Source organism: Leucopleurus acutus, assembly GCF_964270905.1.
Source record: "Leucopleurus acutus genome assembly, chromosome: 3".
Classification (NCBI taxonomy): domain Eukaryota; kingdom Metazoa; phylum Chordata; class Mammalia; order Artiodactyla; family Delphinidae; genus Leucopleurus; species Leucopleurus acutus.
In genome coordinates, this window is record NC_139145.1 from 162,103,874 (window position 1) to 162,391,494 (window position 287,621).

The 287,621-nt window shown below is 43.0% G+C and overlaps 2 protein-coding genes across 4 annotated transcripts; both read left to right on the forward strand.

Annotated features, from left to right (window-relative positions):
• Positions 1-6,431: 6,431 nt before the first annotated feature.
• RETREG1 (reticulophagy regulator 1) lies at positions 6,432-129,339 on the forward strand (the record flags this gene model as incomplete). 3 transcript variants are annotated; one of them, XM_082836919.1, is made up of 10 exons in its annotated part: positions 6,432-6,775; positions 39,024-39,130; positions 44,851-44,881; positions 45,435-45,560; positions 118,988-119,114; positions 121,212-121,296; positions 123,227-123,364; positions 124,143-124,207; positions 124,404-124,530; positions 126,685-129,339. In XM_082836919.1, 10 exons carry the CDS (start codon positions 6,432-6,434, stop codon positions 127,170-127,172), a joined length of 1,638 nt encoding a protein of 545 aa, XP_082693045.1. In that variant the 3' UTR covers positions 127,173-129,339. The 3 variants fall into 3 exon arrangements, with proteins under 3 accessions (XP_082693045.1, XP_082693046.1, XP_082693047.1); XM_082836920.1 differs by lacking the exon at positions 45,435-45,560 and having other exon boundaries at positions 126,685-129,338; XM_082836921.1 differs by lacking the exons at positions 6,432-6,775; positions 39,024-39,130; positions 44,851-44,881; positions 45,435-45,560 and adding an exon at positions 91,641-92,049 and having other exon boundaries at positions 126,685-129,335.
• An 8,133-nt stretch (positions 129,340-137,472) lies between these two features.
• On the forward strand, positions 137,473-151,219 carry ZNF622 (zinc finger protein 622). The gene is made up of 6 exons (XM_082836182.1): positions 137,473-138,189; positions 138,865-139,113; positions 139,331-139,493; positions 142,293-142,405; positions 149,155-149,298; positions 150,979-151,219. The coding sequence occupies exons 1-6, from the start codon at positions 137,589-137,591 to the stop codon at positions 151,104-151,106; spliced, it is 1,398 nt and encodes a 465-aa protein (XP_082692308.1). The 5' UTR covers positions 137,473-137,588; the 3' UTR covers positions 151,107-151,219.
• The last annotated feature ends 136,402 nt before the right edge of the window (positions 151,220-287,621 follow it).

Below are 287,621 nucleotides of genomic sequence, written 5' to 3' on the forward strand. Positions count from 1 at the left end.
GCTTGGAGTGTGGACTCAGTGAAGAGTTCATCTGACTGGTGAAGAGTTCATCTGACGATAGTCAAGTGTCCAGATTCGCGAACAGCTAATCTGCCTAAAAAGAAATACGACTGTTAGAGATGACCCAGGACTTTAGAAGGTGGCTTGTGATGTTGATTTAGCGGTTCTAGGTGACTGGACATCGTTGGAAGCATTTGGGTGGGTGTCCCGTGTTGAGAGCTGTGTTTTAGAGGAGGCGTGTATGGTGTGGATCGGAAGAGACGGAAGCACGGGGCTACTGCAATTTAGACAGGCAGCAAGTGACGAAGCTTGGACAGGGAAGGTGGCTCTATTTTGAGAAGAAGCGTTCTCAGCGGCTAGTGACAGATGAGAGACGGATGGGGAACCTGTATAATTTATCATCCAAACCCGACACCTTTGAGAAAGAAAACGAAGTGCTATTAATAACCACGCCGGGGCCTTCCCTGGTGGCGCAGCGGTTAAGAATCCGCCTGCCAGTGCAGGGGACACGGGTTCGAGCCCTGGTCCGGGAAGATCCCACATGCCGCGGAGCACGGCGAGCCACAACTACTGAAGCCCACGTGCCTAGAGCCCGTGCTCCGCAACAAGAGAAGCCGCCGCAACGAGAAGCCCGCGCACTGCAATGAAGAGTAGCCCCCGCTCATCGCAACTAGAGAAAGCCCGCGCGCAGCAACGAAGACCCAACGCAGCCCAAAATAAATAAATACATTTATTTTTAAAAAATAACCATGCCAGACAATAGGCATAAGCCAGGACTGTCGTGGGCGACCCTGACATATGGTCGCTCCACACAGAGAAAGGAGTGACCAGAGTCAAAACTCACTCCGGTTATTTCTTGCCCTGGGGACTGTGGGTGACTGTGGTTTCCCGGGCAGTTGTTAAAGCTCCTTCTTGTGCCAGGGTGGTGGCTGTCTTTGTGATCCCCCCCGTGTCTTCCCCAACAGGGCTTGTGAGGAATCAGACAGCCCCACACGGGATGGGTTAAGAAACAAGCTTAACTCATAAGGAACAGGGACCCACTGGGGTAGACATTCCTGAAGGAGTCTCTTCCCTCCAACTCTGTCACCTCCCTTCCTGATAGGGCAAGAGCAAGAACTACCTCATCAGTGGGAGAAAAAACGGTCTATAGGTTCACTGGATGCCAGCGGTTGGCAGAGTTTGGGAAATCCAGCGGCCCAGCACCTGGGGAGCTTGAGGCCACTGAGCCTGTGGGACCCTGAGTTCATACGCATCTTCTTCCTGGAGAAAGGAGAAAGGCCTTCGGTCCCAGCAACCCAGAGGAAGCTCCCAAGGCTGTTTTGGGGGGCCTGGTTTAGGGCAGAGGTGGGATAGGAGAGTGCAGTGAGGTAGACAGAAACCGTCAATTTACAATAAATCGGCCTCCAAGCAAATGTATCATACTGTGAACTGTATCAAATATAATCTCCAAACTCCTCTGATGGCTCAGGAGTCCTGTAGAGCTTAAGTGTGCCCGTGAACAGCCCTGGCTGTGCCCGTTTATGCACGGGTCTAAGAGGATGCAGGTGACACAGCCTGACTGCATGATCTCAACAGGGCCCGGGCCGCTATCCCAGCCTAAAAAGTCACCAGGTTTTGTGCCTGATTTCTAATGAACTAAAATTAGTCACAGGTGACAAGCCAAATACAGACTCTGAAGGGATGTCTGTGGGATGTAACGCAGCGATTCCAGGACATTCCACGAGTCTAATTTTAGCTTAGAGAATACCCCTGAGACTGAAGGCCTGATTTGGAGACCTGCATTTAGAGACGAGCACATCGCGGTTTTGCTTTGATGATGGACATCAAGCTGGGGTCTCAGGAGACTGGAATTTTGAGTCTATCCCTTCTCTCGGTAAAAACAAAGAAACGACGATAAAAAAGAAAATCCAGCAATTTCAGGAATCCTCCGCCGCTCACAGAATTGTGTCTGAACTGACACTCAAAACTCCGTCTGTTTGTCCGGAAGTCTCATCACATCCTCTGAGCCCCACAGTCCATCTGATCTGGCGTCTGAACTCACCACGGCCGGCCTGCCCTCTGGCAAGTGTTTGTACAGGGCACTCCCTCCACCTGGATCCTGTCCAGGACCCGTGCTGTGCCCTGAGCTGCAGACCCCTGTGCCCACCTGCCTAACCGGCCTTTCCGAAGATGTCCCAAACTTGTTCCTCATCTTCCCCCCTCTCCTAGCGAGGGACAAGGAAAGAGTCTCTTCCAGTGTCTCTGCCGGGCTCTGTGGAATCCATTGCCCCAGATACTTTCCTGAAACACAGACCAAGCCACTTTACTCTCCTGCTGAAGGCCCACCTAAGGCCCCAAAGCCCACACTCCTTAGCAGCCCATCGGGGGAGACAGCTGACTTCTGCACCAGCCCGCCAGAATCCTAAGAGTTTATACAGAGGCCTTAACGGGGTTCAGTTACATTGACCGTCCAAACGGTCTCAACACCACACTGCTCTCTCATGGCTGCATCCTTGGAACAGCTCCGGCTGTGGGAACGGTGGGCAGAACATATCTTCCGAGGACAGGGGAGGGAGTGAGGCGCCTCCAATTGCCTGGTCCAGCTTGAGGCTCAGTTGGCGGTCACGTCCTCTCGGTGACCTCCTCCAACAGGACCGGAATGGTGGACCCGTCTGCTGAGTTGAGTGTAACCGCTAGGCAGGTGGGAAGGGCTTGGAAGTCAATGTTCTGAAATCATCCTTGCTGATCACGTGTGTGTGTGTTGACGTGTGTGCCTGTGGGCAGATAAATGGTACCTTTTCGGGACATACTCTTGTAGCGTGACCTCAGGTTCCTTAAATTAACCTTCCTGAAGACTTGACAAAGCTCTTTTGTATATTATTAGGGAATAATACGTAAAACTGAGCACCCCAACTGGGTGTGGTTGGCCACCATCTTGCGGTTCATTTCTGGTTAGCACCTCCCTTACAGAATGCTTATCGAACACAGATTATTCTGGGTTGGATATTCCAAATCTAATAAGCGCAACAGTCAACCCAAAACAGAAATAGCTAATTCCTTTTGTGAGCTGGGCCTTGGAAACCAGGCACACTCTTCCTTTCCAGCCCCTCTGTTGTTGCGTGATGTTCCTATTTCTCTCTGCTTAGACAATTAGGTTCTCCTGACTCAGTGGCAAAAAAAAATTAGGGAGAGTTAGGAATACAGACTAGAGGATATGGTAAGAATAGGAGGGTAGAATTGCTTTAACAAAATTATCAATACAGACTGGAGGATATGGTAAGAATAGGAGGGTAGAATTGCTTTAACAAAATTATCAGCACACAAAAATCTATCTGCAGGACTAATATAATACAACATCGATGCACGGCTCCTTCATTTAAGGACCTCCTGTAGGAGTCTAATATGAACCATTTTAGGGAAAAAAAGAAACCAATATTGGGGCATTTCCCTCTCATTCAAGGCTTAGCTTGGTGTTGCCAATGTGACCTCCTAGAGTGGGAATTAATTATTCATTGTTTTTCTCTCCTATTACAAGCTTTCTAGCTACTTTTGGAAGAGAAAAGCGAGTGGCCTCTTTTAAGAGTTCCTGTGTGTATTTTGGTTTTCTTTGCCTGAGCTGTTATTTTCTGAACTGTCGCATAGATTCAATGGCTACAACTATTTTTCTCTCTCTCTCTCTCCTTTTTTTTTCCCCTCTGACACATACCCATTTTCCTTGTTTCCCTCGGATCTATATTTTCAAGTCGTCTATCTCATTAGTGTTAATCACTCTGTCCCCAGGACACAGAGATGCAAAATTCAGAAGAGAATCTTAAACGGTAAGGTTACCCACAGGGGTTTTAAACGTGACATGTTGTTGAAACGAGGGGACAAGGTTTATTTTAAGCATCATTAGCATTATTTTTATGTAGTCTTAGCACTGAATACATTAGTCACACATCACAAAGATAAGTAGACAAAGAAAAAACACACAGTAGCACCCATTTATATGTCTAGGCCAGTGTCTACTCCTGTGACATTATCTGCTGGTAGATTAGAGGTCAGAGGTGAAAAAGACAGATTAGAGCAATCAGTCCAGTTTTTTTGTGCAAAACAGTGTTGGGGAACATTTTACTTTAAGAGAGAAGGAAAAGGTTTCACAGAGCGGTGAGTAGGGAACTTTATCATTAAATGGAGAGAAGTGCTGCAAATCACATGTAGCAACTGAAGTTGAGCTTTTATGTGCCTTGGTTGTCGACAGCTTTCACTATCTCAACCTATCCTGACAACAATAATTAGAATTCCGGGGAGAAGGAGGAATGTGTCGGATATGGCAGACATGTTTCTGAAGTCATATCATGCTGTTTTGGACAATGGGGATATCGGGTTCCTCACCTCCTCTGCCCTGCAATTCTTCCCTCCAGCTGTGGAGTCTAGGGAGGAATCTCCGAATATTCGCAACCCCTGGGCTGTATCCAGTGCTAAGCAAAGGCCAGGTGACACAATAAAGCATCCTTTATCTTTCAAAAGGTCCTGCACTAGGACCAAGAGAGAGGGCAATACCCGGGGAAAGATGGTCTTTCTTTTGTGGAAAAAAAATACCGGGATTGTTTCCACATTGCTGTTTCATGCCTCCCTGGCCACTCTCTACCGGGTTGTCGCGATTCTTTTCAAAGACAAGTCAGAAACGTGAGACTCTGCGTTGCCGTCAGGTCAAAAACCAAACTTCCTTCCACTAGTGGATCAGTCGAGGCCTTGGTGACCTCCTGCAAATATACATAAGGAACCGTACGTCCACCTGCAAGTCCATAACTTCACTCGTGTTGATTTCCCGAAAGAAACGACTGCCTCCCCTTCCCAACCTCCACTTTACTTCCTTACCATTCAGGGCAGATGCCGTCTATTCCAAAAAGCCCCTTGAAACCTGACTCCTCCACCCTGTCCCTAATTTTGGATGCACGACTTAAGTAAGGACTCTTAGCCCTGAGTGATTATTTCTGTCACAGCAGTTATCACGATTGTCACCGGCCTGTCCTAGGACTGTGAACTTCCTATGCGTGGAAGCCATATCCACAGAGCTGAGCAATATGTTGGGCACATAGTAGGTGCTCAGTAAACCTCTGAGTGAACTAGGAATACACCCTCTTGAGGTATATCCTACATACAGGAAAGTGCACACATCTGCAATGTACTGAATTGCTACATATGTGTACACAGAGGTATAAACATATATAATGACCCCAGAGGAACACTATAGAACATTCTCCAGAGGCTCCCTGGAAACCACAGGCTTTAATTGCTCTGGGAATGAGCCCCATCCATCCTGTGAAAGAAGGCTGGTTGCCAGTAGTCAACTCCAAGAGGATGTAAGATGCTCTGATTCATCACAGGTAGAATGCTCTGGATGGGGAAGGGACATTTTATTCCAGAGAAAAGTGACAGCGGGGATTAAAGAACAGAACCTTTAAAAAATGCAAATAGTGAAAAGGGAGCATAAACATTCACCTTTCTTCCCTTCCCCCCCGCACCCCGACACTCACCCGGAAGCACAAGAACCAGTGAGGCCCCGGAAGGAAGGTCTCAGGACTCTGTCACGCCCTCACAGCGCCTTACCCGTCCTGATACCTGTGGTGACCAGAGTGACTCTGAACGACCGAAATCAAGGCTGCCCAAACCTGTGTGACACACGCAAGGGGTCCTGCTTCTAAGCTCCCCTCTCACCTGTGCCTCCCACGGACCAGCGTGCGTTCTTGAGCCAGATGACGCTGCCCGCAAAGTCGGAGAGGAAGCCCCCAGACCCCTTCCCCATCACTGCGGCCGCTCGTGAACTGACCCAAAACGTTTTTGTTTTTTTTTTCCTTCCTTTCTCAATCCAACCTTTATATCATCACGTTATTCGCAGAGTACTGAAGACCTATGCTATGGGTGTGCAATCTGTCCCTGCAAGGGCACTGGGCCTGCGGCGGGGGCGGGGGGCGTCGGGTCGCTGGCGGCGGAAATGCGCTGCCAGGGGGAGGGGTGCCCGTCACGCCCGGTAAGGCTGCGGGCTGGGCGATCGGTGGCTTGAGAAAGTGAGGATTCCAGTTGATTCCGCCCGTGGCCCTGACTCCCTTTTAGATAAATGGCCGGGCGGCGGTGCTCTACTGCGCCGTCCCCCGCAGCTGGAAGGGAAAAGGCGGTCACGCTCCCTCGGTCCCGGGCGGGGTCCCCGCTACCCCCGGGACGCCACCCCGCTCACACGCCGGGGCGGCTGGGGGAGGCCGCCCGGCCCCGCCCAGCCCCGCGCGAACTGGGCCGCACCCACTTCCCCCGGGAGGCGGCCCGCCGCGGCAGGGGCTGACGTCACAAGGCACCCAGCCGCCGGCGCCCCGCGGTGCGCGCCCAGCGCCGGGACCCGCCGCCCTCTCGGCGCGACACCTAGGCGCGCCCGCGCGCGTGCCCGTGCCAGTCCCCGCCCGCCAGCGCCGCCGAAGATGGCGAGCCCGGCGCCCCCGGAGCCCGCCGAGCAGGGATGCCCGGCTCCCGCAGTCGCCGAGCAGGCGTCGCCGCCGCCGCCGCCGCCCCCGCCCCCGCCCCCCCGGGCTCCCCGCGAGGAGCAGGAGGGGGAAGAGCAGGAGGAAGGGGAAGCGCAGGAGGAAGGGGCGGCGGCGGGCGCGGGGCGGCAGGTGGAGGAGGCCGCCGGCGGGGTGGCCGCCGCGGTGACCTGGCTGCTGGGGGAGCCCGTGCTGTGGCTGGGCTGCCGCGCCGACGAGCTCCTGAGCTGGAAGAGGCCGCTGCGCAGCCTGCTCGCCTTCGTCGGGGCCAACCTGCTGTTCTGGTGAGAGCTCGGGGTGGGTGGGGACGCCGGGGAGGGCAGGTGACCTTGGGGCGCTCGGGGGCGGGCGGAGGGCGCGCCCAGGGCCGGGGTTGGGGGGAGGTGCACGTCGGACCCCGCGGAGGAAGGTGTCAGCCCTGGCCCACTTTCTCGGCCACCTTTCTCAAACAGGTAGACACACTTCAACTTTCCTCCAGACCCACCTCCCTGTAAACAGTTGTCATTCTCCGTGTGTGTATGCAGCCTCGTGGGAGAGGTGGTGGGCTGACCCCACGCACCTGGACCGACAGGTGTGCCCAGAGTGCACTTGGTCTTCGCTTTCTGAAACTCTCAGGTCTTGACCTGCTCGCCCAAAGCCTGCCAGAGCACAGACACTTGAACTTGCATTCGTTCTTGCACCCAGAGCGGGCCTATCTGGACCAGCTTAGGTACACGCTGAAGACTGAGCCTGTGTCCATCAGCCACCTGAGATGGGCACTGAATGATTTGTTTTTCCGTTCCCTGGAGGGTTGGGTTTACTGTCTTTACTCCCTGATGAGAAAACAGGCGGCAAACGGGTGGATTAGGTACATCACCGTGCCCCGCAGGTGTGCAGTGTGGAAAACAGTCGTGTTTTTAGCTGAAGAACAGAGAGAATACACAGGAATGTTCTGTGAAAAGCCCCTGATCAACAGGTTTGTCTCTTCAAAAAGCACCCTTCACCTCTAAAGACGGGGGAAGTGTGTGGCTCCTTCACTGAAGGTCGTGCCCTGTTATCTGTTACCGGTCTGATGGAGGGTGGAGAAAAACCTTCTTTGTCTGCAACTGTGTCCTCATGACAAGCATGACCCACACACTGCAGAATAAGCAGAGCTTCAGCAGTGGATACTTGTTACAGGACATAGATTTCTTAAGCTTAAAGTGAGCAAATAAATGACCGAAACATACACAGCCTGCTACTTTCTAGGTTAGCTCCTTTAACCTGAAGGTTTTTCTGCAGATCTGTGCTAGTCCTGGTTTTTCTCCTGAAATGAGCTGTTTCTTTCTTTCTTTTTTTTTTAAAATTATTTATTATTTTGGCTGTGTTGGCTCTTTGTTGCTGCACGCGGGCTTTCTCCAGCTGCAGTGATCAGGGGCTACTCTTCGATGTGGTGCACGGGCTTCTCATTGTGGTGGCTTCTCTTGTTGTGGAGCACGGGCTTTAGGCGCGTGGGCTTCAGTAGTTGTGGTGCGTGGGCTCAGTAGTTGTGGCTCATGGGCCCTAGAGTGCAGGCTCAGTAGTTGTGGCTCACGGGCTTAGTTGCTCCGTGGCATGTGGGATCTTCCTGGACCAGGGCTCGAGCCCGTGTCCCCTGCATTGGCAGGTGGATTCTTAACCACTGTGCCACCAGGGAAGCCCGAGCTGTTTCTTATTAGACCCCCGAACGTGAATTAACTGCACTTTGGGTCTCTTAGCTATCAGTGTTTCTAGAGTTTATTCCATAGTTCTGCAACCTGTTATGAAGTTACAGTGGGCACTCAGAAGAAGGACGATATAGTGTCTGATGCTATATTGGGCAACAGTCCCATAGTCTTAGGGCTGGGTCTCCCTCATTTTACCAATGAGGTAAAATTCTCTTTCATAATTTAAAATTTTATTTATTAAAAAAAATAGCCAATAGCCTCCGAGTTCAAAAGTTTAAAGGTACAAAAGGTTAAACACTCTGTAAAGCTTTTTCCCATGCCTGTCTCTGGCTATCCACTTCCCTACCAGAAGCAACCAATGTTACAAGTTTCCTGTGTATCTTTCCAGATAGTGCATATTTCAGCAAATGCAAAATATTCTATGCAATTTGTGGAATACTATCTGGACTATTTTTCTTCTTAGTGTACTTTGGCGATCACTTCCTTGTTCTTTTCCAGCTGCACAGAATTCCACTGTATGGATGTCACGGATTAACCTGTCTCCTACTGATGGACTAAGATTGTTTCCAACTTTTGCTATGACACCATTATAGCTAATGGCCTAAACATGCATTATTTTGCATATAAGCAAGTATTGCTTTAGGATGAATTGCCAGAAGTGGAATTGTTGCGTCAGAGGGGGATGTGCACTTGTAGTTGTTTTTTTTTTTCTTGCGGTACACGGGCCTCTCACTGTTGTGGCCTCTCCCGCTGCGGAGCACAGGCTCCGGACGCGCAGGCTCAGCGGCCATGGCTCACGGGCCCAGCCGCTCCGCGGCATGTGGGATCTTCCCGGACCGGGGCACGAACCTGTGTCCCCTGCATCGGCAGGCGGACTCTCAACCACTGCGCCACCAGGGAAGCCCTTGGCACTTTTCTTGATGTCATTTTTGGGGAAATGAACTTTTTAAATGCATATTTTTGATTGTTTAGTACCTGGTACCAGCATTAGCGTTTAGGATTTTGAGCCTGGGTTCAAAAGCTCTAACATTTATTACCTGCCCATTATCTGCAAGATTTTAGTGCTGTGCACTGAGAGCACAAAAGCTGAGACTTGGCCATAACAAATGGGTATAACTCAAGGCTGAATGGAGCGAGTGGTAAAGAGTCAGAGAAGGGATCGTTCATTTTGATGCAGTTTTTTTGGGGGAGGTGGCATCCTGGCTAGAAGGGACTGTGGAGTCTTCATAAGGAGATCATGCTCGAGTCAGATTTGGATGGACAGGAATGATTTGGGTAGATCTAGTATATGGTTGATAGCATTCCAGTCCTCAGGAATTGTACTTAATGTTTCAACCAATATATTTGACTGATGCAATGCCACATGAGTTGGTGGGGAAAAGTAGGGGAGATGAGAGTGGCTGGGTGTTTTGGAGACGCATCCGGGGGCAGTGGTTGCCTCGAGTGTCATACTTTGTTTTTGGACCTGTATTTTCTGTAGGCAATGGGGACCCAAAAATGCCTTGTAAAAGTGCCCATGAATATTTTAATGGGCAAGTAAGTTGTGGTACATTTATTCCTACCATAAAATAACATATAGAACAATGAAAATAACCTACAGCTATAGGCAACAACACAGATGAATTTTACATACGTAATTTTGGGCAAAAAAAAAAAAAAGCACACAGTATGTACAGAATGATTCGGTTTTTTGAAAACTATGCAAAACTAAACAGTACTGATCAGAGATATGTTGATAGAAGACATTCTTATCTGCAAAATCAAGAGAGTGGTTGTCCCTGGGAGGAGGGAGAAGGTTTGATGACAGAGGGCACGTGGAAGGTTTTGGAGTACAGGCAGTGTTCTGTTTTTTGACTTCAGTGGTGGAAGTTACCTGGTGTTCAAGTTATAATTATTTTAAAACTATGAGTGTGTGTGTGCATTCTTATCTTTGATATATTTTTTGAAAAATACTAAATAACGCTTAAAAAAATTGGTATTCACTCAGAGCTCAGAGGAGTTTGATAAAATACAGACCATTGTAGCACCTGTCTCAAGAAGCAGGGTTTCCGCAACCTGAAATAGATCGCCCAACAGTCTAATAGTCCTAGGGTTGGGTCTCTCATTTTACCAATGAGGGACATGTTTGTGAATTCTTTTTCTTAATTTAAAATTTTATTTATTAAAGAATGGTCAATACAGCCTCACAGTTCAAAAGTTTAAAAGTATAAAATGGTAAACAGTTGGAAAGGCTCTTTCCGACACCTGTCACTGGCTACCTGTCTCCTTCCAGGGGCAACCAGTGACACCAGTTTTAAGCACACCATCAAACAGAATGAACCCAGTGAAACAGAAAATACCCATCTGCTTTTGTTTTTAAAGAATTAGCTGCTTGCGGTATACTGTCAATAAAACGCACACACTCTAAGTGAACAGTCAAATGTAAACGCCCATGGAACCACAATGACAGTCAAGATCTAGAACATTCCGTCACTCCTAAAGATTACTTTGGCTTCCTTTCCCACCTGTAGGCACCCCGGGGATTGATCTGTTTTCTGTTCCTATAGGTTAGATTTGTCTTTGCTGAAGTTTCATGTAAATGATACCTTACAATACGGTGTGTCTGTGCCTGGCTTTGCTTACCCAGCATAAGGCTTTGAGATTCATCCCTGTTGTGTACGTCAGTAGTTTGTTGCTCGTCGCGGTTGGCTAGGCTGCCACTTCGGGGATATACCTCAATTTGTCCATCCATTTGCTAGTCGAAGTTCTTTGGGGTCGTTTTCACGGTTGGCTATTACGAGTAAAGCTGTTGAAAAAATTCAGGCACAAATATTTGTGTGAAATGTCTGGTTTTGGTGAGAGGAGTGTGGCAAGCTCTGGCCATGCTTTCTATGGCCACGTGGCAGCTACCTGGGGTAGCAGGGGCTGGAGGATTATGTCTCTCTTCTTGCTCTCATTGCTGGTCACGATACTGAAACCGAATGCCACACAATGCAGCCTGGAAAGCTGCTCGGATGTGATTTAGTCTTGAACCTGCCGTTGGAGACCATGCGTGCAGAGAAATCTATGCTGGGCCCCTTTCCTCAGAGCATCTGGCACTACCTGATGACATTACCCTCCACTTGTATAAATGGTTCAACTGCAAGAAACTGATTAGCCTGAGGTGATGACACAAGGGCATGCCCTGCAGGAGACCTTGGGTCCTCTGACTTTTGCCGTATTTCAGGCTGGGCACCTGTGCAGTCTGGAATGCCCAGGACCCACTTAGAGTCCTTGGAGGCCTGTCCTTCAGAGTTGGTTTGGAAGGTTGCAGGGTCCAGCTCCCACTTGATGTCAAGAGCCCCTCTGTGCCATCGCTAATGGGTTGGGCCAGCTTGCATTAGAGCAGTGCCCCTCAAAGAGCGATCTCTTACTGGCATCATCGTGGCCGTCACCTGAGTGCTTTTAGAGATGCAAATCGTGGACTCCACCCCACACATATGAGCCAGAATCCCTGCGGTGGGGCCAGAGCATCTGAATTTTCTCCAGCTCACCAGGTGACTCGAGTGTGAGAATCACTGCATTTGAGCACTTTCTGGGATCCTGAACTCTCTTCTCCATAAGGCAACATTTCCACTGCTGGACAACTCTGACTAGCAAATATTTTTCCTATACTGAGTTAAGCTCACCTCTTTGTTATCTCTACAGCTGCCCAAGGTCCGGGCTCCCTCCCCAGGACAGTCCTCTGTCTGTTTCAAGATTTGTTCTGTTCTCCATTTCTGCTGAGTCTTCTTTCCCCCAGAAGAGAAATCCTGGGCTCCTTCCACTGACCAGGCTCTTCTAAACATGCTTCAGTTTGTACGTATTCCTCCTCAGATGCAGCATTCTGAGATGATACAACCAGTGTGTGCTTTTCCCCATCTTCCTGGACAGCATCCTTCTCTTCACATGGCCTGAGACAGAATTTCTTTATTCTACTTGATAGTAACTCCTTTGACAGCTACTACTATTAATGATTGCTGCTGCCATCAAACTATACCTGCGTATATAACTATATACGCAGGTGTAGTTCGTCAGGCTACAACTAGTAAAATTATTAAGGATGCTCACGTTTAGCACCTCATTTAAGTCTTACAGCAGCCAGTGAGGCAGGTATTATTCCCCTTTTACACAAGAGGAAACAGGCCCAAAGAAGTTAACTGAGTTGTTAACGATGACTTTAACCTGTACTATTCAATAGAATATTTGCAGTGATGGAAATAGTTGACGTTTGTACTGTCTGGTATGGTAGCAAGTAGCCTATTGTGGTTATTGAACTTATGACATGTGGCTAGTGTGACTCAGGAACTGTATTTTTAATTTTCTTGAACTTAAACTTCAGTTCAGATAGCTACATGTGGTTACTGGCTACCCATATTCAGTAGCACAGTCCTAACCTGGGTCACGGGCCTGGGTGATGAAGCCGTGTCCTTTTCTGCAAATTCAGTGTTTCTTTCTTTTTAAAAAAAACAACTCTGTCACTCTAAGGAATAATGGAAGACAGATATGGGAATCAACAGGGCTTACATTTTTCAGTACTACAGAATTTCACTTAATAGTTTCAGCATGGGGTGAAAATAGTTATGTTGGGAGAGGGTGGGTTCTGCATTGAGAGGGATCATTTTTAGCCTGTTAGCGAGTCTAGTTCACGTCCCTCGCCTTATCTCAGCTCCCTCTGGGCATCAGGAGCCGTGGAAGAGTGTCTGCTCCAGGCCCACGTGGTGTTGGGTCCATGGGGTATACCAGAAGTCCCAGGTCTGCACTTGGCTCTGAGAGCTTACTCTCTGCTTTAGGAGACATGGCTGGTTCAGTGAATTGATTGAAACAATGCACCACACTTCTACATCGTATGCCACAGTTTCTAGGGCTTTACAGTTTAGGAATAGTGGATATCAGAGGGGTTTGGAATAGTTGATGAAAGCTCTGTGCGATTTATTGTATGTATAGGCCTAGCAGAGAAGGTGTAACTATAAAAGTAAGGTTAACGGTGAGGGCTTTCCACATGGGACAAACCCAGGTATAAATGGGGGACGCGCACTGAATGTTGTCACTCTGGGGAGACTCACCTGCCTCAGGCTGAGGGTACATTGGGGAGCGGGAAAGAGAAATTATTATTCTTGTATGCATGGAACCAGCATGGGATCTGAAACACTGTAGATGCTCAAGAAGGTTTAGTGAACTGGACTGGACTAGAGGGTATTCCCCTAGCCTGGACAGGGCAGGGCTGGGTTAAGGAAGGTCTTGCAAAATAGAAAGGCTTCAGGTCACTGAAAATAGTTGTGGACGTTTTTCATATTCAGTAAATGTTTCTTGAGTAGTGGCCTCATGTGCTTGTTCTTAGACCCAGGAAATCTTTCACGAGTTCCCATGTAAGGCTGTTCTCTAGGCCTTGGTCCTTTAGCACCAGGAACTGCTGGTTGAGGACCTAAGAAATGGGGCTGTTTCTACCAGATTAAGGCTCCTTCTAGAAACCCAGCAGGTTTTCTTCTCTAGTGTGATAACCGCAAAGCTCATCGTTAGTGATTTTGCACAGTTTTATGGTTGTGCCTATTTGTGTAATAACTTTCCCTCAGCTTCTTTTTGCTGCTGTTTTTCCTTCTTATCCTGTTGTGCGTGAATGTTTTTAAGCTGCCTGATTGATCGAAATGGGTACAAATCAATGAGGTGTATCATTGTCACTAGCTGCTGGGAATACAGTGATGACTAAGACACATTCTGATCCCTGGTGAGAAGCACAGATTAGTAAGCAAGTAATTCTCAGGTTATGCTGCGAGCACTAAATTATCATACATGGGCCAAGATGAACCAATAGGATTTCCTTAGGCAGTAAGTGGGGGTATGGAGATTGGGGAAAAGACGGGATAATCAGTATGTAAAAAGTGGAAGAGAACTAATACATACTGAGTAGCTGTTATGTGCTAGGTACTCAGTTAACTGATGGAAGCTTGAACAGGGTACACAGTAGCACTCATCACTATTCATTTATGTAGAGAGAGAGGGGAAGGGAAGGGGAGAGGATGGGAGGGGAGGGGAGGGGTGGGACAGGTATTTTATTTTCTAGAGGGAATATCCACAGGTGAGTTTGGAAAGAGAAACATTGGGGTCACTTTCTGAGGAGTTTACTATTGGATTGTGCTAAGGAATTTGGACTATATCAAATAAGCAGTCTTTGTCTATTACTTTTATGTAAGTACCATCATGTATATACTGTCATATAGCCATAGTCCCTTTATCTTAAGACCTCCATTCAAAAATTCAACAAATATTTATTGTCTACTGCATGCTGACACTGTTCTTGGTGCTAGAGATGTAACAGTGGACAAGAAAGCATGAGATCCCTTTTCTCATGGAGCTTATATTTTCGTGGTGGAAATGGTGGAAGAAAGACAATAAACAAATGCACAAAATGCTAGGAGAAGCTAGTTGTTGTGGAGAAAACTAAAGCAGGGACAAGGGACAGGGAGGGACAAGGAGGTGCTACTTTTCTGGGGTAGTCAGTGCAGGCTTCTCAGAGGAGTGACTGTGAGCTATCGCCCGAAGAGCACATTAGCGAAGGATCCAAGCAGCTACTTCTGCAGCAGAATGCTCCAGGCAGAGGGAACAGGGTGTGCAAAGGCCCTGGGGTGAGTGGGCTGGGGGTGTTTGCAGAACAGCACGGAGTCCAGTGTGGCTGGCGCTGGTTGAGCAAGCAGGAGACACCATTAGTTTTAGCTCAGAACTTCATGCAGCGAGTGTGCCAGACTATGCTTACCGGCTTCCATCACCCGCCCCCCACCCCCGCCCCCCGCCGGTGAATGAGAGGAGCGAGAACCTGGGGCCAGAGGTGGGGCAGGGCACCTCTGCAGGAGCACGTGGTGGTGAAGAGAGGCAGCGGGGTGGGGAGACTGGCCATAAAATCAGGACGACTGAGTGATTGCTTGGATGGGAGAAGAGAGGGGGTGGGGGAGTGACTCAGCCTCCGAGGGTAAATGAGGAGTGGCTGGTGTTAACCATTCTGAGGGTCCCTCAGGGGTTGCAGCAGGGGACGGGTTGGGTTGAAGTACAGATGTGTGTGTGTTGGGGGTGGTGAAGTTTCCTAGGGACCACCTGCTGGGCTGTATGAGAAGAGAGCCTGGGGAGAGTGTGAGGAAACTGACCTCAGCAAGGTGGTGATGAAGGAGCATCTTCGGCAGGAGGGTCAGAGCGCGGCGAGTCCCAGAGAGCGGGGTTCCCTGGGAGCCAGGTGAGGTCGCAGCCGGGTCTGCTGGGGTTCCATCGGCAAGTGCTCCTTCCTGGGCGGCATGAGGGCCTGGCCTTCCCAGTCACACCAGAAGGGGGACCCTCCCTTCCTCCCAGCCCCTCACCACCGCCCCCTGCTGCAGCATCGTGGCTCAGTCTCTGTGGAGGACAGAACTCCCTACCCTGCCCTCCAGGGCCCCTCTGGGATTTGGTCCTCAGGCCAGATCCTGACTTGGCCAACGGGAGTTCAGACAGTTTAGGAAATCCGTTCTCTCCCCGGTGCCTGGCTTTCGTGCCTACCAAAATAGCCGATTTTGAATGTCAGAAGCATTCTGTTGTTAGCTGTTTCTGTTGATTCCAGCTGTGGAAGAAGGACCTTGGTCCTTGTCTTTGAGGAAGGAATTCAGCAAAGGGACCAAGACTGTGAAATAGAGACAGCATTTATTAGAAGCACAGTACATGTGGAAGAACACACAGGCGAACTTGGAGTGAGTTGCGTGCAGTCGGGGTGGCTTAGGTTGCTTACCTGGGGGCAGTTTTCCGGGTTGTCTCCGGCCAGTCATCTCACTTGTGCTTTCACCTGATCCGGGCCCAGTGATCCTGCTGGTATCTTATCTCGAAGTATCAGCGGGAGACCAGTTGCAGCCCCTCAGCGTGGAGCCAGTCTCCTGCCTCCCTGTGTTCACTCCTTCTGCAGAGTCCTGAGCCCGCCCCCATGCCATTCTCCACCTGCTCTGCTGATGCCCGATGGGTCCTCTGACAGGTGCTGGCATTTGTGAGGATGGGGGAATGGAGAGGGAAGGGTGGAGACAGGGGAAGGGAAGAGGGACAGCAGGGGGCTCTGGGGAAGCCTGTGGCGGCTGGGCTTAGAAGGACACCTGCTCCTCTGACACCTGAGGACCAGGGGGAAAGGTGGGCACACCTGGAGGGCAGGTGGCTAAGGGTCACCTGCCAGTGGCAGCTGATTTCTCTTTGAAGGAGGAGGGTGAGTTCCTGAGATTGAGCGGGTTGAGGGTGGATGAGCCTGGCTGTCGCTTTCGTGGGGAAGGAGATCCACGTTTACAGGCCCTTTCTTGTACAACTCTATTTTGCTGTTGCTCTTAGCATTTTTTTCTGTTCGATCTTTCTAACTCTCCAGCATTTCTGGAGAACTCCTTTTGATAAAGGTCAACTCTATCAGACCCCCACTTCAGTTTCTCTTCTCTTTCTTTCCCTGGGAGCCACCCTTCTTGGAGTCTTCCTCCCCCGGTTCTGATCTAGTCTGATTGTCCCCTGGGTCTTCTGTCCCTGCAGGCCATCTGCGTCGTCACCCCGTTCCCCCTCTCCTGTGTGAGAGCCTCTGTTACTGCACCCCTGCTGAGAACAGGGTCAGGAGAGTCAGCAGCACCCGTTTCTTCTCCTTGAGATTATTCATGATGGTTTAAGGTCGAAGGTTTTCTTGTGTTTGCTCTGAGTTCTTGGCGTCTGTCTGCTTTCTGTTACGGGACTCTTTCTTGGTGGGCTCTTCGGTATGGAGAGAGGACAGCCTCTAGCACGTTTTGGAGAACTCGTGTGCAGAAAATATGTTTATCCCACCCTTCCAGCTGATTGCCGGTTTGGCTCGGTTTAGAACTCTGGGTGGGGAATAATCTTCCCTTAGAATTGTGGAGCACTGCCCTCCTTTCGCGCTTGCTTCCAGTGTTGCTTTTTGCAGATGGATACCTTTCCAACGCCTGATCTCTTATAGATGGTCTGCAATTGGTCCAGCTATTGGTTTCTGGTTTCTGGTATTTGGGTAAGGAGTCAGTCTGACTGCTGTGTTATTATAGCTTGTGCATTAGATCTTCGGGCAAGCTTAAAGCATTTCTTTTTGCCTTTCTTACTTCCGGGACTCAGTGTTTGCTTGCCATGTAAAGGCTGCATCTGACTTCGGTGGTCCATTCTCGAGATGGACGGAACTGAACGCAGGGCTTCTCTGTGCCTCCAAAGGTGACTCACGCAGAAAAGAGCCTGAGTGGCACCTCCCCGCCCTCCCCCCCCCCCCCGAATCGTGCAGGGCTGCTACCCTGGCTGGCTGCCACGGGCTTGGCGGAGTCGTGCCCCGGGGGGTGGGCGTCAAGCCTGGCACCTGGCCCGGCTTTGCAGGAACTTGCGATCCTAGGATAGGCTGGGCCTAATTGAACTAAAAGGCAGAGAGAATTCATACCTTGACCTCATCAGCACAACACTCAAAACAAGTAGTGTCCTAACTTGTCATAGACCAGGGCACCTTGGGTCCCGAGTGTCACTGTTTACATTCGAGGTCTGGTTTGGAGCCAAATGCTACGGTGCTGCCCCTTCCTGCTCGTGTGCTTCCAGAAAGCCACACTGGCGCTCCTGGGTGTGTGTTTTGCTGATCTGTGTAGCACTGAACGAAATGGACATCCAGAGTCGCAGATTTCAGCCCAGGAGTCATAGCATGAATCTATTAGAATCACCTAGGACCCCGAGCTCCCCAGCTCTTTGGAGGTACTGACCTGCTTTCGGTATTTCAGACAGCTGGGGAAGAGGCTTATTTCCGTGACAAGGTTGCACTCACTCTGACCTAGTAGACTGTGCTATGTATTTTGTTAGCAGCTAAAACCTTTCAAAAGAAGGCACCCGTATGATGAAATAAAAGGTAGGGAATCCTTGCTTCAGTTTTACCCCCTCATTTTATAGATGAAGAAACTGAGTCCCAAGGCCCCACGATGAGCTGGTGACCACGCGACCCTTTTTGAAAACTGCACGCCAGCAAGTGTGGAAGCCGTGAGCACGGGGAAGCTTAGGAAGGTGGAATCACAGTGTTCCCAAGGGCAGAACTGCCCACCACATGATCTTATAGGCCCGTGTGGAGACTCTGCTGAGCGGACCCAACCGCACCTCTGGGGTTTTGAGCGTCTGGAGTTGGTGTATTGATAGACCTCCCCAAGGTTCAGCAGGCCCCTCCAAAGGTCCTAGCCGTGAGCTTCAGGCCTTCCCCCGGGACGTCCCCCTCCCTTCTTCCCTGCTGTCACATAAGCCAGAGTTTGTAAAAGTCACTTTTGACAAAAGGAGACTTTCTACCGTCCTCAGTAGTCATGGCTTGCATTTGACTTGCACGTCTACTCAAAGCAAGATGTTTACCATCCAGCTGATGGAGTACCACCTTCTTTCAAATGATGAGGGTACCTCGATCCTGGGAGACCTTTCCTAGGGAGAATTCTTGTCACTAGAAAATGTCTTTATTATTCAAAGGAAATATTTTTATATGTTCCTGAACTACAAATGGACAGTTACGTTTGCTCAAACGCCACCAAGACCTGTTGAAATGAACATCGACCCGGTCCGTTTAATAGCTATATTTGTTGTCAAACCCAGCTTAAGGGCTTTTTTGTTGTTAATAAAATCTCTTGAGAAGAGCTGTTGATCTCTTCTCTTCCAGCTCTCCTGTAGCTGGTGCACATAATACGGGGTGATCACAGACGAAAAGCATGCATGCCCTCAGTGCTTAAAAAAATTCAAGGCTTTCCTGAGAAATAACAACAAAATATAAAAGCAAGGACTAAAGCTACCCTTTCAGACAGCAGGGTTCCGGGACGGTGGTGTGCAAGACTGCAGCCGCTGCTGACTTGCCCATCCCAGGTCCCCCGAGGAGAATTGCACCAGGAGTCAGGAGGCAACCTTGTGGTCTCTAGCCCTGGGGCTCGGTTGCTCATGAATTTCATAAAATCCAAATCCATCTTTGTATGTGGAGGAAATGGCTCATAAGCTGGGGGAAGGGACATTATATAAAATTCCTCTTGTCAGCTGAGTTCCTGTTCCATGAATGGATATATCTTGCAGGTATTGACTGTAGTTTGGAAACCGCACTTCATCTATTAAATCATCTTTTTAGGAATGAATATATATTTTCTTGCATACCTTATGAATTTAACTTCCAATTACCTTTGGGATAAATTCAAAACAACAGCTTGCATTGTCGCGTCGTGTAGAGTATCAGAAAGCTTTAGTGAGGGCCTTAAACCAGTTTATTTTCACAGTTTATGGAAAAAAATGGTACATATGTTAAATTTAACCTTTATCTTATAAGTGAATCTAAATATTTAAAGATATTTGACAATAAAGTTTCACTTTTGCCTCAAGTTCTAAGTTCATTAGAATAGCTTTTAAAATATAATCTAGTGGAAATGGAAAATATGATCCTAAAGTTGCTTTCTCTGTTTTTTAATTAACTAGCATGAACGACTACTAGCTTTCATTTATCAGCGTGGAAATTGATAGTTTCCATTAAAATGTTTCACTTTTTTTTTTTTTTTTTTTTGTGGTATGTGGGCTTCTCAGTGTTGTGGCCTCTCCCTTTGTGGAGCACAGGCTCCAGACGCGCAGGCTCAGCGGCCATGGCTCACGGGTCCAGCCGCTCCGCGGCATGTGGGATCTTCCCGGACCGGGGCATGAATCCGCGTCCCCTGCATCGGCAGGCGGACTCTCAACCACTGCGCCACCAGGGAAGCCCAAAATGTTTCACTTTTAATAATATCACTGAGTATTGTAGCTCTGATGTTGCCCGTGGAATCTCTGCTGTGTATGGGTTTGCCTGGCGCAGAAGGTGGATGTCTTAAGGCTCATGAGCCCAAGATTCATGACATGCTTGCCGTGTGCCTGTGGCATTCAAAAGCATGGCTGTTGACAGAAGAACCACGGTTGGGTATTGTCTTTAGAATGTCAGTGATGATCTTTGGCTTCTAGTTAGAAGAACTCCCAGATGTGTAGAAAGAAGCCCAGACATGTATTGTGTATGGGTGTGGCTTTCACATAAGCATGGCTGCTCCAGTGATGAGGATGCCATCCGCTGCCCAGGGCACCATCCTCCTTGACCTGACCAATCACGTCGATACCACAGTAAAGCTCGCAACAGGGCTTTATTCAGCACGGTGGCAAGTTAGGAGAGCCAGACTGACTTCCCTTTAAAGAGATACAAATTAACCTAAGCCAGGGTCCCAGGGCCATCGTGTTATCCGTTGCTTCTCAAAAGGTCTTCAAAAACTGTGCAAACATTTTCACGCTCCTTATGCAATTCCCCCCCCACCATTTTGGCAAGCTGTTACTGTTATGATAGTGTGCTTCAGGAAGTTCATGATTAATGATGACGTTAATTACATGCATGATTATTTAATTACGTTAATTGACTCATCCATTCAACAAACATGGGATGAGCCACAATGCAGAAACGCATTACTGAGCACCTGCTTCTGGCCAGGTGGTGACCTCATCTGGGGTGACGCTGGTGATCTGGACAGAGTGGGTCCTCCCCTCATGGAGCTTACAGTTTGGTGTCAGCAAATGGTAAACAAGTGAACAAGCAAATGATACACAGGTGGGAATCAAGATCGAGTGCGTGAAAGGAAAAAACGTTTTTCTGGGGAAGCAATGGGATGACAAATACGATCACAGTCGGCCAAGGAGACAGGTTTTCAGGGCTGTGTTGCTACTGAGTGTGACCCCGGGGCAGCGTCTTGACCTTGTGTCTTTACCAAGCTTTTGAAACGCCTTTTGCCAAAGAACTCCTGTCCTCCTCGTTCAGAATAGCCAATCCCTTTTGGGGAAAGCAGGTCTGAAGTTCTGATGTTGCTGACTGCATGGTTGGGGTCATTCTAAAAAGACATGTGAAGAACTGACCAAAGGCATCTCTCTGTCATTTGTAAGCAGAGTTTTACCTCGCATTCACTTCTCGTCCGATTGAAATGCCAGCTTGTGATTGTAATGTGGATCCTGTTCAGTGCCAGGCTCCTGGTGTTTGCTCTTCGTGGCTGCGTCGAGGCGTTTTCTTCTATTGTTGGTGTTTAACGCCACATGTTATAAACACAGAAGCTGAGTCGCTCTTTTGGAGAGCTTAATGAGAAACTGTCGCCTTTGCTCATCACGTGTGCTCTTACTCTGCTTCCTGGCATTGTTTTTCGCGGGCGTTGTCTGTATGTTTGGAGAGTTGATTTGGCCCTGGGAATCTCAGGTGGAATTCTCAGGAGGACGTTGGTTTTCTGCTAGAAGTTGGTTCGGACTGTGCTAAAGGACGGCTTTGTTTCCCTTGTTTAATTAGAGAGAGCTGTAGGGCTGTTCCGGCCGCCCACGGGTGTGCACGGGAGGGCAGGCCTGCTGGTGATGCTCCCACCTTCTAGCACAGCCTCGGGAGTTTGGAATCTGCGGGTGTTGGAGCGGGTGGCATTACTCCCTCCTATAACACGTCCAGTCACTATCTTGTCTTCCTCTTTTATTGCTCCTTTTTGGCAAACGGTGAAAAGCATTAAAAACAAACAAACATCCCAAGAGGTTCACTTTTTTTAACCATTTTTTAAAAATTGAAGTGTAGGGCTTCCCTGGTGGCGCAGTGGTTGGGAGTCCGCCTGCCGATGCAGGGGACGCGGGTTCGTGCCCCGGTCCGGGGGGATCCCACATGCCGCGGAGGGGCTGGGCCCGTGAGCCGTGGCCGCTGAGCCTGCGTGTCCAGAGCCTGTGTTCCACGGCGGGAGAGGCCATAGCAGTGAGGGGCCCGCGTACCGCAAAAAAAAAAATTGAAGTGTAGTTAATTTACAATGTTGTGTTAGTTTCTAGTGTACAGCAAAATGATTCAGTTTTTTATATATATATATATATACACACACACACATACACATATGCATACATACATATATATGTATGTGTATCTGTTCTTTTTCAGATTCTTTTCCATTGTAGGTTATTATAAGATATTGAATATAGTTCCCCGTGCTATACAGTAGGTCCTTGTTGTTTCTCTGTTTTATATATAGTATTGTGTATATGTTATCCCAAACTCCTAATTTATCTCTCCCCCATCCCCTTTGGTAACCATAAGTTTGTTTTCTTTGTCTGTGATTCTATTTCTGTTTTGTAAATAAGTCCACTTGTATCATTTTTTTTAGATTCCACATATAAGTGATATCATATGATGTTTGTCTTTCTCTGTCTGACTGACCTCACTTTTAACAAGTCAGGGTTGCATTGTTGTTCAGATCATTATTGCGGCTCCCAGGCTCTCAAAGTGAGCGTGGGGTGGTGGTCTGTGACCTTCACTGCTTCACCTACACACTCGTTGTGTTTTATTGATTGATCCTTTTCATATTAAGCAGATAAGGAAATGTTCACTGTGTTAGTTTGCCTTCTTCTATTGGGGTGAAAAAGGGTTTTCCTAATGATGAAATATCAAGTTCTTACCGCAAAGAGGTCTTCTCAGGACCAAATTTGTGGCTGTCATTTTGCATCTCAGCTCATGGTTTGAATTCCTGTGGGCTAAGCTTAAACCTGAGTAATTGTCTTTTATTTTCTCTTTGCCAGTTTCCTTATCTTTTTGTATTTATTCCGTGTTATAGTGGACATTTAAGCTCTCTCAATTGCTTTTTGGACTGAGATGTAGTAGAAATAAGCGCTCTCAAAGGCAGGCTAGTGTGTGTGTGTGGGGGGGCGGGGGGGGTTAAGGAGGAGGGGTGAACTAGAGGTGAACTAGCTTCTAGCAAGATGAGCCCAGTTAAAGGACTTAATCTTCTGAGCTTCAGTTTCCTCATTTGTCAGAAACAGTAAGAATTGTGGAGCGAGCTGCCTCACGTCTGTGGCACCCCGGCTGTGAACTCATTCGGGCCAGAGCCCTTGCCCCATGGTTCTTTTTCCGAATCACAGTTTCCCACTTAAAAATGTTCCATTAAATTTTATATTACTGCTTGTGTGTGCTATATACTGAAAGTTAGTTTTAAAATCACAAATTGTAAAAGAAGACATTAAAATATTACTTTAAATAAAAATCACTTCTTAGGTGCTGGAAGCCTGATTTGCGAATTGCCTTGCACTTCCAGGGCCAGGTTCCACTAATCCACCGGACAGGGCGGTTTCGTTACAGGGGGAGCTCGCTCCTGCCCGTGTGTTCACACGCACCCTCCATCTGAGTGGGTGGGAGAGGCTCTGCTCGGTTTGCTCCTCAAACCCTGCCCAGGGGTACTGGAGGTCCTGGGCTTGGAGTCGGGGGACCCTGAAGAATTGACAGCCATCAAAGGAGATTCATTCTCATCTCAAGTTTACTCTTGGTTTGGAATGTTCCAGAAACAGTCTGGGGAATTTCAAGTACCGGGGTCCACGAGGCAGCTACCGGTTCTCTCTCATGCCTTGTGCACGGATGCACAGGCATCTCTGTCTCTCTCTCTGTATTTCTGTCTCCACTTCTGTTTTCTCTTTTGATTGGACCCATAGGAAAGAACCAGAAAGGGTTTTCCGACCCGGATGACACAACAAGCCTTGGGCCTTGCCAGTCACGATCCAGCTGGACAGTGGCCATTGGCATGTGGGCCCGGAGTGGGCCTTCCTGAGTCAGGATACTGGTGCCCAGATATTTGCTGTGCTTTCTCCTGCGCCTCCGGTTTGGAGGTGGAGTTTCCAGGGGTCGTGGCTCCCCGTGCCCTGGGAGTGATGGCCTACATCCCCCGTCCTATGCCAGCGACTAGAAGGACATCCAGTGGACCTGCACACACCCTTTTTATTTTTACTCAAGTTTTGAAAACATTTCCCACCCTGTGTTGGTCAGGCAGCCACACCAAGTAGGATTGTAATCTCCAGCTTTGACTGACCCGTTCCTGCTGTTGCCTTTTGTAGGGACAGACGCCCACGTGTGTCATCACTGTTCTGCCCCCTGAATATATCTGTGGAAACTGTGATGACAAGAGTCCACATCCCGTTCTGGGTGTTATGTGGGTTTTGGGGAACATTTTGGCATCCAATAAGAAACGTAGGTGATGTTCTTCCTGGGACGGCTACTGGATATGGTTTTCCTGATAGTAAGGGAATGTTTGTGTGGGGAGGCTGCTTGCCCGTGTCTTAGGGAGGCTGTGTTCATAAACGGGGTGACCCTGGGTCAGCCCTGCTGACCCGCCCGGCTTTGGTACACTCATAAAGGACACTTGATCTTGGCCTTCCGATAAGTGGCCCTCCCAGGATGGCAGAATTACTAACTCAGTGCTCAGTCTTGATGTTTTGGACATTTGAAACAAATTAGATAGCTGCTTCTCTGCGTTGTGTGTTTGTTTGGATTTAGTGGTGAGTGTATAACTTTCTGTCCAATCCTAAGTATGCCGGACAAGGTGTCAAGCAGGATACTGTGGTCTCTCGGATCTGAAGTCACCTGTTTGTTCTAATCCACAGTTTCTTACCGTTTGTGCAACTATTTCAGCCTTGGTCTCTTTGGCAGCCTGAGAGAATGTCTCATTTTCTAGCAGGGAGTTTAGGAGAGACAGGATGGTCCTCAGCTCTGCGGGCCTGACCGGGCCAGCTGCAGGCTCGTTCACCTTGACGTAGAAGTGGACCTTGTGGTGGTCAGTTCAGTCCAGACACTTGGCTCAAGGGGTGTAGAAGCCTCAGTCCTAGTTCTGGAACATCGTGGCCTCAGGCTGGGAGGGAGAGGGTCTGGGCTGTGTGAATCTTGTGGCCGAGCCTAGCATCTTGACAGGGAACGGTCATTCCAGGAGGCCCATATCTATGTGCCCGTGATCTTGGACAATGTGTATTAGAGTGTGATCGGGGTTCTTTCACCTGGAAAGGGATTGGCTGGAACTGGGGAGGTAGAGCCCTGGCCAGGCTTCCCATGAAGAGGGGGAGGAGGGTAGGGATGGGCTGGACCAGGCCAACCAGCAGGGCAGAGCCGAGGTGGGGTGGGGGCCATGTGGAAGCAGCGGGGCTGAAGTCCAGTTGCTTGCATCCTTGGGTTTTCACAGTGAAGGAGCTGGAGGCACAAGAAGATCATCGACAGCTGTGGCAACGCTGCCAGTCTTGGAACTGCACAGTGGCTGAATTCCTTTTGGGGGACCCTGGACAGGGTCAGGTTCATTGGAATGGGGTCTTGAACGGAATGTGGATGTGAGCTGATGAGTGGGTGACCACAGCTGAATGGGCGTTTAAAAGGCAGGAGCCCATATGACAATTGCTCTTCCAACCCTGCTATCTAGAACATTCTGGTGCTTTAGATTGGTTGGTTAAAGTGAGATGCCAAGGGACTCCATACATGGTGTGTAAATAGGGAAGTGGACTTGGAGTCAAGAAGACCCAACTCTTTCAATTAGAGGCTGGACGGTTTTAGACAAATTGCTCTAACCTAGTCTATTTATGAGTGTATAATTTCCACATATTAACTTCATCGGTGGTGCAGGAGCATTAAATGAGATGAAGATGTAGAAAACAAACTTATGGTTATCAAAGAGGAAAGGAAGTGGGAGGGAGGGATAAATTAAGAGTATGGGGTTAGGGGCTTCCCTGGTGGTGCAGTGGTTGAGAGTCCGCCTGCCGATGCAGGGGACGTGGGTTCGTGCCCCGGTCCGGGAAGATCCCACATGCAGCGGAGTGGCTGGGCCCGTGAGCCATGGCCGCTGAGCCTGCGCCTCCAGAGCCTGTACTCCACAATGGGAGAGGCCACAACAGGGAGAGGCCACAACAGTGAGAGGCCTGCGTACCGCAAAAAAAAAAAAAAAAAAAGAGAGAGTATGGGATTAACAGGTACAAACTACTATACACAAGACAGATAAGCAACAAGGATTTACCGTATAACACAGGGAACTATGTTCAGTATCTTTTAATAACCTATAGTGGAAAATAATCTGAAAAAAAATATGTAACTGAATCATTTTGCTGTACACCTGAAATTAACACCTGAAACTGACAATGTTGTAAATCAATTATACTTCCCAACAAAAATTGCAAGGTCGATGTGAAAATATCTAGCAAATGGTAAATCCTCATTACGCCTCAGCTTCTTTCTTTCTCAGGCATGCCCATAATGGTTCATTGAATTCATTACTGTATGTCTGGCCCCCGTACCCCCTACCCAAGAGCTAGTCTTCTTAGAAGCCTCTTTAACCCCTGCCACTGTGTCTTGTACCCAGTGTATGCATTTATTTATTTATGAAGGAAGAGGCCCCAAGTTCAGCTTGGATTTGGATCAGTTGTGAGGTATTGCTTCTAGGTTTACGGTTCATGGACTCAGAGAATGTTTGGATGGGAAAAGCCTGGGGAGATCATTGTAGCTCAGTGTTTGCAAACCTAGCTATTAACACGTAGATTTCTGTGCCTCACCCCAAGGATTCGTCTCTCCCAGGTCCAGAATGGAGCCCAGGAATCTGTATTTTGAAAAAGTGTCCTGAGTAATGTGATGGTCAGTCAGTTTGGGGAAGGACTTATCTAGCCACTCTCCACTTTACAGATGAAAATACTGAGGCGTAGAGAGGAGGATGGAGGTGTTTCTTAACAGCTGTGTGTTTGGGGCCAAAACTCAAACTCTGCAGGTGCCACTGGGCAGACACACAGTATATATCTCATTGCCATTTGCATACAAACCCATGTAAACCAACCGGGCTGCCATGACAACAGCTGCTTGACCTCGTATTTATTTCTTTTTCCCCCTCTGTGCGTCTGGGTTTCACTGTCCGGTTTCTGTACACTGCCACCCCGCCATCATCCCTCTTATCCTCCTGTGCTCCACTGCAATGCGTGACTTTGATCAGATCTCTTCTTTCTTCTTCTAGCTCCTTTCTGTGACGGAATCTTGGAGTTAGTATTTAACTTACTGGTAACTCAGCCGGAAGGGGCAGCAGAGGTTGACTCACCCAACCCTGCTTGGAGGTCAGCTTCTACTGAGCTGCAGTGACCACCTGGGACAGGTGTGAGGCAAGGTGGATGGGCAGACATTACACACTAGGTGGCGCTAAAGAGCCCACCGCATGGCCCGGTGCTCCTGACTTGATTTGCCTGTGGCGTTTCTCTTAATTCCATTGCAGAGCTGGGGTAAAGCAAGCCTGATTTCGCCTTGCCTTGACCTCAGATGGACTTGGTTCCACTCCAGCTGCGCCCTCGCCCCTCCCACTCTCCGGGCTCAAGAACGCAAACTCCCCGCTGCTCCTCCCCACTGTCTTGTGGCTTGTCCAGCGTGCCTTGCTGAGCTGGGCACGTTCCCTGAATTCACTGGATTATCGCCACCGGTTTCTACTGGAGCCAGCCCGACTCGGACCCTTTCTGGTTGCTGCAGTGTGACGCCTCCCTGCCTATGGGTGGCTTCCAGAATTTCTCACCTCCCTCTGTAAAGAAGCTCGCCTGTTTATTTTTCTTCATGCTTCTCACCTCTCTTGCTTCTAATTCACTTTTCTGGTCATCACAACTAAAGAAGTACTTCTCTGGTGAAAAAAAAAGAAACGCCTTCGAGTTTGACTTAGTCTCTGATTTGCAATGAATCGAGTCATTATTTTGCTCCATTGCATGATTACCCTCTTTTTTCTCAGTTATTTAAAATCGTATATTTTGTTGATTCCTAAGAAGTATATCCCCCTTCTCCTTGACATACCTTCACGTTTACACAGGTTTGAAATTGGGATGCATTTTACAATTCAGAGGGTCATAGCTTATTTGCCAGCTTCTTTTCCCCCTTAGTGGTGTATAGTTTAGTTTCACATCGCGTCTTCAGACAGTATTTTTGCAGGATCTGGATAAAAGACCAGGAAAAATTGAAGCCAACTTCAGAGAAGATTCAGAATTTTGCGATATTAAGGAAGATGGCTGCCAGTATGCCTAACACTTGAGAAGAGCACGGAATTATTTTCCAGAAAGATGTGATCTGGACTTTGAACAGTGTTGGATAAATCATATGAGGTCCTTCTTTTATGATTAGAGCCACCATAACATTAAATAAAGCCAATGTACACGAAGGACTCTATCTAGGCAGAGTCATTGGTTCTATATATTTCAGTAAAGGAGAACTAAACCTCCCTTTTAGATCTCTCTTTTGAAAGAGCTACAAAGGAAACACTACAGATTAATTCCTGCATGAGAACTATGGAGGGTTCTAGTGCTTTTGTCCGTAGACTTCCTTTCTCTGAAGACAAAAATGTGTATTTTAGCTTCTGACAGCCTTCATTTCATAGTACAAAGTGGGTTATGCGTTACCCAGAAATGAGGGTTAGCTTTTTACACATGGGATTAGCTAAACATCCCATGGGATGTCCTTTTCATCCCTTACCAGAGAAGTTGCTCTGTTTGTTTTTGTGAACTATCCCTTTCTTTGCTTTTACAAGAAGTTTATCCTGTCGAGCCATTTAATTTGGCCTTGCAAAACTTATCATGAAGTAGTGGAAGATTTAGTTGGGCTTTCCTCGTGTATCAAATAGATACACAACTAGTCGAAAAAAAGTTTTTTAGAGATTTATAGTTCGCCGTGGAGCGGAGGTCCACAGAAGATCACTCTAGTGCTTTCGTCTCCTTCTCCATCGTGTAAATTGTCCACATAGCCCATCCCGGGGCTTCCTTCCTTCAACCCCAAGCCCCACGCACACCTGGCATCCTGAAACCAGTAAGGGACCAGGAAAATCCGTGGCCTTGAATGATTCGTGCACAGAAAGCTGAGACGATGGGTGACCTGAGTGTAATTTAGTTTCCTTGTGAAGCATCTTCGTGGGGTGGGTGTCTAGCTCTCCTGTCCGTGGCTTATGGGTGGCGAATGCAGACTGGTTTGATGTTAGTCAAAGCCCATAATTGTTTTTAAATTTATTTATTTTATTTTATTTATTTATTGTTTTTGGCTGCATTGGGTCTTTGTTGCTGCGCACGGGCTTTTCTCTAGTTGCGGTGAGCGGGGGCTGTTCTTCATTGAGGTGCACGGGCTTATTGCAGTGGCTTCTCTTGTTGCGGAGCACGGGCTCTAGGCGCATGTGGCACGCGGACTCTAGAGCACAGGCTCAGCAGTTGTGGCGCACGGACCTAGGTGCTCCGCGGCATGTGGGATCCTCCCGGACCGGGGCACGAACCCGTGTCCCCTGCATTGGCAGGCAGACTCCCAACCACTGCGCCACCAGGGAAGCCCCCAAAGCCCATAATTTGTTGGGAAAATTTTCTGCTTAAAATCACAGCCCATTCCAAAATGGGCATCATCTGGGGGCTCCTCTATTCTGTTTTTCTTTTACAATTAGTCGAGGGTCTACCCTTACAGTTGTTTAGATTTTCTCTGGATCCCTACCTGTTTTCCTTATACCCTGCCTTGGCTCTGAGCATACAGTTGGGTCTTATTTCTTAGCTGGCCCAGGTAGCAGAGTAGAGACTAGTGGCATAAACCATCCCAACAATACCAAGTGGGCTCTGGCTGTTGGTGACTTGAAAACGAGATTAAAATTCAAAATGATGTAACCGAACCAGAGAACGAGAGAAGAAAGCATAGAAGAAAGAAAAAACAGGAAGAAAAAAGCAAATAGACAAATGTATCCAATATAAAAATGAATCAGAAATGATGCTATACAAGCATGGCTAGAAATCATCCGTGGACTGTAATTATCACAAGCTAAACATGAGTCAGCTGCTGGGTAACGTGGTTTTTTTTTTTTTTTTTTGGCCGTGCTTGGTCTTTGTTGCTGCGCGGGCTTTCTCTAGTTGTGGCGCGCAGGGGCTACTCTTCGTTGCCGTGTGCGGGCTTCTCACTGCGATGGCTTCTCTTGTTGTGGATCACGGGCTCTAGGCGAGCAAGCTTCAGTAGTTGCAGTACGCGGGCTCAGTAGTTGTGGCGCATGGGCTTAGTTCCTCCACGGCATGTGGGATCTTCCCGGACCAGGGATCGAACCCACGTCCCCTGCATTGGCAGATGGATTCTTAACCACTGTGCCACCGGTGAAGTCCCAATGTGATATTTTTTAAAGCAGTCATCCCACTGGGATATAGAATTGGACACAACTTGCTAAAAGAAAGTGTGCACATAGTGAGTTGCAGAACTTTACCTTCCCAATAGCAGCTAGACCATACCGTATGTATTTATAGGACAAATGGGTATTCTTACATACATATGGTTTTATATGTGTATGAAACTTGTATATAATTTTATATATTTATAAATAGCATATAATTGTCATACGTAATGTTTACCTACCATGATATGTATGTGTATATTATAGTTGTCCTACATAATGTTTACCTGTCTTGGTTTCCAAAGTCTTGATTACCCCTTGTCAGATAAACGTTATCTTAACACCAGCTAAAAGAAGTACATGTAACTGTCTTAGTAAACAGAAATGATATTTTAATTTAAAATGGTATTTTAATTTAATTGGTTATAAAAAGCCCATCTAGCTGCAGCAAGATATTTACAAAAGCTGGAAGCTTAGGAGTTCGTAGTGCTCCTGAATGTGCTCACTTCCAGGATCTGCTGATGCGGGTGCAGGTCCCTAGTCTAACTGGGAGAAAAGCAAGTGTCCATGGCCTTTTTATTGAACTAAAAGTGATTTTAAGGAGAAAAAAGGCCTTTATAGGCTGGCTAAATGGACATGTGAGCTATGCAGTCGCACAGAGCCTGGTGCTCAGAAGGCCCTGCGCTTGGGGATTCATGCTCTGAGGCCGCTGTCCTGTAATTCTTAGTACTTCCATTGTTGAATGTGTGTCTTGTCAGTGAAGCTCAACAGGATGCTGACGCACACGCTGGGAGCGTGGGGCCTCAGCTCACGTGTGAGGCCTCCTCCCGGGATGGGCTTCTGGGCGCCAGCCCTGCCCACCATCCCCCTCTCCACCCCGCCCTACATGACTGCCCTGGGTCCTCCGCCCAGGGCAGTGGCCAGGTTGCATCGGTAGGGGGAGGCTTGTGTTCCACTGTGACCGCCCGCCCCTCGCTGGGGCCTGAGCGCAGGTATGAGAAGGGTCCTCCTCAGGCACAGATCACCATCTCCCCCCGGCCAGCAGCGCCTCGATGAGCAGAGTGGCGAGCAGGCAGGGGCCTCACCCCCCGCCCCGCCCCGGATCCAGGTCCCAAACACGCCCTAGAGTCGAGGCTGCAATACTGTGGGGAACTCCTGTTTGTTGTGGGTTGGGCCTGCAGTCTGGTGGGGAGGGGAGGTTGACTTCTGCATCCCCAGCGAGGTCTCTGCATTTTCACCTTGCACCGGACCTGGAAAATTACGTAGCCCCCCTGAGTGAGAAAGATGCCTGTCCACAGCCGCCCCTCTTCAAAGTCTGTACTTCATCATTCTGCTTCCCATGACCTCATGGGCATCGTGCAGTGTGACCACAACCCGTCTCTGAATAATGGTTCTGCAGCACTCAGGAATCCTCTGGCCACCTGTGTGTAGCCATTTTTGCTTCAAAATCCCCCCCGTGGGTGAGGGGGTCACCACGTGTTTCTGTGAATTCTGTGAATGGCAGATCGGCAAGGTCACCCTGGGGCTTGGGTCAGGCTGTGCCGTGGGATGTGATGGGTAGGTCCTAATGGTGTTTGGTTCTTCTCCTGAGAGCTGTTCTATACCTCAGAGTAATGCTCAGCTTCCGCCAAGCAGGTCAGCACTTACAGGCACTCAGAGATTAGGAATGCGGCAGGTTTCAACAAGGCGTTTAAGAAAATCTCTTATTATGTCTTTGTGGGCAGGATGGAGTAACGTGGATGGAATGTAGCGGCAAACTGGATGGCCTGTCATATTCATAAAGTGCTGATTAATAAATTATAGATTAAATAAATAGATCATTTAATACATTAAATAATAGATTAATCTAAATTAAATAATAGATTAAATAAATAGATTATTTAATAAATTAAATAATAGATTAAATAATAATATAAAATTATATAAAAATGATATAAAATTAATAATAGATCACTGTGGGAGTCACAGGGCTCCAGTACCGATCGATCTCCATCCACCTCCAGCAGTGGAGACGAGGACAGATGACACGCAGATCTCAAATGTGTGGATGTCATGATGCCGGACAGGAGAACAAATGTGATTGATGACACCATTAAGGGCTGTGGGTTTGAATGACGGACCATGTCAAACAAGAACCAGTGTAGTAGGACATACTGAGATTCAAAAGTTGCATCAGGAAAATAGAATCCTTGAGGGTTTTAGCTGCCTGTAAATTCAAAATAAGCCAGTATGCTGATAGAGCTGTTAAAAAAAAAAAAAAAAAAAAGGCTGCACCCAAATGAGTTAATCAGTTGAAAACCTAATGACCGCACAAAATCCTGCACACACATTTTTAGAGCAGTTTTATTTATAATTGCCCAAAATTGGAAGCAGCCAAGATGTCCTTCACGAGGTGAATGGATAAATGGTGGTACATCATATGGCGGGATATTATTTGATAATAAAAAGAAATGAGCTATCAAACCGTGAAAAGACAGAGGAACTTAAGTAAGTACTTAGTGAAAGGAGCCAGTCTGAAAAGGCGACATACTGTATGATTCCAACTACATGACATTCTGGAAAAGACAAACTAGTAGATACAGTAAAATGATCAGTGGTCAGCAGAGTTTATGGGGAGAGAGGGAGGCATGAATATGTGGAACACAGGGACTTTTAGGGCAGTGAAAATACTCTGTATGATACTATAATGATGGATGCGTGACATTATGCATTTGTCAAAACCCGTAGAATGTATGACACAAAGAGTGAGCCCTTCTGTGATCTGTGGACTTGGTTAATAACATATCAACATTGGTTCATCAGTTATAACAAATGCAAGATGTTATAACACTGAAGCAAGATGTTCGTACTAGGAGACACTGTAGGTGGGATGGGAGGATGGGGGAGGAGATATATGGGAAGTCTCTGCACAATCTACTCAATTTTTCTGTAAACCTAAAACTGCTCTAAAAAATACAGCCTATTAATTAAAAAAACAAAACAAAACAAGACTGTATAGGTAGAGCTATGGAATCCAGAACAAATGGATTCAAGGCCCCTCCTGGTTCCCCCCATCTGTAGGGACCAGATGCCCGGTGGGCGCATTTGGTCTGAAAAGAGTCACACCTGGAGCCTGGCCAGAGGAGGGATGGGACGCCTGGGGAAGAGGTGAAGGGACCAGGGATGTGTGTCCTAAAGAGGTGTGAACATAATCCTCGCTTTCTGCAGTCTTGGTGCTGGTGGCTGGTGTCTTTGAGGAGCGCTCCTGGCATCTCTTCAGTCAGTTCATCACACCCTGAGCAGACATACTCTTGAAAATTGGTGACAGCCCTTCCAGCTATTTTCATGTGATAACGGGAGGTGGAAGGGGCAGGAGCTTGTGTCTGGGAGGTATTTAGCAGAGTGGTGAGAGAGCTGGCTTAGAGCCAAGCTGTCTGGATTCCTGGATCCTGTCTGGATCCTGGCCCTGCCTCCCCTGATCTTGGGGCCTTGGGCAAGTTTCTTAACCCCTCCCTGCTCATCTGCAAAATGGAGTACCTTCCTCATGGGATTGTTATAAGGATGAAATGAGGGAATACATTAAATGATGTCTAGAACCGTGCTTGCACTCACTAGACATCAGCGGTTTTATTCACTGCAATGTGGTCTGGAGGGCAGAACTAGTGCCTCTGGGTCAAGGGAAGCCAGCCTTAAGGGCACTTTCTCACTCTTCTGTTTTAGCCTCTGCACTCTTGCTGTTCTCTGTGCTTACCGTGTTCCCGACCTGGAATGCCTTTGGCGCTTTCCGCCTGGCAAAGTCTGACTGCTCTAGGGAGGCAAAGCTTAAACACCCACCTTCTTTCGAGAGCTCACTCTGCCTTCCTTATGCAGTTATCGGCCCTCTTTCCTGCTCCCACACCCTTTGGAAAGTATTGATACTTGGGTTAAAACATAGTTGTTCACTTGTCTGCTTCCCGGCTTCGCAGGGATTTAGTCATCAGTGTGTCCCTGCCGCTAGCCCGGTGTCTGATAATCACTGGTTATGGAATGAAAAGGGAATTTCCCCTTCCCCCAGTAATAAAAGGATACAGTAGGAAACTGGATGCCGAAGACATGCTCAGCTCCCCGATATGAGATGTACTTCAGTAGAGGTGGGTGATTCTCACTGAGGGAATCATGGGTTGCATGAAAGTGTAGTCTTTCTCTGAGTGGTACCACAGAGCGCCGGCATCAGAATTGCTTACGGCCCGCAGACAGGGATTTTTTTTTTGTGATGTCCTATGAGATAGTTTTCATCTAAAAGAAAGATTGGTTTGAAACAATTCCGTTCAACTACCTTTTAAAAAATAAATTTTGATTAAGTAAGGTTGAAACCCTTGTTTTTCTTTGAGCTTTCAATTTTAGCTAACATAACTTACTATTTTGTTTATAAATCGATCAAACTTTAACAAGCATGTTCAAGAGAGTCTTTGGTGAATGATTGGTTTTATTAAAAAGTTTCACTATACTCCCTTCAACATTTTAAACTGCATTTGTAAATTTTATATTTTCCCTGTCCCTTTAAAGTACTTTATTATCAGAGGTTACTAAGGTTATACTAAGAGACTCAGGAACCAACCTGATTAAGCTTCCACCAGCCAAGATGGGCCACTTGATGGTCAGTGGGATGAGACTGCAGGGGGCTGGAGCACATCATTCACAATGACACTAAAAAAAAAAAAAAGTAATGACCCAAACCAACTTTGTTGCCTTTAGGGGATACTAAGGAACTGTCTCATTATCTTGAAGGCTGGTAAATAAAGAGAAAGAATCAAGCATTGATCCTGCCTTTCCCATGAGATCCGTCTCTTCCGGTCATCAAACATTGGTGCAGGGGAGTTTCTCTTTATAGATGTGACCCAGCTAATACCCGTAGCAAGAATGAAGGGCTCCTACCCCTGGGTAGTCCCTGAGGAATCAATGCCAGGCAGTCATCATGAATGGCTGCTAATGTCACAAAAATAGAGACACCAGACAGTATGCGCCTCCTGATGGGAACACACACCTCCACCTGTCATGTAGCTCTATAGGAAAAAAAATTGAACCTAAATCTGGTCAAGACTCTAGATGCAACTGCCAACTTTTCCAGTCTGCAGAAGGGGTAAAGGAAAATGTTAAACTAAACCACAAGGATACAAGGAGTGATTCTCAGACTCTGGAAAACTTTACTGGACAAAACGAGTCTGTTTCTTCCACAGAAATTTTCAGCAAAAATAAATAAATAAATAAAGGAGAAAGAGAGATAGAGAGATGGGGGGCGGGCAGGAGACCTATAAATTACAGGAAACTTAAAACTCACCTCTATCCATTTCAATGTATGACTTTTTCAGATTCTGTTTCAGTCTTTTACTCTGTGTGTGTGTGTGTGTCACGTGTGTACATGTGTGTAAAAGATGACTGGGCAAATGTGAATGCTGACAGGTATCTGATGACATTAAGAAAGTAAAGCAATTTTATTAGGTGTGATAGTGGTATTGTTGTTAGGTTAAAAAGTGCTTTTTTGTTTTTGAAGATAAATGACAACATTTACAAGTTAAATTATATGATGCTTGCTATTTGCTTCAAATAATTGGGGTGTGTATGTGGTGAGGGGAGCTTGGTGGGTGGGAATATAGAAGAAACAAGATTGACCATGAACGGAGAACTGTTGAGGCTGGATTTATTATACTTAGGTCTCTCTTTTTGTATATACTCGAAAGTTACCAAAATAGAAGTTTTTAAAAAAATGACTTTGTCTAACAACCAAGATCTCCCAATATTAGGCAGTTCCTGTAAAATAAATAAACTCATAGATGTTCCTAAGATTTTAATTTCAAATCACAACTCTAAATTATACTACATATTTTAAATTGGAACCATGAGATGAATTATTGTAGGCAGTAAAAAATAATTAAAACACCAAATACGTGCAGGTTTTTCTAAGTACAGATTATTACTACTAGGACTTGGTTTCTCAAACATGTCTGTGCTTAATTCTTGGGCTGCAAAGATGCTCATGTACTAAGGAGACATGCAGTCCCATACAGGTGTGGCATTACCATCCCAAGTAGTTGTTGGGTTTGCTTTCTCCTCTGGTTGAGGATTCTTAATGACCAATGAGACCCTTGGGCAAGATGCCAACTATACTCTGGCCCAGGGAACATGGGGGTGGGGTGGGGTGGTGGGGTGCGCATCCCCAGTGCTCTTGGGAGTTGCTATGGCAACGTCCTCTAAAGGAGGGCTTCTGGCAGCCAGGCGGTGGGTCAAAGTCCTGTCATTCTGTAATTTTTCTATTCCTGGAAGATTGTAATTTCCACTAAAAGAATAACTAATGACCTTCATTGCTTCAGTTGGTTTTGCATTTCTTTGGTTTTAAAAGATACTTAAATGGCTTCCTGGCTAGCTCAGAAGACCTTTAGACTTGAGGGAACTTTCTCTCCTAGGGTTTTGCCTGACTCTGCCAAGAAGGCTATGCTAATGAAACATACGAATCTAACAGTTGCAGATTCCCTCCAATGCAATGGGAGTCACACTGTGAGTTACAACTCACTTGTGGAGTCACTTTAGTGAGCCAGAGTCAGCATTTAAAAATATACTGGAATTGGAGGAAAGTATCAGAAGGCATCACACATTTGTAAGATAAATATCATTTTTGAAACTTCGGTTTCATCTGTTTGTATTTAGAGGTAAATGGGTTTCTTATGGTGGATCACTATCAAAAATTTTGAGAACTGCCACTTCAGTGTGAGGTGGGGAAAACAGAGAGGCTGGCACACAGACAAGTGCAATCATTAATCATAAACTGACGGCGAGCAGGTAAGCCAAAAAGAAAATAAATACCAAGAAACAACTCGGGTTAAAACAAACATAAGAGCTCAAAAATAGAGCAAGTGTTAGACCCATAGTGGAAGAACCAGTTATCGTTACTGAAGATGTGGATGTTGGCATCGTGGGTTGTCTTTTAGGTCTGCTCCTTCCTCTGCATATATTGTGCACCATTTATTCCTTTTTGATAGCACAGTGCCTGGTGCAGTGTAGGCCCCCATAAATAAATGTTTATTGAATGTAAACACTAGTAATTAGACCGCCTGTTTCGGAGGATCCGGCGGGGGAGGACCCTGGGGTCTGGGAATCTGTATTTTAACAAGCTTTCCAGGCAGCCAAGCTGCTGGCAGTTGCAGACCAATATTAAAGAAGCACTGACTTATTCTGCCCACTCTGGCCCAGGTCACACGCACAGGTAACATTACAACCAGATGTGGAAATTGGGTTGTCCACATTTTGGGAGAGGTTTTTTTTTTTTTTGGCGATACGCGGGCCTCTCACTGTTGTGGCCTCTCCCGTTGCAGAACACAGGCTCCGGACGCGCAGGCTCAGCGGCCACGGCTCACGGGCCCAGCCGCTCCGCGGCATGTGAGATCTTCCCGGACCGGGGCACGAACCCGTGTCCCCTGCATCGGCAGGCGGACTCTCAACCACTGCGCCACCAGGGAAGCCCCTGGGAAAGGTTTTACCCACAACTTCACCAGCATCTCACGTTGACCATTTCTCATCAAGCACATTGCATAACCTTCTAGCAGACGTCCTGGCCTCTGTGCTTCCTCCCTACTCCACCTCATCCTCTCTGCTGCCCCCAGGCCTTTTCCTAAACCACTCATCATTTCATTTACCTACTCTATACCTTTGGCTTTCTCTCTGTTGTCAGTAGTGACGACTGAACTCCCTACATATCCTTCAGGGCTTGCCATAGTCTGCCCCCAGCCTGGGACCTCAATTTCTTCTCTCTGCCAGTCTCCCAACTCTCTTGTTGTTTATCCCTCTGCTTCCGCAGGGGCCACCCCAGACCACTTGCACGCCCCAGGCACACCTCACCCTTACCTGACTCTTATCTTCTGCTCATGTTGTGTCCTCCAATTGGAACAGCTTCTGTTTTCCTCTGAATTGCATCCATCCTCCCAGACCAAGTTCAATGCCACTTTTTATAAATCTTCCCTGATTTGGAGCTAATCATTTCTCCTCCTTTGTTTCTCTTTGCTCTTTGCTCGTGTCTTGCTATAGCACCAAGACTCATTGCCTTGGACTTTTGTTAGTGCAGCCTGTGTTTATCTCTCTGATGAGGAAGTAAGTTCCTAGAAGGCAGTATTCATGTGTTCTTTGCTTCTTTATACATCCCACACTGTCTTACAACTAGTATTAAATGACATTTCTGTTAAATTGATTTTTCTGAGTTATGATTACACCAAAGTCAATATTAATTGGTAGCTTAGCCAACTAACTTACGTAGCTTAGCCAACTAACTAACTTCAGCCTCTATATGAAGGCTCAGAGCTCCTTGTGACTTCCTTGCCATTGCATTCCTTTATAAACCCAATCAAAAACAAAACAAGACAAAAAGTACTGTAGGGTCTGTGTGCTGTTCGTGATAAAGAATTCTTTGTTTCCCTCTGGAGACGAGGTGGGCAGATAGACAAAAGGGCAGTGATCTTAGAAAGGGCTAGCAAATTGGATCCCTAATAACTGCTGTTTTTCAGAGATTGGTGGGGTGGGGGGTAGGATTTAAAGAAGTGGATGTGGCATAAGAGAAAACTGTAAGATAGAGGACAGCAAGTAAAGGGCATCTACTCCAGCTTCTCTTGTGCGTGAAAAAACCCTGCTGCTCTGCCTTTTTAATTTTAGCCCATCATGATTCTGCTCCAGGTCAGTTCTGTTCCATCTGTTAGCAGAGTGATATTTGGGCCATACCCAAAATAGCAAATCTTCTGCCCAGATGGGAGGTTAGAGCAGAAAGCCTGGCACAAAAGTCCACATGGCTCCAGTGCTCTTACTTCCCTAACTTTGATGCTATTAAGTAGCTTTCATGTGGTCACGTTGAGGGTGCTTTTGACAAGTGAAATCATTATTGAATGTATTTTTTGTTTCTGTGGCAGAAAGTAAACCTAGTTTTTAAAAAAAGGTACAGTCCTCAAGTTGAAATAATGATTTGTCTGTTTTTGCTGTGATAGGTTCCTTGCACTGACTCCATGGAGAGTGTATCACCTGATTTCTGTCATGATCCTTGGACGTGTTATTATGCAAATAATAAAGGATATGGTTTTGTCTAGAACAAGAGGTAAGAAAACTCAACATTCATTTTTATGGTATTTAATTTTCTAGACCCTGGATGTTTGACCTTTGTATAGGCAGATTAACTGAGCAGTCTTTGAAATGGAGCAAAATAACAGATTATATAGGGAACGGGTACGGTTTAGGGTACAGGTTAGGGTACGACAACGGTTGAGGGTTAGCGTAAGTGTTAGGGTACAGGTTAGTGTTAGTGTACGGGTTAGGATTAGGGTACGGGTTAGGGTAAGGCTTTGGGTAAGGGTTAGGGTTAGGCTTAGAGTTAGGGTTAGGGAACGGGTACGGTTTAGGGTACAGGTTAGGGTATGACAACGGTTGAGGGTTAGCGTACGTGTTAGGGTACAGGTTAGTGTTAGTGTATGGGTTAGGATTAGGGTACGGGTTAGGGTAAAGCTTCGGGTAAGGGTTAGGGTTAGGCTTAGGGAACGGGTACAGTTTAGGGTACGGCACTGACTTTTCTATTTTGAATGTTTGTTAAATATTATTTTTAAATTTATTAAATTTATTTACTATTTATTATTTATTTAACTGACGTTGTCCATAGTCATAGCTACTGCTGCTGGGCAAAAGGTTTGTGTGTGTTGGTTTCTCTTTTGGCTCTAAGTGCCGTTACTTTAAATACCATTTTGGTATTCAAGTAGGCTGCAGTGAGGATAACAGTTAAATATTTATTACATCCCACGTGATGAAACTGGGCCATCGGAAAATGGACTAGTTGATATAAATTTTTTCTCTGCCTCTGTGGAGAAAAACAATAAGTTCAGGGCTTAGAAACAAGTAACGGTTAAATTCATTTTTAAAAATGAATTGAAAAATAAATTCGTTTTCAACACCAAATTTTTCGAAAAATTCAAGTGAGAACTTGAATTATTTAAAAAAATGTACTTCAGGTTTTCTGAGTAAGTTAACTGTATCATAAATCTGAGTCAGGCTTTTCCATACTTGGAGAAGCTTCCTTCTACCAGGGTTTGAGCTAGTTTTTGTAGATGGACAAAAATCCCTGCTTGGAATAATTGAGCCCCATGAAATTAAGTGAAATAAGATTGATTTGATCAAAAACAGCTAAGAGGGGGTTACAGTGAAGCGGTTGATTCCACTAAAAGTAACCCCAGATGGAGGGGTGATTTCGGTAGGGCTCCGTATAGGTGGACGCACGTAAGAACTGTCCAGGGCCCGAGCCTTGGCGGGGATACTGAGGCTGCTTGTGGGAGGCACCCTTTCCTCCCTAACACTGACCCTGGGACCAGGGCTATAGGCTGTTACGGATGTACCATCGTCTGTTACGGATGTACCATCATAGTGTTCTGTGGTGCGCTTTAAATCTGGTTTATATTTTAAGTCTTTATGGTTCTTAAACTAACTCATGTGTAAGACATTTAGAAAGATTGTTCTCCATGGGTGTGTTTCAAGGTTTGAAGGTGATCCCTCCATTCACTGTTCTGGGAAGTGAACAGGTGGGTTTTGTCCGGATATTGCTTTTCTTGAATCTGTGGATTTAGTTTATATTCCTGTACACATTCTTCCTTCTCTCCCTCCCCTTCTCCTCCCACCCACCTCTTTTCTGTTTCAGAGAACAGACACCTAATTCTGCCTTCTAACCCTAACAGGCACCTGGCCTGCTACTTTCTGTTTACGCCAGATGTATTAATTCTGCCTAGAGGTGGGACATCTCCGAGCAGTAGGGCTTTGTGCTGGGGTTGGTGAGATCAACGCATGGCGATACCTGTGTTTCTGCCTTGATTCATAACTGATAAGAGGAGAACCTGTTTCTCTCAAATAGACTTGGTAACATTTTCACCCTCTAGGAGCTCCCTCAGAGGAATCTTAGAAGAAATAGCCACTTAACCTATTTTACCTGCAGTCATTCTAGCTCAGTAGGGCAAGGGACCTCACAAAGCAAGCTGAGCATCTCGATGTTTTCAGTGGTGTACAAATTTGGTCCCAGTCTGGGCACAAGTTTTAAGGAACGGAAAAATGGGGGGGGCAAGGATGAAGTGGAAAGACGTCGTGACTGTCCTTCTCTCACTCTCATGAGGACCATTCCCTACATTGCCTCACCAGCTTGATGTTCTTGCAAACGTGCAACTTTCATATTAAGTTGCAGGAAAGCTCTCCACTGCAAAGATTCAGTCCTTTAAAAAATTCGGGTGGTAGGGTGGGAAGAATACCAGTCTTCTAGAGCTAGTTGGCTCCACTTCTCAGCTGTGGAGAGGCCCCGTCAAAGACCGCATTGGTTTCCTGTGGCTGCAGTGACAAATTACCACAAGCCTGGTGCCTCAATACAACAGAAGCGTCTTCTCTTACAGTCCATAATCAGTATCATGGGGCCAAAATGAAGGTGTGGGCAGGGCCGCGCTCCCGGATTCCTCGAGCATCCCAGCTTCTGCCGGTTGCTGGTATCCTTGGCTTCTAGGGCATCTCTCCAGTCTGTACCTCCTTCTCTGCCTGTGTCAAGTCTCCCTCTGCCTTCCTCTTGCAAGGACACTTGTGATTCCATTTGGGCCTCACCTGGATAATCCAGGACAGTGTCCCCATTTCATAGCCCATAACTTCGTCACGTTTGGTAAATCCCATTTTCCATATAAAGTAACATGTTGCAGGTTTCGGGGATTAAGACCCGATACCTTTGGGGGCCGTTATTCAGCCTCCTACGTAATCCGAACCTCTTTATCCTGTGAAATGGCAAATCCTCCTTATACCACAGGGTTGTCTAAGGGTCAGACAAGAGCGTGAAACAAAAGCACCTCAGTCAGTAACGGGCCCCTCTCTCCAGCTCCGACCCGCGACTGGAACAGCATGGGTCTGTTCACCCATCAGTCGGCCCATGTTGAGCGCCTTCCTCTCACCGGGGCCTCTCTGCCCGAGTCCACCTCTCACGCTCCAGCCTGTAGGGCGGGCGTTTGTCACAGGCCAATCTTTCTGTCCAGGTTTTCACCGGGCGACATTGCTCTGAATGCAGTGTTTCTACTGCATGAGGAAACAAGGAGAAGCAGGACCCCTGGCCGCGCTCTCCCAGCGCTCCCAGTCTGTGGCCGAGGCCGCGCTGGAGCCTGCGTCGTCCTCTGCAGTCGAGTCTTTTAGGACAAAGGCCCGTTGAGCCCCATGCGTGGTCGGCAGAGCCTGGCTTTGCAGGCCCTTCAGCCCAGGGCCCTGCAGTGATGACCTGGTCTCTGGGAGGCGCAGAATCGGCTTCAAGTTGGATCCAGATGCGGGGATGGTAGCTCCATGGCTTCATCCAGAACCGCCGGGCTCTCATGAGCTACCCTGGCCCGACGGCAGGAGCAGTGAGGAAAGGACCCCCAGGTCATCTGGCCCCTCACCTCTCCGCCAGCTTCCCCGCTTCCCACAGCATTTTTGGCTGAAGGGATTAAGACGCTCTTGTTAAGATTTAATTGTACCTCTCCTCTCCCTCCATCATATCTTTAATACTGTCTTAGGTACTTAATACGAAATAGGTGAGCAGAAGTGTGGCGACACCTTCTTGGGACTTAATCGTTGCGAAACCCAGGGACCCTGTGTCTCTGGTTTCTGAGTCACCAGTGTGGACGCCCTCGGCCGTGATGGATTTCTCTCTCACGGCCTCGCTGTTGTGCGCTTGACTGTGTGCTCCCCAGAATTAACCCCTTCCTCTGGGCTCTGGGGATGCTTCTGCGGTGTGGGAAACTCCTCCCGCGGCCTTCAGTTTTTCTCGACCCCCTTCTCCTTCTGTCTCTTTGCCAAAGAACCAGTAATTTCCGCACCCCGCTGTCTTTGAGATGCTCTTCAACGACTGCGCTGGGCAGTGGAGGAGGGCTCAGCAGGTTCCTGCACGCCACCTGTGGAGGCATCGCCAACTGCTATCCCTTTATGCCTCTCCTCCTGCCAAATCTACACTATCCATTTGATGCCGCCTTCCGGTCGCGGTTGAACGTGGACCTACCTGCATTCGTGGCCTGTGAACTGTAGGCCTTTGTGCCCACGCCATGCTCTGTCATTCCCGCTTGTGCCCTGATGGCTCGTGTGAAACCCGGCTTCAGTCCCCGAGACCATCCCTGCGCCTTTGACCTTAGCCTTCACAAGTTCTGTCTCCAGCCCCTGCAAGGCTGGCAGTCAGTCCTCGGTGCTTCCTCCTGTCCGGCCCCACCCCGGCCCCTCACTCCCATTGCACCGGCTCTGTGGCCCCAGTTCAAGCGCGCCCCTGCTCAGCCTCTTACACTGCACCGTCCTCAGCCCTGTGCTGCCCCGCCCTGGTCTACGTTCAGCTATTGAGGCGCTGCTGCCCTCACCATTCTAACGTCCTCGCTCCCTTAGCCAGCAACTGTACTCATTTTTCCAATGCTTTTGTTATAATTAACACAATATTATTCAGATTTCAGGTGTACTACATAGTGACTCAGTATTTTATACATTGTGAAATGATCACTGCAGAAAGACCAGTTACCATCTGTCACCATATAAAGTTGTTACAGTATTATTAATTAGATTCTGTATGTGTGCATTACATCCTCATGACGTATTTATTTTATAGCTGGGAGTTCGTACCTCTTAATCCCCTTCACCTGTTTTTGTCTATCTCCCCACCCCCTCCCCTCTGGCAACTATCAGTTTGTTCTCTGTATCTAGGAGTCTGTTTCTGTTTTGTTTCTTCACTTGCTTTTTTAGATTCCACATATAAGTGAAATCATACAGTATTTGTTTCTCTCTGTCTGACTTATTTCACTTAGCCTAATACCCTCAGGTCCACCCATGTTGCCACAGATGACGAGATTTCATTCTTTTTTTATGGCCGAATAGTATTTCATTGTAATATATGTATACACTGCATCTTCTCTGTCTGTTCATCTAGGCAGAAAGCAAAAGCAGATCACTTGCACAGTTCTAATAATCTGAGAAAAGGATGCAAGCAGTTTGGAGAAACTTTTTCCTGTGGCTGAATTTTAAGAAGAATTTATCACACGCATCTTTACTAGGGGACGCTGAAGAACAAAAGGGACAACATCTTTGGCATTTGTTCGATGGAAAAAGCAGAAACCACCTCTTGGCCATTTCTTTTCTTGAACTTCATTAAAGCTGGTAGCGGGGAGTATAGTGTCAAGGCAGAGTCCAGGGAAGAAAGTCATTGGAGAATTAAGAAAGCAGATGAGATCTAGGTGTATGTGTGTGTGTATATATAAATGTTGATTTCCTTTGAGCATAGATATAAGCTCAAAACACCTAAAGAATGAATAGATAAAAATCTCCTTTCTCAAGTAGCAGTTGTTTCAGTTCTCCTTTGTCAGTACCATTTCAGAGTTCCCCTCAAATACCACCTCTGTCATTGCTGCTTTCTTGACCAGCCACATTTTCTCTCCTCCCTGAACTCCCACGGCTTATGTTTCTTGTAGAGTTCCTACACCACCTACCTCGGTTCATATTTGCTTGAGTGCGGGTTCGGTCTGCCCCATTGGACGGTACAGTCCCTGAGGCAGGACCATGTGTTATATGGTGCTCCGTCTTCCATGCTACCTATCCAAGTGTTTTGCATATAGTAGAATCTCAATGGATATTTGTGGACAACTTGCCTGAATGAGTTATGGTAGCAGAAGTATACGCTGTATGAACTGATCGTTTCTAGAGTTTTTTAAGATCCAAGCGGTCCATTTTAAACAGCTCAGAATATTTCTAAGTTGAGAAATGCCTCAAGAGGAAAATACCTCCATTAACATTTCACATTTACTTCTCCTATTGCAGGTGCACAGTTGTGGAGAAGCTTCAGTGAAAGGTAGGGAACATCCTTTTCATGTTATGGCTAACGGAGGGCAGGTGGGAGAGGTGACCAGGCCACCAAGATGCATCTCTGAAACCATAGTTTAGTGACAGGATTGATCATAGTAATCTGCAAGAGTGGGAACATAAAGAAAAATACAGTCGAAGTGAGGGCGAGGATAAAATCAGGACTCGTTCTAGGAAATGGTTCATGTCTCGCTGTAATGTTGGGCCATGTGCACGCGTAAGAGTCGTCATGTGTGAGGATGGGGGCGGGGGAAGATGGGGGTGTTTTCCTTGGGGATTTCCTCTCAGACCTCACTTTGGAGCCTGAGTGGCGTGCTGTAGTGGGGCAAGAAAAGGGCAGCCCCAAGTCCCGGAACTCTGCAGGAGCATTCCCGAAGGCCGACTAGGCTGTCGGCTCCGAGGACCCTGGGGTGAGGAGACGAAGAGTAGGGGTGAGAGGCTTGTAGGTGGGAGGGGGCAGCAAACGTCCGCAGGGCTCTGGGCTCCTTGTGCGGCCACAGGCAAATGAGTCCCCTTTTCATTTGCCATCCCCCATCCTGAAGTAAAGGCTCTCTTCTCACCTGGAAGAGAAAAGAGGTGGGGCAGATGACGAGAGGATCAGAATTCACATCACCAGCTGTGCATATGAGAAGTGGAAAGGTGAAGAAAATGGAAGGGGCAGTATTCCAGTAAAGTGAAATTTTGTAGTTATTTATTTGTTTAAATTCTGCCTTAAGAATACCCTTGTATGACTGAAAGAGGGATGGTTCGGCGCTCGACTAACATCAAAGTGGGCAACATGCGGTGAAGGCTCACAAAGGAAACAAAGTAATGCCTTTAAAAATCCATGAAAAAAACCGTAACCTGGTATATAATGTACTCTTTTTTTTTAATAAATTTATTTATTTTGTTTATTTATTTTTGGCTGCGTTGGGTCTTCGCTGCCATGCGTGGTCTTTCTCTAGTTGCGGCGAGCGGGGGCTACTCTTCGTTCCGGTGCACAGGCTTCTCACTGTGGTGGCTTCTCGTTGCAGAGCACGGGCTCTAGGCACGTGGGCTTCAGCAGTTGTGGCACGTGGGCTCAGTAGTTGTGGCGCACGGGCTTAGTTGCTCCACGGCATGTGGGATCTTCCCGGACCAGGGCTCGAACCCGTGTCCCCTGCATTGGTAGGCGGATTCTTTACTACTGTGCCACCAGGAAAGCCCTTATAATGTGCTCTTAGAGGCTGTGCTCATGAAAATAATGCTTACTTCAGGTGTAAAGGCTAATTTTATGAGCGGTCTACTTCTGCGTGCTTGTTCCTTCATTTTGGAGCCCAGATTTTCATGGGCAGAATGTAAACTTGCCAAAGACTCAGCAGAGGGAGATATTGGCTATAAGAAGGGAAACCTGATCCTCTAGGCACAGACCCACCCCTGGCCTGGCAGGCCAGCTCCTGGCTTCCGTCCTGCCCCTGCAGACACACTGGGCCTCCTTGGATAAGTGACTTAAGCTTTCTCTGCAGGTGTTTCCCCATTTGTCAGGTGAAGAAATTGAGCATGCTCCCTAATTCTGGTTGGAGGAAGAAGATCTGACCAAGTGAGTTAGTGTAATTTCAAAGAAATTTCAAAAGCTCTTCGAAGCAATACTCTTTCAGATTTACTGATACTCAGTTTGACCTGCCAAGAGCTTTGCTGAAGCCTTCGCTGTCCACAGCCCTTCTGAAGTAGTTACAAGTTGCCTGGGAGAATTCCCACTGTGCACTTCCTCTTAACATAGAAATTATTGGGATGTTTGATAAGGATCTGGAAAAGATATTAGCTATTAGTGAGCACAGCAGGACCAAGGCTCTCACTTTGCCAGTGTTGGGTTTGGTCAGGGAGTGAGTAGCTCCTTATAATGCGGCTTTTTTAAGATTTATAATATTCCACTCGTTTGGGGAGCTGCCTATGTGCCCCCAGAGAAGCCATGATCATGGAAATAGCCTTTTCTTAGGGAGGGTCTCATTTACTTCAGGATCACCCAGATGGATATTCAGATGCAGCTAATTTTCCATCCTGGTCCCAACCCTGCAGCTAGTGATCTTGCCAAGTTCACTTATCTCTTGGCCTCAGTTTTCTTATCTGCTGAATGAAGAGGTGAGAGAGAATCATCTTGAATATCTCTTCCAGCCCTAAAAAGTCTATGATGTGATTTGAAGGGGATTGGTGTTCCTTTCATACTGTTATCCATTTACCTTTTTGTTTGGCCATTGTCTCTTTCAAAGTGATTGAATTCACACTAGAAAGGTTACTTCCTCAATTTTTTTCACTGCACTTTCCATTGTGTAATTTCATTCTGATTTCTGTTGTTCACGCTGGAGATGTGAAATTAAAATATGTTTTCCTCTGATTTCTTTGATGATGATTTGGTTTGTTATTTACAGTGACTCTTGGCATCTGGTACTTGCTAGTGCCGTGTTTTTAACATTGAAAAATTCAAAACCGCCTTATTTGAAGAATAAAATACAGTGCTGGATAGGAGGGTCTTTGCAGGCAGAAGGAGGTGCTGTTTTGCTCATGTGAGGCAGGTGGGATTAGGATCTTTCCACTTACAAGGTCTCAGGCGCTGAGCTCAGAAATCTCGCCCTCATTTGGCGGTAGTTAGAAATCAACATTTCTAAATCCTAAAAATGATAAAATGTGAACTCAACTACAGTACCTTGCCAAGTGGGTAAACCCTAGGCATACAGCAAAAGAATTAACATCAGCGCAAACACTTTCCACCTTAGGAAACTAGATGTTTCTTCTTTTCTAATATACGGAAATTCTCCTTAATTACTGGTGGGAATGCAAAATGGTACAGCCACTTTAGAAGACAGTTTGGTGGTTTCTTACAAAACCAAATATATTCTTATCATACAGTCTGGCGGTCATACTCTTTGGTATTGACTCAAAGGAATGAAAACTTGGGTCTACACAAAAAACAACACCCAGATGTTTATGGCAGCTGTATTCCTAATGCCGAAACTTGGAAGCCACGAAGATGTCCTTCAGTAAGTGAATGGATAAATAAACTGTGGTCCATCCAGACAATAGGATATTAATCAGCACGAAAAAGAAATGAGCTATCAAGCCATGAAAAGACACGGAGAAACCTTAATCATATCACTAAGCAAAAGAAGCCAGTCTGAAAAGGCTGCATACAATATGATTCTAACTATAAGACATTCTGGAAAAGGCAAAATTATGGAAACTGTAACAAGATCAGTGGTTGCCAGGGGCTCTCGAGGATGGGAGGCACGAATAGGCAGAGAACAGAGGATTTTTAGAGCAGTGAAAATAGTCTGTATGTTATTACTATAATGGTAGACACAGGTCATTACATTTTTGTCCAGACGCATAGAATGTACAATGCCAAGTGTGACCCCCAATGTAAACTCTGGATTTGGGGTGATTATGACGTGTCAGTGTAGGTTCATCAGTTGTAACAAATGCAGCAGTCTGGTGGGGAACACTGATTAGGGAGGAGGCTGTGTGTGTATGGGGGCAGAGGGTATATGAGAAATCTCTGTGCCCTCTGTTTGATTTTGCTGGGAACCTAAAACTGCTTTAAAATAATAAAATCTATTTTTAAAAATTTTAAAAAGGAAAAAAAGTGATGAGCGTTTCTCCCCCTCTTCCTCCTCCCCACCCCCCATCACAGCCTGCACAGCTGGGATTCCCAGGTCTGTCAGCCAGGCTTAATTGTTCCTCTTCCCAGCATTGCGCTAGTGGTTTGCGCTCAGGCTCAGAATGAACCAGGTCTTTTCTCTGTAGGGCTTGTTTAAGGGCCATGACATTCACTGTTCAAAAGGTGGATGAAATCATGGACCACTCTGCCTTCATTATGCCATTGTAGAGCTTTTCCGTGAAAGAGGAGCTCCTTGAAAAGGGAACTCTGTGCACTGTTGGCAGGAATGTAAATTGGTGCAGCCACTATGGAAAACACTATAGAGGTTGCTCAAAAAACTAAAAATAAAACATTCAGATGGTCCAGGAATTCCACTCCTGGGTCTAGATCCAAAGGGAATGAAATCACTGTCCTGAAGAGATGTCTGCACACACCTCCCCCATATTCACTGCAGCACTGTTCACAATAGCCAAGACACGGAAACAACTCAGCGTCCACCAGTGGATGAATTGGTAAAGAAAACTGGTATATATACACAATGGAATGTTACTCAGCCATTCAAAAAAGAAGGAAATTCTACAACATGGAGGAACCTTGAAGGCGTATGTTAAGTGAAATAAGTCAGACAGAGAAAGACAAATGCTGTGTGATCTCCCTTTTATGTGGAATCTAAAAAAGTTGCTCATAAAGAAACAGCAGATTGGTAGTTGCCAGGGCTGGGGGTGCAAGTGAGGAGGTGTTGGTCAGAGGGCACCAACCTCCAGTTATAAGATGGATGGGTTCTGGGAAACTAATGTGCAGCATAGTGACTCTGGCTAACAATACCATATTGTGTACTTTAAAGTTGCTAAGACAGTAGATCTGAAATGTTCTCACCACCACAATGACAAAATGGTAGTGATGTGAGGCGAGGGATGTGTAAACTATCCAGTGTGGTAATCATTTCGCAATATGTACGTCTATCAGATCATCGTACTGCACACCTTAAACTTACACAAGGTTATGTGTCAATTATATCTCAGTAAACACTGGAAAGGAAAGTAATTTTTTCCTTCCTATAATCCTAATGGCTTATTTCACAGACTCTGGGAAAAGTTGCTTTTGTCAGCTAAGCTTAAAGCATTTCCTCCAAAATTTAGCAGGAAGATGGTGATGTCTATGTACAAGAAGGGTATTCACAAGTATAACGTGTTACACCTAACTAGTAAATAACAGTAAAGCCAGCATCAAATTTCTGATGTCTTCAACAATAAAAATTGGATCATTTTTAATCAGATGCCGTTCACATATCAGTTTTTGTACGTGGAAAGTTCATTTTGTGCAAATGTGATTCTCAGTGTGTGAGTCCTAAGAAGGGCCGGTGCTTGACCTTTTTCTTTACTAAACGGTAAGCCCCGACTCTGCAATATGAACAGGATTTATACGGAGCAGTCTGTCAACTGAACCAAATTAACATCTTCTATGGCTCGTTCCTAGTCTTGGGATGAAACCTGACCCGGGGTATCATGGCTCTTAATTCTCGTGTGACTGTGGCCGCTGACTGAATAATAGCCTCTGTTAACAAAGGAGAAATTGTGCCCATTACATTTAAAAACAAAAAATTGATTTCAGTTTGGCCTGGTTTTTCTAAGGAAGTATAAATTAGAAGAAAGTACTTTTACTTAACGTATATATCGATCATTCAAAATTTCTTTCCCTAATTCTTTAATAGTTTTGTACATTATAATCCAGATGAAGGAGCTCTTCTCATCGTAAATTCTGTTTTACTGTTCAGTGTCAATTTACAGAAAATACACTTCTTTCATCAACACTACAGGTTTTGGAAATTATGGCTGAGAACTCTGGGATTTAATAACAGACATCGCCAGAATCCTGATGCCTCAGCCGGTGTCTTTCACAGGAAGTGGGGAGTGGCTTTCCGAGAATGTAACAAGGGCATCAGATCTACTTTGCCTTACCTTGAGCTGACTCTTGGGGTGGGCACAGCAGAGAATTAACAGACGCAGTCTTCCTAGAGCCAGCAGGAGTCAGCAGGAGTTGTGGGCTTTTTGCCTGCAGCTTGGTCAAATCCTGGGACGACTCCTCTGAGGTCTCTCGCTCTCTCTCTCACCTGCTCTTAAGAGAAGCAGTTCTGTGGCCCTACTTGGTGAGATGAAATGCCCTTTTGTCTTGTCAGCTTCCAGATAATTGCCAAAGTGTTCTAACCATTTCTAATTTTTTCTGGAGAAAAGGAGCCAGGAATTGTTGGTTGTAAAGCCCAGCCCCCAGCTTGCCCCAGCTACTAGGCCCAGAACCAATCGGAGCATGTGGGTAAGAGCCGTCTAATTGATTAAATCCCTGAGCGCAGCCCCATGCTTCCGGAAAAAGTGAGAAGTCATCTAGCATTTGCTAACTTGTCTCCTCTGAGGAATAGGATTTAGTATGAACACCGCGTATTCTGTATTTATGAATCGTCATCACTCATCAGAATTCCACAGACAGGATGAATCACCAAGTCAAAAGCATTAAGTAGTCACAGGGCAGCTTAAAAAGTTCTCTTTCTTTGCTATTAGGCACAGCAGTAAATCTGACTCACGCATCGAAACTACTAGATTCTACAGTTTTAGTCTTTTCAAAAGTGTCTAAAGTCACCTTGTAACTTGTATTTTGGAACCTTTCTGAGAAGGCATACCATTTGGAAGCTTTATTTTTTAACTTCAGCCAGAACTGCGGTTAGGGAGCCACATCTCCGTGACTTTTAAAAGAAAGTCTTGCTATGAAGGATACATTTGATTGGATTAAATGAAAAATTCTTTTCCTCGGAAAAAAAAATTCCCTTAAATTCAGAAGATGCTGGATTTTAACACAAGCATATCTGGGCTTGGGGAGTCTTTGGCTGGAGATGCCTGGGCCAGCCTGGGGGCAAAGCACCACTTTGAAAGTCTCTACCCTGCCAACATAAAAATCCGAATAGGCCTTTTATTCCTTTTTTCAAAAATAATAATTGAGCACAATTCTGTAGTCATATATCGCACAATGGAGAGTTGAAGCCCTTTTATTCCTCTCTCTCCGGAAAGAACGGACCCATTCAGCAACTGAGAGATGGTGAGCTCTTAGGCAGCACGGCTGCGATGTGGCTTAGAATTCTCCACCCAGATTCCAATCTGTTGTGTTCATTTTTAAAAGTTGTACTTTGACAATCAGACCAGTTGAAGACAAGTGCGGAACAAAGGACTACAAGCCGTTTTGAAAGCTGTTTGAGGCCGAAGGGGACAATTCTGCTTCTTATCTCTTCACCATCAGTGGGGTCTCTACATGAAAAGTGTTGACTTCCTAAAAATGCCTCATGCTAGAACTTTAAGGGCTGTTTTTTCCTCCCAGGAGCCCCTCAAGCTAAAAGCCCTCCCTGAAACCGACGGGCATCTTCACAACAGCAACTGATCTACTTCTTAGGCATTAAAAATAAAATGAAACAGGAAGTACAAATTATTGTGTATACAATAAATAAGCTACAAGGATATATTGTACAACGCAGGGAATATAGCCAATATTTTCTAATAACTATAAGTGGAGTATAACTTTAAAACACTGTGAATCACTATGTTGTACCCCCGTAACTTATATAATATTGTACATCGACTGTACCTCAAGAAAATAAAGAAAGAAGATGAAACAGGAAGTATATTTCATAGCCCACTGGCTTCATTGACAAGGGAGACAAATTGTTAGACCTGTTCCTGGCTGTACATTCATTTCATGAGTAACGTGTTCTCCTTATATTCAGGCAGATTTATCAAGTCAAAACGTGGGCAGGAAACCAGAGTCAGGCTCTCAGTGAGTCTGGGAGCAGCAGCCCCTGACTTAACACTCAGGGCTCCTAAGTAAAATGCACTCAATATTATATTTTATTATAGTTTATAATTTTCGGTTTTGATAATTTGGGACATTTCTTAAAGTTAGTGTAATTCCATAATCTGATTCAATAAAGAGTCCAGTCAGCTTTTCTCCCCCATTATTTTAGCTCTATTTCATCTTTGCTTAATTAAAGATGTGTGTACATCACTGTTTTCTATGGCTTCACCATGGCTGTCTACAGCCACTTCATAAGTAACAAAAATTCCAGCTTTGATCATTTAATCTGTGTTTTCAGATTCTCTTAGGCTCCTTGCTTATTAGGTTTGATTAGGTACTGGATCCTGCATTATTAAGGATTTGAGAATGTAGTTCACTTATAAATATATCAAGTAATTAAGCTAGACTAATTGTTACCTAGTAGCATTCTTGCTTCAATAAACTTAAGTTACCAAGAAGGAAGAATGGTTAGTAGTTAATATTTCTCTTAACTTTCCCTGGCCTATGCTGTGATTATTTGAACATAAATTAAGACTTCACAGGTATTTGAAACTTTTTGTCCTCTGTCCGTCTGTCTTTCTGTCTCTTTCTCTTTCTCTTTGTCTCTCTCTCTCTCTATTGTTCCTAAACAATATTTATAGTCATATTTGCCTAATAGCATTTAAAACATAACTTTTTTCTTGATTTTAAAAGTAATACATGCTAATTTAGAAAACTGAAAATATAGGGAACTTATTATAAAAAAGAACACTCAAACCTTATAAACCCATCACCCAGAAATTAAACTCACTTTCGATTTTATTTTTTCCAGTCTTTTTGTAAAATTATATCTGATTTTGTTCATTCATCGTTTCAAGAAATATTTATTGCGTGCCTTTGTGGCCAGTACTTCTAGGCATTAGTAGAATTAAACAAAAAGCAACAGCTCTGTCCTCCTGGAGGTCACATTGTAGTGAGTGAGCCAGAAAATAAGTTACTACAATATATAATGTTAGATGGTGAACGACGTTTAAGGGAAACTGAAGCAGGAGAGGGGATCAGGGAGTGTGAGGGTGGGAGGTGAGGGTCAAGTTGTATTAAAGTGCTCAGGAAAGCCCTCACTGAAGAAGAGTTTTGAGCTAAGACTTGAAGGAGGTGAAGTTGTGAATCATGTCTGGTTGAAGAGTTTCTAGTCAGAGGGAACAGCAAGTGCAAAGGCCCTGGGGCACAGTGATTTTTGTTTTATACTAGTAAGTTTTTTTTTAATGCAACTGTAATAACTAGAATAAATGAAATATTATGTAGCTAATTAAGATCGTATTGTGGAAGTATGAAAATGGGATATGATATATGAAAATGTATCATTTGTAAAAAAATTGTAGATTTAAAGCATTGCAGGGAGGTATAATGCACAGTACCTTACAGTTATGTGTTGAACATGTCTGGTAGCTCTTGCGAAGGGAAGACAGGTGGTTTTTGTTTTCTTGATTTTGTTTATCTTTATTAATACATTTTACTTCTATAATGGACATGCATAGCCTTTAACATGAAGAGAGACGAAAGATACTCAGTGAAAGGAGAGAGCATCCCACCAGTCAGGGTGAGGCCTGGGACTCTGGACATGGGAGATGACACACCGCTTCAGGTATTCAGTTCACGTAAGGGCTCCGGCTCCTGAGCTGCTGACCGGAAATGGGGCTCTGGTTACGCAGATGGCACGGCCCAGGCCTTGGAAACAGGTCAGGGTCGAAGTGCAGAGAAGCAGCAGGGCTCAGAGGAGGGGCGGGAGCCTCAGGAATGCGTCAGAGGCATTACAAGGGGGCCCTGACCAGCCCAAGTGTCACTTGATACTGAGCTTCATAGGATTGGGGCAAAGAAAAAGGACTAATGTATTATTGAGTAATACATTAAAATGATGAATTTCCAAGGTTAGGTGGTGTTCGAGGGGTGGGATAAAAGTTCCTAAACCCTTCCTTTCTGAGGCTCAGTGACAGGTACAGGTGAAGGGCCTGCGTGCATATCCTCATGATTTAGACGCCCCCAGAAAGCTTATCTAAGTAAAATTTGGAAACTCTTTGTATCCTCCAGAGTGAGATTTATGTCTCTATCCTTATACTCCAAACTATAGTCTTTGGGCAATTCAAACAAGAATGAACCTGGGACGACAGTGTGTTCTCTTCTGAACACCCCATCCCTGGGTTCTGTAGGTCAGCCAGCCAGTCTTGTCTATCGGTTGTCAGTTGTCCATCGGTCAGCTGTCAGTCTAGCCAACCTGCCTACCTACACGTGTTCCTCAATTATCTTCTAATGATCGTATTTTATATATTGAAGAATATATGTAAGATACACAGAAGTTGTAGTCATTATAATAAAACAGATAATCATGAACCTTCTCCCAAACAGGATTGATGGTCCTGCATCTCCCTTACCTCCTCCTGCTGCCTTCCCAGGCTAAAAGCAAGCACGGTCCTGATATTTGTGTTCTTTGTTCCTTTGCTTTAAAAAAAATATGTGTGTGTGTTTGTATACACACATAAATATATGTATTTATATGTATATATGTATATATATAAATATATAAATATATGTGTATGTATATAAATATGTGTATATATGTATATAAATATGTGTATGTATACATATATATTTAAATTACATATACATGTATTCCTAAATAAAAATTTCACTTTTGAGGTCTATTAAAAATGGTTCCATATTTATGTAGTCTTCTGGAACTAATATCTTACCATTAAACTTTTACAAAAAGATAAATCCACGTTGCTGTGTATAGCTGCAGTTCCTTCTTTTTTGTTGCTGTATAGTATTCCATCCTGTGACTATACCACAATTGACTTATATGCTGTCTTTGCCTTGGACTTAGGGACATTTTTTACCAGACTGTCCACTGCTTCTGTGAGTTTCTGAGTTGACAACAATCACAAAAAGGGAAAAGGCAAATGCCTAACCCATAAAGTGAATGGTTTTCTAAGCCAGAATACTGTATATTTGAAAGCCTGTGTAAAGACTGCATCGACACTTGGGCTCTGACAGCGGGAACGATTTCCTTGTTCTAGGGCTGGCCGCCACTAGAGGGTGTGGGAGAGCTGGCCATCCGCCTGTTGGAGAGGCTGAGGATAACACGCCTGCTGTTGAAGCCTAGCTGCGTGGCACCAGTGAGTTTAGTACTTGCACATTTCAGCAGGACAAAAACATCAGTGTCGCTTCAGTTACAATAAGAAGATCCAATTACAGGTTACATCTCTGTCTGTACAGGTCTGTGCCAGGTTACACACACGTTTTAACGTAGGCGGGGTGAAAAAATGAACAAGGATGAAGAGTAGTGATAGGCTGCATCAAAGGAGCATAAGACAGACTGGGTGGGGAGGAAATTCACATACAAATGGCCCAAAACGATGACAGATGACTCTGCTTCTCAGTTTAGAAACAGGCTGATGTCCGAGGCCTCCAAGAACTCAGTAGTATTTTGAGCGTATCACCCTGTTTACTGCGTATTTCTATCCAGTGTCTCAAGAAATCTTCTGAATGTTCTTTGCTCTCCAAAGTCTCCTTCCCTTGCTGGCCCCTGACTTAGTACTTTTCCCTCTCTTGGAAATGAATGGAAACCCGTGGATTTTTCCCTCCCACAGAGCTCTAAATAACCTTGAATCAGGAATCCCAGAAAATGGCTTAATTTGCGGTTTCATGGAGAGAGAACTTCTTGTGAGTTGTTCACCCCAGGCCAGCAACTGACCTGTGAAATATTGAGGGCAAAGGTCCCTGCTTGTTAGAAACGTGTAGGAAAGAAAGGGCTACCAGAGTATGTCCTAGACCAAATAATCCCCCTACCACCCACCTAAAGATGTCTGCCTCCTGACGCCCAGCACCTGTGATTATATTCCTAACATGGCAAAAGGAACTTTGCAGATGTGACTAAGCTGAGGATCTTTATGGTGGGAGTTGATCCTGGATTATCCAGATGGGCCAGTGTAATTATAAGGGTCTTTGTGGGAGGGAGGCAGGCAGGCAGGCAGGCAGAGAGGAGAGAGGATGCTGATAGCTTTGAAGATGGCGTGTGGCCCCATGAGCCAGGGACAGGCAGCCTCTAGAAGGTGGAAAAGCCAAGGAAACAGATCTTCCCCCAGAGCCTCTAGAAAGCATGCAGCCCGGCGGACCCATCTTAGATTCTCATCACCAGAACCGTAAAGTGATAAATCTGTGCGGTTTTAAGCCACTAATTTGATAATTCGTGTAGCAGCAATAGGAAACTCCCATGGTGTTCCTTATGATATGAAAGAACTGGCTTGGTTTGAAAATGTCGAGTGTGGGTTTACCAACTCACATCTCCACCCACTGAGGAAAGGCAGTTGGACCCCAGTATGTGGGAGAACTGCGTCCTGAAACGAGGGTTAGAGTGATGCCAGGCGAGGTGACGAAGCACCGGGAAAGGACAGGGAGCCCAGGGTGGCCTGGGGGAATGTTCCCACTGGCACATTAGACAGCTTGAAAAGGAAGCACGAGGTCAAGATGGTCCAAAAGAGTCCTGAAGACGCCGTACGTGGAAGCCAGGGACAAATATTATTTCAAGGAGGAGGCTATTAACAGTTTCCAAGAGCAAATTGTATTAAAACATTTGCAGAGACCGTTATAAGTAGTTGTCCATGCTTTTGTTTATGTGCAAAGGAAGAGGAGGTCTTTGGGGGTAAAAATACGAATTCAGGGGCTTGAGGATGAGATGAGAGCTGAGAAAATGGAGGTAGGTCGTGTGAACCATGTATTAGAAAATATTAGTGGTGAATGAACGCAGAGAGATTAAACAGTGGCCAGGAAAAGCAGCAGCATGTCTTTTGTTGTCGTTGTTTACATTTTTTTATTGTGGTAAAATATACATCATGTAAAGTGACATTTAGTGACATGTAAAGTGACATTTAGTACATTCCCAATGTCATGCAGCCATCACCACTGTCTAGTTCTAGAACAGTTTCGTCACCCTCAAAAGGAAACCCCATAATTACAATCTCCATAATCACTTCCCATGCTCCCCTCCCCCTAGCTCCTGGCAGCCACTAATCTGCTGCCTGTCTCTGTGGGCTTTCCCTATTCTGAACATTTCTTATAAATGGAATCATACAATATGCAGCCTTATTGTTCCTGGCTTCTTTCACTTAGCACGATGTCTTCAAGGTTCATCCATGTTGTAGCAAGTATCAGTTCCTCACTCCTTTTCGTGGCTGAATAATATTCCGTTATTTGGACGTACAGCATTTTACTTGACGGACATTTAGATTGTTTCCACTTTTTTGGCTGTTGTGAACAGTGAACAGCTTGGTTTTCTCTTGTGTGGTTTTGTTTTCGGGATAGAAGGGTGTGACTGTGTGGGAGAATATGGGGACACGGCAGGGCGGGACTGCTCTGGTCCATGCTGCCCGGTCGCTGGGTAGAACTTGCAGGGAGAGTCACTAGGGGGCAGGGTGATGTCCAGGGGAGAGGTCGACCTGGGCAGGTGATTCGCTTTGCTTTTCATCCATAAATTTCCTCTGGAGAATTGAAGATGGTGTAATATAACTCAGCAAATGCTGGAATGCCTGCTGGGGAAGCTGGATTCTAGGCAGCCTCCCTGCCTCCGGCAGCGAGAGCACTGCTTCTGAAGGAGGAATCCAAGAATGTGCCCTTCACTTGTCATTTTAGCCATGTGTCCTTTAAAATTTTTTTTTGAAAGAGAAGGGACCATACAGGAAGGAGGGGAATGGGAGGGTACCTTATGATTTAGAGGTACATCGTAAAAGGAGGAAAAAGGCCATTGTGTCGTATCCTTACTGGGGTAGATTGCATTACTCATGTGCCGTTTCAGTTTTTTTGAAGGCTATTCTTGCTTGTGCCTGTTTTTAATACCTGAACAACTGGGAGAGAGAATTTATAATCCTGCAGTCATTTGGCTTGTATTCTTAGAAAGTATTTTTAAACTCAACTTTCAGAGCCCTCCAACGTCATTTAAAGCACAGGAAGTGCTTTCAGTATTCGTTTCTCCTAAAGTGTAAGTTTTAGATTTTGAATAGGGTTTTTACTTCCACTGAAAACACATTTTAACATATCTTTTCCTTGGTGTTTGGGGTTTTTTTCGGGGGGAGGGGTCAGTTGTTAATCTTTATTAAAATGAGTGATATTTTCAATCATGACTCAGGAGTCATCTGCTCTGGAAAGAAAACTAACTGAGCTCCAAAGCTCATCAAGATAAACATCCCCAAGTCAGAAATGGACGTCTATTTTGAATAAATCACACTTCTAAATACTTTTTCTTTCCCCTGCGGCTAAGTTGGAATGAAATCATCTTCCTTTAAAGGGCTTTTCGTGGCTGCACCATGCTTGGAATATGTAGTGAAACCTCCGTAATTGAGAGGATTTTTAAATGAAAAAGAAATTTGTATTTTTAAATTGAGAAATGGATCTGAAATTGACTTGGGGTCACAACAGGACGGTCCCAATCGAAATCCTCAGTAAACTGGCCTAGGAAAGACTGCCCCTTCTCCACACTCTTGCCCAAATGGAGGTGTTCCGTGAATACATAGGCGATTGAGTTGGACCACTTCTGCTTCCCTAATAGAAGGGGAGACGTGACCCTGGTTGGAGGAGTTTGTTTATGCTCTTTGTGTAGGGCACATAGAAAGTTAGAGATCGACTTATAAGTTTGTCTCTGTTCCTTGTTCTGTTGGAAAGTCCTGTTGGAAAGTCCTCCAACAGTGAAAGAAGAATACAAGGCTTACCATAAATGAATTTTCTCCTGCTGGTTAGAATATGAGATTGATAATTTAATCAATCAATTTTAGCTAGCTAAAATCCTAGAGAAAGCTTTTCAGCATTTACTTACTACCTTCTTATTCTTCTGTCTTTGAAAACCAAAACAGTTTTAACCAGTAATAATCTCAGGATATGAAATTGTTGGAAAACTTGACATGATGATGCCGTATTTGTATGTATTCATAAAGTCAGAGCTCAAGGGCGTTGGAAAACCTGCTGTTAACAGACGGGAATGTATTATATACCTTTATTTTTTAAGGAAGGGTTTCATTGTACACATTGAAAGGGGAACTTGGAAGAACCAGAGATATCCTTAGGCAAAATCATCCATCTATGTCTGTAGCCAAAATTAACGCTGCTGAAGCAAGAGTTATTGTTTGGGGATCAAAAATTAAGTTCCCATTGTTGGTAACACAATCATGGTTATTATTCAAAGAAAGTTAATAGAGAGCCAGGCTCTGCGAGGGGATGGTGGAAAGTGAGTGTGGAATGTATTGAAAATGGTTCTTTTATTCTGAGGAAACCCAGTTTTCCTGTTATTTGTTGAGGAGGTCATTAACCCTCTATGCTTTCCCTCCATACAATCTCTTTCATCTCGGGCCTGACTCTGAAATTCTTCACTTGAACTCCTTGTGGTATTTGTAACAGGATGAAACACTTTACAAATGTCAATCTTCTGGGTTGTGAATGGAGAAGGGGAGGTGACAATGTCCATGGTCACCCTCTAGGTCTCCATAGGGCTGCTATTCTGGGTTCCTGCTGAAACCCTGGGGCCACTTGCCCTGTCGGTGTCTTGAGCTTGAATCCAAGGCTCCATTCTCCCAACGTTTAGTAGATGCCTGCTGTGTATAAGGCATTCTGCCGGATGTGCGGCATAGAAGCTCCTATTCTGTCAAGATTTTATTGTATTTTCCTTGATGCTGGAACAAGGGGGAAAGTTCTCAGACATCAGAGAGGCGGTACAGACAATGAGAGAGTTGTGCCTTGTCAGGCACGGTTGAAGCTGTGTCAGTTCACTTTTTAAATAATTCTAAAAAGAGTCTATTGCCATTTGCTCTACGTAAAGGGAGAAAGCCAGTGGCACCAGAATGAAAAAATGGCTGTATTACATCATCAGGAAAAGTTTTCATTGGCACGTTGTGCCTGGAGGGGAGGAAGTCTGTGGTTATATTTAGATTGATTCTGTTTTGCTCACTGAAACAGTAATTTTAAGACAAAGTAAGAAAAAGGAAAGGGAGGGATACTTAAAGAAGGCCACCAAATTTATTTCGTACACATTGATTAATATGGTATTAATTTTTATGTATACTGAATCAGCACCCTATTTTATTCCTGTTTTCCAATCACCTGTTATAATTATATATCATTTAAACTATAAAAGCACCTTTGAAGTAACATGTTGCTTCTACCAATGCATCTTTCCAAATGTTGAATGTTTCTTTATCAAGAATATGAAATTTCCAAAAAAAAAAAAAAAAGAATATGAAATTTCAAGATTTCTGCCGTGGAAAAACAGAGGTATCAAAGGAAATTTTTTTTTTTTTTTTTTTGCTGTATGCGGGCCTCTCACTGTTGTGGCCTCTCCCGCTGCGGAGCACAGGCTCCGGACGCGCAGGCTCAGCGGCCATGGCTCACGGGCCCAGCCGCTCCGCGGCATGCGGGACCCTCCCGGACTGGGGCACGAACCCGTGTCCCCTGCATCAGCAGGCGGACTGCCAACCACTGCGCCACCAGGGAAGCCCTCAAAGGAAATTTTTTAATGTTTTTTTTTTTTTCCTCTTGGGATTTCAGTCACTTGACTCCCACAGCTTTGCCTTTATGACCTGTGAAGACCAGACTTGTTTAGATGCTTTCATTGAGGGATAAAGGTTTTTAGCTCACTGCCTGTATGATGCATTTTGTTATAACGCAGCAGTGCCTCTGGCCCAGCACTCCTCCCGGGCCCCCCCCCCCGGGGTAACGGTGACCCTAAATGACCCAGAGCAGCGCGGTGGACGGCAAGAACCATGAGTCTGGAGATGCTAATTTACCTGTCTTTCCAAGGAAGCTTCTGTGCTAACAACAAACAGAAACCCCTTCATCCAGTGTTCATGAAGGAGGGATTATTTATTTGGACTCAGTATCACATGGAGGCTGAAACCAAGAAATGTAAGGAACCAGGGGTTAGAAAGTGACCAGAACAGAAGTAGCTAGAAGGTGCCCCAGGAATCAGAGGGAGCTGGTGGGAAGCTTGGAGTACAGCACAGGGCAGTGGAAGAAGGGGAAGGCCCCAGTGATTATGATGGTAAACTGTGGAGAACTCTTATGTATTAGTGCCTTATATTTGCCAGGCGCTGTGCTAAATGCTTTCAGCATTACCTGATTTACCTTCATGACAGTTCACGAGGCAGGAAGTATTAGCTCCGAGACCAGGACACCACAGCTTGGTTAACTAGCTTGACCACAGCGATGGAGGGAAGCTTTCCACTCACATCGTCCTCCCCTCCAAAGCACTGGGTTTATCTCGACGTTCTACTGCGTCCCTTACCAAACTGCTTATATTTCCTCTTCCAGAACGTAGCTTCTTAAACAGTATATTGGCAAATAAGGGTAGAGTTAAGAATTTTAAATGTTTTCATCACATGCCAACAGTGAAGAAGCAAATAGAACGTTGGTGTCATCCGTGCGCAAGGGTTAGAGATGTCGTGGCGGGGGCCTGAGCTGGGTGGAAAGGAGCCCTGACCGGGCAGTGGAGTGGGAAGGGGTCTCTGAAGTTTGGAGAGTTATGCCTCTTGTGACTGAAATCTATTTCTTTGCTCTTGCTAAAAATTTATTTTCCATAGTTTTAAGCCTTGTTTTCATCACAAAAATGAGACTGTATTTTAGTAAAAATACGTTGATTTCTTTCATGTCAACTAATTTGTTTTTGGCATAGAATTTCTCTTTATATGTAAAAGAATTAAGTCTCAGGAGTTAATGTGTCACCAATGGAAGACACTTTAAGCAAATAAGGTCAACTCTTGGGTCTCAGTTTCCTTGCTGGCTAAACAAAGTGAACAGGCTTATTTTAAAGCTATGCTAGTCAAAGCAGAGTAGAGAGTCCAGAAATAGACTCACACATACATAACAACTCATTTTCAACAAAGGTTCAGAGGCAATTCAGTGGAGAAAGGATGGCTTTTTAACAAATAGTGCTGGAAACGTTGAATATCTGTAGGCAAAAACATAAACTTCGATCCATACCTTGTACCACACACAGAAATTAACTTTAAGAGGCCATTAAAACATAGGCCTAAATATAAACCTAAGTCTGTAAAACTTCCAGAAGAAAACATAGGAAGTCTTCATAACCCCGGGTTAAGGAAGGAGTTTTTGGATATAATACTGTAGACATGATCCATAAAAGAGAAAAGTGATAAATTGGACTTCATCGAGATTAAAAGAACTTTTGTTCTCTAACTGGCACTATTAAGGGAATGAAAAAATCGAGGCACAGATCGACAGTGTTCTGTAAATCGTATATCTGACAAAATATTTGTATCCAGAGTCTATGAAGAATTAAAACTTAATAAATAAAGAACCCACTGAAAAAAAGCTCAAATGATTTGAACAGATTCTTCAACAATGATAAACACAGGAGAAGGTGCTTGCTATCACCAGTCACTAGAACTGCTCTTGAAACCGCGGTGAGATACCCTCACACCTATCTGAGTGTCCAGAATTGTATTTGACTTTATTTTATTTGTGGTTGCACCACACAGCTCGTGAGATCTTAGTTCCCCGACCAGGGATTGAACCCAGGCCGTCGGCAGTGAGAGCTTGGAGTCCAAACGACTGGACCCCCAGGGAATTCCCTGAACGGTCAAAATTTTAAAAGACTGAACATACCCAGTCTTGCAAGCACGTGGAGCAGTTGCAGTTCTCATGTTCTCGCGTTCATACAATCTGAATGAGTGTCAGACTATATACAACTGTTCGCTAAAACAGCTGGGCAGTTCTTAAAAAGATAAACATACACCTACCATGTGATTCAGCCATTCCACTCCTACCCAAGAAACATGAAACGTGTCCGCACAAAGCCTTGGACACGAATGTTCACAACAGCGTTATTTGTCGTAGCCCCAAACTGTCCACTGACAGGTGATGGCTGAGAAAATTGTGTGTATCCATACAATGAACCCTGCTGTACAATGAAAAGGAGCGAGTTAATGGAGCAACATGGACGCATCTCAAAATAATTATGCTGAATGAAAGAAGGCAGACGAAACAGAGTACGTGCTGGGTGATTCCATTTGTGGAAAGTTTAAAAAATGCAAACGAATCTGTAGTTACAGAAAGCAGATCAGTCCTCGCCGTGGAACAGAGTGGGTGGTACAGGGAAGGGCGAGAGGGAGGGAGTAACGAGGGCACCAGGAAACTTGGGAAGGGCGATGGAATGGTTTCTTATACTGATTTTGGTGCTGGTTTCACAGGCACGTACATGTGTCACACGTTATCAAATACTGCTCTTTATTTTTTAATTATTTATTTTGAAAGGCCAAAGTGGGGCCATATGCTTTATTTATTTATTTTAATTAATTTATTTATTTATTTTTGGCTGTGTTGGGTCTTTGTTGCTGCACGGGGGCCCCCTCCAGTTGTGGCGAGCGGGGACCACTCCTCACTGCGGTGCACGGGCCTCTCACCGCGGTGCCTCTCCCATCGTGGAGCACGGGCTCCAGGCGCGCGGGCCTCAGCAGTCGTGGCACGCGGGCCCAGTAGTTGTGGCTCGCAGGCTCCAGAGGGCAGGCTCAGGAGTTGTGGCGCACGGCCCAGCTGCTCCGTGGCACGTGGGATCCTCCCAGACCAGGGCTTGAACCCGTGTCCCCTGCATCAGCAGGTAGACTCTTAACCACTGTGCCACCAGGGAAGCCCCTCAAATAGTGCTCTTTAAATATGCACAGTTTATTATATGTCAAGTACACATCCATAAAGCCGTTTAAAGGAAGACAGAGCAGATACAGCAATCGATACCAATACATGAGTGAGAACACAAATAGAAGTAGGAGCTGTTCTGTTTAGACGCCAGCAGGAATTTTCTAAAACTTTCTACCGGATGATTCCAGAGCTAGTTCCGACACCCTTCCACGTGGCTGAGATGTCCCTTCACGTGTGGTGTGTGGCGTGTATTTCTTTTAGCCAAAATGATTAAGAGGTCCTTTGACTTTTGAGAATAATGTGTTATACATTTAAAAAAGAAAGAAGTTGCTTTCTGGAGGCACAGTGCAAAGACAGACAGGGTAGGCCTGAATTCTGAGCTGTGTTCACTGGGCCGTGGCTTTCTGCCTTCCCATCTGCATGCTGTAAAAATATTTGCAAACGAAGCAACTGACAAAGGATTAATCTCCAAAATATACAAGCAGCGCATGCAGCTCAATATCATAAAAACAACAACCCAATCCAAAAATGGGCAGAAGACCTAAATAGACATTTCTCCAAAGAAGACATACAGATGGCCAACAAACACATGAAAAGATGCTCAACATCACTAATCATTAGAGAAATGCAAATCAAAACTGCAATGAGATATCACCTCACATCGGTCAGAATGGCCATCATCAAAAAATCTGGAAACAATAAATGCTGGAGAGGGTATGGAGAAAAGGGAACCCTCTTGCACTGTTGGTGGGCATGTAAATTGATACAGCCACTATGGAGAACAGTATGGAGGTTCCTTAAAAAACTAAAAATAGAACTACCATATGACCCAGCAATCCCACTACTGGGCATATACCCTGAGAAAACCATAATTCAAAAAGAGTCATGTACCACAATGTTCACTGCAGCTCTATTTACAATAGCCAGGACATGGAAGCAACCTAAGTGTCCATCAGCAGATGAATGGATAAAGAAGATGTGGCACATAGATACAATGGAATATTACTCAGCCATAAAAAGGAATGAAACTGAGTTTTTTGTAGTGAGGTGGATGGACCTAGAATTTGTCATGCAGAGTGAAGTAAGTCAGAAAATCAAATACCACATGCTAATGCATATATATGGAATTTTAAAAAGCGGTACTGATGAACCTAGTGGCAGGGCAGGAATAAAGACTCAGACGTAGAGAACGGACTTGAGGACACAGTGGGGGAAGGGGAAGCTGGGAAGAAGTGAGAGAGTGGCATGGACGTATATACACTACCAAATGTAAAATAGGTAGCTAGTGGGAAGCAGCCGCATAGCACAGGGAGATCAGCTCAGTGCTTTGTGACCACCTCGAGGGGTGGGATAGGGAGGGTGGGAGGGAGAGGCAAGAGGGAAGAGATATGGGAACATATGTATATGTATAGCTGATTCACTTTGTCATACAGCAGAAACTAACACAACATTGTAAAGCATTTATACTCCAATAAAGATGTGAAAAAAAACAACCAGCAAAGAGGGCTGGGTGCTTGGAGGACAACAGGTTCTACTGACTCTGAGACCGTACCCCCCTCCCTCGGCCTATCTTGTCTTTCTAAAGCCCTGTCACCTGCTACTGTTGTATATAGTTGAGCAAAATAAAATATACTTGTGCTTTAACACCCCACCCCCAACTAAAAAGCCTTAGGGCAGGAGTCAGGTGGAGTTCCTGTTTTCCTAGAACCATTACTAATCTGTAGTGACAGAAAGCGAGCAGTGGTTGCCTGGGGCAGGGTGGGTAGGTGCTTTGTAGGTGGGCGTTGGAAATGTTCTCTATCTTGCTTCTGGTGGTGGTTCCACTGGTGTAATCATCTGTCAAAACTTACCCAATTTTATGCTTTAAACGCATGCAGTTTATTCTCTGAAATTATATCTCCATGAAGTTGTTGATTTAGAGCTCCATACCTCTCTGCCCTCAGCTCTCAGCTCTCAGCTTTAGAATATAGTGGCCCCTGCACACACACCCTGATTGTGTGCGGGTTTTTTTTTAATTAATTAATTTATTTTGGCCACGTTGGGTCTTTTGTCGCTCTGCGCAGGCTTTCTCTAGTTGCGGCGAGCGGGGGCTGCTCTTCGTTGCAGTGCACAGGCTTCTCATTGCGGTGGCTTCTCTTGTTGCGGAGCACGGGCTCTAGGCACGCGGGCTTCAATAGTTGTGGCTCGCGGGCTCTAGAGCGCAGGCTCAGTAGCTGTGGTGCATGGGCCCAGTTGCTCCGCGGCACGTGGTGTCTTCCCGGACCAGGGCTCGAACCTGTGTCCCCTGCATTGGCAGGCGGATTCCCAACCACTGCGCCACCAGGGAAGCCCCCGATTGTGTTTTAGTAAAATAATCACATCATTGCCTCCCTAGGTAGTTCTTGAAACAAGAAACCATAGGCATGTACGTTAGTTTTTATTGTGAAACTTGGATACTCTTCCTTTATACCTGTGTTCCTAAGGGCAAAGTCAAGTGTGAAATTGAGGCAGTTTGTTTTAGCTAATGAAATATGAAAGAGAGTGGTGATTAGTCTTGTCTCTTCAAACATGTAAGCTCTGGGACAGGGCAGGGACAAAGGTGATGTCCGTCCTAGAACCTCTCAAGTGCAGTGATACCACATAGTGAATACGTACTTGTTTACTTGTCACTCGACTGAATTGATGCTTTTTTCCCCTTTAGTTGTTCCAAATCACCCCTGTTACACAACTGCTCTTCTTCGTGTTCCCCCCAAAACACACATTGGACGTATTAGCCAACCAGGAAAAATGTCTTCCCAGTCACTTTGCATCCCCAGTTCTGTGCTCAGAAAGGTCATTTCTGTCTGGTTCTCTGGAGCCTGGGTGAACTGATGGATGTGAGTACCCAGCACCTGTGCTTGTCAGGCACAGACCCCCACTATCCCTCTCCTTCCCTTCCCTTGTTATATAATCATCAGTTAGTTCCAAGTTATTCATTAACCAGCCTAAATCTTTCCCAGATTTGATTTTCCTACAGCGACCAAATGAATCATTCACAGGTATGTGAATTTCCTAAAGGGATCAGAATCACAGAGTTTCAGATGCTCAGTGTTTAAGATCCTTTCGGTAATAACTGAATTTGTGGTAGAAGCAAACTCATTCTTTAGCCCTGGCCTGTGTCTGCAGAGATGGGGGCTTCTGTGTGACAGATACATTAATCCTGAGTCCCCACGTCAAGCCTCATCAGATCCTACTGCCCCCCTCCTTAGGCTGGTACACTTTGTCCTCTCAAGTTTGATCCCTGACTGACTTCACAAATAACTCTGCTCATAAACAAACATAATGAGGTAATTGATTTGTGCTTAAGAAATTTACAAGGGCTTAAAAGGTATCAGTAGGATAGAGGCCAGTGTCCTGGGAACTAACACTTACTGTGTTGGTCATTTTTAGTTGGGGGATCCAGTTTGCATTGAGAAAGTTGTTCACTTTGGTCCGATAGATCGCAATCAAAAAGAGTTCCCAAAGAACCGATTTTCATAAATCTACTCACTGACTGTCTGTATCCTTATCAGTAGCCACATCCTTTGTCCTAACCAAAAAGCAATCAGGAGTATAAAGAAGATACTCGTAAGTTTTATGTTAAAAAAAATTATTTGAATGTGCACTTTCCTTAGGCAGAATTCTTTTAAAAGTGTCATTCACATTCTCTACTCTGAGTAAATGTTACTTGGAAAAGTTATTGTAAAACATGTCATTCAATTCAGGCATATTTGATACGTGGAGAATCTGGTACCGGTAATTACTTGACATGTAAATGTATGGTGAATAAAATACTTACTAAATTTTGACAGTTACTCAAAACATGTTTAAGGCCAGTCGAGGTAGCGGTGCGATCTGCCTTCAGTGATAGTGGAGTGACGTGGCAGGACACGGTGCCAGGACAGCCGGCTCTGCTGGTGGTTGTTGGGAAGGGACCTGGGGGCTCAGGGACAGGCAGCAAGCAGGGGCAGTTGCTGTGAGGCCCCTGCGGACAGGAGATGAGGCCAGGTGGGAAGGACCAGGGGCTGGTCTTGACCTTTCCTGTCTGGCTCGCTGAGTCCCGGCTCTAGATTACGAAACATGTTCTGGAAATTATTTCCAGCGGGCACACATCCTTTTGGTGACAGCTTATTTCTGGATTCCCGGTGCAAATGCCTGGGCCCTGACGACATTCAGGGGTGTGCTTTATGGCCCATTACCTGATTAGGCACTGAATTTTGAGGACTCTCTCCACTGGTGTCGGGACAGAGCACGTGAGTGCAGGACAAAATAACTTGTTTATTTCCTCCAGGCTCCTCCTAACAGACCATGAAGTCAGGGCCTCCCCTGCCTCAGTGTCCCCTTTGTGGAGGTCCCTAGCCATGTGGAAGTGAAGTGCTGGGGCCTTGCCCAGGGAAGTGAAGCAGATTTCTGAGCTCCTTAGAGGGATATTTCGAAGTTTATGTCTGAAGACATGATTTCAGTCGTCTCTAAAAAATTTTGGAACACAAAGTGAGCCTGTAACTGATTCTTACAAACCATCCTCAGTTTTCCTTTGAAGAAGAGTGCTTTCATTCCTTTTCAGTTCTAAGATGGGGCGGGCAACCTTGAGGGCAGTGTGCAGGGCGTCCTGGGAGGTCAGAGGTTATGCTGAGGGGCAGGGTCCTGGTTACAACAGACTTGAGTTCAGACCTCTCTCTACCTCACTACCATGTGTAAAATAGGCAGCTAGCGGGAACCTGCGGTATACAGCTCGGTGCTCTGTGATGACCTAGGTGGGTGGGTTGGGGGGAGGGAGGGAGGTCCGAGAGGGAGGGGATATAGGTACACACATAGCTGATTCCTTTCACTGCACCGCAGAAACTAACATAACATTGTAACGCAACTATACTTCAATAAAAAGATAAAAACAAATAAAACGGGTATAGTGATAGAAGCCCCTCCCAGAGCTCTGGAAAGCCTTGACAGAGAAGCTGTATGTACAGCATCGAACACAGAACGGCGTGCACGTGGTTCACTGGAGCTGTCCCGGCTGTTGTTACTTGTGATCATTTCTGCGCGGAGTAGAGGAGCCCCGATCTGAAGCCACTTCCCTGCTCAGAACACGCCTCCCCAGGGGACCAGGAGTCACCTCACAGGCTCCTTTTGTCCCAATGGTCTCTTCCCCTTCCCCTGAGGTTGGCGGCTGGGTCTTCAGCCTGGAGCCAGGGCCACCTGCTGTGGTGACGGATGGCCGGGGTGGGTGTTACCTTTCTGCATCCTCTCCGGGGCCCGGGCTGCGCTGCAGCTCTGGATGTCTTGCTCTGATCTGGGCCCTGCTAGAACTCCGTGTTGGTCCCCGCAGACGTCAGTAAAATGAGCTGATCCGAAGTCCTTCCTGCAAAGATGCTCAAATAGACGTGAGAGCTGAATTGCTCCGTACCCTGTGAATATAGGCCGAGAATTCCTGCGCTTGATCTGCTCACGATTTGCTCCCAACACAGCTGAGTTGTTGCCTGCAGCCCCGGGCGGGGACTGCGCTCTGCTAGCGGATAAAGGGCCCTGGGACGTGAAGTCACCACGTGGCCACCCATATCCACGCCTCACGCCATCCTTTTCCCTTTGAAGAACTAAAGCACTTGTTTGATCTGTGGTCATAGCCACACACCACGTAAACCCACCCCCAAGCCCCACAGTTTAGCCGCTGCAGATGTTGGCAGCTGGCAGCCCGGCTGAGGCTCGGACGTCCAGGCAGAACAGGAGAGGCCTTTACAGAGCGGGCTCCGAGGCCCACTGCCTGGGGTCTCATCCCAGCTCTCTTTGCAGGCACCTGGCCCTGGGCAAGTTCTAAAACCTCAAAGCCTCATTTCTTCACTTCTTAAAAATTTTTAAAATTTTTGGCCGCACCCCGCGGCACGCGGGATCTTAGTTCCCTGACCAGGGATTGAACCCTTGAACCTGCGCCCCCTGCAAAGGAAGCGCAGCGTCTTAACCACTGGACAGCCAGGGAAGTCCCTCATTTCTTCGCTTTTGAAACATGGAAAATGCTATTTAATTCAGGGTCCGTGATGAGGATTAGCGCTCGTGGAAGCTGCCAAGCGCCCGACCCCTCTGGAAGAGCTCTGGAACAAGAGCGGTTCTCTGGTCTGCGCAGCGGACCAGGGCAGGGGGTCGGGCCCCTCGAGGGTGTTGGCGCTGGTCCTAAGGGCCAAGACGGGCAGAGTGGGAAGGGTGGGGGCCCGTCAGAGGAAGAGCAGGTAAGCATCTGGAAGGACAGTCGGCTGAGGTTGCATCTTTTGCCATCTTGGGACTCTTGTGGCCTGAAGCCCTTTCTTGTTTCCCGTGGATACGCTCTCCCCGCTCGGAGGGCTTTTCTTGGGGGGAACCCTCAAGCAAGTCTGTATTTGAAAAGTCTTCTTCTGGTCTGCCAGAATGCTCCCCCAAGACAGGAGTCTGAGATGAACGTGGAAGCCCATCAGCGATAAAGCATTCCAACGCTAGCTTTTATCTGTCAGGACCTGCACGGTCTCAGGCACGCTTTGGTTTTGGCACCGTCAGCAGGGCACACTGATCTGCGGACTTTGGCAGCCAGCCCCTGGACGAGCCGTGGTTTTCCATCCAGCCGGCTTTGACACATCTGTGCCGTGAGTGTCTCCTGTCGAGTCGGGATGAGGGGATAAATGTCAGAGTGCTGAGGACATGAAACGGGAGACCTGTGTGTCTTGGTGGTGCCTTGGGAGGGGGTTAGAGTCTGTCGAAGTGCTGGCACGCCTGGGCCCCGGGGGTGGACCAGGTTGGCGTTTTCATGTTTTGTGAGCTGATCCTCTTATGTTGACTGACTCACAATCCTTGCCGCTCTCGTTGCCGCTGTGGGCAGTCGGATTCTTATTGCTTGAAGGCATAAAGGAGTGAGTTTGGGTTTTATCAACATTGTCCTGCTTCGGGGCATTTTGCGAGAGCTTCTCCCTGGGAATGAACAAGAGGGCTCGTGGATTTCAAGGCAGCCTTCTTCGCTGGCGAAAGCTCGTCAGAAAATTGTCGTCAGTCCCAGCATTTGGCTGGTGCAGTCGAGCAAGAGACGTGAAATGGGTGGGCACGGGAGGTGGGCTGCAAAGGAGACAAAAGGACTCAGAAAGCTCTCCTGTGCTCCTGTGCGATTTTAGGTGAGGCACTGACACGTGGCAGACAGCTCTTCCGCAAGCCCGATGCAGGCTGCATCCCAAACCTACAGCTCCCACCCTGTGGAAGGGGCTTCCTGCACTTGTCACTGCTGAAGTCAAGCGAGCACTCAGCTCTCCTAAGGACTGATGCCCACTGAAAATGTACTTGTAGACATTTGTAGCGGGGGGCGGAGGAAAAGCAATATAGGTGGTTTGGTTTAAACCTTCCTCATGAGAACCCAGCTTCTCTTAGCTCTTAACCAAATGGGCCTTTGTATGTTGGTCTGTGTCTTCACTTGTTTCATATCCAGCTTCTGTACCACCCTGGGAGCTCCGTAAAACAGAGAGCACGTCTCCTGGATCTACCCCTGTGACCCCAGGGCCTAGCACAGTGCCTGGCACTTAATAAGTGCTCACTAAAAATGTTTGACGAGGGAATAAGTGACCTGAGGCCATCATTTCCAGAAGAAAAGTGGTAGCAGAAGACATTGCCTTTTCGGGAGTTTAGCAGGGATATTTTAGCGATGCGGCAATCCCTGGTACAGAGTCTAATTCTGACGGGACTTCTACTCTGAGCAAATTAGTAAGATGGGGGTTCTGAGTGTCATGTGAAAAGCGGCTAGTAAACGCTCAGCAGAGGAAAATGAGAGCTGGCTGGAAACGAAGTGTGAACGTTGCTGGGAGTGCAGAAATCCCCGGGCCACCCCTTCTGATTCATTCACACATTATCACATGATTGCCTTGGCCTTGATAAGGTTGGCTGAAATCCGCAGGGCAGTCTCTCCTCTCCATCCACTCTGTACGTCTGCGCTCTCCAGCGGGGCTGGGCAGGCATGGGGCACTCTGCACCCCGCACGACGACCTCGGGGAGCGGTCCTTCACACGACCTCAGACCAGTGGGGACCTCATGTGTCGTGTCGTAGAGTATGTGTGGACAATACAGTTCTCACACGTAGTCAGGGTCTCAGCTACTCGGAACATACTCTAATGCTTGGGTTCTTCATTGTTGTTGATAAAATGTTCATTATTGTAAATTAGTGGGTGTAGAGAAAATGTGTCATTCCTTTTGGCTGCCAGGACCTTTCCTCTGAAGGAGAATTTTCTGCCTTATAACTTCAGGCAAAGAATTCATGCTGTTATCTTCTTGTTCAGGTAATTTATAGAAGTTTCTTCAGAAATATGCAGATAATACAGGCACGCTTGGTAAAAATGCTAAAAAAATGGCATCTAGGTAATTGCTTTAGTCTTTCCCTTTGTTGTCTGCATGGAGACCCAGTGTGAGGAAACAAAAAGAAAAAAAAATGAAAAAGAAAAACTGTTTGAACACCGATGAGTAAATTGAGATGAAACCTCTGATGCCCTCGAAAACTGCATCACCACCCTGATACCCACAGGCTTGAATGACAGACAAGCTACTGATATTCAGTGTCACCGGGTCTCCACTGGATATCAGGACACATCGTTTGATCTCAGTGTCTGCCGTCCTGTGACTGTTTTTAAAGGAAGGTTTCTAAGGCCAAGGAGGACATGGTCCATCCCCTTCATCCCAGCAGTCAAGGACTTTAACAGGGCAGCAGAGCCCTGGAAGAGCCAATGGTTCGCTGATGCTGTCTTAAGGGTGCCACTTCCTCTGGTGTAAAGGAACCTTGCAGTTGGAGGAGGAGTGCAAACCTTTCTAATCAGTTTGCTGGCTGCGTGGGCTATAGGAGAGTCCCGATTCAGGCTGTCCACGGCCTAATTCGTTGAAAGAAATCCTGTTTAATGCTTGGGCGACCTCGTTCCCTCTGCAGTCCTCTCTAGCCACGCCCCCTTCTCGGTCCCCAGCCGAGCAATGAGTTGTCTTGTTTCCACCTGGAATCCCCCATCTCAGTCGCAGCCCATCCTTCAGCATCACTAAAACGTCACCTCGGGGAAGCCTTTTCTACTCGCCGCAGACCCCATGCCTGTCTCCTGTGCTGGTAGTGCGCCTCTCCGTGTCGTTCTGTATTTGCCCCGTCTTAACAGGGCCCATCACGTTGCTTTGTAATTGCTCCTTGGTGTGTCTGTGTTCCCCACAGACAAAGTCACCGAGACTTAAACTCGGTGGTAACAGAGGAAACATCTCTAATCTTTGCCCTCCCCAAGTCTGGCCTACAATGGCCATCAGTAGACAGTTTGTCAATGAATCAGCCATTTAGCCAAACCATGTAATCAATAAGCACCTGTGATGAGTCTAGAACAGTGCTATGAGCAATGGGTGATTCAGAAGAAAAACAGCCCTGGCTCAGCCATTTCCAAGTCTCGTCAGTGGCCTTGGGCAAGATGCTTTGCTTCTCAATCTGTCTCTTCATCTGTGAAAGGGGATTAGAACAACACCTTCCCCAGGATGTTTCAAGGATTACATGAAATAATTAACATAAAGCACTTGGTACAGAGTAAGCAATCCTTGGTGCAGTTATTATTATCTTTCATCAAGAGGTGAACTGGCCAGCGGTAATGAAGGATCAGAAGTGAAAGAACAGGAAATCAAAAACATAGTTTCATTCATTCCTTACATTGATATTCTGCTGAATGTTAGAGAAAGGAAAGATAGTTGTGATTGGAGAGAGCAGCATGGAAAGCGTGAGACTGAATCTCTGTCTCGTGTGTTCTTTTTAAGCCAACACATAAGTAAGACAGTCAAAATGCCTGCTCTGTCCTCGGTGTTTTGCCTATGATGACATTCTCATTCTCAAATCTTATATGCTTAATCTAATCCACTTACAACATTTACATGTGCCTTAAGTCTTCACAGCAGCTGTTACGAAGTGCTGTTATCCCCATTTCACAGACGAGGAAACAGACAGAGAGGCTAAGTCACTTGCTCGAGCTCACCCAGCTGGTGGGTGAGCATCAGAACCCAGGCAGGCTGTCTGCAGGGGTCACTTGGCAGAACTGCGCCTCGGAGCATGCAGTGTGCCCAGCACCATGAGAGACCAGGACACCAGAGACGGCCCTTCGGCGGTTTACTGCTTAGGCAAGGACTTAGAGTCGCGTTGAGAAGTAAATAACACTTGGCAGCAGAGGAGAGGAGGATGGCCAGGGTGGGTTTCCTGAAATGGACCGGGGGATGGAGATGAGCTGCAACATGTTTGTCTGGGTAAACATCTGGGAAGGGGGTGAAGGAGGAGGGGGCAGACCTTCTGGGGCGCGGAGGACGGGATCGGGTGATCGGAGACAATGAACCTGACCATGTGCCGGATAAGGTGAATGGGAGAGCCTGAGGGCGATATCCAGGAACCACAGGACACTTAACGGTGAAATTTCACCCTCCACCCAGTTCCCCAGCTGGTGGACTAATGTGCACAGTGATGCAGTGAAGGACATGCAAAGAATCAAAGTAGCGGAGACAGCTGGGAAGTCCTTGAGATGTTCCATGTGCTCTCAGGTTCCACTTGCTATTGAAAAATGCGGCAAAACACCCCTTCTGGTGTCTTCGGTGGGATGGTGATACTGTCAAATCGGATGTGGATCCAGGAAGAGAGTGTTGCTGGTTTGTTCAGTTACCACCTGAACAGCAACTGCTGCTGCTTTGATTTGCCCCTGATATGATAAGAGGCTAATTATATGACAGGGTGACCCACATGGCAGGATGATTTCGGTTGTAGCAACACAGTATTTACCTGGACTGCAGACAGTCAAGCTGCTAATTCAAGATGCAGTCTTTTCCACAGACTCAGCCAATGTAGCGAAAAACAGCCTTCCCCCTTCCTCACATGGACTCTCTCCAGTTCTGGGAAGCATGATGGGTTATTTTCTTTTCAACTGCCGATTTAGAATTTATTTACTGATGACCTTTTTCGAAGTCTTTTTATATTAAAAAAAAATCTCCATTTGAAAGTATGATCAATGACAGGACACCAAAACACCTGGCTTTGTTTTTCTTTGTAGATTTTTAAAGATAGAATTTCACACTTTTGGGGGGTAGATTTTATCTGGTTACGACAGGAATACATATGTGGGGGAATTGTTGAAAATACTTAAAACACACAAGAGAAAATAAAAACCATAGAGAGAATCGCTGTAAATATTGGGGTACATAATCCCTTCCCCATGGTTTTCTTTAATCAATTACGAATAGCACATGTTATTTTATAATTGGTGGAGTGTGTGTGTGTATAAAATACAGAGGGTGGCCACCCATGGCCCACATTCATTCCTTTACATATTGTCTGAGCTACAGCAGTGGAGTTGATTAGCTGTAATGGAGACCATACGGCCCACAAATTTGAAAATATTTAGTGTGGGTCCATCTTGCAGAAAAGTTCTCCAACGTGTTTTAATATGTCAGGTATCCCAGGCCGTCAGCTGTTATTCAAAAATTTGCTTTTAAGGACTGTGGTGTTCAGGTAACAGATCGAAGCCGTGTGTGATTTCACCTTGTCCCTATTCCACACGTTTAGTTCATCAGTCAACCTGCTCGGCTCCATTTGCAGAATGTGGCCTAGACCCTCAAGCCCTCACTCTGTCATCATCCCCTTGGACCTGGGCCAGATTTCCACCCCTAACTGACCCCCATGCTTTTCCTCTTGGCCCCGAAGAGCTGGTCTCTACCGAGCAGCCAGGACTAACTATTTTGATGATTTCTCCTCTCACTCAGAATACAATTCATACCCGATGTGAGGGAACCTTGAATGTGCGGTGAGGGCCCTCCTTCCCATTGCCAAGATCCAGGAAGAGCTTTCGCCCACCTTGAATGTATCGGCTGCGGGGAACGTAAATATAGAGGGTCCAATTTTCTACTCGTACTAATTGTAACCACCGTACAATCACTGTTAGCGCACCATGTTGATAGATATAAAATCACAACTTATTTGCGTAACATATTAGTTTTGTTTTTGTTTCTGTTTTTTTTGCGGTACGCGGGCCTCTCACTGTTGTGGCCTCTCCCGTTGCGGAGCACAGGCTCCGGACGCTCAGGCTCAGCGGCCATGGCTCACGGGCCCAGCCGCTCCACGGCACGCGGGATCTTCCCGGACCGGGGCACGAACCCGTGTCCCCTGCATCGGCAGGCGGACTCTCAACCACTGCGCCACCAGGGAAACCCACATATTAGTTTCAAAATGCTGCTTTCCCTGTTCTCCCTTCATGTCAGTTTTATTAAAGTTAGGGCCACTTTTTGACCCTAACACATTTTCCAGAACAAGTTATTTCATTCCTAAGTTGTGACAGAGGACTTTAGATAGTAAAGTCACTGGAAATTGATCCAAGCTGTAAACAGCTATTTCAGTCAATCTTTTTTCCCTCAATTTTTATCCCCTCCCCCCAGTTTTATTGAGACATAACTGACATATAACTTTGTATAAGTTTCAGGTGCATAAGGTAACGATTCAATACATGTACATATTGCAAAATGATCACCATAATAGTTAACATCCACTACCCTACAGCTACAGTTTTGTTTTCTTGTGATGAGAATTTTTAAGATTTACTTTCTTAGCAACTTTCAAATATACAACACAGTATAATTACCTGTAGTCACCACGCTGTATGTTACATCTCCAGGACTTAACTTACCTTTATAACAAAAGGAGTTTGTACCTTTTGACCGCCTTCGCCCAATTCCCCATCCACACCTCCACCTCTGGAAAACCACGTGGCTCCATCTTTATCACACGACCGCTGAGTACAGTACTTCTGGAAGAAATTTGGGCAAAGCTTATTTTATAATAGCCTAGCCCACACCCACAAATAATGAAGGAATCTGTGATATATGTCTTTCTCTTTAATTAGTATTGTTATTATTTTTTACCCATCCTATCAGGTAAACTCTATGACATCTGAAAGCTTCCCAAACCAGCACTGAGTGATGTCACTTCAGCCATTCTTCCTCTCCTAGTACTTTGCTATTCAAAATTTTTAAATTGAATGCACAGTCCTGGTCTGTGACAGATTTGGTAAGATCACAAACATGTGACCACATCCTCTTTTGGAGGGATAATTTCAAGCAAAACGAAGCAAAGTATGTGTTAAAGGAACCTGCCCGTTCGGGGGCCTGTGGACACGCATCCAATGAAGCCTACTTCTCAGGGCGACACCCCCAAGAGGCGCCTCGGTTTTGCCTTTAGAGTTTGTAATTCCATGTCATTGGAAGGACCCTGGGAACAGCTGTTTCTCGTTGTGGGGGAGGCTCACTGTGACCCCCTTCCATGAAAGCAGTGGCACTTTGACGGGAAGAGAAGGGGACCCGCTCACTCTGGGAGACACGTGTAAGCATGGTGTCCCCTCCCGCACACCTGTCTGCAGCTGGTATGGACACACGTGTTGTTTCCTGGCCTCTGTTACAGCTCCTGACGCAGCCCATCCCTTGTTCTTGACTGACTTTGGAATGAGGCAGTGTTTAAATTTTTACTGCTCACGATGAGCACAGAAGCTGGATCGGGTGGAGGGGGGTCTTCAACTGTCACGGCCCTCTCCAATTTTCAGTACAGCTTATAATTTCAATTAAAAAATGTAAAGTCAAGTTTGATATAAAAATTCCCATTGGTTATAAATAAGCAGACCGAAAGCGGCGTCTGGCGGCGTGAATCCACCGTGAAAACTTATGATGAACTGTGTGTATGACATTGCCATGGTTTGATGCTAAAAGTGGGTGCAGGTGAAGTAGCCAAGTCTCGTTTCCATTTTTAAACTGTGCACTTCCTCTGTGCTCAGAACAGGAAGGAAACATGAAACGTCAGGACGCATGGCACACATGGAAAGGAAATTGGAACTTGGTTTCAAACCTGGAAATTTTATCAGAGTAAGGAAAAAGATGGCAGGTGGTCATGCTTTCGTAAGAACACACTGGTGTGCAGACGGCTCACCTCCTTGGACACTGCTCACGGCCTGTGGCACCCCAAGGGGCGGGGCACACACAGCGCCCCATCTCTCCCGTGTCCCTGGAACCGGATGCGTGCGGGTGGAGCACAGGCCTTTGCTCCCACGTCAGCCTGCCTCTGACTTCCAGGTTGGTCCTGGTGTCGCCCCGTGGCAGGTGCTGGCACCAGGTGGAAAGGAAGCGAGGTGATCTTGGGGCCTGGGCACACTGTGGTTAACCCCGAGGTCGGCTGGAGAGTGGAGCCAGCCAAGTGCAGCAGAGAGGTGGCCTCTCCAGGGGTCTTAAGGGGCTGGAGGAGGGGTCGTGGAAGAGGGCAGGGTGGGCAGAGTTAGTGGCTGGACCAATCTGGGCAACAAAATCAATCATAGAGCACTGGATTATAACCCAAACCCTAAGTCCTTACAAGTCCACAGAAGTCCTTATTGATGTAAATGACTGAATAGATAAGTCACTGAGGGAAGGAGGAGAGACAAGGCTTCCTGACAGAAGAATTCTGAGTAATATAAGTTGCAACCCCTGCATTCAGCAGGTGGACCTGTGTCCCTGGGCACCACCATTTCCCCCCACCCTCCGCCCTGCCCAGAATGAGGGTTGGACTTAGATTTGCTTTCAAAGACTAGAGTATGGAAAGGGAAAAGTAATAACTTTGCCATGGAGAAACCTGGCCAACACTAGGAATCCAAGTCATCAAGTGACCATCACCAGGGAGGAGCCATGTGGGTCTCAGGGAACCCTGGGTGTGATGAGAAGGGCCTTTCTCCTCCATGGTTGTCTTCCCCCAAACCTGTAACGTCAGTCTAATCATGAGAAAAACATCAAATCCAAACGGAGGGCATTCTACCTGATATCTACAGAATACGCCTCAAAACTGTCAAGGTAGGAAACCAAGGGGAGACGGAGCAACTCTCACAGACCACGGAGACTAGGGAGGTGTCACGACTGAAAGCACCACGATGCCCCGGATGGGATCCTGGAAGAGGAAAAGGACGTTAGTGAAAGTGACTACAAAGTCTGGAGTTTAGTTCATAGTAATCTACCAATGTTGGCTTTTAGTTTTGACAGATGTGCCGTGGTAACGAAAGATGTTAACCCTGGGGGAAACTAAATGAGGGGTATACAGGAGCTCTGTGTACTGTCTTTGCAACTCTTCTGTAAATCTCAAATCATTGCCAAATAAAAAGGTTATTACGAGAAGACAAGATTGTTAAGCTTATAGGAGAGAGGTGCTGGGTGCCCGAGGAAGCCCCTCCTGAGGGGTTATTGGGGAGGCAGGAGGTCACAGGTTAACCCCGTCTCAGTGCCTGGTTTCTTGACTAAGGCTCTTCAGGGGTCACATTTCAGATTTGTTTCACTGTTTTGTTTTGTTTTTTTAATTCTTTATTGGAGTATAATTGCTTTACAATGGTGTGTTAGTTTCTGCTTTATAACAAAGTGAATCAGCTATACATATACATATGTCCCCATATCCCCTCCCTCTTGCGTCTCCCTCCCTCCCACCCTCCTTATCCCACCCCTCCAGGCGGTCACAAAGCACCGAGCTGATCTCCCTGTGCTATGCGGCTGCTTCCCACTAGCTATCTATTTTACATATGGTAGTGTATATATGTCCATGCCACTCTCTCACTTTGTCACAGCTTACCCTTCCCCCTCCCCATATCCTCAAGTCCATTCTCTAGTAGGTCTGTGTCTTTATTCCTGCCTTACCCCTAGGTTCTTCATGACATTTTTTTCCCTTAAATTCCATATATATGTGTTAGCATACGGTATTTGTCTTCCTCTTTCTGACTTACTTCACTCTGTATGACAGACTCTAGGTCCATCCACCTCATTACAGATAGCTCAACTTCGTTTCTTTTTATGGCTGAGTAATATTCCATTGTATATATGTGCCACATCTTCTTTATCCATTCATCCGATGATGGACACTTAGGTTGTTTCCATCTCCGGGCTGTTGTAAATAGAGCTGCAAAGAACATTTTGGTACATGACTCTTTTTGAATTATGGTTTTCTCAGGGTATATGCCCAGTAGTGGGATTGCTGGGTCATATGGTAGTTCTATTTATAGTTTTTTAAGGAACCTCCATACTGTTCTCCATAGTGGCTGAACCAATTCACATTCCCACCAGCAGTGCAAGAGGGTTCTCTTTTCTCCACACCCTCTCCAGCATTTATTGTTTCTAGATTTTTTGATGATGGCCATTCTGACTGGTGTGATGTGATATCTCATTGCAGTTTTGATTTGCATTTCTCTAATGATTAATGATGTTGAGCATTCTTTCATGTGTTTGTTGGCAATCTGTATATCTTCTTTGGAGAAATGTCTCTTTAAGTCTTCTGCCCATTTTTGGATTGGGTTGTTTGTTTTTTTGTTATTGAGCTGCTTATAAATTTTGGAGAAAGCTCATTGCTTTTTGCTAGTCATTGAAAGGGTTTTACTCATGCCTACTAGAAATGAACTCACTCATGGTCACCTTCAGATTGCTACCCGTATCTTATTTGGAACCTTGAGGTGGCCTGCAGGAGACACACCATGTTTCTGAGAGGCTGGGTTTATTATCAGACAGTCAGACAGTGGTCGAGGCGGTATGGAGATGCTGGCCCACCACGCCACTGGAGGCAGCTGCCTGGCTGCAAGAAGCAGTTACAGGTCTCTGAAGTGAAGGCTTTCTTCTTTCCCACCAATCCAGGCCAGCAGACGCCCAGCTTTTCCCATAGCAAATGCTTCTAAAGAGGCTAGTTCCTTTTCAGAAATGCCTGGAGCCTGTCGGATATTAGCAAGCTCTGGAGCACTTTCCCGGAAACACCGTTGCCTGGGAGGGGGCGGCCCTTTCAGTGTCTGAGATCTCTCATCCCTACCCAAGGCCGGGTCAGCAGGTGGAACTCATCCAGCCAAGGCCACAGGGGTGTCAGATGACGCATGGCCAAATGGGACTGGAAAGAGGCTTTCTGGTACCCTCAAAGCTAATAATGATTAACTATTATGAGGCTGTGGAGCTGGACAGTCTCCATTTCAGTTTGGCTTCTCCACAAAATCCTGGGTAAATGTATAGCTAAGAAGCATTTTATCAGGTGCTATTTAAGGAATGAAAAATACTTTTTAATACTGACGTAAGCAACACCTGATAAGGAAGATTAACAGATAACAAAAGTATTGTGTAATCCTTAAACATAAGTTGCAATTGCCCTCTGTTTTGCATTGTAGTTTTAAGTGCAAGAGATAAGGTTTGGTTTGAGCTGTGTGCCGCTCTTGTTGGAGCCACTCCCGTCTCTACCGGACACAAAGACCTCTGTCTCTATGAATTGTGGCCTTAGAAATGTTCCATTTCTTTCTGCTCACTGAGAGCAGTGGGACCTGCCAGAGTTCTTTCTCTCCTGTGGCTATTTGTTCTGACTTTCTTGGAACCAAAGATTCTCTGTCAAGGACCTTCACCCCTGAAGTACACATAGAGCCTTAAAAGAGAGCTTTCAATAACCAAGCAAGCAAGATTATTCAGAAACAAGATTCTTCTTCTTCAGGATTATTCTGTGGAGGGAAGCTTGAACTAATAGTGACATTTGGCACCATTGGGAATTTGATTTCTACCAGTCTCTCTACTCCTGCAGTTTTGTAGACCTTTTTTTTTGGGGGGGGGGAGGGGTTTGGGAAGGAAGGGAGGGAGAAGAGAGAAAGAAAGAACCCCTCTTGATACAGAAGCACATCCACAGTTTTCTAAGGAGAGAAGCCATGAGGCAGTTAAGTGGGAATGAAACTAGTCCCTGGTGACCAACAGGTCCTCAGAGAGGGGGTCACAGACAAGAGTTTGTAGAGACCCTGTTCAGCGCAGTGAAATGGGTCTTGGTAAACACAGGACACACAAATGCAAACCAGGCCAGTGATGCACGCTGGTGTGACTCAGGAGGTCCCGGCACCTGCGGGTTTCCTGGAGTCCTCTTCTCCTCGCTTCCTTAAACAGTTGCCCGACAGCCTCTTCTTCCTCTCCTGGTTTCCCGAGGCTACTCCTGTGCCCCTTCCCGCTGCGAAACAAGGACCTACTGTATAGCACAGGGAACTGTATTCAATCTTGTCATGTATATGTATAACTGAATGACTTTGCCGTACACCTGAAAGTAACACAACATTGTAAATCAACTCGACTTCAATAAAGAAAAATATTTTATTTAAATGTTAGGACATCAAATATACGCCACAGAGACCAGCATGACAAAGACGCAGCTGGTACAGGGTCCACCTCTTGGAAGCTGTTGAGTCTTTCATGGTGCTCCCTGCCGGCCTCCCTGCCCCCCAGTTTCTCTCCACTCCTTTCCCCCCTCCTCCCCTTTGGACGTTTGCTGACTCTTCTCCCATATTCTGATCTTTCCACTCCTGGATGCTGGCTTCTTCAGCATCCTTGGGGCACCTGCACCCACAAGTGTCCAAACCACACTTTCCAGACAGCTTCGCTCCAACAATATCTACTTTAGGAAGGGACACGGTTCGACCCAAGACGACAGGTCAGACAATGGGTACAGCATGGACTGGACTTGGAAGGGTGTGAGAGGCACTCCCTGGCTAAACTGAATGGTCTATGGCACAGATCTGGCTCCAGTTGTGACTCCCTGCTGAGACCATAACAAATTATGTGATAATCAAAACAACAATCTAGCTCACATTAGCAAAATGGAAGTTCTGACAAATAGGGGGAAAAACATGGTAATATATTGGGTTATCTTACAATTGATGACCTAAACAGGTATACTGATGAGAGTGAAAGGGGTCTGTTATTAAGTATACCAGGACAAGAGGTGAAACTGGGGACTGTCCCAGGCTGGGAAGTAGGGTGTCTACAGTGGTACCTCCAGCAAAAGGAAGGAGAAGGTTGACCAGAAAGCTAGAGGATGGGACTTCAGAAGGTCTGTGCGTTGGTTGTAGAGTGCCAGCTATGTTTGGATGAAAAGAAATTTGAGGAAAACACTTCGTAACTCTAAGCTTAAAAAAGATAAAAGGATAAAGAGAATAACTGGGTTGCTTCTGTTCTAATTATTAGAGAAGAGACGGAGAAAAAAAATTCCCACTTTTTCTTCCTAGCCATCCAGATGATCCCGGTCACAGTTTTCCAACTGTAACTTGTGCAGCTCTGGGCTTCCAAGGATCCGATTCAAGGGCTGCCTTTGTGCAGGACTGAGGCCACTTCTCAGTGCCCTGCTCCCATTTAAACCTGAATAAGTCTTTTGGGTTGTTGTATCTTTTATATACTGAGGTTTGTCATAACATAGCATTTAGGAAAAATAAGTTTTTATTGCTTGGAAAGCCACCAATCTAGGACAAGTCTCAATATGATTCCACCAACCAGAAAGCAAGAGAGAGGGACCGTCTCTCTCAGTGTAGCACATCATGATTATTCATCACATCATCTCTACCGAATGGCATCATGCACATCATTTACATATATAATCATTTGAACCTTTTATTTCTTTTTAATCTAAGGAAAAAAAGATGTCCTTTTCCACTTTGCTCCAGAAATACACTGGCTTTGATACTAATTTATACCCTTATTCCACTTTTGCAAAGTGCATAGTATATACTCTGAATTTTCATGGGAAACAAATTGTGTATTGGCAACACCGGAAGTCTTCAGTGGGATATGAAAGAAGTGGAGAAGGGGAATTCTTATCCTCTCGAGTCAGTGGGTAGAGGGAGGGCTTGCTTCTGGTTTCTTTCTCTCATTCTTTCAACCAACACGTTTTTTTCTGAGTGGTCAAATCCTTGAAGGTAGGAGCTCTTCCTGGTCTGGTTTGAGGGAAAAATCCTGAAGACCCAAATGAAAGAATAGGGATTTTTTTTTCCTTTAGTGACAGGAAACCCCAGAAAAAATTTTCCCCTTCCATTTAAAAGTAACCTTTTTTTCTTTTTCATATTTTAAGAACATTTTCTTTGCGTACCGAAAGAGCAATTTGTATTTGTTGCTGAAAAATACAGACAGGCAAAAATAATAAAATAGAAACTATTCATTGTTTTCTTAAGCCAGAAAAGAAAACCACAATCAATACCTCAGTGTAGGTCCTTTGAAACACTTTTCCTTTCTCTCCTCTCCCTCCCCTCCCCCCTTCCCCTTGTCCTCCTGGTTTCCCTTTCTTCATCCATATCTTTGTTGAGGTATTTTCATCAATATGTAAATGTATATTTTTACATCAATGGGATATTATACATTTTGTTTTCTAGTCTCTCTTTAAAGTTGACCATATTATGGAAAGCTTTTCATAATAATCTCATCCTTTTTAGCATAGGTTTCATGGCACCATAATTTAATTAATCCCTTGTTGATGGGATTGTTTTGGTTTTTTTGTAATTACAAAGAATGCTGACATTTATTTTATCTCTACATGTTTTTATTTTGCATATGATTTATGAAGCACATACAGTATTTACAGGTCATATTTGTTCATTGGAAATATATGTGCATATAATGTATAAACGCACAGTGTATTTGGACAGTGTGTCCTGCTAGGGGTGCTTTATCACAAGGATTTGGTGGCCCCTAGCCTAGGCAACAGGTGATGCTGGACTGATTGAAGACAGTAATCACAGAAGGCACAGTCTCAAGGGTGGTTACAAGTACAGCTCAGGGTGTTAGGGTTGATGGCACTTGGTGAGAATCTTCTCTGGCTGGTGAGCGAGAGGGAAGAACGAATATAATTCCCATGTTTTTGCCTCAGTTGGCCATTTGGAACCTTTTTTCACTTTACTGATGTAACTAATATTGACTACTAGTATCACCCTAAAATAATATGGTGTGTGCTGTTCTAGGAGCTGGCTCTACCATGCTTTGTAGTATTGTTGGGAAACAATAATGAACAAGAAGAGAAGGTCCCTGCGTATCTCCTAGTGGGAAGGAGGGAGGGGTTCCCACAGCTGACATGTCAGCAAGTAGTGAAGATACATTGGGATGTTGCTAAATTCATTGAAGAAAATGCTTCAGAAAAATGGGATTGAGAATGATATGGAGAATTATTTTTCCAAAGAAAGAAAATGAAGAGAAGAAATAGGAAAGGATAAGGGAGAGCAGGTTACTGAGAGTTGGTGGGTCCTCTTTGGGCTCGTTTTGGGAGATGCTTTTGGGACTTCCAGGTATTAAAAGAGAAACTGAGGCATATTAAAAATTTTAAGAGTTTATTTGAGCAAAAATCAATTTGAAACTTGTGGCACCAACCAGAAGTGGTCAGGATGCTCCACTGACAGGAGCTGGGGACGAGACTTTTTTATTTATTTATTTTTTAAAATTTATTTTTGGCTGCATTGGGTCTTCGTTGCTGCACCCGGGCTTTCTCTAGCTGCGGCGAGCGGGGGCTACTCTTCGTTGCGGTGCGCGGGCTTCTCATTGCGGTGGCTTCTGTTGTTGCAGAGCACGGGCTCTAGGCACGTGGGCTTCAGTAGTTGTGGCACGTGGGCTCAGTAGTTGTGGCTCGCGGGCTCTAGAGCACAGGCTCAGTAGTTGTGGCACACGGGCTTAGTTGCTCCGTGGCATGTGGGATCTTCCCGGACCGGGGCTCAAACCCATGCCCCCTGCATTGGCAGGTGGATTCTTAACCACTGTGCCACCAGGGATGTCCGGGATGAGACTTTAATAGAGAAGATGCGGAAGCAAAGCAAGGAACTCATCTGATTGGCTGTAGCCCGAGCGGTTGCCCTTATTTGGGAAACCCTGGTTGGATGCTTGTGGTTGGTTGTCCTTATGTTTCGGTTTCTGAACCTTGAGGCATTTGTAGGCTTAGGTTTTGGTTTGCTTATGTTGGCTTCGAAGGAATTAGAACCACCTCCATCTAATGCCCTCCCTATTTAATTAATTTAACACAGGTTAAGATGTCTAGTATTCAGCGTTGTATGGGTACATTTTTAACAGCTGGCTCGGGGTGAGTACGGGATAGCAGCTGACTTGTAGCATTTGCCAGTTTTCATGCTGTGGCTGGTTGCAGACTAGCCCCTTCACAGCACTGAACGTGGAGTGGAAAGAGGTGGTAAGAGTTTTCATGAGCGAGTCAGAGGCAGCTCTGGTGCACCTCAGCTAGTGGGTGACAGAAATACAGAGCCGCCTCGACTTACAACGGGGTTACATCCCGATAAACCCAGTATAAGTTGAAAATGTCGTTAAGTCAAAAATGCATTTAATACACCTACGCTACTGAACATCACAGGTTAGCCCAGCCTACCTTAAACATGCTCAGAACACTTCTGTGAGCCTACAAGCGGGCAGCATCATCTAACACGAAGCCTATTTTATAATAAAGTGTTGACTATCTCATGTAATGTATTGAACACTGTACTGAAAGTGAAGAACAGAATGGCTGCCTGGGTACAGAGTGGTCGTAAGTGTGTGGATTATTGATTCTTGTCATCACAGGGCTGACCAGGAGCTGAGGCTCGCTGCCACTGGCCAGCATCACGAGAGAGTGTCGCACCGCATCTTGCCCAGGAAAAGATCAAAATTCAAAATCCCAAGGGCAGTTTCTACTGAATGTGTATCACTTTCACACCATCATAATGTGGAAAAGTTGTAAGTCGGGCACTGTCTGTATAGGTTTGGAATTCTGGAGAGTGTGTGACTAGCAATACAGATTTGGGCGTGGAGGTCAGAGTTAACATTCTGGGAATAGAGAGATTTCCTAGAGAGATTGTATAGCATGAAAAGGAAGGTGGTCAATGTTGGAACGCCAGGACTGTGCTCTCAAATAGTGGTCCCGCCCCCCACCAGCCCACGAGCAGCATATTGGAAGCAAGTTCATGACCCATCCCAGACCAGTGGAAGTAGAGAGTGGCTGAGGTTGGGAACCACTACTCTGTGTTGTTTCAGGTTTGGGAAGGCTGGCCCTAGAGATCACCAACGCTTAAGACTGAAGAGTCAGTTAAGACTGAAGAGAGACACTTAGATAGACCAAGAAGGACAGTTGAGAGGAGTGGGGCTGGGCACAGAAAGTGGAGTCTTGGAGCCCAGGGTGGAGACAGTGTCAAGATAAAGGGAAGCGGGCAGCCATGTAGGGCCCCACGAGGTCAGGGCAGATTAGATGGAAAGTAGACATCAGCTGCATTCGAAGAGCATTGTCAGGGCCATGGTAGGGGCAGAAGGTAGGCTGTAATTGGCAAGGAGTGAGTTGAACATAGACCCCTGGTTAGGACCTTGGGCTGTAAAGGTCAGACAGAGGTTTGGGACTAGAAGAACATGTATGGTCAGTGGTGGGGTTTCTGGAAAAGGCCTGCATATGTTTGTGGGCTGAAGGAAAAGGTAGAATTTGGGAGGTCAGGAACTGGCAAGAACAGGCTGGGATGCCTGGTGGTTTAAACCAGAGATGAGAGGAGGGAAGGGAATCAAGAACTTGGGATGCAGCCTGGCCTTGAAGAAATTACTCATGGGCTCTTGTCTTCGGAGGCCAAAGGGAAGCAAGGGTGGAAGAGGATTTTGGATGGAGAAAAGCGGAGGCCAAGATATAGAGGGAGAAGATACTCAATGGACTCTTCTCGGTATCCATTAACTGTCCTGTTAATTGCCTTCTGTAATTTGTACCCCTTTCCCTTCTGACTAAAAGTGATTCTGGAAATGTTTTTGAAACAATTGGTAAGATTGTGTTAGCCAGTGAGCTCTCAAAGGAACTTCTGTTTTATGTCAAATTTAGGCCAGTTTCGGCAGAAAAGTAGAAAATTGAAGCTCTAGAGCTATACAGGCCAGTGGAAACAGAATGCAGGCTACATATATAATTGTATATTTCTAGCAGCCATGTTTAGAAAAAGTAAACAGAAAGAAGTGAAATTAATTTTAATAATACATTTTGTTTAACCAGTGTATCCCAAATATTATTATTTCAACATGTTATCAATATAAAAATTGGTAATGAGATATTTTACAGTCTTTTTTCCTATTCCATCCTAAAATTCCCAACTAGCCACATTTTAAGTGCTCAATAACCAGGTGCTGCTGGGGGCTACCATACCAGACAGTGACCCTCTGAAGGGGCCATACAGTTTGTAACACTGAGTGCTAGTTTAAAAAAAATTAAAATATGCCTTGTTCTTAGGAGGTGACAAAGACTCTCTCTTTGACCAAACTAGTCAGGCTCCTCTGAGAGCTCTTTTCCACCTAGGCCCTGCCCTTGGGTATGTCCTCAGGAACCCAGTTTTAGCAAGAAATTTGTCAAGTCAGTTTATCGAGAATCCTCCGCCCTTGATATTTGATCACCCTTAATATCTAACCAAATCCCTCATGTCTCACCATCCCCTAGGTAATAGCTGATCACCCTGGCCTAACTTCAGCAAGAATTCTGTTAGGTCAAGGAGTTAACCTACCCCTCTTAATAATTTTCTCTCCACTAACGAACCCCACCCATTTCTTAGCCATTCATGCTAATATTGCCCTGTAACCTGCAATAGAGGGAGGGTCCCTCATCTTGTCTCTGAAAGTTCCAGAGCCTCAGTCACCGCTGCCGTAGGAGAGATGGAAATAAACAAAACTCTTAGGCCGATGATTGTGTGAAGAGAAAAAAGGGCATTAAGAGAAGTGGACATTTAGCTTTGAAATGGCAGTTATCTTCTTAGGCCATAATACTAATTAAAACTGCAAGAGAAAATAGAAATGTTCACTTAAAATGTGCTACTAAAATTAAATGCGTACAAAGCTTGAAAGAGTATGGGTATAAGAGAACGTAAACCGCGTACGTGTCTGGCCGTATGTATGCACTTTTGCCAGAACGAGTGGGTTCTGCTCTCGGTTCGGCTGGAGGGATGAAAAGAGCCCTCCGCTCCTGCACTGGAGGCTGTTCCTGGCTCTGTCCCCAGCAGGTCACCTAACTTTGCTGGGCCCCCGTTTCAGCGTCTGAAAATCTTGGATGGCTTTCGTGGCCCTCAGGGTCTTTCCCACGGCTCTATTCCGTGAGTCCTTAAACTTGGGATGCCCAGTGGGTTTCTGGTCAGGGATGATGAGGGAACCCTTGGCACCCTAAACCCCCCGCCGGACCGAAGGTGTCACTGGAGCAAGGAAGCCACCCACTGTGTCCTACACCTGGCTTTTGTTTTCTGTGCCATCCTGTTTTCCCTCCTTGTCCTTGGGAATTTCAGAAGTTAACACAAACATATCTAAAGGGGAATTTATGGTTGGAGCAAGTAATTTTAAAATGCATGAAGACGTGCTTAAAGGAAGTTTTTTTTTTTTTTTTTTTTTTTTTTTTGCGGTACGCGGGCCTCTCACTGTTGTGGCCTCTCCCGTTGGAGAGCACAGGCTCCAGACGCGCAGGCTCAGCGGCCATGGCTCACGGGCCTAGCCGCTCCGCGGCATGTGGGATCATCCCTGACTGGGGCACGAACCCGCGTCCCCTGCATCGGCAGGCGGACTCTCAACCACTGCGCCACCAGGGAAGCCCTAAAGGAAGTATTTTTAAAGGAAATATTTTATGGTAGTAATGGGTAATTCATCTCTCACACCGATCAGTTAATTGTCCTTTAAAATTGAGAGGCAGGTTTCAGGGATACAGTAGTCTGGTCTGTAGTCATCAGCAGCTAAGTTCAACAACAGCGGTACTCAGATATTCAAGAAGTAGTATAAGAGAAGCTTAAAAGAACAAAAAAGGTAAAATTAGTGGGATAGGATTGTTCGAACTGAGAATTAGATCATAGAATTAGCATTGTTGTTGGTCAAGTGAAATAGAGGTGGTAGAATATTCTCATGGATAATATTTTCAGCGTCTCAACTTTTCACTCCATTAGGCCTGGAATTTCTAGCAAGACAGCACATTGCTCCAATCCTGAGAGGCTCGGGCACACCCTGATCTTCAGAACTCTGCTTATGACTGTTTTCTTTCAAGGTCAACAGTATTTGAGTTACATGTTTGAGTATCTGCAGCAACTTACTCTTAGACTTTGAAGTCTAGAACTTTAGCTCTTGTGTGGAATATTAAAGAATTGTCGCGAATTGCGACAGGCATGTGCTACAAAATAGCTAACAGTGCCTCAGAGAAAGATAATATTTGTTTAGACTCTTCAATTTTTTAATGCTCCAGAAATCACTTTAACACATATAAATGTAAAGTATATATTGAATATAGAGATATTGCTAGGATTAGCTATTACTAATCTTGTGACAATGGAGCACACATTTTAAAAAGAAAAGTGGAAGGGTAAGCTGGGACAAAGTGAGAGAGTGGCATGGACATATGTACACTACCAAATGTAAAATCGATAGCTAGTGGGAAGCAGCCGCATAGCACAGGGAGATCAGCTCGGTGCTTTGTGACCACCTACAGGGGTGGAATGGGAGGGAGACGCAAGAGGGAGGATATAAGGGGATATATGTATATGTATAGCTGATTCACTTTGTTATAATGCAGAAACTAACACACCATTGTAAAGCAACTATACTGCAATAAAGATGTTAAAAAAAGTGTATTGTTTCTTTTTTTAATGTTTTTATTTTTTATTACTTTTAATTTTTATTGGAGTATAGTTGATTTGGAATGTTCTGTCAGTCTCAGGTGTACAGCAAAGTGAATCAGTTATACATATACATCTATCCACTCTTTTTTAGATTCTTTTCCCATACTACTTTACAGAGTATTCAGTTGAGTTCCCTGTGCTATACAGTAGGTTCTTATTAGTTATCTATGTTTTATATAGTAGTGTGTATATGTCAGTTCCAATCTCCCAATTTATCCCTCCTCCGCCCCCTCCTTTCCCCTTTGGTAACCATAAGTTTGTTTTCTACATCTGTGACTCTATTTCTATTTTGTAAATAAGTTCATTTGTACCATTTTTTAAGATTCCACATATAAGCAATATCATATGACGTTTGTCTTTCTCTGTCTGACGTACTTCACTCAGTATGACAATCTCTAGGTCCATCCAAGTCGCTGCAAATGGCATTATTTTGTTCTTTTTTATGGCTGAGTAATATTCCATTGTATATATGTACCACATCTTCTTTATCCATTCATCTGTTGATGGACATTTAAGTTGCTTCCATGTCCTGGCTATTGTAAATAGTACTGCAATGAACATTGGGGTGCATGTATCTAAGAAAAGTATATTGTTTCTTAATAATTAGATCTTGCTTACAGCCTTACTTGACTTTCCCAATCAGGAAAAAAAAAAAAAAGATTTCAAGTTTTTCTGCAAAGTTTTCAGGTTATATTCCTAAAGGGATCTCAGTAATGTTTCGTCCAGCTTTTTTGAAAGCAAGAAGTGAAGCGATTTTCGTCCTGCTATTAGAAGTTGCAGGGAATGAGGGTACCTGGTGATTGATGACTCATTCATAATGATGGGCCAAGCTATCAGAACATCTGAGGCCCACAGCTCGGCCACATTCCAATGTCAGGCTGGTCGCTGATGACAGAGGGAAGTCCCTCGGAAGAAACCGTGTCGCCCAGAGGAACACATGGGCTCATATCTGTGTGCTCACTTCAGAGTGGAGACATCTAGATGACCCAAAGGAAGATTTTCTAACACAATTGTTTGTTGGCATTTTCCCCCTTTTTGCTGAGTGGCTAAGCATTTCCAGAACAAACAAACCTCTCAGCTCTCGCGGTCCTGCCCACTTTGCTCTCCACCCTCCAGCCCCTCCTGTGAGCTGGAGACCTGATAGCCCAGGCTGAAGTTTCAAGCTCACCGCCCTTCGGGGGTGCCTTGTCACGCCAGGAGAAAGCAGGAAATAGAAAGGGTAGGCTGGCTTAGGTGAGGTCATCCCGGTAAAGGTTAATAGCTGGGTGGTGACACCTCCTCACAGGCCTGGAGCGAACAAGCGGGGCAGCTGAGCAGCGCTTGATCCCAGCTGTCTGTCACGGTCCTGGGAGTAAGAGGTGACCTATTTATTTTTAGCAGGGGACAGTCATAATAACCCGGCTCCTAGCTTCATTCAAGGCAGGCCGGGGCTTCGGAAGTTTGTAAACACCTACTTTCTGGGTAGGGGAGGAGTGCTTTACTCCAAAAAGAAAAGAACTTGACTACTGGGGTTTTCCCCGCCTGGTAGTCATTGTTAGCGTGGAGAAGAAACTATCGTAGCACAAAAGTGCGGCAGCCTTCTCCACTTCGTTATTATTTTCAAAGGGCAGAAATGCCTGAAGGTGAGGACTTTGGATCAGGCAAAAGGTAATTATGATCCACATTTACTTTTTCTTGAGTCTATTTCATTTGCTGGTTATCTTTCTAAAAACTACTGTGACTAATTTAAAAGGTAGTTGAAATTAAAATTTAAAAAGGAGTGCAGTCCCTTAATTCCAGGAAATAGAATTTTCTTTAGCGTGAAGAGAGAGACATAAAATGAACTGAATATACCCGTAGAAACATATGCCAATAAGTGTTTTTCTTGAGTGTGGAAGTGGCGGCCCGAAATTATCAAAAAGTGTTTCTTCCTACACCTTGTAAAGTCTACTTGAGTTTTTTGATGTTTGATTTTTAACTTCAGATGGTAGTTGTTAGAAATCTAAGCTAGTAAACATTTTGTAAATTGCTTGCATTTTAAAGACCTGAACATTTCTAAAGGTTAATAATTAGACCAATATACCCGTTTTGGTATTACAATACTTTTTTTTACCATAGATCTTATCTTTGAAAATGTGATCATTGGGCCCCCATATGCAGTACATTAACTGTATTAATGTTTTATTAATATCTGGCTCTAAGAAAGGGGGATAGAGATGGGAAAGGAAGCAGGAAGTTATTTCTATTAATATGAGCACAACTTGTGTCCGTATTGGAAGTTTCCATTTCTGGCCCCATTGCTGTGTTAACAAAATTTATATAAATCGGTGTCATTGGAATTCTAATTAGGGCCATTGAAATTCAGATATGAAGATGTAGAAAGAAGGTTGTTTAAAAAAAGGACAAGACGGGGCTTCCCTGGTGGCGCAGTGGTTGAGAAGTCCTCCTGCCGATGGATGCAGGGGACGCAGGTTCGTGCCCTGGTCCGGGAGGATCCCACGTGCCGCGGAGCGGCTGGGCCGGTGAGCCATGGCCGCTGAGCCTGCGCGTCCGGAGCCTGTGCTCCGCAACGGGAGAGAAAAAAAAGGACAAGAGGTTATTGCCAATTTTATTGTCAAAGAAAGTGGAAACTGGTAACTCTCTAGGAACAGGAATACCACAATATTTTTTTGTCCTTGTATAAGCATTCCTTTTCAGCCATGGTTGTATGGTGTGTTTGTGTGTGTGTGTGTGTGTTGACTATAATCAGTTGTAATCATGTCCTTAAAAGCTACCTTTCTCTAGTTTTCTAGTTTTCATTTTCTTCCAGATTCCTTCCCCATCCATCAAAGGGGACGTTAAGTTCACATTTAATTGAATAATGAAAGAACTTTCTATATAAAATGAGACATTAAATCAAGTGCTTGAAGATGACATTTACACAAGTGCCTAGATCTAGGACACGGACTCATTAAATAGTTGAGAAAACACTTGCAGAGAATTTTAGATGTCAGTCTTGGTTTGAGATGATGGGTGATCTCCCAGTATTGTGTGTATCCCCCTCATGACATTTGAACATTTCTGAAAGCAGGACTTTCTCTTTTTCACTTTCCATCATGGCATTCCCGCCAACTCTCTGCATAGAATTTTGCACAGAATAGGCACTTTTATAAATACTTGTGAATGGAAAGTGTTTATAAACCATTTTAACACCTGAAGTAAGTATCTAGGGGGCCTGATCATTTTAGAGACTGAAGGGAGAGACTTGGCAGACGTGTCATAAGGGTTGCCTTAATGAAATGGAACATTCCCACAATTAAATTAAATCATAATTAATTGTGGATAATTATAAATATTTTGAACAAGTAGTTTATGATGTAAACTAAACAAACAAAAGTTTTTTTCTAAGAATGTTTTACCGGTTACAAGATAAACAGACAAGAAGGAGAATAAATAAATAAGTAAATACACACACACACACACACACACACACACACACACACACACACTATACACATATCTAATAATAATTATTATTACCAAAGACTAATAACTTGCTGAAAGTGGGAAATGCCCTCTCACTCCTTTGACGTAGGCTACCCCGCCTCCCCTTTTTTGTTCTGATGAGATAACTCCCAGCTCTCAACAGCTGGTAGTTTTCTATGGAGTATATTTTGCTGCATACATTTGTTTGTTTGTTTCCATATCTGTGCAGAAAGTTAGAAAGGGCACCCCATACGGGGGGAACATTTAGAGCCAGGCTAAAAGTAAAATATTACATTTGAGAGGGAGTTTTCCTCTTGCTACATCTGAGATTACGTGCCGTTGGACATGTCCTTTGGTGCCACATCTAAAAGAGGAATAACTATTATTATAAGCCTCGAATCTGCTGGCCAAATGTGTTTTTCAAGCTTGATTGCAGGCGGTTCTGGGTGAGTGCCACATTCAGGCTTCTTCCTGTTACTTTAGTCCCATTTTGGAATTTGCTGAATCAGATTGCTCTGTAATGGGCAGTGAGCAAAATCTGAAATTAATCAGTGGAAAGCAAATGACGGGAGGCTTCGTTAGGGTATCCGGGTGCGTGCTTAGGGCACCTCACGGACTGGCTGCTTCGTGTGCCGTGGTCCAGTGGCCCCGACGCACCGTTTCATATTCACCAAGTGGACGAACGTGAAGACAGCTGCCTGGGGGGCCGGGGGAGGCGGAGGAGAGACCCTCCTTCTTGCTGTTTATCTTGTTGCCAGTAATAAACGCTCTTGGTAAGAACCTCCAAAGACTCCGCGCCAGTGCCATGGTCAGGAGGTGAGGGAGAGGGTGTGAGAGAATGCGGTTCTGACGCCGGGAAAGGAGGGCAGAAAGCCAAGCAGGAAGCATCGGGTGCCAAAGAAGAAGGAAGAAAGTAGGGGCCGCGACCGGGGAGGCAGACAGGATCAAGAAATACGAGGAGAATCATCCCCTGGCCAGGGGCCTGGCTCCCTTGGTTTCTCATCCCGCCTCCCACCTCATTTTGGACCCCACCTGGGATGCAGCAGGTGGGCCCTGGGATGTCTTCAGTAGCCCGATGTGCGGTGGTGGGGGGATGGGGACAGGTGAAACATTGTCTAGCCCAGCTGCCTTGAAGCGGGTGGACCCCAGGCTACCTGGACTTAGGAGACCGTTACCCAAGGACAGTGTGCAGTTTTAGCATTTAAGAAGCAAAATGTTGGCTGCTAATGCAGGGCTCTCTGAAGCTTGTTATTTGACGTCTCATATAACATAGTAAAGATACAGAAGTTTGAAAAAGGTCACTGAGTCTCTAAAACTAACTCTGTAACAGCAGTCTGGGCTGCTCTGCCCTGCCCTGGAGTGGAGAGGTTGCCCTGTATTTGGGCTCTGGATATACGAAGGGCTGTTGTATTTAAGAAAACCAAAGCTCTTTAAAAGCACAGTAGCCATGGGGCTTCCCTGGTGGCACAGTGGTTGGGAATCCGCCTGCCAGTGCAGGGGACACGGGTTCGAGCCCTGGTTCAGGAAGATCCCACATGCTGCAGAGCAGCTAGGCCCGTGCGCCACAACTACTGAGCCTGCGCTCTAGAGCCTGCGCACCTAGAGCTGGTGCTCCAAGACGAGAGAGGCCACCGCAATAAGAGGCCTGCACACGGCGATGAAGAGTAGCCCCCGCTCACCGCAACTAAAAAGAAGGCCTGCGCGCAGCAACGAGGACCCAACGCAGGCAAAAATAAATGAATTAAAAAAAAATGTATTTCCATTAAAATTAAAAAAAAAACAACACAGTAGCCTTTGTAGTATTTGGAAATGGCATTAGCAATCGCACTGAATTATAGTCTTGGAGGGTTTAAAAGAAATTGATTTAAATATATTCTTTAATCCAGATGTTTTAATGATTCAGGTTGGCCTGATTATAGGCTTAATTTCACTTTGTGGGTGAAGCCTATGCTTTGATAATACTATTTCTTTCATATATAGAGTGAGGCTAAGAAGATCCTCACAAAGAAGTCTGACCAGCACGCCCCAGCTCAAGCTTTGTGTGTCGGGACGTTCGGTCGAGATGATGGGTTCCCACAAACAAGCGTATTTCAGCTTTCATAGGCCTGCAGAGTCCTTATGCTGCCGTTGGTTTTGAAATAGGCACAGAGAGGCGAAGTGAATAAGTAAGCCTGTGCAGACAGACACGTGTATCGTTATACGGTGGCGATGCAGGAGGTGGGCTCGACGACACCCAGAAAGGTCAGTGTGGTCAGCACACAAGGAGTTGGGAGAGGCTGGCTGGAGGTGAGTGGGGGAGGTGTATGGGGACCCGTCATTGGGCCTTGCAGGCAGTGGTGTGTTGGTAAATGGCTAGCAACCAGCTCTCTGCTCTTTGGCATTCGTTGATTTCTGTGGTGTAAATACATCACTGTGGTCAATTTCAGGCCACCCACATGAGGTCAGTGAAAGCCGGGTTCAGAAGATATGGGAAAAACTGGTTCTTGCAAACCCACAGGGGTCAGCCCCAGAACCCAAGTGACGTGGACTGGTGCAAGAGTTTGTGTTTAATTCTAAGTGTGCTCCATCTTCTTCATTTATGTATCCCTAAGGCATACTAGACATTCGGGAAAGGTTTGTCGAAGGAATGAATGATTTCTTTTTCTTCCACCCTCTAATATGGTCATGGAAAAATCTCTCTCAGGCATAGACAGTGTTTACCACTTTTGAAATCCTACTTTGATCCAGGTGGGCTAATATTTGAAATTGATTAAGAGCATGGAGAATAACACAGTCTATCCTTGTTGCAAGAGAGTGTGTTTAGTGTGAGATATCTTAATCACCAGTTAACAAGCAACGTGCTTTCCAAACCCTTGTGGCTCCCCAGCAAACTTCTGGTAATCAAGCCCTGTTAAAGCTCATTTCTATTTTATCAACACAGGGTGACTAATTCTTTGCCATCCCTAAAATGTGAGGAAAGTGTCTTTGCTTCCCAAAGCCAAAGGAGGGCTGCAGCTGCTGTGTGGTGGGCCACGGAGAGGTCTGTCCCAGGGCTGCCAAGAGAAGCTGTCCCTGACAGAGGGACAGCCCACTCATGCAGGCTGCCCTACTCCCAGCCTTTGGTCTCTTCGTGGGCAAATCCATGTCTGGATCCACTTGGTGTCTCCTCATTATGGAAATCTGAGTCCCACAGAAGGTATGTGAGGCCACAGGCTTGCTTACCTGAGGGTCAAATCTCATACACAATGGTGTTTTCCCACTAAAAGGTGTTATGACTGTCCATTGGGAGAAACAAAAATAGTGTAGAGAAAAATGAATATAAAGAAGAAAGGATCAAAATAAATAAAATAAAATTCAAGGAAAAAAAAAAAGAAGAAGACAGGATCAATTGTAATCTTACTACCCTAAAGAAAGGATTATTATGTCTTGTCTTCTAGTACTTCTTTGGGCAAATTTTCTTGGCAATGTTACAATAATTATATATGATACATACAATTTTGTGTGCTGCTTTTTCTTCTTATAAGCATTTCCCAGTGGCATTAAACATTTAGGGAGCATTTTTATTTTAGTTTAGTTTGTTTTATTTTATTTTACTTTTTTATTTTATTTTATTTTTTTATTTTATTTTATTCTGACCACGCCCTGTGGCATGTGGGATCTTAGTTTCCCAGCCGGGGATCAAACTTGCGCCCCCTGCATTGGAAGCATGGCGTCCTAACCACTGGGCCGCCAGCGGAGTCCCCTGGGGAGCATTTTTAATGCCTACAAAATATGCTATCCTTCGGATTTTTCCACCTATATTACTATTACTCTATGATTCCAGATGGTTTTGCCACTTTAATTTTTCTCATTAGGGAAATCATTGCCTCAAAGGGTATGAGGTATGAGCTGGTAGTTTCCTAAGGCCTGGGTTCAGAAACTGGCCAAGCATCATTTCCGCCATGTCCTGTTGCTCAAGCAGAGAAAGAATACAGATTTGAGGGGAGAGGACATGAACCCCTTTTTTCCTGAAGAACGTCAATGAATTTTGGGGCTTTATTTTAAAACTACTAGAGAGGGGGGCTTCCCTGGTGGTCGAGTGGTTGAGAAACCACCTGCCAATGCAGGGGACACAGGTCCGAGCCCTGGTCCGGGTGGATTCCACATGCCACAGAGCAACTAAGCCCGTGTGCCACAACTACTGAGCCTGCGCTCTAGAGCCCGCGAGCCACAACTACTGAAGCCCACGCACCTAGAGCCCGTACTCCGCAACAAGAGAAGCCACCGCGGTGAGAAACCTGCACGCAGCAGCGAAGACCCAACGCAGACAAAAATAAATTAATTGAGAAAATAAATAAATAAGTAAAACTACTAGAGAGAGAAAAAAATGTTTACTATTTGTTTTTATAAAATTTTATCACATCGTTTGGAAGGATAATGATGGTAAAACTTACCATCTGGCTCCTTCTCCTGTTTTTAAAAAAACTTGCAGACCATTGCCATCTCTTCCTAACAGAGGAATGCTCCAGGGGTCTTGATGAATATACTTATTTATATAGAATAACTTCCTAGTTAGTTGAAGCTCACGTCTTTAGGCATAAACACCTAACTATTTTAACTATCCTGTAGAGTGACTGCAGACATGGTCTGTGGAATGATGCAAAGCTGTTTCCAATCCTGGCTGCAAATCCCAACCTCACCATTGACTAGCTGGGTGGCCTCTCTGAATTTCATTTTGTTATCAATAAAATGGGGATAATAATACTTCCTTTATAGGTTTGTCCCATAGATTAAATATGGTATTCCACATTAAATATTTAGCTTAGTGAATGGCTCATAGTAAGTCCTCAAAAAATAGTTAATAATAATACTTACATAAGTTATACACTTCCTTAAGCAGCACAGAATATATGATAATACAGAAGATATTCAGTATGTGCAGTCCATCCACTCTCTAGATGGTGGGCTCAACCACGGGTGCGTACAGAGTTGGTGCATTCCTGGTTGGTTTGGTCTAGATGGTCTGTTTGGAGAGGGCCACAAGGGGTGTGTGTTTGGTTCACATTGTTTTGATCCTTCCTGTAATTGATTTAACCCAAGTGAGCATGGGTGTCATGCCAGTGACGTGTGTTGAGTCAAAGTATTTACTCCTTCTCTGGGGAACAAGGATGTCTGCCCAGTGCATCCGACAGTGAGCTGAGTACCCACAGCAGGGAGTTCACGGCACATGTTGTCTCTTGTCTAATTGGTTTGTTTTAAGCGTATGGGCACCGTGAATCTTCTAAATGATCATGTTTCTATGTCTGATTTAGCCATTTGGAGGTAAAATTACAGCTCCCTTCTAGATAGTATATGGGACCCTCTGGATACACTTCTGTATGCCCTTCTTCCCCTGGGCTTTCCTATATTCTCTCCCATCAGGCCTTTTAGCCTCGTTCCTTTGTAGGGCCACCACCCCCGTGGTGGCAGGGGACGTGTACAAGGCATCCAGCTGAGAGAGCCAGTGGGGGATTGACGTCCATCCCAGGCTCTACCGCCAAGCCCTGTGCCCTCGTGAGGGGCTGCATCTCCTGGACGAGGTGCACCATTTTGTACAAATACATCCTGTGGACTAATAGGCTCTGCTCGCTGAGGTGTTTATTTTATCCCTGTTATCTGTGTACTTTTATAAGCGACCTCAAACCCTTTCTGCACCAGAGTGAGATAAAGTGATTACCAAGAGAATAACCACGGCTAGCAGGCAAATCCAATATATACATCTGTATGAAGAAACAGAAAATGAAGTGTCCCACTCACCTAGTTTTAAACTTAAGACAAGGGAACAAAAAGCGATTCAATTCTAGAGAAGGTCATTTATAGGTTGGAGTTAAGGTGAAAGAAATTCAACGCCTCCATTTTGTGTTTGAAAAAATGGGACATCAGCTTTCAGTGTTTAAAGAAAGGTTGCTTTGAAAATCAGAAATTGTCTTCAGTAATCACACTTCTCTTTCAGCTAAAGTCAAGGGATTTCAGTTGGTTTCTGGGGCTGGTTGGCCTCTTGGCAGCTTAGTAAGAAGGTATAATAAGAACCAGCCCAAAGTCAGAGGAAAGACCTTTAGGCAGAAGTGAGTTAAAACTCTGTTTATGTTTCTTCAGCCATTCTTGTGAAACCACCAGTGAACTCTGGATAGGAAGATAGACACGACCTCCTGGGGGAGTCCTGGCTTCTGGCTTTTTGGCCAGAGTAACCTCATCTCATGCAGTGTTTTGCGAGTGAGATGATCAGGCAGGACGTTTCTACCTGAATTTTTTCTGATTTCTCTCTCATCCTCTCCTGCATCCGTTCTCTCTCTTATATCTTTCCCCTGGTGCCTTCAGACCAGGAACTGCTTTCTTACCCGTGGTACCCGCCACCTCTGGATCCCAAGTCGGCAAAGGCGAGGGGATAAACCTGCATGTAGCAACACATGGCAATACCTCTAGGTCACAAAGTGTCCTGATGCAGACATTGGGAAACAGTGGGGTAGGGAGTGTCCTGGCTGTTCCTGGGAGACACACACAGGCTCAGTGCTCAAGAGGACAGATGTGTTACCCTTGGGAGGAGACTCCCGTGAGCCTTCCAGGCCAGAACACACTGCCCGCCCCCCCACCCCGCCAACAACCTCATTTTTGCAGGATCAGCCTGCCCTGGGTGTGATTGTCACCCACTGGGACAGTGCCACCGAGGGCTATTAAAGGTGTTGCTCTGTGGCTTCAGCAGCATCTGGGGAGGGATCATCGGACGGCAGAGTCTTTCTCTTGGAGGGGGGCTGCAGTTGTGAGTGCCTGATATGGAAAGAGGTGAGGGAGAGGCCGGACCCCCAGATGCCTCCTCTCCCCCATAACTGTGATTTATGACGGGCTGCTCTGTTTCCAGGGTGGAGACTGGTCCTCCAGAGCTGGGCAGACACCCACTTGTGGTAGTGCGTAAGAGGTGTCCCATAGTCATTACCAGCGTGATGCAGCCTCTTTGCTAGCTGTAAACAGAGGGAGCGGCTGCGCACCAGTATTATCCTGTGACTCCGGAAGTGACGTCTCCTGGTGGGGTTTTAGCTGAACCCTAAGCAAGTGTTTTATTTTTGAAAAGAAAACAAGCGCATCCATCAGTGGAGCCTCTTCACATTATGCCTCTAGAAATTATACCTATAAACTTCGTCTTCAGACAAGATGAGGGGCTTACAAATGTGTTTCTATAGTTTTGGGAATTACTAGTGTCTCCTACTGAGAGTGCTCTATGCAGGGCTCGCTAATTAGGGGTCATATGTATGTTTAAACGTGGCTCCCTTCTCTAAGAAATTAACTCGGTGTTTCTGGAGTAGCTTGTAACCTGAGTGGTGGATAACCTTCCTTCCAAAGTAATTAAACTGAGCGTGAATTCTAAATAGTCATAATTTCCCCATTTTGTAATACTTGAAACACTTCCTTCTAGAAGCGTATTTGTTTGTATGAAGGAAGACTTTGAGATGTAGATTTCGTAATAAAAGGAATATACACATCAATAGATTATAAGCCCAGAATTAATCGACATGCTTGCTGAAACAAGGAGAGATTTGCTCAGTAAACTAAGATACGAGAAATGTTGGCAGCGACAATAAAGGAAGTACTTGATAATCCCTTTTTGGGGCACAGCAGAGGGGAACATGGGAGACGGTTTGTTCCCTAAGTGTTGAAGGTTTGATAGCAGATGACGTCTTTCTTTCTTGCCAGCTCCTATAAACTGGAAATGGTGCCTGGAGCTCTCAAAGGGTTGTGAGGCCTGGTCAGGAAGGTTCGGGAAAGAGTGTGATGGTCTGCCATACCTGGGGAGGGTGGAGTGCTTATGTGGGTGAAGCCCACTGCACTAGGGTAAGAAGTTGGGGTGGGAGGTGGGAGGGGTGGGGTATAATCTTTGTTTATTTAGATAAACTTTGAAAAGACCCTAAAAGTTTTCAGTGACTTTGATGGCACCTTGACTTTTCCCCCTCCGTTAGATACCAATGTTCTGAAGCTTGAGACCTTAGCAGCTCTACCCAGGACAAATCTGAAAGTTAGGTGCCTTTTGCTAAAACCTGGGTAAACTTTGAGGGCAAGGACTGTTTTAAGATCAGAGGAAACCTTTGTCATTCTGATACTTGACAAGTCAAACCTGGCATACAACAGCTTTGCCAGCAATATGACAGGAAATTGTGTGCTTATGTTTCATGTGTTATTGGCAAAAGGACTGTTTTTCTAACCACAGGCTTGGGAGGCTGGTGGGTTGGAGCTGGAAAGACCTGGGTTCAAATCTGGGTTTTCTTGGTCGTGTCTGCTTTCTCATCTGAAAACGGGAGCATTTTACCCACCTTGTCCGATTGTTGAGAGGATTATAAAGCTCCGAATGTAGTTCCTGGCGCTTGGTACGTGCACAGTAAGTGAAAGGTGTCCTTAGACTAAAAGCTCTTGGAATGGTTCCCGGTTGGCTTGCTGGGCTAATCAGTGATCCCCGTCACCGCTGTATAACCATATGGCTGAAGCCCATGACACCCTGAACCCAGCAGGTCAGTGCAGCCCAGAGGCCAAATCCACCCCACAGCCCGTTTTTATAAATCAGACTTTGTTGGAACGCTCTTCCATTTGCACGTCGTCTGTGGCTGCCCTCACGCTGTAATGGCAGAGTTGCGTACACGGACTGTATGGCCAGCAGAGCCCCAGATATTTGCCCTCCGGCCCTTTAGAGAACACGTTTGCCTCCCCGACTCTGGTGTAGAACCGCTTCCACCATTTGAGTCGTGTGCTTACTGAGTCAGAGCATTCATTCTCAAATCTCTTAAGGCCCATTGTCATTGCTACTGTAATTGCATAATTTTAATTATAAATTATGTAAACTGATGAAATAAGAGATCAAAAGGAGTCTTGTTGTGGGAGCGTCTACTGGTTGTTCCCAAATACTCGACTTCCTTTCCTTCGATAGTAGAATCTCAAGTTTCAGCCCATGATGGCCACCAGCAATTGAATTACATTTCCTAGGTTCCCTTGCAGCCAGGTATGGCCCTGTGACTACATTCCAGCCAGTGGGAGGTGGGTGAAAGCTTTGCATGCAACTTGCAGGCCATGACTTCAAGGGAGAGGGAGTGCCCTCCGCTTCCTTTTCCCCCTCCCTGCTGGCTGCAGTGGTCCATGGGATGACTGTGTGATTCGAGAATATATGGAGTATTAAGATGGAAAGAGCCTGGGTCTTCAACATTATAGAGATCCTGTGTTAGCCCTGGACCACTATGTTCTGCTGTCCATGAGGGAGAAATGAAGTGCTCTCTTGTTTAAACCCATCACTTAGACCTTTGATACAACGGGCAAACTTATATCTTAATACATACAGTTGTTTATCCCTAAGAAAACTGTCAAATGTATTAGAAAGAATCAGTAAGGGCCAGTTGCTGGTAAATAATGCTTTTTTAAAAAAGTGAACGAACAGCTAAAAAGGTAGGCGGGGGATAGGCATAAAAATTGAGAATGATCCTTTATGTGGGTTGTTTGATTCGTCATTAAATTCTTGCTCCTCTTTAAATAAATGAAACTAGAAGTCATGAGTAATTCGTGGGGATGTGTTTTATGCCAGAACGCCAATCTTTGTTGCAAGCCCTAACTCAACTGGAACTTTTATAACTCCCGCAGCACGTATTCGTAAGTTAATATTTGTTGGATTGAGTTGACTGCCCCAAGGGTGTACTGCTTGGTTTCTTAGTCTCCAGTCAGCATTCAGGTTCTACCCTGAGTCTAAGAATATTCATGTCAGTTACTCATTAATATGGTTGAGAATTAATCACCTACACCAGCCCAGATAAGGGAATAGGAAAGTTATCTAATACTGAAAAAACAGCTTAAAAGTGACCACTGTTTGCAACGGATGAAGATAGACCGTGATAGCTCTTTTAAAGCCCACGATGAGGGCTTCCCTGGTGGCGCAGTGGTTGAGAGTCCGCCTGCCGATGCAGGGGACACGGGTTCGTGCCCCGGTCCGGGAGGATCCCACATGCCACGGAGCGGCTGGGCCCGTGAGCCACGGCCGCTGAGCCTGCGCGTCCGGAGCCTGTGCTCCGCAACGGGAGAGGCCACAACAGTGAGAGACCCGCGTACTGCAAAAAAAAAAAAAAAAAAAAAGCCCATGATGAAAATCTAAGAAAGGAAGTTGAATGACTGTCAGGTAATTAGGCCTTGACAGGTAGGAGTGCCCATTGTTTCTGGTAAATTTGCCTTTAGCTTCTGACCTCCATCTCTTTGGTCTCCTGCTCCACTGTTGACAGTGAAATCACAGGTCCCTGCTTTGACCAAACACAGAATTTCAGGGGTCCAACTGACTGAGCCTGCAGAAGGCAGGCCAGCTGGGCATCTGCCCTGGCCTTGCCATCCCCAGGGCCTGGAAATCCGCAACCCATTGTAAAGGAAAGATCAAATTCCTCATAGGGCTTTAAGTTTCTCCATTACAGGACCACAGATACTGACATCCTTAATACCCTCACAGCCTCAGAAAATGGAAGCAGACTGGGCCTTCTCAGCCTATTAGGAGGTCTCTTTGCTGGGAACCTCTTTCGGCCTGAGATCTGACACTTTGACATCAGTACTTGAAGGGTCGCCGAGAGCTGCTGGCTGAGATTCTCTTTCCCATCAGTACCACCAGGGATGTGTTAAGGGATATTGCCAGCTTCAAGTATTCCTCTCTCAAGTTCATATCAATTTCTAAATCAACTCTTTATAGGAGAAGATAAATGTTTATTTCATAAAAGTAGAGGACATATTTAGAGTTTTCCTAAATTCAGCCTTTTAGGTAAACGTGAGTGGATTATAAAGTCCTTGAGCAGAAGGCATCATTGATTATCCAATCCAGCAGCAGTCAACCCGGGGCCCATGGACCCCCTGAATTCCCGAGGTATTTTGACGGGGGCCATTATCCAAAAACAGTTACTATCCGATCTGGTCCAGCTCCTTATTTTATAGACTTGAGAAACCCGAATTCCTCCTGTGGACCAGTCAGAACAGCCTCCCAGGGACTTCTGTGGTCGCCGTGCCACTGATCTGTGGCATTCTTTAGCATAATTTGTTTAAAGAACATTAATTTCATTTCCTCTTATGATTCCAAGGAGTCAATTCAGAACAGAATTCACAGAGTTGGTTCATTCCTGGCCTCTCGGACTATATACTCAAAGTGAACTGAATTTTTAAGTGAACCTAATCATCTTCTTAGCGTCTGGGGTGTCTAGTGGCTGTGGCATGTAGAGGGATCACTCAAGTCATGTTGTCACTCGATAGTTTTGTTAAAGATTACATAGATTAGAAGGTATGGGCTTTGTTTGTAAGAGAAACAGAGGCAGATATCTGTCTTTAAAAACAATTACCTTTCTAGAACCCAACATTTTGATGAGCCATTTTTTCCATTTCTTGAAAATGCATTGTGGTAGCATGAGCTAGGGAAAAAAAAAAGCAAGAAGAATATACATAATAAATTAAGTTCTGATCAAAATACAATTCTAAACCTAGAACATCTTTCAAGACGATGATTAAAAGATATCTCTCTCTGTCTTTCAGTGAATGTTTGTTTAAAATAGTCATTGTGTTGTTTAAGTATAGGTGATTTTCTTTGACCATCTGGCTCCATTGGTTCCCTTTTGGCTGTGGTCAGTTCCCTGAAGACTCATTACGTTTGTGGCTCTCACCTAGGCTGATGAACTCACAAGGGGCTCAGGATGAAATATTTCGCACCACTTAATTGATCTCCCTAACTGGGTGGAGACAACCCTTGGAAGGTCCAGGCCCAGTTAAATGCCATTTCGCAGTACTTTTGTCCTTGTGGTTCTAGATGGTTCTCACATGGGAAAAGTATTGGTTTGGCCAAAAGTTTCGTTCGGGTTTTTCCATACCATCTGGCGGAAAAACCTGAATAAATGATTAAGGTTGATCAAAGAGCTATTTCATCTTACTCTATAGGCTCTTATCAAGTCTGTTTCATGTTAGTAGATTATCGTGTCGGGGAGGAAGAAATTTTCCCCTACCCTTCTAGGTTCTTCTGGCTGGTGTAAGAATTAAATTGGCACGAGAAGATTAACAGGAGAAAAACAAAAGTTTAATAGCCTGTACACATGGGAGAGACCTAGGAGAACTGAGTAACTTTCCAGAATGGCCAAAACCCTCGCCTGAACTACCGTCTTCAGCTAAAGACAAAAGAGGTGTTGAGGGTAGTGGTCTGGAACTTCAAAGGCTAGGAAGGCAATTGACATGGAGGTAGAAAAGCAAATGTTTGATAAGTAAAGGTTTGCTGGGCCAGGAAGAGACAATGGGACACAGAGTGGGCTCTGATCTCTAGGTCCTGCTGAGTTTCCCTCACCACCACACTCAGCCCATATTCCTGGCAGATGTCTCTGCTGCTAGCTTGCTTCTTGGAACAAGCCCTCTATCTGTTGATACATTATTTTAGGGGGAAGGCCAAAGTTTCTTCCTGAGTTTTTTTGGGCCTTGATTGTTTTCACCTCGAAATAATATGCATGCCAAAGAGACAACTTGGGGTGGCAAATTTTGCATCGCTACAATGGAGTACAAGCAGAACATGGGATAATGATACATTCTATATGTGTATAAAAACAAGAAGGCATTTAACATTTTACCGACTAGCCAATCCAGTAGACAGTGACCTAGAGGGAGAGGAGAAAGGGGTATGGATGTAACCGTGTGCCCTGGAGAGAGCTGCGGGAGTTGTGAACACACAGGCACTTGCCTAGGAGATCTGATTCGGTTGTCGGCGGCTTCCTGGAAGTGGCTAGAAGACTGGGCAAGCAGATGATCTCCAATACGCCGGCTTGGCAGTTTACACATACAGAAAGCGCGTGTGGCAGCCGTTAGATTCTCCTGAAGACCACGGACAGGAACTCGGACTCTGGGGGCAGGTGTGAGTGTCTGCAAAAATGAAGGAGGATGGGGGAGATGGCAGGCACCTCTCTCACTGGCATAAGGGTCAGCCTAGATCATTCCAATCTCATTTACTTTCACTGAACTTCACAGCACAAGGGAATACAAATTTTTAAGAAAAAGTTTTCCTGAGCGAATTTATAATGTGAATGGAAGTGAAATGTCGGAGGAACTCTTTAAGTAAGTGTTTGCAGGAACCCCTTTAGTCTTCAGGTATAAAATACACAATGACGTTTATCAAGGTGGTGAGAAATGCACTGAAGGCAACTCCTTTTTAGTTAATTATCAGCCAGATTTTTATTGCTGTTCTATGTGTATGAGAACGTGGGGGAAATGCAATCCCGTAGAAGCCCACTCTCTAAAGCAGACAGGCTCTATTAATTACTTTTTAGAATTTTGTTTTCCTAAAGAAACTATCACTAGGAGAAATATGTTCTTTTGAAATTTGTCCTCACTCCGTAGCATCAACCACTGCACACCCTCCCTGGGCAAGAGATGCCTCCTCGGTAACCTGTGCCCAGATCCACTTCTCCCTTGCCTCTGCACATACTCCTTTCTAGTTCGTGCCCTCCCCGCTCCCAAATACATCCCCACCTTCCCACCATGCTGCTGTTGAGTATTACATAATTTACCATTAAAACATGCAATAGGGCTTCCTTGGTGGCGCAGTGGTTGAGAGTCCGCCTGCCGATGCTGGGAACACGGGTTCGTGCCCCGGTCCGGGAAGATCCCACATGCTGCGGAGCGGCTGGGCCCATGAGCCATGGCCGCTGAGCTTGCGTGTCCGGAGCCTGTGCTCCGCAACGGGAGAGGCCACAGCAGTGAGAGGCCCGCGTACCACAAAAAAAAAAAAAAAAAAAAGGAATATCCATACAATAGCTTATTGTTAAAAATCTGCTTTTGAGGGAGGCCGAGGGCCAATTTAGCAAGCAGTGAGACATCATAATGCGATTCTCATTGTTTTCTATGACTGACAACAGGGATCCTCTTGGTAAGGGTGTGTTCCTTTAACAGTCACCAACATCATTCACCGGCTTTGAAATGAAGATAAATGGGAGATGCAGTCTTTAAAGGACTAAGGTGGGACTGTGGCCTATGCTTTAACAGTGTAGCATTTTGAATAAATATCTCAATGACTGATAGTCACTGACTCCAGGTTTGCCATATTCCAAGGTACTGCCTTCAACACAAAGGCTGACAACAAATTCTCCCAACAAAATTTAATTGGCCTTCATTTAAAAAGCCCTCTGGAGGAACTTTACCATCGTTCAGTCTGTTTGGGTTGTATATACCTGTTCCAGCCCAGTGTGATGGGTAAGGTCTCTCAAAAAACGAAATGAGGAGCTATATTGTTAATGAAACATTTTTGAACCATAAGCAATACGTTCTTCGGTATTGTCACAGAAGCTTAGGTTTCATGTAACTAGGCCAGAGGTTAAAAAAAAAAAGAGAGAGAAAAAGGCAGGGAGAGGACATTTCCTTTCGATTCCAACTGCAGTAAATCCTGGACGGTACTTCATTGGAAATTGTGGATCCCAAACAGAATGCGAAAGAAAGGCTTATATCTGAATTAGCAAACTTGCCTTACCAGAACACTTTCTGTTTTCCTTGGGGAGTGTTTCCTGGTTCTCAGGTATTATCTGTCCTTCGGGGATAAAGTAGAAACCTTTTCTTCCCTCAGGGGTAGAGATTAAAGCAAATCTCTGTGTTCACAAATGAAAGGGTGTTTAATCTCCTGCAGGTCTCAAGTAGGAGCTTGTTCGGAGCTGGTAATGGAATTTAAATTGTTCATGCCCTGGGCTTATGAAAGTCTACTTGTTGAAAAGTTAACAAAATTGAAAACGCTGGAAAATAACTTCTACTGGCATCTGTTCATGGAAACTAGAATCATACAAGACGTAACGTGATGGGCAGCTGAGCGCCAGGCTTCCAGATGATCTCGGTGGATTGGGTAGTTGATAATCTCTGCACCCAGGGAAGTGGCAGGGCAGAGACTGAGGTGGAAGGAAGAAAGGGGCAGTTTCACAAAGTGACTGATCTCTAGTTCATTTGAGACTTGATATGAAAAGAACGAGAGAGCTCCAAATAAAACACCAAGTTGCCCAGAGGGCGGTGAGGCTCAGCTTCTCAGGGCAGGAGGAACCAACACTCAGGTGGCGCCTCCTGGGGGAGAAGTTGTCCACGTGGTTCATTGGTCTGAGAAAGTGACAATTTCACATTGAGTGCTCTGTAATTTCTTAATCTTGTGTTTGCTTATTTAATCCTCCAGTTGACATATCTTATTTGCTTTGTCATGGTTCTAATTCTGTGAGCGTGTGTGCAGGGAAACAGGATCCCTGTTTTTATTTCGTTTCTCTGCCTACACACAATCACACGCGAACACGCCTGCACGCGGAGGAACATGACGTGGATCCAGAGGATTAAAAACAGTTCTAACACGTCGCACTCAGAAACGTTCAGATCTGTAACTGGAGACTGACTGACCTTTGTAAGAAAAATTATGCAGGGGTTAATATCAACAGATATTCACTACCAACAGAGAACATGAGACCGTTAGTCACCAGCCGAGAATGACAGGGCGGTGAGTGCTCCCGGGCCAAAGCATATTTATAGGTAAGATGGGTGAAGCAATTGTTTGTCCCGGTTGCTAGGTGACAGCTTAGGTTATAGCAAATCCCCTTTTACAAAAGTTGGGGATGTTGACGTTGTTAACTTTCTGTAAAATATGGTTTGCCTTCAATTTCCAAAATAAAATAAATTAGTGTAAAATAATGTATTTTCTCTGGAGGTACTTTGACGGTTCTTCTACACATCTTTGGAAATGGTTATTGCAATATGAGTTCTTAAGGATATGGAAAATCTAGAAAGTGACCAGAAAGGGGTGTGTGTGTGTGTGTGTGTGTGTGTGTGTGTGTACGTGCACATGTGTTTGAGAGGAAACAGCAATAGCTGAAAATACTCTCCAGTGGATTGAGGTCACCCGACAGGAACAAACAAGGGACTGATTTTCCCTATCCCGATAGAAGGATGGATGTTCATGGGGTTTCACATTCTGGCCAACTTCACAAGCCCCAATCCAGTCTCCACGGGTCGCACAGGTGCTCGTGGGTCCATGTGAGAGTAATGTCTACAGAAGGTGCTGGATCCAGGGATCTCCATGGAGAAGTCAGGCGTTAGGGCCCAAGTTTTGCCAGAAGGAATTCCACACAAAATACTAATTTTCACCTGAGGAAACATTTGATATAAATGAGTCCTATTTCTTGGTTACCTAATTTCGAAGGCAGTTTAATTCTGCATTTCCAAGGAAAAAAAATAAAACTATTCCATATAAGTGAAAGCTGGTTTCCAAATTTTTTAGACTTTTTGCCTATGATGTATTCCTACACATATAAAGGAATACACACTAATTACTGTGATAGGTAATGTATAGAAGCATTCAGCTAAGTGCATTAAAAAAATCCATAGAAGTTACTAAACTATTTTTGATTTGTTTTTCTTTGTTTGATATCTGTTCATTGTTTATATCCATTCCTTCATTCGATATTTTATGTGCCTTGTAGAAGTCAAGTTCTGTCAGCTGCTGAAGACAGAGCCGTATCTGTGAATCCGTTCAGGGCATTTAAGTCTCACGAGGTGTCAACATTACAAAGGAAAGTAACTACAGTTGAAAAATTGCTACAAGAGAAAATGATGGGGCTTCCTACTAAAACCATCACCTAAATAGAACTGTTTTTCTAAAAAACACTAATTCTAAAAGATACATGCACCCCAGTGTTCATAGCAGCATATTATTTACAATTGCCAAGATATGGGAGAAACCTAAGTGTCCATCAGCAGATGAATAGATAAAGAAGATGTGGTACATAAAATGGAATATTACTCAGCCTGTAAAAGAGAATTAAATTTTGCCATTTGAAGCAACATGGGTGGACTTGGAGGGTATTATGCTAAGTGAAATAAGTCAGACAGAGAAAGAAAAATACTATGTGTTCTCATATGTGGAATCTAAAAAATACAATCAACTAGTGAATACGACAAAAATGAAACAGATTCACAGATACAGAGAACAAACTAGTGGTTACCAGTGGTGGGGGAGGGGCAACATAGGGGGAGGGGAGTAAGAGGCACAAACTGTCAGGTATAACATAAGCTACAAGGATATATTGTACAACACAGGGACTATAATCAATATTTTATAAGAACTATAAATGGAGTATAACCTTTAAAAATTGGGAATGACTATATTGTACCCCTGTAACATATAATATTGTACATCAACCATACTTCACAATAAAAATTAAAAAATAAAGTGAACAAAGTAACAAATGAAACCATTCAGGTACTAAAGACTTAAAAAAAAAAGTGAATAAATTGTCATGCTGATCTCTGTGGAATCTTATTCCATAACTCTTTTTAATAGTTGTTTCTGCCTTACAATTTAAAATATATTCTACAGTTCTGCATTGCCCACCCCCTCCCCGGAAAAATGTAGCACTTTTTTTTTTTTTTTTTGCGGTACGCGGGCCTCTCACTGCTGTGGCCTCTCCCATTGCGGAGCACAGGTTCCGGACGCGCAGGCTCAGCGGCCATGGCTCACGGACCCAGCCGCTCCGCGGCATGTGGGATCTTCCCGGACCGGGGCACGAGCCCGTGTCCTCTGCATCGGCAGGCGGACTCTCAACCACTGTGCCACCAGGGAAGCCCTGTGGCACTTTATTTTGTATTGCAAATGCCAGAAACCAAACTGAAACCAGCTTAAGGTGAAAAAGGGAATGGGCTCCACAAAGAGGACATCCATGTTTGAATTTGTTTTGGACTCAGCAGAACCCAGGAACTCAGACCCGACCATCAGGCTTCGTTTGTGCCCTCTGCCTCCGCCTCACACTCCTCTCCTTCTCTCTCCATCTGCTCCACGACTCCTGTCTCTTGTTGGTAATCATCTCCGCAAATCTAAAGCTGAAGAAATATGTGAAAGGATTTGAGCTTTGATATATTAAAAAATCCCTTTTTTTGCTTTGAAAAATTACTTTCAGTTATAAAAATACCTTCTGACTTTTAGGTTGACTAGTATAAGCTAAAAAGATTTATTATCCTGTAAAGTGTACAATAATGAAAAGAGAGTATCTTATATTCAACAGGCTCTCCTCATATATCCAATTCCCAGCTTGGTTTTTGAATGTTTCCCCCCCGCCAACAGCCCTAGATTCAATGAAATGTCATTTTGTAAACGTGAATTTCATATATACCACGAGCGAGGGAGAAATCACTTTGGGGTCACTCACGGGTAGAGGCTGTGCCTTAGTCATCACGAAATCCCTGAGGCGGGACTGGTGACAGACAACCGCACTCAGTGCATGGTGATTGAAATGAACGGAGGGGAAATGACACTGAGACACATTATCTGTTCTCTGCCAGGATTCATTTATTTCAGCATAATTTTTGGTTGTGCTCAAAGACGCTTGGGGTGAAAGAGATGTAGCAGGCTGCTGGCACGTGTTCTCTCCTCCAGAATTACCGTCTATTTTTAAAGAGCACCCGAGTGTCACGTTTCTTAGTCTCACAGAGCCCCCTAACGGGGAGAACTGTGTGCTGCACCCTGAAAACCAAGTGCATTCAAGGTTCATGTATGGAGCCCTTCAACTGTGCAAAGGCTAATGGGTCTTTGAATATAACACTTAAAGACTGTTCTGCTAAGTAGACTTTTACAGAAAGAAGGCACACAATCATGTAAAAGAAAGGTACTTTGCTGTGCACCTGAAACTAACACAACATTGTAAATTAACTATACTTCAGTGAAAAACGGTTAATAAACAATTCTTTACCCACTGAACTGTAGTGTCATCATTTATTATCACGATTAGTTTGCCATTTTCTTGCATAAATACTGTGCAAGGAAATCACTATGCATATATTAAAAGAGTACATCATTCATGATAGCATCAAAACCCATCGGATTTCTAGGAACAAATGTCCTAAAGGCTGCATAACCCTCTACACTAAAAACTATACACAAAAGAAAAACAAAATTATAGTTATGTGTTCATACGTGTGTGTGTGTATTCAATAGCGTTTATAATAGGGCTTGAAATATGGTAGCATATGTCTGCAGCTTTGTTTATCTTCTTCAAGATTTCCTTGGCTGTTCTTGGTACTTTAAATTCCCATTTAAATTTTAGGATTAGGCAGCCAATTGGCATTATAAATTCTGATGAGATTTTGAATTTGTAGGTCAAATTGGGGAGAACTGGTATATTTACAATATGCCAATATGTCTACTCCTTGAACATATTCCTCCATTTACTAAGGTCTTCTTTAGTCTTTCTTAATAATGTTTTGTAGTTTTTAGGGTAGAGATTTATACATCTTTAGTAACATTTATTCCTAGGAATTTGGTGTGTTTTTGATGACATTGTAAATGACATACTTTTTAAAATTGCATTTTTGTAAGTTCCTATGTTATAAATAAATGAAAACTCAACTAAAAAAAAAAGATAGGTATGAAAGAAAAATTTAAAAAATCATTCAGATCTGTTTGACCATGTGGGTTATTTGGTTCATAACAAAACTCACCACTTTTTATTCCTACGTTAAATTACTTAAATCACACAGTTAAATTACCTAAAATCAGTTGGATCCTTTTGGACGTTGCTTTTAAGATGTGTTAGGACCACAGCAGCATTCAGTCTAGGGCTCATTATTCTCTGCTGCTGAGGTAGGACCCTTGTGAATACTCTACCCGACGTGTGAATTTTGAGGCTTTCCAGTCTAGTCAGTGGGAAGGATTTCCAGGCATCCTTCCCAGCCCTGTGAGCACAGGACTCTGTTCCCTCTCGTCCTTTCCCATGCCTTGTGCCTCACACATGCGCCCTCAGCTGGAGGGTCCAGGGGACCCTGCAGGTGGCCAGTGTTCTCTGTGCAGGCTCTACACCCCACACTCTGTCCCTCCAACTCCAGCCTCTTTGGACTCTCACTTCTGATGCTCAACTCAGGTAGTGGCCAGGACCCACCTGGGGGGCACCTCCCTGCTGTGCGGCCTGACACTTTTTCACTGGGTATTTCTTATTGTAACTCTTAGGATAAGAAACACGTGCCTCAGAATCACCTGGGACACTAATTGAAAAGGCAGGTTTCTGAGGTCACCCCAGGCCTGCTCCATCAGAGTTTCTGGAGTGAGGCCGTGACAGCTGCTGTTGAAACAGTGCCCTGGGGTTCACACACACTTCCCACGTGGGAACTGCCTAACGAGATTACTTTGGCCTCATCTAACGTCTATGCCTAATTGTATTCTAGTAGGGTTATGGAGGCAGAAAGAAGGGGTGTTGGCTTCGGATTCTACTGGCAAGCAGAGCTCCCTTCTGTGCCAAAGCGAGGCTGCTTGTCTGAGGGGCTATCTCTCTAATTCTTATTCCCTTAGAACTTCTCGGACTGGTGGAACCAGTAAACAGCTGCTTATCTTGACCATGCAGAGTGTCTTTTGTCAAAAATCTGTCCCTCTAGTTTCTCTTGAGGAGAATGTAACTAAATGGAATCTGCCAGGGCCTCCGCTGGGTAGCTTTTCTGGCAAGCTCTGCACAAGCTGCAGATCCTTGGGCAGAGCCCATGTGAAAGATGCCATGGCCGTGGGAAGGCTGGGAGGTGTGGCTTCTCACTGGGAACCACGTGAACTGGATTCTCGGAGAGTCTGGGAAGTTGGAGGTGGTGGTCACAAGGGAGGGACTCTTAAGAGGTCCTTATCTCCTGGCTGGAGGGAGGTAGGAAGGAGAGAGAAAACTAGCTGGAAGGAAGGAAGCAAGCAAGGGTAGAGAGAAGGGAAGGAAAGAAAGAAGGACAGACAGACCCACAAAAGGACCTTACTTCCCTTTGAACCTGGAAAATGCATGTTCTCTCTGAAACTATGGAAGAAAAAAACCAAGCCCTGGAATATTCATGCTGAAGCCATTGGTAGCTAATTTTCTCCCTTGAATGAGCTTCAACTATAGAAGACTTACACTCTTTGGTGAAGGACTTGGTAAAGATTCACACTGTTTTTCAGCCTCCTTTTCTGTTTGTTGGGCCTTTCGTTGCACGTTGATCAGCGCCAAGGATGGTGGGAAGACAGTCACACACCATGTGAAAGATCTGTTTCCCTAGCATCGTCCAGTATTCACAGGAGATCCTTTCTCTGATTATGTGTTTTCTAGACAGGGCTCTCTAGGAAAACCTAGAGTTTCCTTATGGAGCAACTCAGAGCCTGTGTGTGTGTGTGTGTGTGTGTGTGTACACGTGCAGATGTCACTTGTATTAATCGTTGACCAACCATCAAGTATGAATCTTACTTTCCAATAAATATTTGGATTCTGCACAGGAAGTTCTCTTATTTTCCGGAATGGGTAGGTCTTAAATGATGCCGTGTTGATCCTGGTCAATCACACCTCATTCCTCCTGACTCTAGAAAAGAGTGAGGAGATGTCATTGAATTGGTTCTTCCCTTGCAGGGGGCACATGTTTTAAAGGGAAGAGAACTGTGTTGGAAATCAGGAGTCTCCAGTCAGGCTCTGCCCTGAACTAGCTGAGAAAATGTGGGTTTCACTTTCCTTGTCTATAAAAGAAGGGAATTTGAAAAGCAGACATCAATTGGCCCATCTTATTCTAAATTACATAACTGCACTATTCAAATATATGATGTAACTATATTCCCTAAACTGAACTGTGGTGACACAAATTAATGGTAGACTGTATATAATGGAAGACATTAGAAATGTATGTTCCACTGGTCCTCAGAATTAGTCACTGGACAATTTAAAACTATTATGAAACTCCCAGAGAGTGATGGCTAGGTGCATGTTTTATTTAGAGTGTACATGTAGAGTGACACCTCTTCTTTGCCCTTGAATTCGGATTTTCTTCTGAAATCATACATATTTCCATTCAGTTTTATTCAGGACAATCTATTCATTTATTTTATCTCAGACGTTTACTACTCTTCCCAAAACCCATTTGGTTAGATAACACTTTCATGACTTACAGGATGCATTTCTCATTTCTGTTTGTGATGGTAACAGTAATTCAGATCTCATTAGAATTGTTCAAGGCGATTTTTAAAAAATTTTGGCCATGCCACACGGCTTGTGGGATTTCAGTTCCCCAACCAGGGACTGAACCTGGGCCACGGCAGTGAAAGTGCTGAGTCCTAACCAAACCACCAGGGAACTCCCTAAGGCGATTTTGTTAAAAATAAATATAGGTAACAATGGAATTTATTGTCCCAAAGTACTGTCACAGGGGGTAACACTTGTATTTTGACTATAGGATGTGAAGTGGGATATACTCGTGTAAGAATGTTACTCATTAAATAAAAAGAATGATTATACATTTAAGTATCCAGGAATTTTAAATCAAGACCATATGTGTGTACATGTATAGCTTTAAGAACAGAAATACATCGATTCTTGTGTACCCAGCACCTAAAAAAGATATAGAATATGACAAATACCCAAGAAGCTCCCACTTGCCATCTCAAGTCTCATTCCCTACACACCCCCATCTTAGGTATCCCTTCTCCTGAATCTTGTTGTTTTTTTTTAAATCATTTCCTTGCTTAAATATGTTAGCTTAATGTGATTTTGAGCTTTATATAAATGAAATCATGCTGTGTATATACCTCTGTGATGTTTTTCTCAACATTATGATCCTGAGGTTCAGGTATAAACATGGAGTTTGAGTTCCTTCATATCCATTCCATCTTTCTTTGTTTTATTTTAAGGGAACTTTATTATTTTTATTTATTTATTTTTGGCTGCGTTGGGTCTTCGTTGCTGCGCGCGGGCTTTCTCTAGTTGCGGCGAGCGGGGGCTACTCTTCGTTGCGGTGCACGGACTTCTCATTGCGGTGGCTTCTCTTGTTGCAGAGCACAGGGTCTAGGCACATGGGCTTCAGTAGTTGTGGCACGCGGGCTCAGTAGTTGTGACTCGCGGGCTCTAGAGCGCAGGCTCAGTAGTTGGGGCGCACGGGCTTAGTTGCTCTGCCGCATGTGGGATCTTCCTGGACCAGGGCTCGAACCTGTGTCCCCTGCATTGGCAGGTGGATTCTTAACCACTGCGCCACCAAGGAAGCCCATCTTTCATTTTTGAACACAACTCACTTTATTTGTTCATTATCCTAATGGAAGTATATTTAAAATTTGCTTCAAAATGTTCACCCATTCCATTGGAATTGTTAAAATAATAATATACAGTTCCATTATAAGTTTTTCGTTGATTTTTGTTAGAATTATATTTGCCAGACACGTTAACCAAATCCTTTAATACTACTCAGTATGCACAGAGAGCAGAAATTAAAATCTGTATTTATGTCATACACTGAGCAGTAGAGTAGCCTACCCTTGCCAATTTGTAACAAGCCTATGTTGTTCTAGAAAGGAAGCCACAGTTCAATTTCAGTTTTTACTCTCCTGTACAAAATCTTTTCCCATTAAGCTGACATACTGGCAAGATTTTGTTACAGATAGTGGCCACTATATGTAACATAAAAACTTAGTGTTTCTTCTAATAGGTCTGGAATCATTCGTAGGATATGCATAGTGCTAGATTTGGTCACCAATGTAAACAGGCTTGCTCAGTGGTTCGAGCGTGGGAAGAGTTAATGAAGGCATAAACTGATAGCTAAACGTCCCCAAAAGCTCATTTCTTACAACAGTCGGGAAATCATTTGGCAAATGTCTACCTCGTGGAGTAGCATCAGCCTGAACACGGGGCAGCTCAGTGGCTCTCTGGCAGAGCATTGGTTGAGGCTGATGGAACAAAGAGGAAGGACAAGAACTACTTTTTTTTTTTTTTTTGCTTTTTTAATGCTATTGCACTCGTTTAAATATAACTTAAAATTTATATTATAAAGGGAAATGTATTATTTAATTTACAGTTTCGTTGATTTGAAAGTTTATTAAAAAGAAACAGAATCTCAGTGTACGCGATTTCTGGGTAGTTGGGCATCTGAGGGCCAAAGTAGTTTTAATTCGTCGCAGGGCTACTGGAGTTGAATCCAGAGATCAGCCCCACCCTGACACCCTTGCAGTCATAGCTCAGGGGACACCTCACTAACAGTGTGTCCTCCGCGAGACACATTTGTTTAAAATCGTCTGTGTAATAAATGAATTTGGGTGCCCTTAATAGAGCTTGTTTGAGCTGGTGTATTTATGTGATGAGTTAGGATTGCAGGAGTGGGATTTGAACTTGATGGCATTGTAACTTCAGGAAATGCCCAGTATTTGCATGTCTTCTTCCTGGAGCGTTTGTTACTAGTTTTCAGCTCACTACCATTCCTGTGGGAAGGCGGGGACCCACACACAGCACGTGCCTGGCGCACACACCACATCCAGCACATTCTATCGTGATGATCGGGAAAAGATACTCTAGACAAATACGGGGTATTGTGAGATCCTGTTGAGTTTGACAGTTTTCTACTGAGTTGACCAACAGAGTATACAGTCGACCCTTGAACAACCTGGGTTTGAACTGCGTGGGTCCACTTAGAGTGGATGTTTATCAGTAGTAAATTCTACGGTGCAACAGGGTCTGTCGTTGGCTAATTTTGTGGATGCAGAGGAACCACAGATATGAAGGGCCAACAATAAATTATACATAGGTGGATTAACTGCAGCATTGTACAAGGATCAACTGTGGACTGAAAATGCTTTGTTCGTGTTGATGACGAGGATAATGATAAGATTAAAGCCAAGGTTTCTTTAAAGGTACTGTGGCTTTACTACCTTTAAGGTTTAAAACATTTCTGACAATCCCACAAGGCCCTGTATGATCAGGTTTCTTCCTACCATCCCAGCTCCCTGCAATGCTGTTCTCTGGTTCGCTCTACTGCAGCCATCCTGGGACCAATGGTGCTTTAGCTCCTTCTCACAACAGGACCTCTTGCATATGCTGTACATTGTTCTGTCTGGAGCCCTTCCAAGCCTTTATGGTAAATAGTGCAAATCCAGATCATAGCATAAAAGTGACATCTTCAGAGAAGATGCCCCAAAGCCTCCACCCTATATTTTTCCTTCGTTGTGACCAGATAATCGTGGAGCTCGTTGCTTGCCTTGGCCTGTGATCTTCCTTAGACAGGTGTCTGGCTTGTTCATCTCTGAATTCACATGGCTGTTCCAGAGAGTGTGCCTACTAGGAGGTGCTCAATGAATATCTGCTCAAGCAATAAATGTTGAGTGAATCATCCACAATTCAGTTAATGGTTTTCAGTTTTGGTTTTCTTTTTCTCTCTTTAGCTGGGAAGTTATCAATTCCAAACCAGATGAAAGACCCAGGCTCAGCCACTGTCTTGCAGAATCATGGATGAATTTCAGCATATTTCTTCAAGAAATGTCTCTGTTTAAACAGCAGAGCCCTGGCAAGGCAAGTTTTCCAGAAAAGGAGAATGATGTGTGTGCTTTAAAATGTGAAATAAACTTGGAAACAAATGAATTAACCTATTTTATCAGCCTGTAAGGGTTCTCCAATTCTGAATATAATACACTACGAACACGTGCCATAACAACTGATATTAGCGAGGTTCAGAAATGTTAGTGTTGTTAGCACTAGAAAATCCTTAACCTTATAGTTTGAAATTGGATTGGATTTCTATTTTATCCGTATTTATGTAGCTTATTAACTAAAATGAATGATGATTTGTCCTCTCAGCCAGACCAAGGATAAAAACGTGTTATTAAGAATTTCAGTTTATATTATCTAGGCTGGTTCTCAAGTCAAAGGAACACATAGCCCTTTGAGGGTGTTTTTGGAGGTAACTGAGTCACTTTCAGTCTAAAAAGTGGAGATTCTTGTATGCTTTACTTAAGAAAGAAAATCTTTGGCAGAAACATCCACAGTGATTATATAAATGGAATGAGTATTTTCCCAACAAAGATGAAAACCCACGAGGAGAGAGTTGAGTGGTTTGAAAGGGGTTACAAGAAATGCCCACTATAGGGTTTTTATGTGTAGAGGCAGCTTCCACTGTATCTTGACAGCACGGGTGAGCTACAGAACCATCAATAGACCCCTTCCCTTCCACTGCTATGGAAACGAATGTCCACCTGTAGTTGGAAGGAAGAACCTAGGAATGTCTTCATTTAAAATCCCTCTCTTTGTACCGTGTTACAGGAAATCTAACTTCAATGAGTAATAGAACTATATTCGGACACATTTTGAGCATACTAAAGTTGCAACATTGTATATGGATAAGTTATTTTAATCACCGAAGGTGATTTTTAGAAAAGATATCAACGTGGTAGCGGGGTGGGGTGACTTGTGTTTTTGATGCTTATTTTACTGAGATGATTAAACACATTTTTAGAAGATTCTGAACTTAAACTTCTGCATTGGGTTGCATTAATATACCCCAAGTCAATTAACGTAAGACAACGATGCTACAAATTTAGTGGATAATATGAAATCCCTTCGTGAAACTGAATTCTGTATATAGTAATGCTTTCATTTGTTCTTTTAACTTTTATGGTCTTTCCTCTTCCATGTTGCTATTAGAATTCCATATTCTTCAAGGATCCCTGATGTTTGAGAAACAGCTCTTAATTTTGTTTTCCTTTTGACTAGTGAATTTATTAACCCTTGTGCCAAGAATGAAAAATCAAAGTTAATCTGAGTTTTAGACCCCCTTGCTGTTTCTCTTAATCAGTTATTGATCAGAGTTCTGTATCCTTTCCTTGTGTGTCTTTTTGAAATTCCCTTAATGAAGTTTCTTGGCTGATCAGTGAAGTTTAGTACCATAATTTAAAGGTAAAGCAAAGAAGTAAGATAGTTTATTTTAAATAATAGAGTGTGAAAAAGAAGTGAAGACTTTATGGGAGAATTTTTCTGTCTTGATGTTTTACTTAAAACGACCAAGATGCTTTTGGCTTCGACTGACAGAAAGAATATAATCAAATTTCACTGGTGGAATTTAGTTTCATTGGCCGAACAGATATGGTTAGGAAGGAGGATAGTAATGGCCAGTCGATTTATCCCGGCTGCTTATCAGCTGCGCAAATTACTGTTATATTTATGTAAATACCTCTCATTTCTATAACATGTTTTGCTGTGTTTATGAATTTCTGTGGATTTATAGAAACAGTTTGAACCTACAGATTTCGTTACTGGGCTGCATTGTTTTCAGCGAGTGACCCTGAGTAAAACAAGTTTCTGGGTACATACTGTTCTTCAGGTCTCTTGCATCTGGTAATACAGCTGCAGGCATGATTAATGGGAGATGTTGTTCTCTGTGCCAGAGGTTAGCTTCTGGAACCTTCCTAATGATTATCACTTAATGTTAAAGTGGGCTAAGGCTGGTTGAACACAGCAGTCATTAGTCAGATCTAAGTGCAGAGAACACTGTTTGAAAGACATTTGCCATAACATGATAGATGGCATATAGATCAATAATTTTGTGTGTATCCTGTGCTCTAAAGTATCTTGATGTTATGTACAACTGTCACATGTTGCTTCTATTATTTTTAGTTTTGTCTCCTGGTCTGCAGTGTATGCACCTTTTTTACGATCTTGGGAAGTTACATTCCTGGGGTTATACTGAGCTATCTGCTGTGTAAGTATAGTAGAACATTTTTTCTAATTGATGTGACACATATGGTATCATTTAATGGTCTACAAGACGTTCCACAGTTTAGAAGAGGAGGGATGTGTTCTTGATTATAAAGCAAGTTGATTATTCTTTAATTTCCTGCTGTACAAAGTTTCTCCTTTTTCTAGAGACATGTTGCTATTTCAAAATTATAAGAATAGCTGTCAAAATGCAAGGTTATATATAAGTGATTCATTTCATTTTAAATTATGTCAATAAAGCTGTAAACAAGCTCTACTCTCCACCCCCCACAAATACGTGAATACTTTTGCCGTTGTGCATGATCTGCGGCTCAAAATATAATTAAAACCACAATGAGACACCATTATATCCCCACCAAAACGGCTGAAATTAAAAATACTGACTATATCAAGTGTTAGCCAGGATATGGTGGGTGGGTAGAATGGTACAACCACTTTGGATAACAGTTTGGTAGTTTTTTAAAAGCTACTATGTGACCGAGGCATTCCACAGCTAGGTGTTCTCCCAAGAGAAGTGAAAGCATACACCTATACAAAGACTTGTCCACAAATGTTCATAGTGGCTTTATCTGTGTTAGCCCAAAACAGAAGACAATTCATATGTCCATCAACAAATAGATGGGTGAACAAACTGTGGTACATCCATACAATGGATTACTACTCAGCACTAAAAAAGTGATGTATGCAACAGTCTGGATAAATCTCAAAATAATTAAATGGGGTGGGAGAAGCCAGGTAAAAAAAAAAGAGTACATACTGTTTGATTCCATTGATATATAATTCAAACTAATCTTTAGTGACAGAGCACATAAATGGTTGCCTGGGGATGAGGTGGGTAGGGCAGGGAAAGACCAGAGGGAGGGATTAAGAGAAACATGAGGAAACTTTTGGGGGTGGTATGGTCACTATCTTTATCATGATGACAGTTTCTTAGTTGTATGCATATGTCAAAACATCAAATTGTACACTTTAAATATGTGCAATTTATTGTATGTCAATTGTAACTCAAAAGTGCTGTAAAAAAAGTTTCAATTTCCTGCTTCTCCTAAAAAATATGAAGATCTGGCCCTGCCACCTTTAGATGGGGCAGTCGCTCTCCACCCAACCAGCCCTCGTATTTCCCTAGTTTTCTCGCACCAGCCTTTAACATTTACAGATACCTCCTTGTCTTCTAGAGATATTTGAGTTTGCAACTCCTATTTAAAAGGTAAATGGGCACGTGTCCTGACAACAGCAGAGAAATAAACAGTAGGGAATACAACGCCTTTCCTGTGTTGATCTTCATTTCTTTTTGTATTCCTAATGCCTCACACAAAGGGCCAATGGTCAGAGCTCACATCCATTCTCCCAAGTAGAACTCCTGTGGAATATCAGCCCTTTGATCTGCCTTGTTTAGGAGGGAAAGGAGAAGAGAGCTAGGGAAAGCGAGTCTAATACGGGCAAGGCATTATTCAGATGGTCTGTATTTATCTCATTTATCCTTCCCAGCAACCCCAAGAGATGAGGTTATTATCCCAGTATTACTGACGAGAGGCTAACAGATAGTTAATAATGTTTCTATGGAGAAATGATCATTTAACAAATAAATAGAGTTGACATTTTAATCCAGGACTGTTGTCGGGAAAGCACGTAACCTTTGTATAAATTTTGAGGGTAAGAGGATTGAAGGGATGGAGTTATCTAATTGCAAGTCTTTGAAAACCATGACTGTTGGGTTGTGTGTATATAGGAGAAAATGGTTTCATTACAGGGGGAAGAATAAAAACTATGGACTTATTTCACAGAGGCGCTTCCTTAAGAAAAAAAACCCAATTTGTCCGTAAGGGAACTGAAATAATTTTGTGACATACTAAGATGTAGCCTTTGGAAAGTAAGGTCACTTTCCTTAAACTCTCTTCCTCCTTATCTTGCAGTACTATGTGCATTTCTGTGTCCATTTTTTAAGTGTAATGATATTGGACAAAAAATATACAACAAAATCAAGTCATTTCTGCTGAAACTAGATTTTGGAATCAGAGAATATATTAACCAGAAGAAACGTGAGAGAGCTGGTAGGTAACGTTTGAATTTTAGATTCCACGCATGAGATGAGACATCAGCTGGCTATTATGAAATCACCTTTAATATATTTCAGGGTGTTTTAGCCTTTCACCACATATTACTACAGAAGCAAATCCCCCCAAAGTAACATAGCTTTTTCCTATTTTAGGCTTTTATGCTTTTCTCAAACATACAACAAATCGCCTTTTTAATCCAAATTGTCAGGGGAGAGAGAAAAGGCTTCAACACTTCTGTATTTGCTACTTATCATATATTTTCTCTAAATCGTTTTCTTTGGGAGTGGACGGTTGCAAATAACAAATGACACAGGTAGGGCTGTGTGTGGGAGCCCTGTAAGAGGGGGCCAGTAGAACGGGAAGGAAAAGAAAATAGGGGGAAGACTAATGTGCTCCTTGTTCACTTTTTAACTTAGCTTGTGACCTTACAGATTCTCAAACTACAGGGAGCATCAGAATTGTCTGAAGAGCTTATTAAAGCTTAGATTGCGGGGCCCATACCCCAGAGTTTCTGATTCAGCTGGTCTAGGGGAGGGCCTGGGGATTTGCCTTTCTAAAAGTCCAGGGGCCACACTATGAGGACCACTGATATGGACCATTTCCCTCGGAAACCAAACAGTTGCAAATACGTGGACCTTGTTATGTGCAAACATTTAATTACGTGGAGGCGTTGGAGAATATGAGGAAGGTGGGATAAGGATATCTAATGGGTAAAATACACGCTGTCTAAGCTGGCCAGGAAACTGAAAGCTTCCAAATTTTTTCCCAACAGAAGCAGATAAAGAAAAAAGTCACAAAGATGACAGTGAATTAGACTTTTCAGCTCTCTGTCCTAAGGTATTTTTTGTTTAGTTTTCAATTTGTTCCTGTGTGGTTTGACTGTAAATTTATCTAAATGTACCAAAACTGGAATGATATTCTTAATAGACCCCTCCTGTTTCTCTAAGATGATTGAACAATATCGAAAGGAAAATGTTTCAAAAGATTCCCCACAGAAGTTTGAAATGTGTCACTGGTATTTATATTAACACAGATTAGCCTGACCGTTGCCGCCAAAGAGTTGTCTGTGTCTGACACAGATGTGTCCGAGGTCTCCTGGACTGACAATGGGACCTTCAACCTTTCAGAAGGATACACTCCACAGACGGACACTTCTGACGGTATGCTCACACTCCTAGATGCTCTGATTTGTATAATTATGAGTGCGTGCAAAGGTATTTAATCTGTCAGCTGCTGACTGGATAAACAAGGTGTGGTACATCTACACAATGGAATCTCACTTGGCTATAAAAATGAAGTACTCACGTTTGCTACAACATGGTTGAACCTTAAACACGTTATGCTAAAGTGGAGGAAGCCAGACACACAAGTCCACACCTTGGGTAACTCCATTTCTATGAAATGTCCAGAATAGGCAAATCCGTGCAGAAGGAAAATAGGTTAGTGGCTGCCAGCAGCTGGGGGAAGAGGGAATGGTGGGTGACTGGTAATTAGTATGTTTCTTTAGGATGATGAGAATGTTCTAGAATTAGATGGTGGTGATGTTGAACAGCTTTGTGACTATATTAAAAAACACTTAATCATATACTTTAAAAGGGTAAGTTTTATAGTATATGAATTATATCTCAAAAGCTATTTTTTTGAAGAGTATGAGAGAAACATCTAAGCTAATCAATGTCCAAATCTGCCTTTATTTTGAAAACAAACAATTGACAGTGAAAAAACTTAACTTCTGGACTATCTGGTGGCATTGTTTATAGCAGTAATGGGGCGGGGGAGGAGAGAAGCTAATCCCATATATCCAGGGCTAGTCCTTATTAAGAGGGACTGAAGCATGGGGGGCAAGTTTCCCAAATCCAAAGCTGATTCCAGGGTTTCTCATATAATTTTTTTTTTTTTAACTAACTTGTTTTTCTTCCAAGTTAGTTTAAAAAAAAAAAAAAGCTTTCTTATCTTTTATAATTAGGTTTAGTACAATTTAAAATGAAATTTGAGACAAGTCTTGTGCAATAACTTTCACTAGTCTCATTGGATTATTTCAAGTCATTTTAACAATATACTGAAAATATAAGCAGGTTATAATGGAGGATTATGAATAAATTATTTTATATGTGTCTTTATAAGCAAGAACACACTTTCTTTTTCTAGAGGAAGGAAGAAGGCTGTGTAGTGTTGAAAAAATACAGGTTTGGAGATTGGGAGACCCAAGTGTAGCCTTGCTTTTGTCATTAACTTTATTGTATGACCTTGAACAGGTGACATGATTTCTGTGGATCTCAATTTCCTCATCTTTAAAGTGCATTAGAACAAGAGGGTCACTGAAGTCCTCTCAAGCTCTACAAGCTGTACATACCTACAAGACCAGTAAAACAAACCCTTTGTTCTTAAGCATCCTATCTCAGATTTACACAACAAAGGGAGCAACAATAATGGAACCCATATAAAAGGCTTTCATTAATTAACTTGAAGATTCCAAAGAGTTACTGAAGGATTTTCTGTGAAAAGTGAAAAACAATGAAATCACTGTCTGCCTACTAACCTGACATTGCTTTCAAATGTCCCAAATCTTAAAGCGTTCCTGTATATATTCAGGACCTATATTTTGCTAAAACGGTATGGTTAATTTCAGCTATATTCATGGAAAGCTAAATGTTTCCATAAGCTCTTAGGTTGAATATGGAATAGAAGGAACAGCAGCTTCTTTTAACTCATTGCTTTAAACAAACACAGTTACAGATACTCAAACAGATCTCCATGAATGAAAATGCAAAGGCTGGATAATAGTCACCATCTGGGACCCAAATCTATGAAAACGTCCAATTGAAATATTTTTTATTTTGGATTATACATATCCACACTGGCTTAAGCTAATCCCCTCCCCAGGAGCAGGATGAAATTTTGGTGAACGTTTAAACTCTAGTCAGAGCTCCAAGCTGACATTAAGACCGGTTGAATAGTAAGTCATTACACACTTTTTGTGTTTAAGAGGAAAGCTAAGGCCATGGGGGGACATGTAGTGTTTGTGTGTACTTGTGGAGAGAGTGTCCCAGACTTGGGGGGGGTCTGATGGGAGGCTAGATGAATGCCAGAGTGATTCAGAGGATTCCAATTAAAAGCAGGGATCTTTTAGACAATTCTCTGATTTCAAATTTATTATGGTTTATTACAGTGTCTTATAAACCTTTGACTTTCTATTTTTTGTATATCTGAGATAGTAAAGGTTTATCAATTACTACTTTATAACTTAGAAGTTGAATCATAAAAAAAAATTTATTATGGTGCTTAAGCATGAACTTCTGTTCTACATTTCACAGATCTTGACCGACCTAGTGAGGAAGTTTTCTCTCGAGACCTTTCAGATTTTCCATCTCTAGAAAATGGCACAGGAACAAACGATGAAGATGAATTAAGCCTTGGCTTGCCCACTGAGCTCAAGAGAAGAAAGGAGCAGTTGGACCGTGGTCCCAGACCCAGCTCAGAGAGGCAATCAGTGGCTGGTCTCACCCTTCCTCTGAGCGGTGACCAAACCTTCCACCTGATGAGCAACCTGGCTGGGGACGTCATCACCGCTGCGGTGACTGCCGCCGTCAAAGACCAGTTAGCAGGCATGCAGCAAGCACTGTCTCAGGCTGCTCCCAGCCCAGGGGAGGACACAGACGAAGGGGATGATTTTGAACTACTGGACCAGTCAGAGCTCGACCAAATTGAGAGTGAATTGGGGCTTTCACAAGACCAGGAAGCAGAAGCACTGCAAAATAAGAAGTCTTCAGGCTTTCTTTCAAATCTACTCGGAGGCCATTAGTCTGGGAATCAGCTTGTATGACAGAGCACAGACAAACTACCAAAAAAATTCAAACAAGCAAAAAAAGAAAAAAAAGGAAAAAAAAACTTTTCGAACTGTGAGCTTTACTGATTACTTTAGAATTTTGTTGGCCTTTTTTTTTCCCTTCTGCAGTGAGTTAATTGGATATATATCAGCTGACACTGATAGATTGATATTTCTCATAGTTATTTTTATGTAATGCGCATGGAAATGAACTTTATATATATGTATATATATTTACTGCATTGTCAGAGTTGAATATTAGAGGTTGTTTTTAAAGCAAAATGAAAACACCCAATTATTGAGGTCCTCCCATTAGTATTCCGTATTTTTTCTTCACAATTATTTTTTCAAGCATGCAAAAACAGTTTATTGTAACTCGCTGAAATATTAACAGTTAATTGTGAAACATGCTATATTGGCCCCTCTGTTCCTAATACTTGGAAACAGTCAAAAAATTTTGGTAGATTTTGATGTAAAAAGACAAAAATGATCAAGGTCACTTTGGTTGAAAGACTTGGGAGATACTATTAAAATTCATTTCCTAGGAACAATTTTGAAAATATATTTAACTACGTTGGATGGGCTAGTACATTTCCATGTTATTTTTGCAGTTGTAGACTTTAGGCTTCCTTGTAAATGGCGTGCTCCATTGACTGCCAGCTCTAGTCTTGCAACAGGTGGTATTAACCCATCGAAAGCAAGTAATTAGATATCATGTAGACGGTGGTTTCGATGTAAGCAGAGATTGGGCTGTGCTTTGTTGTTCAATTGTCATATATTTGTGATAGGGATGTTGTGAGTACAGATCTATTCTGCCTGCTCAGAACTAGGTTAAACCTCATCTTTCATATTATGGAAAAAGTCTCTTAAAATTGTGAAACTAGTTGCTGGTATGTTCTATGAGCGATGTGGTCATCAGCCTTAGAGAAACGAGAACTGTTTGTAGTCTGACTCTCCTACAGGAGAGAAACTTGCTTGGTTTTCAAGTGTATTTATTTGCCATAGAAACCTAAATCTGTAATCTGTTTCTTCTTAGGAAGCTAGAATATATTTTTCCTTTATTTTAAACTTTTTAGATCTCTTTTAAATAACCACATTTCACTTAGCTGTTTAACAAAGGACTAAAGAGAAGAAATCAAGCTAATTTTGTTTTTGTGATAGAAACTTTTAATATAGAAACTTTTAATAGTGTTGAGGGACCATGTCAGCGACTACCAACCATCTCTTCAATCTTCAGGTACAGCTGGCATTCTGACAGATGCACACAGACATCTGAGCCCCTCAGAAAGGAAGGATAATCCAAGAATATAGCAAATCTGTGGTCCCCTCCCTTTACTTTATCCCTTCCCTTATATGTCTAAAGAGTAATGATAGGTCATCTGACATTTTAATGTAGCATCTCTTATTTATTTTTTCTTTCTGAGGTATTAAAATATCTAGATTGAATTTTGCCAAATATTAAAGGGAGAGAAGTTACTGCAGACTCTGAACACTTGCTTTTCGTGATTGACGATGCTTCTATGTCATTAGTGCCTCTTGACTGTGTTTGAGTCCTTTACTGATACAAATTGAGCCTGTGCCTTCATTATCTTGCCCGTTTCGGTACAAATGAAAACCTGGTGTTAGATGTATGAACTGTGTGGGTTTGCAAGGAATATACCTGAATTCTATTTCAGTAAGAGTTTCTGGACATGAAGAAAAATACAGTCACGTATTTATAAAATAGTTTGTTACCAGGTTTATTATTTTTTTTATGTGTATGTTTCTTCACTTAAAAAATATTCCTGGCCATGAAGTCAGAAAGTTTAAAGGTCTTTTCAGTTTCTTCACTGAGGGGAAAACGAGAAGTTAAATAACTTAAGTAATTAAAGAATGTGTTACAAGTCACTGGACAAGCTTACAAGGAGATAAACTCACGATTTGATGGCATGAACAGTAAAGCCAGAATCAGATGTTATAAACTATAAATTAAAAGGGGTTTGGGGAGGTTGTTAGGGTAGAAAAATGTGTTACAGCCCTATGGTGGAGACGTACCAGCTCTCTGTGGGCAGTAGGATTATAACCACACATGCACTTCAGTAGTATTTGTTCCAGAATATATGTGGCTATAAATTTACACAATGTAATAATGGTACTCTTAATACTATCAAACAGAGGATGTCAAGGGGTTTCGTTTTCTGTGTGTGTTTGTGTGTGTGTGTGTGTGTGTGTGTGTGTGTGTGTGTGTGTGTTTGGCGGGGGATAGGGTGGGGGGAACATTATATATAGTCCTGTTTCTGGCTTTAAGATGTACTAACAATAAACCCTGTGACTGATTCAGTACAGTGGGAAACTACAGATTCCTTACCATGAGAATGTATGCAGTCATTAAAATGTGAAGCATGGATATTTCTTAATTGTAGAGGAGCTGTAGAAAGATGTTTTGTTCACTTCCTGTAGGAAATGCTGAGCAAAACCATACAGTGGGAATAGCATACACTGATCATGCATTTTGATCTGAAGCAGTAAAGCAGGGCTGAAGTTCAAGCTTGTTTTGGAAGGTCAATCCAGGCTTAAAGCAATATTTATATTCTCATTCTGAACATCTTTACTTTTTATGTACCCTAAAAATCTTCAGAAGTGATTTTTTAAAACTGCTCCCTCCCCAATTTAGTAGAATGTTAGGAAAAGAAACTTTTATGAGGTTTGGCAAGTGGCAAACATCCTCAACATATTTTGGCATCTCACTCTTACATTTGAAATAAGTGCGACTTTATTCCTTTTTAAAAAGTGGCAAAGTGCCAGCAAACTACCGATTTTAGGCCAGAAGCAAATCTACATTTAAGAAAAAGCGATTTAAAAGTTTTCCTTTTCTGTTCATACCTTAGGTTGATGTAGTTCCTTATACTGCTCTGGCTATGTTAGTTACGAGATAAGAAATTATTTTGAAAACCCTTCCTAAACTACTACCCTTCCTAAACTACATGTGTCACAGGTCACGTGTATCACAATGAAGACACAGTCTCTGAACTATATTTCTGTATATTATTCCTCCTTTTCCACTGAAGCATTTAAGGTAGGATGGGATGTCAGAATTATGAGGTCTGGGTTCTGATGTTAACATTATGACCCTAAGACACAATGTCAAGTCGCATAGCATCTCAAACCACCACCTCAGTTTCCCCAAACATAAAATTAGGAAGCTAATTCCTATCCTCTCACACAGGGATGTTTTGAGAATGAATGAAAAAAGAAAAGTGTCTGAAGCATTTTCGGGGGAAAAAAAGCTGTATAAAACCAAGATAGTGATCTTTTTCCTATTTCAGCTAAGCCATCTTTTTGAACATTAAAGAAAAGTCAATCAATAAGAACCTGCTTACAAAACAGACTCTAAAGTTCTTTTAATGGGCCTAGCATGATATTGGCCTTATAATCCAATAAATCCTGTAGAAAAAGAGGATAGACAGTGTTGCCAAATTGTCTGTTATTTCATTTGACTCTGAAACATGTGTAAGGTTCTACATTAGTCATTGTGAATGGTTCTAACACATCCTGGCTGCGGGACTGAAAGTCACCTAACATCTGTACTTGTTTCCTTCACCTATAAAATTAAGATAAAGCACCTGCCTCATGGTATGTTATAAGGATTAAATGTCTAAGACTGGGGTTGGCAAACTACCACCCATGGGCCAAATCTGGCCTGCCACCTGTTTTTATGGAATATTTAAAAATATAATTTTCTTTTTCTGGACTTCCCTGGTGGCACAGTGGTTAAGAATCTGCCTGCGAATGCAGGGTGCATGGGTTCGAGCCCTGGTCTGGGAAGATCCCACATGCTGCAGAGCAACTCAGCCCACATGCCACAACTACTGAAGCCCGTGCGCCTAGAGTGCGTGCTCCACAACAAGAGAAGTCGCTGCAATAAGAAGCCTGTGCCCCGCAACGAAGAGTAGCCTCCTCTGGCTGCAACTAGAGAAAGCCCGCTCGTAGCAACGAAGACCCAATGCAGCCAAAAATAAATAAATTAATTAAAAAAAATATATATATAAATATTTTAAAATAGTTCCAAAAAACCCAGAAGACTATTTTATGACATATGAAAAATACATGAAATTCAAAATTCAGCACCCATAAAGAATGTTTTATTAGAAGAGGGCCACACTCATTTATGTACTGTCTATGCATCCTTTTATGCTAAAACAGAAAAGTTGAATAGTTGTGATGAAACTATATATGCCTACAAAGCCTAGTATATTCACTATCTGTCCTTTTATAGGAAAAGTTTGCCAATCCTTGGTCTAATACGTAGAAAACACTCAGTTACAGTTAGGGTCCTGTGTAATCCTCATGACTACAATTAAGTGGTATTGAGAGCTTTTCTCAGAAGGATGGGGTCAAATAAATTGTCCAAAGTCACACAACTACTAAGAGGAAAAGCCAGTTTGACCCCAAAGCCTATTCTCTTTCTAATATGTCACACTACCTAATAGTTTTCATTTTTTAAAAATACATTAAGAACGATCATATTTACGGGCTTCCCTGGTGGCGCAGTGGTTAAGAATACACCTGCCGATGCAGGGGACACAGGTTTGAGCCCTGGTCCAGGAAGATCCCACATGCTGCGGAGCAACGAAGCCTGCGAGCCACAACTACTGAGCCTGCGCTCTAGAGCCCGAGAGCCACAACTACTGAAGCCCACGCGCCTAGAGCCCATGCTCCACAACAAAAGCCACCGCAATGAGAAGCCCGCACCGCAATGAAGAGTAGCCCCTGCTCGCCACAACTAGAGAGAGCCCGCGTGCAGCAACGAGACCCAATGCAGCCAAAAATAAATAAATAATTTAAAAAAAGAATGATGATGTTTGTAATAGTTTAACAGAATTTCACTAAATATTAAAGATTGATTTTATTTGACTTAGATTAATTTTTCTTTTTTCAAAGAATCCACAAATCAGCTGATCCAAACTGTTTTAAATGCTGCAATAACCAGATTGTGCTATACATTTCAATCCCTTGTTAATTTAAGAAAACTTTGCATATCTAGATATCCAAAAACTAAGAGGTAGTAAAATGTTTTTAAATTGTTTTTTAAAAATCATAATGCTTTACTTAACATTTTTATGAACACAGAAGTCATAGAAGTTGTAATTTAATAAATATATGTTTTATATTCTATATTGATTACCCCCTATAAGTTAACCTCAACTAATCCAATCACCTTCATACTTTTCCCCTTAAAAATCAAGTTGCCACTGCAATATAGGAATGTGGACAGTAGTATCAACTGACTTGAAGGTGACCTTAGTTTTTGTCTTAAATTTTTTTTTTTTTTTTTTTTTTTTTTTTGCGGTACGGGGCTTCTCACTGTTGTGGCCTCTCCATTGCGGAGCACAGGCTCCGGACGCGCAGACTCAGACGCCATGGCTCACGGGCCCAGCCGCTCCGCAGCATGTGGGATCTTCCCGGACCGGGGCACGAACCTGTGTCCCCTGCATCGGCAGGCGGACTCTCAACCACTGCGCCACCAGGGAAGACCCTGTCTTAAATTTTGTAATTATCAAAGATCACCATCCCAGTGTCATCCAAGCTGAAAAAGAACATCATCGTGGGTACTGTCACTTTTACAGTGTGTAGAGTAACTTCAATAATTTGGTAAGTGAATTAGTTTTTAAGAGCTCTGTCACAGTATCCAGAAGGAATTCTAATTTCCAGTATTTTCAAAGCTAAACTTTTTTCATGGGCAGACTCAGTTTAAATTCTTTGGAAGAATGATTAATTTGGTAATAAAAATTCTTGATAGTATTATCAACAGAGTTTAGACACATTAACATAAAACCCTAGATATGCCATGGAGAAATTTAACTCAAAGGTCTCTTGGCCAAAGGGCTTGCATTTACCAAGGACCTACTGGCTATAGATCTGCTCCTTTCTGGTACTTCTCCAATCAGTTACAGATACTGCTGCTGGATCTATTCGAGGTCCAGTTCTATTCCTCATGCCCATAAAAACTGAAACACTCTTGGAGTCCCTACTGTTCACCAACTGCAAAATGAACATCAAACTCTAGAATTCAACTCTTTACCCAGTGATACCTTGTAACCTCCTAGTCTTCTTTCCCCTATCTTTTGCCTCAAGAAAACTAGACTTGTTGTCTTCCTAAATATGTCCCTTATTTTCTCTTCTAGGTGTGCCGGCCCACTTTTCCAGTTGCAGATGAAGTCCTTATTGTCCCCTCTCTCTCAGGACCCACCCATCTGAACTGTCAACTCCTTAATGAAAACTTTTCTCATCTCCCTAGCTGATGCCATTTTTCTGTTCTAAATACCCAGTGCCCCTTTCTTTGTATTTCATCTTACTTGACCCCATCTTTATTCTATTAGTTGTGTATTTGTTACCATCCTTAACAAAGCAGAAAAAATCCCCTTGAAGACAGATGTTTTAATTTAGAACCAGTAGGATATTATATATGAGATATTGTGATTTATAATAAAATACAGATATTTGGTCTTTGTCCCATTCTGGGCATGGAGCTCCTAAAACCCTTGGAAGGTCTTAAGTGATGAGAGTGATAAAGGTGTCTTTTGTTATGTTGATGAGGTGACTTTTGCAAAGCCCTTAGGTAGCCTAGAGGAGAGGGTGTCACAACCAAAACTCCAGAGGAAGAGAATCTCTTGTTTGGGAACTTCCTGACCTCACCTTCTGTGTCTGTTCATTGGGCCGTTCATTTACATCTTTTAATATCCTTGTAATAAACTGGTAATCTACTAAGTAAATGGAGTTTCCAGATTTCTGTGAGCTGCTCTAGTAAATTACTCAAACCTGAGTGGGGGTCATGGAAACCTCTGATTTATAGCCAGTGAGAACCACAGGTAAAAACCTGGACTTGGCATTGCCTTCTGAAGTGGGGCCAGTCTTGTGGGACTGAGCATTTAACCTGTGGGATCTGACTTTATCTCCAGGTAGAAGGTGTCGGAACTGAGTTGAATTTGAGAACACCCAGCTGGTGTTGGAGAATTGCTTGGTAGTCTGAAAAAAACACCCGTGTTCCTGGAGATAGGGAGCATGGGTGAGAGGTGATAGGAGATACTGAAAACCAGGCAAAGGAATTTAAACTTCTTCTATGGGCAACAGGTAACCATTCTTGAACACAAGGAGTGACACAAGAGGAAACGTGGCTGAGAGGAATTAGTGTGATTATATCTATGTGCTGTATGGTAGACTAAGAGGAAAGAGAAGGCTCTCCAGGAGACTACAGTAGAATTGCAGCCCATGGGAAATTTAACAAGGTGGAGAAAACAATGTCCCTTTGAAGAGGAAAAGGAAAGAACCCGTGGAGAGTTCAAAGATGCTGAAATGGGTCATGGAAATGGATGGGAGGAGGTAGGGAGGAAATAATGACCTGAAGAAGGAACAGATGCTTGAAGAACCATATGTGAACGATAATTGGAAAGAGAAAACAGAAGTTCTTTACTTAATATAACCATTCTCTGCTTTGATTTTAGAGAAGCTTGAAAATATACATTATTTTGCTTATCCCTGTTGAACAAATTACATTTCTTAAGATGGATATCTGTCCAGAGGACTCAGCTATTTTAAAAGATTTTGTAATCTAAAAATCAAGTTTTCTGGAATGAAATCAGCACCAGACTTAACTTGCACTACAAAAGGTTTGTTTAATAAATACTGAACAATTTATGTGCCAGCACTGTTCTAGCTTTGGGGTACACAGCAAGGAAAGGAGTCCCTGTTCCCATGGAGCTTGTAGTCTGGAGATGGATGACTAACCTATAATGGGACTGACTATCCTGGTTTGCAAATGATGGAGAGGTTTCCCGGGATACAAGACTTTCAGTGCTAAACCTGGAAAATCAGGGACAAACAACAAATGCTAGTGGTGGCCCATTTCCCAAATGGTCCCCAAAGACACCCCATTCATGCCCTTACAAAGTCCCTCCCACATTAAACAGAGCTGACTTTCCTAAGTAACAGCATATCGTAGAAATGACCCTGTGTGACTTCCAAGGCTAGGTCCTAAACGATATTGTGACTTCTACTTTGCTTACTTTTGAGGGAAGCCAGTAACCATGTTATGAGGACACTCAAGCAGCCCTAGGTAGAGGTCCACTCAGTGAGGACCCCAAAGCTCTTGCTATCAGTGTGTAAGTGAGCCTCTTCCAAGGGGATCCTCCAGCCAGAGTCAAACCTTCCAGCTGCCGTCACATGATCAGCCCTGTCCCCCTGCAACTTCATGAGTCCATGAGCCACGTAAATTGCCGACTTACAGAAATGGAAAGAAGCGAAGTCTGTTGTTTTCCTGCTAAATGTTGGGGTAATGTGATATGGAGTACTAGATGGCTAGTACAGTGCTACTGAGAAAAGGTCTGCTTAGGAAAGACTGATGAGTTGGGGGTAGGCACTACTGTGAAAAGAGGGTGTGGATAGGGCCCTCCTGTAAACGCATTTGGGCAGAAACCTTCAAAGTAAGAGAGCAAGACAGCAATACTCGATCCAGGCATAATAGTAAAGAACTTCTGAGATTTAGTATGCACCTGAGATGACAGATGTTTGCTTCGCCTTGTTAGAGCAACATCAAGTGTCAGTGTGACTGAAGTGGGGTGAGCAGAGTGGGGAAGGGGGTGTGACAGGCGGTAGAAGGAGGGGTAGGGCCTCCTAGAATAGAAAGGCAATCCTCTTGGCCAGTTTGTGCTGCTATAACAAAATATCACAGACTGGGTGGCTAATGGGATATAAACAACCTTTTTTTTTTTTCTCACAGTTCCGGAAGCTGGAAGTCCAAGATCAGGGTGCCAGCATGGTGCGGTGAGGGGCCTCTTCCTAGTCTCAGACTTCTTATTCTATCCCTTTTGGGTCTCTGAGGTCTATGTGCTCAGAATCTAATCACCTCTCAGAAGTGCCACCTCCTAATACCATCACTTTGGGAATCCGTTTGTCAATATATGAATTTTTTTTTTCTTTTTGAGGGGGGTGGCACAAACATTCAGACCAGGGCAGGAATGTGTTTGTACTTTATTCCCAGTCAGGGGAAGCCACTGAAGGTTTTCAGCAAGAAGAACAATGCGACTTAACCTACATTTTAAAAAACGTCGATATCTTCTTTGGTGCTATGGGCCGCTTGGATTTTAAACATGCAATGTCCAATTCTCAAAAAGGACGGACTGGTTCAGCTAGGCTGCGCAGACGAGTGTAAGAACTCCCTACGCCTTTAACATTCATGCTTCCTATAGAACCGGGCTGCTACGCATGACATGACATAGTTTAACTAAGTACAGGACACGAGGCTCGTCTGAACTCAGGTGTGCTGTTAACTGTAAAAAGCGCACTGGAATCCCAAGATTTAGTACCAACAGATGAATGTAAAATGTCTCACTAAATCTTCTGGCTTGATTACATGTTGAAACGATAATATTTTGGATATACTGGCTTAAATAAAATATGGCCATCTTACCTCTCTCTTTCCGCTTTAATGAAAACGCGGCTACTATTAGATTTAAGAGGACATGCTTGTCTGGGATTCTGTTTCTACTGGGCAGCGGCTGGGCTGGACTCTGCGCTCCGAGGTGCAAACTCTCCATCCAGGAGTTTCCCCTGCGCCCTTTCCGCCCCAGTAAGGCCGAGGTTCTGGCCGGGAGTCTCCGGTTTTCCTGTGAGTTCTCTCAGCCTCTAACCCGAGTCTCCGGTCCGACCCCCGGGCTGGCCAGCATCTCTGGCTTTCGTGACACCCACTCCCGGGCTGCAGGGGTGCAGGGCGCGGACCTCAGAGAATCCAGACGGTCGGGCGGTCGCACGCATCGGTCCTCCCGGCTCCCCAGTCCTCCGTCCCGCGCGGTGGTCGCCTTCCCAGCACCACGCCTCACAGCACAGCCAAAAAGGACAGTAACCTGCGGGGGCGAGGCCTGTCGATCACACCCAACTCAGGGCAACACCCACCTCGGTCGACTTAATGAACACCTATTACTTCTGGTCAACCCAGCTCACGCGGATCCACCGATCGCACACCTCGCGGAGACCTAAACAACAATCACCTCAGGCCCATCCAATCACCACTCGTCTCAGGCTCATCCAATCATCACCTGCCTCAGGCCCATCCAATCACAACCCTCCTTACGCCAACCCAATCAACACCCACCTCAGGCCGACTGGGCGGGGCCGGATCCCTCCCGGGCTTCCCCCACCTTCCCGGGGCCTCTGGCCTCTCCGCGGCGGGGGCGTGGCTACAGGTCGGGAGGCGGGACTTCCTGTCCGGCCGGAAATAATTCGATCCAGTCCGGAAGTCAGCTCGCAATCCGGCTCTTCGTGGGTCTTGGGGTTTACGGTCCGAGTGTCTGGTGGGGTCAGGGCGCTCAGTGATCGCTAGACTGCTGCCTTAGTTCGCCTCTTATTTTCCGGCTGGCGATGGCGACCTACACCTGCAACACCTGCCGGGCGCTGTTGGACGACGCGGAGGCGCAGCGGGCCCACTACAAGACGGACTGGCACCGCTACAACCTGAGGCGCAAAGTGGCCGGCATGGCCCCGGTCGCCGCCGAGGGCTTCCAGGAGCGGGTGCGGGCGCAGCGGGCCCTGGCGGAGCCGGAGAGCAAGGGCGCGGCCACCTACTGCACCGTCTGCAGTAAGAAGTTTGCCTCCTTCAAGGCCTACGAAAACCATCTGAGGTCCCGGCGGCACGTGGAGCTGGAGAAGGAGGCGGTGAGTCGGAAAGTGGCGATCCTGAATGAAAAGAACTTGAAGGAAGGGCTGGGCGTGGACAGGGATGCGGTGAACGCGGCCATCCAGCAGGTCATCAAGGCCCAGCCGTCCACGTCTCCCAAGAAGGCGGCCCCAGCGCCCGGGGCGGAGTCCCGGAGTCCAGTGACCGTGGCCGCTGGAGGACGTGGGACTCAGCAGCGAGACCCGGTCGAGAAGCCTCCCCGGCTGCAGTGGTTTGAACAGCAGGCGAAGAAGTTGGCCAAACAGCAGGGGGAGGAGGAGAGTGAGGACGACCTGGATGCAGATGGTGGGGGCCTGTCTGGGGGGCGGGGAGGGGCGGGGGACGGGGCTGGTCCTCAAGCTTCCAGTTTATCTTTGAGGTTGGAGGGGGGAGGTGTCCGTTTTCAGGTGAAGGTGATGCGTGAGGGTGTTTCCTTGGTTTCTGAAGTGGCTGGTGTGGCCAGCACCCCCACAGGGCATTTTGTGTGTTCAGCTCACTGTTGTCGATTCGGGGACTGAAACCTTAACGGGGGGTGGGGGGAATAGTTACTTAGTAAATATTTGTAGAATGAAAGGATACATTCTCTGTTGAAGGAGGAGATTGTTAACATATGCAGAAGGAGAACATAGTACCCTCACACCATGTGCTGCAGAATGTTTAATTCCATTGGGTTTCTGGTCATGACGGCTTTGCTCTGAGTTTGAGGTGCTCAGAATCGGCTAGCTACCTTGCAGTGTGAGGCTGGAGCCAGCAACCTAGGCTTCTTGACTTAATGAGCTATTTTTCCCTCATCCCCCTGACGCTGATTGCATGTGTTCATATATGCATAGGAAAGGAGCACGTGCTTCCTTCAAGGGGTTTACTGTGCGCTGAAAAAGAAGGATGAAAGCATTCCTTAGCCATGCCGACCGGTGTGTGGTGGATGATTGGCTGACTTTGAGATCTTCAGCTAACTTTGTTTTTCAAATCTCTGGCTTGCAGACTGGGAGGATATTGATTCTGATGAGGAACTGGAATGTGAGGATGCTGCAGCCCCGGAGGAGGAGGCAGCGGAGGAAGAGGCTGGAGGAAGCACCCCGCGTGGCGCCATCCCCGTAACTGACTGCTTGTTTTGTCCCCATCATTCAAGCTCCCTCACGAAGAACGTGGCTCATATGACTAAAGTGCACAGCTTCTTTATTCCTGATGTAGAGTATCTTTCCGATCTTAAGGGACTGATTAAATATTTGGGTAAGTTCAGTCGTTTTTTCCTTTTGAATGACAAAATACCACATTATTGGGGGGCATTAGTTTGGGGCTTCTCCTCAATCTTGGATTGAGTGACCGGCCGATTTTGTGAAAATCAGCAACTTGATGGCTGTTTTTTGAATTGTGGACATCGACAGTGAGCCCTAATCTGGCTGCAAAAAGCTGCTTTCATATTTTTTTTCTCAACTTACTTTTCCAGGAGAGAAAGTTGGTGTGGGGAAGATTTGCTTGTGGTGCAATGAGAGGGGGAAGTCCTTCTACTCCACGGAAGCTGTACAGGCTCACATGAATGACAGGAGTCACTGCAAGCTCTTCACAGATGGGGATGCTCTTTTGGAATTTGCAGACTTCTATGATTTTAGGTAAGTCTGGTTTGTAATGTCGAGCGAAGCCAGCTGATCACATTTGCATTGGATTTGCACGTGCCCCTGCCTGATAACTGTCTGTGTCTGGCTCTGTCCGGTATCATATTCTTCATACCTCTTAGCACACTTTTTTAGGAGGTAGTTATTTCCTCTCATTCTGTAGATGAGAAACTGAGTATTACAGAGTTAAACACACATATCTGACCCGGAGAAGATCTCAGGCCCAAACTGTCAGTTTGTGTGGTTTGAAAACTTGTTTTTGCTTGTTGTGATTTCCATGGTCAGAAGTTCAGTTTTGCCAGTTACCTCAGGAACAGAGGCAGGGAGGTTAGGCTTCACATCTTGGTTTCCCTGAGAGCCCTTGAATCACAGGCTGTCTCCTAAGGGACTTGAGCTGGTGGCTGCACCAGACCTGTCCCAATCACTTGTTGGTGAAATTATTCCACCTTTACCTAGAATCTTGAATATTTCATACATCATGCAACGAATCCATGCTAGGAATTCTGGAATAGCTGGTTCTTAGTGTCAGTGTGCCTATGACCTAGCACAGGTGTGCTCTGCAAGCAGGTTTGTATAATGACCGTGCCAGGTGTGCAGAGTCCACCTAATACAGGTGTTCAGAAAAGTGCTGGTCTTTTAAGTTGTCCTTTTGCATTTTCCTCCTGATTTCTCATTTCTTACTTGTCCTGACAGAGAGTTTTTCATTATAGCCACTTTGGTGGCCCTGTAGGGGTATCCATTGTGGTTTTAATTTGCATTTCCCTGATGAGGACTGATGCAGTTGAGAACGTTTTTATATATCAACTGGCCGTTTGGATATCTCTTGTGAAGTATCTGATCTAGTCTTTTGTCTGTTCCTATTGGCTTATCTGTCTTAGTGTACATTTCTGCAGTTAATTTCCATGTGTATTTGTGAACAGCTGTAGAAACACAGAGATTCTTCTGGAACTACAGTGTCTAATTTGCTAATTCCTAGGTGTACTCATGTCACTCTTTTGGTTAATTAAGTAAAGTAAAAATTTTTAAATTCAGTTCTTCAGTTGCACTCCCCACATTTCAAGCCCTATGCTTAAAAACAGATGTGCTTTAAAAGTAGCTACCATAGTGGGCACACAGACTGAAAATTTGCATCATCAGAGACTTCTGTTGTTCAGCACTGTTCTAGGACTTGTTTTTGTAATGATTAAATTGAGGAGAGCTGCATCTCCAGCTGTACAGTCTCCTCCTCTTCCTCTGTTTGCCAACCCTCCTGGAGAGAAACAAATACAGAGGTGAAGGAATTCTGTTGTAGGTTATTTGCTCACTCTTTCTTAGAATAATTTTAGATTCTCAGCAAAACTGAGCAAAAGGTACAGAGATTTCAAATACACTCCTTACCCAACACGTGCATAGCCTCCCTCATTATCAGCATCCCCCAGTGGTACATTTGTTACAATTGATGAACCAAGTTGACCCATCAATTATCACTCAAAGTCCATAGTTTAGAGTTCATTCTTGGTGTTGTCCATTGTATGAGTTTGGAGAAATGTGCATACAATGACATGTATCCACCATTAGAATATCATACAGAGTGGTTTCACTGACCTACAGATCCTCTGTGTTCTGCCTGTTCATCATTCTCCTCCACCCGACCCCTGGAAAACAGTGATATTTAATGTCTCCATATTTTTGCCTTTTCCAGAATGTTGTATGATTAGAATCATACAGTATGTAGCCTTTTCAGACTGCTTCTTTCACTTAGTAATATGCTTTTAAGGTTCCTGCATGTCTTTTCATGGCCTGCTAGCTCATTTCTTTTTTGTATAATCCAAAAATACTCCCTTGTATGGATGTGCCACAGTTTATTTATTCACCTATTGAAGCGCATGTTGGTTTCTTCAAGTTTTAAGAATTTGGATAAATCTTCTGTAATTCATGTGCAGGTTTTTGTATGGACAGAAGTTTTTGACTCCTTAGGGTAAATACCAAGCAGCAGGATTGCTGGGTCTTACAGTAAGAGTGTGTTTGATTTTTGCAAGACACCGCCAGCTCTTCCAAAGGGGCTGTACCCTCTTGCATTCCCACTAGCAATTAATGAGAGTTCCTGTTGCCCCAGATCCTCACCAGCATTTGATATTGTCATTGTTCTGGATTTTGACCATTCTGATAGGTGCATACTGGTATCTCTGTGTTTTAATTTGCATTTTTCTGATGACATATGCTGTGGAGCATCTTTTTTGCATGCTTATTTGCCATGTGTGTATCTTCTTAGTGAGGAGTCTGTTAAGGTCTTTGGCCCATGTTTTAATCAGATTGTTTATTGCTGAGTTTTAAGAGTTCTTTTTGCATTTGGATAGCAGTCCTTTATCAGATGTGTCTTCTGCAAATACTTTTTTCCAGGTCTGAATCTTGTATTTTAATTCTCTCGACATTGTTTTTTCACAGAGCAGAAGTTTTTAATTTTAATGAAGTTTAGCTTATCAGTTATTTCTTTCATGGACTGTGCCTTTTGTGTCGTTCCTAAAAAGTCATCACCAAACCCTAAGTTATCTAGGTTTTCTCCTATATTATCTGTAGGATTTTTTATAGTTTTGTATTTTACATTTAGGTCTGGGATCCATTTTGAATTCATAGGCCATTTGCGTACTTTACTACAGAGAAAATGCTAACAAATTGTTTTCTCTCCAAAAGCTTTCAGTGTAGTCGCTGCAACTGTTAACCCCTCACCCCAACCCATTTAGTTATCTAGTAGGTTTGCAGTATTTTAGTTAAATTTGAGGTATTGGTCTATGTATTAATGCCATTCCATGGTTCCAGGAGTAGCTACCCAGATCACAAGGAAGGGGAGGACCCTGATGAGACTGAGGACTTGCCCTCAGAAAGGGCCTTGGAATATGAAGACGACACCATGGAGCTGATTCTCCCTTCTGGTAAGTGCAGTTGTCCAGAATACATAGCTACATGCCGCTGAGATTATCGGAGTGGCGTGTTCCCATCACTTCCCTTCCACACCGAGGGGAGAGAGCCTACAGCTTCAAGTGTGTGTTTGTGTTCCCCTGGACGAGGTGAACTCTGAAGGTTGCCCCGTAGCTCTGTCTTGGCTGTTTTGTTTAAATTGCATCAATGTTTTCCTCACTTTTGTTGTGATTCGTAATGCTTTAATCAGTCATTGCCTTTCTTTTCAATACATAGACCTTTTGTATTCTGTTTATTATCTGTTTTTTTGGCCCCATCCAGGTTTTTCTTGTTAAACTTGACTTTGCTCTTATTCCTTGAACTGATTCCTGTTTCCTTGGTGGCTCAGACTTGCATATGTTAGTCTGGCATGGGTGGACCTGATTGACAGCGCCCAGGTTTCCTGTCCGTATTCTGGGTGTAGGGGGAGGCTTGGAGTTTGAATTCTGCCTTCTCCTTTGGGCAACAGGATTCATAATGGCAGGATTTTGTTCCAGATATGAATAGAAGAAGGAAAGCCATGAATATGAGAAGTATGCAGTATTGCTTACAGTGTTATGCTTAGCTAATAGGAATGGGGGCAGCTACAGAAGACGCATCTAAAAAGGACAGGGAATGGGATGATAAGATAATAAGATCCTAATAATACCTCGTATTTACTGAGCAGTTAGCACATTCAGGCAGATATATTATTTTAGCTTTACATCAAGCCTTTGAGTTAGATTCTGTTATCCTTATTTGACATATGAGCCAGCTGAAGCTTAGACAGGTTGAGTAATTTACCCAGGATCATGGACCTTGTCAGTGAAGCCCTTTCCCCACTTGTCTCTGCTGCCTGGGAGATTTGCAGTGATGGTGGGAGCAGGAACAGCCACATTGCCAATGGAGACGTCTGCCATGAAGAAGCCACCCTGAGGAGCTGCTCTCCACCTGGAATAGCACGGCTTAGGTATAGAGAGCCCTGCTTAACCCAGAGTAATAACCTTCTAAGGCTAAGGGCAGCTTTAGACAATGACAGTGAAAGGAAAGTGCAGGCAGAACCTGTCTTGAGGATATAGTTCTTCTACAGTGGTAGGGAAGCTGTAATGCAGCAGAATATCGTGGCCCATACAATACGCAGCAGCAAAACAGGCCTAAATGTATCACAGAGGACCTAGTCCCATCTTCCCTTGGTGAAAATACTGATGCAGAAATAAGTTTAATAACTTCTTTTCTAAGACTGTTTATTTAGCCCCTAGTTTCATTAGCTCCCCCTTCCTTAACTGAGACTGAGATCACAGACCTTGAGAAAGTGAATGAAATGGTCCCTGCCAGCGGCGCATGGCGTGTAGTAGGATCACCAGGAACGTGGGCTTCATTTTGCGGCAACGCTGCTCACCAGTGAGCATATCCTGTTTTAGAAGTAGAGAAATTTTCATCTGGACTTAAGACGTCTGTAGCTTAAAGACTCCTTAGCTATGTAGACAACACATTTGCCCAGAGCGATGGAGTTTCCTCAGGTTCGCCAAAGCCAAACCTGGGTGTCTTCTCAGGATCCGCTCTTCCTCTCCCACATCCAGATGGTGACTAATTGCAATTCCTAAATGGCTTTTGAATATTTTTTCTTTTTTTTTCTCCTTATCTGTGTCACCATGAAAGCTTCCTGTCTGGCCGTCTCCAGCCTGGTTTCCACTTGACCACCAGTCTATTTTCTTTTCCCTCTGGAATTTCCAGGGGGAGCCCTTGCCTTCAGGGTCACTTTGTCGCCCAGGTGTCCGGCGCTCTTCCTTTCCCGCCCGCACGCAGTCTCCCTCCCCTGGGCCTTTGCCTGGGCGCTGCCTCTGTCCCCCGCTCCTCGTCCTCGCCCTGCAGGGCTCACGTTGAGCCCCCTGCCCAGCTGTCGTGATGCGGCTCTAGCTCCTCTGTGCCTGTGGGCTGGCTTGCCTTCTGCCCCGTTTCTGTGAGGACAAAGCTGGCGTCTTCCATCTCCGCACAGTGCCTCAGACACACAGGAGCCGCGTAAATGTCTGTTGACTGAGTGACTGGCAGGTTGGAGGTGACTTTTATTTATTTATTTTCTGTACGCGGGCCTCTCACTGCTGTGGCCTCTCCCGCTGCAGAGCACAGGCTCCGGATGCGCAGGCTCAGCGGCCATGGCTCACGGGCCCAGCCGCTCCGCGGCATGTGGGATCTTCCCGGACTGGAGCACGAACCCGTGTCCCCTGCATCGGCAGAGGGACTCTCAACCACTGTGCCACCAGGGAAGCCCTCTTGGGTTTTTAAAGCATGAATTTCCTTGCTCACAGCTACGTGTCCACGTACCAAGTGATGCTGTTTTAAAGTACTGGATGATGACCTCAGGGCAGCTCTTAAGGGAGACTGGGAAGTAGTGAGTAAGCGGCTTGGTCTTGGAGTACTGGGCGATATTGTACTGTTAGACTCTGGAGAGGCCAGACCAGCTGCCAGGTGCTGCCTTACCTCAGCTTTCGTCTCTAGCTGTGCACTTTTTTCTGAGTGTGTGCATTTTCCTGGGGAAACGCTGTTACATCATAAAGTCACCTGTGTGGGCACACGGAGTTTTAAATTTTTTTATTTATTCATTTGTTTTTTAATTAATTAACTTATTTTTTGGCCACCCTGCGCGGCTTGCGGGATCTTAGTTCCCCGACCAGGGATCGAACGTGCACCCTGGGCAGTGAAAGCACGGAGTCCTAACCACTGGACCGTGAGGGAATTCCTCCGCACAGATTTTTTTGACTGTGCGGGTAAGTGCACTTTTTTCTGGGGAAAGGCTGTAGTTTCTGAAAAGCATCTGTGACCTGGACGAGATTAAGAGCCAAGAATGGAAAAATCTAAATGTACAGCATTCGCTGCCTTCCTGGGTCTTCTTCACAGATGACCGGGGGCTGAGACCTGGTGATAGAATTCGTTTAAACAGCAACAGAACATAGCACTCTTAGTGAGCCAGAAGGCCCCACTATCTGGAAATCTATTCCAGCTGCACAGCCACGCACACTTTTACCGTCTCATTTTAAACACCAGTCGTGCGCTAGGCAGTCTTGGTTATAATGAGACAGGACAGTTTTGTGTCCATTGGTTTGCCTCCGTGTCTCAGTGCTGACTTGGGGATTTTGTAATGAACCAAGAAAATAGGAAATCTCTGAATAAACACTGTATACATGTGTAGTGATATTACAACAGTATATTCAGTCACCTGGTTATGTCTTTGAACAAATTTACCGTTCAGAAACTTCCTTGATTATGCTCAGTTATATGACTGGGTCAGCGTGGATGTTAGCATGAAGCTGACTTGGGAAGGATTCTAATGTGGAGAGCCTAGTGATACTTAATCAGCTACACTTAGCAGAGTCTGCTTTAAACTGGTTTTGAAAGCAGCGGGTAGTTGTGATTCCTTAAATCTAGTTGCTTCAGGTCAAGTAGATGATCCCAGAGGCAGTGGCATAGAGTATCCGGTAGAGGGCGCTATGAGCATTTATTTTGAAGACTGTGGTCTGGCTCAGTTCCTTCCCTCTTTGCTCTTCAGTTCCTGTGGAGCAAGTTGGTGTGAAAACACATCCAGTTAGTTGCTGACTAGCCAGATGAATCTGTTGCTGGATCCACGAAAGGCACGTGATCAATCTTCTTAGGAAACTTACAGTTAGAGATATTTTCTTTTTCATTGTCTAATGTCACCAGTGTTAGGCTATTTGTTAAGTAGGAGTGGAAATTTTTAAAATACATTTATTTATTTGTTTGTTTATTTCTTTCTTTTTGGCTGCACTGGGTCTTCGTTGCTGCGTGGGCTTTCTCTAGTTGTGGCGAGCGGGGGCTACTCTTCGTTGCAGTGCACGTGCTTCTCACTGCGGTGGCTTCTCTTGTTGAGGAGCACGGGCTCTAGGTGCACGGGCTTCAGTAGTTGTGGCGCACAGACTTAGTTGCTCCGTGGCACGTGGGATCTTCCCTGACCACGGCTCGAACCCGTGTCCCCTGCATTGGCAGGCGGATTCTTAACCACTGTGCCACCAGGGAAGCCCTCAGTCTTTTCTTTTAATTGAAGTACAGTTGATTTACAGTTTTGTGTTAGTTTCTGGTGTACAGCAAGTGATTCTGTTTTATATATATATATATTCTTTTTTGTATTCTTTTCCATTATGGTTTATTACAGTATACTGAATATAGTTCCCTGTGCTATACAGTAGGACCTTGTTATTTACCTATTTTATATACAGTAGTTTGTATGTGCTAGTCCCAAACTCCTAATTTCTCCCTTCCCCACCTCCTTCCTTTCCCCTTTGAGAATCGTAAGTTTGTTCTCTATGTCCGTGAGTCTGTTTCTGTTTTGTAAAGAAGTTCACTTGTATCATGTTTTAGGTTAGGAGTGACAGTCTTGTAAGCAGTTCTTACTGTGGAGAAAGATAGATGGACAGGTTGTGGCTTCATCATAACTCAGACATTACCCATCTGTTATTTATGGACAGGCACACCGTGTTCTATAACGAATTTTCCTTGATGAGGGCCTTCCAGTTGAGCTGTTTTCAGCACATTGTACTTGGTGCTTAATGTTAGGTTCTCACTGTCATTGCCACAGGACAGGAGTAACTTTAAACACTGAATGTTTAGAGTTCTCCTGTCAGGTGTCAGAAACCTTGGCGTTGATTAATGAAACCTTTTCAAGCATGTTTTAGAAGCCAACCTTCAATAATAACGTATTTCTAAATGCTGCTTGCGAATGTAAATAAATCGATTTATTAAGTACTAATGACCAGCAGCATTATCATTTAATGATTTTGAGGAAATCATCATTGCAAACTCAGAGCAAACTGCCTACATTATAAATAGAAAGTCATAATCAGCAGTGCTGGGCTTTCCTGCCAGAGCCTCCATTTAAGAGTGAGTCCTTCTCCATCCGCTGTACCTCACTTATTTCTTGTGGTTTAGGAGCTTTGTTAACTCTTCTGCTGCCAGAACAGTCAGGTCCTGGGAAGCATCTTTTCATCCATATTAGTATCCAAAGGCCGCATCATCTTTGAATTGAAAGTTTCTCTTTGTCATCTCTTGCGTCTGATCACCAATCAGTCAACTGGAAGTAACCACTTTTCCATATCTGTGCAGAGAGCAAACTGTTTCCCAGGTAGCTTGCCAGGTATAGGGACTTGAAACGAAATAACCTGACAGAATTTTTTCTTGCAAGTTAAAAATCGAGGTCCTAAAAGCGAATATAGCCGTCTACAATAGTTAACAGTATTCTGTTCATGGTCTTTCTGCACAAAATATTCTGAAAGAAATTATTTTATATATATAAGTGTAAAGCTTCCATAGCAGCCGTACACATGGTTCTACCTGGCTGTATTTCCTTAATTCACTTTCAGTGGAAACAGCTGTTCCGTGCCTTGTGTGTATGCTGTTGTTAAACTTCTATGCGTTGATGTCTGTCTGGGAATGTATTTGATTGCTTATGTTCTACTTAATATTCTTGTGAAAGTATAGCCTGGGTTTAGTAAGCTCTCAGGTGATCTCATGCCGGTGGCCCAGGAGAACTTTTCGAGAGCCAGGGCGCTCTGATGGAGCCTGGAGTGTTGTCATCACTGAAGCCCGCCCCCTTCACTTTCACCTGCTGTGAAGCTGAGATCCAGGGGTCAGCACACTTGTCCTATAAAAGAGCAGATAGTCCAAAGCATTCATTTCTGAAAGCGTGATTGACTGGCATGGTTGTATCAGATCCTTCTCAGTAAGTAAAACCTGGAGAGAGAATTCATCTTAGTCATCTTTTAAAATTACGGTTCGGGCTTCCCTGGTGGCGCAGTGGTTGAGAGTCCGCCTGCCGATGCAGGGAACGCGGGTTCGTGCCCCGGTCTGGGAAGATCCCACATGCCGCAGAGCGGCTGGGCCCGTGAGCCCTGGCCGCTGAGCCTGCGCATCCGGAGCCTGTGCTCCGCAACAGGAGAGACCACAACAGTGAGAGGCCTGCATACCGGAAAAAAAAAAAAATTAAAAAAATAAATAAATAAAAAATAAATAAAATAAAATTACGGTTCACCAGGCGACTTCCGTCATTTAGAAAGCATTAGGGCAGGGTTTCTCAGCCTCAGCACTGTGGACGTTTGGGCCAGATAATTCTTTGTTTTGGGGACCGTGCTGTGCCTTGTATGATGTTTAGCCGCATCCCTGGCTTCCACCCACTAGGTGTCAGGAGCCTCCCTCTAGCTGTGACAGCCAAAAATGTCTCCAGTCATTGCCACATGTCCTCTGGGGATAAAATTGCCGGTTTGAGAACCACTGCAATAGAGAATTTAAGCAAAGGAAAAGTGGATTGGTGTCTCTTCTAGACTCAGACTGTGGCTTGTAGACCTAAACATCAGGGCCATTATCTGTGCTTAATCTTTTTTCTATTAAAAAAAAAGTTAAAGCTCCTTACCTCCTCAGATCCTATTATCTGTATTAGTTGGGGGCAGCTATGTGAATTTCTAGGGAAGCATATTGTCAGTACAGATGCTGAATTTTTCACCTGGCAGTGACTTGCCATTATCTCTGTTTTTCAGTGCCTCTACTCTTTGGTTTTCCTTCTTTCATTGTTTAACATGCAGCTTCATCTTTCTTCAGCAGATTAAAGCACTGTTTCTTCTGGCACATCCGTTTTCCAGCTAGATAAAAGTGAAAATTCTGATTCAGAAAGCCTTTACTTTTATAGCTCTGCCTTGAAAAACTGTCCAACTCAGTGCTTCAATATTGTTCTTTTGAAAAACAGGTGCCAGAGTGGGTCATCGCTCCTTGATGAGATACTACAAACAGCGGTTTGGCTTGTCAAGAGCTGTGGCAGTTGCTAAGAATCAGAAGGCTGTGGGCCGGGTCCTCCAGCAGTACAGAGCCCTGGGCTGGGCTGGCAGCACAGGTACGTCCACGTGGACCACAAGGCCCGGCCCAGGAACTTGCATCGCACAAGGGGCCTCGGGTGAACTGGTTTTTTCCTCTTTGTCCTTGTGGGTCCTCTCTAGGGGAAACTTACCTTCTTGGCTCTGGGGGCTTCTGTGACCACTTGAGACATTTATGGCAATAAGCCCAAAGCTCCATGACTTAAAAGCTTTGTATTCCCTAGCACAGTAACTATTTTAAAACTCATATAGACCATTACCTTTTTCAGGAGGTATAGTTACAAAAATAATTGTTCAGCAATTAGCAAAGGTTGAAATTCTCCTGGAGGTCATACAGAGGAATTAAATATCCTTGTGGCGATAGTTTGAGCTGTGAAGTCAAACATGACTTATCTGATATACTTGTAGGTTCTTATACAATGAGTATGAGTAATTTAATTGATTGAAACCTCTGTTTCCTCACTTATAAAGTGGAGATGATATTAATAGGACCTACTTGTAGAGTTGGGCAGGTTGACTGTCATAATGCATGTATGACATAGTACATGCACATAATAAAGGCCAGCTGTCAGTTCTTCCTTTTGTAATTTTTCCATAGAAAACTTAGTAAGACTCAGAGCTAGAGCAAGCCACTGAAATTGTTAAGCTTTGAAACATCATCAGTGTGAAATTATTTAAATCTATTCTGATGTGTCTGCTGAGTGAAGCTCATTATGCTTGGATCTTCAAGGAGAAAGTCAGTCCACTGAAAACAGTATAGAGAGAAGGGAGAGAGCTGCCTTCTGATGGCCTGGAAAGCTTTGGCACTGGAATCCATTGTAAATGGCTCTGTGTTTATATACACGTAGGTTCCTTCACTACGGCTCCCTGTGAGCTGAGTTGGTTTTTTATAATTAATTAATTAATTAATTTTTGGCTGCTTTGGGTCTTCGTTGCTGTGCGTGGGCTTTCTCTAGTTGCGTCGAGCGGGGGCTACTCTTCTTTGTGGTGTGTGGGCTTCTCATTGTGGTGGCTTCTCTTGTTGTGGAGCATGGGCTCTAGAGCGCAGGCTCAGTAGTTGTGGTGCACGGGCTCAGTTGCTCCACGGCATGTGGGATCTTCCTGGACCAGGGATCGAACCTGTGTCCCCTGTATTGGCAGGCGGATTTTTTTTTTTTTTTGCGGTACGCGGGCCTCTCACTGTTGTGGCCTCTCCCGTTGTGGAGCAAGGCTCTGGACACGCAGGCTCAGCGGCCATGGCTCGTGGGCCCAGCTGCTCCGCGGCATGTGGGATCTTCCTGGACCGGGGCACGAACCCGTGTCCCCTGCATCGGCAGGCAGACTTCCAACCACTGTGCCACCAGGGAAGCCCGGCAGGCAGATTCTTAACCACTGCGCCACCAGGGAAGTCCCTCTGACTTGGTTTATAGTCTGCCTTTCTCTGTCCCTTTTGGTCAATGGGGCTTCACCTTTTGGGCTTATAGACCTTTTCAGATGATGAAAACTAAAGAGGCTCATCCCAGAAGAATGTATATAGAGAGAAGTTCTGGTATGCAATAAACCCCGCAAGGCCCATTGGATAGAGACCCCAGATAATAACTCTTGTTTAAATATAAGAACCCACTTACCCGAAACTAGCTTTGATTCTCTGCCAAGTTGGGTCTTCTCTGATCACAGGTCACAGACCTTTGCCTCATTTCTTATCCCCTTTCCAACCCCAGGAGCAGCTCTCGTGCGCCAGCGGGACATGCAGTATGTCCAAAGGATGAAGTCCAAATGGATGCTGAAGATGGGGATGAAGAACAACGCCACCAGGCAGATGCACTTCAGGCCCCAAGTGCTGTTCTGAGTCGGCCAGGGATGGCGTCATCATCCGTCTCCTGCGCAAGCGTCCTTCTTGCCTGGGGACCGTGGAAGCTGGATCAGGCAGCAGACCCTTATGCTGCTACTTCTTCCTGTACTTTCTCTGTCCTGACCTGATAATAAAAGTCAGAATCGTATTGGCTCTCCAGTGTAATTTTTGGACAGGGTTGAAATGTTGTGTTTTTGCAAAGTGAGTGCTGTGTCAACTGGACACAGGCCCTGCCCTTCTGAGAGTTGCTTTGTTGTCTCGGCTTGAAACTGATTTAGGGCTGTCAGAATAGTGTGGGGGATTCAAGAGCGGCTTGTCTGCTCCAAACCTGGTTTAATTTTCAGAAGAACACCTTACCATATCATGGCGCTGGGACCTATGTAAGGGGGCTTTGAAGCTTCTGGAGGAGCAGAGTTGAATGTCCCTCCCTGGAGTGTATCATGGCTCCCAAGGTGGTGACAGTTTGGGCACTTTCATTAAATCCAGGGAAAGTAAAAGGGCATGTCAGTGGCTTGCTGTCAAGGGTCTTCATTTCTAAATGTGATCCCAGAAAGAATGAGTGTGCTTCACCCTGAGACTCAGTTTCCAGTGCCGCCTTTAGAGTAGGAACAAAATAAATGTAAAATGTGTAAATTTCATTTGAGAAACAAGAACGATCTCAGGATTCAATCTCTGCAGAGATGCTCCGTTTAGGTGGTTTAGGGGGAAGGCCATGATATATTGGAAATGAAAGTAAACATGAAGTTCAGATCCATTGACCTACCTTTCTGACTTTGGAGAAGTGACTTGGTCTTTGAAATCTGTAAAATGAGGTGTTTATTGCCTCACAGGTTGTGCCGTTAATTAAATCAGCAACGGAGCCGTCCCTCGCTCAGTCCGCAGCACAAAGTAAGTGCTTCAAGTTCTCCCTGGTGGGGCAGGTGCCCCTCTGAGGACGGGCATGTCTGGGCAGCACAGTGGTCTTTCTGAGGAGTGGATTCAGGGATGCCTGGAGATCGTGTTTGCCCTTACCATGCACTCAGCAGCCCTCGCTAGCTGGAGACACATCTTTTTCCTTAAATTTTGGGTGCAGAATGGAATGAATTATATTTCATTAGTACGCGGGTTCACTATCTAACAGTGGAGGGCTCCCTAGTTTAACTTTACTCCTTCATCCTGTCTAACATTCTCGTCACACAAGTACCCACCTTCTTGTGTTTGACATCTTTGAATCTATATCCTGAGAAAATGATATAGTGCTTGGCATGGGGTGTGTTTTTAATCTATACTTAACTGAACCGTACGGGACACTGTGCTACATTTCTTGTCAGTTTTGTTTTTCTTTCAGTATATTTTCACTCGACTTGGTAAGCCTAATTCATCTTCTGACTGCTGGGAGGTGTCCATACTGTGTTCTCTACACAGAACTTCCCTCCCGCTGCAGCTGACCCCTCCTCCTCTCTAACCCCCCAGTCCCACACCAGCACCGCACTGTTTGAGTGCCTCGTTTATATTGGTGCCCTTTTAATTTTGAGGCCTTTTTTTTTTTTTTTTTTGCGGTACGCGGGCCTCTCACTGCTGTGGTCTCTCCCGTTGCGGAGCACAGGCTCCGGACGCGCAGGCTCAGTGGCCATGGCTCATGGGCCCAGCCGCTCCGTGGCATGTGGGATCTTCCCGGACCGGGGCACGAATCTGTGTCCCCTGCATCGGCAGGCGGGCTCTCAACCACTGCACCACCAGGGAAGCCTTTTTACCTGTGAGTGGCGATGAGGACAGCGTATTTGCTGACCTGAAAACATTCCATTTATGTATTATCTACTTCTTCCAGTCTTCAAGAGACTCGTTCTGAGTTAAGTTTGTGAAGCAATCCACTGTCACCTCTATCCACATCATAACTTTTAAAAATTCAGTTTATTTGCCTTTCTGGAGTAAAGCTCTACTTGGGAAAGAAGGCAAAGAAAAAAGATTTAAACAACTTATCTAGTTGAAGAAACAAAACAGCATGAGAAATGAGCTTGTTTTGCCAGGGTGGACTTCTTTGTGGTTCAGGAAAGTAGGGAGATGTCTGATACTGGATTTCCTTGTCCTTCTCTCCTTTGATGTGTGTCTATTTTTCATCCTCTGGGTGCACTGCGCCCCACTCTCTGACTTCTGTAGTTGGGATTCCTGGGGCTTCCTGGCCCGTTCCCACACAGCAATTTGCTACCAGATCTCCGCACTTTGGTCCTTTCAGGGCTGCATATTCTTGACGTGATGTCATGCCCATCACATTGGAGAAGGGGCAGAATCTGTCAAACTACCAGCTTAGAGCCTAAGGAAAAGCTCCCATCCTTAACTTCACACTTGGTCATTTTTAATTTCACTACTTAAAATATATTGTTCACATAGTGCTTTTCTCTTTCTCCAATTATTTATTCACATTAAATTTTTTTTTATTTTACATCTTTATTGGAGTATAATTGCTATTCACATTTTTAAAATTAAATATTTATCCAAATTAACCCCAAAGTAAATTTTTATTAAATCCAAATTTTTAGTTTAATCCTTATCAATACTTCCTAACACCTCTTATCTGTAAGGTAGTTAGGTGTCTAAACTGACAGTAGATACCAAAGTAATCCTATTAAAGTTTCTGAATTAGGGCCAAGTTAGCACTGGCTGCTGTAGCTGGCTGAGTGACTTGTAAGGACTCTTCTGGGAGTAATCCAAGGATGGGATGGACCTTGCAAGTTGATTCATCTGTCTTTGGTTGAGACATCAAGACTGGGATCAAAAGCGGGAGAATATAATCTCGTTCCCTCTCTGTGTATTTTACCAAAGCCCCAGAGAGCTTTGCTGATTGGTTGCACTACCCATCTGCAGACTAGATGATGACTCGATGTAGTCTTTCTGCTTTGTGGACTATGCATTTGTGTTTTACAGAATACAAAGTGCTTTATTTTGCCACTTTTTGTTTCTCCACTGTGAAGTGTAGGTCACATTCGTATTTCACACATGAGAAAATAGATTTAGGGAAGTTCAGTAACCTTTGTAAGGAGACAGCAAAAAGAAGCCAGAGATTTCTGATCCAGCGTTCTTAACGTCACAACATGTTCGTACAGAGTGTTCAGCAGCATCTCATCCTAAGGAGCACACTCAGTGGGGCTGTAAACATCTATTCAAGTCCCTTCTATTTGCAGCAGCTGTGAAGGAATCTTGTTCTAAATTGAGAAACACATGGAATTTAATATGTCCTTTAATGTTACATACATGATACATAGTTAACATAAATGTTACCACATAAAATCTCTTTTCTTGCCTAGAATGTGAATGAATTTGGCCCTCAACCAATTTTGGTCATTTGTGGATTCTTAATTTTAAGTTGCTTTCCTCTGTCTGAGATTTTTCAAAACTCTGTTAAGATTCCATTGGACATGATTAATTTGGAATTCACAATAATTCATCTGTAGGAGACCAGATAATTGCTGTGTTTCCAACTCTGCAAGCGGGCATTTTTGCAAGGGAATTGCTTGTAGTCCTAGAGAAATTTATAAGTGCATTGAAGAATACCCGTCATTTAATTTAGACTCATTTGCAGTTGGCACATTAATTATTAATGCCACTGAAACTGATGGAGATTAGGAAGATTTGATTAGCTTGCTAATGCTGCAAACATTTCAATGTTAGAATAATAATTCATTGATTATTTGTGGGGCTGACTGTTCTTCTGTAGATCTGTTCTTTCTTCCTGGGCACAGAGCTTCCCAGCCAGACTCTATTTCCCAGCCTCCCTGGTAGCAAGGTGTGGTTATGTGACTAAATCAGGGCCAATGGATGGATGTGAGCAGAGGTTGGATTCAATCTAAGTACAGATCATCTCCAATTTGGAGACAAGCAGCATTTTTACACTCTGCCTCTTTTTCCTCTGCCCACCTGGAGATGAGGTGTTGCCACTTTCACCCATGTTGCCACTCTCATCTCAGAGGACAGCAGAGTGATTGGGTGAAAGGAACCAGGGTCTCTAAATGGCATCATGGAGTAGAGCTGCCCTGCTGACCCAAGCTGGCTGGGCTATTATGTGAAATAAACTGAAGCCACTGTGTTGTGGAGTTTCTGCTACAGTAGCCTCACTTACAATCTAATAGAGTAAAACCCCAGGGTAATGCTAACGTGACCTGTCATAATGCAACAGTGTTTGAGATGCAATTGTCAATTTCTGGTTCATAGCTTTCCTCTTGGTCTTGATTTCAAACTGAGGTGGGCTAGATCCTTCTCTTTACGCAGGATTGGGGGACATTTAGGAAAAAAGTGCCTTACGATCATATGGGAATTTCTCAGGTCAGTATGTTCACTGTGTCTCTTTTTTTACTCTTTCAGAGACAGTAGAAACTGAAAATGAATATTTGTTATTAACCTTGTATGGCAACTTTGCAACATGCTGCTAATTCTTTGACCCTGTTCCCATGGAGAGGCAGGGTCTATCTCCCCTTCCTCTGATGCTGGCCTGGCCTTAGTTGACTTGCTCATAACAATAAAATGCAGCAGTAGTGATGCTGCGGATTCCACAGACAGTCACATAATGCAGTTCAGCTCCATCTTGCTTCCCTGGCCCCTGACCATGTAAGAAGTCTGACTCCCTCAAGGAGGTCCTGCTGTACAAAAGCCCAGGTTATGGGGAAAGGTCACTGTAGGTGCTCTGGTTGACGGTCCCAGCTGAGGTTCCAGTCAGTGGCCAACACCCACTGCCAGCATCAGAGGTCACCATCTTGCACGCCCAGCCCAGTCGAATCTTCAGATGACGGCAGCGTCCACTGACGTCTGACCACAACCATGCGACAGTTCCTAACCAAAAACTGCCCAAATGAGATTTCCCCAAATCCCTGGCCCACGGAGGCCGTGAGCATAATAAAACGATTGTTGTACACCACTGGGTTTACACAAGCAGTGGTGACTAGTACACGCTACCATTATACCATCACCTGTTTTGCCCAGTTGGCATTTCGGTTTCCACTTGCCAACTTTTGGTGCAGTTTTCCTGTCGATATGACTTCAAGGGCAAGGACTTTACATACCTTACTTATGTTACTTAATCTTTACAACATCCTTATCGAGTAGATATGATTATTATTCCCACTGTACAGCTCAGGAATCTCAGGCATAATTGGCCAGGGTCTTGCTGCTCTACACCCCTATGCTATCATCTGTGCTGCTTGAGTCATAGAATTTCAGACTTTGGTGACACATTGAACTGACCCAGATCAATTTCCACCTCCCACCTCTTCCCTCCCATCTGGGTTACATACAAGAACCTGGATGCCCGGGATGGTGTCATGTGACTCACCTGCGGAACACGTCAGTAATTGACAGCAAGGGAAAACAATTGTCTCCATGCTGGGTTTGATACTATACTACTCAGCAAAGTCAAACTTTTTTCAACTCCTTCAAACAACCTTTTAGTACAAACTATTTTCTGAGTAAACATGATGCATTTCTTTGGAGGAAATGAATGCACCTATAGTTAGCATAGACCTACAAATATATTAAAAGTGTTTAACTATACTAAAACATCAAATCTGTATTTGTTAAAGAAATCTACAATTTTGATTCTATTGAATAAGACCTCTAAATTTAAGGCATTCATTATTATGTTACTCCATGGTATTCTATTATTAATGACCACATTTGGTATTGCATCAGCAAATACCATTTTCACCTTGGGTAATGTGTCTCAGACATGTTGTCCTGACCAAGATCATCCTTTTTCTAAATCCAGCAACTGCAAATGTGGAAAATAAGACTCTGTCTATAAAAGTGATGGATTTTAGATTTTCTGAAGAGATTTGTATCATGCTTAGTACTGGTCGATGGGAATATGAAATTGACAGTAAATAGAAACTCTCATAACATTTATGCTTGAAGCATAACAGTCCTTCCAAGATGTCCTTCCTATTGCTAATTCAATGAATGAAATCTATTTGGATAATTTGGTAGTGTCTTCTTTTTATTCATCTTGAAGCATGGGGGAGTGTTTCATGATATAAACACAAAAATGTATAACGTAAAAATTCATAACAGTAAAAGCTAAAACAAAGAGCTTATTATGTGCCAGACAGTGCTGTGTGCACTTTTAGATGTGTTAGACCATTGTGTTCTCAAAACAACTATGCAAGGTAGGTAATATCCCCATTTATCCAAGTGGGGAGACTGAGGCACTGACACCCCTTTACACTCGACCAAAGCAGTGAGGACTCTAAGGAGCTTTTGGGTTTGTTGGGTGTCTTTATTGACATAAAATGTGTTAAGAATTAAGGCTGAAAAAATTTAAATGTGAATCCTTTTAAAAATACTAAAATCATCACATATTAACATTAATACATTTTTAAGAAAATAAGTATAATTCCTTCAAATACTGCAGTGTTAAGAGTGAATTTATTTTACCCCTTTTCAAATGTCTTTCACATCCAGCTTGAACAGACGACAATGGGATTTTCCTCTCTGCGTCTGCACTCAGTCTACTGTACAACACACATCACGTAGATGGTGCAAACTCCGTGTAACCTGATGGGAGAACAAGAGTGAAAAGGGAAAATAACATCTTAATATTATTATGAAGATAGCAACCCCCCTGAAAAGTTCTTGGTGACAGGCAGGGGTCCCTGGATCACATTTTGAGGACCACTTCCCTACACTTTCCTGCCTTTCGGTGCACAGGGGAGATGTCTTTCCTTAAGAAGTAGTGTCCTCACGTAGTGTAGTAGGAGTGTAGTAGGAGTAGGACCTGTGTGGTCAGAGGCTGGGGTGCCATCCAGGTTCTGCACCTGGTGCTTCTTGACTTTCACTAAGTTACTTGTTTCTCTGTGTCTCAGATTCTTCATCTGAAATAGGGCTGGTCATGTATCCCTTCCAGGGACATTATAGCCATTCCAAAAGCTAGGTGACAAAGTACCAAACAGGTGCTGACACACAGAGAATGCCTTTATAAAGGGTAGCCTTTATTTCAGATTGGCCAGTGATGGCGAGGAAAGGAAGGAGGAGGGTCACACATTCCTATTTCTAGAGAGTTCCGACTCCACTCACGCCAAGCCTAGAAGTAGCCTCATGTCTGTTCAGGCCAGGTTTTGTGTTTTTTTGGTTTTTTGCGGTACTCTGGCCTCTCACTGTTGTGGCCTCTCCCGTTGCGGAGCGCAAGCTCCGGACGCGCAGGCTCAGCGGCCATGGCTCACGGGCCCAGCCTCTCCGTGGCATGTGGGATCTTCCCGGACCGGGGCACGAACCTGTGTCCCCTGCATCGGCAGGCGGACTCTCAACCACTGCGCCACCAGGGAAGCCCCCAGGCCAGGTTTTGATGCCACATGATTTACAAAACATCATTCAGTGTTCAGAGCTCTGGGCATTTTTGGACAGATTGTGGGCTTTACCAAATGTTACTGTGTCAGCACCAAGCTAGGGATCATGCCGGTGCAATTTCATTCAATTCTCTCCACTCCATGACCAAGAAGCAGACATCTCAGGATCCAGAAAGATCTTTGCTACTTTTTGCCTTTCAACCAGATTTACAGGATCCCAGGTTTGCAGCAGTGGCCTCTGACTTTCTGTCCATGCCTGTTGCCTGTAATTAAAAGGCTAAATGTTTATTACATTTGGGTGGGTGAGGGAGTTAGACATGCGGAGTATGTATGTGTGCCCATGTGTGTGTTTCAAAATGAACCCAATGGCAGTCACAGATGACTTAATGAATGCAGAAAAAGTTTATATTTCATTTGTTGAAAATCCACCTTAGCCAGGAGCACAATTTCCTGAAGAATAAAGATAAGGTGAGATGATCTGTTATACATACCGATAAAACCCTTTACCTCCTACACTCATAAACATAGAAATTACACACAAGGCCACATTAAAAACGTCTGTAAACAAGAGCCCAAACTGATTATTTCAGGTTCATAATCTCTAATTTACAGAATTTCAGGGAGAAATCGACCCTGAAGTTGTTTGAAGATAAAAGTTCTGGCTATGAATTAATGTTGAAAAATGTGAAAGGATTACAGGTACTTGGAAGAAAACGTCTGAGGGATTCATCAGAATTTGAAACTGTACAAATACATGACAGAGCTTGGGGATCTTGAGAAACCACTTCACCATTGCTTTCTGTCGGATTTTATAATTTGCAGCTTCAAAGAAAAAATAATTTAAAATGATTTTTTAAGCCTCTACCTACATTATTCGTCCGAGTTTAGAGGGAAATAAATTTCATTTATTTGGACATCGTACATGCCAACAATGTAAGCACTCTGTTGCATTGATTCTTACTTAAATACATCTATACATTTGAAAGTATATTGGATGTCTTTAAGTTTGCCACTGTCAGCGTCGTGGTATTAAAATGTCCCCTCCTCAACCGTGTCAAAATGCAGCAAGTATTTGTTAAAAGGCTAACTTTTTAAACTACTGATTTTTATTGAAGTAGATATGGCTGCTGCAGTGAGTTGGGAGGACTTGATTTCTCTCCTTTAATCTTCCTTCCTTCCTTCCGTCTCCTTCCTTCCTTGCTGTCTTCCTTCCTCCCTTCTCTCTCTGTCTCTCTCTCTCTCTTTCTTTCTTTCTTGTTGTTATGTTACCCTTCAAAAGTGGATTTTAATGTTTGTATGGACAGTAAAACACTGAAACTTCATTGCCTTCATTATCTAGTGTTCTTTTAGGAACAGCAATTACAATCACAACATTTAGCTGAACCCAGGGCTTCTCCCAAGATCCCTGGTAACGAGGATGTGACAGTAAACCTGGGCTCATGGATGCCTATCTAATTTCGTTACCGTGGATACACCAACTCGACCACTCAGATCTGTGTTGTAGTGGATGCTGTGGTGTGCTGCCTAATCACCCCTCTAGGACTGAGGCACTCGTTCACCCACATGTCAGAGAGCTGGCCTTTGATGCCTCGCTGATGAGCCCCTCTCCGGGAGCAGCCCTTAGCAGAAGGAAGCTGCCCTGCCCAAGGCCATACCCCCTCTGCATCCAGTGGCTGGTCCCCTTGCCTAGATCAGGACAACCCTGACAGCTTTCCATGGGACTGCTTAAGGCCTTTATTGCAACTGCATCATAGTTCAACTTCTCCCTATGTGGATTCCTTTTTCTCTCACTTGCTTATAGGTATAGATCCCCAAAGCACTCCCCAGTAAAAAGCCCTGAATGTAAATCTCCATCTCAAAGTTTGTTTTCAGGGAAGAATAACTAAAAGCAATGGTGGCAGGAAAGGCCCAAGGAAGGAGGCTCTTACATGGGATCTGGTGCTGGGTCACCAGCTGGCTGCAGTCAATGAGGGCACCATCTCTGGGGGTGGGTGGAGTACTGTTAGCCCCCAGCACTGTAGCCCTGCAATTGTTAGTGGCAAGACAGCTGGGAGGGAATGCATAGATGGGTGCAGGATCTGGGCATCTGAGACATTCAAGGGAAGTGGTGATTGTAGGGACAGTGGAATTGGATGGCTTTGCTGAGTGCTATAAAGTGACTTAGAGAAAGACGTGAAAGGCTGGAGTGATTAATCACCAATCTAAGTCGAAGTGTGAAAGCCAAAGGGCTATGGAAGTTTATAAAGAGACTCTCCCCTCTTGCAGCCAGAGGCAGAAAAAAATGCCAGAATTCAACCTTGGACTTAATTGGAAGGCCAGCAGAGCTCCAGAGAAGTTTGCGTTTTCAACGCCAGCAAGTCTGCTATGCCAAGGTCAAGGCCCTAACTGGGAGTAAATGAGATGCTGAGACTTGGGATGCAGACAGCTGTGTCCATGCACTGTTAAATACCTCGAACCGTTAAATGCCCTTGAACCCTCTGGGCCTACTCTTCCCTATGAGAAACTATTGCTGCCCCCTTGCTTGAAGATGAGGCAGAAGCCTCTTCATCAGCAGCATAAGACAACATGCTCCCAACTCAGGGTCCACCCCTAACTCCATCCCTCGACACTAGGGATGGAGTTAGGGGCACTATCTAGCATGGGGATCAGCAACTACAGCCTATGGGTCAAGTCCAGCCTGTAGTCTGCTTTTCTGGACATAAAGTTTTATTGAAACACAGCTATGCCCATTCAGTTACATATTGTCTATGGCTGCTTTCATGCCGCAGTGAGAGACTTGAATAGTTGCAACAGAGCCTAAAACATTTACCACTATTTACTGGCTCTTTATAGGGAGAGTTTGCTGACCTCTGAACTAGAGTCAAGTCATAATAAAACCCAACAGGAGAAGTGCTGGTCCTGATAAGGGAGGAAAGAGAAAATACACTAAAGAAGATGAAGGTCCTAGGCAACAAACACTAGCAGCAGGGGAAGAGTACTTATGGGATTGAATTCTGAAGGGCCTGGATTAAGGAGGATGGATAAAGGAGAGTTTCTCCACATGAAAGAACTCTCCTGATATATAGGGTTTAACACTCTCTTGGTTGGCTCTTGGAAGCTTAGGAAAACAATGACCACGCTAAGTGCAGGAGATATGTGAGCAACGCCTTGGCAGACACTGGAGAAAGAGATCAAAATTCTCCAAGAAGCAGGCACACTAGGGTGGATATACTCTGTACGACTGGAAAATCCACCAGTTCACTGTGTTTCATAGGGGTACCCAGAGGACACTCCACTTACCAAAGCCGTAAGGAATGAGCTGGTGAGAGGGGCATCCTCTTCCCTGAGAATCTCAATGAGACTGTCCTCTGCAGTCAGGGCTGATGCTATAGAAGATGCTGATATAGAACTGGGATCCCTGAGAACAAAGAGGACGATAAGATCCCAGATGGATAGGGGTTGAGTGACAGAACTGAAACACTGGAAGGAAAGAGAATACAATTATAATGAGAGTGGCAAGGGGACCCTCACTCACAGAGAGCCGTGGAGATGACCAATAGAGCCTGGTGGTGTTAAGGGCGGGTAGAGGGGTAGCTAACAAGGATAAAACTAACAAGCCCCCCACTGAAAAGTCACAGCCAATTTCCAGACCCGAGCCAGTCCTTCAACCCCTAAAATGTTGCCTAAAGGAAAGGTTGGTTTCCGGAAGCATCCTGCTATACCAAGGCCAGTGCCTATGGTAATAATTTCCCTGGTCTTTACCCAAAGGTCTGTGACCATTTCCTTGGATAACTCTGCAGTGATTTCCCAGATATTTCAGGGACTCTTGGGCAAAACAATCTCCACTGATGCTCAGAGATTTTTATGTTTCATCATGGCTATTTACTAACCTTGGGTCTTATGAGGGGTAGGTAGTAAGATATCCAGGCCCAGGCTTGTTCACAGTGGGTTCTTTGGCCCCAGGGATCCACTGGGTGATCATTTGTTCAGTCTCTGAATGTATCAGTAAGTGGAGGTCCTTAGTAGTTGACAGAATCTCTTCATTATTTCTTCCGTTTGTAGAGTGAGCTATTGCAGTGCAGAAGGCCACATGGAGGACCCTGAGACTTTCCCACTACAGTTGAGAGAGTAAATAAAAAATAGTATCACATTCGGGGGGAACGGCAGGAATATCTGTCACCTCAACCACTCAACACTGCAAGGGTTGTGGTCCCATCATGCCCCCATTGAATTCAACACTCTGCCCATTTAAAACCAGGATCCTGATAATTGAGAACAGACTTAGTGTATCTATTACCACCGCTAAATATCCAAACTGCCAACACAGAATCCAACACTGAGGCCCCCATACAGCATCCTCCCCTGAGGAGACTAACCAGTTACTTGTTAGCAACTTGATTGCATGGGATCCCTTTCAATCTGCAAGTGGCAATGAAGTATCTAGACCAGAATTGACACATATTCCAAGAAACTGCTTTGCCTTCCCTGACTAAAGGATTCAGTCAGCCCTGCCATCCATGAGTTTATAGATTATTTGATAAACTGGCATGGGATTGTACATAATGTAACCCTGGACCAAGAATCCCATTTTAGAGCAACCAGGTCCTACCTACACCAAACCACACCACCCAGAAGCCTGCTGCCTAACAGAGACTTTGGAAAACACAGCTAAGGTGACAGCCTGGAGATGATGCCCTTTGAGGATGGGTTGGCATTAAATCAATGCCCGTTATATAGTGCTGTGCTCCCAATAGGTGGAATTGATAGGTCCATAAAACAAGGATTGGAAGTAGACCTGACCCACTTAAGCATTATTCTCAATGACCTGCTTGGGGAATTTGTGTTCCTTGTCACTGCACATTTAGTGTCTCAGGCCCTGGTTTTCAGAGAGAGAATGCTTCCATCAAGTGACATGGCAAGAATTCCATTAAACTTGAAGCTACGGCTGCTGCCTAGTTATAGCCACATCCACACACAGTGAGGCACTAGACTGTTCCTTGGTACTCCCTCGCCAAAGTCTGAAGGTAAGTGAGCGAGTACCATAGCTATGGGTTGAATCTGGCCATTTAACACCACAGGCATGTCCTCCAGGTGACCTAGCGCTCAGAGCCCTCAGGGATGAGAATCTGGGTCACCCCACCAGGTAAGCCACTCTGACTAGCTGTAGTGCTGTCTGAGGGTGTGGGGACTCTAAAAAGGAGAGTTGAAGAGGGAGATGGCGGTACCAGCTGCAGTGGCAGGGGCTACTGTAGTACATCCCAATAACCTTCCGCTTCTAAGTTTCCCCAGAAAAAGAGATCATCCAGAATCACATGGAGATATTCTCAGATGGGACGAAATTACTCTACAAAGGAACTGGATTCGGAGGGCTTGAGGGGTGAACTGTAATGGATCTAGGGGTCTCCCCTTCAGGACGAAAGCATTCATTGCCCAAGCAGTCAGAAGCCTTGGCTCTGACCTCTGCAAAGGCACTCATCAGTGAGTCCCACTCAGGAATGGCCCTTGGCCAAAAGGTGCTACCTTTGTCAAGGTTACAGCCAAGTTCCAGTGGCATCCGGAGATGGGCCTCTGTGAGGATACAAAGGCCTGGCACCCTTGCCTCCACTGGGGCCTATGAAGGGCCATGGCCACTTCCTGTCTCCCTGTGGTATTTGCTGAGGCTTCTTCTGCAACTGCATCTGAGCTCAGCTTCTCCCTGTGCCCCATCCTGTCTCCTTCAGCCCTCATGGCGGGTATCTGAGAGCACCTCCCCGCAAAAGCCCCTGCATGGGACCTTCCATCTCTGAAGCTGGTTCCCAAGACTGGGCCCTGGTTTAGGCATCTTACAAATGCATTTTCCCAGCTGTTGTAACTCTGGGGTGAAAATAGACCCGTGAGTGAGAGTAAATAATTTTCCCTTACAAATTGAAAATTAAAATATTTAGTAGTTTCATTCAGCAGAAAACATTTTGCTGAACACAAAGGGCTTTGTTTCGACGGGAAGGCAATCTCCACATAACATCTCATCTTTCAATGAGCTTTTGGTGCTTCAATTATTTATTTTTTAATCAAGTTTTAATCCACTGTTTGGGTAGATGTTTCTGAAGTATTTTTTAATGTAGTAAGTTTCAAAAAAAAATTAGATCTCCATCTGTCATTATATAGAATGTGTGGCCAGATGGTGAATGGAATTATTTTTAACCCCTGAATGCTATTAGCTTGCTTCACTGTCTCCCTGGAAGAGAAGGGCTGTTATGATTGTGCTTTTCCTTCCTCCACTCACAATTAATTTTGCTTCACCTTGGAACCTTCAGCATCAGATTTTGGGAAAAAAGTCCAATCATCACCTTAACCTCTTCAAAGAGGATCACAGACAACTGATCTGCAAATTTATCTTTTCTTTCCATCTCCAAATTATTTCTTTGAAAAGAGAAAGACACGTTCACTGAGCATATCATAGATCTTTTCTTTTCTTTTTTTTTTTTTTTTGCGGTACGCGGGCCTCTCACTGTTGCGGCCTCTCCCGTTGCGGAGCACAGGCTCCGGACGCGCAGGCTCAGCGGCCACGGCTCACGGGCCCAGCCGCTCCGCGGCCTATCATAGATCTTTTAATTCACTGAATTTCTTTCTTAACTTGATTGTTTTGATGCTCTTTCTGTTGAAATGGTGGTAGAGTTAGGTGCCCAAAAGAACATAGAAAGTGATCGATCTTTTTTTTTTTTAAATTATCAATTTGAAAACTAATCAGATATTATTTGCAGTGATTCCATTTCAAATATAGATAAGAAATCAATATACAGTACATGGAGCAGGTTTTTATGAGAGTTTTTTTCCTCAGATTATTTATTCCATGACTTTCTAGACCCTGGCATGTATGGGATTTCATTTCTATGTGGTTTGCTGTCCTCTTAAACATCATTTTTTAGTGTTAAATTTTTTTGTATTAGAGAATTTCCCAAACATACACAAAGGTAGAGAGAATAGTATAATGAACACCCATGTACCCAGTGCTCAGCTTCAACAGTTATCAACATTTTGCACGTCTTGTGTATTTACCCATCTCTACTCCTCCTGCCTGTTTCCACCCCCCCCTTTTTTTCTTGAAATATTTGAAGAAATACCAGACATTGCATCATTTTCCTCATAAACTATATGCATTTAAGTAGTAAGACTAAAAGAATTTAACCACCTGAATATTATTATACCACCCAAATAACGATATCTTAAATATTCTAATACCCAATCTGTATTCAAATGTCCCCAGTTGTCTCAGATTTTTCTTTTACAGTTGGTCTATTCAGATAATAACTATCAATAACGTTCATAAACTGCATGGTTGTGTATCTCTTAATTATTTTATTCTACGTGGTCCCCCCTCCCCTCTCATGCCATTGAATTTGTTGGAGAAATCAGATTATTCATCCTTTATAGAATTGTGCCCATTTCTAGAATTGTATGATTGTATTTCTGTGATGTTTTTAACTTGTTCTTCTGTTCTCTGTATTTCCTGTAAACTGGTAGTGAGACCTGAGACATGATTTAATTAAAGTTCAAATGTTTTTTTGGTCATAATAATTTTCTTTTTTTGGAGGGGAGATAAAAACCTTTCATTGTGCTTTGCCAGAATTTTGAATCAGTTCAGAAAGTAATACTTTTCTTTATTTTATTCTTTTTTAATTTTTATTTTACATTGGAGTATACTTGATTAACAATGTTGCGTTAGTTGCAGGTGTACAGCAAAGTGATTCAGTTATACATATGCATGCATCTATTCTTTTTCAATTTCTTTTCCCATTTAGGTCATAATATTTCTTATGCTGTGTACTTCCTGTAGAATCATATCAAGAGCTTATGAAGTCTGGTTGCCCCAGCTTCAGAAACGTCACCAATCCGTCCAGGGTATGTCAGAATGTCCTGCGAGTTTCTTAAGAACATTTCACCTATAATTTTAAGATCCACTGACAACCATTGCTTAGATCCAGAGTTTCATTAAGGATTGAAATGCAGATCTCTTATTGCCATTCTTCTGCATTAGTTAGCCATAATTCCTCTATAAGGAATAATTTATTCTCATCAATTTTTTGGCTTCCCTGGAACAGAGTTTGTATAGGAAAGGCAGGCCAATTCTTTATTCTTTCCATGTATTTATCAATTTCCGAGCAATGAGGTAGTGCCCTTATAACATCCAATGGCAACTAGTAAGTTTTTAAAGAAGTATCCTTAGGAACTCATGAATTTTATACATATAATATTTTAATTGAGTGTGATTATTATTCTTTTTATAGTCATACTGGGCTATTTTGGCTAATGGGATCTCTTACAAGTTGGTCTTCTTTTGACAGGATCTATTTAGTCTTTGATAGTTTCTTGCTTTTCTGCATTTCAAGACGTCCCAGGCTCATCTTGTACATTTCACATTCCATATAGATCCTCAAAAGTTAATTTACTGGGTCAAAAGGAATAACTGTTTTTTTTTAAAATATTTATTTATTTTTGGCTGTGTAAAACACACCAGAAATAAAGTAACAAAGATGGCCCCCATTGTGTGTTTATCTCTATCATATAATTTCATCCATTGCATCTGCATTGATAAATATTAGTGAAGAAATAGAAGACAGTTTACCCATGTTATTTCTATCATAAAAAAAGAATTGTGTATTTCTGACTTAATTTAGCATTTTGTTATAGGATTCAGAATGTAGGGTCTTTACTTTTACAATAGTGAAATAAAACAAAAAGGAAGATTAGTGTTCCAACCATCTTATAGCCAAGAAATTCTTCAAATTTATTTGAGTAATGCATCTGATGAAGTGAAATATGTTACTCATCAAAATTAACCTGTCTTTTACTTGAAGTTTTACTTGAAAGAATAATATGAGGTTAAAATAGAATGAAAACTGAGTTTGAAAATGAACTTCAAGAATACAGGACACCCAGCGGGTAACTGTCTATCAACCCAGTTATTTGAGGAGAGGCATTTCTTGATACTAGTTCGGCTTATCTGTATATATATATATAAACATCTTTATTGGAGTATAATTGCTTTACAATGATGTGTTAGTTTCTGCTTTATAACAAAGTGAATCAGCTATACATATACATATGTCCCCATATCCCCTCCCTCTTGCGTCTCCCTCCCTCCCACCCTCCCTATCCCACCCCTCTAGGTGGTCACAAACCCCCGAGCTGCTCTCCCTGTGCTATGCAGCTGCTTCCCACTAGCTATCTATTTTACATTTGGTAGTGTATATATGTCCATGCCGCTCTCTCACTTTGCTCCAGCTTACCCTTCCCCCTCCCCATGTCCTCAAGTCCATTCTCTAGTAGGTCTGCGTCTTTATTCCCGTCTTACCCCTAGGTTCTTCATGACATTTTTTTTTTTTTCCTTAGCGGGTCACTCTTCATCGCGGTGCGCGGGCCTCTCACTATCGCGGCCTCTCTTATTGCGGAGCACAGGCTCTAGAGCGCAGGCTCAGTAGTTGTGGCTCACAGGCCTAGTTGCTCCGCGGCATGTGGGATCTTCCCAGACCAGGGCTCGAACCCGTGTCCCCGGCATTGGCAGGCAGATTCTCAACCACTGCGCCACCAGGGAAGCCCAGAATAACTGTTTTTAAGGTGGTTTAACATAGTAGAAAGTGGCTTCAGAAGTGGGTAGATCAGGGTTAGAATCCAAGCTCTATTCCTTACTGGTTCTGGGGACCTAGAAAAGGCTTTATCTCACAACATAAGGATAATAAGAGCTCTTATAAGGAAGAGGAATTTATAATATCATACAGAACTATTTTATTATAGTGTTAAGTGGAAAAAGCAGGATTCACAATTTTATGAAAAACACATAGAGAAACTATTGTGATCAAATATGCTAACATGTCAGTAGTGGTGTCTTTTGACGGTGGGACTACAGGTCATGTATTCTCTTCTTTATGCTTCGAACTATACTGTTTCACATAACTTAGAATGGAAAGAAATAAGATAACTTCGTTAAAAGAAAAATAAGCCTATGCAATAAATCCTATAGTGTGGATGAAAATTCATATGGGATATGATTTGTCGCATACACTTTTTGTATCTCTCATGGTCAATTTAACCCACTCGTCCATTAATAGAATTGAATGCAAATTCTATAATTAAGAAAAATACTGATGTACCTACACTCTGCCATCTGCTTTCTTTCTCTATGCCGTGTCCTACCGATTTTAATAGACCAGGTCAAAGCTGAGTGTGTCCTGCTTTCAAGGATGACCTCTGAGGGCCTCATAATCTCTGTCTCCTTGCTCCCAGGGGACAGCTTGTAGGTTCTGGGTTGACAGCTGATGGCAGAGCAGTAAAAACAGGAAGTAAAATAAAATCTCCATTTGACATGCTTATAAATCAGTTTTTCTATGGGACAGAATTGTCAGTGTTGGTGCACATTGAAAATGGTCTTATTGATTAGAAAACTAAACCAACGGGTTCTTTATTCATCTGAGGATTCAGATCGATTCAGAGTGACTTGTCAAGGGTGAATTCATCTGTAATCCTTTAAAACTAGGGCAAATGATAAAAACTTGTGTGGAAGATATCTGCAGAGGTTTCTAATCTAGCATTCAATCTGCTTTTCAGGAATGATATTTTGCTCTTGTAGTTAAGGGTCATAATTTCTTCTTTTCAAATGGGTGATGAAATTCTACAGATCTGAGGTTTAAGGGAGGATGATATTATTAGGTAACATTTTTCTTTATAATTTTTTTCTATTTAAATATATCTTATTTCAAAAGAGTATTCTTGGGGCTTCCCTGGTGGCGCAGTGGTTGAGAGTCCGCCTGCCGATGCAGGGGACACGGGTTCGTGCCCCGGTCTGGGAAGATCCCACATGCTGGGCCCGTGAGCCATGGCTGCTGAGCCTGTGCGTCCGGAGCCTGTGCTCCGCAACGGGAGAGGCCACAACAGTGAGAGGCCCGCGTACCGCAAAAAAAAAAAAAAAGAGAATTCTTGATTTTAATTTTGAATCCGTGTAGGCTAAGTCTGACATCAGGGAAACTTGACTACCGTGGTCAGATCATTAGATTCTGAGCAGTGAATTGCCTTGGACAGGTCTTTAGGTGGCTGTGTAAGAAGAAACATGTAAAACGAAGTGTCCTGGTAATTGGCAATAACTGGGAAGGGTTGTTTTTTCTCTTTTCTTTTCTTTTCCTCTATGTTCCCCTCATCAATGAGCTGATTTAGATGCTGACCTGTAAAGGTGTCAAACCCAAGTATTTAGCACCTGGACTGTCGTCACAAAAAGTGTTGCTTCCTTCAGCAACACATCTTTAGTGAGCCCTTGTTCCTGATGCAGGTTCTCCGCTGAATGGTAGAAATGCATTGATGATGGAGACACAGTGCCTGCTCACAGAGACCTTACAGCCTAGCGAGCTGGACTGGACATACGCACACCTGGAAATAAGAGATTAGCATTGGCTACACCAGGTGTGATGTGTGTTGTGACGTGTGATAATACCCCAGGGTGCTCCAAGGAAACAAAACCCATGCACCTCTCAAATTTTAAGGAATTTGTGCATGCGATTGTGGAAGGCCGGCGAGTCTGGCATCTTCAGGGCAGGATGGCGGGCTGGAGACCCAGGGGGAGTTGGTGGTGCAGTCTTAAGTCAAATCTGAAGGCAGTTCTGAGGCAGAACTCCCTCTTCCTTTTTAGGGGGAATCTCAACCTTTTTCTCTTAAGGACTTCAACTGATTGAATGAGGCCCATCTACTCACTCTTATGGCACAAATTCAAGATGCAAAATGGTACACAGTGAAAATGAGCATCCCTCTCTCTCCTGACCTCAAGCCACCCTAGGAGCTTCCCCAGACACAGCAACTATTACCCATTGTTGATTTCCTTATAGAGGTATTCTATTCACCTATGAGCAAATGAGTATGGATATTTTAAAACAATATGCCAATAACATCTTGCTTTTTTCCTAGTTAACAAAATATCTTGGAGATTGTTCCACTTGAATTTAAAGCTGCCTTTACTTTTTTATAGCTATATACAATTCCATTGTATAAATATACTATAATTTATTTAGTCGGTCCCTCAACTAGATTGCTTCCAGTCCCATGCTAGTACAGACAATATGGCCACAAATATGCTTGTACATCCCCCTCCCTCCATTCTTTAGGATAAATTCCTAGAAGTAGAATTGCTAGGTCTAAGGGTACTGCATTTGAAATTCTGAAATATTAGCAAATTTTCCTGCAGAGAGGCCCTGCCAGCTACTACACACCTACAACTGGTTCTTTTCAGCTCCAACGTACAGATGCACAAACATACTATCACAGGCATTATTTTCAAGGGTGGTGATGGATTTTTGGCTTATCCATTCTCTCCTTTTTCCTCCTGCCCCTGGTCCATTCACCAGCATTTGGGAGTCGGCTGCCTGGGTGTAGCCTGAGGAAAGGGAACAAAGTGAAGGGAATTGGCTCATGGAGACAGCAACACCAGAGCTTCACATGATGACTGTTTGGCTTTGATCAGTTGTAGAAATGTAGGTCTCCTCCTGGTGTCCACTCAGCTCATAGGTGTCAGGAGTAGAAGTTGAACTCATTCAAGTTCTTGTTCAACTCTTAAACTTACAGTTACCAAGGCTGGGGGTGGTGGTGGAATAAGCTGGGAGATAGGGACTGACATATATACACTACTATATATAAAATAGATAACTAATGAGAACCTACTGTATAACATAGGGAACTCTACTCAATGCTCTATGGTGACCTAAGTAGGAAGGAAATCTAAAAAAGAGTGGATCTATGTATACGTATACCTGATTCACTTTGCTGCACAGTGGAAACTAACACAACACTGTAAAGCAACAATACTCCAGTAAAAATTATTTTAAAAATACATGGATTGTGAAAGAAAGAAAAGAAAAGAAATGGGGAAAAGAAGAATAATTGAAAGAAGTCCTTCTTATTTAAACTAAAATAAATTCATTAAAAGAGTATTTAGTCTTTGTTTATATCACCTCAAGTTGTAGAGAGAATGAAAGTGTATTATTATGTTACAAGGAGTTATTCTGACACTGGAGACCACCAACATATGTTAGGAGATTTGTAAGTTCTCTATGAGAAAGTAAATACTTTTTAAAATTTCAAACACAATCTTTTTTTAAAAATTTAATTAATTAATTAATTAATTTATTTTAATATCTTTATTGGAGTATAATTGCTTTACAATGGTGTGTTAGTTTCTGCTTTATAACAAAGTGAATCAGTTATACGGATACGTATGTTCCCATATCTCTTCCCTCTTGCATCTCCCTCCCTCCCACCCTCCCTATCCCACCCCTCTAGGTGGACACAAAGCACCGAGCTGATCTCCCTGTGCTATGTGGCTGCTTATCACTAGCTATCTATTCTACATTTGGTAGTGTATATATGTCCATGCCACTCTCTTCGTCCCAGCTTACCCTTCCCCATCCCTGTGTCCTCAAGTCCATTCTCTACGTCTGCATCTTTATTCCTGTCCTGCCCCTAGGTTCTTCATGACCATTTTTTTGGTTTGTTTTTTAGATTCCATGTATATGTGTTAGCATATGGTATTTGTTTTTCTCTTTCTGACTTACTTCACTCTGTATGACTGACTCTAGGTCCATCCACCTCACTTCAAATAACTCAATTTAGTTCTTTTTTATGGCTGAGTAATATTCCATTGTATATATGTGCCACGTCTCCTTTATCCATTCATCTGTTGATGGACACTTAGGTTGCTTCCATGACCTGGCTATTGTAAATAGAGCTGCAATGAACATTTTGGTACATGACTCTTTTTGAATTATGGTTTTCTCAGGGTATATGTCCAGTAGTGGGATTGCTGGGTCATATGGTAGTTCTATTTTTAGTTTTTGATGGAACCTCCATACTGTTCTCCATAGTGGCTGTATCAATTTACATTCCCACCAACAGTGCAAGAGGGTTCCCTTTTCTCCACACCCTCTCCAGCATTTATTGTTTGTAGATTTTTTGATGATGGCCATTCTGACCAGTGTGAGATGATATCTCATTGTAGTTTTGATTTGCATTTTTCTAATGATTAGTGATGTTGAGCATTCTTTCATGTGTTTGTTGGCTGTTTGTATATCTTCTTTGGAGAAATGTCTGTTTAGGTCTTCTGCCCATTTTTGGATTGGGTTTTTCATTTTTTTGTTATTGAGCTGCATGAGCTGCTTGTAAATTTTGGAGATTAATCGTTTGTCAGTTACTTCATTTGCAACTATTTTCTCCCATTCTGAGGGTTGTCTTTTCGTCTTGTTTATGGTTTCCTTTGCTGTGCAAAGCTTTTAAATTTCATTAGGTCCCATTGTTTATTTTTGTTTTTATTTCCACTTCTCTAGGAGGTGGGTCAAAAAGGATCTTGCTGTAATTTATGTCCTAGAGTGTTCTGCCTATGTTTTCCTCTAAGAGTTTGATAGTGTCTGGCCTTACATTTAGGTCTTTAATCCATTTTGAGTTTACTTTTGTGTATGGTATTAGGGAGTGTTCTAATTTCATTCTTTTACATGTAGCTGTCCAGTTTTCCCAGCACCACTTATTGAAGAAGCTGTCTTTTCTCCACTGTATATTCTTGCCTCCTTTATCAAAGATAAGGTGACCATATGTGCGTGGGTTTACCTCTGGGCTTTCTATCCTGTTGCACTGATCTATATTTCTGTTTTTGTGCCAGTACCATACTGTCTTGATTACTGTAGCTTTGTAGTATAGTCTGAAGTCAGGGAGCCTGATTCCTCCAGCTCCGTCCAACACAATCTTTTTTTTTTTTAAACATCTTTATTGGGGTATAATTGCTTTACAATGGTGTGTTAGTTTCTGCTTTATAACAAAGTGAATCAGTTATACATATACATATGTTCCCATATCTCTTCCCTCTTGCGTCTCCCTCCCTCCCACCCTCCCTATCCCACCCCTCCAGGCTGTCACAAAGCACCGAGCCAATATCCCTGTGCCATGCGGCTGCTTCCCACTAGCTATCTACCTTACTACGTTTGTTAGTGTGTATATGTCCATGCCTCTCTCTCGCCCCATCACAGCTCACCCTTCCCCCTCCCCATAACCTCAAGTCCGTTCTCTAGGAGGTCTGCGTCTTTATTCCTGCCTTACCCCTAGGTTCTTCATGACATTTTTTTTCCTTAAATTCCATATATATGTCTTAGCATACGGTATTTGTCTTTTTCTTTCTGACTTACTTCACTGTGTATGACAGACTCTAGGTCTATCCACCTCATTACAAATAGCTCAATTTCGTTTCTTTTTATGGCAGAGTAATATTCCATTGTATATATGTGCCACATCTTCTTTATCCATTCATCCGATGATGGACACTTAGGTTGTTTCCATCTCCGGGCTATTGTAAATAGAGCTGCAATGAACATTTTGGTACATGACTCTTTTTGAATTTCGGTTTTCTCAGGGTATATGCCCAGTAGTGGGATTGCTGGGTCATATGATAGTTCTATTTGTAGTTTTTTAAGGAACCTCCATACTGTTCTCCATAGTGACTGAACCAATTCACATTCCCACCAGCAGTGCAAGAGGGTTCCCTTTTCTCCACACCCTCTCCAGCATTTATTGTTTCTAGATTTTTTGATGATGGTCATTCTAACTGGTGTGAGATGATATCTCATTGTAGTTTTGATTTGCATTTTTCTAATGATTAATGATGTTGAGCATTCTTTCATGTGTTTGTTGGCAGTCTGTATATCTTCTTTGGAGAAATGTCTATTTAGATCTTCTGCCCATTTTTGGATTGGGTTGTTTGTTTTTTTGTTATTGAGCTGCATGAGCTGCTTGTAAATTTTGGAGATTAATGCTTTGTCGGTTGCTTCATTTGCAAATATTTTCTCCCATTCTGAGGGTTGTCTTTTGGTCTTGTTTGTGGTTTCCTTTGCTGTGCAAAAGCTTTGAAGTTTCATTAGGTCCCATTTGTTTATTTTTGTTTTTATTTCCATTACTCTAGGAGGTGGGTCAGAAAGGATCTTGCTGTGATTTATGTCATAGAGTGTTCTGCCTATGTTTTCCTCTAAGAGTTTGATAGTTTCTGGTCTTATATTTAGGTCTTTAATCCATTTTGAGCTTATTTTTGTGTATGGTGTTAGGGAGTGATCTAATCTCATACTTTTACATGTACCTGTCCAGTTTTCCCAGCACCACTTATTGAAGAGGCTGTCCTTTCTCCACTGTACATTTCTGCCACCTTTATCAAAGATAAGGTGTCCATATGTGCATGGGTTTATCTCTGGGCTTTCTATCCTGTTCCATTGATCTATCTTTCTGTTTTTGTGCCAGTACCATACCATCTTGATAACTGTAGCTTTGTAGCATAGTCTGAAGTCAGGGAGCCTGATTCCTCCAGTTCCTTTTTTTGTTCTCAAGATTGCTTTGGCTGTTCGGGGTCTTTTGTGTTTCCATACAAATTGCGAAATTTTTTGTTCTAGTTCTGTGAAAAATGCCAGTGGTAGTTTGATAGGGATTGCATTGAATCTATAGATTGCTTTGGGTAGTAGAGTCATTTTCACAATGTTGATTCTTCCAATCCAAGAACATGGTATATGTCTCCATCTATTTGTATCATCTTTAATTTCTTTCATCAGTGTCTTATAATTTTCTGCATACAGGTCTTTTGTCTCCTTAGGTAGGTTTATTCCTAGATATTTTATTCTTTTTGTTGCAGTGGTAAATGGGAGTGTTTTCTTGATTTCACTTTCAGATTTTTCATCATTAGTATATAGGAATGCCAGAGATTTCTGTGCATTAATTTTGTATCCTGCCACTTTACCAAATTCATTGATTAGCTCTAGTAGTTTTCTGGTAGCATCTTTAGGATTCTCTATGTATAGGATCATGTCATCTGCAAACAGTGACAGCTTTACTTCTTCTTTTCTGATTTGGATTCCTTTTATTTCCTTTTCTTCTCTGACTGCTGTGGCTAAAACTTCCAAAACTATGTTGAATAAGAGTGGTGAGAGTGGGCAACCTTGTCTTGTTCCTGATCTTAGTGGAAATGCTTTCAGTTTTTCACCATTGAGGATGATGTTTGCTGTGGGCTTGTCATATATGGCCTTTATTATGTTGAGGAAAGTTCCCTCTATGCCTACTTTCTGCAGGGTTTTTATCATAAATGGGTGTTGAATTTTGTCAAAAGCTTTCTCTGCATCTATTGAGATGATCATATGGTTTTTCTCCTTCAATTTGTTAATATGGTTTATCACATTGATAGATTTGCGTATATTGAAGAATCCTTGCATTCCTGGAATAAACCCCACTTGATCATGGTGTATGATCCTTTTAATGTGCTGTTGGATTCTGTTTGCTAGTATTTTGTTGAGGATTTTTGCATCTATGTTCATCAGTGATATTGGCCTGTAGTTTTCTTTCTTTGTGACATCCTTGTCTGGTTTTGGTATCAAGGTGATGGTAGCCTCGTAGAAGGAGTTTGGGAGTGTTCCTCCCTCTGCTATATTTTGGAAGAGTTTGAGAAGGATAGGTGTTAGCTCTTCTCTAAATGTTTGATAGAATTCGCCTGTGAAGCCATCTGGTCCTGGGCTTTTCTTTGTTGGAAGATTTTTAATCACAGTTTCAATTTCAGTGCTTGTGATTGGTCTGTTCATATTTTCTATTTCTTCCTGATTCAGTCTTGGCAGGTTGTGCATTTCTAAGAATTCGTCCATTTCTTCCAGATTGTCCATTTTATTGGCATAGAGTTGCTTGTAGTAATCTCTCATGATCTCTTTTATTTCTGCAGTGTCAGTTGTTACCTCTCCTTTTTCATTTCTAATTCTATTGATTTGAGTCTTCTCCCTTTTTTTCTTGATGAGTCTGGCTAGTGGTTTATCTATTTTGTTTATCTTCTCAAAGGACCAGCTTTTAGTTTTATTGATCTTTGCTATTGTTTCCTTCATTTCTTTTTCATTTATTTCTGATCTGATTTTTATGATTTCTTTCCTTCTGCTAGCTTTGGGGTTTTTTTGTTCTTCTTTCTCTAATTGCTTGAGGTGCAAGGTTAGGTTGTTTATTCTAGATGTTTCCTGCTTCTTAAGGTGGGCTTGTATTGCTATAAACTTCCCTCTTAGAACTGCTTTTGCTGCATCCCACAAGTTTTGGGTCGTTGTGTCTCCATTGTCATTTGTTTCTAGGTATTTTTTGATTTCCTCTTTGATATCTTCAGTGATCACTTCATTATTAAGTAGTGTATTGTTTAGCCTCCATGTGTTTGTATTTTTTACAGATCTTTTCCTGTAATTGATATCTAGTCTCATGGCGTTGTGGTCAGAAACGATACTTGATACAATTTCAATTTTCTTAAATTTACCAAGGCTTGATTTGTGACCCAAGATATGATCTATCCTGGAGAATGTTCCATGAGCACTTGAGAAAAATGTGTATTCTGTTGTTTTTGGATGGAGTGTCCTATAAATATCAATTAAGTCCATCTTGTTTAATGTATCAATTAAAGCTTGTGTTTCCTTATTTATTTTCATTTTGGATGATCTGTCCATGGGTGAAAGTGGGGTGTTTAAGTCCCCTACTATGAATGTGTTACTGTCGATTTCCCCTTTTATGGCTGTTAGTATTTGCCTTATGTATTGAGGTGCTCCTATGTTGGGTGCATAAATATTTACAATTGTTATATCTTCTTCTTGGATCGATTCCTTGATCATTATGTAGTGTCCTTCTTTGTCTCTTTTAATAGTCCTTATTTTAAAGTCTATTTTGTCTGATATGAGAATTGCTACTCCAGCTTTCTTTTGGTTTCCATTTGCATGGAATATCTTTTTCCATCCTCTTACTTTCAGTCTGTATGTGTCTCTAGGTCTGAAGTGGGTCTCTTGTAGACAGCATAAACACAATCTTTAAGAAAGAATATAAGCATATAGCCTTTTAAAAAATTTTTATTTATTTATTTATTTTATGGCTGCATTGGGTCTTTGTTGCTGTGCACATGCTTTCTCTAGTTGTGGTGAGTGGGGGCTACTCTTTGTTGTGGTGCACGGGTTTCTCATTGCGGTGGCTTCTCTTGTTGTGGAGCATGGGCTCCAGCTGCACGGGCTTCAGTAGCTGTGGCCCAAGGTCTTCAGTAGTTGTGAGTCGCGGGCTCTAGAGCACAGGCTCAGTAGTTGTGGCGTGTAGGTTTAGTTGCTCCACATCATGTGGGATCTTCCAGGCCTAGGGCTCGAACCCGTGACCCTTGCATTAGCAGGCGGATTCTTAACCACTGCACCACCAGAGAAGCCCCTAAACATATAGTCTTAAAAAAAAAAAAGAAAGTTCTTGTTCAACTCTTGAGTTCCTGGCATCATAGATAATGTGACCATGCCTAAATGAGCTAATTCATCTGCATCATTTATGAGCAAATTCATATTCATCCTTTAAGAGCTGGTTCATGTGTGTCATTTATGAGCTGATCCATGTGCATTGTTTAGGACATGGTAAGCACTCAACAAACATTAGTTATTATCTAGTTATTATTGTCCTTCTGGTTCCTTAGGAGGTGGGTGTGGAATGGACGTGGTGGGGGGCACTGGCGGAGACTGGAGGAGTCTGGATGTTGGTGGGGATGAAGCTGGAGCACAACAGGCAGCTAGGATGCCCTCCTGGTCCTCCCAGCTGTGTAATTCAAGCAGCTCCAGCTTGATAGCTGATTTTGAGTCATGGGGACAGAGGAGAATTTTTCTTAATTGAGCGGGAGCTAATGAGAGCTGTATTTCTTTGAATCTGCCCATTGGATGAGAACAAACATTAATTACCACTGGGCTGGAAAGGCCAGATACAATTTGCCGAAGAGAGGACATCTTCCCCCATCAGTTATAAAGCAGTGTGCAGAGGACCGGAGCACATTCAAACAGCGAAAATCCATCACCAGCTGTGGCATTAAATACAGAGCAAAAGCCCCATAAACGGGATCCATGTGTGAAGCAATTAAACGTGGGCTGCCCCGGCAGCCACCTCTGTTCAAGCTTTCAAGGCTCAGCAACTTGTAGGATGACTGAAGAATAATAATGCGCTAGTTTTCTTTGTGGCCACAAAGAAGCCTGCAGAGGGGGAGCTGGTGTCTCCTAATTGCAGCAAGATTTGGATGGCGCTGTCACCTGGGTCCCCAGGGAGGGTGGGGCTGGCTCTCCCCTGATGCCTCCTGCCAGCTCCCTCTGCCACAAGGGACCCCATGGTCTGCTGGTGGCTGCAATTAGGCACATTCGACACACTTGGCGGGAAACCCGGGCTCCAAGGAAGCAATAGAGATCCGGTTGCTGCCGCTTCTTTTTAATAGTAAATGCATCCTACCATTTCACGTTTCACAGCTCCCATCCCACCAAATGCCAGCTTCCCTACTCCAGTTTGGGAGCCCAGAGGGCGTTTCTAAGTCATGGGGGCTCAGTGAAGTTGGTGGATATCCTCAGTATGTTTGAGATGCTGTAGTTGGCTGGGTTTCTGGTAATAGCTAAGTCCCTCCATGTTATGCCAGTAATTTGAGGCACTGAGGACACCACCTTAACCCAGGAAGGACAGGCCAGGATAAGGTCTAGGGGTGGAGGAAGGGTAAAGGAAGTGCTACGGGGTTTCTCTTTCTCCTCTTCATGACCATTTCCTTCAAGAGCTGGGAACTTGAATCCCATTGGCTCCAACAGGGTGTCTCCAGAGCAGACCCAGGACCTGCTGGACCCTGGGCGTGTCCGGGTGTGTCCAGGTGTGCAGCATCTTCTGGCTCACCCTGTCAGCTCCACCCTCCTGGTCAAGGGGCCCCTGCAGTCCCTGCTCCAAGGCCTTTCCAAGATCCTGCTCTGCTTCATGTCCCTGGGTTCCTGGGAAGATGGGGGCAGGTTGTCTCCTGTCACCTGGGCCCCCAAAGCATCGTTGCCTGTGGAGCCGAGACCGTGTGGCTCAGTGGTTAAGAGTTTGACCATCTGTGTTAGAATCTTGACTGCACGTCTTACTGTGTGTCTTTGAGGTAGCTGCTTACCCTCTCTGTGACTCGGTTTCCATATCTATAAAATCTGGACAATAGCTGTACCTACCTCAGGGATTGCTGTCAAAATTAAATGACATTATGTATGTAAAGTGAATGGAATGGTGCTTTCTGTGTAAGGAGCCCCCCGGTCCCTGAACATAGCTACCTCATGCTTTGACCTAAGACCTCCTTCTCGGGGCTCAAATCTAGCCCCAAGAAGGCTGGACTTGGGTGGGTGGGCAGATGTGGGAGGGCACTGCCATGTTGTCCCCATCTCATCCTCACCTCTTGCTTTTGCACCAGCAACTTTCCCCTCCTTGTTCTGGTACAAAAGAAATTCAAAAGCTCCCAGGTACGTCAGCATAGCAGCCTACCTGTGCGAACCAGTCTGGCCCTGTGAACAACATTGGATCATTTGGGGCATCCTCTGCAGGCCCACGTACACACTCTGACAGTCCTTGGGACTTTCTTACCCATCTTGCCACTTAAAGCCCGTGGGTCACATTTGAATTCCACTCCTAAGTGTGTTGCCATGATCACCAGGATGACTTAGGGTAAAGACGGGCATTTACAAATATTCTCACCCCTTAGTTTCTGCTGGACGCTGTCAGGCCAAACCAATATGTATCAGCTGTGCCTCCGAAAGGTAGTTCCCCTCCTGAAGAACTACACAGCCCTCAATAGCAAGGGTTTCTCCTGGGTGCTGAGTGGTGTTACTACCCTTCCAGTGGCAGGAACTCCTTCTGAACTTTCCTCTGTTAGGAGGGAACTGGGGGAAGTTTTGTTCTATCTGTGCTCCTGGCCGGACCCGAGCTCCTGCATTTTGACCCCAGACATTTTCTAGCCCTGCTGGGCTTTTGGGGGATGGTGAACATGAGTTATTTGCCACTTTTTGTCTACATGTGGATGTCAGTTATGATTTACATTTTTATTAAGCAATCTCGATTCTTATTCCCTTTCTTTTCATCTTCAAATGACTATTTTAACCCCTCTTTCATCTTTTCCTTTTGACTTATAATTGCTTTTCCCCGTCCTTTTAAAAAATAGTTTTATTGAGGTACAATTGATAAACAAAGAACCGCACATAATTACTGTAGACAATTTGATGAGTTTGAACATCTGCGAAAGATCACCACGATTGAGACAATAGTCATATCCAATATCTCCCAAAGTTTCCTTGCGTTACTCCAACCCCATCACCCAGGTCACCCAGTTTGTTTTACATGGCAAGAAAACTTAATCTTTTTTATTATGAGGTTCCCTCTCTTTCTACATTAAAATATTTATTGGCAATCGTTTGATAGTATTTGGACTTTCAGTGTTATTCAAAAAATAAACGAAGGCACATGACAAATTTTAACAGTTTATTTGAACAAACACCTATTTGAATCAGGCAACATCAAACCGGAAGTGGTTAGGAATGCTCCGCTGACAGGAGCTGGGGAGAGATATTATACAGAAAAGGCAGAAGCAAAGTGAGAAAATTATTGGTTGGCTGTAGCTTAGAACCAGATGGCTGTTTGTGATTGGTTGTCTTTAGGTTTTGACTTCGAAACTTGAGGCACTTTCAGGCTTAGAATACGGTTTGCTTACATAGGCTGCCATGGCATTGGTGCCACCTCTGTCTAATGGCCTCCTTGTTTAACTAAAGGTAGCAGTTGAATCAGATTGTTTATCAATTAAAATTGGACAATAATTTAACCATCTATATTTATTTAAAAAATAAAAATACCTTTTGTTTAAAAAAATAGAAGTTCATTGAAGGACTAAAGCACAATCTCTGCTTTAAGGAGGTGAGTCCCACAATTTGGAAACCAATGATTTAGGGATAGCACACCTAACCCGTACCCCGCCCCCAACTCTCTACCCCTCTCTCTCTCTCTTTCTCGCTCTCTCTTTCACACACACACACACACACACACACACACACACACACACACACACACACACACACAGTAACTGATAGACTGATATTAATCAGTGATTGTTTTTTCCAGCTCAACTGAGGTTCTAGGGTAGAGATAAAAATATGGTCTATGGGGATCCCACTATTTGGACTGGCTGCTCTCACTAGCAACATGCCCCTGGGGGATCCATTCGGTCACTCTGAGCCTGAGTTTCCACATCTTTAAAATACACAAATTTGACTTCTTATTCTATAAGATCACTTCCAGTCCTTTCACCAGAAGAGCTCCAATTTGCAGTGGCCATGTATCCACAAGCAACAAAGGCAGGGACTTATTTGCATACAAATAGAACGCTAATCAGGAGATGCAGATAAAGGCCCTCACAACCTGGATGGGCTGTGAGGACACCATCCTTCTGGAGGTGCCCGGACAGGGCCAGTTCAGGCAAGAGAAATGAACCCAAGCTGGAGCAGCTGAGTGCTGTCAGTTATCGGAGGCTCCAGGCGCACAAAACGGTCTCTGACTCTCCAGTACTTAGCCTGGCAGGGAGGCCCTGGAATTTGGAACCATTATCTACCAGAGCAGTGAGATTAAAAATAATGTCTGGGCCTGAAGGACAGCAGCTAGCAGTCCGCCACGTGATGACCTGATTGCTCGCAGAAAGGCATCTTTGGCAGAGCAGAAGTCAGGAGACCAAGGTAGATGATTTGTGACCTCTAGCAGATCACCAGGGGCACTTCAGGAAAGTTCCTTCGACTCTCTGCAACTGATTTTTAGTCTTCATTTTGAAAATAGTTATTATCCGACTTCTTCTTATCTCACTGTGCTGTTACAGGAATAAAATAGAATAACATGGCAACGGTGCTTTGGAAAATTAGAAATACGTTCCATGTAAAGCGTCAATTTTCAGGCAACCAGTATCAGCATGTATTATATGCACTATACTGTGAACGGTAGTAACAGCCAACATTTGTAAAGCACTTACTATGTTGTGGGTGTTTTAAATAAATCAATGTACTGAAATCTTACAACCTCTGAGATAGGTATCACGATTATACCCATTTAAGAGATTAGAACATGGAGGTAAAGTGATTGGCTCAAGGTCACGTCTAGTATGTGGCTGAGCTGAGGCTCCACCTCCCTCTAGAACCTGCCCTTTTAACAAGGTCGTATGCCCCTCAACAAAAATCACAGTAATGAGCCTCTTTAGAAATAAATACAATCTTTCATGTGATATACATTTCACTTATTTGAGATAATATTATAGTCTTGATATATATTTCAGTTAATATTATATAAATATATCCCATGTCTTTAAAAACTATTCCTAGACATAACTGAAGGGTGCATATCATTATGTTGAAAGGAATTACTATAATCTACTTAACCTGTGGTTCAACATTTAGTTTTTTTCCATTATAAATAATCTTAAAATAAACATCTTTGTCTATAATTTGTGTCATTTCTCAAAAGTGGAGTTTTTGTGTTTAGAAAGCATATATGTGATTTTATTTAAAAATGATTTTATGCAAATTTTCAAGTATATCTAAAAGTAGGGAGAATGATCTAATGAATCCTGGTTTCCCATCACCAGCTTCAACAGTCATCCACACCCAGAAAACCTTGTTTCATCTATCCCCTCCCCTCCCCTCCCCATCCCAAGTTATTTTGAAACAAGTCCCAGATGTTATTTCATATGTAGCTATTTCAGTATGAATCTCTAAAGGACAAAGATTGTCTTAAAAAATACCTGTACTGGGCTTCCCTGGTGACGCAGTGGTTGAGAGTCCGCCTGCCGATGCAGGGGACACGGGTTCGTGCCCCGGTCCGGGAAGATCCCACATGCCGCAGAGCAGCTGGGCCCGTGAGCCCTGGCAGCTGAGCCTGCGCGTCCGGAGCCTGCGCTCCACAACGGGAGAGGCCACAGCAGTGAGAGGCCCGTGTACAGAAAACAAAAACAAAAAACAAAAAAAACCCTGTACTATCATTGTCACATCTAAAATTTTTAACAATAATTCTTTAATATTGTCAAACATCCTGTCAGTTCACATTTCCTTGACTGTTTTACATATTTGAATCAGTACCCAAGTTAGTTCCATACACCTGATTGGGTAATAAGTTTTTTAGATCTCTTTATAGCTGTCTACTCCTTCCCTCCCTTCCTCTCTCTCTCACTCTCTCTGCTCTATTTTCTTCTGTTGGAGAAACTAGGTCCTTTTCCCTATAGAGTCCACAGAACTTAATATGTTCTTTTCTGCCTCAGATCTCTTATAGGCTGGTAATTAGCTCTAGAAACTTGATCAGACTCCTATCCTCCCAGGTGGAATCTTCTTCCCAGTGCACCTCTCAAGTTGGAAGGTTCACTTTGACTGAACAAACCTGAGTTAGGTACTCGTACAGACCCGTCAAGCATGGTGACCAAAATGATGGAATTCTTCTGAGTGGTTGGCAGGGGAAGTGGGCACTCATCCAAACCACCTGAACTGCTGAAGGTGTGTGTGTGTGAATCCTCAAACAAAACCGGGGCTTTCAAATACAGATTATTGAACATGGTGTGATGGGTGCTGTGATGGCTAATGTTATGTGTCAACTAGACTGGGCCGATGGAAGCCCAGAGAGCTGGTCAAACATTATTTCTGGGTGTGTCTGTCGAGGGTGTTTCTGGAAGAGATGAGCTTTTGAATCAGTAGACTGAGTGAAGAAGATCTGTCCTCAGCAGTGTGGGCGGGCATCATCCCATCCGCTAAGGGCTGGAAAAGAACAAAAAAGCAGAAGACGAATTTCCTCACTTTTCTAGAGCTGGGACATGCAGCCTTCTGGTTCTCAGCCTCCAGTCTCAGACTGAATTATTCCACCAGCTTTCCTGTTCTCCAGTTGCAGCTGGCAGACTGTGGGACTTCTCGACTTCTGTAAGTGTGTTAGCCAATTCCTGTAATAAATCTCCTCTAATATACACATCTCGATATGTCCTACTTGTTCCGCTTCTCTGGAGAACCCTGACTAATACAGATGCTAAAAGGCCGAAAACAGTAAGTGCTCACTATAATTATTTTGGAGCCCAAACTGTAGATCTCGTGCCTGAGGGGTCAGCCCACCACAGAGGAAGGTACCCATTTCTGATGCAGAGAAGGTGTGGGTCACGTAATCATTGCACATTTCAGCTAGAACGGACTTAAAGAAATTTTTGTCCAAGTCTGCCATTAGATAACAAAGGAGACTAGAATCCCACAGAGGCTAAGCACCCTGCCCAGATCACACGACTGGAACGTGGATCTTTGATTCCTTGGTCAGGGTCCCTTCCTCTGAACCATTGCCATTCTTATCTTAAGATATATAACACAGTCCTGCCAGGACTGACCAAGAATGAACTTAGAACGTTCCTAATGCCATTTTCCTACTAATAATTTAGTCTATTAAGTAACTCTATACCTGCCAGGAAATTGTAGATAACTGAAAAAAAAAAAAGAAAGCAAGTAAAGCATGTATGTTCATGTATGTATGTGAGTGTGGTTTTAGCTGATGTATTCACTAATTTTTCCACATATATTCTAACAGCTCAAATATCATTTATCTCTACATCTTCTCCCTTTCACTTCTAAATAATTGTATCTATTGACCATCTTCATTTCAGCCCCATTTTCCTTTAAGGGGGCACACATACCTTCCAAATTATTTCATTACAGAGGAATTCACCTTGATGCTCATGTACCCACTGGCCGGTCACCACCTGATGGAAAAACAGGCAGCATTCATTCTGTCTGGCTTTTTGATGCAATGAGCCACATTAATGAAAAAAACCACATATGTCTTTACCTCATGTCATCCTTCTCCTTTGTCCTGTGTTTATTCTTCTTTGGTGTCTCCCAGGATTTCTCAGGGATGTGAACACAAGGCAGACAAATCTTAGCATCACCCGGGTGTCTCTGGGCGGGTAAGGAGAGGGAGGTGGGAAGGACACTGTGGGTAGGATTTTTCACACGAATGTTTATTCAGTTCATTCACAGAAGCACCTGATTGTATTGAGGAGCTCTGAGTGGGGAGGTGCTGATTTAAGGATTTCTTTCAAAGTTGAAACAAACTTTGAATTGAGATAAGAGAATAAAAAGCAGCCCCTGACATGCGGGAGCTGGCCTGGTGCTCACAGCTAGACCCTGTGTTCTGCTCATGTAAACAATCTCACACTGGGATCTCACACTGGACGTGCCGATGTCAGACAAAGTCACTCTGAAAACAAGATGAAGTGGGACCAGAAGGCCACTGTGCACCCAGAAAACACCACACCTCCTCTCTCTCAGCTAAGATGAGTGAGTGTTGCTTCTTCACCAGTTATAGTTTATCCTTGCTCCAGTCCGCCCTCCCTGTAGTAAGCCTTTGAATATACCAGCCATAGAACACTCCCACTTTCTGACAGCACCCAGTCCAGACCAAACCCCTGTTTCCTTAGGACTTTCTTCCCTCCCCTTACCCACCTCTCCCTCCTCATAATTATCCAAGCAGAACCCAAAGTCTAGGATAGCTTCCTTCTACTGCTTCCTTACGGATGCGCCCCGTGGTTCCTCTGGACAAGCATCCTCCCTCCCTGCTACGAATAATAAACCCAAGTTCTTCAAGGGTGCTATTTCTGAGGTCTTTGCCAGAGGGCATTGACAGAGGGTCCATTTATAAAACATATCACTAACTTTTATTAAATCATTGACAAATGACATTGAAAGAAAGATTTGAGAACATCCACTCTACTAGTTTTTGTTTTGTTTTGCTTTGTTTTATTATCAACCACAGAGCTCTTTATTCAGAGACAACCTTAGGTGGTGTCCTAGCATGTAAAACAGATCAAAGGGGAATGCTCTGGCCTCAACATGGCAGCTCCTGAGCCCCATTGGCTTGAGTGCCCCCCACAGACACCTTAAGGCACCTCCACGTGTCAGATGGACCCAGGTAGAAAACAACTTGTCTAGTCTAAACCCCTCATATTATAAATTAGCAGCAAAGACCCAAATATTGTACGTTCCTGAAAGTCACACTCCTGGATAAGGATACATCATCGACCAAGATTCTATTTCCTAGGCCAGAGCCAGAATTCCATGATGGTTCTTTTTTGTTCATGGGAGGCCAGTGCTGGCTCACTTGTGCTAGTGACCTGTTCTGTGCTGTTCACATGGACATCACAGTCTGACTCTTTCCCCATAGACTCCCACTGCATCAGCACTCTGGCCCCTAGCAAATGTCCAATACTTCTGCTCTTTCCCTTTCCTTCTTACTTGACCAGTGACCGCCATGATTATCATGGTCGTGCCATGATTATAATATAGATTCCCTTTGATGCACACTTCCTGGGAAGAGCTCTATCCATTGGGAATGGGATTCCCAGTTAAAAGTGTTTGGTCCTTTTTGCTAAAGATCTACCTGAACTCTAAATACATGAATCCTTGAGGCAAGAGCACCAGTGAAGAGAGCAAGATGGGCTTGGGGCATTAGTGAACAGAAGACCGAGAATCATGGCCTCAGTGAATAGCTTGGACCACCTCATTAGGCGTGGAGTCGATGAAGTGTGGGTTTCCTTCACACAGCGTCCTCACTCGTAGAGAAAGTAATGTCTCTTCCTGGCTGGCGCTCTGCTTGAGGATGTTGTAAAGATAGATGGGTATTGGAAAGTGATTTAAACTCACTGAAAGAAAAGGGGTGCAGACATCCAGGAGGATCATGCAGAGAAGTAACTTCGGCGATATTTGTTGCAATGCCCGTCACGTTCAGAAGTGATGTCTGTTGTGGGTGGCTGGGATGTAACATGAAGTGAGAATCTTTTCTGTAGGTCCCTGCTCAGACAGAGCAAGGGTCAGCCCTAATGAGGGGGGTGGGACTCAGGAAAAAAAAATAATGACTTTGTTTTGTATTTATGACGAGGATTCAGATGGAGATTGATGATCTGGCCAAAGGTTTTCCGCCTGAATTTCGGCTGGTTCCATTACCTCAGGTCATATGTCTTTCTGGGTCAGGTGTGAAGTAAGTGACCCAGAAACACCAGGATTAGGGATTTGTAAATGGATTTCCTCACCAGACCACTTAGAACATAACCCTCAACAAAATTTATTGTAAAAATATCATTAATGAACACGCTGTTGCCTTTAAGCTTAAGGAATTACAAGTATCACTGAGTGTTTACCAGTTGTCGGGGAATAGTAACCAGGGCTGGAACTAGGTGAGATGAATAAGGCACTCACCTTGGGCACAAAATTTAAGGCAGCATCAACAAATTCAGTAATCAAGATAAATAACATTTAGATGCGATATTAAAAAAAATCAATTCAACAAACTCCATCCCTGCTGTGATTGACAGAAAAATGTTAGCATCTGACTGATGCCTATGAGTGTTCTCCATACATCAACGCTTTTCATTCTGTTCTGCTTCTGTGCATTAACTCATTGTCTTTGTCAGCTCAGGCTGCCATAACAAAGCACCATAGACTAGGCACCTTAAACAACAGACACTTATTTCTCACAGTTCTGGAAGTAGAAGTTCCAAGATCAAGGTGCCAGAGTGGTTCTGGGGAGGACTCTCTTCCTGGCTTGGAGACGGCTGCCTTCTGGTTATGTCCTCACCTGGGAGAGGGAGAGACAGAGAGAGAGAGACAGAGAGAACTCTGGTCTCTCTTCCTCTTCTTATAAGGACACTAATCCCATCGTTGGTACCTCGCGACCTCATCTCAACCTAATCACCTCTCAAAGACCCCACCTCTAAATACCATCACACTGGGGCTTGGGGCTTCAACATATGAATGGGGAGGAGGGGAGATACAAACATTTAGTCCATAATACTCCTTGCATTCTTACACCAGTCCAAAGAGGAATTTACAATAATCCTAGATACGTGGAGACAGTAATTTTCAAAGTGGTACCAAGAGGGACCATCCGAGATTCAGGCAGGAGAATTCTTCCATCCTTCTCATTTAGTCCTGGAGCCCTGGAACATTCGGTGTGGGCTCTTTACCCAACAGCCATCCTATCCCTGTCTCTGCCCCATGGCTTCTTATTTCCTGGCAGATCCATCTTTCCACCATGATATACACATGCCAGATACGTTTCTAAATTCTCTTGATGATTCTCTTGAAGCTAGTCCTGGCTAAAGGGACCTAAGAGGAAAGGATGCTGTATGTATATGTGAGGGATCTTAAGAACGGTTGATTTCCTAATCAAAAGAGACTCATAGGAGGAAGCACCAATATTTTTCACTGGATGTGGTCATGAGGATAGGTGATGCCTGGCTCTGCAGCAGTGCTCTTGCAGTCCCACGGGTGGACATTCCAACACTGTGAAGTGCAGAGTAAAAGGGTGGAAAGAGCCTTATTGCTATCATTGAACTCCTGCACCAATCTGGGAATCACCCTTCCTCTGGCCTTCTTGTTTTATGACATAGATGTCCTTATTGTTCAAGCTACTTTCAGTTGAATAGGTAGGAACCTGCATCTGAAGACATCCTAGTACTACACTCTTTGCCCCAGCTTCCACTGCACACTCAGGCTCCTTGCTGCTGTGCCCAAGGCAGCTCCCTTGTCACAAACACAGACATAGTTCATAGTCCAGGAAAATTCCTTTTGGCACCAGGCTTAGGACTGCACAGACAGACACACAGACACAGACACACACACACACACACGGTGACTTGATTCACTACCTTTCACTTCAGTGTGTGTGTGTGATGTATTTAAGTGCCCAGGGAATATTGATGAAAGCACAGAGTCCACAGATATGAAGTGACAGTGGCAATGAGTGACTCTGAGTCAGGCGGGTCTGGGTGATGAGTGAGATGTTCCATAGCTGTGTGGGCGGCGTGTCCTTTTTATTCAGGGATTGTTCATGCCTTTCCTGAGGCTCTTGCCAAGGACACATTTGTAGTTCCGGCACGAGCAGGAAAATCCAAGATAGGCTGGATTTGCTTCTGAGGGCTAAAGATGCCTGAAGAGGGGGCTCCTGATGAGGGATGGAAGGCATTTCTAATGGCATCAGGAAAGGGAAACTGGGTTTGCGTGACTAATTGGATGGATTCTTGATTCCCTGCCGAGGACAGAAGCCTTGGGAGGAAGTGGCCGTGGGATCTTGGAGTAAGAGCTAAGCATGGGATCCTAAACATAGTCAGATTTGCACCCTGGACATTAGGAAATCAGATGTCTAAGTTCCAGGGGAAAGAAGGCATAAGAGGCTAAGGTCGTCTTGGCTTATGGAAAAGCTGGGCTTGGATGAAGAGGACTGGACAGTCTGGGAAAGGCAGGGCTGGGCGCAGGTGTGAGGCAGTGAAATGGGAAGAGATGGACTCAAGTCAATTCCAGGGGGAGGAAAACCACCATGGAGTCTTCTAGAACATTACTGGTCACCAAAACACATGGCCACACAGAAAGCAGGCATTTGGGCCAATGCTCCTCACAGGGAAATAGAACTTGAATGCAGCCCAAGCCTGATGACACATCAGAATTATTGGATGGAGAAGCTTCTGTAAAAAGTGCATGCAGACCCTCTGAGTCCATCTGTTGGAGGAGGTCGCTGAAAGGACGTGGCCACTGGTTGACCCACGAGCTGGACTTGGGTCATCCGAGGCTCCTGACCACCTTCCCTGTCCTTGGAAGGTATGTTCTGTCCACCGTTCCCATAGTGGGAGCTGTCTTCAAGGACGCAGCCTTGAGAGAGCAGTGTGCAGGTGAGACCATCTGGGCTGTGCACGTGACTATACCCAGTTAAGGCCTCTGTATAAAGGTTTACATTCTGGTGAGAATGTGTGGAGATCTACTGGTCTTGCAGATGCCCAAGACAAGCCTTCCATGTGAGTTCCATTTCTTATTAAACTCGCCACTTGCCAGTCTGGACGGGCTGCTTCTTTTTTCTGTCTCTCCTTGCCCTCAGAGTGGGGATCACCTCACAGGTCAACACCACTCTCCTTCTGCCCCCGGGATTCCAATTCAGTAGTTTCACAGATTCTAATTTAATTGGTCCCTGGAATTTCTATTTTAAGGGAGATTTACAGGTGATTCTGTAGGTCAGACAGGTTGGGAACTTGAAGAATTTGCAGTAAAAGTGTGGACTCGAGGGTTTGGAGCAGGTGAGGGATATACTGAGGTGAAGCGGGCAGTCGGCCTTGGGGATTGGGGTCAAGGATATGAACTCCCCTCCCAAGAAATTACGGAATCACCCACCCTGGGCTGGACATCCGCAATCCTGGGGAAACCATTACATGTACCTGCCTTACGAGCTCTGTACTGGTGTCCCTATTGTATATCAGATGAAACTGAGGTGCAGAGAGGATAATAGATTTGCCCAACATCACAAGTCCATTAAATGGAGGAAACGGGAAGTGGACCCAGGATTTTCCTTTAAGCAGTGTCTGTGGGAGGGACCTGGCCACGTGCACACAAAAGACAGAAACTGGAGAGGAGAGAAGAAAGGAAAGAGGAAAACAGTGGACTTGATTAGAATGAGAGCCAGGAGGGGGAAGAGAGGAAGTTATTCCAAATGAGAGACAAACCTCTCATTTTCTGAAGTTGGCTTTGTTGATTCGTCATTTCTTCATCACCATTTCCACAATTACAGCTCACCTCCTTCACTCATGACATTCCTCTGAGTCCTCACTTCCCAACTGTGGGAAACCCTCCTTCTTCCCCTAAACCTGACTGATTCCTTCTTCTCATTCCCTTTCCCACCATCCTCTTGTCACTTGGCGGGATGTCGTGTAATATAGCAGCTCTTCAGCTTTCTTTTTACAGAAGCTTCTCTCCTTCCCGATCCCCCAGGTCACAGAGAAAGTAGAGTGCACTGTCGCCTTCTAGAAGGAGTTATGAGTCACTTGTGGGGTATTGTCTTCTTCTAGTTTGTAAATGATGCCTCTTCAGCAGCCAAATATAGAAATCACCCACTTGTCTGAAACAAACAAATCCAAAACAAATTAGTTTTTATGATGCTTTTTGGATATCCTGAAACACTGTACTAAGAACCACGGAAACACGGCTCTAAAAGGGTCAAATACAACATATCAATGTATACTTACAAGAGCCAGTGTGCCTTTTGAAGCATCTGCCTTTCTAACCATGAGGACTCCAGGACAACTGGGCTCAGTGGCCTTTCAAAGGAAGGAGGAAAATGCCATTCGTTATGAATAGTTCAAGTGCACCTTAGAATCCTCTGTCATTCAGTTAGAGCATAGGAAAAATAAATACTGTGGCTGGTCTTCTTTCTAGAGTTTACCATCAACAATAAGGTCTATGTTCTTTAGGTTTCTGCAGTAGACATTTTGGGCAGCAATGCATTAAGCCTTAAATTAAAATAGTAATTAAAATATTATGCAAAGCATTCCTTTATTTATAACATACTAATTTATTGTAAAGCAGCTTACTTTCCTCTATGGCTGAGTGTAATGTGTTTCTTTCAGGAGAACCATAAAAGGCCTGCTCAGACAAAGGGTACTGTGCTGTTTTTAAATAAGCAATGTAGCTGTCAGCAAATGGCATGAAGATGGATGACTAATGCATTTTAATGCAGATAATTTATTAGATAATAGGGGTTTCTCCCCTCTAAATTTCTAGTAGGAGGAAATCATTGAGTTTTTCCATTTTAAATTAAAGGCTTTATACAATTGGTCTTTCACTAAGCCTTGCAATGTATGATCCAATTCAATCACGTAACAAACACACTTAGGATGAAGCCCACTGCTGATGCTTCGCCCTCATCCTTTTATGTGGGCTTGAATCCCCACAAACCTCCTGAGAACAAGAACCAAATACAAGCCATATACTAACGAACGCACCTAGTAGTGTTACTAGTGTATAGTAAGCGCTCCATAAACATTTGTTGGATGAACGATGTGTATGCTGTTGTTTTTATTGGAAACACTAATTCATAGATTCCTTCTGCTGAAGACATGGGTCCTGAGCTTGTTTCTCAGTGATGGATTGCTCTCCAATTCACACAGCTTCCTGCTCTCTGTGTTGTCTCTAGCGGTCAGGAAGGGGGCAGATGCAGAGCCAACTGTGGACTCAGGTCTCACAGACATGGTTAACTCCTTTGCCTACTTGGGTTAAGAATAAATGAGCCCTGGGCTTCCCTGGTGGCGCAGTGGTTAAGAATCCACCTGCCAATGCAGGGTACACGAGTTCGAGCCCTGGTCCGGGAAGATCCCACATGCCGCGAGCAACTAAGCCCGTGTGCCACAACTACTGAGCCCACGTGCCACAACTACTGAAGCCCGAGCACCTAGAGCCTGTGCTCCACAAGAAAATCCACCACAATGGGAAGCCCGTGCGCCACAATGAAGAGTAGCCCCTGCTCACCGCAGCTAGAGAAAGCTCGCGTGCAGAAATAAAGACCTACTCAAGGTGGCCAAGAGTTTAAGATGACCAGGGTGAAGGTCCATAGCAGTTCTTCTTAAACATATATCTAACAGCAAAGAAAAGTAAGTTTAAGCAGAATTGTCTCTGGCAGAGACTGGGGCACGTAGCCCAAAGGGGTTTATGGAAAGGAAGACTTTCCTTGAAGTCCTAGTTTATGAGACTCGTTTACAAAGTGGGTGCAAGTTCACATTGTAAAGCATAAAGTATCTGTTATAATAAAATAAAACAAGTAAACAAAGCAGAAGTTTCCTGCCTATCTTTGGTTATTACTGAATTGAATATAATTTCTGGAAAAGTAGCCTGAGTTTCAACTGACATGACGCCACATTTTCAGCCATAGTTTGTGCAACCCTGGGTAAGTGTCTCTTCCTGAGAGGTTAAGCCACTTGTGTCACGTGGTGATCAATTTTCTGTGTTAAACTTGGCTAGTCCCTGGTACCCAGATTTTTGCCAAACATCATTTTAGATGTTTCTGTGAATTTGTTTTTTAGAAGAGGTTAATGTTCAAGTCAGTAGACTTTAAGTAAAGCCGGTTACCCTCCATAATGTGGCTGGGTGGGCCTCATCCAATCAGTTGAAGGACTTCTCCCTGGGGGAAGAGGGAATTCTGCCAGCAGACTGCCTTTAGACTCAAATTGCAACTCTCCCCTGGGTCTCCAGCCTGCCTGCCTACCCTGCAGACTTTGAACCGTCCAGTCTCTACATTCAGGGAAGCCAGTCCTTTAAAATAAATGTCTCTCTCTCTATGTACGTATATTATTGGTTTTGCTTCTCTGGAGAACCTGACTCATTTAAGTTGTGATAGGTCATGTGTGGATGGGAAGGGTAACTGATTTATTGGTCATCAGTCGAGGAAATAGGCCTCAATTCTTTTTCAGACAAGAAAAATGACTACGGTATTCTCTATTTATGCTGGAATTTTTGAGGGCAAGCATTTCAAAGGTTTCCCTTAAATAGTTGGTAATATCAGTGTCCCTGGAGATGTGTAATAGACTTAAGGAGGTCAGGGGAAGCATTTGGAGTCATTCTCAAGGCCAGTGGCCTTTGCTGTCTGTTCGGTTATCCTCAGGGTTAGGGACGGGCTAAAACAAAATACCTTTTGTTACGATCGTTAGGATAAAACAAAATACCTTTTGAACTAGGATTCAAAAATGGCGATATTTGTGGATTTATAAAGCGGGTGTGTGTAGTACATTAATGCGTCCAGTTAATTAAAGGGCTGAAGTCTAGAGAGACAACAGAGGATTAACAATTCTGTCTGTTAGTCCCCATAAACATAACAGAGATTTCAACTAGTCACCGCTGCAACTAAAGGACTTCATTGTGTGAACCCTAGACTAGATGGTTCTTGTTTACACATCTTTAGATGCCCCTCAGCCCCTTGCCCAGTGCCCTGTACAAGGAGATCATCAATAATAATGGTTGACGTACTGCCAGCTGCTTTCATTTGTACAAATTACTGAAACGAAACGTGAGGTCTCTTGTCACAGTTCCTTTGTGTGTGCTGTATATACCGAGAGAGAGAAGCTACTATGATTTTAACATCCCGGAAATGCATTGAAACAGACACAAAAGTTATCTCGTTGCTCAGGCTGTTCTTCTACAAAAATAAAACCATAGTGAAAGTTCATTTAATTAGCAAAATGTGAGTGGGAAAGACTTAGCTGGTGAAGACAGCAAATACAATAATCTAGAAGAGATAATGGGAAAGAGAAATAGAGCCATGGAAGGTCTTTTGGAGGGAGGAGTATATTTCCACACCAAGACTAGATAGGGTAGCCAGTAGAATTTGGGAATAAAAGAGAAGTAGGGGTCTTAAATGACACCAAGGTTTTACTCAATGATATTGGTTATTACAGTGTGGGAGTGAGGATTGGAAGGCAGTTCGGGAAATGCATAGATAGGGCTTCAGAGACATTTACTTGCTGAGCCAATCTTGTTTATGATAGTATTATTTTTTAAATAATAAACGTGATGAATACAAATTACGGTATTTTTATTTTATTTTATTTTATTTTGCTGTACTCGGGCCTCTCACTGTTGTGGTCACTCCCGTTGCAGAGCACAGGCTCCGGACGCGCAGGCTCAGCGGCCATGGCTCACGGGCCCAGCCGCTCTGCGGCATGTGGGATCTTCCTGGACCGGGGCATGAACCCATGTCCCCTGCATCGGCAGGCGGACTCTCAACCACTGCGCCACCAGGGAAGCCCTACGGTATTTTTTATATGTTCACTCGATGTGATGTATTTTGTAATTATAAAAATTTTAAGATTGTCCATTGAAATATCCACTCAAACATTAATTAATTTATTCCCAATATACTCTGAATACACGTTATGAGAGGGGCACTGGGCTTAGTGGATGGAAAATAGTCCTTGTCTTCCAGGAGCTCAAAATCCTCAAAGGAACAGAATTTTTACCACTAGGATTCTGGACTCTGCTTGGTGAGACGGGATTTGTTTAGGATGTGATGGCATCCAGGTGTGTGAGTGTTGTGTAGTTCCTGGAGTTGAACTTTGGTACAGATCAGACCTTTCCTTCATCCACTGTGATCACCCATAGCGCCTAGCACTCCCTGGCACACACTATGTGCTTAATGATGTTTGCTGAAGGGAAAGAGGCCGGTGGGTGTGTGGCACACCCACCGGAAATCACAGAAGCGCCTGGACAACAGTAAGACGTCCCTGTTGGCCGGTGTCCCCTGTAACAGCCGGGTTTCCTCTGTCCTGGAGTGCTTTTCTTTCCCTTGTTCCTCCTCCCTCGTGAAGTCATGAGAGGCTCTTTGTTCGCTCACTGCTCTCTGGGGCAACCATGCTGAGGACATGACAGTGGCCTCCTGAGAGATTAAGAAGACCGTGTCTTACTCTCCTCTTCTCCTCTCGATCCTCAGGCAATATTTTCTTTCCAAAATCCTCAGCTACCCTCCATATTCCAGCTCACTTAAGTTTGCTCTCTTAGGGTTTCGTAGCCAATGAATGAATTTAGAAATCAGCCAGAGAGTGTAAACCTTTGACACATAACAAGTATGGTCTTCATTTGAACAGTTCCCTGAGCCCAAATGTGAACTTGAGCTTCCAGGTTCATGTTCGAAGTCATTTTAATTCAAATACTCATTCTTGAGGTTATGTGGCTGAATTAGGAAAGGAGTGTCTTCTCCTTACATAGTGACCTTTGGGGATTAGTCAAGGTGGCCCCATGACTAAATTGGTATCAGATTACAGGTTAGGTCACATGTCCTTTTGAATCATCAGTCTGGAGGGGATGTAATTCTGATGTGAAAACGTGGTTATGTAAGCAGCTCCTTTGCCTCTTTTCTGTTTAATCATCCCTGTTTTCTTTAGACCTGAATCATAAAGATGACATCATTAGGTAACACTTAACTTAGCTCTTGATTTCTTTACTAAATATACACAACACCTTTTCTAACCTGCTGATTCCTTTCCTGGATTAGGAGAAGTAAGAATGAAGAATGAAGTAGAACTAAGAAGAATTAAATTAATGACTTAATTAACTACTGACTGACCCTCTACCCCTAGCTTCCCCTTAGTACATTTGCAGGTGGACTCATGGGGGCAGGCGGACCATGCAGGTGAGAGAACATCCAACTGCAGGTGGACCATGCGATCAAGACAGCATCCCAAGGAAGATGGGGAGAAGTCTGCAGGTCTAAACTCAATGCAAAGATGACCAAGAATCTGACCTCCTGCCTTAATGATTAACTGAGACTGTTTCCCGTTTTTCCCTTTAAAAATTGTCATGGCTGAGCAGACTCTTTGGAGTCGGTCTCTGGATATAAATTCACCATCTCCCCAGATTGCCGGTTTTTCTGAATACAGTACCTTCCCTCTCTACCTAAGCTTGCCCTTCGATTTGATGTATTGGCTATTGAGTGACACGCAGCGGAGCCTGCATTCGCTAACAGAATTATTGTGGATTTTCCAGCCGTTTGGAAAACATGTGGATCCAGCAGGCTCTTGGACTTCAAGTTCTCATTAGCTTGTTTTTACTTGTGTCTGTAGCCAAGTTAAGAGTGACTTAAGCAAGAAATTTAGAGGGCATGATTTCATCCCTAGAGATCTACACCTGGCCTCGGAAGGGGCATTTGTAAATACGTAGCCTACATTCACGTGATGTGCTGTAAGTGCATGTTTTATTTGAGAATGCATTTTGACACTTAAAAATCCTTTCCTTTCCCCCTTTCTTGAATGGATGGCCATTTTCCTCTCTTTTCTACTCTTCAAAATAGTGAAATTGGCAGAACATATCTGCATGAAATCCAGTTGCTCTACTGGAGGGACATACCACCTGCTGCCTTCAAGAAGAGAAGTTTCTATGATATGTGCACTGAAAACATTACTGTTGTTCTTTCTGTTTAATGATTTTATTATCCAAGTACGTGTTTCCTTAAATTAAAAAAATTTTGAGTACTTGCTATGTGCCAGGTACTGCACTAGGGGTTTTATATATTTTAATTTCAATATTTGACTTGTATATTTCAATTTTTATCCTCAAAAATATCCTGTAACATATTATTTATCACGTTTTACAGAAGATGGAACAGAAACTCAGAGAGCTGGAGGAACAAATTCATGTTCAGTGCTCAATCTGGTGTTCAAGTTCAGTCTGAATCCACAGACTGTTCATTCTTTGCCACGCTGGAGCCAATCAACTGTTCGCTCATTCGCTTGGCCTAATTCTGGTCTGATCTCAAAACCAATCAGTCCTCAGTCATACAACTTAGCCAGTTAGAGAGACATAGGCTCTGACCATTTAAGGAGAACAGCTAGCAATATTTGAGCATCTATATTTACTGGGCACTGTGCCATGCAGTTCCGTATATCATGACAACCGGGTGGTGTACATTCGGGAGGGCTGGGAAAAAAAATGAAAAAAAAGATGAGAGGTTTCCTCAATTGTGAAGACAAACGTGTAACTGTTGGTAGATCGACAATAAAAATTTTTTAAATTGTCAAACCCTTTCCTCCGTGTTTCTGAATGTAGGCATTTCAGGGAGGGGCATCATGCTAAGAATAAAGCGTTCAGTCCTGTTTAGTTGGAATCGTAGCATCACCCTGAAAAATAACACGACTCTGGTGGTTTATGTCAGAGATCAGTAGAGATTTTTAAACAAGAAACCACTGCCGCTCAGGAACAATCAGTTTCTTCCTGACCACTTTCAGTTAATAGAGTGAAAGTTAAAAGCATCAAAGTCATGCAAAAGCTTTTATGAAAATGTACATATCAAACAAATGGATCTTTAAAAAAATTCGAGAGCTGATGCACGCTAATAATATTAGCTTCAATTATATTTAGCCTTTTGCAAATCGATGAGACGACTACTTCCATTTCCGCTCCCCCCCTCCCCCCTCCCTCTCTACCCAGAATGACTCATGGCTTAGTCTGGGGCCCAAACAGCAAATAAAGGGATCAACAAAAGAGCCAAAGGAAGATGGTGCCTCCCGCTCATTTCCTCTCTAAGCGCTGACATAAAGGTCCCCCAAGGGAGCCTGAAATTGGTCAGGATGTAGAATTCTCTCTATCTGGCAAATTTCATTCTTTTATACTTATCGTCTTCCTCTCCCAGTTGTCATTCTCTGCGATTAAGTAAAAATAAATGTTAGCACCATTAGGAAGCTGAGAAAATTCCGCGGTGTATACTAATTCTCCCAGGTCTGTCTGCAATGTGTTTCCAAAGGCCAAGCCCAGCTCATTTCGTTTCTGGATGTTTAGAAAACACTATTTATAACATGAGTTGTCACCCCATTGGAGACACTTTCTGTAAGTGCTAATGAACCTTGCTGTGTTTATACAAGAGGCTATGACTCAGTAAATCAGAGGTTTCCCTTTGCATACCATAAGGTATTCCAGCCAGCCTGCAATACCTGCAGATTGGGTGAGAGAAGGAAAAAACAGGTTGCAGATGTCTGATAACTAACCACAGAGGCTTCTTAGTTTGTTTGAATCAGTCACTGGTCAGAGGAAATTATGTTGGTAACTTTCACGCAGTTATGTTGGTAACAAATGAACACTCCCCATTGCTGTGTGCATTAATTTGTAGTGATACCAGTCTACTTTCCTGCTGTTCCTTAATATCCATCTGGGTAATAACAATTTCCATCATGGAGCCGAAACAGTAGGGAGGCCTCTCTCACCCTTCTGGAAACTGACACTTTTATTTCCCGATTTTCCATTTTTATGCCCATCCTGGCTGGCTGGCTGCAGTGTCTCATAGCAGTTTATGACATAGCTACTGATTACAACATAATGACTCTTCATTGATTACATGCGGTTTACCTGGGTTGTGGGAGATGGCTGAGAAGGCAAACAGAAGTTGGAACCGCAGTCAGAGCTTGGGGTGAGGAGATGCAAACTATTGTGCATAGGGTGGGTAAACAGTAAGGTCCTACTGCAGAGCACGGGAACCAGATTCAATATCCTGTGATGAACCGTATGAAAAATACGAAGAAGAATATATATAAGTATAACTGAATCCCTTTGCTGTACAGCAGAAATTAACACAACATTGTAAATCAACTACACTTCCGTAAAATAAAAAATTTTAAAAAAGAAATTATAACTGCTGACGAAGCGTAGGCCTATAAGCTACCTTTCTCGGAAGGCAAAGGCAGGATTCGGAGCAGCAATTTAAGCCCTACCTACAGGGCTAACTTGTTGTTTTTCTATAATGAATTAGCAGTCAATTCAAACAACTGGTTTAATGAATTTGAAAAGTTCGAATCAGCTAATCTAATCAAGTGAGTCTACAAATGGTCAAGCTTATTCTTTATGTCACCATAAGCCCAAGAAAAAAAATTTTTTTCAGTGATGTCTTTTATCATTTTGTTTTTATTTACAAATCAAAATGACAGTTACTTTGACAACGGTAAACTTAACAGCTTGGCAAAGAACCCCTGTCTTTTCAGGAGTTCTCCTCATAAATCTGCCGAAAGGACTCAGCTAGTAATTGCATGTGTACAAAACCAGATTGTACTATCTAGAATATTCCTGGTTAACAGTTAAAGTCTAGCCCCCATCTCCTCCCACCATGACTCCATAATGCAGGATGAAAGCAAGGCTATTTAACTTTTTTTTTTAAACTCCCAACATATTTGAAACACCTCATACCAGGAAATGTTACTTGGGGCGATTTCATATCACGGTAGCTAACTTGGAGGGGAGAAAATATTTTTGTGTTTATTTTTGCCTTTTAATTTTGTGGTGCTTAGGCTTTTGTGGGAAAAATTGATCAAAGTTGGGCGCATGCCTAATGAATTAACATATTGAGTTAAACTAACGGTACCATAAGAACATACAGAAAATAACCCGCAGACTGAGTTGGTTCAATTCCTGGCAGATGATTTGCTGTAAATTTGTGGGCAGCCCTCTTGGGGGGCGGGTACAGGAGGAGAACGAGCAGGGCAGACAATGAGACAAAGAATGTCCAAGAATCCAATCACCCACTGCAATAAATATGGAATTTATGATTATTTGGTCAAGAGGCAGGGCTGAAGTTTATGTTCATATATTAATCACAAAATATTTGACTAGGATACTGAAGAACATGGAACTGTTCAAGTTGTTAAAATTTAAAAAAACATTTGAAATCACTCATTCTACATAAATACTTGCTATGTCCTTATTTTTTTTTTTTTTTTTGCGGTACACGGGCCTCTCACTGTTGTGGTCTCTCCCGTTGCGGAGCACAGGCTCCGGATGTGCAGGCTCAGCGGCCATGGCTCACGGGCCCAGCCGCTCCGCGGCATGTGGCATCCTCGTGGACCGGGGCACGAACCCGTGTCCCCTGCATCGGCAGGCAGACTCTCAACCACTGCGCCACCAGGGAAGCCCTATCCTTATCATATGTGATTCTTAACTGCTCATTAAAGCAAAGTCACTGGGACTTCCACTAGCCTATATGCGTTGGTCTCTTTCAAGTGACTGCATGTCCCTGAAACACAGAATCTGGGCTTCTGAAGTCTTCTGAAATCCAAACTTGCCTTTCTCCCCGACTCATGTGTATTATTACATTTTACCTTAATAATTCTTCCCTGGTCCAGGATTGGAGTGGAGCAGGGCTCGGCCCATCTGTTTTTGGTCGACTTCCACGGAGTTCTGGGTTCCATTGCATGGGGTCCTCCTAAAGGACCAGAGGGAGAGCTGTAGGGAATTTCCTTCCGAGGCCACTTTGCCACATAACCCCTTCACATCACTGTAGGAAGTTTCCAGGGTTTCCAGGAACATCTTAAAGGCTATTTGCTTCTCAGTTATTCCCACGTCTCGATGCTAAAATCCCTTTACCAAACGTGCTTACTTATCACCACATCATAATCTGCATTAAACTTCTCAAGTCACGGCCACGTCCTCAAGGTATCCAATCTTCCTGTCTTCATTCCCTGCCTCCCCTGTGCAAATTTACCAGTTGGTCTTCCTGCATATTTTCCGCCTCTTTCTAAACCATGCTTTTATTCCAGCTGTCTCTTCCTCCCATTGAAATAGTAAGTCTCTTCTGACAGCACTTAAAAATTTATAGCCAATTCCCTACCACTCCAAGTAAAGAGGTTAGGGCATCTAAAGGGGGGAAGCGTGGGTCAAAACCAATCATCCCTTTTAAGTCAGTGAATTATTGCCTGACACATCATATAGCATAGATTCCCCTGCATGAGCCTAAATGAATTATTTTCATTCCTCAAGCTACAGTTTATCCACGTGCTGATCAAAAACTACGCCTGGCTGCCACTCAGAGGATGAAGCTTTTTTGAGTTTGGAAGCAAGGTGAGCCTCCTGTCCTTAATACTTAAAATCAAATCCAAAATTATTGTAAGAATAACATTCTGTTCTCACTAAGAAATCTTGATTTTTTTTTAAAAAAGCAAAAATACACAGTAAGTACATTGAGCAATTCCCAAGCTTTGGTCTTTTGTTTTTTTTTGGCCCTGCCGTGCAGCATGTGGCCCCTTAGTTCCTGACCAGGGATGGAACCTGTGCCCCCTGCAGTGGAAGCGCAGACTCTTAACCACTTGACCACCAGGGAAGTTCCCCCCCCCGTCTTTGGTCTTAGTGTTAGAGCATATAGTAAGTGGTCAGGAAATGATAGTCACTATTATCACTTTACATTTATTATTTTAATAATTAATAAAATAAATGGTTAATTTCTTTTATCCTCACAACTACCCTATGATGGGGATTCAGTACTATCCCCTTTAGTAGATGTATTAGCTCCCTAGGGCTGCCATAACAAAATACTACAGGCCGGGTGGCTTAAACAATGGACATTTATTTCCTCACAGTTCTGTAGGCTGGAAGTCTAAGATCAGTGAGTCAGCTGGGTTGGTTTCTCCTCAGGTCTCTCTCCTTGGGTTGTAGATGGCCACCTCCTCACTGTGTCCTCACATGGTCTTCCCTCTGTGCATACCTGTGTCTTAATCTCCTCTTCTTATAAGGACAAGTCATATTGGATTGGGGCCCACCTTAATGACTTCATGTAACCATAACTACTTTTGAAAAGACCTTATCTCCAAATATAGTCACATGCTAAGGTATTGGGTGTTAGGACATCAACATCTGAATTTTGGAGGGATGCAATTCAGCCCATAACAGCAGATGGGGAAACTGAGGCACTTACAGAGCCAAGCTGTGGTCTAGGCAGTCAGGCACCTGGGGCTGTGCTCTGAACCACTATACTGTCATGTATATGGGTGTATACATTTCATGTATATGAGTGTATTACACTTCATGAGTGAAATGTAATGCCAAGATAAGTGCTCTTAGATCTTGAACTGGAGATATCTCAATATATTTTAATTTGTATGTAATTGGTATTAATTAAAATCATCAGGAAATTAGGTGTCTGAATTTTCTTTCCTAGTTCATTAAGTATTGAGCATAATTATTTTTGACTTATACTTGTTTTAAAATCTTCTAGGCTGCATGGCTCCTTTCTTTACTGTATAGATTTTGTGACATTGACCAAAATCCTACTTTGTGATTGAGGACTTTGTTTTACGACTTGTGAACAAGGTGAATTTTCCGAGTATTACTCGAATTGTACCGTGATGCTGTTGCAGAAGATGTGAAAGACTGAATCAACCCAAAGACATCACATTTTCTTGTCACCATGTCTTTCACACAGAATGAATGTGCCCATATGTACACATATGTGGTTCATTGAGGCTGTTGGTAGGTTAATCCTAATTTGAGGATTTTTGTCTTATCTGAAAATTTAGATTTGGGTCTACAGATTATTGCGTATTTTAGTCGATGACATTTTTTTTTGCCAACTGAAAAATTCTCATATGCCTAGGAAAGGACTAATTATTCTGTAATGGTAATAAGTAGCCACCAAAATGGATTTTAAAATAGCTTATTAAAAAAAAAGAGAGACAGAATTTTATACCATGGAGCCATCAGAACTAGTTTTAAAACTATTTAATCAATCAGCGACTCATCCCAGTGAACATGCTTCTGAAAGCCAACTAGTCAGCACCAGACTTTCGCTTTGGAAAATCAGCCAATAGGGTCTATTGGATGCGCTCCAATAAACAGACTTTTGAAAGTGAACCCATCGACAAGTCTCACCTGAGTAACTCTGCTTCTCCAGCTGAGGTATCCACACACCTACTTCTGAAAGCCCACCGACCCCTGAGGTCCACACATCCAAGATACTAGCCTATGTCAGAACACTTACCTGCTCTTCTCAGAGAGACTATGCCCATCCAGCATAACTCTCCTTACTTAATGAAGTAATAAATTCGGCTTTGTGGTCTGTTGTTTTTTGTTTGTGTAAGACATTGAGCAATGGTCTCATCCTTCGACACTTTATTGCTTCCTAATAACACAAAATTATGGACTGTCTCTGGACCTCATTTATGTCCCTTTGTGGTCGACCATGTGGAACAAATGACAACTTGGCTTCCTTAACTCTTTTATTTCAATGGTCTTCTTTCTTTCTTCTTTTAATTAATTAATTAATTGATTTTTTATTCAAGTATAGTTGATTTACAATATTGTGTTAGTTTCAGATGTACAGCAGTGCTTCAGTTATATATATTCTTTTTCAGATTCTTTTCCATTTTAGGTTATTATAATATACTGAATTTAGTTCCCTGTTCCATACAGTAGGTCCTTGTTGTTTATCCATTTTATATATAGTAATGTTTATATGTTAATCCTAAATTCCTAATTTATCCCTTCTCCCCCTGCTCCCTTTTCCCCTTTGGTAACCATAAGTTTGTTTTCTGTGTCTGTGAGTCTGCTTCTCTTTTGTAAATAAGTCCATTTGTATAATTTTTTTAGATTCCACATATAAGTGATATCATATGATATTTGTCTTTCTCTGTCTGACTTCACTTACTATGATAATTTCTAGGTCCATCCATGTCGCTGCAAATGGAATTATTTCATTCTTTTTATGGCGGAGTAATATTCCATTGTATATATGTATCACATCTTTATCCATTCATCTGTCGACAGGCATTTAGGTTGCTTCTGTGTCTTGGCTGTTGTAAATAGTGCTGCAGTGAACACTGGGGTACATGTATCTTTTTGGATTAGCAACTGTCTTCTTTCTTGATTGATCATCTCAAACATAAGACATAAGTAAATGATTGATCTTCCTTGTAATGATACAAGACTGTAGCTCTCACTTCCAATTTCTGCAAAGTGGCAGTTTAGATGTTCAGAGGGACCTCTCCCAGTACAGCACACCTAAAAATGCTGTATAAAAACTCAACCTCCAGGGTTTTCCTGGTGGTGCAGTTGTTGAGAGTCCACCTGCTGATGCAGGGGACACGGGTTCGTGCCCCGGTCTGGGAAGATCCCACATGCCACAGAGCGGCTGGGCCCATGAGCCATGGCCGCTGAGCCTGCTCGTCTGGAACCTGTGCTCTGCAACGGGAGAGGCCACAGCAGTGAGAGGCCCGCGTACCGCAAAAAAAAAAAAAAACTCAACCTCCAGCATCTTTTATAATGCATGGATTTTTCTAGAAACCTCATGAAAGTTCAAATCCAAAAGAGCAAGGTAGAGCTGGAGCCAGAGTTTGCCCTGGAGGTATGGGGTAAAACTTGGTGCTTATTTCCTGGGTTTTAATGGGACAAAGACACAGGGACAGGAGACAGAGCCTGGGCCTCAAACAGGAAAGAGGGGCCTAGTCAGAGTTCCTGCATACATGTAGCACCCCTAAAGTGGACAAGCAGAAGAAACTTACCCTGCTGATGAAAATCTTGGAGACATATATTGGAGATACATCCTGTCTCAAGCTTGCCTTTCAGTGAATTGGAGGAAATTTCCACTTATAATTTCCAACCACAGGCCTGCTATCACTAGGGTTTGGGGCCAAATTCCCTCTGCCTGTTTGGCTGTAGAAAATTTCGAGTAGTTTTGGGTTGGTAGTGTCCCTGCGAGACTGGCAGAGGCAAATGCAAATACTCTTTAGAGAAACACAATTAAAACAGTGGACTCAAAGAATTCCCATAGCTAAACTTCCAAGAACATGAGTTCATAATTTAAAAAAATAAGCAAAAACAAGTCTTTAGAAACAAAAGTCAGCACTAAAAAACAAAGCACAGAATTAGACTTGAGAAGTGGGTAGATGTGGAAATGATCAGGAATAATGTGAAGTGGGTGTATTTAATATATTTTAATAAAAGAAAGTATAGGGGGCTTCCCTGGTGGCTCAGTGGTTGAGAGTCCACCTGCCAATGCAGGGGACATGGGTTTGTGCCCCGGTCCGGGAGGATCCCACATGCCGCAGAGCGGCTGGGCCCGTGAGCCATGGCCGCTGAGCTTGCGCGTCTGGAGCCTGTGCTCCGCAACGGGAGAGGCCACAACAGTGAGAGGCCCGCGTACTGCAAAAAAAAAAGAAAGTATAGGGACTTCCATTCAGTGGTTAAAAATCCTCCTGCCAATGTAGGGGACATGGGTTTGAGCCCTGGTCTGGGAAGATCCCACATGTCGCAGAGCAACTAAGCCTGTGCGCCGCAACTACTGAGCCCACGTGCCACAACTGCTGAGCCTGCACGCCTAGAGCCCGTGCTCCGCAAAAAGAGCAGCCACCACAATGAGAAGCCTGCACACTGCAACGAAGAGTAGCCCCCACTCACCACAGCAGCAACGAAGACCCAACGTAGCCAAAATTAAATAAATAAGTGAATAAATTTATATAAAAAAAAGAAAGTATAGCAAATATGATGAAGAGGCAAGGGATTGATGGACTTCCCTGGCAGTTCAGTGGTTAAGACTCCACACTTCCACTGCAGGGGGCACGGGTTTGATCCCTGGTCAGGGAAGAGCCCACAAGCCACGCAGCCAAAAATATAAATAAATAAATAGAAACAAGAGATCAAAATTTACCAGGTGGATCTGAAAAGAACCAGTCACACCTGAGCCCTTTCCACCCAGGTACATAGGTTAGCAAACCAGGCATCCTGTAATGGAGGTAACTAGCTCTGAAAGATCCTGTGTCTTGCCCTTGTAATACAGGCCACCAGAATGGTTTCTTTTACCACACTACCTTACTATATTTTACCTTACTACCAGAAAATATGCCTATTGTCTTTTGCCGGCTGTCTCTAAAATTGCATGCATTTTTTTTTTTTTTTTTTGCGGTACGCGGGCCTCTCACCGCTGTGGCCTCTGCCGTTGCGGAGCACAGGCTCCGGACGCGCAGGCTCAGCGGCCATGGCTCACGGGCCCAGCCGCTCTGTGGCATGTGGGATCTTCCCAGACCGGGGCACGAACCTGTGTCCCCTGCATCGGCAGGCAGACTCTCAACCACTGTGCCACCAGCGAAGCCCCTACATGCATTATTAATGGACAAATATGTCTTTTCATCTCTCCCCCTGTTGCTACTGTCCTACTGCTATAGTCCTCATCACCCCGTTTGTATCTTCAGCAAGTGGTTTTCTAATTAGTCTAACTCTCTCTAGTCTTGTTTGCTCAAATTCTCCCTATGGAAAACTGCTCGGATGATCTAGCTAAAATGTGAACCTAAGCACACCACTCTTCTTGACAATAAAAGTCAAAGAATTCCCATTGTCTATGGTCTGAGAGACCCGACTCCCCAGTGTCACCTTTCATGGTCTGGCCCTGAGTGGCCCTGCCTGCTTCTACATTTCCTTGTCCCACAAATTCCCACTTTATTTGTCAATGCTGCGAACTTCATTCCCTTACATACTCCATGCCATTTCTCATCTTTGCAACTTTTCTCAGGCTGTCTCAACTGGTCCGAACCCCTGGATAATTCTAAGTTATCAGTTAAGGTGAGATTAGTTCACTTCTTCCAGAAAGATTTTTCCTGACACCTACCCAGGCCCCACTGGGTTAGCAGTTCGCTCCAGTCTTGTGTAGGAAGCACATGTTCTCACCATATCATCAATGAACTCACTGATGTACATCAGTACATAACATTGGTGCACCCACCGTATTACGCTGGAGTGATGTGTTCACATGTTTGATTTCTTCATTGCAGTGTGAGCTCCACATTTACCTAAGGGTCTAGAGAACTAGCCTGGTACCCAGCAACGAGTAGGAACTCAGTGACTTTTGTTCAATGAATAAATGGTTACCCTTCCTCTGAGCTTTTATTACCGGAGAATGAGACCTTCTTGAATTAATGCTTCCTGAGGACCTAGTTGATTTCCAAGCCCTGGACATTCCCAGCATGGCCTGTAATGCATCAGTGAAGTTCAGAAAAGACAGCCCCTGCCATGTGACACATCATGGATTGCTGCCGCCTAGATTTATTCCCTTTTCATGAGCTTTGTTTTTCTTCCTGATGAGACTAGAGAAAGTGATAGGAACTGTGGTAGCCAGCATCCAAATGGCTTCCCACGATGGGATGGGGATCCCCCTGTTATTCATTCCTTATGTAGTCCCTTCCTACATTAAATAAGATGACCTGTGTAACCAGTAAGATATTGTGACAATGACAGCGTGGGACTTCTGAGGTTCCGCCATAAAAGATGTTGTGCTTACAGCCTCCTGCTCTTGGATCACTCACTCTGAGGGAAGCCAAATGTTATGTCATGAGGACACTTACACAGCCACATGGAGAGGTCCATGTGATGAGTGCGCCATCTCGGAAGCTGATCCTCCAGCCGAGTCAAACCTTCAGATGATTATAGCACCAGCTGCCCTCTTGACTTCCATCCAAGACAGATTCCGGACTATGACACCCCCCACCCATTCCAAGTTAAGCTGCACATGCCTTACCCACAGAATCTGTGTGAGATAATAAATGTCAATCATGGTTTTAAGCCACTATGTTTGGGGGTAATCTGTTATGCAACAATAGATAACTAATACAGGAACAATGCATTATGCTTTTTGAATTTTCCCATATATCTTCTCGATATACCTTTGTACACAAGAAGTGGTCACAAATACAGTTTTTATTATACAAACATGCATACAATGAGCCAATTGCCCATCAAGTATCTGGGGTAAAACTTGACTTTCCTTGAATTGTGGCTAAAGAAGAAAACGATGCTGCTCACCATCAGCCATGACACAGGATAGTCTGTGGACACCTATCCACAGACTCACTAGTGTGAGTTTTCCACTAGAGACGTTATTTCTTATTTAAGTGAAGTTAATGAATTTGGGGTGAGGTGATGTGGCTCTGATGGCTACTCTTACCTTGTCTCAGCATATTATGTTATCATACCTCTCCTATATGTGCTCTTAATGTAAAGGAAGCCACAGAGTTTGAACAAATTCCAGAATTTACTTTATAAGCTAGTCATCACTGGAGATCAGAAAGAATATTCTGCTTGATTTTGAAGAATAATTCACACGATGGTAAACAATATGCTGGGATAGTGTTTCATTCATTCATTTGCTCATGCATTCAGCATTCACTCCACAAGTCCTTATTAGTGGAGAGGTGGTTTTGGTGCTAAGGGAAAACACAAAGCAGAGGCAGAGTAATGAAGTGGAAAGAGCACGGCCTCTGGAATCAAGTGGACCTGAATTCAGTCTCTTGTGGTTTTTGAGGTGACCTAATAAATAAGCCTGCTTCCTTGCTTGCCTTTTGAATAACTCAAGAGATAAGACAAAGTAAGACGACGTATAGAACAAGTATGTCACCGCTCTAACTGATGAGATGATTTTAGAGAATGTGGCTTCTGTCTGTGAGTAAGTTCACTTCCTAATTCAGAACTTCAGAATTAGGCAGACTTCTACAATAATCACTCAGTGGAGCCTGGGATGGATTGGAACTCGTCCTCTCTGGGCACTCCCAGGAGAGACGGAGTAGAAGAAGCGGCCGAAAAGTTCTTTATTCCCAAATCACCAACAGATAAGTCATACAACCTCTTTGAGACACAGGGAGTGTCAGGGTGAGAGGTGGGGTGTATTCTAAGGACACTCCATCTGCGAGAAAGGAAACTCCAAGAGTGGTGGAGGACCATTTGGCTGTGAAGTCCATTCCATGTGTGGACCTTCTGTAATGTCAGGACCCTATGGGGCCTTCCCGGGACAGACCCCTCCCCCATATTCTCTGCTGTAGCTTTTCTCTGAAGTACCTAGATAATAGTATCTGATGCACATGGCCTGAGTTGTTTTGCAAATGCTAAAACCCCCACCAAAAGGAAGAAATTAACTACTTGATGACCAGGAGCGCATAGCCCCCAAACCCACTGGCACCTAAGGATTGATAATGTTAACCCCTGTGACACCGCCCTATACTTCAACATCAGCCAATCAGAGAATTGTGCAAGAGTTGATCCCATACGCTGGGATGCCCCTCCCTCACCTGGCCTTTAAAAATGCCTTCCTGAAACCCTTCAGGGAGTTCTGGGGTTTTTTTTTAGCACTAGCTGCCTGGACTCCTTGCTTGGTGCCTGCAATAAACGCTGCACTTTCCTTCACCACAGCCAGGTGTCAGTAGATTGGCTTTACTGAGCGCAGGTGAGAGGACCCGAGTTTGGTTTGGTAACAATTCCCCATTCAGGAGGCGATCAGCAGGCTCTCAGAAGAGACCTACTCCCGCCTCCTGCTGCTGCTCCCAATACCAACCACGGCCTTTTGGGTACCCTCTAAGGTCTCCCTGGCAGTGTAGATTTTGCTCCCAGAGCTCTCTGGAATGAGTTAGAAAGCGGCATTAATGAAATCAAAGCCAAGGCCACTCCACCCAAGCCTGAAAAAGTAATCCTTCTTCCACTTGCATTCCAAATTATCGTCAGCCAATTCGGCTTATTCTGGTGTCTCCAATACAGAGAGTCTGAGTTGAAATGAAAGGACGTTAGTAACAAAGGACAATAATATAGACAGCAACATAGATATTCTGAATTTGACTCCAAATCTTCTACATCTCCCAACAGGAAATTAAAGTCCAATTATTAAATCCCCTCGCAGTAAAGTTCAAACATACGCCAGAATTAATGTTTAAAAGTAAATTCTGTTTTCCGTTTGAGCTAAAAATTCAAAGATATTAAATTCCCCCATCCCTCCATTTCGTATTCTGGCTGTCTTAGCCAGAGTTCTCATTGTCTAGGTCTTTGGTTTTCAAGCTTTTCGTCTCAGTTCACCTTTAACCTCTCAACAATTGTCAAAAACACCAAAGCGCTTATCAAAGTTCACTATATTAGAAATTAAAATGGAGACATTTAAAAGTACTTATTAATTTATTTAAACATAACAAAATAAATTCATTAAAATTTAACATATTTAATAACAATATTTTCCAATAAAAATATAATGAAAAAGAGTGACTTTTTTTTTTTTTTACATGTGTGCAAATCCTTTTTCCTGTTTGGTTTAATAGATGACATCTGGATTCGCATACCCGCTTCTGCATTCAATCTGTTGCAATATGTTCCTTTTGGTTAAAGAATCTGAAGAAACTCCAGCCTCACAGCGTTATGCAGTTGGAAAAGGGAGGTGTATTTTCATACCTGTTTCAGATAATAGTGGATTTTCTTCTTTGATATTACACTGTGCTTGACAAGAACTAGTTTCATAAAGGTTAGCTCCAGTAAAGAATCTGAAACCTTATCAGTGTACTTTGCGTACTTTGTCACATTAAAATCCATTGGAATATCTTCCATTTTGAAAGGATGATTTACCCATGCATAATTTTGTGAATATCGTATTTTAGTCATTTGGAAAATACCGGTTCACTGAGTTAAACCAGTTCACCGGTTCATCTATGAATGTTGACATATTTTACTATCCAAGATCAAAAAATCACATTTGCTAATATTCCCCCGTCTTATCAGAGAAGTCTTTAAGCACTAGGAAACAGGCTCATGGCAGTGGATATGCATTTTTTAAAATTCCAATTTTTACATGACAGCTTGAATTTTATTATTGGTGACAATGAATGTCAGCTGTTTTCCTTGAACTGACAGCCTCTTTGTTCAATTTTGAGCAAATGGTGGCCAGACACTTAAGTTTGAATAACTACAGTAGTTTCTTTAAGTAAGAAAAGATGCCCATTTTGAAAAGAGGGCTAGGGAGTTCCCTGGTGGTCCAGTGGTTAGGACTCCGGGCTTTCACAGCTGTCGCCCAGGTTCAATTCCTGGTCAGGGCGCTGAGATCCCACAAGCCGTGTGGTGTGGCTAAAAAAAAAAAAAAAAAGCCACAGTCCCTCCTGCCAAGGAGCTTCTAGTCCAGTGGGGACAGCAGCAGCCTGAGGCTTCCTGAGAAGTGTGATATGTGAGCTGGGCTCTAAAGGTGGGAGGAATTTTAAAAAAGAAAAAGAGGGCTTCCCTGGTGGCGCTGTGGTTGAGAGTCCACCTGCCGATGCAGGGGACACGGGTTCGTGCCCCGGTCCGGGAAGATCCCACATGCCGCGGAGCGGCTGGGCCCGTGAGCCATGGCCACTGAGCCTGTGCGTCCAGAGCCTGTGCTCCGCAACGGGAGAGGCCACAACAGTGAGAGGCCTGCGTACCGCAAAGAAAAAAAAAAAAAAGAAAAGAAAAAGAAAGAGGGCTAGTTCAGCTCTGAATTCAAACAATTGTACAAGTGCTTGTTCTCAAGATAGCCTTTGAACTTTGGCTCATAGCCAAAGTCTTCTAGGTGGCCTTTCCATTTTGTCACATAGGATATTAAAAGGATGTGTACTCAAGGGATGAGAGTTAAGAAAATTAGTAATTTTTACAGTTTCGTCAAGGATATTCTTAAAGGAAAGTGGATTAAAATCTGGTGGTGAAGAATTCAATGGCTGTGAGCACAGGTGGGCACCACGCCGGCTGGGGGTCAGCAGCTCATGCCCACTTGCTTTTGTACCGTCCGTGCATATGTCAACAAATGAAAAAAGCAAACACCACCTTACTCGTATTAAGAAGAGAGAAGACCCCTGGAAGGGGTTGTGGGCCACCCTTGGGGTCTGCGGATAGGGAGATGCCTGGGCTATTTCTACCTGGAATGGGCATCATTGCTTGCAGGTTTCAGAGGGGTATTCGTTCATTGAAAAGCCCTGGAGTGCTCTTCTTTTTACAGTGTTTGAAGAGTTAATAGGACACGCACAAGTGTCAGAGCCCTGACCCCACACCCACGAAATTGAGAAAAGCAGCCTAATCCTTAACTCCCAGGGCAGCTCTTCTTGGCAAAACCAGATTTCTAGAGCCCAGAAAAGCAGTTTGCCCCAGGAAACAGCAGAGAACCAGACAAGTCTGGGAGAAGGTAGCCGGGGAAAATCATCTAGCTTCTCTCTTCCCCAGATTATGCTAGTTGTCTGGAATCCATGAGTTTTGAACTTAAACTTGATGGGGAAAAAATTCTCCTAGGGCTTCCCTGGTGGCGCAATGGTTGAGAATCTGCCTGCTAATGCAGGGGACACGGGTTCGAGTCCTGGTCTGGGAAGATCCCACATGCTGCAGAGCAACCGGGCCCGTGAGCCACAACTACTGAGCCTGTGCGTCTGGAGCCTGTGCTCCGCAACAAGAGAGGCCGCGATAGTGAGAGGCCCGTGCTCTGCAATGAAGAGTGGCCCCCGCTTGCCACAACTAGAGAAAGTCCACGCACAGAAACAAACACCGAACACAGCAAAAATAAATTAATTAATTAATAAACTCCTACCCCCAACATCTTCTAAAAAAAAAAAAATTCTCCTAGCAAGGGCATTTACCACATCTAGGAGAAAGACCCATATATGCACATCTCCACTCTCAAAAAGTAGCGTTTGAAACATGGCTGTCTTCTTGCAAAGTTTAGAAATTTGCAATTATTATAATCCCCATCACCAGTAGACAATGTTTCTGTTTTTGGCATCCAATATATCCCTAACCTACCAATCTGCATTTCCCATTTGCTTTTGCCTGCTGGTGTCCGACACCAACGATTTAAATCTAGAAGCTGTAGTGCAGATGGGATTCTCTAGCTATAATTTAAAAACAGCAGACATGTTTTGCACTCTGATGTCTAAGAGGCTCTTTTCTCAATGGGTGAATCAATGACTTAGCTGCATCTGCCCAGGAAAACCTGCATCTGTGTAGGTCAGGGACGAGTTGTAGCACCTGTACTCAGAGGCCGCCCTCACCTGCTAATAGCCCACGCCTTTGCTAAGACCTGCGGGGCCAGCGCTGGCTTGCAAAGTTCCTATGAGGCACCATCCACAGAGGGCACCTGTGTGAATCATGTTTGGCTGAGATGCCCTTGCCCCTACCATTGGAGCCTTTGTGCTTTTTGGTGGCTGTGGTCCCCTGTGCCTTTGTTCATCCTTGCGCTGTCCTGTTCCTTTGCGGAGGCCTGTGGATGTTATCAGCTTCTGGCCCTGTGAAAGCAACCCTGCTGATCAACAGCCTGTGGAGGAAGCTGGCATAAGCTGCAGTCACTTACCAAGGTGAAAATACAATGCAGCCCAAGGCATAAAGCTTTTGCCCAAACTGAAGTACATAAAATCCAACCAACAATTGTGTTAACCATTGTGGATAAACCTCTACCTATTCTGAGGTCAAACACCTGTTCCTACACTCAAATCTGAGACTCAAAACCACTTCTCGGACTCAAAGACTCTACTTACATTTTATGCCATGTCTTTCCCCTAAGATTACTGACTTACGGTGCCAGATATTGCTACATTTGAGGTTATATCCCCCCAACTACAAGCCCTCATGCCTTTAGCCACAGGAGCTGGGGCTACTTCCAAAAGACTTAAGGTGTGTAAAGCAGAGGAGATCAGTGTTCTCTGTACAAAAGGAAGGGAAGGGAAAGATAGGAGTGAGAAGAGGAAAAAGCATGTCCGGACTTTCCTTCCAAACGAAACCATTACATTGCGATGCTCCACGTCTCCTGGGGAGGAAGAAGTAAGGGAACAGAGAGAGGCCTGGGGGTTTCACTGATGGGATTCCCTTTTCTTGAAAGAAAACACCAGGTGAGGGGCAGGGGTCTTATCTTGTAAACAACATCTTAGCTCAGGTTATGATTCACTGTTTATTGCTTTAATCTCTATAAGCTACAGTTTTCTGGTCTTTAAAATGAATACAGTAATATCTATATGGGATGATGGTTGTATGGAATAGAGGTAATACATGTGAAGCTAGCACAGGTATACACAGTTGGTCCAGAGGGGAGAGAAATATGCACAACTAGCTATATTACAAGACGGAGTATGTGATGTTACTACAGTAAAGGAACAAGTCAAGCGCTCTAAAAGCTCTAATGAAAGGAAACTTAATTCTAACCTGGGCTGAGGTAGGTGATTGATTTCACGAGAGGGGTGGCTCTGGAGTTGAATTTTAAGATTTCGTGAGAACCTCTCCACCCTTCAGTTCATTTGATGAGCACATTGTCTTGATCATCTGCTGTCTTAGAGGCCCTAGGCAAGCAGAGATGTAAAAGATAAATAACACAGTTTCTGAATCTGTAGTCCCAGTTGGAGAAACGTCAATACACACAAGCACACACGCATGGGCGTACAAGACACAAGAGAAATCCAAAGTGTGGATCTGCAAGCAAAGTGGTGCAGAGCATATATACCTGGGGAGAGGATGCGGGAGGGAGAAGAATGGATGCGCCCATCTGCGATGCTGACCTAGAAGGTGGAGACTTTTTTGGGAGAGGATGCAGGAGGGAGAAGAATGGATGTGCCCATCTGCGATGCTGACCTAGAAGGTGGAGACTTTTTTGGGAGAGGATGCAGGAGGGAGGAGTCTGGATGCGCTCATCTGCGACGCTGACCTAGAAGGTGGAGACTTTTTTGGGAGAGGATGCAGGAGGGAGGAGTCTGGATGCGCTCATCTGCGGTGCTGACCTAGAAGGTGGAGACATTTTTGGGAGAGGATGCAGGAGGGAGAAGTCTGGATGCGCTCATCTGCGACACTGACCTAGAAGGTGGAGACTTTTTTTTTCCACATTTTTATTGGAGTATAATTGCTTTACAATGGTGTGTTAGTTTCTGCTGTATAAAAAGTGAGTCAGCTATACGTATACATACATCCCCATATCTCCTCCCTCTTGCATCCCCCTCCCACCCTCTCTATCCCACCCCTTTAGGTGGACACAAAGCACCGAGCTGATCTCCCTGTGCTATGTGGCTGCTTCCCACTAGCTATCTATTTTACATTTGGTAGTGCATGTAGTCCATGCCACTCTCTCACTTTGTCCCAGCTTACCCTTCCACCTCCCCGTGTCCTCAAGTCCATTCTCTATGTCTGCATCTTTATCCCTGTTCTGCCCTTAGGTTCTTCAGAACCTTTTTTTTTTTTCTAGATTCCATATATAGGTGTGAGCATATGGAATTTGTTTTTCTGTTTCTGACTTACTTCACTCTGTATGACAGACTCTAGGTCCATCCACCTCACTACAAATAACTCAATTTCATTTCCTTTTATGGCTGAGTAATATTCCATTGTATATATGTGCCACATCTTCTTTATCCATTCATCTGTCGATGGACACTTAGGTTGTCTCCATCTCTGGGCTGTTGTAAATAGAGCTGCAATGAACATTTTGGTACATGACTCTTTGAATTATGGTTTTCTCAGGGTATATGCCCAGTAGTGGGATTGCTGGGCCATATGGTAGTTCTATTTTTAGTTTTTTAAGGACCCTCCATAGAAGGTGGAGACTTTAATGATAAGAGTAAATGAAGGAATGGGAGAATGGGAGAAATGTTTGGAAGCAAGGCTATTTAAGACCTCTATGCAAAGAGAGTAAAGCAGTGAGTGTCATCAGAATAACAAAGGCTTACTGGGGGAGCTTCCTTCCTTCGGAGAGGTTTGCTCCTAGGCGATACCCAAGTTAGGTTGATTGAAGAATTCTCCAATCTCCCAGGACAGATGGGAGCATGTGGTTTAGGAAGAAACCATTTCCTAGCTCTGGGTAGCCATGTCCTTCCCATCAGGATATTCCTTTTTCTATCCAAGATCTTTAAGATCGTTTTTTTTTTTTTTTGCTTTTTTTTTTTTTCCGGTACGCGGGCCTCTCACTGCTGTGGCCTCTCCCGTTGCGGAGCACAGGCTCCGGACACGCAGGCTCAGCGGCCATGGCTCACGGGCCCAGCCGCTCCGCAGCATGTGGGATCCTCCCGGACCGGGGCATGAACCCATGTACCCTGCATCGGCAGGCGGACTCCCAACCGCTGCGCCACCAGGGAAGCCCTCCCTGATTATCTTGATAGGATTGTAGTGACCTCCCTGAGTCTTCTTTTGAAGTCCAAAGTATCCTGAAAATGCGCATTTTCTCTTTTCTATTAAATGGTGCCTAGCGACAAGTTCATCATAACCCTGATTTGATTGCAAATTGATCTGTTTAATTAATTATCCTCTCTTTATTCCTACTGCCCCATTCTACCTCCTGTGCACCCTCCCTCCATGAAATGGCAAACATTCTGTCCTAAGACAGAAACCAAGGAATGCGGCTAATTTGGTGTTTGGGGCAGTGTCATTTCTACACACAGAGTTTTCTCTCACCTGAAAAGTTACACCATGAAGTGAATTGGCAATTAACGTAACCACACAGTCCTGTAGATGACACTGTGTCCTAGTTATTTCTGTCCTGCAGAAGTGCAACCACTGCTTACACGTAGGCGGCCAATGTGGTTGCTCTACCTCTTCCCCTGTTGGGGAATTCTTCCCAGGTGGTTTTGGATCAGGTAATAGCCAGGATGGATGAACAATTGGAGGTGAGCTTTCAGAGACCTTCCTCTCACAAGGCATCAGGCTGAGGAAGAATGTGGGAGCTGCCATCAGGAGGAAAGGCTGTACCAACCCTACCGGTGGCGGGCGCTCTCTTACGCCGCAGACAGCACAGACTCCGCCACTAGGACAATTGTCCACAGGTGCAATCAGGAGGGGCTTCCAGCAAGAGGGGTGGAGTGTGGAAATGCAAGGCCATTCATCCAGCAAATTCCATCTTCCTGAGCACCTCTGCTGGATGCCGTAAACCAAGGGCACATTTCCCCCGTGGGCAGCGGGCCAGGGTGGCAGCTGGTGAGGCAGCCCGGCGGCTGCCCAGAGACGGTGTCTGGAGAGTTGCACTGGGGAAGGGAAGGCTTCAGGGGACTAAACCATTCTTCAGTCTGAGCTCTTCCGCAGCGGTTTGAGGAAGCACAGCTCAAGTAGCCTGTCATGAACCAAACATGTTCATAAAGGGGCTGGAGACATTCCGGTCCTGTGTTTTGACCTTGCTTAATTCCAGGAGGTGGCAGTTATTGCAGTAAAATGAGTCTGATCGTTCTTAAGATTCTTGTCTTCATCAGGGGTGGGGTGTCCAGCCTGGGGGGCCGGGCATGAACGAATAGGGTGCGTGTGAATGGAAGCCTATTTCCAAACAGGCTGCACGATCTAGTGGATTAACTAGGATGGAGGATGAACATCACTTTATGTCAGGTGTTGCCCTGGGGGCGAGGCCTGGGGAGCTAGGCTGAGTGGGTGCCTATCGGTGAGGCTTAGGGCTGCCCTTGTGTGTATTTGAGGCTGCGCACAGAGAGAGAGATGAAAGCTGACATGTGTCTTTTAGAACTGACCGCTGCTGTCAGGTTTGGTTTCTGGAGTTGAGAACAGGTGCCTCAGACTTCAAAGTAGAACCCAGCGTGTCTCTGTGACCTTCCCCTGAGGGTCTGGTTTGGAGAAGAATCTCAAACCTTCTCTGCTTGTCCTGCACCACTGTGTTGGAATGTGGGTGCCTTAGGCACTTGTTGTTGTGTTCTTGACCTTGGGGGCTTTGGCTGTAAGTCAGAGAGAAAGCCTTTTGTCCTGACATTTCCTTGTATGTTTCCTCCCCAAGCAGGGCAATGGGGGAATATGGTTAGGGAAATGTGCTTTAAGGCTTTAGTTCATGTTAAAAAATATTTGCTGTGGCACATACATGCAGAAATATTTGCTAGGCACATACATGCAGAAATATACCAGCAGCTGACATAAATATTAGAGATGGATATTAATTAACCAACAATTAATTAATTAGACAAATATCTATTAGACACCTACTCTGGCCAGGCACTGCAACAAGCACTGGGGATGCAGCAGTAAAAAAGAAAAAAAATCAGACACTTCCCTGGTGGTCCAGTGGTTAAGACTCTGGGCTCCCAATGCAGGGGCACAGGTTCAATCCCTGTTCAGGGAACTAAGATCCTACATGTTTCAGGGAGAAGCTCCTCCCCACGCCCCCCCCCCCCTCCAAAAAGTCAAATTCTTGCTCTCACGGAGCTTACAGTATAGTGGGAGGCTCAAAATACACAAAATAAATAGGTTAAGTAATGAAAGCAAGTAATGGTAGGAAAACTGTGGACCCTCTGCCAGACTGCACAGAGCCCAAATCCTGGCTCTACCACATAGGTGCTGTGTGATGTTGGACAAGCTGCTTAATTTCTCTGTGCCTCAGTTTCCTCATCTGTGAAATGGGGTCGATAGGGGACCCACCCTGCACTGCTGCTCTGAGGGTTCAATGAGACAGCAGGTGTAATGCTCTTAGAACAGGCCCAGAATAATGTAAGCCCTTAGAAGGGCTATTACAGTGTCAGTGCCAGATGGTGTCAGAGAAAATTTTCTAGAGAAAATGAAACTGAAGGGGCAGGGGAGGGCGGGAAGCATGAGGGCACCTGGGGAAGAGTTTGCAGGTAGAAGAGGCTGGCAGGGTGAAAAGCCTTGCTCAGAAGGAGTCAGGCATATTCAAAACGAAAACGAAAACCCAACAAGAGGCCAATGAGGCTGCAGTGAGCAAAGGGTGAAAACCAGGGGGTGGTGGAGAGAACCACACAGGGCCTAGTAGGTCACTGTAAAGGTAAATATCTGGAAAGATCTCTTGACTCAATAGGGTGATCGCTTTCTTGGCAAAAGTGACTGCCTGAAGGCGATTATTGGTAACAACTGTGAATTTTTATATTCAGATTCCTGGGGACATAATTAAACGTTTGTCCTCTGTATGTTTTGTACTTGGTCTCCTTGTCTGTGATGGATGGGATAAGTCCTGGAGTTTCCTATCTAGTCTGCTCTTTTTCTATGAACAAACAGTAATTTCACATCAATAAGGGGAAAAAATGAAAGTTTAAAAAAGACCCATGATTCTGCCAGCTTAGCAAAATAACTGCTTTGATTTTTACCACATTTCACACCAGGAGATTTTAAACAAAATGGGGACCGTAATATCTCCTAGCATGGTTGCTGATGATGGATAAATACAGTTTGAGTATGAATGGGGGTAGATGCTGGCAACGAGCCCCTCCTCTGAATCCACATCTGCAGAGGCTGGGCCTCGTGTGGAAAGGTGAGGTCCACGGCTGGGATTCAGGAAGAGATGCGTGTGTTTGACAGGCGAGGAAGGTCCAGCCGCAGCCCAGTTGCTAAGAGGAAGGACAAGCCACCTGAGGGGAAAAATGTCACCATAAGGTAAAAGGCAATCAAGAATCTCCATTTTACAAAGGGACAAAGGGAGATTGTGAGTGTGACCCCCAAATGCCTACTCCTTACACCCTGGTTGAGGTCACCTCTGCCCACGTGTCACTGAGAAAGGGGCTGCTGGGCGCCAGCAGGAGCTAATCAGAAGGACAGAGGCCTGGGAAGCATAGGCGGCATATGTGGTGTGGTGTCCACGTGGCTTTGATCCCCACAGACCCCCGGAAGCCACCTCTGTAGACCTGGGAAAGGCCCGCTTGTACTGGTCCACACACTCCGGTGACCCCAAAATCCTCAGGTGCAGGGAGTCAACTCTGCAAGGCACCGGAAGCCCGTGCCAGCCAGGAGGTTTGTTTGCTTGAGACCTGGGGATTCAGATTGAAAAATTATTAGAAATCAACCACACAATATGTGCCCGGCACACAAAAGATGCTCAATAAAATTGAAGCCATTCTTTCCATGTTCCGCTTCTTCTATTTTTTTTTTTTTTTTTTTTAAGCGGTACGCGGGCCTCTCACTGTTGTGGCCTCTCCTGTTGCGGAGCACAGGCTCCGGACGTGCAGGCTCAGCGGCCATGGCTCATGGGCCCAGCCGCTCTGCGGCATGTGGGATCTTCCTGGACCGGGGCACGAACCCACGCCCCCTGCATCGCCAGGCGGACTCTCAACCACTGTGCCACCAGGGAAGCCCCCCTTCTTCTATTTTAAATTAAACAAAAGTCAGTGCCATTGCCAAAATACTCATTGGATATGAGAGGAAAGTCACAGCCACAGATATTTACTGTGCACTAGCTGAGCTCCCCTAGGGGGCAGGGATAGACATTTAATTAGATTGATATACAATTTGTGGGAAACAATTGCATGTGTCCCCTTGTGAATATAATGAAAGGCTAGGCTAAGTGACAAGAGAGAGCTATGCACAGAGAGCTATGGTCCAATGAAGAGGAATGAAGAGGAAGAGATCACATGATCATAGAATCACATGACAAAGGTAAGCTTCACAGGACGATATGATCACGTGATCAGGGTAACTTCAGGGAGGAGGTGCCATTTGCGTCATGACTCTAAAGATGGGAGTAAAATTTAGATGGATGGGAAGAGAAGGGAGCACGTTCCAGGTGAAGGGACCAATAGACCCAATGGAAGGTATAGACCCACTCAGGAGACTGCAGTCGTCCGGGGAACTGGAGCATGGGTGAGATGAAGGGGAGGAAATCCTGGGTGGTCCTATTGGAAGGAAGGGAGGGGTTTGAACTTAATTGAGTGGTGACTCAATTAAATCATGAAATTAAGCCATGAAAGTTTTTTGAGAAGGGGAAGTTAGTTAGATAAATGCAGATCGACTCCAGAAAAAAATAAACATCAAGCAGAAATGGATGTCTTGCATAGACTAGGGAGGCATGAAAGGCAGGAAAAGCTATTGAGAGGCTGCTTATGAATGGGATGCTAATTAACATTTGTGGGGCACCTACTCTATGCCAGGTGCCTTTATGGGGAGTGAGTGACTTTGTTGATAGATTAAGCAAGCTACTTACGGCAACACAGCTGGCAACGGGCACTGCTGGGATCAGAGGTGGTACCAGCCTCCTTTATAGAGGCTGTGAGAACATCCACTCTGTGCTGCTCTTGGTAGAAGAAACGGTGGTGGCATTCAGGGGCAACAGTGGAGATGGCAGGTGGAGAAAGCATTGGAGAAATCTTGTGAGGTCAAAGCTTCGTGACTTGGCCAACAGATGCCTAAAGGAGGATGGGAGAAGTCCAAGAGAACTCCAAGGTTTTGGTTATGTAATTGGGAAATAGTTAACTCAATAATAAAAACACAGAAGTCAGGAAAAAACTGATTGGAGGGGAAGATACTGAACATGTAGAGTTTAAGGGACTGGATTCTTAACTCTGGGAGCACACTGGAATCCACTGAGTTGTTAAAAGATTTTAGACTCCTGGACCCCACCCAGACAGGCTAACTTGGAGTTCTGGGGGTGGAGCCAGGGTACTGGTAGTTTGTAAAAGCTGCAGGTGATTCCAATGTGCAGTCGGAAGAAACCCTCCCGGGACTTCCCTGATGGTCCAGCGGTTGAGACTCCGAGCTCCCAATGCAGGGGACCTGGGTTTGATTCCTGGTCAGGGAATTAGATCCTGCGTGCTGCAACTAAGACGCGGCGCAGCCAAATACATAAATAAACAAAATATTTAAAAAAAAAAAAGAAGAAGAAACACTCTCCACACAGGGAGAAAACCCAGGCACTGATGCTCCCAAGAAATTTAAGAGCTAGAGAGAAATATCTGGGAGGTGGTTGCATAGAGGTAAGAGTTGAAGTCAGGAGACTGAACAAGAACATTAAGGGAGAGTAAACAAGAAAGAAGAGGTGGGCTTCCCTGGTGGCGCCGTGGTTGAGAGTCCGCCTGCCGATGCAGGGGATGCGGGTTCGTGCCCCGGTCCGGGAAGATCCCACATGCTGCGGAGCGGCTGCGCCCCTGAGCCGTGGCCACTGAGCCTGCGCGTCTGGAGCCTGTGCTCCGCAACAGGAAAGACCACAACAGTGAGAGGCCCGCGAACTGCAAACAATAAATAAATAAATAAAATCAATTTCTCCCCCCACTTTCTGCTCACTTCTAGAGTTACGCTTTCAGGGTACTCTGGCTTGACTTTCCCTGTGGGGAAAAATCCAAGGAAAAAATATGTCCTAGAGCAGGATGGTGGTGGTGATGAGTAAGAACACTTAGAGAAGTGAGGGAAGTTCCTCCCTAATTGCAGGAAAAAAGCCCTTTTGGTCTCATCTCTGCATCTCAACTGTGGCTACATCAGAAGCGTTTGGTGTCTGAGCCTTGTCCTGGGACTTTGGTGTGATTGGTCTGCGGGTTCCAGAGCAACTCCCCAGCAATAGTCCACAAACAGCGTCTAATTGAAAACCTCTGCTCTAGCAACGCTGAATGCTTGTAGATTCCAAGTGCACCATCTCCTTCCATGTCTTTCTATCTTTGCCTATGTTACTTACACCTGTTCATTTCAACTCAGCTTCCCCTAGGAAGTCTTCCCTGATCCCCTGGCAAGGACCTCTCCTTTGCCATTATAGCACTGTCTACTTTGTATTGAATGGATCTAGATATGTGTCTATATCCATAGAGTGCCTACTTATCCTTTACAAATACTTTGCCCAGTAGCGTCCATTTCCCCTTTCTACTTAGGGAGAGTCCTCCACTGCGTACGTTTGATGAAGCCTCTGGGACAGATATTCACCACGTTGGACTTGGGATTTCTAATATTGGAATACTAACAAAAGTCATAGCGAGAGTTCAGAATTCACTCAGTGGTGCTGGCGGTGGCAATGACCATCACAACTAGTGGCCAAACCTGACTGCTTCTCAACATGACTCTGGCAGTGGTGGCCTCCGTTAGTTCCGGTGAAAATGTCCAGCTAGTCCGGTGATTCTTTGAGCTACCCAGCAACCTTCTTTAAAAATACCTTTGTTGTTGTTGTGGTTGAAAATAGGCAGAGTGGTTTCTGTTGCTGGCAACCCAGAAGACTGACCAATATCCTACCCCACTAGAACTATCAGCTTCTCAATAGTACAGACCCTGTCTTCTTCATCATTTATTGCTCCAGGGTCTTGTATATGATATGTTCACAATAAATGTAAAAACCAGATGAACACAGTTCAGTCTTATCTTCATAACCCCTAAGAAACCATTTGTGAGGACTTATATATATCAGATGTAGTGTTTTCCAATGATACATAATACGTCTTCCATTTTACGGTATGCTATTCGGTCATGCAGGATCAATTAGTTAGGCTGTCAGCATTATTTTTGTGGATGTAGTTACCTTTTTAAAGGTACTGAAGAAAAAGATCTCTGAAGTTTGATGTCATCTATTCCCAGGCCAAGCCAACAGCAGCCGAGCCACTTTTCCTGGGTGAGATGTACTGAGTTAGATGAATACTATCAGAACTGAATGTACATCCTCTCTCTCTTCCCCTTTACTTCCTGTCTTGCTCTCTCCATCTCACTTCTCCCTCTCCCTGTTCCCCCTCCTCCACTTGCTTTGACGGATCCACTGTGGAGTCCCAGACTCTGGCTCCCTGAAGGCCCCCATATCCTGCTAGACCGCATACTCATTATAAGATGTGCCAAGCCTAGACATCCACCATCAACATCAAGTCTTTTTTTTTTTTTTTTGGCAGTACGCGGGCCTCTCACTGTTGTGGCCTCTCCCGTTGCGGAGCACAGGCTCCAGACGCGCAGGCTCAGCGGCCATGGCTCACGGGCCCAGCCGCTCCGCGGCATGTGGGATCCTCCCGGACCGGGGCACGAACCCGCGTCCCCTGCATCAGCAGGCGGACTCTCAACCACTGCGCCACCAGGGAAGCCCCCAAGTCTTATTTTATGCCATCAGACCCACAGTGCACATCGTTTCAATGAAAAACTCTTGGACCAGGAACAAGGGGAAGCAGGGAAAGTAAGTATATGACAATCACTCCCTGCTCTTAACTATATTTTTGTTTCCACCAGACAATTCCCACACATATTTCTCCCTTTCTCCCTCTCTCTCCACCGTCTTTCAGTTCCATTGCAGATTGGGAAAATAGCAACTGCTTGGTAGCACAAAAGAACAAGGAGAAGGGGTGGGGTGGGGTAGAGAGAGGAGTGATGAAGATGGAAAGTGGCAAGAAAGAAATAAAGGCAAAGCATATCCACCAGGTTAAATTTTTGGCGTTAAGGGAAAGGCCCGAAGTCTGCCAGATGCAATCAAAGAATAAGGGAGCAATGGAAGTATCTTCTCCCAGAGAATTCCCTGATGAGCAGTCAAACCATAACTTCCATACTCCACTTGATTTTCTCCTTATCTTCTTCCAGCTTTGAACAAGCGCTACCAATGACCTGGATACATTATTATGCGAGAAACCAGTGGCAACTTACCTTTTATTCCAAGCATCGATTTTCACCTAACACTGGGTAGAGATTTCTCAAACCCTCATTCAGATAAGTAGCTAGATTGCACTTGGGGGAAAAAAAGAGTCCTATTCCTAAATCTTGATGTGAAAATGACAAATTATCAAGAGCTGACAGGCCGTAAAATCATTTAATTCAACACTTCCCGTCACAGACAAAGAAACGAGACACAAACCCTTTGAGTACTCAGCTCTTTGACGCAAGAGCCCAGAATAGAGACTTTTCTACTGAGTCATGATAAGAGCAGTGAGGGGGATAAAGTCAAAGAGAAGATGATTAGGTTGGGGAAGCTTGTGTTAATAATTCATTCTGTATTTGTGTTGTTCAGAATTTGAGGATGCATTTTGATAAATTATTCATGGCGGAAGAAGGTACAGAAAACATCCAATGACTTTTTTTTTTTTTTTTTTGCAGTACGTGGGCCTCTCACCGTTGTGGCCTCTCCCCTTGCAGAGCACAGGCTCCGGATGCGCAGGCCCAGCGGCCATGGCTCACAGGTCCAGCCGCTCAGCGGCATGTGGGATCTTTCTGGACCGGGGCACGAACCCGTGTCCCCTGCATTGGCAGGCGGACTCCCAACCACTGCGCCACCAGGAAAGCCCCCAATGACCTTTTTGAGAAGCACCATTTCCTGGGTCCAGTATAGTGTAATGAAATTAGTCCACCAAGTGTCTTTGAATAAATTTAGTGAGCATCTTCCATAGACATCCTGAAACACCCTAGATGATAAAGACAGCGTCCCCTCAAGGGACTCTTATGAATCCACTTGCATTAGAAGCCTGAAGAAATGTCTGTTTTTGGAAGTTAGGTAATGACCCTTCTCTGACAGGTCAGCCAGGTGAATGTGGAACACTGGGTTTCTGCAAATCACAAGGGCAAGAGGCTGTGCCTCTCAGGGCGGGAGGAACATTAATGCAAACGGTGACCAATGACAATCTGCACTATTCCAACACCTATTATACTTCCATATCATTAGTAGGAGTTTCCAAAAGGTTTGTTGAACAAAGAGTGAAGACTGAGTGAATTAATGAATGAAAGCTAGTGACTACCTTCAGAGTACAGAAGATAAATCACCCAGCATAGAATGCAAGATTATCTGAAATGCTAGACACACATTTCACCTTCTTTTTGCTCTAAGCCCCTTAATCTTGGAAGACTGTGGACTGTATTTGAGACTAAAAAAGGTCAGCCTCAAGTTCTATCAGGTTAAAAGTGTGTCTGTAGCCCCCCTGCTACTTGGGTAAGTTTAAGAGTTTATCATGGGGCTATGTGTTAGGAACGTGGATTAAAATCTTGAAAGTAAGTTATAAGTCTTAAAAAATAGAAAATTTTTTTGTGAAAGAGTAAAAATGATTTAACTTGGGTAGCTGGAGGGAGCTTAATGTCTAAAATGGATGTGAATAATTTTTCTTTCTGACTTTTATGAAACTTCCCTTTTAGGCTGCCCTGAAGAGTTACAGAAGAGCATTTGCAGATTTCTGCTTCAGTAGAGGCCCAAGGATCTGGAAAAAATGGAACAAAATCCTGGGGCCGAGTGAGTTATAGATAACATATATTTAGAAACGAACAGACAAATGTCTCTATATAATGATATCACTAAGCTAGCAGAGTTTCTTTCTTTCAAATGGAAAATAAGCAGCAGGGTGGTAGTGCCATTTCTGAAACTGAGCTACGGTTGTGTTTTATTGGTAGGTCTGCACATCACATGAAAGTAGTAATTCAGCTAGTTTGCTTTGGTCTGTGTGTCTGCCCATCCCCCCTCTCTACCCCCATCCTCCTGACTCATTTCCCCAAGCAAATCAATGAATTTGTGAATATGGAGTTGGAATTCAGCCAGGAATATCTGAAAATGCTGTCTCATATTGCCTGAATCTATAAGGAGGAAACTATTCAGATGATTGATGCTCCTTAGGGCAGAATAGTAAATTGATCCTTTGGCAAGAAAGACCTTATGACACTTAACACAGCAATTCCTATAAATACCAATGTGATTATCAACCAGAAGTAAGACTTACCTCTTTCTCAAAACTAGGCAATGAGTTCTGTATACATTTTTGTGTAGCTTTTATGTTTAATATGTGTGTATGTTGACATGCTTAAAGCAACCACGACATAAATTACACTAGTGAAAGTGTATTGTCAAGCACACAATGTACTTGATGAAATGCTTCCATTATAAGACACTGTTTCTCAGCACTTACCTTTCAAGTAAAATATCTTCTAGCCTGACATTTTTTTTTTTTTGCTTTTTCTTACCTAAGTGGAATTCTCTTTTCAGCAGAAGGTTTCATTGTATTGCCTCCTGTGACATGACTATATTTTAACAGTTTAAACTTGCAGAAGGTATATTCTAAATTGTGCTTTCTTATTATGAACATAAAACATTTGTAAAATTTTTCTCTCCCTGGGATGACCTTTCTCACGGTCATCTGTTCAATCATCCAATAAATATTTATTAAGTGCTGCTTTGTGTCAGATCCAGTGTTCTAGGCACTGGGTGTTTACTGGTAATCAGACAAGGTCCCAGGTAAAGACAAACAAAAATCAGAGAGAGTAGTTCGGTTGGTGAGTGAGGCATAGTGTAAGAGTGCCGTTTTAGATAGGGTTGTCAGGGCAGACCTCACTGGGGACATAACACCTCAACAGAGACCAGAAAAAGGTAAGAAGTGAGAAAGCAGCTGTCTGAGGAGAGAAGGCTTGGGGAAGAGAGAAAATGTGCAAAGACCTTGAAGAGAGACCTGATGGGTGTTTCTATATCAAATGTGCCTGGTCTCCTCTTTACCTCCTGAGAATGTCTTCTTTTAAAAATGACTGAATTAGGGCTTCCCTGGTGGCTCAGTGGTTGAGAGTCTGCCTGCCGATACAGGGGACACGGGTTCGTGCCCCAGTCTGGGAAGATCTCACATGCCGCGGAGTGCCTGGGCCGCTGAGCCCATGACCGCTGAGCCTGCGCGTCTGGAGCCTGTGCTCCGCAACGGGAGAGGCCACAGCAGTGAGAGGCCCGCATACGGCCAAAAAAAAAAAAAAAAAAAGACTGAATTATTGACCATGTGGAATTCAATTGCTTCCTGATTTTGAAGTGAATGCCTGTTCCACTGAGCATTAATCTTGGTAAACATGGCTGTTTTAGGACCTGAGAAATGGATATTCCAGATTTGGAGAGAAAAGCAATAGGTGAGAACGTTGGCACTGGCTTGTCCTGGCAGAGCCGGTGACTGAAACAAAGAGATAAGTAATTAAAGCCTGTGTGACAACATGAAGAGGTTTTTGAAAATGTTTCATATGAAAATAATTAAAATAAAGCTTTCCTCCAATCATTGTCAATCATTGAAAGGTCTGGCTGTGAAAGTTTTTACTGGGTTTTGGGAAAGACAGTCCTTTCCCCCGACCCAATAATAGTAAATGTGATAGCTGTTCATTTGACCTCATGGATTTGTGTATGTGTTTGTGAACTAAACTGATACAATATCATAGCCTGCTTTTAGCAGTCAGGATTTTACAAGCTTTTGACCTCTCTCTATGCAGATATGCCACAGAGAAAAATGTTTGATGGATTCAGATGGTTTCTGTCCATGAGACCAAGTACCTAAGGATGGAGAGCTGGCCTTTGTGTGGCTGAATTGAACAGCTGGATTTGTCAGATCCCATCCACCCTAAGTCTGGTTACACATGAAGCAGGTGAGCCAATCTGACCACAGTCCTCCTGGGACAGTTACCTATGTCCTCTTCGCCATCACAACCCTTCCTCCTTCCTCCTCCTTAAAGATCTGAGTTGCTGACTCACTTTCTCTTCTACGACTCCAGGCTTAATTCTTGGGGATTTCAAAGCCCCTGTTACAGTTCCTTAACTTTCATGTGCTGATGATGTCATTTTCCTCCTCTGTCTCAGCCTTTCACTCCTTCTGTGTCATTCCATAACTACAAACTCTGCATCTCTCCCACATCCCACCATTGTAACTCTCCCAGGGAATCAAGTACCCTGATTCCCCAGCAGCCCTGTTACTCCCAAGGGTCCTACCACATTGCCGCTGTCCCTTACTTCTCTCATGTTCTAACTTTGATCCTTAATTTCCAGCCTCCGTCATTAAAATCATTCCTTGGCCTATCTCGTCAACTCCCGTGTCCCTCTCTTGATTAGCAGCATTTCTTGGTCTCCTTGTACATCGCTGGAGCAAAACACACAGCAATGTGGATTAGGGTCGCTCTAAACTCTCATTTACCAACATCAAGTGGGCGGTGTAGGCTGTTTGGCAATCATGGTGTTTCCCCAGGTCATCCACCTAGCTGCTCTCTGGGTGACAAATTCATCTTTTCTCCTCTTCTCAGACGTCTAAATCTCAGCTGATGACCTTCTTCCTATTTTCTTGAAAAGACAGAAATAATCGGAAGAGAACTGCCATAAGCTCCCACCCTTACACCCACCCATCCACTTGTGTCTGTGCCCATGTAATCTTACTCCTCTTTCTCATTATGGATGAACCAACGCTTTCTGAATATCCCGTCCACTGATGTCTACTCGAGGACATTGCTCCAGCAATTTTAAACCCTCTTTAATACATCAGCAAATTTCCCCAACCTACAGGATCACAACCATCGGCATACAGACATGCTCCTATTTCTCCTTTCCTAGGAAAAAAAAACCTTCTCTTGAACCAACTTCACCTTCCAGCTATTGTCCTATTTCTCTCCTGCCCTTTACAGCAGAACTTCTCAAAAGTGTTGTCTATGCTCACCATCTCCAACTTTCCCCCTCCAACTGAATGAATTTCATCCATGTTTTCATTTCTCTGAAGGCACGAAAATTATTGCTACCAAGGTCATCACTGACACCAACATTGCCCAGTCCAATGGTCCTTTTCCGGTAGTTTTCTAACTTGACCTTCGGCATTTCAGAGTTGACTTCTCTCTCCCCGTGAAACACTTTCTTCACTTGAAGTCCTGGACACCCCAGGACACCCTGGTTTTTTCCTTCTCAGGCTCCTTTTCCGGTTTTTCTTCATCTCTCATCTTCAAATACTGATGCTCCTGTAGGCACATCACAATGTGTACAAGTGTTCCATTGCTACATGGGTTTCGTGGCTACTGTATTGAACAGAACAAGTCTAGGGAATCATTATATGATTAGTGCCACGATTAAGTAGGCTTTGTCTCAAATAGCCTGGATTTGGATTTAGATCACCTCCATCCACCCACACGTACATATGCATACTTAATAGCTGTTTGTTTAAGTCAATTGGAAGTAATATGAGGAACTGCTTCGTAGGATGTTTTTAAAATTAAAAGAAATAATTTAGCACATAAAAAAAACTCAGTAGACATTAGCTATTATGGATATGGCCGAAATGGTGGGTTTTTCAATCTCTTAAAACTGGAGCATCCAATAAGACCTAGCAAATCCTATACTTTGCCTACACTCGTATGCTACAATAATAAAACAATTGCAACACAAATATTTTATTGGAATTAACAAAATGATGAGTGCTGTTTTTGGTAAGAAGCACGTAGATGTGATTAAATATTATAAATGAATTGCCAGTTATATGGAAAAGCCCAAGTGCAAGTGTAGATAAACATGAATGCTACAACAAACTCTTCTACTGACCTGAAAGATCCTGAGTTCTCACCACTGTTCCCTGGATTGCAAGGGGAGGAACAAATGTTTCTTTCATGACCAGTTCCTCTGGGCTCTGGTGTATACTTGTTTATGAGTGAGCTAGCTAAAAGAACGTATTCCAAGGAATATTTTGCCAAATAGTAGTTCTGAGGTATATTACTAGGACATCCGTAGTGACAGAAAATTCTGGATTAAGACTGCTTTTATTTTATTTTATTTTTTAAATTAATTAGTTAATTATTTGGCTGTTTTGGGTCTTCATTACTGCACACGGGCTTTCTCTAGTTGCGGCGAGCAGGGGCTACTCTCTGTTGCAGTGGCTTCTCTTGTTGTGGAGCACGGGCTCTAGGCGTGCGGGCTTTGGTAGTTGTGGCACGTGGGCTCAGTAGTTGTGGCTCATGGGCTCTAGAGCACAGGCTCAGTAGTTGTGGCTCACAGGCTTAGTTGCTCTGCGGCATGTGGGATACTCCCGGACCGGGGCTCGAGCCCATGTCCCCTGCATGGGCAGGCAGATTCTTAACCACTGCGCCACCCAGGAAGTCCAAGACTGCTTTTAAATGACAGAACTTCTCAAAGCCTCTTCCACTTTCACCTGAAAATGAGTCTTCACGAAGAGGTCTCGTCTACAGGGCTTCTGAAACCTATTTGACTATGGAAGACTTCAACTTTTTAAAAAGAAGTATCTCTGTGTTATGCTTCTCAGAACACTTTTTGGAAAAATCCTGGCATAGAGAATACCAATGTTTGTCATTCCACCTGTTTTGCTTTACCATTTTATCTTTGGGGCTTAGCCTAGTAAATGACACATAATAGGTGTTTAATAAATATTTGTTAAAGGAATGAAATGTAAGCAGTGTTTTCTAGCCTTTGAAGCCATGTGTCAAGCAATAGATGGTTCACAAATATTCATGATATGATCACTGCTCTTGGATAGTCACTGATATGAGCAGTTCCTTAGGTGCCAAACCTAAGCTAATCACTATAAAGTAATCACTGCAGAGAGATACAATGTTTAAAGGCAGGGAGAAGAGACTTTAATAATCAATTTGTGTTTTAAAACAAACTTCCTGGAACTTATGCATGAATACTATCACTTTAAGTGGCTTTGAGAAAACTGTGTACTTCATTCCTCAGAGAAGGTTTAGATTACGTGGCCATGAGGCATATCGTATCATTCATTCATTCAGCAAATTTGCACCTGCTCTGTAACTGGCACTATTCCAGGCATGGGTAATCCAGGAGTGAACAAAGCCGGGGAGGTCTGCGTTCTCTAGTGGAGGAAAGGGGAGCATGAATAAAAATATATGTAAAAGTGAATTAACTGCAGTCTGAAATAAATGCTGTTAAGGCAGCAACAAAGAAACGAAGGGGAAGAGAGCCAGGGGTCAGGAATCTGTCCAGGTACCAGAGAAAACACAAGGACAGGGATAGAGCCCAGGCAGGACATACCATCAGAGATGAAGTAAAAGTCTGAGCCTAGGGCTTCCCTGGTGGTGCAGTGGTTGAGAGTCTGCCTGCCGATGCAGGGGACGCGGGTTCGTGCCCCGGTCCGGGAGGATCCCACATGCCACGGAGCGGCTGGGCCCGTGAGCCATGGCCGCTGGGCCTGTGCGTCCGGAGCCTGCGCTCCGCGACGGGAGAGGCCGCAGCGGTGAGACGCCCGCGTACCGCAAAAAAAAAAAAAAAAAAAAAAAAAAAATGTCTGAGCATAACAACTCCAGTGTGGCGGCCCCTGGAGAGCCAAGGAGTGATAGGATTAGAGTGGGGCATGCTGGGCCTGCCACGTGGAGATGGCTAGAGCCTGGGAGCAGGCTGAGACGAGGTGTGGCCAAGCAGGAACAGCAGCACAGATAAAGGATGTGCAACAAGAAGTGGTGCTTTATAGATGAGCCAAAGATGGCCTCTGTATATTAACCCCTAGATGGTTCATTTCCTCACTACTGTGAAAACCTGTCACCTCAAAAGTCTGTGCCAAACTCCGTTTTTTACACATCCAATTGTTTCAAATATAGCCCAAATAAGCTGTTTTTTGTTTGTTTGTTTGTTTTGCCTTTTAGAGCCTGCCTTGTTTGCATAAGCCGTGAAACGCCCCAACATCTTCTAGAGACACGGAAGATGAACTGGGACTATAAGGACCCCAAGTCGGTGCTGCTGCCCTTGGAGGCTCTCTGACCCAGAGATCCCCTGTTGGGCTGCAGAGTGATGTCAGTTAGATGTGTAAGGCCCCTCTCTGATTCCCCCCCTGACCCCGGGAGTTCCCTTGCCCTCCTCTTCTGGATGGTGGTCCCTCTGCTGAAGCCTCTGGATAGTTTCACGCTCTGAGGGACTGCCCCAGGAGTAAACTTGTCAAAGGGGAACCCAAATAAAGCGTGTGTGTGCTACTGCCACCTTGTGGTCATATTTTTCTCCTTGATCAACCTCTATGGGTGAGAAAGCCCAGCACTGCAGGTCTGATCTCGGATGAGGAAGGGGAGGGGGAGGGGGAAGGGGGGCAGGGGGAGGGGGAGGGGGAGGGTAATGGGGAAGGTAATGGGGAGGGGAAGAGGGGAGAGGAGGGGAGGGGAAGAGGGGAGGGGAGGGGAGGGGAAGAGGGGAGGGGAGGGGAGGGGAAGGGGGAGGGGAGGGGAGGGGAAGGGGGAGGGGAGGGAGGGGGAGGGGAGGGGGAGTCCTACTGGGGGCCGCAGAATCAAGACAGACCGAGGGACCCTGAACCAGAGAAACAAAGGAGCTTGTTCACACTCACACAGAGTATTTGTAGAGGGGCTGGAGAATCTCTACGTCTGAAAATCATTTTCCACTTCTAATTCTTTGGATAAACTTGGTACTTATATAAAAATCTATGATTCAGGTATATTTCAGAAATGAAACCTTTCCTATATCATTGAGTACTTTAATTGCTGCCATAGTTGGAAAAGGTAGTCACTCTTCCTGTCACCAATCTCAGACAAGCAAGTGTGGAATGTGTGATTACGGCTACATTAAACTGTTTATTTATTGTAACCTTTGGGTCATTCTTGTGTTTTATATGATATACCCATTCACACTTCCAACCTAATGGCCTGAGAATAGTTAACTCTTTCGGGAGCAAGAGGTAAACTGTCTACATAACAGCCTTGCAAATGCAGAGCAACTTCAACAAAATTGGTCTTTCTGGATAGTTTCTTTGAGAAAGAGACTTGGTTATTAAGCCTAGATGCAGGACACACAGCTTTGCCCCAGTTATAAATGGGACCCTTCCATTTAGAGCCTCATAAATACAGTTTAGCCGTTTCGAGAGTTTCACTTGTGTAGAGTAATATAAAGACAGATGGAGGGCAGGGGCAGAGTAAGATGTTCTGTAGAATGAAGGAGAAATACGAAAGCCAAGCACTTAAATACTCAGCCAGTTGCCCGTGTATTTACCCTTCATCTTATTGAGTAGAGGACTGGATACTGAATTTTCCGAGTTCAGCCTTTGGTTAAATGCCATAGTCTGAAGAATGGTACCACATTCTGACAAACCTTGAGGTGCTTCTATACAATCCAACAGTGACAGGGGACTAGAGCTGGACAAGGAGGAGTTTGCAGGAATCTTCCAGAAAAAACAGTTGCTTGGTTTATCCTAGGTTGTGGATTGCTGCACAGGTATGCAATGATTCTTTTTGTAAGACTCAGTTTTATTAAGGTACCGACTACTATCTCATTATGCCAGGTGCCACCTGAGTAACAGAATTTATTAAGAGCTTTCAGCTAAAGTGACTGATGCTTCTTAGCGCCATCCAGGAGAGAGTTCCCCTCTGTCCAGAAAGTGGCATTCAGAATCGATGTAATCTATGCCCAACTGTATGTCTCCCGCAGCCCTCACATTTATAACTCATTACTTAACCTTTGCACCTCTTACATGGGATGTGGGGACTCTTCAGATGCAGAAAGACTTGGGTTAAAATCCCGGCTTCATTCACTTACCCAGCTGGGTGGCCTGGAGAAATTGACTTAACCTTTCTGAGTCTCAGCTTCCTCATCTGTAAAGTGTAGGCAGTAACGTCTGTTTGAAGGGCATCTTGTAAGGACTGCACGTGTTAAGAATTGCTGCATCTTTCCTATCTCGCTGGGGCTGCATGGCTACTTGAAAAACAGTCTCACCAGACACTGCTTCTTTCCTTTCTTTTGAAATCAGCCTCGAGAGTACTCTTCCCAGTACACTCTCTATACCCCCATTAGTTCCTCAGCTTGTTGTAGTGCCTCTGCTAACCTCATCCTCCCAAAACCGTTTTTGCCAAGGTTATTGCTACAAACTAAATATTTGCATATCCCCAAATTCACATATTGAAGTCCCAACCACCAATTGGATGATATTAGGAAGTGGGATCTTTGGGAGGTAAGTAGGTTTAGATGAGGTCACGAGGATAGAGCCCCTCTGATGGGATTAGTGCCCTTACAAGAAGAGACCAGAGAGCTAACTCTTTCTCTCTGTCTCTCATTCTCTCTCTCTTTCTTCCTCTCTGCCCACCATATAAGGATACAGCATCTGTTAACCAGGAAGAAGGTGTTCACCAAGAACCTGACTGCACTGGAATGAATCCTGCTCCTGAACTTCCAGCTTTCAGTCCAGAACTAAGAGAAATAAATATTTGTTGTTTAAGCCATCCAGCCTATGGTAATTTTGTCATAGCAATCTGGATGGACTGTGTCAGGTGCAGTTGACCTCATTTTCCAATTCGATAGTCTGTTTGGGGCTTTATTCTACTGATACACGTCATTAGACCCTACTGATCAACCCCTAAAACTCTCCCCTATGTATCATCCAGGACACTCCCCTCCAGGTCTTACATCACTCTCTGATCATCCTTCTTAGCCTCTTGGCAACTCCTTTTCCTTTTCCTGCTCCTTAAACTGATGATGGGTTCCACCATCATCTACTCCTTTTCTTGTTCTGTTCTGCCAATGAGGTGATATTATTTTCTGTCATCATTTCAGCTGTTACCCATATGCTCCTGATTCCAGATCTATATTTACCACCCTAACTCCTACCTTACACTTATATTTCCAACTGGAGATATTTGTCATTTCTCCCTGGATACCCTTCAAGCATCTTATATCTGCCAATAAGAATCGAACTTATGCCCCGAATCCACCAAAAGAATGAATTAAATAAACGGAACAAAATAAAGACATACCACTAGATCTACCTCCTGACAGTTCCTCTTGGTGTATCTCTTCAGGACATAGTATAGCCCAGGCTAGGAATTTATGAGACATCTTTGGCTTCTATCTCTTCCCGTCTTCCAAATACAACCACCAACCACTCAGCAAAGCCTGACTATTTGTCCTCAGATGTGTCTCTGCCTCTGCCCTCTTGTCCATACACATGCTGCCTTGGTTCATCTCTTAGCAGCCTCATTGGACGGGCCTTCCAGCTTGGCCCAGCCTCCCTATTCCGGTCCATTGCTTATATGTCCTGTGATGCCTTCCTAGAACTCAAGGCACATCACATTACATTCTTGTTTACAGGACAAGCCCTAATGTCTCAGCAGGACACGGCTGTCTTCATACTCAGGTCTCAGAACTTCATATTCAGTCTTTCTCCCAGCGCCCTCTTCCTTTTGTATATAGATTCCAGGTACACTGAATCTAGTAACTCCTTAGAACATAAACTTCTATTTCTTCACGCCCTTTGTTATGGACTGAGTTGTGTCTCCTCAAAAGTCATATGTTGAATCCCTAACCCTCAGTAGCTTTGTATTTGTAGATAGAATCTTTAAAGAGGCAATGAAGTTAACATGACGGGTTAGGGTTTGGCTCTAATCCAGTAGGACTGATGTCCTTATAAAAAGAGGAAGAGACACCAGGGATGCACACACTGAGGAAGGCCCATGTGAGCACACAGAAGAAGACGGCCATCTACAAGCCAAGGAGAGAGCCCTCAGGAGAAACCAACACTGTGGACACCTTGACCTTGGGCTTCTAATCTTCAGAACTGTGAGTCAATACATTTCTGTTGTTTAAGCCACTGAGTCTGTGGTCATTTTTTTTTTTTTTTTTTGGCGGTACGCGGGCCTCTCACTGTTGTGGCCTCTCCCGTTGCAGAGCACAGGCTCCGGACGCGCAGGCTCAGCGGCCATGGCTCATGGGACCAGCCGCTCCGCGGCATGTGGGATCTTCCCAGACCGGGGCATGAACCCGTGTCCCCTGCATCGGCAGGGGGACTCTCAACCACTGCGCCACCAGGGAAGCCCAAGTCTGTGGTCTTTTGTTACAGCAGCCCTAGCAAACGAATATAGTCTTTTTACCTGAGATATCTTTTACCTTAGCTTTACCTGTAGTATCCTTTCCTCATCCCTCTACATGAGAAAGTCCTATTTATTTTCCAAGACCCAGTTCAAATGGTACCTCAATGATTCTTTTCCTGATTCCCTCAGGAATAAATGATCCATCTGTTTGCTCCCACAGAACTTTGCCACTGCATCTACTCCGAAATTTATGTTTTCACCATCTTCAGAGCCCAACCTCTTGAAGGCAGCGTCTTCTCTTCTTTCAAACGTGCTAATCCAGAGGCCATGGTGTGCTATATTTAGGTGGCAGGTGTGTTTAGCACACCCTCCCTGGCATTGTCCTCTTACAAATTGAGGTAATATCTTAAAGCCAGGAAATTTCACATAAAAATTCTCTGGAAGACTAGGAGAGTATGGCAGCTTCCCCATCTATGTTACATACCTGAACCCATAGACGTGAGCTTGTGACCCTTCTCTGTCATCTGTGCCTTCCTGTTTTCCATACAGGTGCATCTCGAGAACTGCTGTGATGACGACCTCCTTGTCATTGATGGTGTTCATCTGCTCACCCTCCACCGAACATCAGGAATTCCTCACAGTAATAATGCTTGAGTAAAAACCTGTTGTTTTGTTTTTAATGGATAAGGGGTTGGGGTTTGGGTAGGGTTCTGGAACTGAGGCAGCTCTGCCATTTTGGAATGTTGTTGAGAGTCTCCAGTCAGTCAGCCCTGTTTAAGAGTTTGTGCAGACTGAGGAGATCAGACAGGGCTCTCTGCTTACTTCCCCAAATATGCCAGCATATTTCCAAGTCAGCGGCTTTCTCTTCACTTTTACAGCTACCTACTAGCTTTATCTAATGTAACGTCACCCTCAAAATAGCAAAAAGGCCAGTATATATTTTATATATATATATATATACACACACATATATACATATATACACATATATATACACATATATACACACACAAACGTACTACCGTGCATCACATATACAGTTAATTTATCATACATATTTATATGATTTATAATTTATTGTATTATAATTATATACAATATATATTTATAATATATAACATATTTACATGATGTATAATACTTTATACACATAATATATACTTTCTTTTTATATATGAGTATATATATATGTATGTATATGTGTGTTTGTGTATATATATATGCGTTATATATATACACATATATGACAGACAGACTAGGTATTGGTATGTCTATGATCCAGCTACATCAGTTGGTTGTTTCAGAATTACAAGACACTGGCTGATTCAATTTTTTCATATTACTTTTAAAAAATACCAATTCATGTTTTTTTGTAGAGTACTTTGTAAGCAAAGTAAGCTAAAAGAACAAAACTACTCATAATAGATAATCACTGTGGACATTTTGATGAGAGTACCATATTTTATATAATGATAAAGTCATTGATTATGAGATATACCACTAAGAAAGATAAAAACCCAAGATGAGGAATTTAATAAGATAATAGATACCCCCTGAATAAACCTGGGACCCAAAATGTACACATACACTATACAGAAAGGAACAGAAAGGAACTTCTATTCTTAACTTAGTGCTGGAGGAAGGAAAAAAAATTCTCCCTTGAGAATTTGAAACACAAGTTGTTACCTCTATACAGGTTTGTGGTCTGAATTCACAGCTCCTGTGTGGTCCAAAACTCCTAAAGAATTTAATTTAATTTAATTTAAAAACTGGCAGAAGCAATTCCAAATACTCTCTGAAAGAAATCAGCCTCTTTACTCCAAACTGGCAGCAGCTGTAAGACACAATCAATTTTAAGATGCAACCAGTTTGTGAAAAAAAGAATGCATAATGGAATGCATGATGAAATAGTTTACTTTGACTATATATTTATGAATTTTTTTCTTAAAAAATAAGATTATATTCTGCATGCTTTTCTATACAGTAGTTTAGGGCATGAATTTTAGAGCCAGGCAAACCTGTGTTCAAACCATAGCCTTTCTAGTTACTGGCTCTGTAAGTACTTGACTTAAGTACTAAACTTAAGCAAGTAACTAAACCTAAGTAATAAAGTACTCACACAGAGTACTCACCCAACTCTAGGTTCAGTTTCCTTATATGAAACTAGATCACAATTATATGTATACCCCAGAAGCTGGTTAGAGGGGTTAAAATGAGATAAGCATATCAACTAGTGCATGGTAGATACTCATGACATTTAAGAAAACCATCATTATTCTGATTTCTCACTGGGTAATGAGTCCCAAGCATCTTTCCACACCGTACATGCAGAAGTACAGTTTCATATTTGAGAGCTGCCTAATAAGCGGAGAAGGATGATAGAATGTTCCTCTTGTTCAACATTAGATGGTTTCCAATTTTCTATGTATAATCAAAGCCAGAACAGAAATCCTTATACACATATTTTGCCATATTGTTACTTAGGAAAAATTTCTAGAAGAATGTTACTCACTTAAAAAAACACACACACTTCATTTCTTTAGAGCAGTTTTAGGTTCACAGCAAAACTGAGAGAAAGGTACAGAGATCTCCCATACCTCTTCTGCCTCTCCCCAACACACAGAGCGTCCCCCATTATCAATCCTTTACCGGAGTGGTGCATTTGTTACAACTGATGAGCCTACAGTGACACGTCTAATCGCCTAGAATCTATAGTTTACGTTAAGGTTCACTCTTGGTGTTGTACATTCTATGGCTTTGGACAAAGACATAATGAAATGTATTATATATTATAATATGTTATAGTATTATGGTGTTACACATATATTATTATTGTATAATTATGGTGCATTATAGTATCATACAGAGTAGTTTCACTGTCCTAAAATTCCTCCGTGCTCCACCTATTCTTCCCTCCCTCCCTTTTCAGACTGGCTTCTTCACTTATAACATGCATTTAAGTTTCTTCCATGGGTTTTCATGGCTCGATAGCTCATTTATTTTTAGCAATGAATAATATTCCGTTGTCTGGATGTGCCACGGTTTAATTGTCCATTCACCTACTGAAGGACATTTTGGTTGCCTCCAAGTTTAGACAATTATGAATGAAGCTGCTATAAACATCTGTTTTTGTGTGGACAAAAGCTTCCAACTCCTTTGGGGAAATACCAAGGAGCATGATTGCTAGATCGTATGGTACGGGCATGTGTAGTTTTACAAGAAATCTCCAAACTGTCTTCCAAAGTGGCCGTACCATTTTGTATTTTTACCAGCAATGCATGAGAGGTCTGTTTCTCCACATTCTCGTCAACATTTCGTGTTGTTAGTGTTTTGGATTTGGGCCATTCTAAGAGGTGTGTAGTGGTGTCTCATCGTTTTAACTGCTCACTTTTGGAAAGCGCTATTTAAAATCATCTTGGAAGGCAGATATTTGCCTGCTCTGCTTTTAAAGCTACTTCTTACTTCCTTCTGATACGACCATAGACTCCTCAGTTTGGTGCTTTATTTGACTTCTTACAGACTTTCTCTCCAGCTTCTTGTAGGCTACGTTCACTATCTTCAAACTGTTAGGGCAGGTGGGACTCTGTGTTCAATGCTTCCTTTCATTTGCAAATCTTTGTTTTTATCCCTCGTGGTTTTAATTTGCTAGTTGCTGGCATCCTTCTCTACTAGATAGAAAATTGATTCTGGTCCCACCCAGTGACCTTCTTCCTTGCAGCTGGAGATCTTTTAATAAAATAATCATAATGGAGCTATGTAACCTTCAGAGGTTGTTTGGAAAAGAGAGTCAGTTTTTACTGAGTCCAGGTCATGAATCATGAGTGAAGTTTTGTAAGATACCCTGACGTTCATATTTTACCATAACCGAGAAGCAAGCTATGTTGTAGCAACAACTACAGGATCCAATTATGATTTGTGAGGCCACCATTTTCCTTCAACTTGCTGAAGCTGCCAGATGTGGAAACAAAAGCCGATTTTACAATTAAAATAATAAGTTATGTGGAGAATAAAACTAATTCCACTGGCAATCTCATTCAATATATCACAGTTCTGTTGAAGTGGCAGAACTCTAAATATAGGCAACGATTGCCAAAAGAATGGTGGAACCAAGCTAACAAAATTTCAAGCATCCCAAGCTAATGCAAGGAACAACGCAGCAAATGCTACAGAGCATAAAGTAACTCCGAGTAGATGTCTGTTGTTAATGAATGGATGCTGTAACAGTACAAGGAAACAAACAGTACTGCTGCAGGAGAGACAAACAACAGCAAAACAGTACTGCTGTCTCTTCTTATTCAATGGAATAAGAGACAATACTGTGACAGGCAGTTCAGCTGGGTGAAGCCAGTTGAAACAGTCCTAACAACAGAAACTTAAAACATTGCTTAGAGACATTTGCCGTGACATAGGGTAAGTGGGTGTATTCGTTTTTTTATGTTGGCATAACAAATTACTGAAAACTTAGTGTTTTAAAACAACACCCATTTGTTAATTCACAGTTTGTTAATTCAGAGAACTCTGGAGGCTCTGTAGGCTCTGGGGGAAGAATCTGCTTCCAAGCTCATTCAGGTGTTGGCAGAATCAAGTTCCTTACAGGTGTAGGACTGAGGTCCCCACTTCCTTGCTGACTTTCCAACCTGTTTATGTGGCCTCCTCCATCTTCAGCCAGCAATGGCATGTAGAGTCCTTATGCTTCAAATATCCCTGACTTCTCCTTCTATCTTCTTCCCCTGCCCCCCTTTAATGCCAGCAGCAGGAGAAAGTTCTCTGCTTCTAAGGGCTAATGTGACTAGATTAGGACAATCCAGATAATCTACCTATTTAAGGTTAATTGTGCCTTGTAACATCACACAACCACTGTAGTTGTACCTCATCACATTCATTGGTTCTGGGAATTAGGGTATGGAATCTTGGGGTGCCTTCCCAGAAACTCTGCCTACTATAGTGGGGTGCTGAAAGCACACAGAAATCTCCAGCATTATGGACACAGAAATTAGAAAATACTATAAAAACACATTTGTGGAGATGTTGAGATATTTTGAAGGGTCATTCTGATTATAAAATAGCTTCAGTTCAAACTTCTACATTATTTTAGCATTTTTAAGGTTTTATTTTCCCTCCCTGAGTAATTAGTCACTGGACTTTTAAAACTATATATATATATATATATATATATATATTTTTTTTTTTTTTTTTTTTTTTTTTTTTTGCGGTATGCAGGCCTCTCACTGTTGTGGCCTCTCCCGTTGCAGAGCACAGGCTCCGGACGTGCAGGCTCAGCGGCCACGGCTCACGGGCCCAGCCGCTCTGCGGCATGTGGGCTCTTCCCGGACCGGTGCACGAACCCGTGTCCCCTGCATTGGCAGGCAGACTCTCAACCACTGTGCCACCAGGGAAGCCCAACAATATATTTTTTTATATGAAGATGACTATAACTCAGGAAAATGGCTAGGCTTTTAATGAATACAAATTTTGTATGTAATAAAAACTTGGAAATAATTTGCATATATGCAGTAATTATTTTAATAATCTATGCTTATGCTTATGCTATGTTTTTACTGCTTTTGTTTGGGGATAACATCTCCTTATGATGTAGCATGGTCTACTAGAATTTTCTTCTATGTAGGCTTTTGTAGAGGTCATAATTTGATCTGAGGAATATCTGAATCCATGTAATGTTATGGCTAAGGCTACTTACATAACTATGGGATTTTATTATTTACCTTTTCTAAGGTAACTTTGGAAAATGTCAAGCAATGAAAGCTTGTCTTGCACCTGCCTTTATCTCTTAATAATAAATACTCTTTTCTTTATTTTTTCGTATCTTCTCCTGACATATTATATATTTATTTCTTTACTGTGTATCTTTCTCATGCCCTTCAACTAGAATGTGAGTCCATGAGGGCACTAAGTTATTGCTCCTCTATGTTATTGCTTTTATAATCCATGTGCCTGAACAGTTCCTGACATATAATAGGTGCCCAATAATATTTGTTGGATGAATGAATAAACACATGAAAATTAGGTGGGATGTCAATTTTCCTAGATATAGTTCAAGCATATGGAGCTATTTACCTTCATTATATTAGAAGCTATTGTAAGGAAAAGTGAGATGTTTCAGATGATTTAAATGTCAAAGTTTGACTCTTGGTGACAAAAATAAGAATCGCCTCTTTGGAATACTTCAGGGAAAGAGGCAGACGGGTTTTCAGGGAATTGTGACTTGAGTTAACCTGTGGTGCAGACAAAGGTGTGTGTCACCCAGATACCAAGACTCATTACCTGTGCCATTTTTAGTGGCCCAGAGACACAGTTCAGCATCAAGATTAAGAGGACTCTGGAATCAGTCTAGATTCAAATCCCAGTACTGCTTCCTAGAGAGGTATACACTCAGGGAAATTTCATAACATTTTTGTGCCTTGAATTCTTCATCTATCAAAAGGGGATGATGATAATATCTTCCACAAAGGGCCGTTGAGAAGATTAAATGTGTTGGCACATGTAAAGTTGTTAGACAAGTGCCTGGCATGGAGCAAGAAATATGTGTTACCTATTTTTGATGTTATTAACTTCCGTTAGACTGACTCTTGACCCTCTTGTTATGATGGAGTACCCAAGTTCCCTGTAGAACTGACCCAAAGTATTTCTTAGTGTTCTGAGAAATACTTAAGGTTACCTAGAAGCAAGTCTTGTCAATATCTGATCATCTATGGTGTACTTCTTCATTTGCTCTGATCCTCTCTCTGCTACACAGGTACCTTATCTTAGCTCAGGCAACTATAACAAAATATCACAGACTAGGTGGCTTAAACAATAGACATTTATTTCTCACAGTTTTGTAGGCTGTGAAGTCCAAGATCAAGGTGCCAGTTGATTTGGTTCCTGGTGAGGATCTTCTTTCTGACTTGCAGACATTTGTCTTCTCACTGTGCCTCACATGGCAGAAAGAGAGCATGATTTCTCTCCTCCTCTTCTTAAAATGTCACTAATGTCATTGTTAGAGCCCCACCCTCATGACCTCACCTAAACCATTAACTTCCAAAGGCCAGATCTCCAGGTATATTCACATTGGGGGGTAAGACTTCAACATATACATTTAAAGGAAGACATAATTCAGTCCATAGCATACCCCAATGTCAGTGGGAGGTAGTGCTGCTTCTGCTGGTACCTGGGCTCCTCCTGGTTAGGGCTGGTACTTGAGTACTGCTGTTATCTCTGCTGCAAACAGTCAAATCGGCCAGGCCCTGTTGTCCAGCCAAGAAGTACAGTGTAAGGTCTGTGTCTAGATTCATTTTTTGCATGTGAATGTCTAGTTGTTCCAGCACCACTTGTTGAAAAGATTTTCTTTGCTCCACTGTACTGCCTTTGCTCCTTTGTCTAAGATCTGTTGGGTTTATTTGTGTGAGTATATTTATGTGAGTCATTTTCTGGACTCTATTTTGTTTCATTGATCTATTTGTCTATTCTTTAACAAATAAGACACTCTCTTGACTACAGTAGCTTTATAAATATGTCTTGAAGTCAGGTAGTGTCAGTCTTCCACCTTCCTTCTTCAATATTAAGCTGGCTATTCTGGGTCTTTTCCCTCTTCATATAAGTTTTAGAATTGATTTTTCAATATCTACATAATAACTTACTAGAATTTTGACTGGAATTGCAATGAATCTATAGATCAAGTTAGGAAGAACTGGTATCTTGAAAATATTGAGGCTTCTGATTCATGAACATGGAATATTTCTCCATTTATTTAGTGCTTTTTTTTAATCTTTCATCAGAGATTTGTAGTTCTCCTCATATAGATCTTGTACATATTTGTTAGATTTATAGCTAAGTGTTTCATGTTGGGGAGTGCTAATGTAAATGGGAATTTAATATTTCAAACTCTACTTTTTCATTTATTTTTAAATGCCTTTATTGGAGTATAATTGCTTTACAATGGTGTGTTAGTTTCAGCTTTATAACAAATACTTGTTCATTTCTGATAAATATGAAAGCAGTTGACTTTTGTATATCTTGCAACTTTGCTATAATTGCCTATTAGTACCAGGACACTTTTTTGGGTCGATTCTTTCAGATTTTCTACATAGATGATCATGTCATTTGCAAGCAAAGACAGTTTTGTTCCTTCCTTCCCAGTCTTCTGTATACATTTTATTTCCTTTTCTTTTCTTATTGCATAGCTAGTACTTCCAGTATGATGTTGAAAAGCAGTCGTAAGAGAGGACATCCTTGTCTTACTCCTAACCTTAGCAGGAAAGCTTCGCATTCTCACCATTAAGAATGAGGTTAACTGTAGGTTTTTATAGATGCTCTTTACCAAATTGAGGAAGTTACTTTCTATTCCTGGTTTGCTGAGAGTTGTTTTTTTTTTTTTTTTTTTTTTTATCATGAATGGGTATTGGGTTTTGTCAATATGCTTTAGTTGCATGGTGTAAGGTGGTTCTGTAGTCCTATGATTAGGTCTGAGTCTTTTAGTGAGCCTGTGTCCCTGGACTGTGAATTTCACAAGTTCTAGTTTTTTCTCCCCATTAGGTGGGAAAGGATGGCTAAAGGTAGCTGGAGTTGGGTATTTCCCTTCCTCAATGTGGAAGTCTAGAACTGTTCTAGTTGGGAATTTCTGCCCCCTCAGGCAGTTCTGGTTAACTAGTTTCTCCTGAGGGAAGGTCTTGTTAAGAACAGAATGCTCTGGAGTAATTAAAACTGGTTACTTTCCCCCTCCCCCTGCCAGAAGCACAAGGGGATTTTTCTCCACTATTCATGGTGAGAACCTGGTAGATCTCCTGGAGGTAAAACTCACAAAAATGTGCCAGCCAGACTGTATCAGCCTGGAGTTTTTAACTCTGAGGCTTGTCTAAACTGAGCCTCCAGTAATTCATCAATTACAGTTCAGGTTTTCCTACCCCAGCACAGGTCCCAGAAGTGGTTTCTGCTCATGGGTTTCTGTTCCAGTAAGTTGCCATTCTCTCTTTCTGCCTGTCTGTCTCTCCAACTTGGGGGGCAGTAGTTTGCCCTGTGACCTCACTTCTCTGACAGATCTAAGAAGAGTTGTTGATTTTTCAGTTGTTCAACTTTTTACTTGTTAAAAGTACAGACAGTGGCAACTTCTAAGCTCCTTACATGCTGTACCAGAAACCCAAAGTCCTCCAAATTTATATTTAGAAAATTTGATAATCATATTTCGATATTACTGGTTTCCTCTATAATTTTATTTATTTTATGATTAAAAAAATAACTATTACTCTGAGTGTATAGATTTCATGAAAATGCCAAAGGGCAAAAATGTTTAAAAATCCCTAATCTAAATAAAAAATTTATGTTTGATTCCATTTTGCTCTGCAGTGGGGTCTTCAAGTTTGCTGGAGATTTTATTGAGTTTTAGGCCAATGGGAGATAATGATTTAAAGCAGCTTCTCAAAATAAATTAATCCTGTGGCAACAGACACTTGCTAAGTCCTTCTGTGCATAGAACTCATGCTCCACCTGTGCTGGGGTCCAGCTAGGAGCTGCTGTAGCCTGGTCATGGCTCCTTTCGGATAATAATTGGAACATTAGTGAGAATGGGAAGGGAAATCAGCGGATGAATCAAAATACGATAAAATCTGGTAAAGAAAATAATGTGCTCTCAAGGCCTGGTTTGCAAACCATTCAACAATAACTTCTGAATAGAGAAGAGAACAGAACACTGGATCTTCCTGCAGAAGCCACTGTGATTATAATGCAGATGCTCACTTGATGTTGTCTCAGATCCACTGTGTTGGTTTCAAGTAGTTTAAAAAAACTCATTGCCACATAGGCTTTTGGTTATGTTTCTGGCCAGCCTTTCTTTCCCAACAGCTGTTCCCAGCTTAATGAAGAAATGAGTATCTCAGTGTTGACTAGGATCTGGAGAGAGGCACGAGGTGGAAAACTCCAGACAGGTGTGCTCAGCTTCTGAAAGCCAAGGATTCTCTCTGTTTCCCACAATGCCTCCTGCTCCTCTTGGCAAACCTGGTGGCATGCTACAGGGGCATTACTCCATGCAGGCTGCTGGCAGATCCCAAGGCTGATGATGCTTTCCAGAAAGACCAGAACAAATTAAGTGTCCAGCAGAGAAGAATGTGGCCTGAGCCCATTTTTCAAAGTGAAAATTGAAGCTGTACTTTTGGAGGATACAGACACGGATCACTGGAAGATTTAGTTTAAACGGGAAAAAAGTGATAAAAAGGCACAGTTCATTTTTTGTCTTGCTTCAGCTCTTGTATTTGTGAAAAAACAAATACAAGAATACAATCTAAGGAAATGGCTTAGTGTTTACCCACCTCCAACTACTTAAGTTATAGAACAGTGAGGCTTGTATCCTTTGCCAAAAAGAAGCCAGTAAAGAATTGATTTCTTTATTCAAATTATTTGCTTATTAAAATAGTTGGAGGAAGAAGAATTTGAGAGGGTTTTTTTGTTTTGTTTTTTAATGGACGATGTAAATAATCTTCAATGATCTTTCAACACTTCCTTCCCATTTACCAAAGAGAAATTACTCATTTAGGAGTTCATGGCAAACAAAGTCAAAAATTTCCAAATTGTTCTCAGATCTTCTGGTGAATTCTCACTCTGTGATGAAAAGAATGTTCCCTAAAGAAACCTGCATATGCTAAAGAGGGAGAAGAGGAAGCCTGAGGCATGGATATGTGCATGATTAAAACACTATGCTTGGGATTCAGGTTCATATTTCAGGTGTGTGGCTTAAGCATCTGTGTTAAGGAGGGAAAGGCCAGGCAGTTACTATAAACACAGAGTAACACTGGTTCATCACTCTCCGCCCCAAGTCAAAAAGTGTGGCTGATAAAAAAGAATGAAATAAGGCCACTTGCAGCAACATGGATGGACCTAGAGATGATCATCTTAAGTGAAGTAAGTCAGAAAGAGAAAGACAAACACCATATGATATCAATTATATGTGGAATCTAAAATATGATACAAATGAACTTATCTACGAAACAGACTCACGGACGTAGAGAACAGACTTTTGGTTGCCAAGCGGGAGGAGAGGAGGGATGGACTGAGAGTTTGGGATTAGCAGATGCGAATGATTATATAGCGAATGGATAAACAACAGGGTCCTACTGTATAGCACAGGAAACTACATTCAATATCCTGTGATAAACCATAATGGAAAAGAATATGAAAAAGAATGTATATATACGTATAACTGAATCACTATGCTGTACAGCAGAAATTAACACAACATTGTAAATCAATTATACTTCAATAAAATAAAGTTTTTAAAAAAGCGTGTCTGATTACGAGACAATGAATAGAAAGACAGGGAAGTTCAGAGGTCAGTAGCTTTGCTTCCATCTCACCTGCACAGGGGTATTCTAGCTAGTGATATCAGTTTAGGGAAAAGACCATTTAAAATTAGTTGTTTAGAGAGGACATTTATTTTCAAAATGTTTGGAACAGTAGGAGGATTATATAAAATATAGAATATATACAATCTGGCAGATTGTTTTTAAAAATGGAGCCAGAATAAAAAGAGAGTATTACCTACGCTGTGGAAATAACACATATTTCAAATTGATTTCATCAGGACTCTTTTACCTGGTGTCCACGTGCCACAGCATTCAGGGAGCCTGCAGACATGAAAGAGAAAAATTACCTTTCTGATTTTTTTCTCTCTAACTGAAACTGAGCTTTTACTTTAATTATGAATATAGATTTCATTAGACTGTCAAAGGGATGAGTGGCACAAAAAAAGATGAAAACTTCTGGATTTGTAGTATCTTTACTAATAATGAGAAAATAAGAAATTCTCATGTTTGAACCAAAATATCAGTGTACCAAACTAGTATATATATTTATATGTATATGCTATATATATGTATATTTACTAGTTGAATATATATATATATAAATTTAGTAAGAAATAGTTTAGATATAAGGATACTGATAATGTTACTCACCACACCCTAAATATTTTTCATCTTAGTCTCTACAACTGATATTTTCAATTTAATTCTATTTGCTTTTTGAGTATCTACTATAAAGCAGATTTATACAAGGTTCTGGGGGCTACAACGGTTGCAAAATCTTCCGGGATTTTGGAGGAGTCTGGCAGGTAATGATGACTATGATATAAAAAAATGGTGTGATAATTTTTTAAAATTGAAAGATAAAAAGCAGTGATTCAGTAACTTACTCCTGTATGTATTGGCAGGGAGGTTAGGTCCTCCTAGTATTCACATTTGCCCTCTTCCATTCCTCTGTGGACCCAGTTTTTGAGCATCCACCTTGTACAAGGCATGGGGGGGTTAGCGTTTTAATAGGCAGCTGGAGACAGCCAAACCCCTCACCCACAAAAAACAAACATACTCTTCCTGGTGATCTCATGCAACCCTAACCAGGTAAGGTATTTCTACCTCCTTAACTTCCTCATCCGATTCTCCAGGTCACTTGAACCTATGGACAGAAGACTGCAGAAGATTGTAACATATTCATTCTTTTGGACTACAAATAAAAGCTTGTTCCCCAACAGTGGTGGTCCAGAAGTATCATCTGTGTCTTCAACATAGGCTGCTTTAGAATAATCAAGACCTTATCAGGTTTGGGTAAATTCGACTCATTTGATTTGTGCTCCTTATTCAAGAAGAGATAATTAATGGGAAGATATTGGACATTTCAGCTGAAATGCTGAGTCTCTTGATTTGTTGCTGAGACAGCTACTTTATTTTATTTTATTTTATTTAACATCTTTATTGGAGTATAATTGCTTTACAATGTTGTGTTACTTTCTGCTGTACAACAAAGTGAATCAGCTTTATGTATACACATATCCCCAATCCCCTCCCTCTTGCATCTCCCTCCCACCCTCCCTATCCCATCCCTCTAGGTTGTCACAGAGCAACAAGCTGATCTCCCTGTGCTATGCGGCTGCTTCCACTAGCTATCTATTTTACGTTTGGTAGTGTATATATGTCCATGCCACTCTCTCACTTCATCCCAACTTTCCCTTCCCCCTCTCTGTGTCCTCAAGTCCGTTCTCTACATCTGCGTCTTTATTCCTGCCCTGCCACTAGGTTCATCAGTAGCGTATTTTTAGATTCCATATATATGCGTTAGCATCCAGTATTTGTTTTTCTCTTTCCGAAATACTTTACTCTGTATGACAGACTCTAGGTCCGTCCACCTCACTACAAATAACTCAATTTCGTTCCTTTTTATGGCTGAGTAATATTCCATTCTTTATATGTGCCACATCTTCTTTATCCATTCATCTGTTGGTGGACACTTAGGTTGCTTCCATGTCCTGGCTATTGTAAATAGAGCTGCAATGAATATTGTGGTAAATGACTCTTTTTGAATTATGGTTTTCTCAGGGTATATGCCCAGTAGTGGGATTGTTGGGTCATATGGTAGTTCTGTTTTTAGTTTTTGAAGGAACCTCCATACTGTTTTCCATAGTGGCTGTATCAGTTTACATTCCCACCAGTAGTGCAGGAGGGTTCCCTTTTCTCCAGACCCTCTCCAGCATTTGTTTCTAGATTTTTTGATAATGGCCATTCTGACCGGTGTGAGATGATATCTCATTGTAGTTTTGATTTGCATTTCTCTAATGACTAATGATGTTGAGCATTCTTTCATGTGTTTGTTGGCAGTCTGTATGTCTTCTTTGGAGAAATGTCTATTTAGGTCTTCTGCCCATTTTTGGATTGGATTGTTTGTTCTTTTGATATTGAGCTGCATGAGCTGCTTGTATATTTTGGAGATTAATCCTCTGTCACTTGCTTTGTTTGCAAATATTTTCTCCCATTCTGAGAGTTGTCTTTTTGTCTTGTTTATGGTTTCCTTTGCTCTGCAAAAGCTTTTAAGTTTCATTAGGTCTCATTTGTTTATTTTTGTTTTTATTTCCATTACTCTAGGAGGTGGGTCAAAAAGGATCTTGCTGTGATTTATGTCGGAGAGTGTTCTGCCTGTGTTTTCCTATAAGAGCTTTTTATAGTGTCTGGCCTTCCATTTAGGTCTTTAATCCATTTTGAGTTTATTTTTGTGTATGGTGTTAGGAAGTGTTCTAATTTCATTCTTTTACATGTAGCTGTCCAGTTTTCCCAGCACCACTTATTGAAGAGGCAGTGAGACAACTACTTTAATTTTCAAAAGAGATTGTAAAAATTGACTCTTTTAAATACCAATTCAACTATAACAATATTTTATGAATAATCAGCTTAGACAATAGAACACTAAGATCACATACCACTTAAGGCTTATGTAAACCAAGAAAATCTCATGCTGTGCTTGTTAGCAAGTGGAATATATTAAGAAAATACTTAAGTTATTTGTTGTTTAGCATCCCTTGCCCAAGTAAGGATTTACATCTCTGCCCAATACTATAAGGAGGGTCTCCAAGCCCTGGTAATCACATTCTCTCTGACACTAAGAGATGGAACCAGTGAAAGTAGGGTTCTCATGGCCATAGAGTTTCAGGGTGTGCTGATTGTTAGGCTACTAGCTCTGCACTAGCCATGTGATCTTGGGCAAGCTAATCTTGCCCCAACCCCAGTTTCCTCATCTGCAAGATAGACATAATAATAATAGCATCTACTTCACAGGGTTACTAAAGGGATCAAATGAGATAATTCAGGTAAAATGCTTAGCAAAATGTCTTGCACACCAAACACTTTTATCACTTTTATTATCATATTGTTATTATGCACTCCAAAAATCATTGGCATATACTGTACTATCTTCCCAGTGTCTTGCCCATATATGAATTTTATTTTCTCCAGCCCATCCTTGCATTAGTCATTCAGTCCTAGGATGAGGTATACTTCCTCCTAACAAGGTGCTATTTACCACCTGGATACTTGACCTCATTTCCTCACATCCCTTCTTCCTTGATTTTCAATTTCTTATTCCCTTTGCCTTTTTTTTCTTCAGTCTATAAACATGGGCAAACCCATTTGTTGGGTGCTGGTTTCAGCCCATTGATAACCAGTGTTGTGGCTGGACCAGTCCTTGTGGTTCTTACTATGATTGCAAGATGCCCTTAGCAATAACCATCAGGGAACTTTGAAAAAGAAAAGTTTATTACTTTGTCCTGGTAATTACATGGCACACTTGGGGCCAGTGTATACTGGAGGACTAACCTTCATGATGTCTTTTCTAGGATGTTAGATCAAGTAAACAATGAAGTAAATGAATAGGTAAAAACGCTCTCTCTCTTTCCTACCGCAGAGAAAGTAGCCATCAGTTAAATATGAAAATCTTTAGCTTAAAAATATTAACATAAGTACATGTCATTAGTTTGCTCATCATAAATGAGATTTAGTTATTACATAAGTCAGTAGATGAATTGATAAATGGATGGATATAGTGGAGAGAAAAATGGTCTGGGAAGCAAGAGCCCTGAGTTCTAGTCAGCTGTGTGAATCAGCTCTGTGCTCTTAGTGAACACATTCTCTTAATTTGTTAATTAACTTTAATTAATTTCTTAATTTCTCCTTACTAATACCTCTTTCTTAATTTTACCATCTATAAATATGGAGATAATAGCATTTGCTTTGTTTACATGATGGAGTTGTTAAGAGGTTCAAATGAGACAATATAATCTGACCTATTTAATGTCAAATTGTCCATAATTGTATAGTGTTGTTGTTAATACAGACACAATTGTTATTCCCAAATAATTTATAATCTAATAATTTACAATTGATTGGGTAGTTATTTCCATTACTATGATGAAATCATACCAAGACCCGCCACTATCTTGTGATTATATTTGCCTGTTTATACGAACATTTCCAAGGTAATTTAAATCCATTCTTTGCATGTCAGATATAACTAGGGATATAGATTTATTTCTTAGCTGAAACCTTTGTTATTCTTATTTAACTATAAATAAATACCTTGAACACCCCATTATGTTTTTCAATTAAAATTAAATTTAAACTTAATTTACGGTTTTAAATGGCTATTTTTTATCTTGCTTTTTCCTCAAATTTCAGTTGAAGTTCACTTGAGGAGTGTGGTAGATGTGGCTCTTTCTTAGCCAATTTCCCTTCTTTCTTCTTCCTTGCTAACAGAATACCAATTTTGTTCAGAAAACTGTCAGCAATGGTTTATTGGCCCCTTCCTCTGGAGATGAATCACGATTGTTCTAAGCCAGTCATAGCAACCCCGTTTCTCTCTGTCAGTTTAGGGGTTGGCTTGTGACCCAGATCTGACTTATGAAACCTGAGAAGTCTGTTGTTGAAGGAATGAAGGAGGTTCTGGGAAGGGTTTTCTTCCCAGATAAAAAGAAGTAGACATGTAAGAAGAAACCTTCTTCCTCCTTCCTTCTCACTTTTGCAAAAATATTGTTGTGAGAGGATGTGGCACTGTGGCAGCTGTCTTGAAACCCTGGAAGAAAAGTCAAGAGACCTACAGAAAAGCTGATATTGGTAAGCTACTGAATTCACCAGCTCTGGAACTACTTACCATTAAGAAAGTAGAAAGGCAGGCCACATAATGGGAGAAGGTGTTTTCAACAAAATATAGAGAGAATTTTTTAAAATCAATAAAAAAGATGAAAAATAGGTAAAAGACTTGAATAGGCATTTTGCAAATAACATACACAAATTGCCTATAAATATATGAAATAGTGGTGAAGTATCATTGTTCTTCAGAAAAATGCAAATTAAAACGCAAGATGCCACTGTTTAACCACAAGAATGGATACATGGAAAAGACTCACAAACCAAAGATATGGAGAAACTAGAATTCTCATAGACTGCCATTGGAAAGGTAAAGTGGTACAACCACTCTGGAAAATTCTAACAATATCTACTAAAACTGAACTTATGCATACCTCTTGAACCAGCTGTCCCACTCCTGGGTATCACCCAACAGAAATGTGGAATGTGTTTACTAAGAATATTTAGAGCAGCACTCTTTGTAATAAAACCCAAAAATGGAAACAGCCTAAGTGCTCATTAGCAGTAGAACAGATACATGAATTGTGGTATATTCATGTAATAGGATACTAAAGAACAATGTGAATATATAAACTACTGTTACACACAGCAACATGGATGCAAATTTCATAAACACAATTTTGAACAAAGGAAGCCAAGGCATGTCATATGATTCCACTTATATAAAGTTTAAAGCCCAGCAAAACTAATATCTGTTGTTAGAAGTCACAGCAGTGACTGGAAGGGGGACCAAAAGGGTTTTTCTGCTGCTGGCAATGCTCTATTTCTTCATATAAGTTTTGATTCCATGTTACGTTGACTTTACATATGAAAATTGAGTTATGTGTTAATATCTGCATACTTTCCTGGATGTATGTTTGTGTCAATAAAAAGATTTAAAAATAATTGAAAGGGAAGAAAAATAAGTTAAGAAGAAATATTAGCATTGAAAAAGGAATGGAAAATAGGTGAGGAGTATAAAAAGAAACCAGTACAGAAGGTCAGTGCTTTGCCAAGGGCACCTGTAATCCCCAGCAAGGCTGTGCAAGGGCTCTGTAGATTAAAGGCTTCCAGTGTCTTCGATTTCTTCTAAAAAGTTAGAATTCACTATCTGGAGCTATTCAACTGCCAGAAGTGGTCAGATCTTGCTATTCTGGTTCTTGGATGATTTCATGGTTATGAGTCCATTTCTATCTCTTGGTTAAGTACCTGCTTTTAGATGCATAAGTTTAATTTGTGATACATGGAATAATTTGCTAACAAAGTCAATATATTCACCTAATATAGAATACTGCTTTGGATATGGCATATATAATCAATTTGGAATTTAGGTAAAGACTTCATTAACTAACAATTTTTTTTTTTTATGTTGCAAGACCTTGACTGATTATTTGCTTCTCTTTGGAATTTCTCTAACTTTAGCCTCTAGTCCTTGCTGTTGACCAATGAGTTATATTCTGCCTTAGACTGTTGGCAGGTTTTGGCTTTTCTTCCATGTAGGCTAGTCTGGGCTCCCTACCTCAACCATAAGCCATTTGAAGGTAGGATCCATGTCTTATAATCTTTAAAAAATTTCTCTAACCTTGGGCTTTCTTCATAGTAAGTGCTGAGTTTTCATTGAATAATTGCTGGTCACTCTCATGCTTAGGTCATTTCAGATAAGGAAGGAGCATGCTCATGGGCGACTGGCAGGGGATTTTTCTTGGCAACACTGAAGGATAGAGTAGGCATCCTTCTGCTTATAGTCTTACAGAAACTCAAAGAAATGAACTAGGAAAATCATGACAATCTCCATCCGTTCTGTGGCCTGTGTATGTGATAAAAATAACAGGCAAGGTATTGTTTGGCTTACCCAATACCAAACAACCCATTTGACTTTTTTTTTTTTTTAAACAGAATTGACTAAATTACCCAATTGTTTTGTCTTCTTGAAGGCAGAGCCTGGGATTCTATTGATGAAACCTTATTTCATGCTCATGGGCTGAAACAGCTGTAGTTCACCGATTTGAAATGACTTAATGAGGTATTGATTTTGCTGCTCAACAGGCTCTAAAACAACTACCAAAATTGTGAAGTCGACATCGTAAGGGAAGAGGGAGAAAGAATGATGAATTTCTAATGAATGCGCCAGAAGAGTTCCTGTTTATTTATTGTTTGAATTGGGTGCTTTAGAATTAGAGACATGAATTATGTAACTGGAGATGAAAAATATGAGTTCATTTTGCTCATTTGGAATTGGAACGGAATCACATGCACTTCAGGAAACATAAAAGTTTAGAAAAAACTAGCTCAGAGATGAATTATAGTGGTAAGTTATTTTTCAAGCCAATTTTTAGTTGTTCAAACTAGAAGAACTGGAGAAAATCTGAGTGGAAATAAGACTCTAGGGAGAGGAAAGAAAGGAACTGTTCCTTTTGCATGTTTCCTGAATACTCCCTGGTGACTCTTAATGAGCTGCATTATTGTGTTTTGGCTCTGGAGTTGGATGGAGTTGTGCCATAAATTAGCGAGCTGAAGGGAATTTGAATGAGGGTACTGCACAGGCAGGTATACTGGAAACCTCTTCCCCATATTCCATTTGGCTAGATTCTGATTCCAGGGATAAACGGTTGGCATCCTGTGGGCTATCTCAAAAATATCCAACTTTGCAAAGTACTTTCTAGAATCAGTGGGTCAAACACTATGCTCATCCGGTAAATTTACATTGACCAGGCGCATTTCCCTAAGCCACTTCCCCACAGTCTTTCCAGTTGCCCCATCTCCTTTCGTTAAGAAAATGTGGCATTGATGATTTGTCTGAATGAAATAAATCTGGTGCTCCCCACAGACATAGAGCACTTCTATTACAGGACAGTTTAGAGCTAGCAAGGGTGGCACAGTATACCACAAGAGGAAATGGTCCTGAAGCAGAGAAGGCTATTGGGTCATAAGGAAGAATTTCCAGTGGATGGCATATGGAGAGGCCTCCTGGGTTAAGAAAATCATTGGGAAGAAAACAAGCAGCCTCCTACCATGAGGGAGGAGTCCTCTTAGGGCCCTTCAACTTTCAAATCTTTCCCAAATTTGAATTTGACTTGCTTTCTTGATTTCAAGCAGTTCCCTTAAAGCAGTGGTTCTCAACCTGGGGCGAGGGTGATTTTGCCTCTCAGGGGACATTAGGTGGTATCTAGAGACATTTTGGTTGTCACAGCTGGGGAGGGCGGAGAAGAGGCTAGGGATGCTGCTAAATATTGTAGAATGCACATGACTGCCACCGCCCACCCCATCCCCCCACCCTAACAAAGATGGATTCGGCCCCAAATGTGGAGTGACAAGGTTGAGAAAGCCTGGAAGGAATGACAAATTTGTGTGGTCATGGAAGAAGGAAGAACTGATAAAAAAATTAGAAAGACCTTACGCCATGCTGACTAAAGTAAGAAAAGACATGACCAGGTGATGTAATGCTCTTGTAGGTATATGGATTTCCATGACAGAGGTGTCTGGACTGTGTGGCTTAGAATCACTTTGGCTACTTGCCCAGAACCTCGGGGCTGTCACAGATTTTCATATAATGATATGTTTACAGAAAATATGTAGTGAGAGTTACATAAAACAGCAGTGGGTGTTTTTTGTTTGTTTGTTTGTTTTTTAAATGTATCTCTTCCATTGCTAGATAATGATCATTTTTTGAGCTTCTGTTGGGCTTTGGAACTGTGTTCAGTATATTTTTTTTTTTTGCATTTGGTTTCTTTTTGTTTCCAAAGAGCAACCTACATCAGCTATTCTCCTGAAGATAGTTATTTGTTCCAGAAACAGAAGGAACTTCTTTCGGGTCCTTTGTTTTTCCATATGTAGAGTAATTTAGTACAGAGGAAATACAATTTTGGGATGGAAAGACTTTCAGGGATTCTGCACAAGGAAAAATAGGCCTCATGCTCTTGAAATATTAACAATCCTAAGGAGCTTAAAGGGATTTACATGTCATAACCTGAAACAACCTTACTCTAGGTCTGTTTCCTGGAGTCTAAAATGAGAAGTTCGTTCTGATGAGTGTGAAAGTTGCTTTGTACCTGAGAGTCTAGGATTCTGTCCTTTTCTGCCAGCCAGTTAGAGGTGAGGGAGTTGGGTCATGCGCTCATCTGAGTAGGCTGCAGGATTTGTAACCATTTATTTCAGGGGGTTCAGGAAGTTGGTAAAATTGCATGCCAAGCTTTTTGAATAAGTGCATTTTCCTAGGGTGACATTTCATATCTATATGATAATTTAATAGTCTGTGCTTTTAAAACAGTTAAGATCTACTGCAATAGGGTGTGATGCTAATAATTTCAGGATGACAAGCTTCTACCCTCTGATGTATTTGTGGAGAGGAAGGTGATCTCCACGTCTTACTCTTCCGCCATCTTGAAGCTCCTCAAGCTTCTACTCTCTATGGCTATTAATAGAGGAGACTCTATCCTGTAACCCTACACCTCACAACTGACCCTGGGGAACTACACAGAAATATGTGCTATTAGTCACAGAGGTACTAGGGGAAACAGCACATGTGGGTCAGCAACCCCATTTCTTCTACTCAACATGGTGGTCTCAGATGAAGAAGAGTTGTAATGAAACTTCATCAATCAGAGCTACATGTGGAATTTTGGAAGACCAATAAATGACATTCATCTTTTTCTCCACATTTTATAGCCAGGAGAGAGACAGGCCAGAGAATACAGACAGATGGGGAGTAAAAAGGAAGTTGACTTTATTATTGATCAAGTTAGTGGGGAAACTTGGCTTTAAATGTGGGCCAAATAGACATCATAATACTCCTGCTGAATTCGGAAAACTTATTCCAGCTGTTCCTGGCCCCGCTCAGACAACAGGTGAGCTCTGTTCCTTTAGCTGAAGAGAATGTCTGATATGCGGAAGGCCATGTCTCTCTAAAGGGACTGAATCTGGCACTGCTCAGCTCTGTCTCCTGACCTCACCAGTCTGATACATCTCTCCTGCCAATAGGAGCAAAGAATGAAAGGAGGAGAATAGTTTTCCCCAATAACTTTCACCTCTGGGGTATTAGATGCACATTATCTGCTCTCTTTAGAACATCACAAGTTAGCAATAATTCCCCATCCCACCCCCCCTCAGTTTAAGTGTATCTCTGCATCAACTGCAGATCGAAATACAATATTGGTGGGGAGATATCTTGAGTGACTTATTTCCAAAAATGATAGTAAGAGTCCTTCAAGGCCATGTAAATCAGGAAAATAATTGATCAGAGGTTTCTGAGATCCTGCCCATAGTGAGGTGGATCTCTTTTGCCAATACCTCTTAAGGCCAACTGATGAGAGTTAAACATTGTTGAGTGGAGTTAAAATGTGCTGGGAGGGCGTTTCACTTCTGTTTTCCTTATCTCACTTTACCTTCCTTGACTCTTCAAAAAGTTTTCTGACTTTCTAGCAAACATTTTATAAACTTTAAACACTCTCAGATTGTCAATCTTCTCAAATAATAGCAGTAGTTACCTTTGGGGAAGGTGGAAGACCCAGCCTTTTAGGGGGAAGACCTAACAGGATCTTCTCAAGGTGCTTTAATTAGGGTTCTTATTTGTATGGTGACCTAAAGTCCCGATTTGTCTGATGGATCTCAGTTTATACCTGATGTCCTGGTATAACAATTAAATGCACTTCCATTCAGCCTCAAGAGTGTTTTGGTTCAGATAATAAATTATATGGTCATTCAACTTTTCCTTTAATGTTTAGTATTTTTTCATCTTAAAACAGGAATGGATTTATTGTTACTTGTGTAATTAAAATTAGTTTTATGGAAGGCTATGACATGATTTCTACTTTAAGGAGAACCAACTGATTATTATAATATTAAAGCAAGCATTGATATGGTGCTTTTCAACCTACAGAACACTTTAACAAGTCTATTTAAAGGGTTGAATGGGTAGGGGTTCAATATTTTGAGTAGATGAATGAATACAATAGGTAAAGCTGGAGTAATAGGCATGGCAGGCATCAATATATTAGTTACACATAAATTGTCAACATAATCTTATGCTTGTGTACATTTGTTCCTACCTAACCTGATGACTTTATTGTGTGAAATTTCCTTCTTGACTTTTTCTTGGTGGCCAATGATACTTGAAATTGTGCTGGTCTTTCAGAAATGTAGGCATTCCCCACAACTGCTAATTCATACTTTCCTTAACCTCTAATTCAATCTCTTTATTTCCAGCTGCCATCAAGGTGCTAATTATCACAAGCATTATTGTATAAAGTGAAATAAAACTGGTAAGTGGGTGAACATCACTAGTCTCAAAACAAACTCTTGTGGGGCACTGTTTCCCAGTTTCTCCTATCTGACATGGAGTCATTGAAATCCTCTTTGTATTTGACCCTCCAGCCTGATCTTCCCTTGTATGTTGTGAAACTCATCCAGTCTTTCCCCCATTTATTAGTGGCTGTGTCACACAGAAGAGAAGGAAGAGCCTAGATAAATCAAGATGGATTGCCTCTCTCTTTTCCTTCCCTCAGGCTTCTCTGTCAAGGAGGAGGGTGAGTGTGGTGGGATTGGCAGTATCTAGATTCACACTGGTGGTTGTTTCAGGACTGATAGCCAATCCGTAGGCCCCTTCTATGTTGGTACTGCTTGTTAAAATAGGAAAATATTTCTAAACCAGTTGATAAAAAACAACTGATTTAAAGGCTCCCTTTAAGTTGTCCTGTCCCCGGTTTTCCTGACTCTCCCCTCAGGTACCCCTGGATGTCTCCAGTCCCAGTAAATAAGGGACAACACCTGGCATAGCAGGGGGCTACTGGGACCTTGCTGTAACCCGTTCTGATTAGCTGGTGCCTATGCTATATAGGTTGTTGAATACTACCCTGGGTTGTTTTCCTGTATCTCCTCTTTAAGGTGGTGAAACATGAATTTGGCATAACTTATCACAATTTAAAAAATAGAAATCAAACTAGTAGTCTGGAATTAAGCTTAATTCTTTCCTGAGTTTGTGTGTGTGTGTGTGTGTGTGTGTGTGTGTGTGTGTGCACGTGCATGCATAGCAATGACCCTGACCCATTTTCTATCTCTTAGGGTGACTACAGTTAACATTACTATTCAACTATTTGGCCAACTGTTCTGTTTTCATAGAAGAGACCCTTTAGAGGTCTTCTCTTTAAACAATATATGGGACTTTCTCTAGTACCTGACAGATTGTCATCAGTTTTTGGGTAACTTTGGTAATGGGGAGATCACTATCCATTTTCCCCTCTGAAGTAATTCACACAGGACCACCTGCCCTCATTTCTCAGAAACGTCTCAATCACAAAGAGCCATATCTGATAGTCAACAACTGGCTTAGTCTCTCTCTACATAAAAATGTTTCTCCGGATCATCTTCTCTTAGCCATTCTCTCCATGTGCATATTCAAGCATGCATCACAACATTTGAGAAATATCATAAACCTGAAGAGACCACATGGTCTTGAGTCCTGCCTTTTGGATGAGAAATATGTTTTGTACATATTTAGGTAATCAGTCATCAGGTAATCAGTCATTTCTAGCAAAGCAATGAATGAATGAATGGATGAACGAATGAACAAATGACGGACCCCAGGCAGAAAATTCTTTTTAGTCTTTATAGAAAATTCCACAAGAATAGAAATTTCATGACTTCTGATTGATCTATTTCAGTATTTTATCATAGCAAAGATCAACAGTCTCCCCTTATACCCAAAATAAATCTCTCTACCTTTCATTTAAGCTAATTTCTTCTTCTTCAGTGCTCCGGGTGGATGTCCTTCCTCTGTCTCCATTCCCAGATCATTGTTGGTGTTGACAGGGCGGCGGCAGAAGAAAGGTCAGACATGTATTATAGGAGTCTGGTGTTATAGAGAACTCTATTTATTACCAAATTTATATCCCCACAGAGTAAAGGAGAGCATTTTCCTTTATCATTCTAGATATCTGATTATATTAAAAAGTTTAAAAAATGCTATTCATTTTGTTACAGCAAATGAGGCCAACTCTCTTTGTAAACCAGGTCATATTTTAGCTTTGGATATTCAGAGAGATGAAAAAGGCTGACACTGTAAACAAGTAGGGGAAAGTGTTGTTTTTTTTAATTTTCTTCAACTTCTCTAGAAAAGCTATCTGTTACAGTCTATGCTCAAATCTAAAAGTTAGAATTATGTATTTTGTCTTTTGAGATTGATCTTCTAACTCTTAATTCGGCCAATTAAGATACCTTCACTGACCTTCCCAGAGTATAATCAGGAAAACACAGAAAGAAGTTTTATCATGAGACTCCTAGCTCTAGGGCTTTTAGTTCTGGTCATGTATCAATGGATTCTTTAATGACAAAACCCATGATTTTACTTGACTTTTAGTTTCTATGATTTTTTGTTTGTTTGTTTTGGCCCTGCCGTGCGGCATGTGGGATCTTAATTCCTTGGCCAGGAATCGAACCCATGTCCCCTGCAGTGGAACTGCAGAGTCTTAACTCCTGGACCGCCAGAGAAGTCCTAGTTTCTATGATTTTGAAAGGATACTAAGTCTGAAAGAGACTTTAGAGACTCGATAGCTTAACCCTCTGTTTTGCAGAAGAGGAAATTGTTGCTCGTGCATTGACCATAAACAAAGGACTGAGCATTGAGGAGCAGTATTGATCAGTATTGAACAGTGGTATTGGCCTCTTTAGATATATCTGGATCAGATCTGTCTCCTGCCACCCCACAGTCATGGCCTACATCAGTTAGAAATAACCCTCCCGCACTGTTGGTGGTAATGTAAGTTGATGCAGCCACTGTGGAAAACAGTATGGAGATTCCTCAGAAAACTAAAAATAGAATTACCATATGACAAAGCAATCCCACTACTGGGCACATATCCAGACAAAACTATAATTCAAAAAGATGTGTGCACCCCTATGTTCGTAGCAGCACTGTTCACAATAGCTAAGACATGGAAAGAACTTAAATGTCCATTGACGGATGAATGGATAAAAAAGATGTGGTACCAAAAAAAAAAAAAAAAAAAAAAAAGAAATAATGGCATTTTCAGCAACATGGATAGACCTAGAGATGATCACACTAAGTGAAATAAGTCAGAAAGAGAAAGACAAATACATATTGGCCTTTATTCTAAGGATCACTCTTGCAGCAATATGGCTAAGAGAATGGAAGGAAACAAAACTAGACTAAAGGAGTTACAAGACGATTGACATAATCCAGGTAGGGGAAGGTGGTGATCAGAACCAGAGAGGTGGCAGAGGAGATGGAGTGAAAAGGATGGATTTGAGTAACATTTAGGAAGTAGAATGATTAGGCATGAATGAGAAGAACAATTTAAATGAATGATCACATACGCATGAGAACAATTCAAGGGTGACTTCTAGAGCTGCGGATTCTGGATTCAGTCAGCTACAAATCTAAAGGCCAGTGTAATTTTCCATCCTTCTGTTTCTCTTCCTTTATTTAGGGCCTATTGTATATTCAGTTAGTCAGCTAGCCAAGCATCTCTTGCAGGTCTTCATGCCAAAGAGATCCCCTATGTCACAGGTGGGACTGTGTTCCAATGACACCTATTGTTAATAAAGCCTACATAGTTTTTAATTTTTATTGGAATATAGTTGATTTACAATGTTGTGTTAGTTTCAGGTGTACAGCAAAGTGAATCAGTTATACAAAGCCTACATAGTTTTTAAGGTGAGCTGACCATCTTCTGAATTCTGTTCAACAGTGAATATTGCTGAACCGAACATCTGAGAATGATTATGTCAGAAGTCTCCATGGCTCTGTCTACATCAAGTGACCAACTTATCATTAACTCACTCAACTCTTCTTCTCAAAGAGCAGGCTTGAAATTTTGTTTTCCTTTTCTGAATAAACTGTTATTGGCGGTTGAATTTCTCATCACCCTTTGCTTTCATATTGTGAAAACTCAATACATCTACTCCCCCACTGAGTCAGAAGGGGACAATTGAGATTAATATTTTATTATTTTAAATGCCTCCAAGATACTATCTGATTCATTCTCATAACAATTTTGGGAGGCAGGAAGGAAGCAGGTAAATGTGCATTTCACATAGTTTTTACTTAATGGTAAATTTAGTGCTGTTTGGTCAAAGATGAAAAATGAAGAAATTATTCATGTGGACTCTACTTTAACATCATCATTCTTGGTGACAGTTATGACTTGCTTCTGGCAGGAATTTTGTTTGTTGTATTAATATGAGGAATGTTCTACTCATTGTATTTGAAGGTGACACCTCATAGTTGCACATGTGTTTTGAGATATTTTTCTAATGGAAAGGACAGATTTTCATTAAGCCATTGGCACTGTCTCTTGACACAGCGATGACTGACACACATTTCTGATGCCTGACTTGGGATAGGTTTTACAACAATCACCACAAGCAGAGAAAAGCAAATTGCCTGCCTGGGGATTTGAACTGTTGCCACTGGCCTCATTAGTATGGTGTGCTAACCAACTAGGGTAGACCCGGGCATGCAATTATAAAGCAGCATTAATCAATCCTGGTCTAGGGTCCTGCAATTTAACCTTTGAATATATCCATTAGCCTTGACACGTCTCCATGGAAGAGTGTGGCCTTTCTCTAGAGGCATATACTGCAGAATGTTTTGCAGCTATCTTTCACTGAAATTTATTTTTCAAATTTAATAAAGATAGAAACATTATTGAATCTTGAAATAAAATTTAGTGTTTCTATAACACTAGGTATTTAATTTTGAATGGTGTTTATGAATATGTCATTCATCTGTGACAATTGCTTTCAGTAACTTCTTTTTAATAGTAAAGGCATGCTTGAGCCACATCTGAATTTATGTTTATTCACATGTGGGAGGGAATAACATTTTAGAATTAGATCACAAATGTCAGAAAGCTACTCAAATTGGGAGCTTCATAGAAAGGTTAGAGAGTGGAAGGAGATCCATGAAGGCATTATTTTTGAAAAGCAAATTCTTTGCAGTCAACATATTCTTGCAAACTACTTTGAAAATGAAACACTCAATTACGTTGTGATTAATTATTTAAAACTAGTGGTGGTTGTATGGATAAAAAGCTATTCAAGGGAGAGAAGGTGCTATGGAAATGGATGTTATACCTTAAACTATTAGTTTGCTTGGGCTGATATAACTAAATACTGTGGAATGGGTGGCTTACACAACAGACATATATTTCTTACATTTATGGAGGCTGGGGAGTCCAAAATCAAGGTTGGACCTGTAGATTCAGTTCCTAGAGAGGATTTCTTCCTAGCTTGCAGATGGCTGGCTTCTTGCTGTGCCTTCACATGGTGGAGAAAGAAAGTGCTCTGGTCTCTTTCTCTTCTTCTTCTTTTTTTTTTTTAATAAATTTATTTATTTTTGGCTTCATTGGGTCTTCATTGCTGCATGCAGTCTTTCTCTAGCTGTGGCATGTGAGATTCTCATTGCTGTGGCTTCTCTTGTTGTGGAGCATGGGCTCTAGGCACATGGGCTGAATAGTTGTGGCTCGTGGGCTCTAGAGCACAGACTCAGTAGCTCTGGTGAACGGGCTTAGTTGCTCTGCAGATGTGGAGTCTTCTGGGACCAGGGCTTGAACCTGTGTCCCCTGCATTGGCAGGTGGATTCTTTACCACTGTGCCACCAGGGAAGTCCCTCTTTCTCTTCTTATGAGGACACTTACGCCAACATGGGAGCCGCATCCTTATGACTTTATCTAAACCTAATTACTACCCTAAGACCCCACCTCCAAATACCATTACACTAGGGGTTAGGGCTTCAACATATGGGTTTTGAGAGGACGTAAACATTCAGTCCCTAATATAGCTGAAAGTAGCTTGACTATTTGGACTGGCAAACCATTTCCTCTGTCTCCCTCATGTCCCTGATTCAGTCAGACATCAGGTCCTGCTTATTCTACCATCCATCCAAATATTTTTCTGATTCAAACCTCATGGCAGAACCACTGTGCTGGTCCAGACCACCCCTCATTTCTAGTGTGGATCACAGCAACAGGTCCCAACTTCTCCTGTCTCCAATTCTGCCTCTCTTTAATCCATTTCCCAAAATTGATAACATTGCGAATGAGATGATGTCACTCTCCTGCTTCAGTTCTTTTCAAGGACTCCCGTTGCTCTTATGATAAATTTCCCAATCCTTATCACTCCTTACAAGGACGACTTCTTAAGTGGGTGTTGTGTGGGCACTGGGCAGTGTGTGTGTGTGTGTGTGTGTGTGTGTGCACAAGTGTTTTGAGAGAGGCAGCCTCACACTAATGGAAGACCACAAATTTATATTTCTTGTTTTATCTCCAAATGAGATTATTTACATAATCATTGATGTTTACATATTTGTGTTGAAGCACTAAAGTGCAAAGATTTAAAATACCTAATTTTTATAACCCCTTTTTGACATTTCTTTATTTTCTTGATACACTGGTAAAGTAAGGAAAAACAAATTGAATTGGCCTTGATTTCTCTCCACTTAGAAGCTCTGCCCACTAAGAACTGCCTTGCTCAAATTTTATTCCTCCAGGCTTATTTCTGTCTGCCCATTACCCATCAGTGCACACGCTAAGCTCTACCTTCATGAATGTTTTTCGCTTTCTTAACTGCTTGGTGCTCTCTCTCCTACATAGTCCAGTAGAGAATGAAGCATCCCAAAGGCACCGAATACACCCTTGTTCCATAGAAGCTCCATGGGAGCAGGGACGCTGGTCCTTTTGTTTAGTTCATGGGATATTCCCAAGCACCTGTGAAAATGCTTGGCATGTACTAAGTGCTGCATATATATAAAATGGTTTCTTTCTTTTTTTTTAAAGACTACTTTTTAAAGAGCAGTTGCAGGTTCAGCAAAATTAAGAGAAAATTACAGAGATTTCCCGCCTAACCCCTGCCCCATTATCAACACCCTACACCAGAGTGGTAACTGTTGTTACTGATGAACCTACATTGGCACGTCATAATCGCCCCAAACTCCATCGTTGGTATTAGGGTTCACTTTTGGTACTGTATCTTCTGTAGGTTTGGACAAAAGTATAATGACATGGATCCAACATTATAGTATCAGAAGAGTATTTTCGTTGCCCTAAAAATCCTCAGTACTCCACCTATTCATCCTTCCCCAAACAACCTCCAACCCCACCAGCACTTGGCAACCACTGATCTTTTTACTGTGTCCATAGTTTTGCCTTTTCCAGAACTTTACATAGTTGGAATCATACAGTATGTAGTCTTTTCAAACTGGCTCTTTCACTCAGTAATATACATTTAAGTTTCATCCATACCTTTTCATGGCTTAAAGCTGATTTCTTTTTAGTCCTGAATAATATTTCACTGTCTGGATGTAGCACAGTTTATGAATCCATTCACCTGTTGAAAGACATCTTGGCTGCTTCCAAGTTTTGTCAATTATAAAGAAAGCTGCAACAAACATCTGTGTGCAGGTTTTTGTGTGGATATAAGTTTTCAACTCTTTTGGGTAAATACCAATGAACATGATTACTGGATCTTATGGTAAGAGTATATTTGTTTTACAAGAAACCACAAACTGTCTTCCAAAGTGGCTGTACCATTTTGCATTCCTGCCAGCAAGGCATGAGAGTTCTTGTTGTTCCACATTCTTGCCAGCATTGGGTGTTGTCAGTGTTCTGAATTTTGAACATTCTAATAGATCAATAAATCTGGTAGATCTAATAGGTCAATAAATGTTTATGAATGAATCTCACCTATGTAATAGGAATAGTATGATGACAATGAAGGAGCTGAGAGCTTTGTTATGTATATAAATATATGTATATAAATATGCATTGTTCACATCAGGAATCAGATTACAGATGTTATCTTATTGTCATCCTGTTGTAAACATGGACATATCAAGGAACAGCCATCATGTCTTTGTTCTACCCCTATGGCTCATCAGTGTTTTATCTTCAGAGAGCAGGAACTCATGCTTGTCAGTCACCAATTCTTCTTTTAACAAATTTCTTTTTCCTTTGTAATGAATTCACAATAACTTGCTTCAGTGGGAAGGAAATAATTTATGATAATTATTTTAAAAAATGGATTGTCTTTAACTCTGCCTAATGAAAACTTAGCTGTATTTTTGCCTAGATAATCCAAAAGACCGTTAACTCTAATTAGCTAAGAATACCAGTACAGCTTCACGGTGAAATTTTTCTACCATAGCCCTGAGTTCATACATATGAAAATCAGAAAGGCTAACCACATGGTTTTTAATGCATCAAAAAATTCAAGTAATAGTTAAATGTTTAAAATGTTTTCTGAGGTTCAGTTTTCTAAGATCTATGTCTATGCTCTATAAAATTAGGAAATAAATCTAAATAGTTTTCTCTAAAAGAGCATAAAATAGGCTTTACATGAAGGTTGACCAAATTCTTAGATGTTAAGATCCTTTTATTATTGGATAAATGCTTAATGGGAATAACAATTTATAATAGCTACTAATAATTGCATCTCTGCTGTCAAGTTACTGTTACTTTTACATATATAAATAAAACTTAATCCTCACACTATTTCTGTAAACCAAGTATAATTATTCCAGTTTTGTAGAAAAGGAGACTAGGCATCAGAATGGTTAAGTGGTTTTCCAGAAGGCACACAGGACGAGGTAGCTGTGGAGCACAATGTCCCTTGCCTAGTTCAGTCCCTTCCTCTGAGTGTGTCTTGGACTCCAGTTAATGACTCTCCAAAGAGCTGTCTAAATTCTTGTCGTTTAAATATTATTTTGCTGTATCTTATATTCCTGGAAATAAGTGGGCTGTCAGGGAAGAGTTCTTAAAGAGTGGTTTGTACTCAACTACTTCCATTTTCTATTTCCACTACTCAGCTTTCATTCAACACTCTCACTAGTCTTATGATTGACCTTCACATCAGCAAATTTGATGGTGTCTTTGTTTTTCTCTCTAGTGTTTGAAAGTGCTAACTCATCTTCTTTTGAAAAACTTTCCCTTCTCGCTGGCAACAGTCCAACCACACTTCTGTTAGTTTCAGAGCTTGTTCAGTGGTTCCACAGGCATTTCGAACTCTACATGTCTGAAACCAAACTCATTTTTCTGCTCCAACATTTTCCTTCCTGTGTTAGTGAACTTAATGATCAGTGCTACCATCATACTGGTTGCCTGTGATGGTTAATTTTATACTTCATTTTGGCTGTATTATTGTGCCCAGCTGTTTGGTCAAACACTAGTCATGATGTTGCTGGAAGGTATTTCAGCAACATCATGAAATACCTTGAAGTAAAGCAGATCATTCTTTATAATGCAGGTGGGCCTCAACCGATCAGTTGAAGATCTTAAGAGTAAAAACTGATGTTTCCCAGAGAAGAAGGAACTCTGACAGAGACCAACAGAAGGTAAGATTTCTTACCACAGCTGCCTTCCAGATTTCTACCTGTGAGGTCTGGTGGAAGGGAAAGTGGTAAGAGTCCTTTCCTCTCTCTCTAAATTTAGATTAGCAGGAGAAAATATTTGTGGAGCTAGTTTCTTGCAATATAGCAACTCTGGTGTTTGTAAATGAGTACTCTCCATTTTTATGGATTCTTTCCTCCCAGAGATGTTTGTCTTTGTCTATTGTGCCATTTGTCATAAGGAGGAAGAACCATAGGGCAGAATGCCAGGCATAGGGCCTATAAGCTTGCTCTTTGAGCCAGCTGGTGAGTTAATGATTCTCCCCAGACCAACATCTATATAGACAGCCTTTGCCATGGGTCCTATATGTAAAAAACCAGATGGAGTTTTCATTCCATCTTGTTCTATGTGCTGAGAGCTTGGTTTTGTGTCTATGGAGAATATTTGCACTAGTCTCTGCCATCTGGAAGGTGCATTTACCAGGGGGAATCTGGTGGCCAAACAGACTGGAATTCCGAGACACAAAGTCACAAGCAAAACACTCTCTTTGTCTGGCCGTGCCAGCGCTCAGGAGAATTTGTCAAAAGGTGTTCCAGTCCATAAGGGACCTTTGTTGTCTCAACCTTTGTTGCCTTGTTAGTGTTGGAAAAATCCCATTTCTGGAGTGCCTACCTGGTGTCACAGATTAGTGGGTCTGTCACTAGAGGCATCCCATGTTTTCACAGGAAACTGGAGACACCATTTTCACTGCACCATTCTTACCACCTGCAGCAATGAAATGTACCTTATTAGACTAACTCTGGGCATAAACTTTCTAGATCTCATGACAGCTACATATTCTCTTGTGAGATGCCTCTTGTGTCTTTAGCTAAGCCATAAAAAAGGCTCATTGGTTTGAGTAACTATTTGATTTGATTTTTTTTGTTGTTTGTTTTTCTTGCTACATGGCTTGTGGGATCTTAGTTCCCCCACCAGGAACTGAACTCATGCCCTCAGCAGTGATAGCGCAGAGTCCTAACAACTGGACTTCCAGGGAAGTTCCCTGAGTCACTACCTGAGATTAATATGAGATCCTACTTGTCAATAACCAGATGATGGATCCTTTAAGTTGGCTATATTTGAATGGAAATTTTTGAGAGCTCTCATAATTAATAAACGGCTGTCATATTGGTACTAATGAGAGAATCAAATTGAAAGGAAAAGAATAGTGGCTAGCCTTAGGGAACCCTTATTCAGATGAAAAAACAGAAATTAGACTTAAAACAAAGATCCAATGTAAATTCCTCTTCTTTTTTTTTTTTTTTTTTTTTTGCGGTACGCGGGGCTCTCACTGTTGTGGCCTCTCCCGTTGCGGAGCACAGGCTCCGGACGCGCAGGCTCAGCGGCCATGGCTCACGGGCCCAGCCGCTCCACAGCATGTGGGACCTTCCCGGACCGGGGCACAAACCCGCGTCCCCTGCATCGGCAGGCGGACTCTCAACCACTGCGCCACCAAGGAAGCCCTAAATTCTTCTTCTTAAAAAAAAAAAATTGCCCCATCTCCTCAACAATTCCCCAGGCCCTCCTACAAATAATCAGGAAATTGATCAGCTGGAAGCCAGTATTTAAGGACTAATAAAAGCAACTGTCTTTGTCTTGCTAATCTCTACAAAATCAGAACTACACCTCTAAAAACAAGTCAATGCCCACTTACCTTTACCAATCCCAAAATGACACCTATTCCTCTCAGGTGCTTGTAGATATTATAAAAAAGCAGGATATTGGAGCAAAAGTATTCTGTACTTAAAAAGAAAAAAAAATTAAATAATAATCAACCTAAGACTTATGATAGTAGACAAATATACCCCAAAACCCCTAGGAAAAAAATTTTCTTTGTCCCTTAAAGTTATGAATTTTATCATACCTTTGAAATATAAACACAGCCCACAATCACCTGAGACTGAGCCTGGATTAACTCAATCACTAGAATCTGAAACTAAAAACAGAGGGAAAGGGGACTTTTAAAATACAAACTGCTAGAAGCAGTCTCTTGCCCAAACTCTAAATTGCAGTCTCCTTAAAAATTGCTTGTCAAGGGCAAATACAGATCTTAAAGTTGTTCTTCACAAATAATGAAAACTTTAGCCATTGGAGTGAGTAAATGATTTATTCCAACAGTTATTTATAAACTGGTGAGTTTTCCGTTGTACCTGATTCATGATTAAAGTTTTAAAATGAAAATTATGAGATTTCTGGTTGTGTCTATATATATATGTGTACATTATAGATATGGTATTTTTTACCTTCAAAAGGTATTGCCAAAAGTAATTTGTAAAAGAGCTCTATTTAACTGGCTTATACACTTACACACAAAAATTCTCAAAACTATAATAAAAATACACCCAAATGTATTTCAAGTTCATGTGATCTAGGATAATCTTTGGTAAATAAAAGCTCATTTTAAGCTTGTTGGTTTAATTAATACAGGTATGTCTTCAGAGTTATTAGCATTAAATATAATGCAGATAAACAAATTTTGTTCTACCTCTGTTTACTAGTCAGATGGGCTCACGTTGTCTCTGTTGCAAAGTTTGTCAGCAAAAAACAAACAAAACCCACAAAATTTAAGACAATGACTAACTAATGTCTCATGAAATTATCATGAGTAGTCTGATTGTTAAGAACAAATGTATTAAATCGATGTAAGTAAGAGTTTTTAGGTGAACTTTCAAACGATAATTGTTTTATGATATGTCTACTTAAATAGTTTCCTAAATCTCTTTGGTAATTTACACCCTTAGAGTTTTGCTAAATTAAATTAAATAATAGGAATTTATTGAATGTCTAGATCATTTCCAAATGATATAAAATACTGAAACATTAAGTGCTAAACAACTCTAAGTTACCTACTTTTTGGCCTTTTGTTACAGAGAGAATAAATATTTTGGGGTCTATTAGTAAATATGTATATCTTGTGCATTATTGAAAGAATGTACTATGAAGTAGCGTATGTTTCTAGAAATTATGAAATGTATTTAAAATTTGCCAACCCACAAAACACTAACACAGTTTGCAATTTTATTTATTTTCTCCCCAAAAATTAAGGTTTCAAAGGATTAAGAAATCTAATTAATATGTGTGGTTAAAGCTACTAGAAATAAGAAAAGTAAGATATGTTTTGGGGTTTGAAAAAAACGCTTAAGGAATGGAGATTTTTGTTAAGGAAAAAGAAAGTGATTTTGTCCTAAAGCTCTTTATTTCTTTTTTTTAATTTTTTTTTTTTTTTTTTTTGTGGTATGTGGGTCTCTCACTGTTGTGGCCTCTCCCGTTGCGGAGCACAGGCTCTGGACGCGCAGGCTCAATGGCCATGGCTCACGGGCCTAGCCGCTCCACGGCATGTAGGATCTTCCCGTCAGGGGGTCACAAACCCGTGTCCCCTGCATCGGCAGGCAGACTCTCAACCACTGCACCACCAGGGAAGCCCAAGCTCTTTATTTCTAAATGGGAAAAAGAACAAGGGACAAACTAAAATAGACATAGAGAGTTGTAGAAAATTTGTAAAAAAGGAAATATTTGCAAAGGAATTTCATTGGAATAAATTTAATTATGTAAATGAGTTTTAATATCAAAAATAAGCTGGAACAAAATTAAAATTTGTTTTTTCTTTCCATTAAAAGGGCAAAGTTTTTAATTTAAAAAATTATTTATTTTTAATGAGTGCAATTAATTTTATTTATTTGTTCTTTATTTGTTATGCTTTTCTTTTACTGAAGTATAATTGATTTATATTTTATTAGTTTCAGGTATACAACATAGTGATTCAAAATACTTGTAAGTTGTACTCCATTTAAAGTTATTATAAAATATTGGCTATATTCCCTGTGCTGTATGTCCTTCTAGGCTATTTATCTTATGTGTATTATTTTTGTACCTTTTAATCCCCTACATTTATCTTGCCCCTCTGCCCTTCCCTCTCCCTACTAGTTACCACTAGTTTGTTCTCCACATCTGTGAGTCTGTTTCTGTTCTGTTATATTCATTTGTTTTATTTTTTAGTTTCCACATATAAGTGATAACAGACAGTATCTGTCTTTCTCTATTTGACTTATTTGACTAAGCATAACACCTTCCAGGCCCATTTATGGCACGATTGTTGTTGCACATGTTACGATTTCATTCTTTTTTATGGCTGAGCAGCATTCCAGTGTGTGTGTGTGTGTGTGTGTGTGTGTGTGTGTGTGTGTGTATCACAGCTTCTTTATCCATTCATCTGTTGATGAACACTTAGGTATGCTCTTAATGAGAAATTGTAAATAAAGATTTTTTTTTACCTTTAATGTAATCTGTCTAGAAAAACAAATATTCTATATTTTGTTTTCATCAGGTATTTAATTACATAGAAAAAAAAAACCTTGAGTCTTTTCAATATTAAAAGAGGTAAGGCTTTTAACAACTGTTTAATTTTCTGTATTTGCCTGTGAAGTCTTTGATTAAATGGATACCTAAGTATTGGTTCACAATGATGTATGATTCTATTTGACCATGTGTTTTAAAACCTTTTTGATATTTTTGACAAACTTACCCAAAATCAAATTCTAAATGAAATCTTATTGACCTAGAAATAACGTCAAAGTTTTTCAGAGGGACCCTGCAGTACCTCAAAAGATTTGTTTTCTCTCCTTATAAAAGAGAGCTATTTAATGAATTAAACTTATTTGGTATATTAAATTACATGTGAAGCATTGTCAAATTATGTTAAACCTTCTCAGGTTATATTGTATGAGTGTTATTAATGTAAGTATTCTAGAAATTATATGAAATTCCTAAAATTTGGATGTGTCTTAGTTGTTAGTCATAATTCTAGTTATTATCTTAAGATGTGTCACAGAGATAACCAAATTTTCTTGTCAAATCCATTATAATGAATCAGATCTTTAATAATGTACATTTTAAGTCTTTTGTCATTTATAGACTGTTGTTATTTTACTCAGATGTTTTTACAAAAGCTTCCTGCAAATGTGTTTTATTTTCAGAGAAATTTATGGGAAGGAATCTGACAAGTACTCTAGAATACAAATTTCTGATAACTTTCAAATCATACCACTGAATTGGGTAAGAGTTTACAGATCTGTAATTAAAAGAAAACTGATGGCTTCATAAAACTTCTAACAAAAGATCAAGCAGAACAAGAATTAATTATATGGGGCTAAATGAACTGAGGAAGATGATTAATTAATTTTTTGAAAGACAGTGCTGGTTTTTTAAAAATGTTTTGTTTCTCCAGATTTAAGAAAATTTTTTCCTCTTTTCCCTTAAGCTAAGTATACCTTAGAGCAATTTGGTAAATTATAACTTTGTAATCAAAATTGAACCATTTATCTTTTTCTCCCTAACTGATCCCTTCAGAATTCAGCAACTATCAATGAGTGTTCTTATTTTCTTGGTAATAGAGTTATTTTCATAAGTTCAGTAAGAATCTATTCTCCTTATAAAGGACACAAATGGAAATACTGATTATATTACCAAAGCTTTGACTGGAATGTCATATTTGAGAGAGACATACATAGACTCAGATATGACCAGACAGCTTTAAGGAACTAAAAATGTTCCTGTACAGAGCCAATAAAGTCCCTTGGAAAAACAGTCTAGCACCTTGCTTACAGGGTCCCTAGAAGCCTTACCAGGTGAGTAAGGAGGTCACTTCCTGGCAGCCACAGGGACCTCAGGATATTTTAGAGACCCCGAGAAGAAAGGAATTCACCCAAATCTATAGGTGTTGCAGGCAAAGTCTGATGGCAAATATTGGGCTTGGCTTCTTAGCCTCAAGAAGCTATTAAAAGCTCAATCTGGAGATTCCTTATGACAAGTTTCAGCAAAACAGACTAAAAAGAGCCTATATGATCAAGCACTATTCTTGTTAAATCTATATAAATAATCAGGCCAAGTTTATTGAAACTAGACTTACTTTGCCAACAAATTATTCTTAATTTGGCTCTCTTTTGTAGAAATGAGGGTGATTTTAGATAGAAAAATTATGTTTCAGTAGAAACTATAATAAATAATAGTTATTATATTAGGTATTTGATTTTAGTATTATTAATTTTCCTTGAGGTTTAGTTATTTACCTAAAAACTAACCTGGATCATGAATTTTTCTAGTTTCCTCCAACCTCTGGCCACAACTCTCCAAACTAATATTTTCAATTTTCTCCTACCCTTTTGACCTGGAATCATTGAGAACTAAAACTGCCCTTTTTCCTGAAGCGCTGAAAACTGAAGCTGGACAACTTGACATAAACTTCAGAGAAATTGCCACAGCAGTTCGTATTTAAACGAGCTTCAACGCCTGTCACTGTTTGAGCCACTCAGGAAGTTTACCTGAACATCTGATGACATCATCAGAAACATAACAAACTGCAAAAGATGCTTCGCCTCTGACATCTAGAAATCTTCTTGACTGACTGCCCTTGGGCCCAGAAACTGGTTTATAATCTGCTCCAGTCATTAACCTTTGTTTTTCCTTATGTTTCCATAGACATGTCTCTTATTAAATACCTGATTGCTTGCATAACGTAGGCCTGACTTTGGGAGCTGACCTGCATCACCACCTCCTGAAATGAGTTTAAATGAACTGACCTATTGTCAAGACTGGTTCAGTGAAATGAAACCATCTGCCAGCTCAACTTTTAATATGCAAAAACTTGCAAGGAAGTTTCAGAGGAGGTAACTGCTGGGGTGCATGTCAGGCTGTCCCCAGATATGCCTCAATGGCATATTGATTATTTTGAATTAAAGTTACTTAAGAAAGGACCAAGGCAAGAGGGACACTCTGACCCTCCTCCCTGTCTCTCTGAAAGCAAGAACTAAATCTCCTACGTGAAAGGTGCACCCCCTGCATCTGGAGGTAGAAGGACACCCTTATAGCCAGAGATGGGGAACTTGAGGCCAAGAAGGCTATATAAACAAACCCTGTCACTTCTCTAATCTACTACTCCATGCCCAAACTATTTAGATTCTTCACTATTTAAGCACCCAAAGCCTAAGTTTCTTTGTCCTGTCAATTCCTCATATATTTATTGCTTCTTTGTCTAAAAAGTATAAAAGCTGCCTGCTTTGTAGGTCCCATTTCTATGAGACCTCTGTGCCCACAAATTGAAATGTGTTTCTTTTTCTTCTCTCAATCTGCCTTGGGTCAATTTTATTGTTAGTCCAGCCACAAGAACTCAAGAGGCGTAGAGGGAGAAATTTCTCCCTCCGTGGCAGTGCTTACAGGAGAAAGCCTCCAAAAAATCCCAATAGTATGAGAATCAGGAAGCTTCCAGGTTGGCGAGCACATCCATGTACTGGGAAGGTGACACACCTGACCTCCACCAGGACACAAGCTCCTTTGCTGGGGACCCTCCTAGAACGTGTCCTGTGCGTCTCTTCATCCGGCTGCTCATTTTGTATCTTTTATCATATCCTTTAATAAACTAGTATATGTAAGTAAGTGTTTCCCTGAGTTCTGGGAGCTGTTCTAGCTAATAACAGCTAGATTAAATAACATAATCCAAGGCGGTGGAGGTCATGGGAACCTATGATTTTTAACCAACTCAGACAGAAGTTGTAGGTAACCTGGGGAGCTACTGCTTGTGATTGGTATCTGAAGTGGGGGATGGTCACATGCGACTGAGCCCTTCACCTTTAGGATTTGATGCTACCTCCAGGTAAATAGTGTCAGAATTGAGTTAAATTGTAGGACACCCAGCTGATGTCACAGAATTGTTTGATGGGGGAAAAATCCCCACACATATGGTGCCCAGAAGTATCAGAAGTGAAGTGTTCTGTATGGGTAGTAAAAGAGAAACCCAGGAGGGAGGCCTGGGTTTTTCCTGATTCATGTGGAAGACTGCTGAGTTTTTCCCATAATACAAGATGTATATATGTATTAAGAGACAATCTATAATACTGTTTTATACTTTTAAAATTATATGAGTAGCTACACATCCAAACCTGTGTAATGTATTTGAAACTCAACCTTGATGAGGGACATAGAACTATGTGATTCTTTTTACCATTTTCCAGATTCTTCAGTCTAATGCGGGCCAGGGAATATCTCCAGGTGGCTGAAATGTAGATTCCACAAGATCATATCTGTCTTGTTCACTACTGTATCCCCAGTCCAGAGCCTTTCCAACACAGATGCTCAGTTAGTGTCTGCTGAAAGGACTGAAGAGAGTGCCAGGACTAAAGGTATCTTCCAGACCAGCTCCAGGGCACTTTCCCATACCTGATTCTATCAGCACCAAGAGAACTATTGATCCCCAGAACTGTGACACTAGCTCCTGGGTCAGAAAATTCTAATGCATGAAATCTCATCATTCTGGACGTTTTCCTAAAAATTGGTTTTTGAATTTACGTTAAGAGAGCAGAACTGGTAATCAAGATTAAAAGTAGCTGTTGGATACACACACTTCCGTACTGTCATAAAAGAACATTATTAGTATTTGAGAAGAGCAAGTCTCCATATATTGCTGCTATTAAAACTTCAGCACAAAGCTCTTTCAGGATGTTTGAATGATCAGGGAATGACTTAATGAATGTTGAGCTGGAGGCTATTAACCCTAACTCTGACCTCTATTAGCCATGAATTAAGGCAGAGATGCAGACTGCTAGGAAGGGATCAGAGTAAATATGGAGAGTAATTAAGCTTCGTGGGCCCCGAGATTTTTGCATTTCCCATTGTAGTAACCTGTGTGATTGCCAAAGAGAGTTGATCACTCTTAACCTTAAAAACAAAAAGATATTTTATTCTTTGATTCTGGATTTTCAGGCAGATTAAATGGTGTGCATTCTTCTTTCTCTGAAGACAGTAGGTGGGAAAAGAAAGAGCCTTCAGTAGAAGTAAAATTGATGGCAGAGGAAAGTAACCACCAAGTTTTGGACCATATAATACAATTGTCTGGGGAAATGGCTTAGTATTCATATTTTCACCGAAATAGATGTCAATAATTGGCCAAGTGCAAACACAGAGGTTTTGAAGCACATTTCTTCTAATCAACAGTATATCAGATTAGGTAGTGTATTGTTCAACTCTAATACATCAAATGCAATGTTTTTTTGAATATTTATGAATCATCAGGAATTTTATTGGTCGACGTATTTACTTTGCAAGATTTTCCATTTGTTTTTAATTTGTATCTTTTGAACAAAAGAAAAATCATATCTAAAGGTTATGATTTAAAGGCAAATTTTCCTGTTTTATGAACCAAATTGGGTCAAAATGTATTTACTTTTTAAAAATTGGATTTTTTAGTATAGGGCTTTAAAATTCTGGAGACTTGTAATCCTATTTATCGTTAGAAAGAGAGAAAGGAAAGAAGGAAGAAAGGAAGGCAGGAAGGAATGAAGGTAGGAAGGAAGAAAGGAAGGAAGGGAAGAAATAGTTCTTTTTATAAAATTAAATTCTTTTAAAGGGCAACATAGAGCCATGGTGGATACTCTAGGTCTCTGAACTACCGATGTGAAAACTTATGTGAGGAGTTGATTATTACTGATCATAGGAGTCCCTAACTAGGAAAAGGAGGACTTGCAAACTGTTGGACAGTGCACAGGATTTATGACAATACATAACTCTTGGACTTAAGTTCCAATGTGCATCCCTTATAAAATTGAACCATAAGGGATCACAAGAGAGGCACAGTTCTTCGATAGAAATGTTTGGGGAATCCACCTCCTCTCTACTCCTATCAGGAAGTTGAAGGATTTGCTCCCAAATTTGTATCATCTGAGAACGGTTTTTGAAAAAGCAAACGTGAAAAGGAATTGAATATTATGTATCTGTACTGTATGTATATGTGTATATGCATGCACACACACACAAATATTTTAAAACATGCGATGGAGGCTGAGTTTATTTTATTTTATTTTTCTACTATGTTCAGCCCCATTAAATCAGGCAGTTTTGGAAGCTGCAAGTTCAAGTTCAAGGTGCCACCAAGGTCACGTTCTGATGAGACTCCTCTTCCTGGTTCACAGTGGGCACCTTCTCAACTGTGTCCTCACATGGTGGAAGGGGTTGGGATCTCTTTGGATCCTCTTTTATAATAGCACTAATTCTATTCACGAGGGCTCCACCCTCATGACTGAATCAGTTTTCACAGGCCCACCTCCTAATACCATCGACTTTGGGGGGGGTTAGGAGTTCAACACATGAATTTTAGGGAGATACAGCCATTCAAACCATTGCACATGCTTATTTTCCATGAAGTTGAAAATTTCCGACCACCTGGTGGCTTTGGCTATCTCCCAACTGGATCAAAAGGGCACACACTTCCAAGGTAGATAAAGTATTATTTTTCCAGCTTTACTGATGTATAATTAGTTCACAAACACACACACACAATTAATGTAGACAATTTGTTGAGTTTGGGCATGTGTATACACTTGTGTTGCCATCACCACAATCTGGGAAATAAACATACTCATCATCTCTGAAGGGCAGATTCAGTTTCAATCATCTCTTTTCTGCCCCAAACTGTTGTAACCATTTTCTCATTAGAAAGTGAGAGCTGAGAGCTTCAGTTCTTCTGACTAGTTATCTTACTATCAAAAATATACTGGAACAGCTGAGCTGCAGATGTGGAAATTCTAAATGGCATAACTACTTAAAAGAAACTGTTTAGTTGGGGGCTAAAAATCATTTAGGAGAATAAAATGCTGATCTGTATGTAATAGCTGTAAAAATTGTCCTTTCACAGTGTGTCTGTAACAATGGAAACTAAACTTTAGGGATTATTATTATGCCCTATTGAATGTAGCCTTTAATTTCTAAAAAATCCTTTTTAATGCTAATTAGTCATAATTGGTGATAATACTTAATGTTTGTAATTTTAGAAGACATCTGAACAAGATTGTCTTTATGTTCCAGAAGAGCTTTGGAATTTACTTCCTCTACCTCAACGCATAAAGGTATACTGATGATTCCTTATCTTAAAACAATTTGAATAAATGGCTGATTACTGCCACATCACTGGGAAGAGACTTCAATATTGTGCTAATGAGGTAGGATGAAATAAGTAATGTAAGAAGAACCATAATTAAGGGACAAAAAGGTCTTAGAGGTAACAAAGTGATATAGTAACATGAGATTGATAGCAGTAAGGGCTTATGGAAGACTGGGGGAAACTGGTTCCAACTGGGTCTGTTTTGGGGGGAGTTGAAAACATTTGTCCCCATCAAATGCCTCTCCCTTTATATGATCAGCGGGATCATGAAAGGACCCGGCATCTCCATGACACGTTTTGGTTTTGCTTGAATGTGACATGTCTAAAGAATAATGAGGCTGAATTTTTCTTGTGATTTAAGGAGGTAGGGCAGAGTGATTGCCAAGGCCACTTCCACTTATGTTGAACAGAGCAGCATGTGGCTCCCTGGATGCTCAGTCTGCTGAACTCGGGGGAGTGTTTTTCTTTGTCCATACAAAAGTTCTGGCTCCGAGAGCAAAGATTTAATACCAGATTTTACACGAATTTCCATAAACCAAGGATAAATTATTGGACATATCAATTATAGTCAATTAAGAGATGGAGTAATGCTACGATCAGGAATTTATTTTTTTGCTGTCCTATTGGATTTTTAGAAGGCAGGAGAGTACCCCAGCAGCGATAAGCACATCAAACACCCTGCTCTTGGTTTTTTATAACAGTCTCAAATAAAAGGAACCCGGGCTTTGGAGAAATGGCTTATTCTAGAACTGAGGCAGGACATATACAAGATCAGAGCATCTGGCAACATCAGAAAGTAAAGAAGTGCCTGTTACTCAAACTTTCCCTCCAAAAATATATCCATACAATGATAGGGTGTGTCAAAGGAGCACAGGAGACAACTGAAAGAGCTCCCAGTGGCCCAAACTAGAAGAATTTGAGCAACAAAACAAACTAGTATTGGATTATAACCCAAAGTATGAAAAAAGTATACATGAGCCCATACTGATATAAATAAATGATGAAGTTAACAAGTACAGGAGAAGAGACAAATCTCCTGTGCAGAAAAATTCCAAATAATTTACACAGATACTTCACCCTCAAGGTGGGAGAGCACAGCTCCCCATTTTGTAGCTGTGGGCTGCAAATAGTGACGGCATTCCAGTATGGAAAGGAAGAGGCAATAAAAGAGTCAGTTTACGGTGGACAAATTTGACAGACACTACTTTAGCCAGGTGACCAAGGTCAATACCAACAGTCGTAAGTCACGTGGGTGGTAAATACCCATGATATGATGTGACGAAAATGGCCATTTACCTTTGCATTCTTCCTCCTGATAACCTATAACCCCAGTCTTATCATGAGAAAAACATCAGAGAAATTCCAGTAGGGAGCATTCTACAAAATACCTGACCAATACTCAAAACTATCAAAGTCATCAAAAACAAAGAAAATCTGAGAACCAGCCACAGCCGGGAGCGGCTAAGGAGACATGATGACTAAATGTAATGTGGTGTCCTGGGTGGGATCCTGGAACAGAAGAAGGACATGAGGTGAAAGCTAAGGAATGCTGAATCAACTTTAACGAGAACATATCAATATTGGTTCATTGACTGCAGTTAAGTGTACCTTGCTAATGTGAGACGTTAATGATAGGGAAATCTGGGTGTGGTGTGTATGAGAACCCTCTGTGCTGTCTTCTCAATTTGCCTATGAATCTAAAACTGTTCTAAAAAATAAAGCCTGTTTAAGAAGGCAGGGTTGGTGTTGGTTAAATTTCAAAATGATTTCAAGGGTGAGACTAGAGTAAGGTACATGAAGCAATAGTCTCAAGTGTAAAATGTAAGGGACACTGACATAAATAGTATTTCTTTGAAATATTTTTGAGAAGCAAAATTAATGCAAAAAATCCACAGTGAATCAAATATCGAAATTTTAAATAAAGACAGTATCAGTGCCAGGTTGACCTAAAGTGGGTCCTGAGGCCAAAGAAAAATCAGTCAATTGAATCAGATACTGATCATGTCTTCATTTAGATTTTGATATTTCGTCCATCATGGATTTTTTGCATTCATTTGACTTCTAAAGGATATTGCCATAAAGTATTATTTTTTTGAGTGCTGAGTTTTGGGAACTTCTTAATTTTGTGCTGGAAGATGACTGCCTCAATTGCCACACCCTGAAATAAGGGCTGAATGTCTGTCACCTCTCAGACCCCATCTCCTTCCTGTTTCTCCTTGTCTGTCTGCTCCAGTCACAGCTCCCTACAACATTGTAGACGTCTCCTACATTAGGATTTTGCACTGGAATCTCTTCCTCCTGAAATGCTTTTACCCCAGAAAAGCACACAGCTTGGTTCCTCAGCTCCCTCAGTTCTTCACATAAACAGCACTTTCTCTGAAAGATCTATCAGGGCCACAGTATCTAACATAGGATCTGTTTTCCCTTTCCTGCAGTTTCCAAACTGCCTGTTCTGCTCCCTCTCTTTTTAAAAATCTCCATGACTCATCTGACTTCCTCTACTAGATTGTAATTTTCCTGAAGGGAGAGTTTTTTTGTTTTTATCTTGGTCAATGCCTGCTGCATAGTAGCTGCTCAGCAAATATTTGTCAAATGAATGAATGAATTAATGGTTTAACCATTCAAAGATCCACTGAAAGTCTTGAAAGGGTCACAGATTTCTTTGATTCAGATACACATAAGCTGTAAAGTGTTTAAGAATAGACTCAGTCTGGGACTTGAGGTTATGGGGAGGGGGAAGGGTGAGCTGTGACAGGGCGAGAGAGAGTCATGGGCATATACACACTAACAAACGTAGTAAGGTAGATAGCTAGTGGGAAGCAGCCACATGGCACAGGGATATTGGCTCGGTGCTTTGTGACAGCCTGGAGGGGTGGGATAGGGAGGGTGGGAGGGAGGGAGACGCAACAGGGAAGACATATGGGAACATATGTTTATGTATGACTGATTCACTTTGTTATAAAGCAGAAACTAACACACCATTGTAAAGCAATTATACCCCAATAAAGATGTTAAAAAAAAAAAAAAAAAAAAAAGAATAGACTCAGTCTGAAAGACTAATTGAAGTTAAGGAAAGTTTCTGCAAAATGATATTGAACATGGTCATTAATTTAATATACATTTATATTTTTAATTAATTAATTTAATCTATTTAATTAAATAATTTAATTAATTTAATATATATTTAATATATTTATATATTAAATTTATATATCTCTATGTGTGTATGTATATATATATATATATATATATATATATATATATATATAAAATATATGTATATATATGATCTGCATTTGTCCTGATCTTCTGCAAGAAAACAGCACCTGAACAGGATACTCTCAAACCAACTTCATCTATGCTATAAAATTATCTATGTCAAAATCATCTATGCTATAAAATCCCAAGATATCTGAAAGCTGCAAAAGTATGGTTAATTAATAGCAAGTGAGGAAAATATTGACTTATTTTGTGGCTGTTGGTACCTTTGATTTTGCAGAATTTACCCAGTATAGGCAAAATATCACATATCTTAGTCAGAAACTTGAAAGTCTCTGAGTCTGTTGATTCAAAAAAAAAAAAAAAACCCTGAGATGTCCCATTGTCTTTTTTTCCTCCAAAATGAAATATTTCAAAGAATTAGAAAAATGTTAGGTTGTAATATAATGAACACTCAGATTCTCACCAATTTGTCAACTTGTGCTACTTTTCCATATTTGCTCAAATTTTCCTTGCCTTTTTTCCTAAGAAATAAAATCTGATGGATATGGTAGGTTATATATGCCTCCTCATTCCCATGATCCTTCCTCCCTCTCCAGTTAAGTATCCTCCTAAAATTTGTTCTTTATCATTCCCGTGCATGTTTTTATACTATCATTAATATGTATGTAATCATAATTTATAGTTGCTTTGCATATTTTTAAAAACTTTATATAAATTGCATCCTACTGTATATATCCATTTGAAATATTTTTCTGTTGTTAAAAATTATGTTTTTGAGATCCATCCATGTTGATACATGTGGCTTTGGCTACTATAGTATTACATTGTGTAAATATGCCTCTTCACCATTATAAACACTTCTGTACATGTTAGTCCTTGTCTGTATCTCCTTGTGTGTACAGCTGAGAATTCTCTGGGATTGCTGTCTGGGAGTAGGTCTATGTTTCTTCCACTTTACTAGAAATCAACTGATTATTCTTTGACGTAGTTATGCCAATAATGAGCATTTTTCATTAGATCATGGCATATTTTCTACGAACATTTTTTTTACAAAAATGTTATCACCAAATCTAATCACTCCTACAACTCTTGTTATTCTTTCTGAGTGACTTCTGACTCTATCCAGAAAGCCCATACTCACAGGTTAAACTTCTATGTCACTGAGCAGTTTCTAAAGGATTTGACATAGGTCTGAAAGCAATTTCGTGAAAGGAGCCCCTCAAATATTTTAAGCAATAGTATCATCGTTGAAATAAGTATCTCCCACAGCTTACAACTCTGCAGAGCTATTTCTCATGTTAATGTGTAAATGTATCATTTATTTAAAAACAAAGAAATATTAGTAGAGAAAAGCACACAAAAAAGCTTGGAACAGTTAAGAGAGATGAATAATATTGTAAAATCAATTTAGTCAGCATCACCTGTGGATCCTTCTTTCTACCCCAGAGATCATAACCCTGAAAGTGGAAAAGCAGGATTCCTGTTGTTTAAATTAGAGCCCGGTTTATTGGGATCATTCTTGGGAGGGGTTGTCAACACAAGGCACTCATCATTCTGGTCAGGCTGTATTGCCTCCACCTACCCTGTCCCCAACCCCCTCCTCTTGCCCATCCATCAGTCTTTGAGGTGAGAACAGAGAAGACAGAATAAAGAAAGCTCTGCACTGCTTTCTTTTGTAACTTTTATACTGCTTTACTTCAAGCAAAAGTAAATCTTACCCCCTCCTCTTTCTAGCCTCCCCATTTCCCACTCTTGCTGTTTCCTGAGTATATCACCATTCCCTTCTTTTCATTTTTCCCTCTGTCCTCAAAGTAAAAAATATCAGATATACGATGGCAGGTAGGAACATGCTAGGATGGTGAGAAAATGTCCATGCTCATGCTTGGATGGGGCTCGGGGGGAGGACATAGGATTTTCCATCACCTCAAGGGCTGAAACATTCTTTGTTTCACTCCTTTTAAATCTTTCAGCCTTATTTTTCCCAAAGCCTTTTGGGTTAAGCAATGACTGATGCTCTCCTGGTCTCTCCTCCCACCTATAAGAGTACATTACATTTCCTTCTGTGCCTTTCTGCAGTGGGGAGAGAACCTGTTAGACAGCTGATAAAAAAAAAAATCTTCTAAATAATTTGTCCATAACATTAAAGTTCTATTAACGAACAGTGTCATTTTGGGAAAAAGCATCACTTTAATTCAAAAGAACACAGTCCAGCTGTCAACTTACAACTGCTGCCATTTCCCAATCTAGAAAGTGAAATTTAGGAGGTCATTTTGTAGAAAATGGCTTTGTCAATACACAGCTTAATGCCACTGCTTTGCCTGTGTTCTACTCTCCTAAAGCACAAATGGACTTTGTAAAAATGCTTGGTTGGGTAGAGGTTAGCATTTTTCAGATCTTTAATGGAATTCCTGAACTTGCCTTTCTGCAAGTAATAAGGTGACTTGACCTCAATAGAACAGCCATTTAGAAAAATACATGCAGTCCTCCTAGCTCTACAAACACTAATTGGGAGAAATGGGGTAAATTAAGGGATTCATCTTCATGTGTCCAGGTGGTTGAAACAATGTTGCTCACCTTTTATGTCACTCACATAAGGCGCATTAGAGTAGGGAAATGGCTTTCAATAGCTCCTTGAATTTTTCTTCATATGGATACTATAAGGGTCTGAGAAATTTTATACCCATGGACTTGAGACAAAATATGTTTATTAATGCTAATGACATGCCTAGCAACATGGGTGACTCTCAGATAGAGTATAACTCTGAAACCCTAGTCCCTTTCCCCAGTAAGCTTATTACGAAGTGTGTTAGGTTCCTAGGGCTGTAGTAACAAGTTAGCACAAACTGAGTGGTTTAGAACAACAGAAGTTTATTCTTTCACAGCTCAGGAAGCCAGAGTCCAAAATCAAGATGTTGGCAGAATTGTGTCCTTCTGGAGGGAGAAACCATCCCATGCTTCTCTCCTAGCCTCCGATGGCTGCTGGCAATCTTTGGTGCACCTTAGATTATAGATGCATGACTCCACACTGCCTTCTTCTCTTTGTGTCCCTGCGTCCCCTCTCCTTCTTATAAGATTACCAATCTTTGAATTTAGGGCCTACCCAAAATCTAGGATGATTTGTTTTTCTCTTTCTGACTTACTTCACTCTGTATGACAGTCTCTAGATCCACCCATGGCTCAACAAATGACTCAATTTTGTTTCTTTTTATGGCTGAGTAATATTCCATTATATATATGTACCACATCTTCCTTATCCATTCATCTGTCGAAGGGCATTTAGGTTGCTTCCATGACCTGGCTATTGTAAATAGTGCTGCAATGAAAATTCGGGTGCACATGTCTTTTTGAATTATGGTTTTCTCTGGGTATATGCCCAGTAGTGGGATTGCTGGGTCATACGGTAGTTCTATTTTTAGTGTTTTAAGGAGCCTCCATACTGTTCTCCATAGTGGCTGTATCAACTTACATTCCCACCAACAGTGCAAGAGGGTTCCCTTTTCTCCACACCCTCTCCAGCATTTATTGTTTGTAGATTTTCTGATGATGCCCATTCTAACTGGTGTGAGGTGATACCTCAGTGCAGTTTTGATTTGCATTTCTTTAATAATTAGTGATGTTGAGCAGCTTTTCATGTGCTTCTTGGCCATCTGTATGTCTTCTTTAGAGAAATGGCTATTTAGGTCTTCTGCCCATTTTTGGATTGGGTTGTTTTTTTTTTTTAATATTGAGCTGCACGAGCTGTTTATATATTTTGGAGATTAATCCTTTGACCATTGATTCATCTGCAAATATTTTCTCCCATTCTGAGGGTTGTCTTTTGGTCTTAATTACGGTTTCCTTTGCTGTGCAAAAGCTTTGAAGTTTCATTAGGTCCCATCTGTCTAATTTTGTTTTTATTTCCATTACTCTAGGACATGGATCAAAAAAGATCTTGCTGTAATTTATGTCAAAGAGTGCTCTTCCTATGTTTTCCTCTAAGAGTGTTATAGTGTCTGATCTTACATTTAGGTCTCTAATCCATTTTGGGTTTATTTTTGTGTATGGTGTTAGGGAGTGTTCTAATTTCATTCTTTTACATGTAGCTGTCCAGTTTTCCCAGCATCACTTATTGAAGAGACTGTCTTTTCTCCATTGTATATTCTTGCCTCCTTTGTCATAGATTAGTTGACCATAGGTGCATGGGTTTATCTCTGGGTTTTCTGTTTTGTTCCATTGATCTGTTTCTGTTTTTGTGCCAGTACCATATTGTCTTGATTACTGTAGCTTTGTAGTATAGTCTGAAGTCAGGGAGTCTGATTCCTCCAGATCCGATTTTTTTCCCTCAAGACTACTTTGGCTATTCAGGGTCTTTTGTGTCTCCATACAAATTTTAAGATGTTTTGTTCTAGTTCCATAAAAAATGCCATTGGTAAATTGATAGGGATTGCATTGAATCTGTAGATTGCTTTGGGTAGTATACTCATTTTCACAGTATTGATTCTTCCAATCCGAGAACATGGTATATATCTCCATCTGTTGGTATCATCTTTAATTTCTTTCATCAGTGTCTTATAGTTTTCTGCATACAGGTCTTATGTCTCCCTAGGTAAATTAATTCCTAGGTATTTTATTCTTTGTTGCAGTGGTAAATGGGAGTGTTTCCCTAATTTCTCTTTCAGATTTTTCATCATTAGGGTATAGGAATGCAAGAGATTTCTGTGCCTTAATTTTGTATCCTGCAAATTTACCAGATTCATTGATTAGCTCTAGTAGTTTTCTGGTGACATTTTTTAGGATTATCTATGTGTAGTATCATGTCATCTACAAACAGTGACAGTTTTACTTCTTCTTTTCCAATTTGTATTGATTTTATTTCTTTTTCTTCTCTGATCGCCGTGGCTAGGACTTCCAAAACTATGTTGAATAATAGTGGTGAGAATGGACATCCTTGTCTTCTTCCTTATCTTAGAGGAAATGCTTTCAGTTTTTCACCATTGAGAATGATGTTTGCTGTGGGTTTGTCATATATGGCCTTTATTATGTTGAGGTAAGTTCCCTCTATGCCTACTTCGCGGAGAGTTTTTATCCTAAATGGGTGCTGAATTTTGTCAAAAGCTTTTTCTGCATCTATTGAGATGATCATATGGTTTATATTCTTCAGTTTGTTAATATGGTGTATCACATTGATTGATTTGCGTATATTCAAGAATCCTTGCATTCCTGGGATAAATCCCACTTGATCATGGTGTATGATCCTCTTAATGTGTTGTTGGATTCTGTTTGCTAGTATTTTGTTGAGGATTTTTGCATCTATATTCATCAGTGATATTGGTCTGTAATTTTCGTTTTTAGTAGTATCTTTGTCTGGTTTTGGTATCAGGGTGTTGGTGGCCTCATAGAATGAGTTTGGAAATGTTCCTTCCTCTGCAATTGTTTGGAAGAGTTTGAGAAACATGAGTGTTAACTCTTTTCTAAATGTTTGATAGAATTTTCCTGTGAAGCCATTTGGTCCTGGACTTTTGTTTTTTGGAAGATTTTTAATCCGAG

Coding starts and splice junctions, on each gene's coding strand:
- ZNF622 (XM_082836182.1), top strand. CDS start 137,589: ATGGCGACCTACACCTGCAACACCTGCCGGGCGCTGTTGGACGACGCG. Junction 139,114..139,330: donor GGGACTGATTAAATATTTGG/GTAAGTTCAGTC, acceptor TTACTTTTCCAG/GAGAGAAAGTTGGTGTGGGG. Junction 149,299..150,978: donor GGGCTGGGCTGGCAGCACAG/GTACGTCCACGT, acceptor TTCCAACCCCAG/GAGCAGCTCTCGTGCGCCAG.